At 41.2% G+C, this 288358-nt stretch overlaps 1 protein-coding gene across 1 annotated transcript; it reads left to right on the top strand.

Annotated features, from left to right (window-relative positions):
- The first annotated feature begins 70536 nt into the window (after positions 1 to 70536).
- Positions 70537 to 208204, top strand: LOC126285190 (odorant receptor Or2-like). Its single transcript, XM_049984497.1, has 9 exons — positions 70537 to 70680; positions 96830 to 96940; positions 108869 to 109090; positions 128460 to 128703; positions 153859 to 154249; positions 165738 to 165837; positions 180195 to 180293; positions 191487 to 191642; positions 208142 to 208204. Exons 1-9 carry the CDS (start codon positions 70537 to 70539, stop codon positions 208202 to 208204), a joined length of 1530 nt encoding a protein of 509 aa, XP_049840454.1.
- The last annotated feature ends 80154 nt before the right edge of the window (positions 208205 to 288358 follow it).

Below are 288358 nucleotides of genomic sequence, written 5' to 3'. Positions count from 1 at the left end.
ATGTCGGCGCCACTCGACAATAGAAAAACGTTTGGGCTGCAAAAATTAATATTTTTGTGCGGTTTCCCAATTTACTATTTACTTTTGTGATTCGTTACAAAATTGCATTTCTGTATAACAATGAATTAATCAATTCTAGACGAATGTTCGGGTTCTTCATATCTACAAGAAATCATGAAATTGATTTATTCTTTACTACTTAATTTTATATCTTAATATTGTAGTATTGACGTCAGTCATTTAAGAACATTCTGTAAGAACATGGCAGACGATTAATACACTACATAAAAACTTTTGTTGCAGTACATTTAGACTCATACAACTCACCAGTACTTAGAATTATTTATTATACTAATTCCCATGTAATAGTTCAGATGAAATATTCACAATTTTTCCTTTAACAGAAAATATGTGTATTGAGAACAAGTACCACAGACAGTTTACCTATAAAAACACACCTCGTCTGAACCTAAACAAAACTGTGCAGCGTCTGAAACGCAAATGATGCTCATAATAGCTTGCAAATGGAAAATTGTGAGGTAACTGTTGACTGATGGATTTTTATAGAGTACAAACTATTGCACGTTTTAACTAATTTTTGATCGTTATTGGTATCGTTAAGAAAGTTGGCACTGACGTTCCTGGAATATGTTTACGAAAATCGCGATCTATTTGTATTCTTATGGCATTAACCCTAACAGAATCATTTAGCTGTGAGTTGCATGTCTGTTGAACGTTAGACACAGCAACAGGTAGCACATTAAATTATCACGCTTTACCTCCAATAGTCACGTATGAAGCCAAGCGTACGCGAAGCTGCATACGAGATTAGGCTTTGGAGAGGCGCAATTCTGAATGCCACCAAGAGTTGAGGACTATGCGCTACTGTAACCACATATGAACATCAGCGCTGTCGAGCGTGCGAACATGAATGAAAGCGGACAGAAAAACGATTGGAGCGTTTAGTGCCCAAGTGAATCAAGTCACAGTAAGAGAGTTTTGAGAAAAATAAACATAAAACTTTTTCCTGGATGATTAATTACACGAACAATTTTAAATCATTTTACTGTATTCGAAAGATAGAAGATATTTTGTATAACGTATTCACATCTTGAATAAGGATACATTTAAGTGCCATTAAATACTACCTTGATTAAAAAAGGTAAAATTTTGCACTTGATTTTTTTGTTACATCGTATTGTGCTTGTGTCTTCCTCTTCATTCTAGTCTAGAGATTTCACGAAGGAAACAGTAATGAAAATACATGTATTGAACATAACATTATAAAATTTGTTCCCTTTGTGTATTTATAAGTAATCTTTCCAAACAGGAAGTTATGTAATTCAAATTCAAATAAGAAATGTATTTACTTTCATTTGCTTGCTATTGCAAGGCTGAGGAAGCTCTTGAGACAGTGACACACGGTAAGTTCTTGAAAAAATGGTGATGCAGAGGCGGAATGTATAGCAGAAATTCTTCTCCGAGGTGGTTGTACCGCGGAACATGCAACAAGGAGCATTAGCAGGAGGCTTTTAGTTGGAACTCTTACCCCCTCACCTTTAGTATACTTCTGTGCACAGCTCTACTGTCGTTAACTCGTCTTCCACTTGTCAGGATGTTGAGAATGTCTGCTTTCTCTGCTCTCCGCTCCACCTTGATCGCAAACATTATTGTCGGCTGTTGCAGATGCACCAGCTTTCTCTCCTGCATTGCAAGAAAAATGTGCTAATACAGCATACAGTGACTATGAAAAGACCATAAAATAAAGTCATCAAGCATTTAAGCTCAACAGCTGTCTGATTGTTAACTCCTTTGTTAATTCTCATTTATTAAATTTACAAAGAAATTATTAGTTTACCTCTGCCAGGATGCTTTTATTCCGCACACGTTATCTTCCATATCTTCAGACGAATCAATCATAATCATCAGCCCGCTTCAATTAGAGCTCACACGCTGACAATAGAACCACGCAAACTGGACGTGTCCCCATTGTGCTCTGAACAAAAGACTGCTACCGGCCACGCTCCGTGTTGCCAGTCCTATAGCAGTTATGTGCAATGACTGACTAGAATCTTTTATGTTCTGAAAGCTGCCTCATAAGAAGTACATAAAAATGGAGTAAACCCAAAATAACCGTAAATGGACTGCATTCCTTTGTGCTCTGAACGCCCCGATTCTCTGCTTCTCTCTTCTGCTCAAATTTACATAAAAGCAGCAGCAAAACTTTTTTTGCACAGGATCAGTCAATAAAATGAATATACAGTTTATAACTAAAGAAAATAGCGTTGTTATATGGCAAACTGCATATTTTTGCTTAATTTAGTAAGCATAAAGTGAAACAAGGGATTTCTAAATAGTTATTGGTGGAGAGATGGAAAATTCAAAATAGTTTTAGGTTTTACCCAGAAGAAAAGGATCTTAAAATTTTCCATCAAAGACTTTGCGAGATAATAGGCTTTTTTGTCTACCAGTTTATATTTAGCAACATTTCAATTAGAGTCAGACAACTGTGTGTCCATTCGCGCTGTATATTTTTGTCTTTACTCGATGCAGTCTGTCAGATTAAACGTCACGTGGAACTCACCAGATAAGCAATATTCAAATGTAGACTGTACGACTGTATTGTATGTAATTTCTACTGTCGACGGCAGTGAGATCCTATTACTCTACGGATGAATCTACACTGTAACGCCACAGAAACTAATATACGCATGCGTGTTAAAATACAGAGATATGTAAACAGACAGAATACGGTGCTGCGGTCGGCAACGCCTACATAAGGCAAGTGCCTGGCGCTGTTGTTAGATCGATTACTGCTGCTACAGTGGCAGGTTATGTTATTAGTCGGGGCACGAGCAGGTAGTGAAAAAAATGGCTCTGAGCACTATGGGACTCAACTGCTGTGGTCATCAGTCCCCTAGAACTTAGAACTACTTAAACCTAACTAACCTAAGGACATCACACACATCCATGCCCCAGGCAGGATTCGAACCTGCGACCGTAGCAGTCGCACGGTTCCGGACTGCGCGCCTAGAACCGCGAGACCACCGCGGCCGGTTGCAGGTAGTGATGAAGTGGGCATTTTCCCGTACGACCATTTCACCTGAATATCATGGATCCGGTAAAACAGCAAATCTCCGACATCGCTGCGGCCGGAAAAAGATTCCACAAGAACGGGGCCAACGACGACTGAAGAGAATCGTTCAACGTGACAGAAGTGCAACCCTTCCGAAAGTTGCTGCACATTTTAATGCTAGGCCATCCACAAATATCAGCGTGCAAACCATTTAACGAAACATAATCGATATGGGCTTTCGGAGCAGAAGGCCCACTCATGGACCCTTGATGACTGCACACCACCCAGCTTTACGCCTCGCCCGGGCGTGTCAACAGCGATATTAGACTGTTGATGACGGAAACATGTTGCCTGGTCGGACGAGTATCGTTTGAAATTGTATCGAGCGGATGGATGTGTACGGGTATAGAGACAACTTCATGAATCCATGGACCCTGCATGCCAGCAGTGGTCTGTTCAAGCTGGTGTAGGCTCTTTAATGATGTGGGGCGTGTGCAGTTGGAATGATATGGGACCCCTGGTACATCTAGATACGGCTCTGACAGCTGTCATGTACATAAGCATCCTGTCTGATCACCTGCACCCATTTATGTCCATTGTGCATTCCGACGGGCTTGGGCAATTCCAGCAGGACAATGCTGCACCCCACAGCTCCAGAATTGCTACAGTAATTGGCCTCAGAAACACCCTTCTGAGTTTCATGAATTTAAACGCTTTCGCTGGCCACCAAACTCCCAGACATGAACGTTATTGAGCATACCTGGGGTGTCTTGCAACGTGCTGTCAGCAGAAACCTCCTCCCTCTCGTACTCTTACGAATTTATGGACAGCCCTGCAGGACTCATGGTGTCAACACTACTTCAGACATTAGTGGAGTCCATGCCACGACGTGTTGCGGCACTTCTGCGTGCTCGCGGGAGCTCTACACGATATTAGGTAGTTGTACCAGTCTCTTTGGCTCTTCAGTATATATACCTTAGTGTGACACTTCCGGTAACACTATTATTTTCTCACTTCCCGTTTCCATTTGAGACAGGTGCGTGGGAAGAACGACTCTTTGTCAGCTCTAATTTCTTTTATTACCGCGTCGCAGTCTTGCCGTGAGGCGTATATGAGAGGATGTAGCACGTTGCCCGCATTTTCTTGCGTCGTACACTGTCACAATTTTAACATTTACCCTCTTCATGATAAACAGCACTTCTTTTGTGGCGTCTGCCATTGGATTGTGTTGAGCGTCTTCGGAATGCTCCCGTGCGTTCTGAGTAAACTCATGAGAAAACCCGTCGCTCTCAGATGGATCTTCTCTCTCTCTCTCTCCCTCTCTCTCTTTCTATCAGTCCAGCCAAGTAAGGGCTCCGGACCTACATGGCACACTCAAAACTAGAAAACTGTAATTTGCCTTGCAAATAAGTCTAGGTAGTTGTTCCACTTTTTACTTCCATATGTTCTTACTTCCAGATATATTTGTCATATGAGTAAGACATTAATCGTGTAGTCAAAGGTCATTATAATTGAAATTTTTTCTAGTTTGTGTACTAGTCGACAGTCCATTCACGAAGATGCTCTTATCTGAAAAGCTGATATTAACGTAATTTTTGTCGTATAACATTTTTGTCAACATCAGTACGGATACAAAATTCATTGTTGGACAAAATTCTCTCATCGTTTATAGCATCATCTTCGTAAATTCTGGTATTACCACTACTATCTTCTATATCATTAACTTGATCACAGCCAGTAGTTGTCCTACCTCATCTCCCTTGTATACGGTCGAAATAACTTCTGTGTCTGCAGATGACTCTCCACGCAGGAGACACGCTTTGTTGTCATTAAAATTCAGTGTAATACTAGGATAGATACTCCGTACGAATGTGTTTTGCATATAATACTTCGATTTGCTACTGACTCAAAGCTTCTGGAGGATGCAGAAACATCCAGTATATTTCGATACATTTGTGATGTAGTTTAGGAAGTGTGAAACGTGTAAGATCCGTTTAACTAGATCGGTGGTCTTGGAACGAAGTATATTTGTATGGATAACCGCTTTTTAATTCAGTTTAGTCCATTTTACGTGGGGAAAATGTTTTGTTCCAGGTTGTGTTAAAATGTATTCTAAAATTCTGTCACATAGAGGCGAGTGATACATAATGATAATTTCACTGGTAGGTTACGTAGACTCTTTTGTAGACAAGTCCTTACTTTTTTTTGAAATACCTGCGCAAATCTTGATCGAGAGTAAAAACAGATTAGGGTATCCACTTTCCTGAGTTAAAGTCTCCAGAAAAGATATATATCGCTGTGTCGAGGCAGAAAGTGCATGGTTCTTGGTTTGAAAACAGTCACTTTAACAATACAAACACGGAAGATGAAGGCAGAGTAAAAAAATTAAAATTAAAATTAAAATAAAAAATTCAACCACAAGAAAACTGTCCATGTACACCACCTACAAACAAATACGTCATTACAGATACACACTGAAAATTGAAGCCAGAGACAGGCAAATATCAATAATAATGCTAATATGGTTGAATATACATATGATTCTAGGAATGAGGTTCACTCTAGAGTACTGAAGTACAGTGCAGATTACCCATAATTTGCTGCACATCTTGAACAAGAGTGTCAGAGTGTAAGCACAAGAGGCAAGGACTTCAATGTAATCAAAATTAGTAACAGCAGATATCTCCTTATCTTCCTCGAAAACTGCCGTATATGAAGCATTAACGAACAACAAATATCTGATTGATGACCAGATAAACACTCGAAACCAAATACCGTTCCTTCACCACATCGCCCCCTACGCACATCCACACAAAAACAGATCAGTAAATATAAAAGCGTATGTCACACATAAAACGCGTAAAAATCTTCTGTTGAACTATAATGTATGTGATATCGCATTTTCTCCTGTTCATATGGCTTTCAGATGGAACAGTCCACAGCATGTGGTAGCTCAGCGTTTTCGAACGTGTCAGTCGACCTTGGGCTGAGGTGAGGCGCGCACGCCTTGTTTGCGCCTTGCCTGTTGTTCTGCTTGCGAGCGAGCGTAGCAGCTTGTCTCAGAGCCCGACTTCATTGCCCAACCTGGCGTTTTCTTACCGCCAAGCGGCAATTAAATTAACCTTTCCGTTAGATCACAAGCAACCGCAGGCGTATGAAGTTGAACGTTTTATACGAGATGAAAAGCGCCTCCTACCACAGCATGTTCTCAGGATACATTTTTCAATCCTCAGTGGTACTGTATATGAAGTCTTCAAGGGTTGTCAGCCGAGTAGCGTCGTCGTCTCGGCTGACAACCCATGAGGACTTATTATATTAAATTCGCCGAGAAAGCCTGCAGTCACATATAACTCAATGGTACTGTGTACGTAAACCTGGCGAATGACGAGCTGTGCGCCGACGTTGTGCGGCGTCACGCTAGCCACCTCAAGTTCTAGTACTCTGACTGTAGTGGTTGATCACGCTGGTTTTGGCCTCCGAACGTTGGCGGTATTCCAACTCCCGTTAGAAGTATCGTCGGATGTTGTGGTGGCCGCTTTCAAACCTTACGGCAACGTCGTCATGTGGCTGAAACGTGGAAGACGTTGGAAACGTACCGTGTCCTCAATGGCATCCGTCAGATAAAAATTGAGCTATGGAAACTCTTGCCTTCCTACTTGCTTATTGCCGGCTGCAAGGCTGACTTCATGTACGATGGCCATCCGCACACCCGTTCAGGTGGTGGCCAGGAAGGCTATGTCCATTCTGAATGCCTCCGACGTAGACTGGTTCAGACGCCGATCGGTGACGTTGCTCTTCCTGCAGTGCCCACTGTGTTACCCCTGCCTTAGACGTCTGCAACGGTGCTGCCTGCTACGCCCTCTCTGAATCAGTCGGTACCGGTGTCGGCTCTTCTCGACGACGCGATGGACGTCTCGCCTGTCTGTCGGAGGCAATACAAATGAACGACGATCTTCAGGAGGCACAAGCTGTCTGTCTCGAGCCCATGGTCGTTGATAATCGAGCTGTACCTACCTCCGCCTTTCTGCCATCCGGCTACATGTTGGACGATAGCCGCTCGCCATCCGATACGGAACACTGTGTTAGCAAGCAACGGTCTCCGAGGAAACGGTAGAGACAGCGTCGTTCACCTTTTGATGACTGCGTCCATCGGCAGTCTTCACAGGATGACGACCCTGCTGTTGATGGTGTACTGTCCTCTGACGCTCTGACACCTGACGAGGCGACATCCTTCATTTCCGCCTCTAGTCAGCGACCACTTTCGGGCTCCGACCTTCCCCCGCCTGCGTCTGATGCGGTTGCCTCCATTTCTGTGCCTGACCTTACCTGTGGGCGCACTTCTGATACTGTTCCACTGAACCGGCCCGGTGACGCATCTGTCTCCTGGGCGGGCGACGTCGATGCTGAGGATGGACGTTCTGGAGGTCTACAGAACGATGGACCCCGCCTTGGATGGGTCGGCTCCCTCTCCGTCACAGTGATGTGCCCTTCCATGAGGGCCTAACAGGGAGTTCCCTGTGCTTCCCCGTGTTTGAATCGCTTTTCCTCCTGGCGATGTCAGCTTTCCAGACTTATCGCAGAGCTATGGCCAATGCCATCAACATTCGCGTACGCCACAAACTGGCTTTACTCCATGACAAGCTGTATGCCGCAGATGTTGACGTAGCTCTCCTTCTGAAGCTGCAGGTTGCAACTTTCCGCGCTCCCCATGGTTTTACGGCACATGTCTCTCATGCTTCCCGTGCTGGGTGGCGCGACAGTGTCCTAGCTGATGCAGTTGCCTATCTCCTTGAAGCCAGATGTATGGCTTTCACGTTTAGTGGCGTCATAATCGTCGATGTCTTTGCGCTATCTGATTCGAGTCGCCATCGTGATCGTTCCAACTTCTTCTCAGAGAGAGCCCCGCCTCTCTTCCTGGACCGGCAGGATGTAGTGATCATGGGAGGCGATTTCAAGTGCACCCAGGCACCCAAAAACCAACAACTATGCCACTCTTGATGCGCGGCGCTATCGACAATTCTCCAGCACCTCAGCCTAGTGGATTCTTGCGAGCATGTTCATGTTGATCGTCCGGGGTTTACACGTTTCACAAGCCATTCTTCCATCCGACTCCATGGTGTTTACCTCTCTCGCGATATTGTCAGTGGGAGTACAGTCAGCTGAAGTCTCGCCCATTGCGTTTTCAGACCATGACGCTTATATCTGCACCATAAATCTCTACTGCCAAAGGGTGTGGCGCTTCTTGGACCATGGAAACTGAACACCGTCCACCTTACTTCACCCGACTGCCAGCAGCTCATCGAGACCGTGATGCCTATCCGTCTGCCGTGTCATGGTGGGTGCTCTGTGCAAAGCTTGCCCTCCGCAAGGCCTTGATTGATTACGGAAGGGAGATTGCGGCGTGGCGGAGACGGACTCGAGAATTCTATTTCACCATTCTCTGGGAATGTACTATGATGCCGTATTCGCCAGAGCGCCAGACGATGGCGAATGGGCCCACAGCAAAGCTCACATCCCTCTCTTGCCGGAACCTTGAAGGAGCTATGGTCATGGCGAACACACACGATAGGTAAGTGCAAGAGCGTCTATCTACGTATCATGTCATAGCGAGAAGACGCCATCGTCGGAGGAATTTGACTAATGTTCTTACGACAGATGATGGGCAGCGTTTTTATACCCAACCAAATATCAGGTCTGCCCTCCACGCACATTAAGTTACGCTGTAGAACGTCACCTCCCTGCCAACATTACGGCGGTCTCCAAACTATCTTTTGGCTGGGTTGCCGTAGATGGGAAGATGGATCTGATTGCTAATCTCATGGAGGACGAAATCCATGACGCTATCCAGGCGGGTTCTACGAACAGATTGCCTGGCTCTGACGGCCTCCCACTGGAGTTTTATCGGACATTTCGTCCCCTTCTGCCGCCAGTGTGGACGGAAATTTGTGAGGACCTTATGTCACCTTTCGTGTTGATTCTAGACAGTTTCCTCGATGCTTCGTAATTCACATCTACATGTCTTGGGGTACCTCCCGGATATACGATTACCGCCCCTTGACGTTACTCAACAGCGATACGAAGATATTTATCCGGCTGCAGGCTGCGCTTCTTAAACGGACAACCCGGTAAGTGATTTCCCCCGATCAGACTTCTTTGGGAGGTGCCAACAACACCCGCACTGCCCTCTGTCGCTTTGGGGACATAACCGCTCTTGCTCACGCTCGTCGTGTGCCTGTACTTTCAACAGCTCTTGACTACAGCCAGGCTTTCGTTCGGGTCGATCACGACTTCCTAGAAATGTATGGGCTACCCTGATACTATCGTCGAGGTCGTAATGCGTCTCCTTCGTCGAGCTACGTCTCGTGTACTCTACAATGGCCGTCTTACTCGTCCCATCTCGATCCGTCGATCACTCTCTGCGCTATTGTATGCATTTGCCGTGGAAATGTTGTTATGCGCCTCTGTCAACGCCTCTCTGGGATGTCTCTCGGTGGCCATGTATGCACACGATTTCGTCATCGTTCTTCGTAGCGGTGCTGAGGTCCGAGTCACTGGTATGGGTTACCACCTACGGCGAAGCTTCTGGTATCTGCATTAATGCCTGCAAATCGAGCGCCATAGTTACAGGTGCGGGGCTTCCTGCGGACAGCGCTGCTCCTTTGCGTGTAGCTGATACTCTCCGATGCATAGGACTCGATTTCGCAAGTGATCTGCAGTGGACAATTACCCTCAACTGGCGACATCTACTTTCCCAACTGTGAGCTGGGCTCTTAGATCACCACTTACGATCACTCGAACTTCTGCAACGCACACAGTACGCAAATGTATATTTGGCATCATGTATCCCCCACGTGGCACAGAAACTTCGTATTCCGCCTTACCTCCCCCTCCCACCCCTCCCCTCCCGCATGTTAATGGCATTGGGTTCGTTTCTTTTGCCTCGACTTGTCGTTCAAGATGAGGCATGAGACCCTCACCCTCCCGCAGTGCAAGGGCGATATAGGTCCGTATCAAGTGCCTGACAGAGCAGTAGCCCTTTTCATTGTCTCTCACATGACGTTGTGGCGCCATAGTCCTACGTGTCTTACCAGCCTATTGCTGAACGCCCTTGCACCATTCGGAAGTCTCACCACCCTTCTTTTTCTTCCGCCCTTGTACCTCGAACTGAGCTAAGTCAGTACTGTGATACTGATGGCGCAGTTGACATCCACGAAGGCGATCTACGGTTTCCTTCAGCAGCAAAGGTCACCGAATGTGGTTGAGGGGAAGCTTCCCCACGTGCCATTTGGCGGTCGGTGTGCGCTCATTAGGGTAAAAATCGTAGAGTGAGACCAAGAGATGAATACACTAAGCAGATTCAGAAGGATGTAGGTTGCAGTAAGTACTGGGAGATGAATCAGCTTGCACGGGATAGAGTAGCATGGAGAGCTGCATCAAACCAATCTCAGGACTGAAGACCACAACAACAACAACAACGTGAGCTCCTTAGCTTGACACTGGCGTCCAGTCTGCATGGTACCTTACTGTCAATGGAAAGCAAGTATTCTGGTCACGCCTTCACAGGATTCACCTCGCAGAAACCCCATTGTGTGTCGCCTGTGATGTTTTGGACACAGACGACCACCGCCTTGTATGCAGATCAGCGAGAGGTGTCTGGTTCTCGGTGCGACAGATGTTGTCCCTAATTATCCGTACGACTCCTCATTAGATACGTACTCAAGCACTCCTGTTTCCGGATACGGGAAGTGGATTTGTGGACACGCAGCACACTACTTGTTTGCTGATGGCGAGAAAGGTATACCTCATTTTGGGCAGTTCCTTGATGAACGCCATTGTGCAGTTGTCCGCAATCCAAAATACAGACAATTTTTCTCCAATTTCTTTTGCAGTGTCTTCCTTAACCCACCACAGACCTGGGGTTTTCCTGTCATGAAGAGTGGAACCCCGTCCCTTCCTCACATAGAACCGATACATTCACTGTCATCTGAACGTTCTTCTCGGAAAAACTATATGTTGATAGTCTCAATTAGTCTGATGTCTTGCTGCGCCATCCTCCTCGAGTGACTTCGGTTTCCTGATATTCTCGGTGATATTAATGACAAAAATAATTAAATAAAAATACAAAAGAATGTAAGGTTAAATAAACAAATAAACGTTGTTCATTGTACCTGTGCTGCACGTTCGCTACACTTTCCTTGGTTCATGGAGGGTGGGAACGGATCGTGGTGGCCAGGCCGCGGGTTGCGACCCCTGCCCACTTTGCTCCAACCCATCCCTTTCGGCGCCGGGAAGGTTCCTTTTAATTATTGATGCTAAGTTTTTAAATAGAATAACCTCGTCAATAATTTATAATTTGAAATATAATAATTTCAGCAGATCACATTGTGCTTTTTGTTTCATTGCTTAGATAAATTTGCAAGACAGCTTGCCTAGCCCAAGTTCTCCATTAATTTATACACTCCAGAGATGCATGGATAACTTAAAGAAAATTATGTGTGTTTCTTCACCTTATAAGATTTTCGATTTTTTGACCGAAAAAGTATGATGTTGTCCATCTCATGAAATGAAAGGTTGATCTACTTCTTGCAACATAAGCGTTTGCTGGCTGCGCTTGTTGCTTTAAAAATCAGCAGGCACATTTTCTACTCTGAGATGAAGAGATTAACAGAATGAAAAAAAAATCACCCTGTTAGAATAGTGTATAAATGGTGATCACAGTTACATACTTTACCATAGTGACATGTTGATCTACTATTGGCTAGGAACACTCTTGCAAACCATGTCTGGACTGAAGCTTCTATAATGAAAAGTACTCACATGCCACATGCCACAACAGTTATGCTGCCAGTTAAAATTTCTTTTAGGCAATAAGATAAAATGAGGTTTAGGTCAGTAAAGCATTCCTCAACCTGAAACCTGTTTTGAAGACCATGGTGCTTTACTACGTATGTTATCACTGGAGGGTCTTCTTCCACCTGAGAAAGCTAGTCTTAGGAAGGCCTATAGTTTAACAGTTACAAGACGAGAAAGTCAAGTTAATTACCACATAAAATACCACCCATTTTCAGTTGCGGATTGAATACAGACTTTTGGAACTGGCAGTTAGATTCACAGTCACCAAGTAACGCCAAATTTGCACCTAACAAATGAGGAATCTTGACTTTTTGCAACAGAATGACAGGACCATCACTCTCAATTTCCAGAATCACAAATCATTCGCTCCGCAGCAGAGTGTAACTATTAGAAACTTCCTCGCGGAATAAAATTGTGTCCCAGACACTTTCATTTCCCGGCAAATACGTTTACTGACTTACTTGTCCACGCACGACTCACAACAGGTCACCACAGTTTCATTTCATTGTCACGAACTTTGGCAGTAGTCTACACTAAGCTGTAGGCGAAAGATTCGTTCTGTAAACGAAGCTTTGTGTTGAAGGCATTCTCCGCTGTATTTCATCATCCAGTAAGGTATGTAGGAGAACGTGTATGGAGTCAAAATGGAGTCTGGAAAGTACAGGAGAGGTGCTGCCAAAACTGAAGCTGTAAAACTGCATCCTGCGTCGTGCCCGGATAGTTCAGTCTGCAAGAGCAGTACCTCCGAAAGGCAAGACTTCTCGCTCGACTCACGATCCAGCCAGTCTAAGACGGCCAGTAAATAGTTTATAATGGTTCCTAGGATATCTTCTTTCTGTGACAGAAACTTCGGTATTTTGTCAAACACATTTTTGCATGAATAGATGTCTTCATTCTCAATAGTATTCAAGGAGTTGACAAAGAGACTTTTCTAGTCTTAGGTAGCAACTGTCTACGGAAAATCTTCTTTTCTATCTTATGTCAGTCTCGTCCTCACTCTGTACCTTAGCGGAACTGTCTACGACAGAGATTTTATAATGGCCCCTTCGAGTCTTTCATTTACTCCCCTCTGGACGGTGTTCCATCAGATTGTGTAGGCAGTATCTAAATTAATACATGCAATTACGCAACATTAAAATGTCGTACCTATTGAGTAAATAACCAGGAATGAAACACTGCTTAATAACAGGTGCCAAGTGCTGAAGTATTCGACTCTTCCCTCGCTTCAAGATCTCGCCGCTATAGCCGTGATTGCTAATTGTGCACATGTTTTGACGCTCGACTTGTAGGTAACCTTTTCAAATCGCTGTGGTGAACAAATGTATTTTATAATTTAACAGGTAAGGGGAAGAGTTAAATATCTTGTATCTTCGACGTCATTATCATGAAGACACGGGACGTCCGCATCTGTAGAAAATCATTTGTACAGAATTTAAGCACCAGTCTACTTTTAGAGGAAAGGAGAAGAGTTTTGGTGACGTGGTTCTTTTGATAGCAACTGTAAGGCGATGTCCCAGATAAAATATCAATCTCTTGGCAATGGTCCAAGGGAGCCATTGAGTAAGGGTGTGTGACTGTTCAAGGCGCTCAGCCTATTGGATGGATTGGATGGAAATAGTTACGTGGTCTCTTTGGCTCCAAAAGGGAAGATAACCGTAGCATCAAGTTGCATCATCCACTGAGCTTCTTTCACGTAATAATTCATAGTATGAGAAGTCCAAGGGAAATGGATGAAGATGAGATGGAACGAGAAACTAAGTATTTGGTAGAGCACAGGAAGATCTAGTAAGTAGAACCAGGCACATGAGGTAATTTGCGTCTCTTCCCTGTCTCTAAGTGAGATTTTTCAACCCAAAATTTCTGAAATGGCGACATAAATTAACATTTCATAAGGTAAGCGATCTTTACTTAAATTAACTGTCGTGACATAGAAGGGGCCCACATTGACGAAGGACAGACAACTCTGTAGCGCCGGCCGAAGTGGCCGAGCGGTTCAGTCTGGAGCCGCGTGACCGCTACGGTCGCAGGTTCGAATCCTGCCTCGGGCATGGATATGTGTGATGTCCTTAGTTTAGTTAGGTTTAAGCAGTTCTAAGTTCTAGGGGACTGATGAGCACAGCAGTTAAGTCCCATAGTGCTCAGAGCAATTTGAACCAACTCTCTAAAAATACCGAATGGTGAGATTCACAGAAAATTCTGTCACTCCGACCTAACCTTACCTTCACGGGCCCATCACCGTAACATCGCTCTCACAATAGAGGCTCCATGAGGCTCTTGAGTTGGCCGGCAAGCGTCATTGTTCGAAGGCGGAGACCGATCAAACCCACACAATTCTGACGCCAAAACGTTACGTGTAACAAGGGAAATAATCGAATAAAACATCTCCGGGGGACTCTATCTTCCGACAGACAAGCATTTAATGAAAGAACACTAATAGTTTTCGGTCGTTGCCTCCAGAACAATCCGCCTCTAACCAACTATTTAATATATACCAAGTAGTATATAACTGTTTGTTAAGTGCGAAACAATAGAGTTTTCTACAATTACACTAAAGTTTGGCTTCAACATGAATTATTGTATTATCGTTTCTAATTGTTCATGTTTATTTAATAAAAAAATCTGTGAACCTGTGTTTATAAACTATCCATTTGACTAACGTAGTAAGGGACCGGCGCAAAGAATAAGAATGGTCACTTGACTAGCAATCGCTGTTCCCAATTGTGAAAAGTATAGAAGTGTAGTTTAACGTAATTATGCCGAGGGTATTGACAAAAGAACAATCTCTTCCTGGGAATTACCCTGGCCCCCGTTTTACTTACCATCTATACAAAAATGGTATCATATCATACTACACATTTTTGCGTGCCGATGATCTGACTTTTATCGTACAGGGGAAGAGCTTTGAGAAAGTAGAAGGAAAACGAGAAAAATCAAATATCATCTCTGAATATTATCAAGAGAATTCTCTCAAACCAAACCCTTCGAAAAGACAATTTAACGCTTTCCACCTTTCCTGAAAAAGCAAACAAAAAGCTGAACGTCATTTGGAATGGCAGCAACCTGGAATGTAAAGAAAAGCGAACGTACCTGGATGTCCTGCTAGACAGATCACTGACATACAAACGTCACTGCCAGAAGACCCGCAAAAAGATTGCCGCCAGGAACAACATCTTGAGGAAACTAGAGAACAGTAAATGGGGAGCCAGACCAACTCCATTAAGAACAACTGTTCAGCCACTCTTCCTTTCGAAATTTTCATGCTCCCTATGACCCAGAACCGCACACGCCAAAAAAGTCAGTACAAGCCTACACGGTAGAAACAGACTACAACAGGATTGATGAAACCAGTTCCACTTCGGAAGCTAAAAAAGCGGCCAGATTCTCAGATCCTGAATCCTGAAGAACTACACAGGAGAAGCCAGAAAAATTCAAATAGACTTTCGATGAGGGTAACCTCCTACACGGTGCTTATGTGGATCTGGCAGATTTAAAATCCAGCCAGACATTCCTTAGTACCGAGTTAAATGAGCAGTTGAACAGCTACCCTTTCTTACAAGAGATGCCCAGCGGCAACACGTCAGTATGAAGATTTGCAGAACACTGAAACGCATCAGAATGGGTGTAGCGCCAGTCAAATCGAATTTAATTAAATGGTGTCTCAAACACTAAGCAGACATAAGGACAGGACATGAAACACCTTCTACAAAGTACTAAAGGAATCCCGACATGTACCATCGACGACCTATGGCTTGACAAGAAAGAAGCAATGGACGTGGACCTATATTGGACTGAAAACCTTAGAAAGGAGTTTCTGGACGCGAAACACTAAAGTAAAGTAAGATACTTATTCGTCAGTGTGTAACTAAAAGGAAATAATAAACAGCTGCAATTGTTCAAGCTTGTGCATTCTACATACTTAATCATAAATAATTGTATTGATCAGATGGTCATCAGGCATGCAGTTCCTCTTTTGACTTAAGTTGTCAGTCAGACGACAGACGTTTTAAACAAACGAGGAAGCAAGTATGGGGAGTCTTTTGATGTTCTCATCTGGTTAGATAAGGTTGATAAGGTTTTGTGAGGCCATGAGCCGCGTATGTTAAGTGCTAGAGAGATGTGCAGCTAGTTTAGGTATTGTCATCTTTTTAGTGCAACAGTTCACAACTTCGAAAATGTGTAATCACTGAGTGCCAGCATAGACGCTGTTACTGAACTGTGCCTCAAAGATTTAATTATTGCATGTATAGCTGAGTGAACCGGTTAAATGTTAGGAATTTGTTCATACTCAGTGTCTTCGGCATACATTAACCGTTGCCCGCATACTCTGAGAGGTCAGTTATTTCTAATCTTATTTATGTCACTGTGTAAGTCCACCATTCAATACAACTTCTTTACTTGTGCTAAATCAAACTGAGAGTGAATATCGACACTGCGATCATGACTCATTTTGATCCTGAAGAACTATTCCTGTAGCTTCTGTATTTAATAATTCAATTTTTTCGTTTTATGATTTATTCATAAATTTTTGATTAGACTGGACTTTTATTATTTAAAACACTTCGTAAAGGCACAATGGGACAGTGCACAAACAAGCCCCTATCTTAGGAAACCAGCCACTAATTGATTTATGGTTGTGTACTCGTCCACTCGTCCTAGGGGGGGGGGGGGGGGGGTGACGAGTGACAACTCATTAATATCAACTACCGATTAATTTCACTTCATTTATTTGTCACCTTAACTACCCGGTAAGTTGAAGGATTGAAATATCTGTCTAATAACCAGTGCAGTGATTATAAATACAAGATTCGTTCATCGTAATCACTAAATACACACCATGCACATTCTATTATCTGCTGAAGTGAAGAACGATAATCATACGACATTAAAATCGAAAGAGGGATATAGGGTGGGTAATAGGCACACAGTCACAACTCTTAATCTTTTAATGTTGTGTGTAACTTTTCTATACTATTTATTGTATGTTGTGAGAATTCATAACAGAACGTCATATAATTCAGCTTAGAAGTAATTAGTAGACAAACGCTTTTACTGTTATAATCTTAGTTTCTTTATTGTATTATCGTTCGGTACGGTTGTATCAAAATTAATTTTCTGACCGTTATGAGTTTTAGTAGAATGTTTGAGAGTTCTGTGCCTTGATGAATGACTTAGCCTATTAATAAACAGCGCAGATACAGATATTAAATTGCCGAAGAAGTTGTAACAATAAAACATTGAATATATTTTACATTAATGACGGTATTTTCTGACGGCGCTAGTCTGATGTTGTTGCTTGCAGCAATTGTTGTAGAATCATTTTTCCAGTAATGCTGTACATGGGGACATATTCTGCAGCCCGTACACACATTAACAGATCCAGACTGTCCACTCTCGGATTTAGTGTCAAAACAGAATTTCCCAATAGACAATGTAATTCATTGCATATGCGTTAGGTATAGCCCTGAGTTAGTGGACAACAAGAAACAATGAAGGAAAGTCTTGCCCTATCTTAATGCCCCTTCTGCAGCAACGGTCATAACAAAAATCAACTTGTGCAGTAGACCTATTCTATGTCTAGGAAAGCCATCAAACAAATTATCCAAAAGTCGCAAATATTGCAATTTTAAAACTTCTTTTTATGTAAAACGCATCATAACTCAAGATCAAAGATTAAGTGTTTTATTAAATCACTTTACAAAATCACTTCCGTTAATTGTAGCAAACTTTATGTTGGTCAAACAGGCAGGACCACACTGAGCACGATGAAATGGAAATTACAAAAATCAGACTAATTATGCTAAACATACGCTGGAGGAAGGTCACGGAAGTGCTACGTATAACCAACTTTAAAATTGTGTATTTTCTCGTTATGTACTGTTTCTGACACATTTGTAAATTGCAATTTATCACTATAACTTAAAATGAGCTCGATTTGGCTTTTCTCGCCCAGTGTTACGACCAAAGATTCTGTATGTGTTCACAGTACATTTGTTTCTAATTTTTGGGTTTCTACAAATTAGTGTCTGTATGGACGGTAGTCAGTTGTTTCCCAAAGATAACCCAATAATCCGAAAATCAGTTCGAAGTAAACAAACGTTAGTAGAACAAAAACACGGTTTCTTTGTTTTTCAACCTTAAATGAATCATATCACGTATGTTTGTTATTACTTATTCGTTATGGTACGAGTCAAATAAGTGAAGTATTTATCTCTTTATATAACAATGCGGAACTGTTTATCTTACATAAGCCGGCAGCGTCTTTAATTGGCTGCTAGGACCCGATGTCCTCGCCGTTTCTAGAACGAACCGCAGCTCCTGCGGCGGGTTGCTTGACATAATAATTTCAGAACCCCCGGTGGTCGGTTTCATATTTGATGCTCGCGGGGCAAACAGGGACGTGGAGAAGCGCGCCACCGGCCGAGCAACAAGAGTTCCGAGGGGCAGCCAGAAACAGAAATACATTTGCGGTGTGCGTCTTTAATGAGCTTGAAGACTGACGGCTTCGTACCGACTTGCATGTTTCAAACATTTAAGAAGTGTATCGGTACTCGAGGCCGCATCTAAGCATCTACCTTGCGGCGGCACGATATGATTAAAGGTACATCACTCGAGCGGGCCAAATATTTGATGAACGGCACAGTTCCGCTAATTACTACATTCAGCGTTCTCCACTAACCTTCATGCGTCACCTTGATGTGGAAGCCGTAGCTGAACAAAGCCACTGTTACATTTGCCTTGAACTTATGGCCTCTCCGATGGGATGTTCTAGTCAGTTATAATATTTTCACCAAACCATTACCGTGATTTCTGCATCTGTCACTTTTTTATTATCACATGAAACTGAAACGACGCCTTCCAGCAGCACTGTACTATATTCCAGCGTCCCCATGAGCGTGTTACAGTTCAAATGGTGTAAGGATGTACAAGCTTATTTAAATCACTAAATCTGCCATTTACGTTACTTGAAGTTGTAACGAAATTTTTCAGAACTACAAAAACTTTATTCATCGTGAGTAGTCCTGGAGAACAAATAATGGGTGTTTAAAAAACACATACCTTATAGGAGGTAGTAGTTGTCTAAACTAGAGGAAAAATTTCTAATCTGAAGAGCTAAAGAAACTGGTACACGTGGCTAATATCGTGTAGGGCCTCTGCGAGCACGAAGAAGTGCCGCAACACGACGTGATATAGGCTCGACTAATGTCTGAAATAGTGTTGGAGGGAACTGACACCATGAATCCTGCAGGCTATCCATAAATCCTTAAGAGTATGATGGAGTGGAGATCTCTTCTGAACAGCACGTTGCAAGGCATCCCGGATATGCTTAACAATGTTCATGTCTGAGGAGTTCGGTGGCCAGCGGAAGTGTCCAAACTTAGAGGAGTGTTCCTGGAGCCACTCTGTAGCAATTTTGGTTGTGTAGGGTGTCGCATTGTCCTGCTGGAATGCTGCAATGCACGGTGGATATGAATGGAAGCAGGCTGTCAGACACGATGCTTACGTACGTGCGACCTGTCAGAGTCATATCTACACGTATCAGGGGTTCAATATAACTCCATCTGCAGACGCCTCACACCATTACAGAGCATTCACCACCTTGAACAATCCTCTGTTGACATGCAGGTCCATGGAATCATGAGGTTGTCTCCACACCCGTGCACGGCCATACGCTTGATACAATCTGAAACTAGTCTCTTCTGACCAGGCAACATGCTTCCAGTCATCAAGAGCCCGATGTCGGTGTTGACGGTCCCAGGAGAGACGTAAAGCTTTGTTTCATGGAGTCATTAAGAGCTCCGAAAGACCATACCGATTACGTTTCGTTGATTGGTTCACACGCTGACACTTGTTGAAAGCTGCAGCAGTTTGCGGAAGGATTGCACTTCTGTCACGTTGAACGATTCTCTTTATTCGACGCTGGTCCCGTTCTTGCAGGATCTTTTTCCGGCCGCAACGATGTCGGATATGTTTTACCGTGGTCCTGATATTCACGGCACCTTCACGGTACATTCAAACCTACTTAAATGTTGATAACCTGCCATTGTAGCTGCACAACCGATCTAACAACTGCAACACATTTTTTATCTTATATAGGCGTTGTCGACCGCCGAGCCGTGTTTTGTCTGTTTACATATCTCTGTATTTGAATACGCATGCATGTACCAGTTTCTTTGGCGTTTCAGTGAATAATTACACACGGGGTGCACAAAAATATGAAAATACTGAAAACACAACGCATTACCACGCCTAACACCGTGTAGGAAATCTGTTCGCACTGTAAACCGCTTACAGTCGTCTCGGAATGGATAAATACAACTCCTGTATTATTCTCAAGAGAACGTAATACCTTTTTTCCTGCAAAATAATCGCAAGTTCAGATAACGACGATGGGGGTGGACAGCGATCACGCACCGTTCTATCCAAACTAGAGCACAAACACTTAGTAATACTGAGATTTGTTGATTGTGGTGGCCACAGGAAATGCGACCGTTCATTCTTGTGCTGACAAAGGCACTCCTGGAGGATGCAAGCTGCCTTAACAAGGATCCTCTCGTCTGGGAACACAGCATAACCATTGGAGAACAAACATTGTACCATAGGATGGCCGGCCAGAGTGGCCGAGCGGTTCTAGGCGCTACAGTCTGGAACCGCGTGACCGCTACGGTCGCAGGTTCGAATCCTGCCTCGGGCATGGATGTTTGTGATGTCCTTAGTTTAGTTAGGTTTAAGTAGTTCTAAGTTCTAGGGGACTGATGACCTCAGAAGTTAAGTCCCATAGTACTCAGAGCCATTTGAACCATAGGATGGATATGATCACATTAAATGATCACATAATCGTTGGCAGTAACGCAACCTTGCACAGGAACCATGGAGTGCAAGAAATACTAATATATGGCTGCCCAAATCATTACTGAACCACAGCCTTATTTCACTCTTAGGACGTAAATTCGGCCAGAAGTTGAGAGCAATTGAAACAAGACTCATCCGACCAAATGACTTCCTTCCATTGCTCCATATTCCAGTTTTTATCGCGTCGGCATGTAATACTACTTTCTAAAAAAAACTTTTTAGTATAATTTGGTGTACTGACTCCGTAGCAAAGAGTCCAGATGTTAACATTTAAATTATCTGTACTAATAAACAAAGGCGCGGCCTTTAATTTTTTCGAGGGAAGGTAGGAGATGCTTGGCTGTTGGCTTTTGACATTCTGCATCGTTCTCTGTGGCTCTGTACAAATTATATCAAGTTAAATCTCAAAAAACATGTGTTCGGACTCTTTCTTGATATACCAGTCCACATATTTATGCTAACTAACAATGTATTAACAGTTTCATATTTCAGCCTTTTGTTGGAGAGACGCAACATTTCGAAGTGGCACCAATCTGCCACTGGCGCGACTTCGTTACAAATTTTTAATATCTTTTTTCGGTTTTTATTAACCTGCAGTATTTTGGATAAGAAGACCGAGAATTTTAACTAATTCCACTGCAGATCGCCATATGCAATTTACATTTCAAAATTCCATCGGGTCACATTCAGATGCGCTGCTGTCAACAGCAGTCTGGGACAATTACATCGTGCAGTTGTCATATATAGAGGGAGCGAAGGTGGAATCCAATTCTCACTGGTGACCGCGCCCGTACAAAATTGTAATTACGAGGGCTATTCGGAAAGTAAGGGACGATAGGTCGCGAAATGGAAACCACAATGAAAATCAAGACTGTTTTATTTGCAACGGTTAGATACACGTTCCAGCTACTTCTCTACACAGTCGCCGCCCAGACTTAGACATGTGTCGTAGCGTTGTACCATCTTTTCAATTCCGTCGTTATAGAAGACAGCCACCAGTGCTTTTCGACAATTTTCTACTCTGGACTGCAGGTCGTTGTCTGTGTCGAAACATTCTCTTCATAGCCAGCGGCTCATTTGAGCAGAGATAAACCTCATGGGCAGCAAATTATATTGTGGGTGGTCAAACGTTTCCCATCGAAAACACTGCATGAGCATTTTCATTGCCCCTGCCGAGTGCGGCCGAGAATTGTCGTGTAGAGCAAACCGCATGACAGTTATGTAATGTGGATTGCATAGCTTCAGGTGAAATCTTTCGCGAGGCCCTCATACTTGGTGGGAGACGCTAGTTTCTAGCCATCTTTAATTTCTCACTGTGAACTCAGAACTGAAAAGAGCTACATGATGCGATCGACGGGCGTACTAGGCACAGTGCTCAATGCATCTGTGCAAAGATTCATCAGATTTTCACTGTATTTTCCAGTTCGCGACCGATCGTTCCTTACTTTCCGAATAACTCTCGCATTTTGATTGTTATAATTGTTTGTTTTTCTTTCATGGTCGAGCGATCGTTCAAAACATCATTATATAGAAAGATAAAACTGAACTGATAGAAATGAAAACTGAATTCAATGAATCACCGAAAGAAAGACAAAGAAACCTGTCAATATAAGTGCGACTGCTACGGTCGCAGGTTCGAATCCTGCCTCGGGCATGGATGTGTGTGATGTCCTTAGGTTAGTTAGGTTTAAGTAGTTCTAAGTTCTAGGGGACTAATGACCACAGCAGTTGAGTCCCATAGTGCTCAGAGCCATTTGAACCATTTGTCAATATAAAAAACCAACAAGCTGTAACAGGAGGAAGACATTTAAGGTAACAGAGTATTCATTATTGCGCTTTATTGTTTGAAATAGTGAGTGCTCGGCTGCGATCTTATGCTTGTTTATTTAAACACCTATGTAGTAGTTTGCTTAGTCACATACTTTCGTATAATACAATACAGTGAACAGTAGCAAACCTAACAATACACAGTTATTAAGTTGGTACCAGATTGATGATCGTGTTACGTCTCGCGCTTAGTGGCCTGTTCCATTATCCAAGTGAATCAATATTGTGATCATTTTGCTGTGGTATTAACATTTCCATTGTCAGTAAATGTTATTTATTGGAAAAAAAGCTTTAGTGCGATGAGTTGATCTTTCGATATTTTGATCAAAATTGGTATGAAACAAAAAAAGACAGATTCTGGTAATATATCTTCTGACGAAGAAAGTAACAAAACAGAAATTAATCCAAACACGGAGAATTATAATGCGGGTGCTTGTGAACCCTAGTACGTAGTCTGAAAGTGACGTATTTCAATCAGATATGCAATCAGCTATCAGTAATGAACAGATCGCGGACGCAATGGTTCGACTTGCAGCCGACCTTGCGTTCCCGCCAGCACAAGCTTCTAGCGAACTTGATATTCGATAACTATTATAAAAGATATTCTCTAAAATGAGAACTAAAGATGAAATGTCGTCGTTTGCAAATGTAATTACTACAGTGATATTAGATGAAGTGACATCAAAGTTCGATGAAGCAACGAAAAAATCACAAAACACTTTTCAGACCTTTCGTGGACTGTGTCTTACTTGCAGCCACAGTTTAGTAACATCTTCCTAAGTGTAGGGCGAACATCCCAAGAGAATAAAACTTTGAAGCAGCAATGTTAGACAGAAATGTAACAAAATCATTACTTGTTTGCCAGACTATATCTAGTAATACGGATAAGCTCGCTTGTGAAAAAACTACACCCCAAAGGTGAGAAAACTAGACTCCATTACACTGAACATACATTTCAGTATAAAGCAGAACATTCCACTACGGTATGAAGCTACAATTCGATGACCAGGTGCACACCTTCAGCAGTAATTATTCTGAATGGATAGGTAACCAACATAAGCACATTGATAATGTATTTGGTGAGCGAGCAGTACAATGGTCGGTGAATGAATACCTTACAAGCAATGACCTTGAAAAACATGAACAGATTCGTGAATTTCTGCAACTTAAACAAACTTTTGACAAAGGTCTGCCATTTTGGCAACAAAATGTGTCTGCACAGTTGTCTGATTTGCAAAAGGAACTAAAACAAGTACAGGAAAGTATAACACACTCCTCACCCACGATTGCGTCCATATCTGAAAGGTGCAGTCATGTGCAAACTGCAAGAAATTTCGGTAAAGAAATTGTATATGTTGCTCAGTTCCGCACTATTGACCTTTTTTATAACCCCGGGGCAATTACCTTACTTGTGAGTTGCATTAATGGACGAGAGTTTACTGAAAACCGTTAGTTCCAGGCACACATTCCAGAGAAAAAGACTGTCACCCTGTCGTTTTTCATAAATAATTCAAAACAGCTTTGCCTAGAACTTTGACTGACCAACAAAAGATAAGTTATGTGATAGGCTATGTATAGGGTGATGCCACCATATAGTCAAACGAAGCCGCGGTTGACTGCATCGATTACGAACAGTTTGAACACGCTTTCACGAACAGATTTTGGGCAGGCTCCGTTCAGGAGAGATTGAGAAAACAGGGTTTAGAGCCAGGATTCTTTAATCCACATCCAGGTAGCCTAAGACGTTATTTCGAAAATTATCTAAATATGACGCACTTCTGGGACGATCTTGTCTCCAAATGTGATGTGTTGAGGATACTAAAAGCAAAATTATCGTTTGAGGTACACTTTATGTCTATACTCCACTCACTGGATTTAATCCAGGAAGACAAACACGCATTGGGAAATAACAATAGTGACATGGCCCAAAGTGACACTTTCGCGACAGTACAACCTAATTCGAGAGGCGAAGACATTAACTACTTAGGACTGGCTGATCAGTCGCCAAATGAGAATGCTCCTCCTCAGAACTATCGACCGAATTCATCTAATGAGAAAAGAGAGAACGGAAATCGTCTCCATCCAGGATAAAACTGTAATCATAACAGACGAAACAGCTGGAGCAGGGGCAGGAATGATAGTGGAAATCATATCTACAGTGACTGCCGAAAACGGCAATGAGACTAATTACGGAAACAGAACATGACAATGGTACCCGCCAAACAACAATGGTAACTGTCCTGGGAATCTACCTGCCTGTAATAATAACAGAAACAACCAAAATAGTTCGCAAAATAACACACAAAGCAGCGTGGTTCAAGGTGACTGGAGGACACGGCATCCTCATGTGAACATAATAGAAGTGGCGAATGTACCTCAGTCGTCAAATAATGGCTAGTCAAACTAAATTCTGTCTCGTCTAACCCTCAGGTCATAGCGAGGGCAACACCTTGTCCGACGTTAATATAAACATCACAAGAAACTGGATAGTAATCAGACCGATCATGAATTATTATTGACGAACAACGGGAACATGGATCTTCGTAAGGAATTAACTGAAGAAAATACGAAACGTTGTGGCCCAAAGTTGAAGTGATACAGGACACAGCACAAGCTATTGTGGATGGTGTACCAACCATAGTTATAATAGATATGAGGGCAGTCATATGAGCTATATCATACAATTTTATAAAAGGATGTAGAAAGCCCTACTCCATACCTTCCTGCCGGGAAACGCCGGATCATGAGCGCAGTAAACGTTAAGCCACATGGGGTTAGGAGCAGGTTTTTGTGATTATTAAGCTGGGAAATGGAGTGATGGAATGTCCGTTCTTAGTAATGTCCGTGCGTATGGTAACTGACTGCCTTATAGGTATAGATTTTTTCTATTTAGGAAAATGTTTCTTAACGTGAAATGGAGAAAAAACTGAAGTAATTCTGGAGAGATAAATGTTAAACAATGACAGATGCTACAGGAGCAATCGTACACAATTCTTGGGTAATGATATAGCCATAACGTTAGTTACCCCATAACAAATCATGAGACATCGAACATAAAGGAACACATATACAATAGAGTGACTGAATCTACAGCGACTACAAAGGAACAGCAAGGCAAGTTATATGATTTGTTACTATGCTGCTTACAAAAAATTATACGAGAACCAGATGTACTTAAAACCTATATCTGCAGTGTGGAAATTCGCTCCAATGATGTATTTTGCCAGAAGAAATTTATGATTCCCTGGTCAAAGCGAGCAGCAGCAAAAGATGAAATAAAACAAATGCTTATCACCATATTGTAGTCCATTGTTGTTAGTAACCAAATGTAACAGATGTATTTGTCTCATGTTAGACGCATGAGTCACAAATAAGATAATTGTACCTGTGTGCAAAGACCCGAAAACTTTGATGAACAGTGTAAAAATTTCATGGTACCAAATACCTTGCAAGTATTGACTTAAAAATTTGAGAAAATCTAGAAAATATAAATCCTTTATTTTTAGCTTTGGGTAGTATCAGTTTTGCATCCTAGCTTTCGGACTTAATGTTAGTTCTCAAGTGTCAACATTGCTTTAGACACAGTACCAGGTCCAGAACTGCTAGAAAGTGTAAGACTGAGTATTGACAACATTCTTATAGGAACAAATATTTGGGAAGAAAACCTGCGCATTCTAGAAGGAACGTTAGAGATGTTTTCACAAGCAACAAATACTTGGGAAGAAAACCTGCAGGTTCTAGAAAGACCGTTAGAGAAGTTTTCACAAGCAGGAGTAATGCAAATTTACAAAAATCTAAGTTTGAAAGGAACACGACCATATCCTGACAGAATTAGCACAATCAAGAATTTCCTATATACAAACACAAAGAAGCAATTTAAAGCATTCTTAAGTCTCTGCTCTTTGTTCTGACATTTTGTTTGTTCCCGACCGTTTGCTAAGTAGTCCACCAATACTAGGTTTACTTGAGAAGAAAGCTTTATGCCTTTGGACGCAGGAACACTGCAATGATTTTAAAACAGTCAAAGAAGCGTTATTTAATTCAGATATATTACGTCATTCTGATAGGAGCAAAAATTTTTGTGTCGCTACAGAGGCCTCGTACAGGATTTTGGGCTTGTGTCTATTTCAAAACTGATCAAGAAAAAGATCAGTATGATGTTAAAAGTAATTGACTTTGCAACTCGAAAGCTTACTGAATGCAAGTGTTCTTATTCAGCGACAGAATTAGAAACATTACCAACTGTCTGGGCATTCAAAAGATTCAATTGCATTTATTGTGGAACCATAAATATACTAATCACCAAGAATGTAGTTTTTTGATGTCATGCGAATTGTTACATCCGGTCCTAGTACACTGGGCATTGTCTTCACAACCATACTCATTTGAAGTAAATCACATAGAAGAAAGACAGAACATTGTAGCAGATGCACTGTCCAAACGAAAATGGAGGAACACCAGGACAAATAACAGACTATCATATCTCATTCACTGAAGACAAACACTACTGACAATGCTATAATGACACTTGCAGAAACGTGCAAGAACTATAGAAAGCAGCTCCACGTTGGCACAAAGTGAGAACACAACTGAAACAGGATAATGCAAGTAGCTAGGAACAATATTACATTTTACACAATAATGTACTGTTCTATAAAGGCATCCCAACACAAAATCTTGGTATGTATTCGTACCGTTAGAAAGCGAAGATAAACTTATGTGGTACACAGATCATGCCTGGGGACACCTTGGTACGACTTATTTTGTTACTTTCAAAATATGCGACGAAAAGTACATCGAATACGAAGCATTTGTGACATGTCAGAAAGCAGAATCCACCATCAACTGAACTCCATTTTGCCTAGTAAACCACTTGAGCACCCTTGGAGGCATCGTACACGTTAGTGCATTACGTGACTTTTTTTCCAGTTAAGTTGGGAGCTGCCGCAATTACCAACAGAATCTGAAATGATTACATTCACACAGCACGAAACCCCGATACATTGCTAACGGACAATGCGTCTTACTTCTTTGATTATAAATGGAGAGAGTTTTTACAAGAAAATGGCATAGAGATAATACTCATGTCACTAACTTGCTGGCAATTCCTTGCAAACGAGTGTTCTACGAATTACACAGGTTTATACGCACTTATATAAGTACACAAAATCAACACACTCGCTGGGGACAATGTCTTGATCTGTTTGAGCAGGTACTGAATGATATTCCCATATATGACAGACAATACATTCCTGCGGACTTGATGTTGAATGTCAACGAATACAACGAGAGGGTGGATTCCCTTCTGGAATTTCTAAGACAAGCAGAATCCTACGAAGAAAAGATAATATCCGTGTTCGTAGCTCACTCGTCAAGCGCATCTAATAAAATCGCAGTTTGACATGAATCTCTAAAAGACGCAAAAATATGAAGTATGAAATTATGTTTTACACAACATAGTTCATAAGAAGATACAGCACGTGAGCCTTATTTTATGAAGGATCATGTATAATCACATGCATTCCATACATTGATTATTATTTACTCACAAATGCTAGAACAAATTTAAGATCCATGGTTTGTAACCACAGAAAGATTTGAAGATGTTTCAATGTACACAAAACCAATAGAAAAAATTATGAAATGTTAGAACCCGTATCGGAAAGATTCGTTGTACTGAACATGAAAGATCATGTATCCTCACTTTGTTTTGGAAGGAGCATTAACTCCACAACACCCGTTTGTATCAGTAATACGGGATCTACACTAGATGGAATTATACTTATCCGTTTGCTTACGACACACTTATTAGTCTGAAGTGGATGTGTAGTAGAACATACTCACTTTTATCTATAGTTTATTGTGAAGCTAAATAATTTAACCTGTATAGCTATAAGGTTGTTTTCTCTGCTTAACACATTTTAATACTATGACATTTATTTTGTGGAGAGAGTAATAGTCATAAACCTGTAAAAGTAATGGAATAGGAAGGTGTCAGAGGATGATTTCCTGTGAATAAATGAAAACATTTATAGAGATATACTGCACTGTTTGCTAAGTACCAACCAAACACAATACAGTCACACCCAAATATGTGATGTACTAGCCTGTTCACAAAGTAAACAGCAGTGGTACACTTACACAAAGTACTACTACGCAACACTAATGGTATTGCATTGCTGATGTTAAACTTGTAACTACAGGTTTTTCCTCTGCTTCTTTTAGATGAGCATCTGTTTCTCTTGTACCTGAGTCGTTTCTTATAGAGGTACTTTTCTACTTTGCACTCACAACACTTTAGAGAGCGATGTGTTGTAGTGACTTTTCTCTGACCTGAGTTTATGTGTAAATAAGTAAATAAATATTAACTTCGTGATATATTAATCCTAAACCTATATACTACAGCGTATTTTAAAGGTTGAAAACAGGGTAAGTGAAATATGCAAAAATATATGACTGATTCTTGAAAAAATTTTAGTAGATAGAATGACTTGGACAGAGAATCTGAAAATATAAAAGCCCATAGTAAATCATAAATCTCATACCAAAGTGCCTAAAATTCTGTTGTTGTGAAAAAGAAATTAGTCGTGTGTATGTGATAAACAGTGACCAGTTATGTGCTGGGGTAGAGAATTAGTGCGCTGTGCAGAATCCCCATCCCTGGCAGGGTGGTAAAGGAATATTAGGGCAAGTAAACAGCATTTCTGTCAAATACGAGGGAGTGTACTTACCTTGTAGAAAAACTGAGGCTGCTTACTCCAAAAGTTGTGGTGGCAAATAGATGTGAGTGAATTCCACTGCGAAATAACCCAAAGCACGTCTCCAACGCAAACTCTCGTAGAGAAAAGTTCCCATCACATAAATACGGTGCGCCGTGTCCAACTGTCATGTCTGAAGCAGGTGCGGGCGGGCCTACAGCAAAAGGTTATTGTCTCCGAACGGATGTTCGATGGGGGCCGTTGTACATTCAACGTACATGCTAAAATGCTTATATGTAAAAAAAAAACAGTTCACAATAATGTTAGTGTGAACTTATGTTTGCACATAAGCAGCGTGCTAATAGGAAAAAAGGGAAACGCGAACATTTAATTTAGTCAGAACTCAAGCTGTACTATTGCATTGGACAATGTCGAAGTATGCCCTATATAGTAAAATCAATGAAATAATTTCTAGTGTACATAGCATCAACATTTTTAATTCGTATTACTAGTTGTCAGTACTAAAGAAATTTAAACTTTGTCTATTGTATATTTATTTATCTATGTATCTTCATTGTGCATGCACTATAGTGCATCTTTTTCAAGAGACTGATAGCATGGTACAAATAGGTCATGAATCAGAAAGATGCACGTATGGAAGCAGATGCTCCTCTTTTGTGCCGTCGATGACACTGTAGAGTCTTGTACCAGGGGAAGCAAGGAGAGGATGTTTTTTGGTGGCTAGTATTCTTTTTCTGTAACACAACTGCGTACACGTGTTAACAGGGTTCTTTATTCATAAGAATAAGAAGCTACTTATCTTTAAGCATGTTGTTGTGGTACAAGCTCTTCTATACTAGTACACCTTAGCCTTGGTGCTGCTGAAGGAAAAGTCCCACTGTAAACACTACACTCTCGTAGCCAGTGATGTGAGCTGACAGACGCCAACTATAATAGTTCAAATGGTTCAAATGGCTCTGAGCACTATGGGACTTAACATCTGTGGTCATCAGTCGCCTAGAACTTAGAACTACTTAAACCTAACTAACCTAAGGACACCACACACATCCATGCCCAAGGCAGGATTCGAACCTGCGACCGTAGCAGTCGCGCGGTTCCGGACTGAGCGCCTAGAACCGCGAGACCACCGCGGCCGGCAACTATAATAGTGACTGAGCTAGTAACTTGGCTGACTGCGTCTGCGACTGTGTCTGCAATTGGGCTGACTGTCTGTGACTGACTCGGTTGACGGAATAACCGTAACTGACAGGTCCTCCAGTTCGCGGCGGCGATCTAAATAAAACGGTCGAGTGGGCGTTGGCGGCCCGTTGCTTGCGAGTCTGTCTTTGGCCTCTCTCCTGATGATTCAGCGCCTATTGTCGATCTCCTTGCAACCTGAATGAATTTTCACTCTGCAGCGGAGTGTGCGCTGATATGAAGCTTCCTGGCAGATTAAAACTGTGTGCCAGACTGAGACTCGAACTCGGGACCTTTGCATTTCGTGGGCAAGTGCTCTACGATCTGAGCTACCCAAGCAATTTCCCGCGAAAGAAGAAGGTCCCAAGTACGAGTCTCGGTCCGCCACAGAGTTTTAATCGGCCCAGAAGTTTCTTGCAACCTCTTTACCGACTGCTGACAGCTTACGCCAGCACATTCCTCCCCCCCCCCCCTACCCCCCTTCTCAAATTCCACACCGATGTCGTGTAGGGAAACTGCAAACTACAAAGAGGAGGGAGGCAGGGTGCTGGACTTAGAGGTGGGCTGGGAGCTTTAGCTGTGTAGGACGGTGTACATTCTACTGTATTCTGCCATCTGGTTTATGAAGCAACAGGAACATCCTCCTGAAAACTACTGCCAGGGCACACGTCCAGGCCTGAGGGCGATGACAGCGACGAAGATGGCAATGACAGGTCCAGGTTCATCGGGTTGGCGGCAGTGACGGCGGAGACGAGAGCGCATTGTCCATCCGCCGCTCCTGAGGTGCCCTGGTGGCACCAGCAGGCAGTTGCGAAGACTGTGGCGTCTCGTGAGGCCGTGAATCTGGGGGAAGAGAAGAAGCATAATCACAGGGCAAATGACATGAGCGATTCGGTTCTGGTGGTGGCGCTGGAAACCATCGGGACCTGCAACCAAATACATAGAAGAGTAATTGCGTTCCTGGATCACACCCCTTTCCCATCGTCCAAGTTTGCCATAAATCCTGGAAAGAAAAGGAACGCGCTGTGCAAAGGGATACTTGCGGACCATAGGCGGCGCCGAATGCTGCGGTGGGTGTAGCAAATGTAACAGCGTCCGATGGCGGCGGCCATGCAGAAGTTCCTATAGTGATGGCCCGTCTCGTGAGTGGGAGCGATAGGAGGTGAGAAGGAGTTGCAGCGCCTATTCTCGTGTGTGGGTGGTGCAAAGCTTGGCCATTTGTTGTTTGGAAGTGCGTACGAAGCGTTCTGCTTCTCCGTTGGACTGTTGATGAAACGGAGCACTTGTTAGAAGACGAATGCCATTGCGTCCACAAAACTGTTCAAAATCACGTCAAGTGAACTGTGATTCGTTGTCCGACGCAAGTACTTCTGCAAGCCTTCTATGCAAAATATGGAGGGCAACGCTTAAATGCTGCTACGTGATGTGGTACAAGCCATAGGCACAGCAAATGGGACTTGCTGAAAGAGTCTACCACCATGAGCCAACAAGTGTTCCAAAATGCACCGGAAATGTCTATGTGCACTCATTGCCATGGCGATTGAGTCTTAGGCCAAGCTTCGAATGTCTGTGGCTGAGCGGATTGGCTTTCCACGCATGCGCGACACTGTGACGTAATCTGTTCAATATGGGCGTTCATACCCCGCCAGGTACAATGCCGTCGCGCTAACTGTTTAGTGCGAACAATTCCCTAATGGTCTTGGTGGAGAAATAGCAACACATCCTTTTGTAACATTTTAGGAATATGCACATGCGCTGGTCAACTATCATTCTGAACCAGAATCACACGCTGTTGAAATGGAAGGCTATGCCTACGTGGAAAATATCGGCACACAACTGAGTTCTGGATACTGTTCATTGAACAAGGCCAAGACGTGCGAATGTAATGCAACAAAATCATGGGGTCTGTGTCTGCTTCGTGCAATTTTTATGTAGTGCAAGGGAAAAGATTCCGGCAATTCAGAGTCCTGAGCATCGATTTGGCAACAAGATGCGGCAAATGCATCAAAATCAGTGTCTCGATCAATCGGAAAGCAAGATAGGCTGTCTACATTGCCATACTTTGCCGTAGGTCTGTACGTGATTTCATACTGATATTAACGAAAGCAACAAAGCCGATCTCTCCAGTTTCTGAAAAAAATGGTTCAACTGGCTCATAGCACTCTGGGACTTAACATCTGGGGTCATCAGTCCCGTAGAACTTAGAACTACTTGAACCTAACTAAACTGAGGACACCACACATATCCATGCCCGAGGCAGGATTCGAACCTGCGGCCGTGGCAGTCACACGGTTCCGGACTGAAGCGCCTAGAACCGCGCGACAGCAAATGCCGGCTCCAATTTTTGAGCATTGCGTGTAGGAATCGACTTTGATGGATGAAACATTGACTTCAAAGGCTTGTGATCTGTCACTAAAAAGAACGTACGACCAAAGACATAGCGATGGAATTTTGTCACATCATACACAATAGCGAGTGCCCCTTTTTCGTTTTGAGAATAATTGCACTAAGTTTGAGTGAGCAACTTCGAAGCAAAAGCAATAGGTCTGTCTTGTGCACCAATTCTGTGCGAAAACACAGTCCCGATTCTGTAGGAAGAAGCGTCCACTCGCAAAACTACTGGCTTGGCAGGGTCGAAATGCACTATACACCTGTCGCTAAGCAAAGCATCTTCGAGTTTCTGAGATGCGTCTTGACAATCTTTAGTCCACACAAAGCGTACTTTTTTGTGACGCTAGAGGTGCAATGGAGTCGCGATCTGAGCGACAATCGGTATTAACCGAATGAAGTGTGTGCTGACTGCAGTTCAGATACATTGCGATGAACAGCCAGGTCACGGAATGCATGCAAATGATATTGGAGGGGGTGTACGCTCTGACTGTTTATCACATGACCTAAGTACTGTAGTTCAATTTGAAAAAAGTCACGCTTCTCGAGATGACACTTGAGTCCCGCTTCTGACAATACTCGAAAACGAGTACGTAAATTGGCAATGTGTTCCTCTGGTGTACGACTCACGCGACAATATAGGCAAGGTAGCTTGAACAAAATGGCACTTTTGCAGTCAGCTGCTCCAAGTAACGTTGCAAAATGGAGGGTGCGGAGGCATTGCCGAAAGCGAACGCAAATACTTGGACAGTCTTAAATGTGTATTTACAGCAAACATTTTCTCTTATTCTTCATCCAATGAAATTTGCGAATAGGCATCACGCAAACTTATCTCAGAAAAGTAACGCCGTGCACCAGATCTGTCCAGGAGTTCTTCAGGGCGAGGTAACGGGTAAGTGTCAACCGTTGTCTGTGGGTTGACTTGAAGTCAATAGAATTGCGGACGCTTACGCAACGAAACGAGAGGACTTCCCCATTGACTAGCTTGAATGGGAGCAATTACACCTTTATCCCGAAATTCTTTCAATTCACTGGGTACTTTGTCTCTTAAAGCAATAAGAAAGAGGCGGGCACAAAAAAACTTAGGCTGTGCGTTGTCTTTCAATGTAACATGCGCTACGATGTTATTTTCTTTTCCAACTTCTTCTGAAAATAGTTCAGGAAATTCCATAAGTGAGCTAGCGACACTGTCTTCTGGTGCAAAAGCTGATATGGAAAGTACGTTCTCGCAGATGCAATGTCCAAGCAGATGGAAGGCATCTAAACCGAAAATGTCCTCACTGTCCATGGATTTCAACACAGTAAAATTCACCGTCCTGTTGTGAGATTTGTAAGTGGCAGGCAAACTACATTGTCCAAGCACTGGAATTTCCTGTCCGTAGTAAGCAGTGAGGTGCTTGCTAGATTTAGAAAGGCGAGGTGAGAGTAACTATTCATACTTGGTACGATTAACCAAAGCTACTGAGACACCTCTAACTGAAAGTTCACACGACGACCAGCAGTTCCTAATGAGACAAATCGTTTGTTAGAATAATGCTGCACAGCATTAGAGCGAAGAGGAGGCACAACCTTAATTTTACTTTTGTGAGAACCTACTGTAGGTTTTGAAAACACAACGTTCAGTGCACGTGTGCGAGCCTGTTTTTTTCTGGGAGCGGGCAAAATTGGCGTTTTTGTGCTGTTGTAAACAAACTGGTGGGACATGGCCGCTACGGCACCCGAATCATATTGCTCTAAGATTCGCAATACTTGGGGAAGTGACGGATCAGAGTACTTTAGGATCTGTTCCCGTATTCTGCTATCTGGGACGTTGAGCGTTAATGCATCCCTAATCATTCAATCACCGTAAAAGTTACAACAATTACACTTAAATTTGCACTTCCTAGTGATGCCTGTTAATTATGTGAACTACTGGTGATACGTCTGTTCTGTCTTTTTCTGCAAGCGAAAAGACTGATTTCTGGCTGCAGCTACTCGGACTTGTTGGTCAGAATACTGAATTAAAGTAGCGATTACTTAGTCATAGTTGAGTTCTTCAGGAGACACCATTGGAAATAGTTTTTGTATTAACCTGAACACTGGGGAGCCCGCAATCCATAGAAAGTAGTGTAGCTTTACAGTACCTTGAACTGGATGAAATTCGCAATGTGCTTGGAACTGTCAGGTATCCGAGCAATTCCTCATCTGTGTCGTTAAATTGCATGAATGGTGGTATGCTGGTCGGCGGCACTTGTTGGGCTGGTTTGTCGGCCGGTTGCGGTTGTGCGGCCAGCGCAGGTTTGGCAGCCAGAAGTTGTTGTACCATCCTCAGTAAGGCAGAAATTTGTTGAACTTGTGTTAGATCCATCACATTTGCCGTCTGCAGCTGAGGCTCGGGACCGGGGTGGGGTAGTTGCCGTGGTTTACACACATACATTATAATAAAAAGCAAGCAAAGCGTCTAAAAAGAGAAATTTGATTAGTTCTGCGGCAGCCTCCTCCCCCCCCCCCCCCTCTGGAACACATGCAAGAACTCAACAACAAATTAGCAAAATGGTTACCCATGCAAGGTGAAACACAGGAGAAGCAAACAAAATCTTCAGGCAAGTTGATCTTCGATCTGCACCGTGTTATTCTCTTCAACACTTCTGTGTCGTCGTTGACTCTGTAGAGTCTTGTCTATAAACACTACACTCTCCTAGACACCAATTAGAATAGTAACTGAGCTGACGGTGACAGTGACTGACTTCCTGCAACTGGGCTGACTGTCTATGACTGACTCGGCTGACTGAATGACTGGCCTGCTGCTCTATGGCGGCTTTTTCAGGGTAGGAAGGACAGAAAGAAATCAAGATTTAAGGGAGGTTAGGATTGAGACAAACCTTCAGTTTGAGAAAGAAACAAAAAAATATAATTATAGTTAATTACATCAACATAACAGTTGTTAGTTAAGAATTTTCAACAAACAGTAATTTCAACTCTATCCAATTTTAACTCAGTCAATGTGAAATGTGAGCTATATTTATTGCATCAAAATATTCGAGAACTGAGATATAAAATTAATTGATTAATTACCTTCATAGATGAATTAGAGTTCTCAAACCCAGCTGACATAATCTGCCTCTCTGAACATCATGTGACCAGTGGTATAGAATTAAGTGTTACAGGATTCAGGTCATGTAGGTAGAGCAGAAATGTAGAAAGGAGCAGTTGCCACATTCATCAGGAACTGTCATAAATTTAAGAACATAGACATTCATAAATTTTGCCTAGAACAGCATATGGAAACATGTGTAACAGAAGTAGAATTTCATAAAAAATCCTTCAGTATATTAAGTGTGTATTGAGAACTTGCAGGTAATATGAATCTGTTCATAAACCACCTTCAAGCTGTACTGGCCCATTTAACAACCAAAAGCAAAGAAATAGCGGTTGCTGGTGACTTCAGTGTAGGTTTTCTTAAAGACTCTCCCAATAATAACTTATTTGAGTTAGTAAGACTATCATTCAACTTAATTCCTCTGTAAAGTTCCCAACTAGTGTAGCCAGTTGCTCACAAACAGCCACTGATAATATCTTTATAGAAAAGTACAATGAACAAAATTACATTAAAAAACCGATATAAAATCTGTGAAATCTGAACTCAAGAGGGTGATCAATAGGCGAAAAATGGATTATTTTAGGACACTCCTCAGATACATTCACTGGACTGATGTTTACACTGCTCATGGTATGAATGAAAAATATATCACTTTTGCTAATAAAGTGCTTACCTTATTTGAACACCGTTTTCCCCCAAAACTAACCAAGATTAGAGCAAAGTCTACAGAGAAGCCATGAATTACTCAAGGAATAGATGTATCTTGTAAAACAAAATGAAAACTGTATCTGTCAATCCAAAACAGTTCTGATATTGATGCTATAGCACATTACAAGAAATACTGCAAAATATTAAAGACTCTAATATGGACATCAAAGCAAATATATTACGAGGAAAAGATAATCACATCACCTAAAATGAAGACAACATGTGATATAGTGAAGGAGGTGACCGGTAGAACCAGACATGAAGAGGGGCAAATAGCTTTAAGAGTAAATGATACTTTGGTGACAGATGTCTATAGTGTTGCAGAACTTTTTAAGAAACATTTTATAACTGTTACTGAAAAGATGAGGTTGTCAGGTTCTGTAGACACTGTCATGGGATACCTCAGACCAGACATTTCAAGTAACTTCCATACTATGAATTTGATCCTAACTAAACCAGCAGAAGTAATTTCCACCATAAAATCTTTAAAATCAGAAACATCTAGTGGGTATGAAAGTTAATGAAAGAATGTGATTCTGAGTTAAGTAACATATTAAGCTATTTGTGTAACCAGTCGTTTATCAGTGGAATATTTCCTGAATGGTTAAAATATGTTGAAGTTAAGCCACTGTTTAAGAAGGGATATAAAGAAATACCTTCCAATTTCCATCCAATTTCATTTTTGTTAGCATTCTCAAAATTTTGAGAAAAGGTAATGTACAATCGGCTTTATAACCATCTTATCACAAATAACATACTGTCAAAGTTGCAGTTCGGATTTCTAAAGGGTTCTGGTATTGAGAAGGCTATCTACACTTACAGCGAAAATGTACTTAATTCATTAGACAAAGAAACTGCAGGCCACTGGTATATTTTGATCTGTCAAAGGCATTTGACTGTGTAAAACACAATATCCTTTTAAGTAAATTAGAATTTTATGGTGTAACAGGAAATACTGCAAAATGGTTCAAATAATATCTCTGACAGGAAACAAAGTGTGTTATTAGGAGAGAGACATCTATTAAACTATCAGGCATCATACAACTGGCAACTAATTACATTTGGGGTCCCACAAGGTTCCATCTTGGGGCCCTAACTTTTTCTTGTGTGTACATCAATGACGTTTCATCTGTAACCTTACCAGATGCCAAGTTTGTTTTGTTTGCCAATGATACAACCATTGCAATAAATAGCGAATCAAATGTAGTCTTAGAAAGATCAGCCAATAAAATATTTGTGGACATTAATCACTGGTTCCTTGCCAATTATTTGAAAAAAAAAACACTTCATGTAGTTCAGAACTTGTAAGGGGTATTCCACAAGTATGTGCCTAACTTGTGATGACAAGCAGATAGAAGAAGTAGACAGTGGCCAATTCTTGGGATTATAGTTTGATAATAAATTAATCTGGGAAGAGAACACCACAGAACTGCTGAAGCATCTAAACAAGTCTCTATTTTCAATGTGAATTCTGTCAGACATAGAGGATATAAAAATGAAAAAGCTGGCATACTATGCTTACTTCATTCAATAATGTCATATGGGATTATTTTTTGGGGTAATTCCTCAAGCCAGGCTAAAGTTTTCCAGGCACAGAAATGTGCAATAAGAGTATGGTGTATACTCATGAACATCCTGCAGAGGTCTGTTTAGGGAACTAGGAATACTAACTACTGCTTTCCAATATATTTATTCCTTAATGAAATTTGTCATTAAAATATATCACTTTTTCAAACCAACAGCTCAGTTCATGGGATCAGTACTAGAAATAAGAATAATCTTCAGAAGGCTTTAAAGTCACTTAGTCCTGTAGAGAAAGGTGTGTATTATTCAGGAACACACATTTTCAATAACTTGCCAGTGGGCAAAAAATGCTTAACAACCAATGATACTCAGGTTAAGAGAAGCCTAAAGGGTTTATTGGTAGCCAACTCCTTCCACTCCATTGATGAACTTCTCAGTAGAACCAACTGATTTGTGTGTGTGTGTGTGTATGTGTGGTGTGTGTGAGAGAGAGAGAGTGTACAGAATACAATCTAAGTTCTGCTCCATTTCATTGCACTAATGTGTTCACTGTAAATAAGTATTGTAGTAGTTCCATTATATGTTTGTTACCATATAAATAAAGAAAATATTTTAAATTTTAAATTCAGTGCATTAATGCAATCTTACCAAATGAGTGTTATAAAGTTGATCCTCTGATATAGTGTCCATTAAAGAAAAGGACGATCATTCCACTTGGGACCTGTGGAAGGTACATTAGCTTATTTGTTTTAGCTGTAAACGTTTGTCATGTATTATTGTTTTTCTGACATGTTCTACATCCTGAGGGACCTCCTCACTACAGATCAATTGGAATGAAAGTAAATCTAATCTCATTTAATCTATCTAACAGTGGCAGTCGATAGGGCGTTGGCAGCACATTGCTTTCGGTTCTGTCTCTTGTCTCTCTCCTGACAGATGCGTTGATTCAGCACCTATTATCGATCTTCTTTCAACCTCTTTATCGACTAGTGTGCTGGCAACAGCTTACGCCAGCACACTCCTCCAGTGGACTTGTGATCTGCGTTGTCTTGCATACACGAATAAACAAATGCCTGAACTCTACCCTCAGCCACAGAACGATAAAATGACTACTCACAATAAAGCAACAAAATTGTTTTGTAGTTTTTCAGGGTGCAATGTAAAACCCCTTTCTAAAATACTACTTTTTTGAGTAAAGTTTTGTGTAATGATTCTGCACCAAAGAGTGCATAGTTAACACTTTAATTATCTCTGCTAATAGATGAAGTCTTGGTCTTCAACTTTTTGAGAACAGCTAGGAGAAGTTTCAATTTTCAGCCGTCTGTGAGAGAGAGACGCAACATTTCGACGTGGCACTGAACCACCATCTGTGTGACTTATTTACAGATTTTAATATCTTTCTTTCGGTTATTGTACGAGCCGAATCTACGATATTTTAGAGAATAAGACCGAGAATTTTAACCAATTATACAGCATAAGGCGATTACAAGGTCGCGATATCCAATTTAAATAACAAGCTTTAGTTGCACCTATCTGGGACAATTACAAAATGCAGCTTTGTAATCGATATAGGGAGCCTAGGTGGAAGTCAACTCACATGCACCAAGTTTTCCTGTTGCAGGCATTTACATTACAGATGAGTGTTTTTGAGTTCCAGCTCGCCCTGCAATTACCTCCTTATGGAGCTCCCTTCGTATTGTTTTGTGCTCACAGGATTTGCGAGTGTGACATTCTTCATTGTTTAGAGTAAAACTCGTCTTCTACAACTATATATCACTAATTTGTTAGTTAATTACACAAGCAAGTAACTTTTTATGGAGAGTATGCTTTGTACTCACGGTAGAGTGCATACACAAACATTAGTTTTCAACTATTTGGGATGAGTACGTTATGGAGCTGTTCTCACATTCCGCATGAAGTTTACCCACCTGTTTAGCAGGTCATACGTACACTAAAATGAAAATAGCGTTGGCCCCATTAGTTTAGAGCTGGCAGTCATGTTTTAATATTAAAACTAAAACTCATTTTCAACAACTACATTTACTACCTCGTTGATTACATTGGATAAGCAAATATTGGTTTTTAACTGTTTGTCGAGAGTATGTTATATACTCGTTCTAATATTCTGAAGTGAATGATATGTAGCTTTCAATGAAATTTACCGATGTGGCTCGTGAGACAATCCGTTAACGATGTTTTGAAATCAGTAATGAAATCGTAGTTGACAATGTTTTTTTCATTGTGCATTATTAATGCCTTCTGAAATGTGTGACGTATTTTTGATAAATAACTCAGGTCGTTTGGATCCTTCTGAACATAACCCAGGTGAGGCTATACTGTAACTGACACTTTCATTTTAATGGCAGATAAATTACCAGGATCTGGGAGGAGGAGGGGAGACGAGAGGTGGGTGTTTGTGCTTTTTGTGATTAGCTGATATATATGTAACTTATTTGCAGATTTACTACTGAGTGGAAGGTGGGACTGCACAAAGCACAACTGGTTTAGTTACAAGATCGCAGAGTTAAAAAAAATCCCACATGTTTTTCAAATTTCCCACATTCATATCTTGAAGAGGTCATCAACAAAGGGCACTTGGCTTATGGTGTCACACTTTATGTTATCGAGAAAGAGGAATTTTATTTTTCGCTCTAGCACAGGTGGGTTAGTTCCATCATCTTGGATTTTGACGTTGTTTCATTTCAGAATTATGCTGTTATTGGCTGGAAGGGTGAGGGGAGGGGAGGAGGGGTGGGAGGGTAGGGGCATGATCACGTAATACATTCAAAGTCAAAATCAAAAATTATGGTCAAGGTCAAGGACCGGTAATGAGTGGGTCACGTGACGTAAACGAAGTGCAACAGTGTCGCTAATGCAAGCCATAGTAATAGCCATAGTCATATTAATTATTACGAAGATTGTTTAAAACAGATGATTATGTTTTACGAGCTGTAAAGCCAGAGGAAGTCTTTACAGACTATATTAAAGAGGTTGCTCATGTACAGATTGATTAACATTGGGGATAATCCATTACCTTATCTCACACTCTCCTCGACTACTGCTTCACTTTCCTGATCTTCGACTCTTACTTCTAAAGTACTTCTGTACAAGTTGTGAATAACATTTCGCTCCCTGCAGTTTATCACTGCTACCTTCAGATTTTCCAGCAGTGAAGTACAGTCAACAATCTCAAAATCTTTCTCTACATCTACAATTTTATAACCGAAGTTTTTCCTTTCTTTAACTACTATTGTACGCCAAGAAGGAGAGTAGGAACTGCGTTTAGTGTTGATACATTACTTCAGAACCGTAAGTAATCTTCACCATGTTTAGTTTCCACAATCTTTTCTATTTTTTTGTAGATAATTCATGTCACTATTTTGCAATCATGAGTTATAAAACTTTTCCTTCTACAATATTCACACCGGTCTTTTTTGAAATTGGAATGTTTGGCTCTCTGAAGTAGTAGATTAGTGAAATATTTCGCTAGTCTCATATATCTCACGTATTAGGTGAAATTGTTTTGTCATGTGTTGTTCTCTCAAGGATCTCCTTGGTTCTGTGAGAATGTCATCTACTCCAGTGGCCTTCTTCTCGCAGTATAGTATTTCCCGTCTCATCTTTGTTTAACCCTCTTCTACTGTATTCACCCCCCCCCCCTTCCCCACGAACCATGAACCTTGTTGGTGGTGGCGAGGCTTGCGTGCCTCAGCGATACAGATAGCCGTACCGTAGGTACAACCACAACGGAGGGGTATCTGTTGAGAGGCCAGACAAACGTGTGGTTCCTGAAGAGGAGCAGCAGCCTTTTCAGTAGTTGCAAGGGCAACAGTCTGGATGATTGACTGATCTGGCCTTGTAACAATAACCAAAACGGCCTTGCTGTGCTCGTACTGCGAAGGGCTGAAAGCAAGGGGATACTACGGCCGTAATTTTTCCCGAGGGCATGCAGCTTTACTGTATGATTAAATGATGACGGTGTCCTCTTGGGTAAAATATTCCGGAGGTAAAATAGTCCCGCATTCGGATCTCAGGGCGGGGACTACTCAAGAGGATACCGTGATCAGGAGAAAGAAAACTGGCGTTCTACGGATCGGAGCGTGGAATGTCAGATCCCTTAATCGGGCAGGTAGGTTAGAAAATTTAAAAAGAGGAATGGATAGGTTAAAGTTAGATATAGTGGGAATTAGTGAAGTTCGGTGGCAGGAGGAACAAGACTTCTGGTCAGGTTTATAAACACAAAATCAAGTAGGGGTAATGTAGGAGTAGGTTTAATAATGAATAGGAAAATAGGAATGCGGGTAAGCTACTACAAACAGCATAGTGAACGCATTATTGTGGCCAAGATAGATACGAAGGCGACACCTACTACAGTAGTACAAGTTTATATGCCAACTAGCTCTGCAGATGACGAAGAAATTGAAGAAATGTATGATGAAATAAAAGAAATTATTCAGATAGTGAAGGGTGACGAAAATTTAATAGTCATGGGTGACTGGAATTCGGTAGTAGGAAAAGGGAGAGAAGGAAACGTAGTAGGTGAATATGGATTGGGGCTAAGAAATGAAAGAGGAAGGGGCCCAGTAGAATTTTGGACAGAGCACAACTTAATCATAGCTAACACTTGGTTTCAGAATCATGAAAGGAGGTTGTATACATGGAAGAACGCTGGAGATACCAAAAGGTATCAGATAGATTATATAATGGCAAGACAGAGATTTAGGAACCAGGTTTTAAATTTTAAGACATTTACAGGGGCAGATGTGGACTCTGACCACAATCTATTGGTTATGAACTGTAGACTAAAACTGAAGAAACTGCAAAAAGGAGGGAATTTAAGGAGATGGGACCTGGATAAGCTGAAAGAACCAGAGGTTGTACAGAGTTTCAGGGAGAGCATAAGGGAACAATTGACAGAAATAGGGGAAAGAAATACAGTAGAAGAAGAATGGGTACCTTTAAGGAATGAAGTAGTGAAGGCAGCAGAGGATCAAGTAGGTAAAAAGACGAGAGCTAGTAGAAATCCTTGGGTAACAGAAGAAATATTGAATTTAATTGATGAAAGGAGAAAATATAAAAATGCAGTAAATGAATCAGGCAAAAAGGTATACAAACATCTCAAAAATGAGATCGACAGGAAGTACAAAATGGCTAAGCAGGGATGGCTAGAGGACAAATGTAAGGATGTAAAGGCTTATCTCACTAGGGGTAAGATAGATACTGCCTACAGGAAAATTAAAGAGACCTTTGGAGAAAAGAGAACCACTTGTATGAACATCAAGAGCTCAGATGGAAACCCAGTTCTAAGCAAAGAAGGAAAAGCAGAGAGGTGGAAGGAGTATATAGAGGGTCTATACAAGGGCGATGTACTTCAGGACAATATTATGGAATTGGAATAGGATGTAGATGAAGATGAAATGGGAGATACGATACTGCGTGAAGAGTTTGACAGAGCACTGAAAGACCTGAGTCGAAACAAGGCCCCCGGAGTAGACAACATTCCATTAGAACTACTGACGGCCTTGGGAGAGCCAGTCATGACAAGACTCTACCAGCTGGTGAGCAAGATGTATGAGACAGGCGAAATACCCTCAGACTTCAAGAAGAATATAATAATTCCAATCCCAAAGAAAGCAGGTGCTGACAGATGTGAAAATTACCGAACTATCAGTTTAATAAGCCACGGCTGCAAAATACTAACGCGAATTCTTTACAGACGAATGGAAAAACTGGTAGATGCAGACCTCGGGGAGGATCAGTTTGGATTCCGTCGAAATGTTGGAACACGTGAGGCAATACTGACCTTACGACTTATCTTAGAAGAAAGATTAAGAAAAGGCAAACCTACGTTTCTAGCATTCGTAAACTTAGAGAAAGCTTTTGACAATGTTGACTGGAATACTCTCTTCCAAATTCTAAAGGTGGCAGGGGTACAATGCAGGGAGCGAAAGGCTATTTACAATTTGTACAGAAACCAGCAGTTATAAGAGTCGAGGGACATGAAAGGGAAGCAGTGGTTGGGAAGGGAGTAAGACATGGTTGCAGCCTCTCTCCGATGTTATTCAATCTGTATATTGAGCAAGCAGTAAAGGAAAAAAAAAGAAAAATTCGGAGTAGGTATTAAAATTCATGGAGAAGAAATAAAAACTTTGAGGTTCGCCGAAGACATTGTAATTCTGTCAGAGACAGCAAAGGACTTGGAAGAGCAGTTGAACGGAATGGATAGTGTCTTGAGAGGAGTATATAAGATGAACATCAACAAAAGCAAAACGAGAATAATGGAATGTAGTCGAATTAAGTCCGGTGATGCTGAGGGAATTAGATTAGGAAATGAGACACTTAAAGTAGTAAAGGAGTTTTGCTATTTGGGGAGCAAAATAACTGATGATGGTCGAAGTAGAGAGGATATAAAATGGAGACTGGCAATGGCAAAGAAAGCGTTTCTGAAGAAGATAAATTTGTTAACATCGAGTATAGATTTAACTGTCAGGAAGTCATTTCTGAAAGTATTTGTATGGAGTGTAGCCATGTATGGAAGTGAAACATGGACGATAAATAGTTTGGACAAGAAGAGAATAGAAGCTTTCGAAATGTGGTGTACAGAAGAATGCTGAAGATTAGATGGGTAGATCACATAATGAGGAATTATTGAATAGGATTGGGGAGAAGAGAAGTTTGTGGCGCAACTTGACCAGAAGAAGGGATTGGTTGGTAGGACATGTTGTGAAGCATCAAGGGATCACCAATTTAGTATTGGAGGGCAGCGTGGAGGGTAAAAATCGTAGAGGGAGAGCAAGAGATGAATACACTAAGCAGATCAGAAGGATGTAGGTTGCAGTAGGTACTGGGGATGAAGAAGCTTGCACAGGATAGAGTAGCATGGAGAGCTGCATGAAACCAGTCTCAGGACTGAAGACAACAACAACAACAACTGTATTCAAGTTCATTTTCCTTGGAAACCCCTCTGCATATTAGTTCCACCCTTCACTTTTCCCTTGTTTACTTAGTAATGGCTTGGAATCTGAGACCTTCATGTGATTCTTCTTTTTATTAATTTTTCAAAACTACATGCGTTAACAAAACATTTCTATAGGACGTTTGTGTCTTTCTCTATTAATCAGTATTCCCTAAATTAACAAACTTCTGTGCCATAGTACAAGCATCACCCTACAGTCGAGAGTGATCGACAAGATATGTGTTCAGCACCGACAATAGCCGTTATCCGCTACATTCATAAACAGTTAAGTCTAAATTTTAGATTTCGGGCGTCGATCAGCAGAAATCATATTTATAAACGTGATATTTGTGCTATGTATCTTACGGTTATTGACCAAGTGAGGCAACAGAGTAATTCTAATCTAGAATAGGATCAATGTCGTCTTACTGTGAAGTATCAGTCGATGCAACCACGAAACTCAGAAGCAGTCGACAAATGCATACCTCTGCTAACGCCCTGCTGGATTTCGTCGTATTTCGTTGTTTTCGTTTTATAACTCGTGTGTTGCGACAGTATTGCATTCTGAGGAAACGGCACACTGAAGATTTATCGGAAACACACCATTCTTGATATGATTTTTTTTTTTTTTTGTAATTAAATGTCACTTATCGACACACCAGCAGTAAAAGCCTTCAGGGGACCCAAATACTATTTGGAAAACAACTTAAACCTCGCTTTTAATGTTGTATGGACATGTAATAAACCACTGTTTGTGGAAATTACAACACACCGGAAGAATAATCGCTGTTATTCCAAAATCGGAGAAAGTGTGTAACAGTGGAACCATGATAAGTGATTTCAGAAAAATTGGGTGCACGTCGGGTTAGCAGCGCCCTCTTTGCTGTGACTGGACAGGGTAGAGTTACGCCACGCTCAGTCGGTGGAGTGTTGTCAGGCGGAGCGGAAACATGCATGAAAGTGCCAGTATCCCTCGTCGACATCGAAGGACGCAATATCAATGTATGAGTGATCTCGAACAGGGCAGAATGTCTGGTATCCAAGAAACGGTTTTGTCATGGCGTGAGGCTGCCGCTCATACAGGGCATACTGCAAAGCCAGTGACACATATGTGGAACCTGTGGATAGCAAGAGTCGTACACAGCAGCGAGAGGGTACTGGGCCTAACAATGTGACCACAGAGTGACCGTGATCTTGTCCGCCTGGCCTTAAGCGACACAACAGCCTTGTCCACACTGCTGGCATGACATTGGAGCACTATAACTGTGTAAAGTTTCTAGCTTATTTTTCGTATTTGATGAGACGGGTGTGAATTCTCTTTTTATTTAATGACTAGTACTACGTACTTGTACAGTGGATGTTTTTCAGACAGAAGCCTTTAAAAGTCGATGTGTTACACCCCAGTGGTTCTGAGTACAAGCAAAGTGATCTTTGATTGTCAGTACTGCCGTCGTTGCTTGTGTAGCATTCGAGAGTAAGTGAGAGAATATAGTGTTGGTCATGCTGCTGAGCGGTTTGGTAATAACTAGCAGGACACAGAGGTGCCGATGTAGAGGATGCTGATTTTTGGAAATATGGTTTTGTAAAGACTGGTTTTAAAAATCTGAAAATATTCAGCTAATGTTGCCGCTGCATAGCGTAGACGTGATTTATGATGGTCTTTAGTACAATTTTTCTTTACCGATTTTAGCTGGTTTGTTTGACTGTCGAGAAAAGGTTAAGCAAAATTATCTGGTCATTTAGCTTGGACTCAGAAATATAGATTCACCACTCATTTACCATTCCATTGAGTTTCGTGGCAGAGTAATATTACTTATAAGAAGTGATTTTTTTTAAAAAAATTGTTGTTGTTGATGAAAGCGAGTTTCAGAACACGTTTTTAAATACTAGTCGCGTCTATATCGTTCATTAAGTTCAGTTCCTCCCATGGTCCCCTGATTAAAGGTTTATTTTGTAATCATACATCACCGCATTGCACTTAGCGGAACACAGGTACTCAAAGTACGACGTATTTAGCATAGCTGCCTTTCCTTGCATTGCGCTAGGACAAGTTTTTATTTAGTTAGTTTAATATTTACTACTTTCGAGCAGTACGAAGTTTCTGTTGGCACGAGTTAAGTCAGTTAAGTTTATCAGCACCAGTTTAACATCACTGCTAGGAGAAAGTAAGATAATTCACGTTGGGGCAGTTCAGTTAAAGTTTGATTTACATTTCATTTCTTTGTCATACGTTCTTGTTCTTACATTGCACTGTTACATCTTCGTATTTGTGTCATTTAATGTTCAGAGCTGTATGACAAAGCAGAATAACAAGCAATCTGCGACTGGAGGGGAAGAGGGAAAACTGTGGGGCATGGGGAAAGCTGGCCGGGTGGGTGTTGAGGGAGGTTTGAGGGGCCGAAGGAAAACAAGGGGGATGGTGGCAAGGGCAGGGGCGGGTTTGTGGTATTACTGACAAGGGAAGTAGATGAGCTCGAATAGCTAAAACCGGATATCGGTTATAGCTCACGGAGTAAATGTGGATGATGAAATTTCAATCATCTGGTGTAAGCTGTGGTTTGTCAGCTTGCGAGGGTACAAAATGAACAAGACGTCTGATATTGGATCTGTAGCGTCTTTAAAAAAAAAAAAAAAAAAAAAAAAAAAAAAAAAAAAAAAAAAAAAAAAACTGTATTACACGATGTTCTTTCTTCAACGACAGATTCGTTAGCATTCAAACATCAATTCTACACGAATTCAGAATTTTATAGACAGCTTGCGAGCGTACAAAATGAACAAGAAGTCCAGTAGTGGATTTGTAGTGCCTAAAAAAGAAACATAGTTCTGTGTTACACAATGTCCTTTCTTCAACGACAGATTCGTTAACATTCAAACATCAGGTGTACACGAATTCACAATTTTATAGATAAATAAGGTTAAAGGTTGATAAACAGACAAATCTTCGTATTTTAACGTAACTGGCACTTGTTTTTAGCATTTTCCTTGTAAGTTACATCACTGCCAGCATCGGCATTAACGCACTATCCTGCGTCGTCATTGAGTTCTGTGTGTTCGACGGTTTGTGGCCCACGAATATTGCTGGAAGAATTAACTATGAGAATGATTTGTGATACATGGGATTTGTGTCATTATAAAAAGAACACTGAAATTGTGCCCCAAGTCATTACTTGGAAGCGACATGGATCTTAACTTCTCTCCACAAACAGAAAAAGACATCGGCGCGGTGGGTCCGCCTGTCATAAAACGCTGATACATTTAATGAGCCCGGAAGATTGTGGCTAGGGTATTCTCGGTTACAAATGAGCATTAAACAAGTCTTCCTGACTATTATGTGCAAACAAATCTGTGAAATGGGCATAGACGGTAAAATGATAAAAAGAAGTTTATTCATTGGGCTAATACAAATACCAGAGCTGTGGAAAAGGCACTGAGACGGCTACAGCCGTTCTGAAATACATGAAATGTATTTGCAGTTGCGAACACCGAACATCCATCAGCTGTATAAGAGAATGACGATAGTGAAAATTTGTGCTGGATCAGTATTAGAACCCGGTTTTCCCGCCTTACGCGAGCGGTCGCATAACCACTTTGACTAGCCGTGCAACGCTCACGGCCAGATCCAAACTTCTATATGATATTGCAGTGCATGTGTTGTTCAGAATTATGATGCAGTGTGCTTTCGGACAAGCATACGTGAGGGCAATGATGGTCAGCTGACAGGAAGGAGCAATGATGATTAACTAACGAAATGACTACATTACCCAACATGTTACTAGGCGGGGCAATGATGGACAGTTTTCAGGTTGACTGTCATTACACTATGTATTTAAAGTCCTTGGTAAACAACCATGTGATACAAAGTGGGGCTTACCTTGCTGTCATGTAATCAATAGTATGTTAGTAGAAGCAATGTAACAGACAGTTAATTGTGTACTGTATTATGGATTCATTGCAACAAATACTCAAGATGGCTCGCATTACTCCTATAAAATTTAGAGCTGCTGCTGGGTTGCGCTCACCATCACGAATGATGGATAGTTCAAAGGGTAAACTGGACTACCTCCAGAAAAGTGCTTTATTTATCTGTTCTTCCATGAATGCTTGTTGTATAACTTCACTTCGTGGTATTCTTCATCTTTATGCAGTCATTTTCTCTGGAATTCCTTGTGTAATGTTTGGGGTCTCGATTTTCATACAAGTACAATAACATCGACTGGTTCAGTAACAGCCTCTTGAGGCAAAATGAGGAGACGAAGTTTAGGTAACTCAATTGTTGCGCACATAGCAATAACGTCACAGAACCGTGCTTACTTGATCATGAAATGCTGATCATTCTTAGCTGACGGTGCTTAATTACACTGCTTTACAGTCGAAACCTTGTGCAGCTTTGATTGAAGTATATACTGCACAATCGATTTTTCAATATGATTTAACACACATCCCAGTAATCACCAATACTTAGCTCTTTTGCTGATATGTGTTTCACACCTTTCGCTTTGTGCGTTACACAGTTTGCCTTAGTTCCGAGAACGATTAAATGCCTCACTTGATGTAATTCAAAATGATAGTTCATTAGCACAAAAACTCAAAAACTAGAAACTAGGACAAAAACCTATGAACATAATGTACTAATTAAATCCTCATACCAAATTTGGCATTCATAGCTTAGTTGTAGATGGAGTCTCAATTCCATTTTTAAAGACAGATAATTTGAAAATAGCTTCTGAGACATTGCTTTCAAGATAATAAAATTTTGGTTATGAGGCTACTTTTACACCACGGACATGAATCTGCAAAAAATGTTAGATCGTCATAGATAACTATTAGGTCAATTTCTCCTTGACCCCCTATGGTACCAAGATTATTTTACACCTTCCGGTTACGCAGGAGAGTAATACGAGAGTGTGCTCAAAAGCAATGCCTGCAAATTAGTGTGAAAACTCTTAAAACATTTTAAACAAAACAGGCTTTATTAACATTCTACAGCTTTATTCTTCATGTTTACATATTTATTTCTCAACATAGTCACCCTGGTGACAAATACATTTCTCCCAGAGGCCAGTTTCATGAGGGTATTTTTGATCCGCCGTTGCAATGTTGTACCGTAAGTACAAACCAACCTATTCTTAACGAACTGTTTTTCGAACTAAAAAGCAAATCAAAATGTAAATAAACTTAATTACAGAGCACTGATGATGCTTTACTTCAATAAAGCGAAATGATTCTTGTGAAAAAACAACCCATTTTTGTAGTTGCAACGACGGATCAGAAATACCCTCATGAATTATAAAGCAACTACGGACACTATGGCCACACAAATGAAGAATTTAAGAGGCCACTTTGTTGATACCATCACTAAGGAATGTTTGTTGACGAAGCCACAACCTCCCCTCTGCTTGCATCGCTGGATCATAATCAAAGTCAAGTCCTCGAAGGTTTTCTTTTAAGTTTTCCAAACAGAAGAAAATCTGACAGGGTCAAGTCGGGACTGTATGGAGGATGATCGACGACAGAGATCCCAAAGCGTCGGATTGCTGCAGATGTGCGCAAAGGCCATGTGTGATCTGGTATTGTCAAGCTGGAGGACAAGGTGCTCCTTTTGTGGACGAACTCTTCGAATTTGAACTTGATTACAGCATTCTGTTTCTCACGCGCCGACGTAGTTGCGTTACATGCCGCCAAGCTACGCGCCAATTCGCAGCCTTCTAGAGGCTGGGGCTGTAAATACACTCGTGGAAATGGAAAAAAGAAAACATTGACACCTGTGTGTCAGACCCACCATACTTGCTCCGGACACTGCGAGAGGGCTGTACAAGCAATGATCACACACACGGCACAGCGGACAAACCAGGAACCGCGGTGTTGGCCGTCGAATGGCGCTAGCTGCGCAACATTTGCGCACCGCCGCCGTCAGTGTCAGCCAGTTTTCCGTGGCATACGGAGCTCCATCGCAGTCTTTAACACTGGTAGCATGCCGCGACAGCGTGGACGTGACCCGTATGTGCAGTTGAAGGACTTTGAGCGAGGGCGTATAGTGGGCATGCGGGAGGCCGGGTGGACGTACCGCCGAATTGCTCAACACGTGGGGCGTGAGGTCTCCACAGTACATCGATGTTGTCGCCAGTGGTCGGCGGAAGGTGCACGTGCCCGTCGGCCTGGGACCGGACCGCAGCGACGCACGGATGCACGCCAAGACCGTAGGATCCTACGCAGTGCCGTAGGGGACCGCACCGCCACTTCCCAGCAAATTAGGGACACTGTTGCTCCTGGGGTATCGGCGAGGACCATTCGCAACCGTCTCCATGAAGCTGGGCTACGGTCCCGCACACCGTTCGGCCGTCTTCCGCTCACGCCCCAACATGGTGCAGCCCGCCTCCAGTGGTGTCGCGACAGGCGTGAATGGAGGGACGAATGGAGACGTGTCGTCTTCAGCGATGAGAGTCGCTTCTGCCTTGGTGCCAATGATGGTCGTATGCGTGTTTGGCGCCGTGCAGGTGAGCGCCACAATCAGGACTGCATACGACTGAGGCACACAGGGCCAACACCCAGCATCATGGTGTGGGGAGCGATCTCCTACACTGGCCGTACACCTCTGGTGATCGTCGAGGGGACACTGAATAGTGCACGGTACATCCAAACCGTCATCGAACGCATCGTTCTACCATTCCTAGACCGGCAAGGGAACTTGCTGTTCCAACAGGACAATGCACGTCCGCATGTATCCCGTGCCACCCAACGTGCTCTAGAAGGTGTAAGTCAACTACCCTGGCCAGCAAGATCTTCGGATCTGTCCCCCATTGAGCATGTTTGGGACTGGATGAAGCGTCGTCTCACGTGGTCTGCACGTCCAGCACGAACGCTGGTCCAACTGAGGCGCCAGGTGGAAATGGCATGGCAAGCCGTTCCACAGGACAACATCCAGCATCTCTACGATCGTCTCCATGGGAGAATAGCAGCCTGCATTGCTGCGAAAGGTGGATATACACTGTACTAGTGCCGACATTGTGCATGCTCTGTTCCCTGTGTCTATGTGCCTGTGGTTCTGTCAGTGTGATCATGTGATGTATCTGACCCCAGGAATGTGTCAATAAAGTTTCCCCTTCCTGGGACAATCAATTCACGGTGTTCTTATTTCAATTTCCAGGAGTGTATATAGACGTCAAAAATAAAGAAGTAGAATGTTAATAATGTTTGTTTTATTAGAAAGACTTCTAGAGTTTTCACATAAAAAAATTAACTGGATTTACTTTCTAGCACGCCCTCGTATAATTATCTTGTAAAAAAGTTGTTAGTGTCAACAATCTCAAAATAATTAAGCAATTATAAATGTAAACTGATGGTTTATTAATATTTGAAGCATTCGTTGATGGTCTACTCTCCTGACATTCAGAATTTAGGATTCCAGGTGAATAGTCACTTTGCTGATACAACAAAATATGCACATTTTCAATAACAAATAAATTTATTCTTCATAAATGACGTCCCCTAACACTGAGTACAGTTTAACACAATTGTGTTGGCACATTTCTTTTTTTCACTTTATCCTCATGAATAGAGTTTTCTGGTCTCCATTTCTCAGACACTGTATAAATCTTTTTCCTGTTGGCAATTTGGAAGACTTAAATTTGGTGCGTTCAGCAGAATATGTCGTCTTTACCTCCATTCAAATAATTTCAATGCCTCTTACATATGTGGTACAAGTGTATTTCTTGCTCCTTCTCCCACTTGCGGTTTAGCTAACTTCAGAAAAAGTTCCTGAAATAAATATCTCCTCCTTCTTATGGAATGTGGCTGCGATCTGGAGATTTTTGTGACAACGCAATACATGCAATAGGAGCGTACATAAATTTTCGGTACGCGGAACGATTTTTATTTGTTGTACAGACGAGCTGTATTGTCCTGTCACCATATCACCACTGTTCACTCCCCCTTCATTCTCATTATAGTGAGCAATTAATTATAGTAGGCCACTTTTTTTAACTGCGCTTGGGGCCAGTTGCTAGTGCCGGTCCCACGCCAGGATGGAGGAGGGCTGGTCACTGAGATAACAACTCAAACCCGTAAAAAGATCTGTATTGCGAAATACAAACTTGCCTGTGACAGTGATGGGTATTATAGGAGACGATAAGTGGGAAGGAGACATGGTCTATGATTTGGAAATTTAAATTTTGGGTGTTGGACTGTTCAAAGCCTATATAGACCAGGAATCATCCAGAGTATGGCATCAGAAATTAACCGATATAAACTGGACTTGTGGCAGTATAAGAGAAAAGGTGGCTAGGTGAGGGTACTCACAAATACGATGGATATGTACTATTCTATGGAGAGTTTGTAGATAAAACTAATTCTGCACTAGTTTTGTGATGCATGACAAAGTAACAAATTCGATTGTTAACGAGAGATTACCCTACACGGAACTTGGAAACAGGGTTCAGACATCACTCTTATCGATGTTCATGGCCCAACAGAAAATAAAACAGATGAGGAAAAGGAAGAGTTGTAAGACGAACTAGTAAAAGGAGAACACAAACTAGAAATATGAAGACAGTTCAGGGAGATTTTAATGCAAGAGCAGGGAAAGAAGAAATCTATATATCAACTATAGGAAGGTAAAGCTTGCATGACGAGACCGATGAGAATGGTCAGAGGATGATCAAATTAGCCATCTCAAAGAACCTGAGAGTAAGTTCAACTTTTTCCGAACACAAGAGGATACATATGGGAACGTGGATGGAAGAACTACCAAGCAGATAAATCACGTCTTATTGTACCAGTGCTATACCCATAATGTAATGGACATCATGTGTTTTAGAGGAGCCAACAGTACATGAGACCACTTTCTCGTTGTGTATAAACTGATGCTCACCTACATGCATATGAAGAAGGAGATACTAGAACCTGCTTTGAATGCCGAGAAACTGCGAGAAAGTGCAGTTAAAGAACAATCAAGAGTTCTGACCGTTTTGAGGCCCTAGAGAACGTAGTCAAGAGAGAACGTAGAGGAAAAGTGAGAAGTAATAAAGGCTACGGTACTAAGTGTAGCACAGGATACATTGTGAAGAAAGAAGAGAATGAAGAAGAGAGGATGGTTCAACGAGACATGCCAGAAGGCTACAGAAAAGAGAAGGAAGGTAAGGAAGAATTGGCTTGCTGATAGGAAGAATGGGCAGAAGAGGCAACATTTTCTCAACATCAGAAGGGAAACAAAGTGAATACTGAGAACGGAGAAGTGTATATATCTAACCAGCTTACTAGAATAAGCTGAGGCAGAAAGCCACAACAAGAATTCAAGGCAATTTTTCCGATGCTTAAAAAATCGCAAACGTGGAATTCAGAGCCCAACCTATTTCATTAGGGAGAAGAACGGCAACTTGGTAAATGACAAGGAAAGAATTGTAGAAAGATGGACATAATACTTCTTAGAACCCTTGAATTGTCTAGACCCAGATGAGATGCTACCTGGTGGCACCACGGAGAAAAGGAAATATGATGAAGAATGGGAAATGACTAAAGGTGTGAATACTGCAAAAAAAAAAAAAAAAAAAAAAAAAAAAAAAACCTCAGAAACAAGGCCACATGGGAGGACATATTACAGGAGAATTAATCAAAGAGGGAGGGAAGAGCTTTCACTTGGAAATATATAAACTGATCCAGTTGATGCGGCAGAATCACACATTGCCAAAAGAATGGAAACTAGCCATGATATGCCCGATATACAAGAAGAGAAGCAAAATGGAATGTGGTCGCACCAGAAGTATCAGGTTGCTGAATATAACCTGCAAGTACTATCTCTATCCTCAGAAAATCACAATCATTCATTGAGAATTATATACATGAATACCAATCTGGCTTTTTACCAAAACCCATCGACAATAGATCACACTTTCACTCTAAGACAATTGTTTGGAAAACGCTGGGAATACGTTAAAAATCTATATTCTGTTCGTCGATTTTCAACGTGCATACGACAGCATCCAAAGGGAAAGCCCATACAAAGCGCTGTGTGACTTTGTAAACCCTGAGAATGATGCAATTACAAGGAGTCGCGTCAGAAAAGTTTGAAATCGAGATAGGTCTTAGGAAACGGATGCTCTCTCATGTGTTCTGTTGAATGTCATCTTAGAGAAAATAATAAGGGAATGGAGGCAACAGGAATTGGCTAGAGTGCAGATAGGTGGTAATTTCAATTGTTTCTCCTAAGTGAATAAATCCATGAGTTGAAAGAAAAGTACCGGAAACTGGGGATACATAAAGAAGAATGGGTTAAAGGTGAATCCAGACAGAACGAAGTTCATGCAGTTAGGAAGAAGAGAAGGGCAGAAGCATTGAGGCAGATGGAACGAGGTTCAAGAGAGTTCACCAGTACACATATCTGGGATCTTGGTTTACCAGCAACGATAACATGGAAATGGACTTCAGGGAAAGAACAGCAGTGGGAATGAAATGCATGTAATTCCTCAGGGAGTCGCTCAGCTCAAAATCTATAACAGCGGGTACTAAGGTGAGGATCTATAACAGTGGTATGCCCAGCAGTCGTGAGTGGTTCCGACAACAGGAGCATGACAAAACGCGAAAAGGAAAAACTATTAATACTTCAAAAGAAAGTAACGAGGAAGATATGGGACCAATCATATACAAAGGAGGTTGGAGGAGGAATGAGGAAACCTGCCTCTTGATGCAACAACTACGATACTACAGAAGCTGAAGAGCAAAAGAATACAGTGGGCAGGCCACGTAGCCCATATGCCAGAAGAAAGACAGTCGAAGAAATCATTTGAGGGGAAACCAACACCAGACGCCCCACGGAATGACCAAGGTAGCGCGCTTGGTAGGCGACTTGGCAAAGGACCTGGCAGCCATGGAGATTGAAGATACCTGGAAGAACAGAGCACAGAACAGGAAGGAATGGAGGCAGTCTGTGGAAGCACCGCAAGGCCTCCAGAGCCTATGGCCGCTGGATATTGATATCGAGTATTAAGGCATCTTTTTTTTTCTTTTTCTTCTTCAACAATCATCGTGTTGGAGAGAAAGTAGAATTACACACTTCTTTTTCTTTAGAATGTACTAGACAGTAGGTTTCTTTCTTGTGAATCCAATTAATGACGATTTTTCATGTTTTGTTGCATTAGGCAAAAACTCTTGTGGTGTTTGTCTTTTGTTTGCTCGTAGAGTTTCAACTAATGTTAACTTCTGATCTAACAATTGAAGTAAAAGGAAAGTTATCTTCTATAGTGACTCTCCTTCTAGACTGAATCAGCACAACACATTGTCCTTGATTTACTTCTCTCTGGTTGTCCCCTATGCCTTTATAACTTACAGATTTCCACACATATCTGTTTTTAACACCTCCAGATACCCATATTTTTATTCCATACTTTCCTCAACTTTATGTGGTTCCGAACTGCGCAGTTGCCGTGGAAGCTTGCCAGTTTTTCATATATAGTTAGGTACTAATTTTGAATCTAATAATTTACGCATGCGTTCACAAATACACTGAAAACTGAAGTTTATCTGAAATTCTGACGTTGCGATTTCTTGGAACCAAATCTCTAAACGACTAATCATTGGTGAAATCTCGTATGTGACATAAGAGCTCTGAAAAACAGATTTTCAAAATATTCGGAAACACTAGTGTGATTTCCATCAGTCTTTCCTGCAGCCTGTAGTATAGAAATAATTGCCAGCAACTACTGGTTTGTTATGTTTTGCCATTCTGTGGGTTGTTCTCCGTGAGTTTTATTGTATTTTGCAAAAACGTCTAGACCTTCTTCACTAGTATTCGTACATATAGTATGAAGCATGTTATTAGAAAAAAAGAGAGCAATTATATTTACAATGGACTCTGCAGTTTATTGTCATTTATTAGCCCAGGTTCTTGTCAAAGCCTTCTTTGTTCACGGAAGGATGTAGCATGCGATACTACATCACTCTTAGATTTGAACACAACTAAAAAAGTTGAATCAACATGTTCGATGACATCTTACGATAAATTTTCTGTCCCTGGTGGCTCTGTGATTTGATGCATTTCACTCATTCCTATAACATAATCAACTTATTCAATAACTTCAACGTTACCGTTTTTATCTTCCTCATACCACAAATTATACGTATCACGATCTTCATCAGACAGATCATCTGGATTATCAGTATTTGCAATCCTTTCAAACTCCTGCAGATTGTAACGATTGTCCATGTTTATGACCAGAGGTACAAGCTAAAATGTCACTGATCAAAATAACAACCGTTATAAATTGATTGCTGTAATTGATTTTCTAACTCAACACTGTAAATCCATGTACGTCATGACAATATTGATGACAATATAACTTTTATTGCTTCTGCGTGGAGTAACAAGATTATAAATGAAATGAAATTGTATTTGTTAAAACTTTCACTCCAACACTACCACTGAGGGTAATAAGAACACCAATCATTAATCATGGAAAATAAATTTTTTAAAAAAGGATAAAGACATTTGGAAATATAATGTGAAAAAGCTAATGGATGTGTAATGAAGAAATACTCAGACTCTCAATGTACAAACAAAAGTGATCGTATAAACACACGAAAAAATGGTAAGTGAGGTAATTCCATTACCCCCACCCCCACCCCAGTTGGTAGCGAACGATTAATCCCGTACACGAGGAGACAGAAATAGGAGCAGTGGTTGGAAGAAGTTACGCAACACTGGTTAAGCTGTAACCATGGAAAACCGACTCTACTTTGTTTACTAGTGCCCATAGTTATCTAATAGTGCACTGGACCCAATGCTAGCTTTTCTCTCGCGTGTCTCGGGCTGAGAAATGCTAACATAATATCTTTTCGATAAGATTTTTTCAATTAAAGATGGTATTACATCTACGTTCACTCTCTGGCTAGATTTCATTGTTATGTTCCTAAGTGGTGGTGGTGTGAAATGGCATGAGATAATTCGCTACCTATAAGCTGCCTCCCTTCCTACTGTTAGCATTTGTGCACTACCATACGTCTTTTTCACTGTTGCTTCTGCTGCTGTTGCTGTTGCCACTGCTGCAAAAGCTACTGATGCTCCTGCTACGAGTTAAACGTCGAGTGACAGATGACGGAAATTGATGATAAGTCCTTATTTAGCGACATTTATAAAAAAAAGTCTGCAGTTTGTTATAATCGTTGTAATCTACAGTTTGAAGAGAGGCCTGATGCAGCTCTCCACAGCAATCGACTCTGGTTCATTTACTAGCCTTGCAGTAGTAATATAGAAGTTATATTTATGAGAAGCGGTTTTACTATTATTACCCTTTCCTCGAAATAATCAACGTAAATATAAATTTGAACCTCAAACTCAACCTTGTGATAGCCATAGAATATAATTCAACCGATTAGTGTATTATGACAGTGGATAACAGAATCTTACGAATTTACGCTTTAAAAACTCATCACTCCATAGACGTTGAGAAAATGTACTGTCGTGAGTAAAAGAAGTGCACTGATGCAACAACATATTGGCTTAAGCAGACGGAAAATTTATAATATCACAATGCACAAACCGCTACAGTGAGGTTGGTAATTGTTTCAGCATTTTTGCTTAGGTATTACTGTTAACAATAGATGCTAGCTTATTTCATCTTCTGAAATTGTTCGGAGGTGGTAGTGTTGCTATTTCACATTTCAGTTCAACGATGAATTTGATGAACCTTGCCACACTGGTCTATCCAGTAGGCGTCTCATCACCTTCGTATAACTACAGGAATGTTGGTCCATTTATACCTGCTTATTGTATTCAAGCATTGGTCTCACTCTACAATTTTTTACTATCCACACTTCCGCCTTTTGCAAAATTGTAGGATGTTGGCATCTCAGGATCTAGATCATACAGCCCTTTCATCCACAGTCGATGCTGTACCCTTTCATAAGTTACGTGACCTAACTGACTAATCACTATTCCACTGGAATCAACCATTCGAAAAGCTTCTATTCTCCTCCTGGCTGTAGAAAAATGCGTTATATCATTATCACTTCTTTCACTTATCGAGAGAGAGGAGGGAAAGAGGTGGAGGCAATGTGTTTTATTTGCGTTGCTGTGAAGGTGAATTACTTTTTAACGAAATATGTAAGGAACCACAGTTTTTTTATAAAAAAGATTATATTTGGAAAATTAATGTCTACTGAGTGCTCTTTCTGTACGTTTATCACTCTTGTGATAAAATCTGGAAAAAGGTAAAATTGATGTAGATACTGATGAATTTATTAATTAGGCATTCAGGCATAAGGAAGAATATGACCATGTTGATGATGATCTAGATGAATGTAAAACTGATGAATATATTGATGACATTATTGGACAGGCACTCGGGCATCCGGATGAACATTTCCTTTAGATTAATGTAATCTTTGTGATAGTGGACGAAAGTGAAATTAAGTCATTAACGGAACAATTAAACAAATGTAATTTTTTTAAGAAGTTTTTGACCTTAACTCTTTCTTGTGTAGAGAATTTTTCTTTTATTTGAGAGAATTTTAATATTTTCCACTTAACGCAATTCAAAAAGATAATTTATTACTTTATTATGCAAATCACACATAATTTATTACCATACAACTCAAAATCAACACACAAGCACACTAAGCCCATGAGTCTCATGTATAAGTAAACCCTCGTACCAAATCTGATGTTCATATTTTAATCGTAAATTGTAATCTCAGTTTTAATTCTAAAGGCCTATTATTTGCAAATACCTTTTGAACTATTGCACACAAGTGTTCATTACAGAGAGAGAGAGAGAGAGAGAGAGAGAGAGAGAGACAGACAGACAGACAGACAGAGATGATGTGTGTAAGTAGTACAGTACTTGATGCATTAATTGCAAAGGATTGTGTGTGTGTGTGTGTGTGTGTGTGTGTGTGTGTGTGTGTGTGTGTGTGTGTGTGTGTGTGTGTGTGTGCGTGTATGTGGGTGTCTGCGTTCGTGCACGTGATTACTCTAAGTTACGTAATTCAAAGGCAATTTCTACTCCATTCAGAGGAAAATATCTTGTTGCATGACGTCTATTAAGTGAAAATAACTTAATTTTTTCGGAAATATTGCATTTCCTCTGAACTGTCTGCATTTTTAGGCAGTTTAAGTGACTGACTGCCTCATTTAAATACTATACTGAGACTGCCTGGAGAGGGGAGCGAGAGCAGGTACAAAACACAACTGGGCTCATTTTCCAATTTTGGATTTGTAAATTTCCCTCCACCCCCAAGCTGAATATATTAAGTTTCGCGCCATCGCCATGTTCTATTTATAAATTTCCCACTACCGTCATCTTGAATTTTTAAAATTTTTGCCATAGTCAGATTGAATTTTTTACTTTCTCTACAGGCTATCTCGACTTTTTCGGCGACTGCAGTGCCGACTTCCTTGATGTTCAAATGTGTGTGAATTCCTAAGGGACCAAACTGCTAAGGTCATCGGTCCCTAGACCTGCAAACTACTTAAACTAACTTACGATAAGCACAACACACACACCCATGCCCGAGGAAGGACTCGAAGCTCCGGTGGGAGGAGCAGCGCAATTCGTGACATGGTGCCTCTAACCGCGTGGCCACTTCGCGCGGAGACTCCCTTGACATATAACTAATATGCGTTATCTACAGGCTTTAAAAATCTGGTTCAGTGCTACCCACCGGCGCTATCTCACGGTACGGTGAAACTTTCTGAGGATAGAAAGGTTGTTCAGTGATCACATATGGCTTTTCTGTCACACTATAATTAAAAGTTCAGTTTGCTGTTATCTGAGAGTCGATGGCAATTAGCAAAATTATTCATGATCAGATACTACAGACTACCATTATAGATGCAGGATACTTTCTTAAAATACTATGCAGCCATGATGCATTTTTCGTATTCTTTCCCGTCTCCGGTCCACTACACCCATCTCAAAGCTTGGATCCCATAGTGTAGTATTTGATTATCCCCTAGTAGTCTTTCCCTTCTACTGCTTCTTCCTGCGTTATATTAAGTATTTGGAACTCTTAATACAGGTCCCAGCAGCTGGTCCTTTCATGTTGTAAGAATTTATAATAACTTACTTTTCTTACATTTGCTTCCTGCTGATTTCTCTCCTGCCCACTTCATTTTTATCCTTTATGATCATGTCCTAATATATTCTCCTCTGATTCTCAGATGGTCTGCAATTTATTTTCAGACAATCCTGTTTTTATGAGCCCAAGTCATTACGTTTCGGTTACGGTCTCGAAAAAATGAAGTAACGTAATTAAGTTTTGTTTGTTTGTAGGTAAATCTGCAGCGGACATTGAAAGACCCGCAATCATCTCTCGAGAGGTACCAAAAGTAAATAGGCAAATCCACTGATATAGTGGAGGACTGTGTGGTAATTCGTTTTCTGCGTTTGAAGGGGAGCAGTGCTGCAACAGACCACGTTGAATTGCTGCAAGTATACGGCAAAAGTATACTATCACGTTGTAAAACAGTGCGGTCAAACAAGTCTGAATGATGAAGAACGATGTGACAGGTGTCTCTCTTTGAGGAAGGGGTGATCAACAAGTACTGGACGCCTCGGTGCTCGAAGACCGGCGTATCACAGTGGCAAAGCCTGAGATGGGTGACCTCTGCAGTGACACGGTTGAGCTGAGGTGATGTGCAGTCATCACTGGTGGAGCCGACGCAACAGTTGCCGGTGGCCTGCTGGCAGCTGGGCCGGATTTCTGACACGCCATTCTGCCTTATCACATGAGTCAACCTGGCAAAACTCTACAGCTCAGGGAAAGGCGTGATGGCTGAAGCGAAAACCCAGCATTGTTATTGTGTGAAAACCAGCCCCCAGGGATGACATCTGCCCTTGCAAATGGAATCATACAGTAACAAGCTTCTTTATGTCCATCCTTTTAGCAGGAGGTCTCTGGGAAGGCGGCCGTTTACTATCGTGACAAAAACACCTACAGCCGTCTTTATAATGATAATGATATCTTTAATGTTTTATGCATACAGGACTGAAGATGACGCAATGAAGCGTCGAAACTGGTAGCGACAAAATGAAATAAAATCATAAGGACGGCTGTAGGTGTTTTTATTTTCTGTCACATGCAGTATCAGATTTTCTGCACAAGTGCACGCAATAGAACTGCTGCACTGCTCCAGTCACAAATGGCTGTCCTCCAGCACCGAAGGTTGCCTGCAGTGGAAGTTAAGATTGAACGTAGCTATCAACTGGATGGTGCCATCTCCACTGGAGTGAACTGAGAACCAGCAGTAGGCTTGTCGGTAGCGGTGACCAAGTCTCATAGCGAATGCCACCATAAACATGTCACCCCATCGCCTGATGTCGTATTCCCCTCGTATATAACGCTGCCAAACGGAGATGCCTTTGGGTATTTATACAGGGTGTTACAAAATGGTACGGCCAAACTTTCAGGAGACATTCCACACACACAAAGAAAGAAAATACGTTATGTGGACATGTGTCCGGAAACGCTTACTTTCCATGTTAGAGCTCATTTTATTACTTCTCTTCAAATCACATTAACCATGGAATAGAAACACACAGCAACAGAACTTACCAGCGTTACTTCAAACACTTTGTTACAGAAAATGTTCAAAATGTCCTCCGTTAGGGAGGATACATGCATCCACTCTCCGTCGCATGGAATCCCTGATGCGCTGATGCAGCCCTGGAGAATGGCGTACTGTATCCCAGCCGTCCACAATACGAGCACGAAGAATCTCTACATTTGGTACCGGGGTTGCGTAGACAAGAGCTTTCAAATGTCCCCATAAATGAAAGTCAAGAGGGTTGCGGTCAGGAGAGCGTGGAGGCCATGGAATTAGTTCGCCTCTACCAATCCATCGGTCACCGAATCTGTTGTTGAGAAGCGTACGAACACTTCGACTGAAATGTGCAGGAGCTCCATCGTGCATGAACCACATGTTGTGTCGTACTTGTAAAGGCACATGTTCTAGCAGCACAGGTAGAGTATCCCTTATGAAATCATGGCGGTGAATCGAGGAAGTGCAGTACATTCTGACGAAACTAAAATGATCTCTAACATGGAAATTAAGCGTTTCTGGACACATGTCCACATAACATCTTTTCTTTATTTGTGTGTGAGGAACGTTTCCTGAAAGTTTGGCCGTACCTCTTTGTAACACCCTGTATACGTTCGGTGTCTACTTGTCATGCGGAGACGCCGCTTACAACCACATACACCAAAATGAAGTGGCAGTCAGAAGGAGTAGCAACTGGCCAGCTATTGCCGTAGTCGCTCTGCCTTTGTTGTGTCGTCAGTACTGTGGTTACTGGCCTCAGGCCCACATAGTAGAAACAAGCCGCTGGTATTGCCACATCTGATGTCACGGTAGTTTGCTCAGTTATGTGCTTGCTAGCTTCCATACACCTTTTGTAACAGACCAAATAATGCTGGTAGTGTTACACAATCGAAACGATCATGGAAAAATTGAAAATCGGTCAACATCAATATACAACATCTACTACGACATTTAAACTCGACAGAGGTCGTCGCCCGCTGAGCTTTGCGACTCCTGACATCGCCTCAAAAACCTATTGCACCGAAGGGAGAGGAGAAATGTAATCAATATGACTTCTTTAGCCACCTAATCACTGTGGACAAATGCTAGGTTTATCATTATGAAGGCGGAGTCAGGAATTTTCTCTGTCTCGTGATGGCTGGGTGTTGTGTGCTGTCCTTAGGTTAGTTAGGTTTAAGTAGTTCTAAGTTCTAGGGGACTGATGGCCATAGATGTTAAGTCCCATAGTGCTCAGAGCCATTTGAACCATTTTTTATCATTATGAACTCGAAGCAAAGGACCAAAGCAAGGAGTGGATACACATGAATTCACGACCAGTGAATAAGGCGAAGACCCAACCGTCATCCCGCAAGGTGATGCTCAGTGTTGATTTGGACTCCATTGGTGCGGTACTAACAGGTCATGATCGTGAGCGGTTAAATATCACAGGAGCACACTACGGAAATCTCCTGAAGAGATTCCGGAAGGCAGTAAGAGTAAATAAGTAGAGAAAGGCCACGACCAAGTCTCATATTGCAAATGACTCATAGAACTGATAAATAAAACGTAATGATTACCCCAGTAAACATTAGTTTCAGAGCTTAGTACTGGATTTTGATGTATATTTGACATCCAGTCTTGAAGAAAACTTATTTCTCTTTCGCCAGTCTTCTTCATTCATCTTACGTAACCTTGTTTTGCAAATATCGACATAGTTCTACGTCTTCTGTAGTGCCTACACCCATTTTGGATTTTAGCAAGTTATTGTGTGTTTTACTTATCTTCTAAACCACAATGTTGTATAGTAAATTAAACTTTGTCACAGAATTAGCTCACCCACTAAAAAATATGTATACTCCTGGACTCAGCGTGTTGGAGCAGATGGAATTATTACATTGTTCTTTTGTATAAATCAACGGATGCTTTCTTGGAGTCCTTCTTGCTAATCTAGTTCTGTACATCTTAGTTAATTATGAATAATAATGTTAATACTGAGTTAAAATGAGTCATTATTTTATTGAATAAGTGCCTGGACCATCACTATTTACGTGTAAAGATTTATTTTAGGATTTCAGCAGCTTAATTCCGCTGGAAGCGTAAGCTTGGTGATGCAACGATTACGCGCCATCAGTGTGCTATCGCGTGCATATTTGCATCCTTTCTATTATAATCTGCAGTGTAACTTATTTTATGCTGTACTTCATGACATGTTTTTTCGCATTATACTGCATATTGACACAGTGCGCCATCACCCAACTATTCGCTCTTACACAACAATATCTGCGCCTGGTTTCATCATAAGAGGAAATTTAACAGGGAAAAAAGTAAATGGTTCAAATGGCTATGAGCACTATGGGACTTAACATCTTAGGTCATCAGTCCCCTAGAACTTAGAACTACTTAAACATAACCAACCTAAGGACATCACACATATCCATGAACGAGGCACGATTCGAATCTGCGACCATAGAAGTTCCAGACTGAAGCGCCTAGAACCGCCCGGCCACAATGGCTGGCAGGGAACAATGCGCAGATTCAGATTCAGTATCGAGTTTTGTTTGAATTCAATCATAGCTGCAAACAAAACATGACATTTTTGCTCCTATTGGAACACCACAATCTGAAACGTCCCCTTGGAAAAATTGTGCAACACTGTGCTTCAACTGACACATATTATTTTTAGCGCAACGCAATCTGACTTTCAAAAATCCCTACGAAAGAATGGCCCTGAGTAACATTAACCTATACCTTTCACAAATCACTTATCACACCAAAAATCTTCGTTACTCGAACTACTGCAATACAGGGAGCGCCACTACTGTCAGCTAAATAAAAGATTCAAACTACAGAAGGCACTAACTACTGATAGGCATAGTTAGCGAATGAAAGATTTTAATAGAGAACAAACAATGATTTACCTTAATAGTCATAATATATATAGCAGTTCATGACATCCATTCTTACAAATTTCAAAACTCCGACATCTCTCTCCCCACATTCACCACTGCTGGCGGCTCACCTCCAACTGCGCAACGCTACGCGCCGCTAACAGCCAACTGCCCAACGCTACAATGGCGAGCATTACAACAATGCCAACCAGCCACAGACTGCACACAGCACAGCCAGTGATTTTCATACAGAGATGGTGTTACAAATAAAAAAAACCTAAACAGCCTACTTAGAAATCTTTCTCAACATCGCCAAGGTAGCAGCTTGAACTTTTCTCATTCATTACATGAGTAGTTTTTGGCTGAAAGTACCTCGTAAATCTGAATTTCGTCTTCTTCGTCAATTTGCATTCTTTGTAGTATAACGAGACAAAGAAGGATTACCTCCAACAGTAGATGACCGATCAAGAATTCCAATATACACATTTTCGCAGGCTGAGACACAGTGTAGCTATGTGAATCACCCAACATACCTTTAAAACCTTTTACTGTAAAATGTTTAACAAAGCTCTGTAACAAATCTGGCTCTCTCTTCTTCTTATTTACAGAAGTTTCTGAGGATGGATGCTCTATGTTCAACATACAATCGAACCCATAAATTGTAACAAAGCCTTGCTCGGTATACAGGGTGTAAATTTTAAGTTGACGAACCAGAATAACTCGAAAAATAAGCTTCATGCGAAAAAATGTGTAGAATACAAAGCTGATTATTTTTGAGACGGACGTCTTCTGGTGCTAAAATTAGTCCGCCACCACAGCCCTCTGGGGGCGGGGCGTTAGGCAACTATAAAATCACAAATGGGAACCCCCATTTTTTTATTGGAGAATCAGATTGTACATTAAAAACTATGTACATTTTGTCTTAAACATTTCTTTTGATTCTTGGTAGTTGGCGCTGTAATTCAAGAAAATCCATGTTCTCATTTTTGAGTGGAAGAAAGTAACGGATAAATAAAAAATACTTATTTACTTCGAAAATTCTGATTCGCTAAAACTAATACTCTCCCTTTCTTCCCATACGGTGGGGCTTGAGAGAGAGGAATTAGAGTATTATAAATGTTGGCCCTAATGCTGTATTAATGTTTTCCGCAGATTCGGATAAGTTTTGTTTGTTTCGTGGCCATGAGGCCACACAACTTTTAATTATCAAACAAATCATCTGACTAGCTAACTACCTAACCAAACATCCTGCTTACTATCGAGTGAACTCTTTTTTATTTATCCGTAACCATTTTCCGCTCAAAAATGAGAACGTGGATTTTCGTCAATTACAGAGCCAAGTACCAAGAAACAAAACAAATATTTAAGACAAAATGTACGTAGTTTTTTACGTAGAGTCTGATACTCCAATAAAAAAATGGGGGTTCCCACTTGAAATTTCAAAGTTGCCTCCCGCCCGACCCCCAGGGGGCTGGGGTGGCGAACTAATTTTAGCACCAGAAGACGTCCGTCTCAAAAATAATCAGCTTCGGATTCTACACATTTTTTCGTTTGAAGCTTATTTTTCGAGTTATTCTGATTTGTCAAGTTAAAATTTACACCCTGTGTAGTTACTGTACCGGCAATTCATTAAATTACTTGTACCAACGTTGTCAAGTGGTCTAATACCAGTCAGATGTTTCATTGTACTGTCATATTTACCATTACCATACTCAAAAACAAACAGTATTGACTGGTGATCTAACACTTTATTACAGAAACTGGAATAAAATACCCATCCTTTCCTTATCTCCCATGAAATTTTTTTTAAAAACAGTAAGAAAAACTAGACACTGATCTTGACAAAAGCCGAGAAGCGATTCTTCCCGATGTTGTAGCTTTCAGGGGCACCCTGGGATGCTCTCTGTGTGAGACATCTCGGGGCATCTCTGTGATTCTCGCTGCCGCCTGTGACGTCATAGCTGTGTCGCAAGGCCCGCGACTCTCTAGTTTTACTAAAACAATAAATTTCCAAGACCGGAAATAAGGCGGTACCAGGAAGTTGCTGTTGGATAAAAGTAATGAATCTGAGAAGACGGCGTCAGATGTCGTTCAGCAGCGCATGCAACGGCATAGGACGGCGAACAGAGGTGCTACGCTACAGTGGGATGTATCCCACCTCCGAACAATTAGCATTCTGAGGCACTACGCAATCTATCATTCTATCTTTATTCTGATCTTTTTATGTGCTAAATCACCCTGGCTACCATGACAGTACCGGTGTATAATTTTTGTAAACATGTGCACTACTGCCCATTAAAATTGCTGCACCACGAAGATGACGTGCTACAGACGCAACATTTAACCGACAGGAAGAAGATGCTGTGATATGCAAATGATTAGCTTTTCAGAGCATTCCCACCAGGTTGGCGCCGGTGGCAACACCTACAACGTGCTGACATGAGGAAATTTTCCAACCAATTTCTCATACACAAACAGCAGTTGACCGTCGTTGCCTGGTGGAACGTTGTTTTGATGCCTCGTGTAAGGAGGAGAAATGCGTAACATCACCTTTCCGACTTTGATAAAGGTCGGATTGAAGCCTATCGCGATTGCGGTTTATCGTATCGCGACATTGCTGCTTGCGTTGGTCGAGATCCAATGACTGTTAGCAGAATATGGAATCGGTGGGTTCAGGAGGGTAACACGGAACCCCGTGCTGGATCCCAGCGGCCTCGCATCACTAGCAGGCGAGATGACAGGCATCTTATCCGCATGGCTGTAACGGATCGTGCAGCCACGTCTCGATCTCTGAGTCAACAGAAGGGGACGTTTACAAGACAACAACCATCTGCAAGAACAGTTCCACGACGTTTGCAGCAGCATGGACTATAAGCTCGGAGACCATGACTGCGGTTACCCTTGACGCTCCATCACAGACATGACCGCCTGTGATGGTGTACTCAACGACGCACCTGGGTGCACGAACGGAAAAACGTCGTTTTTTCGGATGAATCCAGGTTCTGTTTACAGCATCATGATGGTCGCATCCGTGTTTGGCGACATCGTAGTGAACGCACGTTGGAAGCGTGTATGCTACGGTCGCAGGTCCGAATCCTGCCTTGGGCATGGATGTGTGTGATGTCCTTAGTTTAGTTAGGTTTAAGTAGTTCTCAGTTCTAGGGGACTGATGACCTCAGATGTTAAGTACCGTAGTGCTCAGAGCCATTTTTGAAGCGTGTATTTGTCGTTGCCATACTGGCGTATCACCAGGCGTGATGGTATTGGGTGGCATTGGTTATACGTCTCAGTCACCTCTTGTTCGCATTGACGGCACTTTGAACAGTGGACGTTACATTTCATATGTGTTACGACCCGTGGCTCTATCCTTCATTCGATCCCTGCGAAATCCTACATTTCAGCAGGATAATGCAAGACCGCATGTTGCAGGTCCTGTACGGGCCTTTCTGGATACATAAAATGTTCGACTGCTGCCCTGGCCAGCACATTCTCCAGATCTCTCACCAATTGAAAACGTCTGGTCAATGGTGGCCGAGCAACTGGGTCGTCACAATACGCCAGTCACTACTCTTGATGAACTGTGGTATCGTGTTGCAGCTGCATGGGCAGATGTACCTGTACACGTCATCCAAACTCTGTTTGACTCAATGCCCAGGCGTATCAAGACCGATATTAGGGCCAGAAGTGGTCGTTCTGGGTACTGATTTCTCAGGATCTATGCACCCAAATTGCGTGAAAATGTAATCAAATGTCAGTTCTACAGTTCTAGTATAATATATTTGTCCAATGAATACCCGTTTCTCATCTGCATTTCTTCTTGGTGTAGCAATTTTAATGGCTAGTAGTGTATAATATATGTAATTAAACTGTTGTAATCTTTCTCTCTTTATTTCATCTACAAACAACCAGTGTATGATGTATAGGAGAAAACGGAGAACAAGTATAACAAATGATTGTAAAAGGAGAATACATGCTAACCAACAACAAAAAAGTTTCTTGGAGTAACGAGAGAAAATTTAATATCAAAATTATTGGCAATTTGGTGAATGCGCTTCAACATAAAGGAAAAGAAAATATTGTCTATTACTCTCGCTCACGTGTAGAGTGATTTGTGTTAGTAGTCAATACTCATCCAATAGATTCACTTATCAAAAAGGAACTGATAATTTCCATAGTAACGCGATCTGAAAATTGTTAGTAATTAGTCACAAAGGCTGGATGAGTTCTTGTAGCGGGAGCGTATAACGGAGCATGCTGTTTCACTGTTTCAGATTAGCCATGCGGGATTTGGAGAGCATTGTTGCTCAATAAAATTAATTACCCGGGTGCTGAGTTTACTTGAATTACGTTATGTATAAAACATGTGAATTTAGTCATATTGTGTCGTTATTGTAGAGATAGGATAATTAACCACCGTGGACCCAGAAATGGAACATGATAATGAATCTATTGCTGAAGAGAATGAGTATGCTGACAAAACTAGACGATACGAATGTTTCAGCACGCGAAGATGAATTGCGAGTTCATGGCAAAGCCATTAAATAGTATGGTTAATCTCAGTGTTAATACTATAACGAATCATATGGTTAATACAACTACTAGTAACATACAAGACCAAACTACCACTGAAATTTTTCTCACATTAATGTACATGATGAAGCGCATGCACACTGGAAGCGATAGATTAGTATATGAAAATGGACCACTAACCGCAATACGTAATGAAATGTCAGCACAGAAATATGAAACGTCCACAGAGATTTTCTCTAAGCTGGCTACTGACGTGTCAACTAAATTCATCGAAATGTCAAATATGCTGTGCATTAAAAAACGTCTCCTATGTCAATTAAATTTAGTGAATTGTCCACTGAGCTGCGTGTGAAATTTCCAGCAAACATAACTAGTTTCGTAACGTCATTTCTGCTAAAATAACGACTCTATGGACGTATCAAATATAGTAATACAATATAATACTCTCACAACTGATATGGCAAATTTGTCATTGCAACAAAATGCGATCAAGGTTGATGTGGCTGCGTTGAAGGATGATAACAATGATAAGCCTAACAAAATGAAGCAATTGTCTGACGAGCGTATACTTACTGCAGAGTTTGTGCGTAATCTAGATAATGTAATAAATTCAGAACCAACACTCATAGTGCAGCCTTCAGCTACTGACCGTTTAATCAAGTGTGGAACTTTGTAAAAGGTTACCGATCCCAAAGTGAAACCATTGGAGACTACATTAAGCGCAATTTTACAGGAATCACATGTTAACGTTACAACAGAAATCAATAATGTATACCAAGAGCAGTCCGATGTAAAGAGACAGTACCACGCGTGTTTCCTTCTGTCGTTATCATGTAAAAATGTTTATTCCGCGGTACAATATGACACGTTTATCAACAAAACACATCGAATACATGTCACTCCACATAGGGCTGGAGACAGTGCCATATGTACAGTCAGTTTTATTACGTAAAAGCCTGTGTGTCGATGAACCAGTTCAGGAGTTCCTTAATAACACAAACCATAACAATAGTGGTGTGAAACTTGTCTGTCGCACGCCAAACTGTACAGTTACGGCATGCTAAGAAACGATAATCTCAATTCTGTACTACTGCTGACGTTACCACTACATTATAATCGGCACGCAGAATGTGCCTCACCAAATTTAATTTAACTGATAAGAGTAACAAAAGCCAGACACATCACCTTCATACCTGACTCAGACAATGTCATGGATGCGATGCAAACACTCCCCAGAACACAAACAAAAAATACCTACATGGGATTTTTGTATTAAACCGTACTGTTAATGAGAACAAACAAGGGAGCCAAGCTACGCAACATCACAAATAAGTGTGATCACTTTTTTTCACGAAAAAAGGATCTCTCTGAGACAATAATTGGAGTCACGAATGATGGCGGTCGAGTTTAGGCCTGTTCTGCTCACCTACGTCACTTTTTCTCCGACAGCCAATGAGCGTTCAGGAGTCTTTTCAGCCCTTTGCTGTGAATGCCGTAGCTAAGGAGAGCAGTAAACGTAATCGAAGCGAGTTGTTTAGTGAATTTCAATTCCATTTGTTGCGAGTTGCCATCGCTGATTGTGGTGGTAAGTGATAAATTCTGCATAAGCAGGCGAGAGAAATAATTTGCAGGATATACGCTTTCTTCAAGCGAAAAGCACGCGCAAAATGCAAGTGTTACTTGGAATCGTCAACAATGCAGTCCCCGTCCGTGCCTCGACATGCTTGAACCACCATCGTTCGTGGGTCGGACCGTAGTGATGTAGAATCTAATCCTGAAGTGGGAGAATCAGCTGCTCAGTTGACCGAACTTCTACAAAAATTGGATTTAATGGCTAGGGCGATGTCCGCAGCCTTAAATTAGGTGGGCGAAATTTCGTCAATTCAAGTGACTATTTCTCTAACAGAGACAGAAAGCTATAGTGCTAGAAATTTCAGTGAAATAGGATTCACTGTTGAAAGAAAGTCTTTCATTGTTTCTTAACGCGAGGGGACAAAATTTTTTTATGCATAGATTTTATCTTTGTCGAGAAGTATGATATGAGGAGTAAGTAAATGTTCCATATATTTTGATTTTTGTTGGATGTCGGTAACGCCAGCCTTTAGAATTTTGCACAACGTCTTTTCTGTAAGATCAATACGACCTTGCCATATTTGTGTCGCTATTAATAAGCCACCCACCAAAAGAGTTTGCCTGCCAAGCTACCCATATCCTAGTACAGAGTCAAGTGCTGCAGTAAATACGCCCGAACCAGCATTCATACCGTAGCGCATCACTTTAAACTGAAGCTTCAACCTGCGTCAATAAAATCGGTATATTTCCTAGACTGTAACATAAGGGAATCTTCCAGTAGAAGACATGGAGATTTATGCTGATTAGAAATTAAACCTTACTAAATCTCTGAACCTCTCCTATGTTTTCTTGTCTGTTCCAGAGAGGTACAGTGGTTTTTTAAAAAGCAGTGACATCCTAAATTGGTCGGACTTCATTACTTCTCGATTGATCAGTTATATTCCAATCCAGCGTTCTGCGAATATGTTACTTTATCAAAATCTTGGTAATTATTGCTCAAATGTATTGACACATTTACTTTATTCGTGATGTAGTCCTTAATAAAAGAACGGCAGTTATGACAGGTTGCTGCTTTTTTAATGCTCAGTCTGATGGCTGATTAACTTTACTTTTGTGCCTTGGCAAAATTTACCATCACCAACCTCAGTCAGTAGCCAGTCTGTAAATACTCCAACACCATCAATAGTAAGAAGAAAGGTCGATCCTCACATCCTTTTCCTGCAAAAATTCCGTACCTAGTATACAGTCCACCACAAAATAATCAACTCTGAAAATGGAGCCTAGCACATTCCCCTCCTTAATAGATAGGAGGAGCTATAATTTTATATTATGAGATATGGTGGCTACAGCAGCCAGTATCTTACAGTTACTGACAGGAGAAGTTGGTACCTTAACGTTTTCACACATTCTGTTGAACAGGTCAGTGGAGACCATGTTAACAGCAGAGCCTGCATCCAAAATTATTATGATCGGAATATTGCCTATTTATATGCAGTAATCGGTGATATTGAGACTCTAGACTGTTGCTTATTACAATGACATACATCAGAGCAAAGTTTGTCTCTAATGTAATTTCCATTATCATAATTTATTAAGTGAATTGGTCTGTCACTGCCTGACCTCACTATGTGTCCATCATCTCGAGACATAATGAGGTCGCAATTAGTTTTCTCGTACAGAGGTAGACGGGCAGTATATATATATATATATATATATATATATATATATATATATATATATATATATATATATATATATATATATATACTACTGGAAATTGAAATAAGAACATCGTGAATTCATTGTTCCAGGAAGGGGAAACTTTATTGACACATTCCTGGGGTCAGATACATCACATGATCACACTGACAGAACCACACGCACATAGACACAGGCAACAGAGCATGCACAATGTCGGCACTAGTACAGTGTATATCCACCTTTCACAGCAATGCAGGCTGCTATTCTCCCATGGAGACGATCGTAGACATGCTGGATGTAGTCCTGTGGAACGGCTTGCCATGCCATTTCCACCTGGCGCCTCAGTTGGACCAGCGTTCGTGCTGGACGTGCAGACCACGTGAGACGACGCTTCATCCAGTCCCAAACATGCTCAATGGGGGACAGATCCGGAGATCTTGCTGGCCAGGGTAGTTGACTTACACCTTCTAGAGCACGTTGGGTGGCACGGGATACATGCGGACGTGCATTGTCCTGTTGGAACAGCAAGTTCCCTTGCCGGTCTAGGAATGGTAGAACGATGGGTTCGATGACGCTTTGGATGTACCTTGCACTATTCAGTGTCCCCTCGACGATCACCAGAGGTGTACGGCCATTGTAGGAGATCGCTCCCCACACCATGATGCCGGGTGTTGGCCCTGTGTGTCTCGGTCGTATGCAGTCCTGATTGTGGCGCTCACCTGCACGGCGCCAAACACGCATACGACCATCATTGGCACCAAGGCAGAAGCGACTCTCATCGCTGAAGACGACACGTCTCCATTCGACCCTCCATTCACGCCTGTCGCGACACCACTGGAGGCGGGCTGCACGATGTTGGGGCGTGAGCGGAAGACGGCCTAACGGTGTGCGGGACCGTAGCCCAGCTTCATGGAGACGGTTGCGAATGGTCCTCGCCGATACCCCAGGAGCAACAGTGTCCCTAATTTGCTGGGAAGTGGTGGTGCGGTCCCCTACGGCACTGCGTAGGATCCCACGGTCTTGGCGTGCATCCGTGCGTCGCTGAGGTCCGGTCCCAGGTCGACGGGCACGTGCACCTTTCGCCGACCACTGGCGACAACATCGATGTACTGTGGAGACCTCACGCCCCACGTGTTGAGCAATTCGGCGGTACGTCCACCCGGCCTCCCGCATGCCCACTATACGCCCTCGCTCAAAGTCAGTCAACTGCACATACGATTATACGGTTCACGTCCACGCTTTCGCGGCATGCTACCAGTGTTAAAGACTGCGATGGAGCTCCGTATGCCACGGCAAACTGGCTGACACTGACGGCGGCGGTGCACAAATGCTGCGCAGCTAGCGCCATTCGACGACCAACACCGCGGTTCCTGGTGTGTCCGCTGTGCCGTGCGTGTGATCATTGCTTGTACAGCGCTCTCGCAGTGCCCGGAGTAAGTATGGTGGGTCTGACACACCGGTGTCAATGTGTTCTTTTTTCCATTTCCAGGAGTATATATATATATATATATATATACTGTCAACATTTTTAGTTTATTGTCATGAGATATAGGGTCACCCAAATGCCTGTTTTTGTTGATGCAGTTTTTGAAGCACTGACAGATATGAAATAGTTCTGGGTTGAACACCTCCTTGCCGAATCGTTGTAGTAAAGCTTGTAGTAAAGAACATGATTCATCCTGGAGGATAGCCTCAAGTCATAAGATACTTATGTGTAAATATGTGCAACAATAATTTCAATTACAGACCGAAAGAGCCTTTACAATGTACTTGCAGTTAGATAGTTATCTTTGCATTTAATAAATGGTTCAGATGGCTCTAAGCGCTATGGGACTCAACATCTGAGGTCATCAGTCCCCTAGACTCAGAACTACTTAAACGTAACTAACCCAAGGACATCACACACATCCATGCCCGAGGCAGGATTCGAACCTGCGACCGTAGCAGCCGCTCGGCGCCGGACTGAATTGCCTAGAACCGCTCGGCCACAGCGGCCGTTTGCATTTAATATGATGTAGGATCTTAAACATTACAAATGATAGAACTAGTTTCAGTGCTGTTAGAAAATGAATTTGTCGTATTACGATTAGAAAAGAGAAGTTATCTGTAAGATTATTTTACTTATAAGCGAATGAAAAGTAAAAGTCGTGTAACAGATGATGCTCACCAGTTAATGAGTTAAAATGAAGTCAGAATTATGGCTGGATTTTAATGAGTTTGAAGTTGCGCAGATTAATGTAAGTCAGGTGCAGTTAGTCTGATACAGAAGATTTCGTTCTCTTAGTTAGTCTTGGAGTTATTAGCAAGTTTTGCTGAGTGCTGGTGCAAGTAATGATGTACTCTGTGCTGCCTATGGTATGTACACAAAGTTATGTGCATACAATCCCAGGCAAGATTGTGCAGGTGATGGTACATCCTTGACTGGGAATTGAAGTTGCTTAAATTGCGTGGGTAAATCATAAACAGGGTATGACAGACCTCCCTTGCTGCTGTATCTGTGATGTAGTGGCCTCCATCACATTACTTCGTAATTTTAATCTGCAAATGGGTAGGGATACAAAGCTTTGGAGGTTTCAGATTCCTTAGTAATATTCTAATCATAAACTGATGATCTGTAAATACAACTTTCTTGTTTTCTTTTAAAACCGACTGCGGGGAGAACAAAGCAGCCCATAGTGGCGCATAAAATTTATATTTAAAATTATATATATGTAGAAGGAATATGTATGGGAGAAACAATTTGTCTAATTTTAAATGCCCTACTATTTTACTTAAAACTGAGTGTGGGAAAGAATATGCAACTGCACATTTTCACAGCACAGCATAGCATAACGATTTCTCTCCTGCAGTCGGGTTTAGCACAAAACCTGTACATCATTGTTTAGAAAAGTAGATTTTTTTAAGTCTATCTGACTACTATAGTTAATTAGGATATTGGGTAAAAATTGTATATAAATCTGTGTAGGACTTTCCGAGATGTTTGATATGAACGCTAAACGACAAATTGGCATCATGTTGTACTACAGATAAGCTTGTCAATACTCGGATAACCAGCTGCAAGAGCACTAGACGAATGTGCATATATATGTTATTTACAGTACTGTACTACTGTTAACTGTAATTGCACTGTGAATCAGGAAATACCATACAGTGATCTACTTCGTTGATCAGACAAGATCTGCTTATCATTGTCAAATTTGCCGTGCTACAGAATATTTTACCTGAATCATCGTGAAGTCCAATTGCTATCAAGTTCAGCTTGTTTCCAGGACACTGAGTACCTCTGCCTCCAGTTATAGGAGTGTTTGATTTATAATACTGTTCAACGGTAAGAAATCGGCTACTGTTGCAAATTCGTTATCACTTATTGCATAATTGTTTCAAGCGTTCCTGCCATCCAGTGCTCTGGATGGCGATCACGTGAGCTTTACCTATTACAATTCTGAGGGTCCTGAGATGAACCAAACCACTGCTCCCTTGGCTGGAGCTATGAGACGACGCTCCACCGACCACCAGTGTTATTACTTCTACCAAATACCTACAACACGTTAAGTTTATAGTAAAAAACTATTAAAAACCAATTTCTCTCGTTGATATGTGACTATCTGTACTTCCACATTCTCCAGTCACAATACTTTAACACCACTCAAAGACACTCGCATGTACAAGAACTTTTAATTGGGTGTAACAACAAAAGAGTCATTTGGCAAAAAGCGTTAGAATATAGATGAAAACAATTTTCAAAATTTAAATGTCTCATGAGGTTATAATATGAATGAAAACAAGTTTCAAAATTTAAATGTCTTAAGAGGTTGAAGTCTCTGCTTGTGGTTTTTCCTGGCTTTCCACAGAATTTGACCAAATGATGGAGCATCGTAAAAAATCTTCTAATCCAAAGTGAAATATATAATTCGACATATTGAACAGATAAAATTAAAAGAGATAATTCAGCCGTTGTTGTATACAGAAAATCAGTGTGTTGCAAAACAGTATGTAATGCCATTTTGATGCTGTATATGATACAAAATGACATTACGTAAATTCATCTTCCTTTGCTCACTTTACTTAGTTACAATCTGTTACAATATTTGACTGTCTACATACGAGATGAAAAACAACCTTTACTTCCAATGTATTCTTATGTGCATCGTGTCTTGTGAAGATAAAATTACAGAATTAATAATTATATTTGAAAAATTATGAAACCAATAATAGGAAATGGTCTTCATACAAAGATATAAATGAATATGGGAGTGAAACTAGATTGGCGACAAACGTGTTTATGTACTAAAATGTCTTCAGTCATTATAGAAAATGTAGCAACAAGTGTAGAATTTCGATATCTGCAACAGTATTAATCTCTGAATACGGTAACACAAGAGTTCTTAAACGCTTTGTGCACTAGGTTTAAAATCAGTGTGACACTTCATTATTCATTCGTTGCGTTATGAAAAGGGGAAGGGGAGTTTTACAGCCTTTCTCCTTGTAGGCTTTCCCCACTATGCTGCTGTCTGAGAGAGAACTAGTTATGTTACATTGAAGTTAATAAATACCAACCAGGAAGCCATACATTAGGACTACGGAGGACGAAGTATTCATGAGCATTGAAAATTTCTCGAAGTTCATTTCTATTACAGAATGACATCCGGTCGACTTCCTCTATCATTTTAAGAATGTTTTACCCGAATCAAGGAACGAGCGGTGCAAAACTACTTCGCAGCGTCAAGAATGGGAGGTGAAGTAGGAACATGGGGCATGCATATTGGACCAAACTCAACATATCCGAAAAATTTGATAAGGAGATCCTGAACCAACACTTATTCGGTAGAAAACTAAATCATGTCCAAAACTTTCTTTCCACTTAGGCAGAAATTTTGAAAGAGTACATGATCGCAGTCTTAAGACATTTCTTGAATAGGTTTATGAACGAAATCTATATATGGTGAACTAATCACAAAAGATGCAACCATATCACTAATTGTATGCAAGGTACCCATAGTGGTGCAGGAGAAGTTATTAACCTAAGGAAGACTTGGTGGCTATGAAATCGATATTAGAACAGTTGGATGAACTAAAGACTACTGCGGTGACAACTATCCTTTTAACAGAAGCAGACGTTCTCGTAATGCGGGCAGCCACGATAACCAGCTACACGACTCAGATTCGAGAGGAATTTTCACAGTGGCCATGGCTGATAACCAGAAATCATAAGGAATGCAGAAAGTAAATTACAGGAAAAGGAGCACGATCGTTCTTCTTACGGGAGTTACGGGAGTACTCGAGTCTAGAATCGCGACGTACCGCAGTAGATAGAGAAAACCTGAAGACGTTGAAATAAAGAATGAGGGAGACAACTATTTATTTTCTGTTATGAGTCATCCGACAGGTTTATTGCGGTTCACCAAGAATTTCTCTCCTGTGCCAACTGCTTTGTAACCAGTAAAGCTGACAAAAGTGTTCTTGATGAAAAGTAAACTGTTCCATCCACAGTCTACGAAGCAGGAAATTTCGTCTCGAATTGTCGCAATATCTAAACCCTTTTACTGCTTTAATCCCTCCTTTGTAGTGTGAGAATGACTGGTATTTGTTTACTTTCGGTTCTGTACGATGATAAACGAAAACTCGTTGTCTACTTTTTCTGTAATTCATAGCTAGTTAACCTAGATAATTCTGTTCGTATTATTTTAGGTCTACTAGGTTGTAACTTTAGTTACTCACACACTACTCTTCTGCAGTTATTCTGCATGACATGAAATTCGATAACAAGCAGTTTTTTTTTCATAATCGTGCATGTTTCTTAAATACATTACTTCACTTATTTCCGTATTAGTACGTAACGCTGCCATTTTATATTTGAGGGTGTACTAATATTGTACTCATTTTGTTGGTCTCCCGCTAGCAACTACAGAAAATCACAAGGCTGTTCAACAACTGTTGTGTGCATATGTTGCCACGCGAAATCCTACTTCACACTGTGCACCGAAGTATACAGCATGAAAATTATTGAACTACGTGAAAAAAAACGTAAATTGGTTACAAACTACGACGTGCACACACTTTATTCAACATGGAAACGTCACTACAGATATTCGGGCTTAGGTTATGACATATTCGATATGCCTGCCAACATCGGCGATGATGTGGCGCAGATGAATAGCGAAATTCTGCATGAGCCGCTAAAGTGTTGGAACTTCGATGCTGTCGACGACCTACTTAAAGGCTGTTTTCAGCCAGAAATGGTTTTGGGTTATTGCTGTAAACCTTGTCTTTAATATAGCCCCACAACAAGGTGTCGCATGTTTTCAGATCCGGAGAATACTGCCGCCAATCAAGGCCCATGCCATTGGACTCTGGGTATCCCAGAGCCAGGACATCACTCTTTTGCTTCGATGGGGTCGAGCTCTGTCTTGCATGAATCACGGCTTGTCGAAATCAGGGAAACTTAGGATAACGGTGAAGAAATTATTTTCCAAAACCTTCATGGACCATTCGGTAGTCACTGTGCCATCAACGACAGTCAACACCGCACAGTCACCAGTTGAGGGTGAAGAGACTTCTCGATCTCGAAATGTGTATTGTCAGTCCTCAAAATGCGCCAATTTTACTTATTGACGAACCCATCCAAATGAAAGTAGGCTTCGTCGCTAAACCAAATCATGCATGAGCATACTAATTCCCATAATTCCCCGCGGCCAACTCTGCAGTTTTAACGTCCTGTCGGAAACCGTTCAGAAGCTATAACGATTTTATTTCATTTAGTTCAATAATTGTCACCCTGTATTTAATGAGCAAGCAAGAGAAAGTTCATTTCTAAAGATGTATGAATATTAAGCCCATAGAAGTGTGTTCAATGTGCGTAAATACTTGTGCAGGTTTGGTATTTGGATTTTCTGATCACATCTTCTCGTATCGGAAAATGCTGGGATAAAAATCAATTGTATTGGACCATGAATAGGGCACAGGCTCTTTACAGTCTGTTGTAAGATGACTAATAACATGTACGGTGCATGAACACAGTTTGTCGAGTGGTCAGTAGTGGATAATAGTTGTCAAAAATTGTGTAGTAATTAAATGAAAGTTCAAAACAGTTGTTATTATTTTCACATGAGATTAACAAGCGATTGCAGGTCCTATCTATCATCCAACTACCTGTCGATCTCAACAAAAGCCGTTGTATGCAATACAGAATAATAACTACATAATAATGAAGACATCGAAGCATACCTGTTATAAATATACCTGTTATATACTTCTGACCACATACGGCCTAAGTTTTACATTGACATAAATTCATACAATATGGCTTATATACGATAATATATTGCGTAAACGGTAATCACACAACGACCTACTCCGCTAAGCCTCAACTAGAAAGTCCTTTTGTGATTCGTTTTACGTACAACATAAAATTCCAAATAATAATTATTGTAAGCAGAATGGAGCGCTACTTGCTGGCACTTACTTTACAGCACAATATATATAATCGTTGGCGTATTCTGCACTCTGATTTAGACAATTTGAGACTGTGGAACAGAATAATACCACTTGAAAACACAGGCCCATGGAAGGGACAATATAGCGACCCAACTTTTCTGCACCTCCACAAAATGTCACCCGTTCTCCTTTTATGCAGCTTTCTGTATTTAAAATTGTCCTTGATAATACAATCCACTCCAAGATATGTAACAGTTCTTACGAAGTCCATTCTTTTAACGATTAAAGCGACAAGAAAACGATTAATACACTTAGGTATCGCTGCCGAGACTTCGTTCCCACTATCCATACTGGTGTCCAAAATTAGAGCAACAAACCACTGTTTCGCCGTCCTGTGTCTAATTCACGATACAATCATACAGACTTTCAACATATGTCCATACGATCGTGTCTTGCACGGAATATGGAATTCCGGTCAACGGACAACCACGCCAGCGATGACATCAGGTCATCTATCAAACGGGATACTGTTTGCCGGGTAGTTCCACATCCACATTCGCTGTGTGCACATTCATAGACAGTGTTGTATGGGACAGAGATGATGCCTACCAGGCTTTCTACGGTGAAGGGCGATGGGAAGAACGGAAGCAGGACAGTCGCAAACTGATGTTGCCCGACGGCTTAAAGTGAATCGTTCTGTTGATTTTCGGATGTGGTGACAGTTTATAGAAATCGAAACTGTACCCCGAAGACCGGGGCGGAGTCGAACACATGTAACATCAGAAAAAGAGAACCGTTATTTGGCTGTAAGGGCACGACGGTGCAGCCTTAGTACTGCACGGCAACTGGCATCTGACCTCGCAGCAGCATCCACTGGCCCTGTTGAAGTGAGGCAAACTGTGTACAGAAGGCATCAGAAATAGCACGGTTAAATTGGCAGTGGGACCCAAAGTGCTGTTGTTGTAAGGTACTGTGGGCTCGGACTGCTGAACGATAATGCTCGACCTCATAGAGCATGCGTGGTTGACGTTTTCCTGGAGACGGAAGATAGTGCACGCATGGCGTGGCCAATTGACTCTCCCATAGAACACGCCTGGGATGCTCTAGGGACACGGGACGCATCACGTCAGCATCCATCAACCACTCTCCAAGACTTGTGAGCAGCTCTACGGGAAGAATGAGCGTTATTGCCTCAACACGAGACTGATGATATCATTCACAAGAAGCCCTGTTGTTGTCAGGCCTATATTGCTGCCAGAGGTGGTCACGTCTCATACTGAGAGCATTAACCAGTTATCGGAATATGTGTGTAAAAAGACGAAGAACATTTTCTTCTACCTTTATGCATGTTGCAATTGTTTGCGTTCTGTATTGTTTATGTTAGTTCTACTTTACTATCGCCTGATTATACTCGTTTGTGGCGAAATAACGCAACCTTGCAAAATTTGGGTTTGTTGCTTTAATTTTAGACACCAGTGCATGTACAGCAACAACTTCCAACTCTGTGCATGGAGAACACAACATGCAGCTGTCTATTTTGTGTATCCCCGTCTACAGTAACTTTCGCCTGTTGCCATAGAATCAACATAAAATCTTCGATATAGTGAAATTTACAAGCAGCAACAGTTTTATAGGAAGGATGGGACAGAATTAATGGGAACCGCAAAACCTACGTAGTATATAATTAGGAATTTAATTTAGTGATACTGAAAATTTATCTTTTGATGTAATAAAAACGAATATTAATTTTTGCGGAATTTCTTTTACACTTCTGCGCATTTTCTATCCAGCCTTTTATCTTAGTCTGTTCTTTGTAACCGGCGTATACGAACGTTTTTATTTTGTTCTCGAGTATTGAGAATAATAAGGTGCTGTTATTTCATCCAGTCATCTGCGAGTGTTATTTTGTATACAAAGTCGCATGGGTTATCCCACATTCGCAACCATTAAGCAATTTAAATTAAACTGACCAGTACTCCAGCACTGACATCATCGCCTAGGCCCACGCTAACCTCTATCGCCGTGCAGCAGTGCTGTTCAATCGCTGCTAGAGTAATAGGAAACGAACCGACGTGTTTCGTCGACACTGGGCGTCCAATGAAAGATGTGGTAAGCAGTACATTTTTGGCCCTTCTCGCGCTACACAGCGCAGGGACGAAATTGAAAATACTTGCCAAAACATTAGAGGAAGTACGCCTGACAACTATTAGCAGGAATATTAGAAACTGATGTGCACCACAGACTAAAAAATATCACTGATAACTGTATTAGTAAATACATAAGCTAATGTATCAGTAAGTATGGTGAGTTACGCTTACTGCACGAAAGATACCCATTTAATGAAATGTATTTATTTCATTTTGTTGAGATTGTGGCTTTAATTTAAATTATTATGTAGGTACTTTGTTGCTTTACTTTTCGGCTGAATGTTATCCTTCTCCTCTACGCTTCATTCTAGCACAGCTTGTGACCTTCAACCCCCCTCCCCTCCACCTCTCCTCCCCATCACCCAACACACTCATACACACAGTTGTATTCCTTCTTATCATTTATCCTAATGGTTTCTGGTTTGTTCCATTGCATTCCTTTACTGTTTCGTTTTCAGTTGTTTTAATATTTCTCTGACAAAGAAGATATTCAATCTTTCTTTGTACCTTACTCTCCAGGTGACACCTATATAAAAGAAGGGCAAAAGAAGGGACCCGAAAAATTACAGACCAATATCCCTAACGTCGGTTTGATGCAGAATCCTTGAACATATTCTCAGTTCGAAAATAATAGATTCTCTTGAGATCGAAAATCTTATGCCCACTAGTGACCATGATTTTAGAAAGCATCGCTCGCGTAACTCAGCTTCCCCTTTTCTCACAAGATATACCGTGAACTATGGATGAAGGGCAACAGGCAGATTCTATATTTCTAATTTCCGGAAAGTGTTTGACACGGTGCCTTACTGCGGACTCTTAAAGAAGGTACGAGGATATGGAATGTCCTCGACGGCGAGTGTTTAGCAGAACAAAGATATCGTCAGTCATAGGACCGGTGTTATTCTCTGTATACATAATTTATTTGACGGACAGTCCGTCTGCTTGGAATGGGTGTTATGTTGTTCTCATTATCATCTCATCCTCACCCACGCGTAAGTCGCTCAATGTGGCGTCACCTGAAATAAGACTTGCAACGAAGGGGACAAACTTCCCCGGATGGGGCCTTCCGGCCATCAATGCCACAGGATCATTTTATGTAAAGGTTTTTTTTGTACAGGTTTTTTTAAATTATCGCTACCAGTCGCAAACTTTGTTAACTATTGTATTATTTATTTATTTTGGTATGTGTTTCAAGAGAATACCTCAACTTCAGGCTAAATGGCATATCAAAAACAATTTCACGATAAGATTATAATGATGTTACATAGTCTTTTCATAAATGCTGTGGTTATCCTGTGGAAAAAGATGAAACTTAGGAAGAGGCGATGTCGCTTTGGAAGCTGGACTGATGTTTGCATAAAAATGTTTTGTAGCAGTCAGTCACTTGGTACTTCTGGCGTTTTCATTTGGTGGACTGGGTGGGCAGCGATTGCTGGCAATGCTGCTGTCACAGTTGACTGACTTGAGAAGGGCACATAATAACTTGCAATTGCTGCGATTGCTGCGATGACGGCAGCTAGCTCTAAATGTAGAGAAATGTAAGTTATTTCGGATGAAGAGAAAAAGCAAACCTGTAATGTTCGGGTACAGTGATGGTAGTGTCCTTCTTGATATCACCACATCGTTTCAATATTTGGACGTAACGTTGCAAAGCGATATGAAATGGTACGAGCATGAGAGGGTGGTGGTAGGGAAGGTTAATGATTCACTTCGGTTTATTGGGAGAATTCTAGGAAACTGTGGTTCATCTGTGAAGGAGACAGCATATAGGACGGTAGTGCGACCTGTTCTTGAGTATTGCTCGAATGTTTGGAATGTGTAAAGGAAGACATCGAAGGAATTCACAGTCGGGCTGCTAGATTTGTTACTGGTAGTTTCGAACAAGATGCAAGTGTTATGAGAAAATTTAGAGAAGATACATTGAAAGCTGACTCCAGAACGATTGCACTGCTCCAACATACACTTATCAGCCAGAACATTATGACCACTTACGTAATAGCCGGTATATCCACCTTCGGCACGAATAACAGCGGTGACGATTCGTGGTAGGTATGGTAGCCGGAGGGAGTTGGCACTGCAACTGCACACACAAGTTACCCAATTCCCGTACATTCCGTGAAGAGGGCGATGAGCTCTGACGCCACGTTCAGTCACATCCCAGATGTGTTCTGTCGGGTTCAGATCTGGTGAATTGGGGAACCAGTGCATATACTGGATCTCGCCACTGTATTCCTCGAACAACTCCATCACACTTCTGGCCTTGTGATATGGCGCATTATCTTGCTGAAAAATGCCTCAGCCGTCGAGAAACATGATCGTCATGAAGGGCTGTACGTAGTCTGTAAACAGTGTACGAGACTCCTTCGTCATTATAGTGCCTTACACGAGCTCCATTGGATTCATGGATGCCCACGTAAATGTTCCCCAGAGCATAATGGATCCGCCGTCAGCTTGTCTGCGCCCCGCAGTACAGGTGTCCAGGAGCTGTTCCCCTGGAAGGCGACAGATTCGCGACTTCCCATGTGCATGATGGAGAAGGTATCGGTAGTCATAGATCACGAAACGCTCTGCCACAGCGTCAACGTCCAGAGCCGAGGGTCATATGCCCATTTCAGTTGTTGTTGCCGATGTCGTGGTGTTAACATTGGCACTTGCATGGGTCATCTGCTGAGGAGGCCTAACGTTAGGAGTGTTCGGTGCACTGTGTGTTCAGACGCACTTGTACATTGTCCAACATTAAAGTCTAATGTTAGTTCCGCCACATTTCGCCTCCTCTCCTGTGCAGAGCCTACGACGTCCGACATCTGTAATGAGGAGTGGCCTCCCAACCCCATGACGTCTGGGCGTAATTTCGCCTTGGTTCAAATGGCTCTGAGCACTATGGGACTTAACATCTGTGGTCATCAGTCCCCTAGAACTTAGAACTACTTAAACCTAACCAACCTAAGGACATCACACATATCCATGCCCAAGGCATGATTCGAACCTGCGACCGCAGCAGTCGCGCAGTTCCGGACTGAGCGCCTAGAACCGCTAGACCACCCCGGCCGGCAATTTCGCCTTGATTTCTCCACGTGTTGAAGACATTCACCTCAACTTTCCACGAACACCAGTGCAGTTTCCAATGTGCTCGTTCAGAGCCTCCGGACCATCACTGTCTGCCCTCTGTCTAAAGATAGACGGTGTGTCTTCCCCATTCTACACACGGACACCACGCTCTCTGATACTACATGCACCGTGTGTTTGTCTCACTAGCGGTCATTCCACGCAAGGCGGCGTTGCTATCACCAGAACTGGTTTACGTCGATAGTAGGTCGGTGGACGTAATGTTCTGGCTGATCAGAGCACATTGTGCGTATGGACCATTGAGATAAAATACGAGAAAGTAGGGCTCTATTTGCGAGTAGAACAGGAAAGAAGATGATTAGTACTGGTATGCAGTGGACTGTGGAGTATCTATGCAGAAGTAGACGTAGGTGTGTAGGAGAGAGTGTTGTGCTTTGAGGATCCCTAGGAACACATGGTGTTTCCTGAACGTTGTTTCAATCTAGCGACCGATTTTAGAATGACGCAAGGAATGCTCGTCAGAGGCGTATATAAGTAATTTGCGGTTTTTGTTGTTGTGAATTATAGTGTTGTTTTTTGAGCGTCATTTATGAGTATTTTGACCTGTACACATTTAAATGCTGTATAATAAATTACAGCTATTTGAGTGGTACTTTTGAAGTTACAGAATTTTATCATGAATGAAATTTTTAAAACTAGTTATTTAGCGTGTGAACGGTTATGGCATACTTCGTTGGACGTGCACCATCTAATACCTTGAAAAGGAAGGTGATTCTACCATGGAACAAGCGATAATTCCAAATATACCGAGATTCTTTTATTTCTTTCATTCTTAAAATAACAATTTTACTTGTCTTGAAAATAGAAATGTGTTAGTTTCCAATAGCCTCTATTTCAAAATGTATTTAACTTGTAGCTGGTTTTTGATAATACTTCAGCTTGAATTGATTACGCTTACTGGTTACTGATGTGTACTAGAGTAATAATGTAACAGTAAAAATGTAACAGAAAGACAATTCAATGGAACACCCAGAAGATTTTCTCGACTGCGATACTTTTAAATTTCAGTAGAATGGTTCAAATGGCTCTGAGCACTATGGGACTTAACTTCTGAGGTCATCAGTTCCCTAGAACTTAGAACTACTTAAATCTAATTAACCTAAGGACATCACACACATCCATGCCCGAGGCAGGATTCGAACCTGCGACCATAGAGGTCGTGCGGCTCCAGACTGTAGCGCCTAGAACCGCTCGGCCACCCCGGTTAGCATTTCAGTAGAGTATTTGCTTCTCAGTACACGACGAAGTTATACCTCAGCATATTTTGTTTCTTTCGGGAAAACCTCACTTTTCTGGAGTAATTTTTGTAATTTCAAAAAACGACTTCTACACGCAAAAAGTGAGTGCTGTCATTTAAAAAAGGAAGAAGGAAATCTATTAAATTTCTGTTATGGGGATTTCTAGATGCGCAAGTCTGAAAACTTTTCCAAGACACAACACTCTCCCCTGAGACATTTTTCAGTGTTGTTCACAGGTACGGAACCCTCACTGATGATGGTAGTCAGTTGTAGTCTGATGGTGCTCTTCCTAACCAGAACCACGTTTACTGTATAAATGAACAATGTAGAACATTCGCAATTTTGTGTTTTTTATTTATAATTACCACATTCTATTGTAAAACTTTAATACTTCGGAGAGACAAGATATCTACGAACACACCCAACAGCCTCTTCGTTTCGTGTTCAAATATTTAGTCGTCTCATGTTTGAATTCTCTGTGTATTAAAATACTATATCTAACTGTATTTATCCTCTGTAGGCCAGGTAACTCAGTACTGTGCTATAGGGTGGTCCAAAAAACATTGCAGAAAGTAAGCGGAACCCAATTTTATTGAAGACAGATATGAATTACATTTAATGTACAGGAAGCTCTAATTGTCTACCAGATATATAGCCAGTTCCGAACCTCTGTCACAACGCGCTGGAGTGTGACGCACGCAAGTGCATCAGTCGCACTTCTGACGGCCGATTTCAGGTCCTCGAGTGACTTAGGGGAATTCCTATCGACTCTGTCCTTGATGTTATCCTATAAGAAGTCGCGACAGTTTGAGGTCCGGACCGTATGGTGGTCTCTGCATCCAATGCAACAAAACACTCAGCAGATCCCGTTTAAAGCCACGTGTGGGCGTCAGCAGTCCAATGGGAACGAACGCCATCCTGCATGAACCAGTACAGGCGAGGCATGTTGAGACGGCCCTCTTCTGGGCCAAACAGCTGCGCCAGAAACTCTCGATATTTCACTTCTGTGAACCTACCGTCAATGTATAACATATCAATGATCCGCTTAGACGATATGGCACACCACACCGTGACCTTTTTGGATGCAGAGAAACGCAACACTGAGATGAGGGTTTTCCATATCCCCAATGGTGCTAGTTTCGTTTGTTCCCGTAACTATTCAACTGAAAATGGACCTCATCACTGAACCAGAACTTGTGTTCACTGATGACGCCATTTTAAATTTCCGAGACCATGTTGTATGTGAAATCTCTCTGCCGCATAGTGTCCCCCTCCTTGAGTGTCTGACACATTTGGTTCTTGTAGGGACGCAATCCCACTTCTTTCGTGAGCCTTTGTAATGATATTTTGAATGTGCTTAATGTTGCGAATCCTGTCGGGTGGAAGTCGTTGCCTGATCCTCAAAGAATGTGAGAATGTGTGGACGCGCTCCCTGTCGCCATCGGCAACGTCTGTAAATTTTCATACCGACGCCTTGTTTCTTGAATCCCATACATTCCCGATAGATTCAGATATTGCCATAAATCTGTCAACAATTAAAATGAGTGTGAGATGAGGGCTGGACGTGGAAAATCTAATGATTTCAAAATCTACTTCCGAGTGCTATAACTTACTGCATGATAACCACTAGGTGCCCTCTGACAGACATACCTGTCAAATGGTGACATTACTGCGGTTATTCTCATAAAATTATCTTACAGTCAATAGTCGCTCTTCCAAGGTAAGTGATTCCATATTTATTTCTTCTTTTTTATATCCGGTAATCAGGCATTCGTCTGAAATGTCAATGTATGTGCTATTACAATATGGAGGAATTATACTTATATCAATATACATGAAAACAGGAACTTTACATATTTTCTGCAATGTTCTTTAGACCACTCTATACCACACTCAGTATTAAATTACAGTGCGAAACTCATGTGACGGCTGATAAACAATTTACATAGATCCAGATAGCTTTTGAGGAGAACACGACAAGTGCCATTTCCTGATAACACAGAAACTTCGCTCACTCGGCAAAATAGGTGGACACAAATCTCGGTTTATCCGTAGATATTCGACCGTTTCTGGGAAAGCGATGCCGGCCGCGGTGGTCTCGCGGTTCTAGGCGCGCAGTCCGGAACCGTGCGACTGCTACGGTCGCAGGTTCGAATCCTGCTTCGGGCATGGATGTGTGTGATGTCCTTAGGTTAGTTAGGTTTAAGTAGTTCTAAGTTCTAGGGGACTAATGACCACAGCAGTTGAGTCCCATAGTGCTCAGAGCCATTTGAACCATTTTTTTTTTTTTGAGAAAGCGATGTTCAAAGCTTTCGCGATACTTTATGTGTCTTTTAGCGAGTAAACAAAGCGAGTAAACAAGTCAGCTGCAGCGATTGTGTCTTGCTTAACGTGGATGCTGAAGTGACACCAGTTGAATGTGACAGTGAAGATGCTATTAAATTTCTTTCACTACGCTACTGTAATTGATGACTGTAACTAACTGTCACCTCATTTATATTATTTCATTCTAAGCTAATCAATTTTATTAGAGCTTTTGTAGAAGCGGAAATAACCCTACCGTATTTCTATTTTAAAAAAGGAAGAAATCCGATAGTTTTTTATTTTTGTTTTCGTTTACTTGCTCATGTACGTAGAAGCTTACTATATGAATGTTTTCCAATGTGTATTGAAACAACGTTGTCCTTATTCGTCTACTAATTGCATGTCTGATGAAATTTCGGTGAAATTTCTGCAGTATTCATAATCAGATACTAGTGCCAATTTGTGGGAAATTAATCCGATATGTGTGGTTAGCCGAGAAATTATTTCCAACGCATTAAATCTTCAACAATGTTAACGACGTTTCTTTGCGATTGAGATTCATACAACGAAACGTCGCTGTGGCAACCCTGCCTTCGCGCGATGCTTGTGGTGTTTGGAATTTCTATGGCTGGTTCAAATGGCTCTGAGCACTATGGGTCTTAACATCTGTGGTCATCAGTCACCTAGAACTTAGAACTACCTCAACCTAACTAACCTAAGGACGTCACACACATCCATGTCCGAGGCAGGATTCGAACTTGCGACCGTATCGGTCACGCGGTTCCAGATTGAGGCGTCTAGAACCGCACGGCCACACTGGCCGGCGGAAATTCTATGATTCGGATGTTTAAAAGATCGGTATCATCCAAGAAAATGCACCAAACCTCCCTGACGAAGAAACACAAGAATAAAATATAAGAATTACGAATTGATGTAAGAATGAAATACAAGAATACGAGAATTTAAAAAGATTGTAGCCCCTGATAAAACCATACACGCATATGTTGCATAATAAATGTATGACACTAACTATGAAATCCAGTGTAGTTTTACAATTAATACGACAACCTTGCATCCCCTTACTTGATAGGAAACAGTCTATGGACATGGATAGATAAATGAATAATAATAATTATTATTATTATAATAATAACAATAAAAGTTTCGAACATGGGACTCCAAAATGAGAGGCCACAACGCCACCAGTTACGCTAAGTAAACTGTCCGCTAAAAGTTATTTAAACCACATCGAAAACTTTGACGTTCGTTTTCTCAAACACGGTCGTGCATCTACAGATAAGCGGAGACACGTGTTCTCTTATTTTGGCTCTTCACATAAGGGATTTTCTGGAAAATCAGGTTATGGCACTTGCCGTGTTCTCATCTTTAATGGTAAGATATCTGACTTACAATCGGGTCAGTAGCACTTCAGATCTCCCTGCGATGTTCCAGGTTTCCGTTACACGATTTTTTAAAAAAATGTCATAAGGAGATATGGGTTCATCTGAAAATGCATGACCGAATTCCTTTTGCTTCCTTTCCTAATCTGGGCTTGTTCTCGGTCTCTAATGGTCTCACCGTCGACAGGGCGTTAAACCCCAGTCTTCCCTATAGAATGAGCTGTGACATACACATTTAAATATACAGTAATTTTTACAGAATTGTTCTTTCGATGATGTTATTGCCCTTTTCACTGCTGCTGTTATGACGATCGTGCCATCAAGCACAAACAGAGAAACTGAAAGAGTGATAAGCGTTGCGATGATGTTGATATGTGTAGAGGCGGAAAGCAAATTGATCCAAGTGCAAAACTGAACAGTTTTTAGCGTTGTTTAATCCACAGTAATCTACACGCAGATGCCAATGCAAAGCTTATGATTCTGTTGGAAATCCGCATCCGTTGTTGTTCTGTGTTTCCTTTAGTCAGTCTTGTGGCGATTGACCTATTGCGACCGTACTTATTTATTGTGATAGCTGACCTTGCCATCTAGTTTCCAGGTTATGTTGAATAAAAGATCTGATGAGAGATCAACAATCTGCCTGCTTGCGATATTTTCTGTGAATTAATTGAGTAGAAAATATTACAGAATACACTCTTGGAAATGGAAAAAAGAACACATTGACACCGGTGTGTCAGACCCACCATACTTGCTCCGGACACTGCGAGAGGGCTGTACAAGCAATGATCACACGCACGGCACAGCGGACACACCAGGAACCGCGGTGTTGGCCGTCGAATGGCGCTAGCTACGCAGCATTTGTGCACCGCCGCCGTCAGTGTCAGCCAGTTTGCCGTGGCATACGGAGCTCCACCGCAGTCTTTAACACTGGTAGCATGCCGCGACAGCGTGGACGTGAACCGTATGTGCAGTTGATGGACTTTGAGCGAGGGCGTATAGTGGGCATGCGGGAGGCCGGGTGGACGTACCGCCGAATTGCAGACACGTGGGGCGTGAGGTCTCCACAGTACATCGATGTTGTCGCCAGTGGTCGGCGGAAGGTGCACGTGCCCGTCGACCTGGGACTGGACCGCAGCGACGCACGGATGCACGCCAAGACCGTAGGATCCTACGCAGTGCCGTAGGGGACCGCACCGCCACTTCCCAGCAAATTAGGGACATTGTTGCTCCTGGGGTATCGGCGACGACCATTCGCAACCGTCTCCATGGAGCTGGGCTACGGTCCCGCACACCGTTAGGCCGTCTTCCGCTCACGCCCCAACATCGTGCAGCCCGCCTCCAGTGGTGTCGCGACAGGCGTGAATGGAGGGACGAATGGAGACGTGTCGTCTTCAGCGATGAGAGTTGCTTCTGCCTTGGTGCCAATGATGGTCGTATGCGTGTTTGGCGCCGTGTAGGTGAGCGCCACAATCAGGACTGCATACGACAGAGGCACACAGGGCCAACACCCGGCATCATGGTGTGGGGAGCGATCTCCTACACTGGCCGTACACCTCTGGTGATCGTCGAGGGGACACTGAATAGTGCACGGTACATCCAAACCGTCATCGAACCCATCGTTCTACCATTCCTTGACCGGCAAGGGAACTTGCTGTTCCAACAGGACAATGCACGTCCTCATGTATCCCGTGCCACCCAACGTGCTCTAGAAGGTGTAAGTCAACTAGCCTGGCCAGCAAGATCTCCGGATCTGTCCCCCATTGAGCATGTTTGGGACTGGATGAAGCGTTGTCTCACGCGGTCTGCACGTCCAGCACGAACGCTGGTCCAACTGAGGCGCCAGGTGGAAATGGCATGGCAAGCCGTTCCACAGGACTACATCCAGCATCTCTACGATCGTCTCCATGGGAGAATAGCAGCCTGCATTGCTGCGAAAGGTGGATATACACTGTACTAGTGCCGACATTGTGCATGCTCTGTTGCCTGTGTCTATGTGCCTGTGGTTCTGTCAGTGTGATCATGTGATGTATCTGACCCCAGGAATGTGTCAATAAAGTTTCCCCTTCCTGGGACAATGAATTCACGGTGTTCTTATTTCAATTTCCAGGAGTGTATTTTAAGTGACTGAGCTAAACTGATACCTATACTACCAGTATAGTCCAAGTATAGTGTTTAACGTTCCGTCGATAACGAGGGAATAGGTTTTGGAGGACAAGCTCGGTTTAGCCAAGGATGAAGAAGGAAAGCGGCCGAGCACTTCGAAGCAACATCAGGCATTTGCCTTGAGCGATTTAGGGACCTCACGGCCGGACGCGGGTTTAAAACCGTCGTCCTCCCGAATGGGTGTCCAGGAGAGACAAAGAACACACCTGCATGTATGTACATCTACATGACTACTCTACAATTCACAATTAAGTGCCTGGCAGAGGGTTCATCCAACCACCTTTAAGCTACATCTCTACCGTTCCACTATCGACCTGAGCGCGCTAAAAACGATCACTTAAATCTTTCGGTACTAATTTGATTTCTCTTATTTCAATGTGATGATCATGCCCACAAAATATTTTCACAATCTGAGCAGAAATTTGGTGATTGAAGTTTCGTGAGAAGTTCCTGCTACAGCGAAAAACGCCTTTGTTTTAATGAGTGCCACCCCAATTCGTTTATCGTATCCGTGACACTCTCTCCCTTATTTCGCAATAATACAAGACGAGCTGCCCTTCATTGAACTTTTTGAATGTCCTCCGTCAGTATTATCTGATGCGGATCCTATTCCGCATGGTAGTACGCCAGAAGAGGGCGGACAAGCGTAGTGTAAGCAGTCTCTTTGGTAAATCTGTTACATTTTCTAAACATTCTGACAATAAATCACAGTCTTTGATTTGCTTTCCTCACAACTTTGTCTCTGTGATCATTCCATTTTAAGTTATTCGTAATTGTAATATCTAAGTGTTTACTTGAGAGCCGGCCACGGTGGTCAAGCGGTTAAGGCGCTCAGTCCGGAACCGCGCAGGTTCGAATCCTGCCTCGGGCATGGATGTGTGTGATGTCCTTAGGTTTGTTAGGTTTAAGTAGTTCTAAGTTCTAGGGGACTGATGATCTCAGCAGTTAAGTCCCATAGTGCTCAGAGCCATTTGAACCATTTTTTATTTAGTTGAGTTTTGACCCTTTACATTAGTGTGACTTACTGTGTGACTAAAATTTAGTGGATTCTTTTTAGTGCTTATGCGGACGACTTTATACTTTTCTTGATTAGGAGACAATATCCATTTGTTACACTCAACATATATCGGGTCTAAATCATTCTGAAATTCATTTTGATCGTCGAATTACTTTACAAGGCGATAAATTAGAGCATCATCTGTTAACAAACTGAGAGGGCTGCTCAGATTGTCTCCTAAATCGTTTATGTAATCCAGGAAAAACAGAAGGCTTCTCGCACTTCCTTGGGGTACCAACTGTGCCTACTGCATATTACTGATAACAAACAGTCCTGTATGATCTGCTGTACTGCAGACTACTCAGTGCCTAACAATATTTTATTAATATTACTGTAGAATGAACGTACGTGGCGCTAAACACACATGGAATTGGAAGAATATAGGTCACTGTCATACTTTTTTAGACATGTGATTGGTATATTCTCATTATTGAAATGATTTTATTACTATGGATGCTGTGTGGAAGTTTAGAGTTGTGCAATTCTAGTTCAGATGTGATTTAGAATCCTTACGAAGACCTGACAAATTTATTAGCTCTCAGGAAATGATAGATATTCTGTGTAGCTTGCAAATTTTTGCGATCACCGTAGTTGCGATTTCTCTTCACACTGATCTTTCTAGTCAGATATTTACAAAATTCATGGCTTTTCAGTTATTTCAGAATTATATGTGGATATATTTAAGGCTCCTCTTGTGTGGGATGTTCGTGCGCCAATTACATCACCTTAGGGTATCCAAGTTCGGGTTGACCTTTTAGTGGACTTGAGACCGATCAAACATAGTTACTCAGAGCCTCTGAATATAACATTTGCCACGCTCTCAGAGCATACAACAGAGGTCTAAGTGTCGCAGCATTACCTCCAGGTTGTGTTTGAGACTTGTCTCACAGTAATGCAGTATGTTGCCCTTTCAGTTTTTTATTCTACTTACATACTTACGTATAATTTATGGATTAAATGCCAAAGCTTACGGTCTATCAGAAAGTGGGGAGGGGAAACTGAAAAGGAAGGTGGAACGGGAGCTAACAGTTGGTTGGAAAAAAATTGTGATCGGATGATAGGACACATCTTGAGTCATCAATAATTTGCCAGTTGCGTAATAAACGGTAGGGGTAAAAATTGTAGAGAGAGGAAAAGGGTTCACTACAAGTAAGTAAATCTAAATCGGTTTGAATAACGACACAAAGCGGAAGAATTTTGTGCAGGACAGACTAGTGCGTAGACTTGCATCAAAATAAACTTCGAAATGTAGACAACAACAACAACAACAACAACAACAACAACAACAACAGAACAAAGGTAAAATTGAAACTTCCTGCAGATTAAAACTGTGTGCCGGACTGAGACTCGAACTCGGGACCTTTGCCTTTCGTTCGAGTCTCGGTCCGGCACACAGTTTTAATCTGCCAGGAAGTTTCATATCAGCGCACACTCTGCTGCAGAGTGAAAATCTCATTCTGAAAAGATAAAATTGCTGTTTAATGTGGAGAAACTGCTTTCCAGAGGTTCATCTGCAATCTTTATTGCGTTTCACTTACCTAGTGCCTTCGTTTGAGCAGTCTGTGGTGGTACTCTCGATCGTAACAGCTGGATGTTCAATGTTAATGTCGCTATCGTTTTCCACAATCGATATGGATGTTTTTTCAACTATTTAAAATGTGATTTTGTTCATGAACGTTCAGAAGAATTCTAAGAAGACGGGTAATCTCACATCTTTGTACTCTCGGGCAAGGAGAGTACCACATTCGTGTAGATGTTGTATTCGAGCAACTGACCGCTTGGCGATTCATGTAGATGTTATATTCGAGCAACTGACCGCTTGGCGATAGATCTTCTCAGTTTTCGTCATTGCTTAGGAGCAATCAAAAAACCTGAGAAATTCCACATGGAATTTGAGTCCCTGAATGTGCTTACGTGAAGTACCTTGCGTAAATCCTATAACCTAAGAAAGTTTTTGCACTGCAACAAACGAGATAGATTAAGATATTACGCACAATTCAATTTTCATCACAGTTAGATGTTTGATCTTTCAGTTCGAAACGATCAGTCATGTTACAAAACATTCGCTTATCTAGAGTTCTGTGAATCTAGAAGTGTTTTACCGTCCTGGTTCATCTGAGACGTTACGATCTCATAAGCGGAAATACTATGAACACTGTATTGGGCTGTTTGACAGGAACTGTGCGTTGTCGGTTCGAAAAGGGGTTAGTGGTGCATACCTGCGGTTTTCCTAGTAGCCTGCGACTCTATAATGAACGCAAGAGCTACGTTAAGAACTCTGTGCATTTCTTAATTATTTATATCACATTCACGAGCCTACTTTGACGTCTAGTACATTTAATAAGTCGTTAGCGCAGCTAAATTAAGGGAGCGTGGTCATCAGTAGTATGTTTAATGCAAGCTGAAGAAGACAGTGCTACCAACTTCTATGAGTGATGTACAGAGAGATAGATAACTAAGAGCTCGTACATATCGCAAGTGTTTACGGTTGGCGCCCGGTCTCCTGAGGGCAGCATTGCGCATACTTGAAATTTTGATGCCTCGTTTACAATGCTACTAACGGCGAATGTGTTCTCCGCTTTCACCGTGTCTGTGCTGTGCATTTAAGAATTCATGGCGCCACTTTATACTTAATGGGCATGGAAACAAACATGTCAGCGATTCTGACACCGGCGCTCAAGCAGAGAGGATGGCAAAAGCCAAGGACCTTCCTGATCCGGTGCGTACAGTAACTATTACTCTTCTGTCTCTCAAGTACTTTTTCTTAACAAATCCTTTACAAAATCCGTTATGTTTTTTTTTTTTTGATTTTTCAAAAGTTAAAACAAGGGTTCCTCAGTAGAATATCTTCCGTTGTTGCTTCCTTCTTTTCTTTACAGACTTTATTTAATGTACAATTTCTTATTCCGCTATATATGCCGACTGGCGTAGATCATGAGTTCCGCCCCTCGACTCGGATTCTGGAATAATATGGTTGAAAACACTGTTCACTTATCCTAATTTAAATTTTTGGTGTTATCCTTTTATCTCTACAGGTAGTTCAGCGTAGTTCCTTATAACAGGCTGCAGCCAATTTTCTTCCAATTTTTGTACAGGTGAACTCGATTTCGTCCCAAATGATCTCAACCTCGACGGGACATTTATGTCTCAATTTCTTTTCTTTCTCTTGTCTCTGTGAATGGAGGGATTCAAGAATAATCTATTACATGCTAGTTGACGATGTTACTGACAATTATAGGCAAATATTTTCCTACAAGGACACCACAAGCCAATCGGATCATTGTGATTATTTAAAATTTGTGGTACGTGAAGGTCAGTACTCAGATATCAGTCGCACTAAGCATATCGATGCAACTCTCAAAAATTCTGGAGAATATGGACTTTGAAGTTTTTCAAACTTCTATAATGCTCTAAAGTAAGAAGACTTAAGACTTTTTCGACAGGCCACGTGGCTCTTTGGTAGAATGCTCACCCCCCCCCCCCCCCCTCCCCCACAAGTCGTCGACCCCGTTTCGATTACAGGCTATGGTAAAATTTACTCAAAGCTGCGTGTTCTACGTATGTGAATTCATGCAAAGAGTATAGTGCATATAGATGAAAGACCATAATTTGTAATGCTTTTATAAATTAACCAATCCTTATTAGCAAACTTCTGTAAAAGACCAGTATTTAAGAATTTATATTTGCAATGAAAACTGGATTTTTTCGTGCGCAATAAGTATTTTGAAATAATGAGACGTACGTTTTTCACAAACGTGATATTCATGCAGTGTGGTCAGAAACAAAGAGCTTGTTGGGGTGCTGAGAAATAACTGTTAAAAAAATAATGCGACACGTTGTGCAGTTTCCGAGTTAATTATCACTCACGTTACCCAATCAGTCCGTTGAGCCTGCAGATGTAAGTGGCTCGCCGGATGCAGATTGTGCCAGTTCCTCTCATAGTGAAGATGACAGCGCACGGGGATGCTCAAGTCTTTGTCTCGGGTTCGATCCTTACTAGTGTCCCAGTTTCAATGTTTGCATTGCTCCCTTGATCGGTTCCAAAAAAAGCAAAGGAAGAGTATTTCAGGAAAGTAAACGAAGAATACGTTTGGAGACACCGTATCTGGCTGACCTCATAGGCTAACGTCAATGCTAATTAAGTTAGAGACACGTATCGAATTTTTTCCGTGACAATTATTTCTCAGCACAACCTATCCTGCAACACCCTTACAAGCTTTTCACATTGTTTCTGACCACCCTTTATATGTGTTCATTATCATATATTTGATGATGTAGGTATTCGTAGTGAACGGAAAAAACGAAAAAAGACTCGAACCAGGGATACAGTGATTACCGTTGTCGAGAAATTCCCCATCTTTATGCAGTTTGAGTTAGACGGAAATGCTTGTAGAACATGCATCTTTGTTTAAAAATTTGCATCGGCTGGAAATTATACTAGATCTCCCAATTTTGTAGGTGTAGGTCGAAAACTCGACCTTACTTTAGCGTACTAAAGATGTTCGGAAAACTTCAAAGTTGATTTTCACTAGAATTTTTATAAGTTGCATCGAATTTTTTTTTGTAGATAGATTTTGAAATTCTGTACATAAACAAACACAAAAATCCGACTGACGACGGATCTGCTTGTTAGTGTGTTGTAACTAGCTTCTAACTCTTCAGTTAAAACTTCCGGGCATTTATACAGTGCGAGAGTACCTGGAGCCTCAGTGGCAGTAATCGGACGACCTCAGAAGATGTCTCCCGCAGATGGAGACGAAACGTTAGGTGGAAATCTTATACATCGACCACGGCCTCTCGTCCCGGAAGTTTTAACTGAAGACAACACTGGCCGTGAAAGCCTACATTGTATGATTAGCTTCTAACTGTTGCAGGGCATTCTGATTACATTAAAAGACAGGAGCTAAGCTTGGCAAATTGTCAAAATGACAAAAAGATATTGAGTTTAATGACCTCGGTACACCGGTGAAAGTAGCTACGTTAAAGAGGGTTCATTGTCCACTTGAAGGGAAGCTTGCTTAATTTCACTAGTTGATATCTCGATCTCAGAAGAGACCGTACAAAATTCTATAGGTGAACTATTTATTGATATTTTGCTAATGAACGAACATTATTTTTAAACTGACAACGTTCGCGTGGACTTACTTTTCTAGCACCTAAATTTTCGGTATTCAGAGACTATTAGCTATTGTAATGAAGGAAGACGTCCGTAATCTTATGAGTGCTTCATTCATGACTCCTTTTTCAGATGAAATGAATTTATGACCTGAGATATAATTAATGGTGAAAACTGACTGAAGTGAAAGAATACTACAACAGAAGCAAAAACATTCCAGTAAACACGGGTCCGCAGAGATACAGTTTGTGAAATATTTGCATATGTGTGGTTGCGAGCAGCCACTAACTACAGAATGAAATGTTGTCTTAGTTAGTGAAAAAATAATTAAAATATAAACTTTTCGATTAAGACTCCGTCTAAATAGGCTCCAATTTCAGCCATGGCTCATGCTTGGAGAATGTGGTACATAAATGATGGGCAGCAGCACATCTCGTTGCTCATGTAAGACGACATGTGACACGACCAATATGGTCCAAGGTGGAAAGTCAGGCAGTGTCTCTACCACGACCGCAGTCTTCTAGATTTTTCGATCTGGCATCAAAAGTGAAGTATATGGCACCCACATTGATACTTTTGAAGAACTGGAGCAGCGAATTCTATAGTCATGTAAAGATTCAAGATATGATCCCACTTGTATTTGAAATAATTAGTAGCGGTATTTCATTGAAATGCGAGCATTAAAATGGAACTCTTAACATGTAACGAGCTTAAATGGTATTGTATTTCTTGTGAACTTACGCTATGGGTGAAAGATGAGGTCATTAGACGGAGACAATGGAAAAGCGTACAGTTCGTATTCATACAGAAGTCAGTAACGGCTCATGTAAGTGGGGGGGGGGGGGGGGGAGGGAGGAGAATAATGTTTACTGGAACGTATTTGCTTCTCTTATTCTATATTTCCACCTGTGTCAGTTTTCACTGTTAACTGTGGTACAACCTACATCACCTACGCGGTGACACGACAAACAAGCTCGGGGCTCGTACAGAAAATAGTTTCTCCCTCGCTTCGCTTGCGTCTGAAACACGAATGAGAACGACTGACTGTAGTACGAGCTACCCTCCACCGTACACCGCACGACAGTTGCGAGGTTTGTATGTAGATGCAGATGTTGATCCAAACCTTGTGAATCACGTGCAAAACTCCCTGAGGTTGTTCGTGAATGATGCTGTTGAAGTTAGGGAACTCGAAGGCCAGAACATTGAAGCGAAATGGAGAAGAACTTGAAGAGGATTGACGAGTGGTGCAACATCTCTCAATTGACATGAATATGACGTAATTACGTATAAGTAGTTGGAAAGACCCATTATTGTTCGATTAAATGATTAGTGATCAACCGGTAACGCACTCACTTCCGATGTCGAACTCCCATGTATAAACCGTCATATCTTCTGAATTATGCGTCTCATATTGATGTAATTTTGTAGGTACATTCAACGGTATGAGTAGATACCACGTGAAAAATTTATTGTGGATAGACTTAGGCATAAAGAAGTAATAAATTAAAACATAATGCGTGGTGCTGAAGTTTTCTTGCATGAATAGCGAAAGTGTAGCAAGCGATAAATATTTATCCTTTCATTATTTTTGAGGGATAATTCTATGAGATACTGAAAATAAAAGTTTTATTTTGCCTCCTGGAGGTGTTTAGATACAGAACGCGGTTAGACACTCTGTTATACAGATCAGTGCAAATAGTGTCAAACGTTAAATGTGTAGAAACACGCGTCCTGGGCGATTTAAAGTGAGACGACCACAGAAAACCAGATACAAGAAAGACTAGTCTCAGAATAAGATTCGCTGGAAGAATTCTCCACGGTGAACCGATTTTTGTGGAGCCGTTCTGTCCATGAGTTTGAGAACCTTAGTAAGTAGGATTAACAGAGATCTAGCAGCACTTTTCAGCCTGGGTTTATTTAGCAATCACGAGAGTTAGGCAGAAAGATGTTAGCTACACGCACTGTGAATCACGGAGTGGTTAACTCTTTAAATTTCAGGGATTCACGTTACAAGAAGATCCAAACAATATTTCAACTTACTCCAACTTAAATCTCGTGAAATGACTATAACGTTACGATCAGAGAAATTCGATTTTGTATGGAGGTTTATTGGCAGCTATTGTTCCCAGATACCACACGAAAATGAAACACGAAGAGGAAGAAAAAAAACTGACGGAGGTTACTCGAATTATCCTCCGTCATTAACCATACAAGTAGATTCAGACATGACGAATTCACTGCCAATAAAGTTCTTCAGTGCTGTTGAGCGCATTGTCAATACAAAAGATTGTCCGACGTTTCGGCCACCATTGCAAGTGGCCTTCCTTAGGGCTGTGCTGTTGGCTACACTTACGTGAAGAATTCAGTCGACAAAGCTATACAAACGCTGCAGCACGGAGTATAAGATTGAAAGAAGCCTTTTGGATTGCAATGCTACCCTACAGAGCTGCACTATGTCTTCTGATCAATCCAAAAACTTACAAAATTTTAATTAGGTGTGCTCATGGATGTTGTTCATGTTTCAGACCTGAGACACGTTACGCGTGCATGTTCAACTGATTTATTTAATACAGCTTCCTTGCAAAATGTAGAACGATATTCTACGTGGACATCTGTGTAAAATATACTACTGCAATGTCAAACTGACACGTATTCATATCACATAAGGCTACTAATATTAAAACAGACAGAATAGATTTGGCTAGAGGAGGAGCAGAACTAAAATTTCTACGAAGCCAATGACGCACGAGTGGTAGTGTATGATCTGCACAAGCTCTTCAAAACTAATAAGAATGAATCTTTCCGTGAATTAGACCCAAAATTACAAAACGGCGGGGATACGAATAATGAACCACTTTGCAAGCTATATTAGTTCACACACAGATAATTTATACAGGACGTAACAGGTATAAATGCAGATATTTTTGTATATGGTATCGTAATACGTGCGGACTCAATTGTGTAGGCTGCTTTTCTGCATCAAATAGTTCCCGCAAACATATCACATAATCTACGAATATTATAATGTTTTCTGCACGGTGGTAACTTCACCACTAAGTGCACTACACTTGCAGTATAGACTAACGGTTTTGCGTCTAGCGTGCACATTTCAACACCTGACGTGCTACCCATAGTACAGTCATAATATAAATACGTGGACACGTAAATTGAAGTACCGATTTTAAATATTTACTACACAAGATGTCAAATGAAACGTATATCATTCGAAAAGTGATTTGAGGTAGATGTCCACAAAGAAAAGATCATGTGTGTACATAGACGTTAAGAGTGGTAAAAATACATAGATGCTTTCATACTCACACCTGTGGTAATACCTTCTCTATCACGCATTAAAACTGAAGTACTACCAACTTTTGTTCTGCTTGCCGATCAAATGCAGTAGACGAAATGACGCACGAAAGTAACAACATTTCATGAAATCACATTCCAGGTGCATTCACGTATATTGGTTCACTTGCAGTAACACACGCTTATAGGCAGCTCCAATGTGACAACTGTTTTAGCTCGATAATGTCAGCCGTAGAAACCAAAATATCATAGTAACTAATTCTGTATATAACTTTGCATATTTTCGTCCTTATTTCGCTTATTTTTCTGTAAGACTAATTTTGCGGTTATTTGCCGCCGTTACCAGAAAATTTGAAGTAAGTTCCTAATTTTTAATTTCTTCATTTTGAATAACTACTACTTCTGACTTCTCTTGTTGTACGAAAACTATACTTTTTAGACTGTCTAGGAGAACGTTAATGGGTCGGGGTGAAAGATGTAGAGCTAGACAGATGAAAGTTTCGATAGGAGAAAGTAATATGTATGTGGACATTGGTGATGATACCGCAACTTCTTTATTTGACGTTACATTTAAATGTGCACTGAAGGTAATTCCACATAATGTTGACAGTTACAACTGCTGTTTTGTGGATTTATCTTGCAGATTTTGCGATTCAAAACATTTCACATCAGACGTTACTATATATGACGTAACGGGATTTCGTGATGACTGGGTGTTGTGTGCTGTCCTTAGGTTAGTTAGGTTTAAGTAGTTCTAAGTTCTAGGGGACTGATGACCATAGATGTTAAGTCCCATAGTTCTCAGAGCCTAACGGGATTGGATTTGTGGTGTCATAATGGAAAAGCTAATCTGTCGGTGTTAACATAAAATTTATTTTCCAACGCAATTAATCAGTGATGCACTTCAGATGATCCAAGGGTTCAAGAGAAATCAAAGAATTATTTCAATAATATTTGAAGCTATAATCAGCATTTGCTGCGGTCAGTTCTGATACAAAATTTTCAAACACTGTTTTAAATGGTTCAAATGACTCTGATCACTATGGAACTTCTGAGCTCATCAGTCCCCTAGAATTTAGAGCTACTTAAACCTAACTAACCTAAGGAAATCACACACATCCATGCCCGAGGCAGGATTCGAACCTGCGACCGTAGCGGTCGCGCGGTTCCAGATTGTAGCGCCTAGAACCGCTCGGCCACACTCTGTTTTATCTGAAGTTTCACACACGACATTTTTTCATCATACATCACGTCCAATAACTCATACGTATGGTCGTTCACCATGTCATGTGGAATTACATTTTTATGACATCGACATTGCTGTTCGCTAAGGAGTATAAACTGAAAGAAAAATCAAATCAGTAGTGCAGTAACAGAACAACAATGTAACACATGTAACTGCTATTGAATTAGATCGTTTTGTGCGTTCTTTCACTGCGATGAAAGATTACCGCCCAAGAGTCGAAGATGAAAATAAATTTAAATGCCTACACAGTTAATAAAAATTTAGACCTCTGGCGTTACGGTGACGGAATTCAGACTGATGTGACCTCTATTTTTACCACAACTGATAGGTGCCTCCATTCGAAAGAAATACGGTGCCTTTTTTAAGCAACTCTGCTACAGACAAAAACATCTGGTTTTTAGATTCGTCACTGGTTCCATTTGCATATCCATTATCATTTCGTAGTGGAAGTACTGGGGGGGGGGCATGTTAATTTATTCCATAATGCCCCAAATACGTACACTGCGAGACAGCCTAGAAACGAAATTACTACGTCGCAATATAAATGGTGGCCTTGCAATTAAGAGCATAGTGTACAGTTAAGAACTAAGAACCTTCATAAGAATAAATTCCAGTTTACTATATAAAAAAATTGAGTTGCGTTGATGGAATTTCGGCCACAGGCGATAGTAGTAAGCATCGCATGGTTGCTCTTGCCTCACATAGCCACTACTAGCCAAGCTAAAAGCATAAGGCTAGTAATAGCTATAATTAATAGTGTCCAAACGAAGTAAATACCAATGTAATGTTGTTCAATACATTGTCCTCAGTAACCAATAACAATATCTGCGCCCCGCGGAATTAGCCGAGCGGTCTGGGCGCTGCAGTCATGGACTGTGCGGCTGGTCCCGGCGGAAGTTCGAGTCCTCCCTCGGGCATGGGTGTGTGTGTTCGTCCTTAGGATAATTTAAGTAAAGTAATGTGTAAGCTTGGGACTGATGACATTAGTAGTTAAGTCCCATAAGATTTCATACACATTTGAACATTTTTTGAACAATATCTGCACTTATAACCATCGCACCCTTTATATCTTGCCAAAACGATCAGGTTATTAGAATTTACTAGGCTGCTTCCTTCCCATAAATCGAAGGTAGTCGACGATGGCGTCGTCAGAGAGCTCTATTCTGGTTGTGGAGCATGTGCTGCTGTGCAAATGTGTGGTAAACGAAAAGTACACAGGATGCAGAAAAATAACTATTGGAGTCGTGGCGAGGCAAGGACGCCTAATCGAACAAAATTTTTCAAATAACTATTACTCGGAAATGTGAACCTACGGCCAACCAGGGACGAGAGCAAGAAAATACGTGCATGTAATACGTAATATGTTACCTTGAAGAGCATAGCTACAGCTTAAATTACGGTAAAAAGTAAAAGCTAAGTAAAAAAGTATACCTGTCATCGACCCGAAAATTGCTTTGAAGGCCACAGTGCTTTACCAGGCACGGATCTGTTGGAGGTGGTACACCGTTGCCTTACTCCGGCCTCTGAAGTGTCTCGCTCACCCAGTTGCAAGGGGACCTACAGTTTGATTGGGATTCCAAACCACGGTGCGAGTCGGCATTTTTCACATCAGCAAACACTGCCAGAGGTGAAAGAGGCGATATGTGAGAGATAAAAATCCTACGATTGATCGCGGATCGAACTCGACGCCTTAGAACGTATGGACGGGCATCTCACAACTGAGCCACCGAGCAAAGGTAAGTAAACTTCAAATCAATGGATAGTTTCGTTAAGTGCTGTTTTGCTGTGATGTTTGCTGGATAAAGCTTGACTATGAAATTGGCCACGGTACAAGCACTTTTAACGTCAAAATTTGTTCAGCTAAACCGTTGAACTGCAAAAGCAGCAATACGGTAAGGTAATGATAGGTGACACAGCAGTGTCCGCCTTGCAATTTACCATGAAGTTTAATCCTAAAGAAGTCGCCATATTTGAGAGAACACTATTTTAATGTGGCTGAGATATTTTTAAAATTCTATTGGATACACTTTCTTTATTTGTTTATATCTGACATTTGGTCCTATAAAATATGTAGTAAACCGATTTATACACTGACATAAAAATATCAAAATGGGAATTGCGAACAAAATACAAAAGATTACGCACTTGTTAACATGTTATTAAGTGATAGTGTTTCAGACTTTACTGAATGACATCATACCAGGAGTTCAAACTTTAAAATTGATATAAATTATAATTCATACAGTAAAATCATCTTTTGATATGAACGGGTACTGCGAGAAATTTCGGTTGGTTCTTGATGAAAACTTAGCAAATCTATTATGGGAAATGAAGTCGTTCTTTCTCAGCTGTGGAACGATTTTTTCTTCGCAACATTTTATTTGCTGTATAAGATTCCTCTACGAAATTTAGACGTGGTCAAATAGATACGTAATCAATTTGTAATTTATTTCTTTACTAGCTGATTAACATTTTCATCATCAATTATTTCCCAATGATCATAGCTAAAACGTTCTAAGTATGTTACGCTTTACTTGTAATTTACATTTACGTCAGTATTCCGAAAGTAACGTTTCGCTTTGTGGTTGAGTTTACTTCTAGTACCTCTATCATCGTCCACCCCCAGGGCGACAAATCCTATGAAGATGTCTTGATTTTTATTCAGTCTTGCTTCCATTATCGACGGCGGACAGAACTGCCTCTCTGGTGCCTTTACCTTTCCTGAAGCCAAACTGATAGTCATCTAACACATGCTCAATTTTCTTTTGCATTCTTCTGTAGGTTATGCTTGTCAGCAACTTGGATGCATGAGCTGTTAAGCTTATTGAGCGACAATTGCCGTTCTTGCTGACTTCAGTATTATTTGGATGATGTTTTTTCGAAAGTCTGATGGTAAATCGCCAGGCTCACACCAACGTGAATAGTCTTGGTTGACACTTCTCATTATGACTCAGATATTGGTCCCCCCCCCCCCCCCCCCCTATCTCTTCCATTGCGACTCCTGTTTCTTCTTCTATCACAACATCAGGTAAGTCCTCCCCCCTCATGGAGGTATTCATAGACTCTTCCCATCTATCCGCTCTCTCCTCAGCATTTAACAATGGAATTTCCATTGCACTCTTAATGTTGTGGTCCTTGATTTTAATTGCGCCGAAGTTTGTTTTGAGTTTTCTATATGCTGAGTCAGTCTTTCTCACAATCGTTTCTTTTACAATTTATTTACATTTTTCGTGTAGCCACTTCAGCTTCCCAGAACTTCCTATATATTTCACTCGTAAGTGATTTGTGTTTCTGTATTCCAGAATTTCCATGAACATTATTGTAGTTCCTTCTTTCGTCGATTACCTGAGCTCTATCCTCTGTTACCCATGATTTCTTTGCAGTTATCTTCCTTGTGCATATGTTTTTGTTTTCATACAATATTTTGTGATTGCTCTTTTTAGAGATGTTCATTTCTCTTCAGCAGAACAGCTTACGAGCTATTCGTCATCGCAGTATCTAAAGCCTTAGAGAAATTCAAGCGTGTCTATTCATTCCTTAGCATTTCCATATCCCAGTTCTTTGTGCATTAGCTTTTCCTAACTAGTCTGTTAAACTTCATCGTTACTAAATTGTGATCTGAGTCTATATCTGTTTTTGGGTACGCCTTACAATCTAATATCTTTTTTGAAAGCTCAGCGTGACCATGATGTGATGTAACTGGTATCTTCCTTTATCTCCCTACCTTCCCCACTGTGACTCCTCTTGAACAGAGTATTAGCTATTACTAGCTGAAATTTACTGCAGAACTCGATTAGTCTATCTCCTCTCTCATTTCTACTGCCAAGCCCATATTCTCCCGTAAGTCTTTCTCCTGCTCCTTCCCCTACAACCACATTCCAATCTCCCATGACTATTAGATTTTCATCCCCCTTTACGTACTGAATAACCCGTTCAATATTCTCATATACTTTCGCTCTCTCTTCACCTTCGACTTGTGACATTGGCATGTACACCGACGGAAAAATATCGCAACACCAAGAAGGGATGGCGCCTAGAACGAAAGTTAGTAGGCATGTTTTTACATCTGTAAGATGTTGTCTACTCACATTTCGCGCAGCTGGCCGCTGTGGCCGAGCGGTTCTCGACGCTTCAGTCCGTAACCGCGCAATACATAATAGCATTTTGTTCGGTAAGTCAGTACCCACAGATATCCAGTAAGTTTCCTGTTCCTCTTGGTACTTCATCATATCAATTTTCAAACGGTAGTTATTGATTTTTAAGTGACTTCACAAATTACCTGTCATTCGAAGTTCATGTATTCTAAAGTATCTTTCTTAGATATCGATTCAATACAAATTTCAACATAATTTTTATCTAAGCTACTGGAGGTCATTGAGTCGTCTGATATCATTAGTTCCTATATACTGGAGTAACAATATTCGTCCTTTCCTCGTCGTCATCCACTCGAACTTTGGGTGACTACCACCAAGGTGTGTCAGCTGCCCCAGGTTCAAAATGGCTCTATGGGACTTAACTTCTGAGGTCATCAGTCCCGTAGAACTTAGAACTACTTAAACCTGACTAACCTAAGGACATCACACACATCCATGCCCGAGGCAGGATTCGAACCTGCAACCGTAGCAGACTATATAAAAAAATTGAGTTGCGTTACTTTACAAACAAAAATGATGGAATTTCGGCCACAGGCATGGTTGCTCTTGCCTCACATAGCCACTACTAGCCAAGCTAAAAGCATAAGGCTAGTAATAGCTATAATTAATAGTGTCCAAACGAAGCAGTTCCAGACTGTAGCGCGTAGAACCAACCGCTCGGCCACCGAGGCCGGCGACTGCCCCTGATCCCAGGACTTCCAGCATCTGCCAACCGTTATTTCTACGTGATGAGCTTTGCAGTTGTAGGTACTTTCTGACTTGCTGCTCTCTCGTATCAACTTACTGGCCTGCCAACTCATGCAGCGTTGCCTTGTGCGACAGGTGGTGGACTTGCGGTGGATGAGCCGTGCGCTGGCACCGGTGGGCATGTGGGGTCCGTCGGGCGGCAGCCGGCTGTACGACGCCTACTCGCTGTGGACCATCGTGCAGCTGGTGCTGACGGCCGCCGGCCAGGTGGCGGGGCTGCAGGGCCACTGGGACGACCTGCAGACCGTCTTCACCACGCTCTGCTTCGCCTTCACCGTCACCTGCACCATCATCAAGGTTCGTCATCGTCGTCTCCACACACAACGTCAGGTGTAGCAAAAAATTTATACAGCGAGTTCAGAAATTCCAGTTACATACTGCTAGAACTTGTAAAGGGGAGTGAGTAGTAAGTGTTTTGTATTGGAATCCGTGTCACCGGCCACTGTTGCCGAGCGGTTCTACTGCAGGGCCACTGGGACGACCTGCAGACCGTCTTCACCACGCTCTGCTTCGCCTTCACCGTCACCTGCACCATCATCAAGGTTCGTCATCGTCGTCTCCACACACAACGTCAGGTGTAGCAAAAAATTTATACAGCGAGTTCAGAAATTCCAGTTACATACTGCTAGAACTTGTAAAGGGGAGTGAGTAGTAAGTGTTTTGTATTGGAATCCGTGTCACCGGCCACTGTTGCCGAGCGGTTCTAAGCGCTTCAGTCCGGAACCACGCGGCTGCTACGATCGGAGGTTCGAAACCTGCCTCGGGCATGGATGTGTGTGATGGTCTTAGGTTGGTTAGGCTTAAGTAGTTCTAAGTTCTAGGGAACTGATGACCTCATATGTTAAGTCTCATAGGGCTCAGAGCCATTTGAACCATTTGAGCCAATCCAAGTCCTGGCACGTACCGTTTCCGTGGTAGAACTACTCGAAAATATGTTGGTAATGCGACCACTTCTACAGGTAACTGATTAGGCGTGAGCCAGTATGTCACTTATTTTGCAATTCCACTGATAATAGCCAAAGAAATTACTAGTGTACTCGTTTATGGGTTCTCGTCAATGTGATGCAGTACAATCTGTTTTGGTGTGCGACTTCTGCTTGCAATACCACAACCACACCTGCTGTCGGTGAAGGCACCCTTTATTGAAGCCGTTCCGTAATTAAGCCGAAGAGAGAACGCGATGGAGTCGGCCGTTGTGGGGAATGATCTCGATAGAGGCTACGAGCTGCTCTTCCATCACCATGAGCTTCGCCAATCAGAAGGATCTTGTCGGTGTAGCCTGCAGACGTGTTTTCCGCCATGTTGCTCTAACACTCACTGACACATGAATGAGACTCGAACCAGGTCAGAGGTGGGATAGAAGCAAACGACATCAGCCGATCCAACGTAAGCAGCCCGCACCGTGACCACCCCGCTGCGTATTACTCAGCAAACATGTTTTTAAACGGCTGTAACAGGGAAACGGTACGTTTCCGGGCGTGATTTCGTATTCAAAATATTATGTGCTCACTCCTCTCTACACCTCCTACAAATTTGTAACGGGGATTTCCGAACGCCCTGTAAACTGGAGGTAACGACGATAGGCGCAGCTGTCCGCAGCTCGTGGTTTAGTGGCTAGTGCTGCTGCCTCTGGATGATGGGGTCCTGGGATCGATTCCCGGCCGAGTTGGAGATTTTTCCCTGCTCAGGGACTGGGTGTTCGTGTTGTCATCATCATCATCATCATTCGTGACAGTGTCTAGATTGGATTGTGTAAAAATTGGGACTTGTAGGGGCGCTGATGACTGCGCACTTGAGCGCCCCACAAACCAAACATCATATCGCATAGTTGTACTGAACTACACGACATCAGTATTTACATCTTCTGTAGACTGACAGTTATAGTCATTACAAATCATATGTTTTTAGATTGGTTAGTATCTCCAATCAGACATGACAAGAGCAAGCCATTACTGAAGATTTTCCCCTGGGCAGCAGGGCAAGTATTGAAGTGCGGACGCATGTTCCATGACTGCCCAGGAAACATCAAGCCGCAAAGTTTTTGACGTCTGTTGATGATATTAAGCTACCACCAACACAAAAACATCTGAACTTACACCCATTACACAATATATGTATATAAAGGGTGAATCGCCTAAAATTTGCACCGAATATATTGCAGAAATGGAAAGTGCTATCGATGTGCGGTTTTCACAGAACGAATGGGTGGTCGGGGGTTCGTATTGTTAACCAATAAACAGATGATATTTTTTGTGCAAACATATACTTCTTAAATGCAACAATGTTATTGACATTAGAAAACTAAAATAGGGTAAATTAGAATGTCAGTCCTGTTTGTTCCAGGAATCTATTACGAGCCATTTACGAGATTCGTATTGTGCAAAGTTTCCACACAGACACTTGTTTCTGCCAATCAACTTCCGTAGCTGCTAGGTACGATGTCATGTTTGCTTAAAGTGTACTGTTACGTTCCTTGAGTGCAATACGATTCGCTAGTCTGTTAGTGTGTAACAGTCCAAGCAGTATGTCGTGGGTAGACGATGGGATTTAGCAATGCAGAAAAAGCAGACATTCTTATGGTGTGTGGAGAGTGTAGGAGGAAAGCAGTTCGTTCTTGGACGGTATACGGCAAGATATCCCAATAGACGTCAACTGTCTCAACAATTCTTATCAACCTCTTCAAACAGTCACGTACAAGTGATTGTGTAACACGTAGACAACGTAACAGAAGGAAAAAGGGGATGGCAGAAGAGGGAGAAATTAATATTCTTGCTGCTGATGCATTTGATCCGCACTTTAGATAGTGGTATGAGTCAGGCAAGTTTCCTACGCATTGACCATCGATAAAGGTTCCATCCCTATCACATCTGTCTCATCAAGAGCTGCATGGAAAGCATTATGAGAATCGTGTTAACTTCTGTACATGGGCATTAAGACTGGATGCACCAGATGTATCATGTACCACGTTTAGTGATGAAGCGACATTTATCCACCATGGCCAGGTAAATCGCTGAAACGTGCACTATTGGTCTGCTGACAATCGCTGTTGGCTTCCTCCACGAAGTGTAAGCATGTGGTGTGGGACAGTGACTCAGTTCATAGGTCTGTTTTTCGAAGATGGAACACTGAACGTGCACAAGTATCGCAGTCTCCTAATACATTGAAAGGTATCTGTTGGATTCCTTTCATGTTAATTGCTTAAATATGATGTCATTTACGGCATAAATGCCTCTTTTAAATTTTCCTGTGATCAGTTGGCTCTTGCAATGAGCAAATACTGCTGAACTCCATAAGGGTAACAACCAGAAATTGTTTTCATATTAATGACACAAGGACCATTGTTTTAACTTGGTGACCGAATTAGGTCTACACTATCTTTTAAATAGGTGTCACAGATTTTTTTTCTCTTTGAAAATGGTAGATTCCTAAGATGTGTTGAAATTATTGTGTTTTAGCAAATAGCTGGTGACCTTTTGCTTTTTCTTTACATTTTTTGATTTCAGTTGGGTGTGAGAAGCATGCTTGGGAATGTCCTAGCATGGCCAGAAAATTCCCTTCACAGTCTTTTCCCGGAGCGTTGAGGTTATGAAAGGTCTATGTTGGATTCCTTTCATGTTACTTTCTTAGATCTGTTGTCATTTACGGGATAAAATCCTCTTCTAAATTTACTGTGGTGTTTCAATCTGAGAGGAGACTGAGCAGTGGAACGCGTTACTTTTACACATAAACAAGAACGATCTGTCAAACCACTACACTTTAAAACACAGTTTATATGTAATTCATGTCACACAGTCTCATACGGAACCTACATCCGCTTTCTTTTATATACTGTATATGATAAGATACTGTCATCCCCTTTCCGCTCTGGGTGAAAGGATGAATGAGCAAATGTATTTCTAGTTGCATGCTTGATGGTAGCAGACAAGCTTGTCTGCTAGAGAACAGTAGGACCAATGTCGGAACAGGTAGCTACGCTTTCTAAAAGCAAAGAGCTTTCTATTCGTGGTATGGTCCTGTCCATCGCTTGTCATGTTGGTATAGGAAGCTGCCTCTCTGGTCACTTCCGTTTGTATCTGTGAGGTACCCTAGGTAGGGGCCCAGGCCAGTCGGTCTGCAGCGAGAGTCAGAAGTGGTAAGATCTCCAGCTAAGCGCGTCTCTGCTAAGTCCATAGGACAATTGATTTCTTAAGTTCAGCCTAACTGAAAATTTAATCACCTTTATTTCAGATTTAGATCTAAAATAACTAATGTTATCTTAAATTGCAACACAGTGTAATTCGAGTGTGAAGTTCAGAATATCTTCCAGTAGTTGCTTTGTCACTACTTTGCGAGTAAAGTGGAATTGCGTGTTGACGATCCTTAACTCTAAGATCATCAATCTTAAATGCGAATGTGTGTGCGATTATAACGTCTCGTCTTGGCAATATTTTTCAATATAGCAACTTTTCTTTATGTTCAACCCACGTGGGGTGAATTTTGTGAGCCCAGTACCACCCACCCCCCGTGAACCATGGACCTTGCCGTTAGTGGGGAGGCTTGCGTGTCTCTGTGATACAGATAGCCGTACCGTAGGTGCAACCACAACGGAGGGGTATCTGTTGAGAGGCCAGACAAACGTGTGGTTCCTGAAGAGGGGCAGCAGCCTTGTCAGTAGTTGCAAGGGCAACAGTCTGGATGATTGACTGATCTGGCCTTGTAACAATAACCAAAACGGCCTTGCTGTGCTGGTACTGTGAACGGCTGAAAGCAAGGGGAAACTACGGCCGTAATTTTTCCCGAGGGGATGCAGCTTTACTGTATGATTAAATGATGATGACGTCCTCTTGGGTAAAATATTCCGGAGGTAAAATAGTCCCCCATTCGGATCTCCGGGCGGCGACTACTCAAGAGAATGTCGTTATCAGGAGAAAGAAAACTGATGTTCTACGGGTCGGAGCGTGGAATGTCAGATCCCTTCATCGGGCAGGTAGGTTAGAAAATTTAAAAAGGGAAATGGATAGGTTGAAGTTAGATATAGTGGGAATTAGTGAAGTTCGGTGGCGGGAGGAACAAGACTTTTGGTCAGGTGACTACAGGGTTATAAACACAAAATCAAATAGGGGCAATGCAAGAGTAGGTTTAATAATGAGTAGCAAAATAGGAATGCGGGTAAGCTACTACAAACAGCATAGTGAACGCATTATTGTGTCCAAGATAGATGCGAAGCCCACACCTACTACAGTAGTACAAGTTTATATGCCAACTAAATCTGCAGATGACGAAGAAATTGAAGAAATGTATGATGAAATAAAAGAAATTATTCAGATAGTGAAGGGAGGTGAAAATTTAATAGTCATGGGTGACTGGAAGTCGAGTGTAGGAAAAGGGAGAGAAGGAAACGTAGTAGGTGGATATGGATTGGCGCTAAGAAATGAAAGAGGAAGCCGCTTGGTAGAATTTTGCACAGAGCAGAACTTAATCATAGCTAACACTTGATTAAGAATCATGAAAGAAGATTGTATACATGGAAGAACCCTGGAGATACTAAAAGGTATCAGATAGATTATATAATAGTAAGACAGAGATTTAGGAACCAGGATTTAAATTGTAAGACATTTTCAGGGGCAGATGTGGACTCTGACCACAATCTATTGGTTATGACCTGTAGATTAAAACTGAAGAAACTGCAAAAAGGTGGGAATTTAAGGAGATGGGACCTGGATAAACTGAAAGAACCAGAGGTTGTACAGAGTTTCAGGGAGAGAATAAGGGAACAATTGATAGGAATGGGGGAAATAAATACAGTAAAAGAAGAATGGGTAGCTTTGAGGGATGAAGTAGTGAAGGCAGCAGAGGATCAAGTAGGTAAAAAGACGAGCGCTAGTTGAAACCCTTGGGTAACAGAAGAAATGTTGAATTTAATTGATGAAAGGAGAAAATATAAAAATGCAATAACTGAAGCAGGCAAAAAGGAATACAAACGTTTCTAAAATGAGATCGACAGGAAGTGCAAAATGGCTAAGCAGGGATGGCTAGAGGACAAATTTAAGGATGTAGAGGCTTATCTCACTAGGGGTAAGATAGATACTGCCTAAAGGAAAATTAAAGAGACCTTTGGAGGTAAGAGAACCACTTGTATGAACATCAAGAGCTCAGATGAAAACCCAGTTCTAAGAAAAAAATGGAAAGGAGTATAAAGAGGGTCTATACAAGGGCCACGTACTTGAGGACAATATTATGGAAATGGAAGAGAATGTAGATGAAGATGAAATGGGAGATACGATACTGCGTGAAGAGTTTGACAGGGCACTGAAAGACCTGAGTCGAAACAAGGCCCCCGGAGTAGACAACATTCCAGTGGAACTACTGACGGCCTTGGGAGAGCCAGTCCTGACAAAACTCTACCATCTGGTGAGCAAGATGTATGAAACAGGCGAAATACCCTCAGACTTCAAGAAGAATATAATAATCCCAATCCCAAAGAAAGCAGGTGATGACAGATGTGAAAATTACCGTACAATCAGTTTAATAAGCCACAGCTGCAAAATACTAACACGAATTCTTTACAGACAGATGGAAAAACTAGTAGAAGCTGACCTCGGGGAAGATCAGTTTGGATTCCGTAGAAATACTGGAACACGTGAGGCAATACTGACCTTACGACTTATGTTAGAAGAAAGATTAAGGGAAGGCAAACCTACGTTTCTAGCATTTGTAGACTTAGAAAAGCTTTTGACAGTGATAATTGGAATACTCTCTTTCAAATTCTAAAGGTAAATACAGGGAGCGAAAGGCTAGTTGCAATTTGTACAGAAACCAGATGGCAGTTATAAGAGTCGAGGGACATGAAAGGGAAGCAGTGGTTGGGAAGGGAGTGAGACAGGGTTGTAGCCACTCATCAATGTCTTTCAATCTGTATATTGAGAAAACAGTAAAGGAAACAAAAGAAAAATTCGGAGTAGGTATTAAAGTCCATGGAGAAGAAATAAAAACTTTGAGGTTCGCCGATGACATTGTAATTCTGTCAGAGACAGCAAAGGACTTGGATGAGCAGTTGAATGGAATGGACAGTGTCTTGAGAGGAGTATATAAGATGAACATCAACAAAAGCAAAACGAGGATATTGGAATATAGTCGAATTAAGTCGGGTGAAGCTGAGGGAATTAGATTAGGAAATGAGACACTTAAAGTAGTAAAGGAGTTTTCCTATTTGGGGAGCAAAATAACTGATGATGGTCGAAGTAGAGAGGATATAAAATGTAGACTGGCAATGGCAAGGAAGGCGTTTCTGAAGAAGAGAAATTTGTTAACATCGAGTATAGATTTAAGTGTCAGGAAGTCGTTTCTGAATGTATAAGTATGGAGTGTAGCAATGTATGGAAGTGAAACATGGACGATAAATAGTTTTGACAAGCGGAGTTTAGAAGCTTTCGAAATGTGGTGCTACAGAAGAATGCTGAAGATTAGATGGGTAGATCGCATAACTAATGAGGAAGTATTGAATAGGATTGGGGAGAAGAGAAGTTTGTGGCACAACTTGACCAGAAGAAGGGGTCGGTTGGTAGGACATGTTCTGAGGCATCAAGGGATCACAAATTTAGCATTGGAGGGCAGCGTGGAGGGTAAAAATCGTAGAGGGAGACCAAGAGATGAATACACTAAGCAGATTCAGAAGGATGTAGGTTGCAGTAGGTACTGGGAGATGAAGAAGCTTGCGCAGGATAGAGTAGCATGAAGAGCTGCATCAAACCAGTCTCAGGACTGAAGACCACAACAACAACAACAATACCACGTGCTTATACAATTGTTTGACCCATCAGGTTAATAGTAAGACTACAGTAACCAGTGCGAGGTTTTTGTTTTGTAAATTGTGTTTCGATATAATTTATTTTAATTATCAAAATTATTGTGGAGTTACACTCTTTGTGTAAACAAAGTTGACCACGCGAAGCATGTGGTGTAATCATCAAAGTAGTCTTCAGCTATTCTTTTCTGGAAGATTTCACAGAGAGTTAGTATGAATTTAGTATACCAGTGTGTGGTAATTTCATGACGGACAGGATTGCGCTACGAACGTAACTTCTTTGGGTGAAAATTGAATCGGTAGGTTGCGGTTAATTTTCTCTTGCATATGTTTCAAAGTTCTTCGTGTGTTATTTTATGAATGCAGTGTTGTATGCAGTCTCCCAATCTTGGCTCCATATTTGATGTGTTCCGTAAGATTAGAAACTCACATTTCCACAATCCTATATAAGGCACCAGTTTAGTTATGAATCAAGTTTAATATGCTGAAATTTTAACGGAACAATCATCAATGTTAAAATAAATGTCAAGATATAAAATGATTTATTTCTTTTTATTTAAATTCTTATATATATATATATATATATATATATATATATATATATATATATATATATATATATATATCACCTGTTGTCGTTAGATGACTATTAAAATATTATAATTAATGTCAGTCTGGTTGGGAATTAGGTAAGCTAGACTGGATACATGGTGAAACAGGTTGCTCAGTAATGCAAGGTTAACTTCCCCAGATATCTCACAACTTTTAACCCGCTTTTATTGTCTTGAATATCAGCACCGCTTTCAGTATAACTTAATGCATCAACATTACAGCATCATCTATGAGATATTCTAGGAAATGTTCGTCTGTAGGCCAGGAAGAACCTGTGGTACCATCATGATGGCTGTCCAGCCCATAGTGTGCGAAGTATTACAGGATGTCTTCAAGAATTATTTCCTAAACGTTGGATTGGACGTAGAACCCCTGTATCTTGACCGGTTCGTTCCACGGATTTGACGCTTGTAGACTTTCTTCTGTGAGAAAAGCTGAAAGACACTGTCTCCAAGGACATACCAACCACACCCTATGATATTCAATTACGTATTACTGCAGCCTGCTCGGATATCTCCGCTGAATTGCTAGCACGTATGAAGCGGTAGTTTCATACTAGACTGGGGATGTGTATTGTTGCTGCCGGTGGTCATTTGGAACAGAACTTGCCATGATCAATTTTCTCGTTACTAGTCAAAATCCCCATAACTAGTGTAGGCACTTGCGCTGTTCTTTAGTGTGTGCTGCCACAGGCATTGTACAACTGTCGGTGTGTCGTAGACGACTCGCACTGGAGTGCTGGAACAAACACTACTGACATTCTAGTCTACTATACTTTTAATTTGTTAATGCCAATAAGCATTGTTCCATTTAAAAAAGTGCATATTTGCACAAAAAATGCGCTTTCTAAGTCTTATTAATCTATGTATTGGCTAAAAATAAGAGCCCCCGACTACCAATCAAGTCTGTGTAAACCGCGTATCAATAGCACTTTCCATCTCCGCAATAGTTGCGGTGCAAGTTTTAGGTGATTCACCCCTATACATGTATGAACATTTCACTTATCTGGTGAAGACTATGTCTGATATTTAAAACAATAACCATCCAATCGAGGGATGGCTCATGTTTTATATATTGGGGAGGCGGAGATATTTACCGATCGGAACTATGATTACAGGGTATCTAAGAAGTTTAGAGGCTGCATCCCCTTTTATATGCATAATGAAATACTAAATAACATCTAAAGGTAACTTTAAGATAACATATATGCTTAGCCTCCGCCGTAACATTTCTCGTCGCTTTACCACGGCAAGTCGTACTAAAAATAATGCGTTTCGAAGAGATCTTTAATGCAGTGTATGTCAGCATCGCTGTATACTTTATGTTCGTCGTGTTTTCGTTTCAGAACTTGGGGCGTTTAATGTTTTTCGTGTGTATTCAGTCCGTGGCTTTTATGATTTCTGTGACGTCATGAAACCTGTGCTGTGACTGGTTGACAGAAGCAGAACGAGTAGCCTCCACGTTGATTGTAGTATATGAGAAGCTAACAAGCCGTATTTGTTCGTTTTCATATCTGTACCTGTGTATTAGGAAAATAGGTAGTTTTAGTTATGCGTCACATCTCTCCAAAACACATTATTTTGGTAAAGTTTGCTGTGTTAAAGTGTCGGGAAATGTAACGACGGTGGCTAAATATGCTTCGAGACATTGCTCCATTGAAATTATGTGTACACTTTTGCGCAGATTTGCACTGTTTTTGTTCTTGATTGAAGTTTAGATCGGCTCTGGGCACACCAAGTTCTTTTACTTCCACGAATACGAAATAGTAGTGGCTGCGTTATTAAGAAGTACTATGCTCTTTACATCGTAATTCTTGATAATGCAGGCCTGCCCTTTTGTATTTCTTGCCAATATCATGCCCTTGATTCTCAATAAATATGTCCTTCCTGCACGCCATTATACGTGACGTACAAGTGCAGTTTGTGACTCAAGGACGACAATGTATGCAAGTTTGAGTACCGCATGCAAGCCTGCATGGTAACGCAGCGTCCTCGGTGAGAGGGACGGTTGCTCTCTGTAATAAATAAAAAGTAAGTGAAATATTCAACTATGAACTTAAAAGAGTGTCCTGTGACATCCGCCCAGACCAAATTACGAAAACAAAGACGAGCAAAATAAAAAATACTTTTTAAGAATGGTTAAGGTGACCGCTTGCGTAAAACAGGAAATCCGGGTTCCAGTCACGTCCGGGAAAAATCTTCACTGTCGTCATTATAATATACAGCCGACGATGGTTGATATATTCACTACTGCGAATACATTTCCTGTCTTTCAATTTCACTCTAAGCTCATGTTCCAAATGTATGCTTCATGAAGCGCACACATAATTCATATTATGTTGTTTCCAGATTAATTGTATTATTTGCAAGGTAAAACTCAAAATATCTCATGCAAAATAAACTTACAATAAAATGATAATAATACACTTCATCCCGCAAACGCCATCAGCAAGAAAGGAAATTCTTAGCAAGTAAAGGTATCCGGATATGTTTCGCGCTCGTATTTCCTCTAATCAACTGTGAAACTCGCGCTAGGTGGTGCCACTTTAGGTCACCGTATTCTAGCACACTCTAGCAAAGTATAAATTTAGCGTGTATTTTCCTACGGCATATAGAATTCCTGATAACATAGAAATATTAAAAATAAACGTTGATTAATGACCCATCAGAGCACAAAAAAGGTGTACAGAGACAGGGATTCGATTGCGAAGGGTCAGCCACTCTGTTGCGTCCCTTTCGTTGTAAGCAGCAGAATGCGAAAGAACACTCTTAGGCTGAATGAACAGACCTTTGGGAGGTCCATAAAGAGCTATGCACCATAGAAATGGAACTCATCTATACTACATTGAGCTTTTTTTTTTGTCATCAGTCTTCTGGCCGACAGCCACGAATTCCTCTCCTGTGCTAACCTCTTCATTTCAGAGTAACACTTGCAACCTACGTCCTCTATTATTTTCTGGATGTATTCCAATCTCTGGATTCTACAGTTTTTGCCCTCTACAGCTCCATCTAGTACCATGGAAGTCAATCCCTCATGTCTTAACAGATGTTCTATCATTCTGTCCCTTCTCCTTATCAGTGTTTTTACATATTACTTTCCTGTCCGATTCTGCGTAGAACCTCTTCATTCCTTACCTTATCAGTCCACCTAATTTTCAAAATTCGTCTGTAGCACCACATCTCAAATGCTTCGATTCTCTTCTATTCCGGTTTTCCCGCAGTCCATGTTTCACTACCATACAATGCTGTATTCTAGACGTACATTCTCAGAAATTTCTTCCTCACATTAAGGCCGATATTTTATATTAGTAGACTTCTCTTGGCCTGGAATGGCTTTTTTGCCATGGGTAGTCTGCTTTTGATGCCCTCTTTGCTCCGTCCGTCATTGGTTACTTTACTGCCTAGGTAGCAGAATTCCTTAACTTCATCGACTTCGTGACCATCAATCATGTTAATAAGTTTCTCTACTACTTCGTCTTTCTTCGATTTACTCTCAATCCATACTGTGTATTCATTAGACTTTTCACTCCATAATTCTTCATCACTTTCCTTCAGGACAGCGATGTCATCAGCGTATCGTATCATTGATATCCTTTCACCTTGAGTTTTAATTCCACTCCTGAACCTTGCTTTTATTTCCATCATTGCTTCCTTGATATACAGATTGAACAGTAAGGGCGAAAGGCTACGTCCTTGTCTTACACCTTTTTTAATACGAGCACTTCGTTCTTGGTCGTCCACTCCGATTATTCCCTCTTGGCTGTTGTGCATATTGTGTATGACCCGTCTCTCCCTATAGCTTACCCCTACTTTTTTCAGAATTTCGAACTTCTTACACCCTTTTACATTGTCGAGCGCTTTTTCCAGTTCGACAAATCCTATGAATGTGTCCTGACATTTCTCTATTCTTGCTTCCATTATTAACAGTATTGTCAGAATTGCCTCTCTCGTGCCTTTACTTTTCCTAAATCCAAATTGATCTTCATCTGGTGCATCCTCAATTTTCTTTTCTATTCTTCTGTATATTATTCTTGTAAGCAGCTTCGATCCATGAGCTGTTAAGCTGATTGTGCGATAATTCTCGCACTTGTCAGCTCTTGCCTTCTTCGGAATTGTGTGAATGATGTTTTTCCGGAAGTCAGATGGTATGTCGCCAGATTCATATATTCTACACACCAACGTGAATAGTCGTTTTGTTGCCACTTCCCCCAATGATTTTAGCAATTCTGATGGAATGTTATCTATCCCTTCTGCCTTATTTGACCGTAAGTCCTCCAAAGCTCTTTTAAATTCCGATTCTAATACTGTATCACCCATCTCTTGTAAGTCTACTCTTGTTTCTTCTTCTATCACATCAGACAAATCTTCCCCCTCATAGAGGCTTTCAACGAACTCTTTCCACCTATCTCTCCTCTGCATTTAACAGTGGTATTCCCGTTGCACTCTTAATGTTACCACCATTGCTTTAATGACGACGAAGCCTGGTTTGACTTTCCTGTATGCTGAGTCTGTTCTTCCGATCCTTCCGACACTCATTTCTTTTTGGAATTCTTCAGATTTTTCCTGCAGCCATTTCGTCTTAGTTTCCCTGCACTTCCCATTTATTTCATTCCTCAGCGACTTGACTTGTATTTCTGTATACCTGAGTTTCCTGGAACATGTTTGTACTTCCTCCTTTCACCAATCAACTGAAGAATTTCTTCTGTTACCCACAGTTTCTTCTCAGTTACCTTTTTTGTACCTATGATTTCCTTCCAAACTTCTCTGATGGCCCTTTTTAGAGATGTCCTTTCCTCTTCAACTGTCCTGCCTACTGAGCTATTTCTTATTGCAGTATCTATAGCCTTACAGAACTTCAAGCGTATCTCGTCATTACTTAGTACTTCAGAATCTCATTTCTTTGTGTATTGATTGTTCCTTACTAGTGTCTTAAACTTCAGCCTACTCTTCATTTGCTCATTGGTATGCCTTACAATCCAGTATCTGATTTCGGAATCTCTGTCTGACCATGATGTAATATAAATGAATTCTTCCCGTATCATCCAGCCTTTTCCAAGTATACCTCCCCCACTTGTAATTATTGAACAGGGTATTCGTTATTACTAGCCCAAATTTGCTACAGAACTCAATTAGTCTTTCTCCTCTCTCATTCCTTGTCCCAAGCTCATGTTGTCCTGTAATCTTTTCTTCTACTCTATCCCCTAACACAGCATTCCAATCCCCCATGACTTTTAGATTTTCATCCCCCTTTAAATACTGTATTACCCTTTCAGTGCCCTGATACACTTCCTCTATCTCTTCATCTTCAGCTTGCGACGTCGGCATTTATACCTGAACTATCGTCGTCGGTGTTGGTTTGTTGTCGATTCTGATAAGAACTGTTCACATAACACACTCTCTGCCCAACCTTCCTATTGATAACGAATCCTACTCCTGTTATACCATTTTCTGCTGCTGTTGATATTACCTTATACTCATTTGACTATCTAGATTGAGCCTTTGCATCTCCCTTTTCAGATTTTCTAGTTTCCCTACCACGTTCAAGCTTCTGACATTCCCCGCCCCGACTAATAGAATATTACCCTTCCTTTGACTTCTCAGTCTTTTTCTCATGGTAACCTCTTCCTTGGCAGTCCCCTCCCGGAGATCCGAATGGGGGACTACTCCAAAATCTTTTGGCATTGGAGAGATTTCATGACACTTCTTCAATTATAGGCCACATGTCATGTGGATATACGTTACATGTCTTTAATGCAGTGGTTTCCATTGCCTTCTGCATCCTCATGCCTTTGATTATCGCTGATTCTTCCGCCTTTAGGGGCAGTGTCCCACCCCTAGGACAAGAGACTGCCCTGAACATCTGTTCGCTCCTCCGCCCTCTTTGACAAGGCCGTTAGCAGGATGAGGGTGACTTCTTATGCCGGAAGTCTTCGGCCGCCAATGCTGATTATTTGAGCAACTAGCATTAAAGGTGCAACCTTCAGACTAGCTACTACCTGCTCGAGAAACATCACTCAGCGTCAGTTGTACCAAGAACGCTGCCTGCCGTTATAAATGGCTCTGACCACTATGCGACTTAACTTCTGAGGTCATCAGTAACCTAGAACCTAGAACTAATTAAACCTAACTAACCTAAGGACATCACACATATCCATGCCCGAGGCAGGATTCGAACCTGCGGCCGTAGCGGTCGCTCGGCTCCAGGCAGTAGCGCCTAGAACCGCACGGCCACTCCGGCCGGCTGCCCTTATAAATCCATGAGATAAGTATACGATCTGCGTCCTCATAATTTCGATTCTGTAATCCATTATTGAGAAATATATTTTAATATATTTTTGGAGCCACTATTTACGAGCTGCACCAAACAATTAAAATAATTGTATCTTATATGCTTGCTGTTTACGTCACCTCAGCATTTACTAAAATAAAATTGTCGACTGCAAACCAGTGGAAAGAAGATAGTGACAGAATTTAAACAAATAAATCCAGCATTTGTCGATGGAGATTAGGCGGATAAAGTAATTATCTGGTTTGGTCTGGCACAGTTTGAAACGCCGGAAATGCATATCCTCCTATTTCCATCTATTGTACTATAAATTGTTTTTCTTATTTTGTTACCTGAAGATATGACATTTCTGTTTCTTTATATATTGTAATTGGTTTAATATATATATATATATATATATATATATATATATATATATATATATATATCGATGTATAATTGGTTTGTTTTGTAAATACTATTTGTATTTTTACGCTGGGTCTTGGCTAGGGAAAACTATGCTATCGAACGATTACAGCGTTAGGTCGTGTGGAAAACCAAAGTGTTTAGGATCTTTGGTAGTGAACTCTGCCGTGTGGAGTGCGGGCAGAGCGGAGTCTAGCTGGAGTAGGGCGGTGGAGTAGATGTGTTGAGTGACGCTCCCGCGAGTTGCCGCGCTTTCGAGGTTTGGCGGCATGTAATTGCGCTCGACTTGCTATGATAGTTTCTGGCGCGACGTCGCGGACGGGAAACATAAGCTGGCACACATCAAGAGCCCATTTCGCCTGGTGACCGTGTCGAGAAGAAGGCGCGCCAACATCCAGCTTCTGCAACACCTACGGCCGACAATGAGTGATTTTCGCCACCTCCTCGATCGACGACTTCAAACCTTCAATCTGCCAACAAGGAGGACTGATAGCATGTAAAGTTTTAGAACTGTATGGCACACCTCAGCTTTTCAAACTATTCCATTAGCATCACTAAAATACAGCAACTTTGCATGAACCTTTGTTGCTCATTGCCCCAATTGCATTACCAAGCAGGGTTTCTTCCTATTCCGAAATGAACTCGAATGTCGTTGAAATTCAAACGCCAGCATTAAAGTAATATCATTCGCTTTCACTGCTTTAATTTCAAAGTTCAGTTAAGGTATTCATAGCTGGATACAATATTTAGATTACACAAGCACAAATTAAGAGTGCGAGTTTCTGTTACCATATTTTAGTTTACCTGTGACTGCAGATCAGCTTGGTACGTACTAAATTTTACTATTGTTAATTGCTCAGAATCGTTTAATTGAAGTTCAAAGTTAAGTCTCTTATTTCTAAATTGCGTAGATTCAAGTAGCTTTTGAAATGATTGTTGAGGTAGCCCAAGACTAACCTTGTTTCATTGAATTTTCTAGTGCTTCAGAAACAAAGTTCACTATTAATTTCAGTCACTAAATTAACTTTCAATTTTCAGGTTTTATTAATTATTTTGCTAAATTAAGTCAGAGTGTAGCGAAATTTATTACTCCTGACAAACATTCAGTTTTCACACGACACGTGTCAACTTTCAGTTGCCACACTTTTAGTGCTAATTATATGTGCAATAACCTTTCTTTTTTAGTTATTATAGTAGTTGTTCATAGGACTGGAGACCGTAATTTTCCCCTAATCTCAAATATTTAATTAACGCCAGTTAATTGTTAACGTAACGACCGCACATTTACTTTTTTTATTAACTTTACGCCTTTGCAAAATTAGTTTCCACCAGTTTCATTTGCATTTTTCCTTTCATTTAGATGTAACCCTTCCTCCCTCTTTACCGACAGATTAACTTCGGTGACGATTGCTTTTCCCAAATTTCCATTAGGTACACGTGGTTTCTTTTTACTGTCATTAAGGTTGATAAGTGAAGGGGAGGTTACAAGCTGTACAACTTATACTACTGCTTCGGTTCTGCGAACTTCTTGAAGGGGTATAGCGTCACGAAATACAGCAATGGTGATATTTGACATTCTCAAAATATCGTAAAAGATGTTGAAACTGATCAATGACCGATATTCACTGTTGCCTCTCTCGCAACGACTGGTTTTCAAGCACCAGTGCCTTCAATTGAGATTCGTGATTTTACACAGAGAAATGGTCTGTCATTTAATTCGTCATTCAAACTTGTTTGACCACAATGGAAACGTCTCTGCCACGTATCCATTGTGTCATTTGTTGATGATTTGCTGCCGTACACTTCCACCATCTCAGTATGGATTGTTGTAAGATTGTTCCCCTTCCGATATAGACCACGAATTACTCCACGCCAGTCTACTTTATTAATTTGCATCGCCGTTTTACGAGTATAAGGAGCTATCAAAAAGTTTCCGTCTGAGGGCGTCGCTGCAGCCCATGCAACGTAGCACAACTCCGATGCGTAAATACGGGGTGTTCAAAAAGTCTCTCCGCAGTGCCGTACGATTTTTAGCCGCGCGTGCCGTATGGTTGTTCGCCTGCCTGGGTTTTTCAGCGAAACAACAAACGCACAACGATACTGCACTGATATTCTGTACCCATTCATAGGAGAACTTGTGTTAAGTGAAATACTGAACGGTTATTTTCAACAAGATGGCGCAACCGCGCATACAGCTCGCGTTTCAATGTCACTGCTTGCTGATGTTTCTGGTGATCGCGTAATTTCACAGGGACTTTGGCCTCCACGATCGTCTGACCTAACACCACCTGACTTTTCCTTCTGGGGTGCAGCGTCTAACGATACTACCACTTGCAAAGTAGGTTAGAAATCAGATTAATAATGTTGCTGACGGAGCATATGTTCGCTTTATCGGGCAACAACAAAGTTATTGATTGTGGATGGTATCGTTAGAATGGAAATAATGAATTCACTGTAAAAAAGTAATTAATTTTGGCACTTATCTTGAATCGATTCCCACGTAGATTTCGTCGAAGTTGTTATGGCTGATCTTGTTGATTCTAGGGTGATTCCACTTTGACTGCTAGAAGGTCCAGATCTGTATTTGAAGACCTAACAAATGCGTTTTTCAGGAAGTTCTTAATGATCAAACAATCCCAGATCAGAACAATGGTATGGTAGAAATAATTTTTGACTTTGTGTTCACTATTCACATTTTTATTAAACTTCTTGTAAATTCACATATACTTTTTCTTAATTGTCACATCATCAAGAAAACAGTTTTGTATCAATCTTCATATATTTAATTTCCACTTTAACCAAACACAAGACTTGACTCTTCTTTTACAAAGCGAAATAACAACTTAACTTCTGCAAAGTGAAACAAAGACTGCTCTGTGCGCATTCGCGCCAAAACGGTTACATGTAAGTCAAAGATTACGACAGTCGCACAGAAATGAATACACACAAGAACCACATCAGTGTAATATATCGATACATCGGAGTACCTATACATTAATAAAACCAAATGTGAATATTGTCACAAAAATATGTCTGTTACTTCGCAGAAAAGTAGTACGATACTACTGGTATCGAGAACTGTGGTTGCAGTGCCTTAATGGTCACGTAAATAAAGAACCATTACAAGCGAAAGCAACTGTCTATAAAAAACCGTCCAAAGTCCATAGATGAATTAAAAACTGCAATATCCACTATCACTGCTTCTGTTACAGAAGAAATGTTACAGCTTGTGTTTGGAAACATGATTAGACGAATTGACTTGTATATTCAACAACAGGGGGGACACTTTCAACATTTAATGTGAAAATTTGTAAGTAAAGTCCGCCCCGATAGCTGAATGGTCAGCTTGACGAACTGTCGTCCTAAGGAGCCCGGGATCGATTCCCGGCTGGGTCGGGGATTTTCTCCGCTCAGGTACTGGGTGTTGTTTTCATCATCATTTCATCCCAATCCGTCGCGCATGTCGCCCAATGTGGCGTCGAATGTAATAAGACGTGCACCAAAGCGGCCAGACCTGGCCCGTGAGGGGCCTCCCGGCCAATGATGCCAAACGTTCATTTCATTTCCATTTGTAAGTAAAAATGAATATTCAGTAAATTAATAACTTGTATTTCAATGAGTTTCATTTCGGTATATTCACTGCGGCATATGGCATGCGCGGTTAACAATCGTACGGCACTGCGGAGAGACTTTTTGAACACCCCGTATAAGCACCGACATGTAGGCAGAGGGTTAGTGTGGCATTCGTGTCTTTCCGAAGTGCGTGCGGTAAACGAGAAAAAATGAAGTACGGTGATGTTTCCAGTAAAGGCTTCCAAACAGGATCAACGTGCTTTTTCTTGGCTGTCGAAGGAGAAACGCCGGTAAACATCCATCGGAGAGTGAAGGATGCGTTGGGGCAGCACTATAGTCCAAAACTACTGTTGTGGAATCGTGTGCCAAGTTCCGTGATGGTCGCAATGACGCACTCGAGCAACCGTCATATAGTCTTCATCTCTCCCGATGCGATTACCACGCCTCTGCTCCCTGATTCCTGTCGAATGAGGAATGCGGCACACAGTTACAGCTTCTTACTGCAGTAGGACACAGGGTTTTACCAAACGGTTATCTTCAAAATGACGTCTTCAAAAATGGTTCAAATGGCTCTGAGCACTATGCTACTTAACTTCTGAGGTCATCAGTCGCCTAGAACTTAGAACTAATTAAACCTAACTAACCTAAGGACATCACACACATCCATGCCCGAGGCAGGATTCGAACCTGCGACCGTAGCGGTCGCTCGGTTCCAGACCAAAATGACGTGTTAGTGAGAGGATTGTGGCAATGCTCACGGCTATTTTTCCAGATTGGCACACTGATTCTGGTCTGTATGGCCTTCGAACGAAAACTTTTTGGCCACCCCTTGTATCTTGGTTGCTCCTGCGGCGTGCAGCGGTTCTTCAACTTGGAGATTTCAGAATGCACCAGGACTGCAGCCATCAGCTCTGAATTCCTCACTACTCTTATAAATGGAAATCGAAGTTTGGAAGAATTACAAGTTTCTTGGCCAGTGTGTGAGGGATTCCTTGCTCACTTTCGCAGGGTACCATCTTCGTGCTGCAGCGGGAGAGCATGGACGCGCTGAAGCGGCACATCGAGCGCAACGCGGTCGAGTTCTGCTCTCACCTGCCGGAGGAGCGCCGCTCGCTGCTGGTGCGAGCGCGCAACCTGTCGCGGCTCATCGTCTGCTCCTTCCAGAGCGTCGGCGGCGTCACGCTCGTCTCCTTCATCACGGGGCCGATCGTGCAGAACGGCCGCGACCGGGAGCTGCTGGCCAGCGGGCTGAGTAAGTCATAGCACGGCCCCTCAGGAAAAGGAGTGGAGCAGAGCCTCACACGCTTTGTCAGTCGGGAAAGTGGCTTCACTACGCTCTTCTTGAAGACGTCCGACTGTAATGGTTCTCCACTCAGGGCTGTAAAATAATGAAACTTTGTAGCTTAAGGGCCTAGTCCAAATCTCTTGATTCAACACCTTTCCTCAAACACTTTGTCAGTTGGGAAAGTGGCTTCGCTAGGCTCTTCTTGAAGGCGTCCGTGAGCGTTGGAATGGTTGTAGTGGTCAATTTGAAATAGCACTTTCCCGCTGTCTTTCTCATTTACCTGGAGTCGTTCCACGGAATTTTTTGTTTTGGGTTAAAAAATGGTTCAAATGGCTCTGAGCATTATGGGACTTAACATCTGAGGTCATCAGTCCCCTAGAACTTATAACTACTTAAACCTAACTAACCTAAGGACATCACACACATCCATGCCCCAGGCAGGATTCGAACCTGTGTTTGTTTTGGGGCTTTGTAAAAGATCATTTCTACATTCCGCAACTAACTAATAATTTTCCAGAGCTAAGACACAAAACTGAAGGGGCTGTCGCTTCTAATACTCTGGACTTGTTAACAGAACTTGAGAAGAAATGAATTACAGGTAGGATGTGTGCCATATACAATAATAAAAGGCGCACATACCGAATATTTATAAGAAAATGTACATTAGGTTACCTACCATTTGATGTATAATTTGTTGTAAATAGTCTAAATTAAACTGTTGTAATATACTACTGAAACATTCTTTTATGGACATATTGTATAATTGCTGAGCGTTTAAAATAGTCTCACCCCAAACCATAAAGATTTACAATTTATTTGTTAAGAATCTGGGTAACTAAAGTCTTAGAGAATGAAATTAGCATTAATTCACCCATTGCCTAAGAAAGATGAGAAACAAACTGTCAGTAGCTGTAGAGAGGTATATTCCTTTTTTCACTTGCTTATATAATGTTCTCAAAAATTTGACTGTAAGAGTTTGAGTCAACACTGGAAAATTATTTGGATGAATACAAATTTGGGATTAGAAGGGCCTCATATTCAACTTAAAACCACTAATTCACGGATTAGTTATCTCTAATATCATATGACATTGAAAATTTTTAAGATCTTTTCGCTATTTACCTGAAAATCTTTGATCAAATAATTCAGGAACTTTGAGTTAAAGATAAAGTTAGAAACCTACTATGTCTGTCACTCTCAGACAAAGCATTAAAAATAAAATATGTTCGCCAAGTATCAAAACTAATCAATATAATTACACCTGAGGAAGCTGAGTTTCGAAGAAATGACAAGAATCTAGAACGATCAATATTAACACAATACAAATTACGTCCAGTAATGGAGGAAGAGAATAAAAATGTGTTAAACTGCCTGAACTTGCACAAGGATTTTGCTGCATGTCTTGAAAGTCTAAAAATATAATGATGTAATTCTATATTTGTAGGAGATAGGTAATAACTACAGGCTGGTCAGAAAAAGCTTGCAAAAATGTTTCTCTGAGAAATAAAAATTCACAAAAAAGTCGATACGTTGCGCCATCTCTGAGTGAATTAGCACTGAAGTTAGCCATTCAGGCATTTGCACCCATAAATTCGAGCAGCATGCGCGATACAATTAGTGTCAGTTCTCATGACATAGATGATAGCATACGAGACTGCTCAGCCTTTGGTTATGTTCGATCCTTGCTACTGTCCCATGTCCAACTTTTGTATCGCTCTCTTGTTTGGTTTTAGGGAACCAAGTGAGGAACACATCTGGCGACATCGTCTCTGTTTGGCCAAGTTTGCGAACGGAATGGCCTGCTTGGCTAACTTTCATGCTAATTAACCCTTAAATGGCCACCATAACCTCCCAAGCAATACTCTTACAAGCATTTCAGACTGTATTCTAAGAATATCTCTAGACAAAACAAGAAAGTTATTACAAACATAAACGTTCTCTAATTATTTGTAAAAACAGTTTGAAAAAAATTGTTGACATAACTGCTGTAACGGAAAGAACTTAGAAAGCCTGCCTGGCACAAGGAAGTTTATATCAAAACTTGTACTCGTTGTTGTTGTCATGGTAGTGGTCTGAAGTCCAAAGCCTGGTTTGATGCAGCTGTCTTTCTCGTCTATCCTGTACAGGCCTCTTCATCTCTGAATAATTACTGGAATATAACACCGACTTTATACCAGTCATAAAAATAAAACAATTGATCATAGTGTAGTATTTTACTGGTCATCAAGATGAACGCCAAAGTGACATACTGGACTCCGCCATCTTCTATGTGATGTCATACGGTCATAGTAAAGGGGTGTGGCATGTGATGTTGTGGATAGGGGGCTGACGTCCACATGTGACTTCATGAATTTGCCTAGTGTGTTGCTTGTTGGAACAAGTCTCAACTTGTTCATGATTCTTTCTTTCTTTCTTTCTTTTTTTTTTTAACATGTCACAGCTTGCCAGAGTAAGTCTCTATTTTTCTTGGTCAATGACATATCAGGCAGTTCGTTACAATTCTGTGTAACAATGGTGATATATGGATGTTGTTGTCCAAATAATATATCTGGGTAACGGGTGTTACCACATAAATTGACCATGATCGCAGCACTCTATAAACAGTCCTGTCAGCTGACGCTCATTGAACCATTTGTGTTTGGAGTAAAGGTAGCCACCATATGTCAACTAATTACCATTGCCCCACCCTGTGCCATCTTGGCAACACCCCATTGTTGCTCCTTCCTTCCACCATCCCCAGTTGTGTTTGGAGTATTGGTAGCCACCATGTGTCAACTAGTCTGACCATCATTTACAATTTTGTGTAACAAAAAAAAGGTGGTGTATGGAGGTAATTTGTTACAGTTTTGGTGCAATCGGTTTCAGCAGGTTTTTGTTGTTTTTAGACGGTTTTTGAGAAATAATCTGATCATCACTGCCCCTGTTTGTTATAACATGACGACACAGGAGGCATTTTGTTACAATTCATGATGTATGGGGAGCAGATATATCAATATGTGCAATAGCAGAAAATGACAAACGTTTTGCACTGTGAGACAAACTTACGATGGGGTCATTATAATGTTTGGGTGGCTTTGGAAAGTTGTTGTAAAGCATAGTAACCATCGTTTCTTACCTCTTCGAATGTGTATTAGTACTGTCCACTTAAGTGTCGTGAATTCTCCGCTGTGTAATAGTATAAGTTAGCATTGTCCGCAGAAGATGACAAATATTTTGTAATCATTTATTTTTTTTTTATTTCTTAATTTTGAATAATTTCATGTTAGCTGCAACTGGGCTAGTACCTCCATCTTGCTCATTGAATTCTCCACTGCCGCAGTCTCATATTTTTAAAATTTCCATCTGCACTACCTCAAATTTTTGAATTTCTCTTTAGTACCAGAAAGCTAGAAAGAACAGCCCCCCTTGAACCACCAAATCATCTATACTGTCGCTCAGATAAAGCTAAGTGTTTTTCATTCGTCTGATCATTATTTGACAGAATCTCTCTTGCGCGCCCCTTCGTTTTCTGTTTATTTGCATACTTCCTGCGTGCACTTTGGTTCTGGTTATCAAAGAGTGACAATCGGTCTAATAATCCGCACAACGTGGACAGTTTGAGCACGCTCATTTCAGGGCCATTTCGTTAATTCATTAAGAGCTTTTAGTATCTGCAGTTGATGCTTCATTCAGTGCATAGGTTTATTTGTGCCTATCTACAACTAATGTGCCCATAGTTTATTTTAGTAGCTTGTTCATAATGGCACCCAAACCGAAACCGAAACCGAGTCTCCAGGTTAATTCCGCTCAAAAGTACGATGCCTGAGTCAGGTTCAGGAGGGGAAACTGTGACGCAGATTTCCATTTTAGTATGATCTGACAGCACCAGGTGTAAACAGACCTCGTGCAACAGGACAAAAATTAAACTTATGGGCTTAAGACACATACAGATCATAGAAGTCTTAAAACCATAGAAGAGGCACTGTCGTCCGACAACTGAAAATGATACTCTGTAGCTGATGGGGAACATTGTTCACGACATTATAATTGAAATCACGCAATGAGGATTTTCACGGCAGGATATATTAGCTGCTGGTAAATCTTCCCGGTTGTATTGTCATGGCTTGTGATTCTTCTCCGTTCCTAATTTTTCGCCTTGAGCTGAGCTGCCATCATCAAAGGCAAGACTCAGCGGAACCACAGTCACCTTTAAGTTGTCCAGCGGAATTCTTGACGAAATGTTGAGAACGGAAAAGTTTCATGGACAGTGAACATACATCACAGAAGATGTACTAGCAGATAAAAAAATAGGTGAGTTTCGTTTAGTTTTTAAGAACAGAGTGGTAGAGAATAAGAGAATAAAGCTATTTTTCAATAAAAAAATACTAAACAAAAATAATTTCGAAACTGTATAGTATTTCTTTCCAGTTACACAATTTATAAATTATTTCTATTAACGTTTTAAGTCAAGAAACAACAGTTAATTTTTTTTACGTACAGGGTGCGTCCAGAACGCAATGAAACCAATTTCCTTTATGAAAGCAATTTAGGTTAATTCGGATTCCAATACACCATATTATTCCCAACTAGTGGCTACAAAACCCTATTTTTCAAAATAATCCCCTTCCACTGCGACGAGGTCACCTTACTGAGAGGACCTATATGCCGCCATGGTAGTAGCAATTTGCTGGTTGATGTTCAAACTAACATCTTGCTGCATCAGTAACCTCCACATCACCCGTCGGACTAGTGTCGAGGTCCGGTGTGGCAGCCAGTCTGTGAAACGTTTTTAAGGCGTTTTTCCATCTACCTAGGTGAATGCGGGCTGGTTCTCCTTATTCCGCCTTAGTTACACTGTGTTGGCGATTACTGCGCAAACACAGTTTCCACGTACGTGGTGTACACCAAAGTTACTCACCATGCAAACATTTGGGGTTACAGTCGTCTGGCATCAGACGTGGGTGTGGGTGGAATGCTGTGGCCTATTGTGGGGTTGTGGACCACTGAGGGCTACTGTGGGACGAAGCCTCTCCGTCGTTTCTAGGTCCCCGGTTAAATAGGAGTACATACATACACCTAACAAAAATGGTTCAAATGGCTCTGAGCACTATGGGACTTAACGTCTGAGGTCATCAGTCCCCTAAAACTTAGAACTACTTAAACCTAACTAATCTAACGACCATTCATAACATGTAAGCTTCCACTGCCGGCGTCTTCATTAATTATAACATCCGGGCTGAATTGCCGTGGCCCATATATACAACTTCTTCTCCTTCCTGACGTTTCGTTGCCTACTGCGGGCAACATCTTCTGAGGTGAGTCGCCGACTAACCTCAGAAGATGTTGCCCGCAGTAGGCAACGAAGCGTCAGGAAGGAGAAGAAGTTTTATATATGGGCCACGGCAATTCAGCCCGGAAGTTTTAATTAATAACCTAAGGACATCACACACATCTATGCCCGTGGCTCCAGACTGCAGCGCCTAGAACCGCACGGCCACTCCGGCCGGCGACTGGTAAGAGTGAATCGTTTGTTTCACTCGATGTCACTAGCAGTCTTAAGCTAAAATGTTCGCATTCAAAGTCCTGGGTACTATTCATCAGTACCAGGTTTCACTGTATAACTTTTTATAAGAAAAAAAATTGTGTTCTAGATCAGAACACAATTTGTGTTCTCATAAAAAGTTATACAGTGAAACCTAGTACTGATGAATAGTACCCAGAACTTTGAATGCGAACATTTTAGGTTAATGACTATGGTATGAAGATTAGCATCTCCAAAACGAAAGTAATGTCAGTGGGAAAGAAATATAAACGGATGGAGTGCCAAATAGGAGGAACAAAGTTAGAACAGGTGGACGGTTTCAAGTACTTAGGATGCATATTCTCACAGGATGGCAACATAGTGAAAGAACTGGAAGCAAAGGCAATGCAGTGAGCGCTGAGCTACGATCTACTCTCTTCTGCAAGAAGGAAGTCAGTACCAAGACTAAGTTATCTGTGCACCGTTCAATCTTTCGACCAACTTTGTTGTATGGGAGCGAAAGCTGGGTGGGTTCAGGTTACCTTATCAACAAGGTTGAGATTACGGATATGAAAGTAGATAGGATGATTGCAGGTACTAGTAGATGGGAACATTGGCAGGAGGGTGTCCACAATGAAGAAATCAAAGAAAAACTGGGAATGAACTCTATAGATGTAGCAATCAGGGCGAACAGGCTTAGATGGTGGGGTTATGTTACACGCATGGGAGAAGCAAGGTTACCCAAGAGACTCATGGGTTCAGCGGTAGAGGGTACGAGGAGTCGGGGCAGACCAAGGAGAAGGTACCTGGATTCGGTTAAAAATGATTTTGAAGTAATAGGTTTAACATCAGAAGAGGCATCAATGTTAGCACTGAATAGGGGAACATGGAGGAATTTTATAAGGGGGCTATGCTCCAGACTGAACGCTGAAAGGCATAATCAGTCTTAAATGATGATGATGATGATGATGATGATGATGATGATGATGATGACAAATTGTGTTCATGGTGTGCCGCGATGTGTACTGCACAAGCTTCGTATCCCTCTACTCACGAGGTAGCGCAGTGAAATTGCAGGCGCAGACAGCTAACGCCACCTGAGTGGTGGTGTTTGAACTGCCTAGAAGAGACACGAGTCGAGTGTTTACAGTAGATAGCAACTCAATGTCCGACCCTGGTAGCTGAGTGGTCAGCGCGACGGAATGTCATACCTAACGGCCTGCATTCGATTCCCGGCTCATTTCATCCCCATCGACACGCAAGTCGCCGAAGTGGCGTCAACTCGAAAGACTTGCACCAGGCGAGCGGTCTACCCGATGGGAGGCCCTAGCCACACGGGATTTCCATGTTTGCTTCTCACTGAGGCAATCGACCCCTCAAGCTGTGCTAGTAGTTACGTAAACTGAAGGGGGGAGGGGGGGGGGGGTAGAAGGGGAAGAAGCGAATGTTATATAGCTGCATCAAGACTTTATACGGTATCACTGGTGAGGAGTGAAAATGTAAGTCAGACGGGGACTCGAACCAGGGATCTCCTGCTTATTTTTTTTTCTTGTAATAATTTGTATTGAAGGAACTAAAAGTACATATATATTCACTATGCAAGAGTTCTTCAAGGTACCATTCCATTTAAACATATACAAATAACTGTTAGTTAAGCAAAAAAATAAATAAATACATTAAAAAGAAAAAAACATTAAATACAACAAAGTATAACATATTCTGTCTTTTTGATTTTTTTTAATTTTTTTCTTTTTATTTATTTATTTATTTATTTTTGTCGATGCATGGGAACGTGGATAAGGGTGTTGCATCATGTGACAGGTATGCATGGTACACCCCAGCTTTGAGGGGGGTCAAGGAAGACGCTGCGGAGATAACCGGCAAAAGTTTGTCGGTAAGATGGTTTTCGGGTGAGGGTGCTATGCGAGGTCACAACTTTGTACCAGAAGTCAAGGACTGTATGCGGACCATTTTGAAAGAGGTATTCTAAAGCCAGTCCTCGAAACCAGATGAGAGTATGGTGCTTAGCAAGAGGGTAGTGAAATGTCTGGGGCAACAACAGGAAATCCGGGGTTACCGTCGTTGGCGGGGCACGGAGGTAAAAGCCCACGATTCGTTGGATGAGGAGCCATACGTTTTGTTTCAGGGGGCACGTAAGACGGTGCTCGTCGGTGTCTTCGAGCTGACAGTCAGGGCAGAGTGGGGAGGTGGCCAGTCCTATGCGATAAAGTCGACTGTTAGTCGGGAACTTTCCATAAACTAAAACATACCAGAGTGCAGACACAGACGACGGTAAAAAGGGTGCATGCACACACCCCCAAACTGTGCGCCAGTTAATGTCAGGATGCCGTAGCACCATGGGGTCGCAAGGGTTGGACAGCATAAACAAACGATAATAATCTTTTGTACGGGGAGGACGGGCGACTGGAAGATCGGCCCGAACGTAGCTGAGTTCTATGAAACAATTGGCGACGTGGTACAATAATGGAGAAATAGGTGCCACATTGATCGGTGGATCGAGAGAAGCTGGTCGGAGGATATCTAAGAGACTGCGTGTTAAGGACGGAACCGTCCCCTGCCAGTGCCGCAACAGAGTGTGGACAAAGAGTGCAGAAGATCGTGCCCGCACGTTGACGAGTCCGAGGCCACCTTTTGCAGGAGGCAATGTTAAAGTGCTGTAGCGGACTTTGAAAAGTGCCCCTGCTGATACGAAATATCCAAAGGCTGATTGGATGCGGCGGCCAAGGAGTAACGGCATTGGGAGGATCTGGGCGACGTGTACCAGTTTAGGGGCTACATACATGTTGACATAGGACACACGTTGGAGTAGGTTTAAGTTACGGTGCACTTGACCGCGGACATGGTGCCGAATCGACTGCAAAAGCCGCCGGTATGCCAGGGCCACTGTGCGGTGTGTGGAGCTCGTAAATTCGATACCCAAGTAACGAAGGGTGGTACTGACTGGGAGTGGGTTCGGCACCATAGCCGGGAGGCCGCGCCCAATGTGCATCATAGTCGATTTACGGACATTAAGAATGCTACCAGAAAGATGTCCATACTGGTGTATCCATTGGATGGCGCATTGAGTTCCGTGGAGGAGCAGGTGAGAAAGAGGAGATCGTCCGCATAAGCCCTACAGTGAAAAGTGTAGTCACGCAAAGTGAGGCCCTGCAGTCTAGAGGTAAGTCCATTGATGAGGGGCTCAAGTGCAATGGCATATAGTAAAGTAGACATAGGGCATCCTTGACGTACAGAGCGGCGTATAGGAATCGGTCCTACAAGCCTCCCATTGACTTGTACCATCGAGACAGCGGGAAGTAGTAACCGGCGAATGGCATCGACAAAAAGTAATGGGAACCCCATACGTGTCGCCACCATGAGGAGGAATGGGTGTCGAACGCGATCAAAGGCACTCGTGAAATCGACGGATACCAGTGCTGCACGAAGGCGACAAACCGACGCCAGTGCAATGAGGTCACGGCATTCTCCTAGGGCTGTTTGTAAGGTGGCCCCACAACCACGTGCAGTCTGCTCAGGTGAAAGGACCGTAGGTAAGACGGTGCGCATGCGCGCTGCTAAGAGGCGTGCATAGATTTTATAGTCTGCATTCAGGAGTGTAGGGGGGCGATATGCAGAGACATGAGACCCTCCCTTCAGTTTAGGCACAGGTAGAAGAATGCCAGTGACGAATTCAGGTGGAATTGGGAAGGATGGAGTAAAGAGTTCCTGAATCATTTCCGTCCAGCGAGGAAGCATCAACGTGGTGAACGCCCGGTAAAACTCCACTGGGAGACCATCTGGTCCTGGTGATTTGTTCTTGGCCCCTCTGTTGATCGCATCTACTACCTCTTCTGCGGTGATTGCAGACATCATGGACGTTGACTCCGCTACAGTGAGTGTCCGGTCAGGGGAAGGACGGAGATCATCAGGAATGGGCGTCGCCATCTGTTCATCATCATAAAATTGGCGATAATGTTCAGCAAAGGCAGACACCACCGCCGCCTGTGTTGTGTGGTGAACACCATCGGAGGTCGTGATGTGGGAGACGAAGAGTCGACGTCGACGACTGTGGTCGGATGCGGCATGGATTGTGGATGGGGTTTCGTCGTGGAGGAGGTCTTGTCGTCGGGAACGCACCACGACACCATGCAGTCGTGCACGTTGAAGAGAGAGGAGACGAGCTTTGGTACGTTGTCGTTCCCTATGGGTGTCAGGTGATGGAGGGAGTGCATCGAGCTCACGGAGGGCGGCGTAGTAAAAATTTGTGGTGTCTCGATGCCATGCTGCTGCTTCGTTGCCACATTGTATGAAGGCCTTTCTGATCGCAGGTTTGGCACATTTGAGCCACCAATGGAACGTGGATGTGTACTGCGGAAGGCGTCTTTCGCAAGACGCCCACGTAGTGGCAATACATTGTCGGCAGTGTGGATCATTAAGGAGGGAGGTATTAAGCTTCCAGTAACCTCTGCTGCGCCACACTGACTGAGTTGGCAGAGCCAGGGAGCAAATGACGGCGCAGTGGTCCGAGAATGCAAGGGGCCACCGTTCAGCTTGGGCGACGTCATTGCCAAGGTGGGCAGAGACATATAACCGGTCCAGTCTGCTCGCAGAATGTGCTGTATAATGGGTGAAACCGGGGGTATTGCCATGAATTTTCTCCCAAACGTCCACTAGGTGAAAATCTTCGATTAAGGTGAGAAGCGCCGGGCATGGCGAATAACCAGGTATTTGGTCCTGCGGATGGAGGATACAGTTGAAATCGCCTCCCATGATAAGGCGATCATAGCGTCCAGAAAACAGGGGCGCCACGTCATGTCCGAAGAAAGTGGACCGCTGCCGACGGTTCGTGGAGCCAGACGGAGCGTAGATATTGATGACGCGCGTGTCGAAGATGGTAACAGCCATGCCTCTTCCACAGGGAAGGATTGTCGTGTCCTTGAGTGGGATTCCTTCGCCTATGTAGAAAGCCACTCCACGTCCTGATTGATCACATGTGGACGTGTATGAGTTGTAGCCGTAGACTGGTGGTAGTGTGGCAACGCGTACTTCCTGAAGAAGGGCGACGTCGACGTCAGAGGCCCGAAGCATGTCACATAGGAGTTGCAGCTTGGGTACAGTGCCGATCATGTTGATGTTCAGCGTGGCAAACCGATACGTTTGTTTCAGTGGTGGTGGACGCGCATCTACCATCACCAAGGCAAGTAAGAGGAGGGCACCGACAGGAAGTCCCGTCCCATCAGGTGCAGGGCCTCGCTTTTGATGTTAACAGGCAGCCTTGTCCGGCGGAGGCAACTCATCCGGAGGAGGGGGCGTATCTTCCTCAATCTCGTCGGCCCATGCTCCTATGCCATGGGTCCGTCAAATGTCCATGGGAATTGCGTTGTGGTGAGAGAGATCTGGAGTTGTCGGCGGGGAGACAGGTGTCTCAACCGGCGCACCGATCGTTACATTGTGCGTGGCGACCTCCATAGAGGTCCCGTCCTGCGAAATGTCTTGATCATCGTGAAAGTTGTCCGCCGACCTCTGCATGGAAATGTCGGTTGGTTGGGTGTCGTCTTCGTCGTCGCGGGTGGCGACGCTTTGAGAGCCTGTGGGTGAACGGCGACGGCGTTTGCGCCTACGTGGCGAGCGTTGTTTGCGCACGTGTTCCTCAGTGTCGGACGACGGCAAGGAAGAGCGTCGACCTGGTTCGAATGCGTCGGTGGGTACAATGAAATTGTCAAACAGGTGTAGTGAAGAAGTACTGTTCTCCTCAGCGTCCGGTGCGGGAGCCTGTTCGGCGGCAAGGTTGTCAGGTGGGACGTCCGCACCGTCCATAGGTGACTGGGACGGTGGGACGTGCCGATCGGAAGGAATGGGCGACGGACTGGACGAAACTGTAGACGTGGCAAGAGCCGCTGCGTAAGTGACCGGTAGGGCGGTCATAGTGGGTGTGACGGACGCTTCCGACAACGGGAGCTGCGCGACACGTCGTTGAATGCATTCAGACCGTAGGTGACCTTCTTTCCCGCAACCGGAACAGGTTCGAGGTTGGCCGTCGTACATTATAATGGCACGGCAGCCTCCGATACGTAGATAAGAAGGCACGTGTTTCTGCAACTCGATGCGGACCTGTCTAACACCGTTTAAAACGGGATAGGTCTGAAATTGTACCCATCGTTCGGCATCATGTTCCAGAACGTTGCCATAGGGACGGAGCGCCTCGATGACGACGTCTGCAGGTAGTTCGAACGGCAGTTCGAATATCCTTATCGTCCGTGTGCCGAGACCTGCGTGATCGACGGTAACGGGTCCGACGTTGCCGTCGGAATGGCAGAAGCGCAGTCCACGTTTTGCCTCTTGAAGCACCTTGTCGCACGCTGCATCGTTGATCATTTTGACGTAGACGGTACTGCTAACTATCGACAAGTGGATACCAATTAGATCCGTTGGTGGTATCTTAACTTCATCGCGAATAAATCGTTCTACCTCCAGGGCCTTGGGTCGGGCAAAGTCGGAACAAAAGTTGAAACGTAATGTCTTCTTCCGATAGTTGTGCGCCATTGTGGTCTAGAAGAGAAAACGGCACTTACAGCGGCCGAAGTAAACACAAACACACCGTGCGCGCCTCGCCCGGCGGCAGACTGCTTATTACGGCGTTGCGTTAATATGCGCGCACAATCTCGGCACGCTGCATGGCCGTCTTACCTGGCGCCACCCGTCTGCAGTCCCCGTCCATGTTCTCAGTGCTCGCTAATTTTGGATTCCCGCAGGAGGTCGAACGTAATTGTGCATCCACACTGAGTATGTGGATTCATTGTTCATCTAAGAATCACCAAGATCGGCGATGTTCTACAGAAGCTCGAAATTTAGCGCAGATTTCATTGCGAGATGCCTATAACAGTTTCGACAACGAAAATTTGTCTCGAAACCTGGCAGAAAATCCAAAGAGGTTCTGGTCGTATGTGAATTACATTAGCGGCAACAAACAATCAATGCCTTCTCTGCGCGATACCAATGGATATACTATCAAAGACAGTGCTGCCAAAGCAGAGTTAATCAACACAGCCTTCCGAAATGCCTTCACAAAAGAAGACGAAGTAAATATTCCAGAATTCGAAACGAGAACACCTGCCAACATGAATAACGTAGAAGTAAATATCTTCGGAGTAGTGAAGCAACTTAAATCACTTAATAAAAGCAAGTCTTCTATATACCAACTAGGTTCCCTTCGGAGTATGCTGATGCATTTGCTCCATACTCAACAATCATATACAACCGTTCGCTCGACGAAACATCCGTACCCAAAGACTGGACAGTTGCGCAGGTCACACCAACATTCAAGAAAGGTAGTAGGAATAATCCAATAAATTACAGGCCCATATCGTTAACGTAGACATGCAGCAGGATTTTAGAACATATATTGTGCTGGAACATTATGAATTACAATAACATCCTTAGCATAGCTATTTTTTTAGTTTAATTGTAATTTCTACCTAATTCTAGGGCCTCCATATTAGCTTGTGGCTGATCTACCATGCGTGCACAAAGTTTGTCGTACGTTTCTATTAAATATGTCTTAATTCCCGCATCATCGCTTTTATCATTTGCTCAAGTTGCTATTTGTGCGACAACTTTTGGCAGTCAGTTAGGTCCCGATCCGTGTTAAATTTGTAATCACGCCCTCATGCATAAGAAGAGCGTTTCATGGCCGCGCGCATGCGCAGTAATTTCGATAGCCGTGCATCTGAGCAGCCTGCAGTTCGGTGGAGAGCCTGTGAGCGTCGTACGTTGGCTGGTGCGAGGCAGCACACACAGGGTTGAGATAAGTAATATTATTGACTTGTTACACATGTACCGCGTATTTGTAAAAATCATTTATGGGATCTTGCCGCTGTAGGTGTTGATTTTAGCCTTTGACTATGCCTATTTAGGCAAGCGGTTTTATATTTGTTCTGAAGAAGGCGTGGTTACCCACGCTGAAACCTAGGTAAACACCAGGTAATTTATGCAACCGAGGCGGATTTTCATAATTATTTCGATACTTACGATTGTTGACGCGCTGCAGTGCTGAAAGTTCTTAAATTATGAATTACCTCAAAGAAAACGGTCTATTGACACACAGTGAACATGTTTTTAAAAAACATCGTTCCTGTGAAACACAACAAGCTCTTTATTCACATGAAGTGTTGAGTGCTATTGAAAACGGATTTCAGATCGATTCCGTATTTCTGGATTTCCGGAATGCTTTTGACTCTGTAACACACAAGCGGCTCGTAGTGAAATTGCGTGAGTATGGAATATCGTCTCAGTTATGTGACTGTATTTGTGATTTTCTGTCAGAGAGGTCACAGTTCGTTGTAATTGACAGAAAGTCATCGAGTAAAGCAGAAGTGATTTCTGGCCCTCCCCAATGTAGTGTTAATAGGCCCTTTGCTGTTCCTTATCGATATAAATGATTTGGCAGACAATCTGAGCAGCCTTCTTCCGTTGTTTGCAGATGACGCTGTCGTTTATCGACTAATAAAGTCATCAGAAGATCAAAACAAACTGCAAAAAGATTTAGGAAACACATCTGAATGGTACCATAAGTGGCAGTTGACCTTAAATAACGAAAAGCGTAAGATCATCCACACGAGTGTTAAAAGGAACTCGTTAGACTTCGGTTACACGATAAGTCAGTCTAATTTCTCGACCTCCGCTATCGGGTGGAGAAATGTAGGGTCCCCCTGAATAGGTCAGGCGTGAACTACACGCCGGAAGCGGCTACAAGGGTAGCGGAGTACGTGTAGAGTGCACATGGGGGTTTTTTAGGTTAGAGAATTCCCTCCCTAGGCCCAACAAGACGCCTCCTGAGACGCGGCAAGGTAGGAGTAGGCAAAATGCAACATCGAATAACAATATTAATGTGCTAATAGTAAACTGCAGGAGCGTCTATAGAAAGGTACCAGAACTGCTCTCATTAATAAACGGTCACAACGCCCATATAGTACTAGGGACAGAAAGTTGGCTGAAACCAGACGTAAACAGTAATGAAATCCTATACTCAGATTGGAATGTATACCGCAGAGACAGGCTGGACAGTGAAGGGGGAGGCGTGTTTATAGCGATAAGAATTGCAATAGTATCGAAGGAAATTGACGGAGATCCGAAATGTGAAATAATTTTGGTGAAGGTCACGGTTAAAGCCGGCTCAGACATGGTAATTGGATGTTTCTATAGGCCTCCGGGCTCAGCAGCTGTTGTGGCTGAGCACCTGAAGAATAATTTGGAAAATACTTCGAGTAGATTTCCCCAACATGTTATAGTTCTGGGTGGAGATTTTAATTTGCCGAATATAGACTGGGAGACTCAAACGTTCATAACGGGCGGCAGGGAAAAAGAATCCAAGGAAATTTTTTAAAGCGCTTTATCTGAAAACTACCTTGAGCAGTTAAACAGAGGACCGACTCGTGGCGATAACATATTAGACCTTCTGGTGACCAACAGACCCGAACTACACTCCTGGAAATTGAAATAAGAACACCGTGAATTCATTGTCCCAGGAAGGGGAAACTTTATTGACACATTCCTTGGGTCAGATACATCACATGATCACACTGACAGAACGACAGGCACATAGACACAGGCAACAGAGCATGCACAATGTCGGCACTAGTACAGTGTATATCCACCTTTCGCAGCAATGCAGGCTGCTATTCTCCCATGGAGACGATCGTAGAGATGCTGGATGTAGTCCTGTGGAACGGCTTGCCATGCCATTTCCACCTGGCGCCTCAGTTGGACCAGCGTTCGTGCTGGACGTGCAGACCGCGTGAGACGACGCTTCATCCAGTCCCAAACATGCTCGATGGGGGACAGATCCGGAGATCTTGCTGGCCAGGGTAGTTGACTTACACCTTCTAGAGCACGTTGGGTGGCACGGGATACATGCGGACGTGCATTGTCCTGTTGGAACAGCAAGTTCCCTTGCCGGTCTAGGAATGGTAGAACGATGGGTTCGATGACGGTTTGAATGTACCGTGCACTATTCAGTGTCCCCTCGACGATCACCAGAGGTGTACGGCCAGTGTAGGAGATCGCTCCCCACACCATGATGCCGGGTGTTGGCCCTGTGTGCCTCGGTCGTATGCAGTCCTGATTGTGGCGCTCACCTGCACGGCGCCAAACACGCATACGACCATCATTGGCACCAAGGCAGAAGCGACTCTCATCGCTGAAGACGACACGTCTCCATTCGTCCCTCCATTCACGCCTGTCGCGACACCACTGGAGGCGGGCTGTACGACGTTGGGGCGTGAGCGGAAGACGGCCCAACGGTGTGCGGGACCGTAGCCCAGCTTCATGGAGACGGTTGCGAATGGTCCTCGCCGATACCCCAGGAGCAACAGTGTCCCTAATCTACTGGGAAGTGGCGGTGCGGTCCCCTACGGCACTGCGTAGGATCCTACGGTCTTGGCGTGCATCCGTGTGTCGCTGCGGTCCGGTCCCAGGTCGACAGGCACGTGCACCTTCCGCCGACCACTGGCGACAACATCGATGTACTGTGGAGACCTCAAGCCCCACGTGTTGAGCAATTCGGCGGTACGTCCAACCGGCCTCCCGCATGCCCACTATACGCCCTCGCCCAAAGTCCGTCAACTGCACATACGGTTCACGTCCACGCTGTCGCGGCATGCTACCAGTGTTAAAGACTGCGATGGAGCTCCGTATGCCACGGCAAACTGGCTGACACTGATGGCGGCGGTGCACAAATGCTGCGCAGCTAGCGCCATTCGACGGTGTCAATGTGTTCTTTTTTTCCATTTCCAGGAGTGTATTTGAATCAGTTAATGCAGAACAGGGAATCAGCGATCATAAAGCGGTTACTGCATCGATGATTTCAGCCGTAAATAGAAATATTAAAAAAGGTAGGAAGATTTTTATGTTTAGTTAAAGTGACAATAAGCAGATTTCAGAGTACTTGATGGCTCAACACAAAAGTTTTGTCTCAAGTACAGATAGTGTTGAGGATCAGCGGACAAAGTTCAAAACCATCGTACAATATGAGTTAGATGAGTATGTGCCAAGCAAGATCGTAAGAGATGGAAAAGAGCCACCGTGCTACACCAACCGAGTTAGAAAACTGCTGCGGAAGCAAAGGGAACTTCACAGCAATCATAAACATAGCCATAGCCTTTGCAGGCAAACAAAAATTAAGCGAAGCGAAATGTAGTGAGAGGAGGGCTATGCGAGAGGCGTTCAATGAACTCGAAAGTAAAGTTCTATGTAGTGACTTGGCAGAAAATCCTAAAAAATTTTGGTCCAATGTCAAAGCGGTAGGCGAATCAAAACAAAATGTCCAGACACTCTGTGACCAAAATGGTACTGAAACAGAGGATGACAGACTAAAGGCCGAAATACTAAATGTCTTCTTCCAAAGCTGTTTCACAGAGGGAGACTGCACTGTAGTTGCTTGTCGCACAGATGACAAAATGGTAGATATCGAAATAGACGACAGAGGGATAGAGAAACAATTAAAATCGCTCAAAAGAGGAAAGGCCGCTGGACCTGATGGGATACCAGTTCGATTTTACACAGAGTACGCGAAGGAACTTGCCCCCTTCTTGCAGCGGTGTACCGTAGGTCTCTAGAAGAGCGTAGCGTTCCAAAGGATTGGAAAAGGGCTCAGGTCATCCCCGTTTTCAAGAAGGTACGTCCAACAGATGTGCAGAACTATAGACCTATATCTCTAACGTCGATCAGTTGTAGAATTTTGGAAAACGTATTATGTTCTAGTATAATGACTTTTCTGGAGACTAGAAATCTACTCTGTAGGAATCAGCATGGGTTTCGAAAAAGACGGTCGTGTGAAACCCAGCTCGCGCTATTCGTCCACGAGACTCAGAGGGCCATAGACACTGGTTCACAGGTAGATGCCGTGTTTCTTGACTTCCGCAAGGCGTTTGACACAGTTCCCCACAGTCGTTGAATGAACAAAGTAAGAGCATACGGACTATCAGACCAATTGTGTGGTTGGATTGAGGAGTTCCTAGATAACAGAACGCAGCATGTCATTCTCAATGGAGAGAAGTCTTCCGAAGTAAGAGTGATTTCAGGTGTGCCGCAGGGGAGTGTCATAGGACCGTTGCTATTCACAATATACATACAGGGTGTTTCAAAAATGACCGGTATATTTGAAACGGCAATACAAACTAAACGAGCAGCGATAGAAATACACTGTTTGTTGCAATATGCTTGGGACAACAGTACATTTTCAGGCAGACAAACTTTCGAAATTACAGTAGTTACAATTGTCAACAACAGATGGCGCTGCCGTCTGGGAAACTCTATGGTACGATATTTTCCACATATCCACCATGCGTAGCAATAATATGGAGTAGTCTCTGAATTAAATTACCCAAAACCTTTGACAACGTGTCTGGCTGAATGGCTTCACATGCAGATGAGATGTACTGCTTCAGCTGTTCAATTGTTTCTGGATTCTGGCGCTACACCTGGTCTTTCAAGTGTCCCCACAGAAAGAAGTCACAGGGGTTCATGTCTGGCGAATAGGGAGGCCAATCCACGCCGCCTCCTGTATGTTTCGGATAACCCAAAGCAATCACACGATCATCGAAATATTCATTCAGGAAATTAAAGACGTCGGCCGTGCGATGTGGCCGGGCACCATCTTGCATAAACCACGAGGTGTTCGCAGTGTCGTCTAAGGCAGTTTGTACCGCCACAAATTCACGAAGAATGTCCACATAGCGTGATGCAGTAATCGTTTCGGATCTGAAAAATGGGCCAATGATTCCTTTGGAAGAAATGGCGGCCCAGACCAGTACTTTTTGAGGATGCAGGGACGATGGGACTGCAACATGGGGCTTTTCGGTTCCCCATATGCGCCAGTTCTGTTTATTGACGAAGCCGTCCAGGTAAAAATAAGCTTCGTCAGTAAACCAAATGCTGCCCACATGCATATCGCCGTCATCAATCCTGTGCACTATATCGTTAGCGAAGGGGGGGGGGGGGGGTGTCTCGTGCAGCAATGGTAGCAGCGCTGAGGGATTGCCGAGTTTGAATTTTGTATGGATAGAGGTGTAAACTCTGGCGCATGAGACGATACGTGGACGCAGCTGCAACACGGCGAACGGGAACCCGAGGCCGCTGTTGGTTTACCTGTTGCACTAGCTGCGCGTTGCCCTCTGTGGTTGCCGTACGCGGCCGCCCTACCTTTCCAGCACGTTCATTCGTCACGTTCCCAGTCCGTTGAAATTTTTCAAACAGATCCTTTATTGTATCGCTTTTCGGTTCTTTGGTTACATTAAACCTTCGTTGAAAACTTCGTCTTGTTGCAGCAACACTGTGTTCTAGGCGATGGAATTCCAACACCAGAAAAATCCTCCGTTCTAAGGAATAAACCATGTTGTCCAAAGCACACTTGCACGTTGTGAACAGCACAAGCTTACAGCAGAAAGACGACGTACAGAATGGCGCACTCACAGGCTGCGTTGTCTTCTATATCTTTCACATCACTTGCAGCGCCATCTGTTGTTGAAAATTGTAACTACTGTAATTTCGAAAGTTTGTCCGCCTGAAAATGTACTGTTGTCCCAAGCATATTGCAACAAACGGTGTATTTCTATCGCTGCTCGTTTAGTTTTTATTGCCGTTTCAAATATACCGGTCATTTTTGAAACACCCTGTAAATGACCTGTTGGATGACATCGGAAGTTCACTGAGGCTTTTTGCAGATGATGCTGTGGTATATCGAGAGGTTGGAACAATGAAAAATTGTACTGTAATGCAGGAGGATCTGCAGCGAATTGACGCATGGTGCAGGGAATGGCAATTGAATCTCAATGTAGACAAGTGTAATGTGCTGCGAATACATAGAAAGATAGATCCCTTATCACTTAGCTACAAAATAGCAGGTCAGCAATTAGAAGCAGTTAATTCCATAAATTTTCTGGGAGTACACATTGGGAGTGATTTAAAATGAAATGATAATATAAAGTTGATCGTCGGTAAAGCAGATGCCAGACTGAGATTCATTGGAAGAATCCTAAGGAAATGCAATCCGAAAACATAGGAAATAGGTTACAGTACGCTTGTTCGCCCACTGTTTGAATACTGCTCAACAGTGTGGGATCCGTACCAGATAGGGTTGATAGAAGAGATAGAGAAGATCCAACGGAGAGCAGCGCGCTTCGTTACAGGATCATTTAGTAATCGCGAAAACGTTACGGAGATGATAGATAAACTCCAGCGGAAGACTCTGCAGGAGAGACGCTCAGTAGCTCGGTACGGGCTTTTGTTAAAGTTTCGAGAACATACCTTCACCGAAGAGTCAAGCAGTATATTGCTCCCTCCTACGTATATCTCGCGAAGAGACCATGAGGATAAAATCAGAGAGATTAGAGCCCACACAGAAGCATACCGACAATCCTTCTTTCCACGAACAATACGAGACTGGAATAGAAGGGAGAACCGATAGAGGTACTCAGGGTACCCTCCACCACACACCGTCAGGTAGCTTGCGTAGTATGGATGTAGATGTAGAATTTAAAAGCCGTAAATTCATCTAAATACCTAGGTATTACAATTACAAAGAACTTAAATTGGAAGGACCACACAGAAAATGTTTTGGAGAAGGCTAACCAAAGACTGCGTTTTATTGGCAGGACACTTAGAAACACAGATCTACTAAGGAGATGGTTCAAATGGCTCAGATCAATATGGGACCTAACTTCTGAGGTCATCAGTCGCCTAGGACTTAGAACTACTTAAACCTAACTAACCTAAGGACACCACACACATCCATGCCCGAGGCAGGATTCGAACCTGCGACCGTAGCGGTCGCGCGGTTCCAGACTGTAGCGCCTAGAACCGCTCGGACACTCCGGCCGGCCTACTAAGGAGACTGCGTACACTACGCGTGTCGGTCCTCTTTAGGATACTGCTGCGCAGTGTGGGATCCTTACCAGATAGGACTGACCGAGTACATCGAAAAAGTTCAAGGAAAGGCAGCACGTTTTGTATTATCGCGAAATATGGGAGAGAGTGTCACAGAAGTGATACATGATTTGGGCTGGAAATCATTAAAAGAAAGGCGTTTTTCGTTGCGAAGGAATCTTCTCACGAAATTCCAATGACCAACTTTCTCCCCTGAATGTGAAAATATTTTGATGGCACTGACCTACATACGGAGGAACGATCACCGCGATAAAATAAGGGAAATCAAAGTTCGTACGGAAAGATATAGGTGTTCATTCTTTCCGCTCGCTATATGAGAGTAGAATAATAGAGAATTGTGAAGGTGATTCTCTCTGCCCGGCACTTGAATGTGATTTGCAGAGTATCCATGTTGATGTAGATGTATATGATCCAATTATTCAAAATGACAGTCACAATCGCATTATTTAGTTTGCTGCCAACCGGTTTCAACCGCGATGGGGTCATCTTCAGGGCAATTTGGTCGCTCGCTGGAGTCGTCACCCTGCCTGTGCACGGTTATGAGAGTTACCAGCGAACGATCAAACGGTGTAAATTGCCCTGACGATGACCCCATCGCGGGTTGAAACCAGTGGCCGGCAATATAAATAATGCGATTGTGACTGTCATTTTGAATAAATGATTATAAGTAAATTAATCGTTGTTTCTCCACACAACTATGTTATCTAAAAAAAAAGTAGATGTATATGACTGCCTAGTGCCTGTTCTTTCGGACATATCACAAAGAACAGGCACCCACATCAATATAACGCGCTGGTAGTCCTATATCGGGTGGCGAGCGTCAGCAGGGTGACACATTATACGTATCTACTGTGTCGAATCTACAAGCTGGAAACTGGCCTTCGATGAGCTGGTACTGCTAGTGGTGGGAATGAACCAGAGTGTTTCATAAATGAGGAACCACACATTCGTCAGCAGCTCGTGGTCATGCGGTAGTGTTCTCGCTTCCTGCGCGCGGGTTCCCGGGTTCGATTCCCGACGGGCTCTGGGATTTTCTCTGCCTAGTGATGACTGGGTGTTGTGTCATGTCCTTAGGTTAGTCAGGTTTAACTAGTTCTAAGTTCTAGGGGACTGATGACCATAGATATTAAGTCCCATAGTGGTCAGAGCCATTTTTTTGAACTACACATTCAAGCAGGCTCTTGGTCATTTTGTGCACGTGTTGCGCTTGTTCTTCACTGCTGGTTCTTAGTTTTACGACCGCTCACACTAATAACAAGCTGGGTCACCGACTGGCCTGGTTATTTTTAAATCACCGTACTGAACTGAGGGGATTTTGTAGGATTACTTTGTATTGTGTCTTATGTAATTTTGTAACTTTTGTGCGGCATCTAAATTATACTGTAAGCAAATGTGGTGATGTCTGGTTCTGGTGAAAGTAAAAAAAAATGTGGTTTTCCTCAAATTATAAAGACAGATTGGTTTTAATTTACATTTTTAATTAAAAAGTTAATTGGCTACTGTTAAAGTGAAAATTGTAACTCCAGAGTGGTTTCTCACAGTCTCTGTACAATAAATGCAGAAATGCTGTTTGGATGTCTTAATTATAAATATCAATAAGCGCACATTCCACAGTGATGATGATGTTTGGTTTGTCACCAGCACCCGTGGAAGGAACCAATTTTTATACAGTCCAATCTAGCTACTGTCGCAAATGATGATGAAATAATAAACACCCAATTCCCAGGCAGAGAAAATCCCCAACCCTGCCAGGGATCGGACTCGGGACTCCGTGATCCAGTGGTAGCAACGCTAGTCACTATACCATGAGCTACGAACACATTCCACAGTGAGACCATTGTTCCACCATTACGATGGAAATGGTACTTATATTTTTTAGGCAAAAAGTTCATTTCTTTTTGGACGTCCCTTATTAACGTGATGAACTTCGTTCTCGTTTCACTGGAATCAAATCGTTTTCCACTAATATGTTAAAATGTGATGACTGGTGGAAGACATAGGGCGTCATACCTAGTGAAAAGAGTAGGTATTCTAACAATACCTACTGGACATCTCTCAACTATCCCACAGTGAAATCGTGTTTGTCAGTACGTGCTTCTTCTTGACCTGTTCTCCTATAACTTCTCCACCCAAGTTACCCAAAAGATTTTAGCAGTGCTCGGCAGTAATTATTTTATCGTCACCAAGATAACTAGTGACAAGACGTCCTTTTACAGCCCAAAAAACACTCGTCATAACCTTTCTGATAGTTGAAATCCGATTTCACCTTTTTTAGCAAAGTATTTCTCTCAATCATCGTTTTGATTGGTGATTCACTTGATGTTTGAAATGATGGATCAATGTCTCATTTAACGGAAGAATTGTGGAGTAAACAATCCAAACAATTACGATTTCTCGTCTGCATTTGGTCAGCAATCAACAGATCTGGCAAGCATCTTACATAAAGCTCTATCGTCCTGAATTCTTCATATGCGCCTCACTCTTTCTTCCAATGTACCTACGACATCTTATTTCACGTACCTTCAATCACCAACTCAGTAATTGCGTATTGTACGCTTTCTTGATACGTTCAAATGTGGTTACGCTTCTGAAATGTTCTTCATGTAGGACTATCTTGAGGAGAAGAAAGATTGCGTTTAAATTGAGCGACTCATTTCTTAGCTGCTGACAATGAAATAATGGATTCCTTATATGGATGTCAATGTCGAAAAAAATGACTGATCGGTATTCCAATTTATCGATTTGAATGTGAACGATACCTATACAACGAAGCTACTTTAAAAATCCGTATAAACAAACCCATTCCGTGCAGCAGATTGTCGCTTGACTTCCGTCGCACCACAACAGGTTGTAGCAAAGCAAAAAGAACTATGTGTCGATATGAACGCCATATACACTGCGCAACACAATTGAAGGACCACTTTTCGAAATCCCGTAACTGTCTTCCATTGTGGTGTAGATGTTTGAAATCTGGCTCAAAGGTACCTACAATCTTCTACTAACGATACAAAAGCATGGCATCCTGTGACGTCACACCCGGGCTCGCCGACGCTACAAACAGGAAGGTGTCGACACATGCGGAAAAAGGCCAGAAGTTCGTGTGACGAGTAAGATGGCTTAATAATGTGATATTGGCACCAAATTTCACCAAAATTCTGTCTAAGGGCACCTTGGACCCGATGAGGTCATCACACACCCTTTAACCAACACTTAACCCCTCCTTTTCACACCTGCTGGATGGAGGTCAGAACGCCGACACCCAGTGCTGAAATCGCGTGGTTTTGTTATGGGTGGCCGAGGCAAAGATTTCAGACTCACTGCCGCTCACAATCGACACGCAACTGCGCAGGGGGTGGCATAATTTCGTCAGTGAAACAAATCTTTTCCTTAGGGTGTTGATGCCCGCCCATTTCGCTGTCGGGAACAACAGTTCTCAGTGCAGTGAGGAACTGGACGCCGTTTTGGATAACTTTTCATGCTGCTGACATCCCCTAAGTTTCAACCCTCCCTCTAAGAGACTGTGGAGCTGCATCGGAGAGGTCTCAAGTGGTTGCCTGTCTACCTGTCTGCCTGTCTGCCTGCAGGTGCCTAGGGATACTTCCCAGGTTTTCTCTGCAAAGGCACATTTTTAAAATTATCCATCAGTGTGGGCCAGAGCCACTGAGAGTATTTCCGAACTGGACGATCTGAGATGGACTCATACCATTGTAGCTATGCATGTGTCAGTGTCGCGCTCATCCATGATTACACCACAGGGGAAAGTAACTGGTGGGCAGAAAAAGCACTAGCGCTCTTAGCTGCTTCCTATCACGTTCTAATTTCGTTGAATGGCTTAGGACGATCCAATCTGTATACAAGAGCAAAGACTGCGGTTAAATCACGTTCAATATGGACGTAGCCTCACAATGTCCTTAGAGAACGGTTGAAACGTCCGGGGCCGTCAGCGGCGTCAAAGGTTGTCATGAATGCCGGTCTGTTGCTCATCGCACTGTGAACTATCGTTTTTGGCCGCGAAATGTATGGGAATCGACACCCCAAGGAAATGGATGGTTTCATTGACGCCTCTTACGCCACCCCCTGAAGCCTTTTCGTGTCGGTTGTGAGCGGCAGTGCGTCCAAAATGTATGCCTTGGCCACCCATAAGAACACCGTGTGATTTCAACGCTGGGTGTGCTGTTCTGACCTCCATCGCAGGGGCATCAAAAGAAGCGGGCGAAATGTGGGTAAGAGGGGGTTTGACGCTCTTCCTGTCGCGTGAGACGTGCGCAGTGGCGTTGTGGTGAAATTTGGTACCAATGTGACATCATTAAGACACCTTAAACGTCGCATGAACTTCTGAGCTCTCGTCTTTTTCCGCATGTGTTGACACTTTGCTGTTGGAAGCGTCCTGGAGCCCGAGAGTTACGTCCTAAGGCACCACTCTTCTGCACCATTACAAAAGAAAATGGAAGCATCTTTGATACAAATTTCAAATTTCTACATTTGCAACACAAGACAACTACGGGTTTTCTAGGAAGTCTGTCGCGCTGTGTATAATTCAGGATGAGAAGTTTCTCCTCCAGTCAGCCTTCTGTCAAAAGTCTCAAAATCGTCGTTCACTGATGTTGAACGGAGGTTCTTTTTAATTTTTACACACTTAGGAAGAACAAGGTTTGAGTTACGGTGTTTGGGCTGTCGTTCAGACAACGCGACGCTGGACCGCCGCCTGGGCCACAACTACCCGATGCTGATGTGGTGGTTCGGCGGGCTGCCGGTGACCTCGCCCGGCTACGAGGCGGCCTACATCATCATGTGCTACTGGCTGGTGCTCATGTACATCTGCACCAACGTGCCCGACGCCTACTACGTGGGGCTCATCAACTACATCACCGCGCAGCTCAGGCTGCTCCACATCGCTCTGCCCAAGATGGCGACCCTGGAGCCAGACGCCGTGTTGCAAGAGAAACTCGCCCACTCTTACGGACTCACCATCAAGGCAGATGTACCGGCCGACGCTGGGGCCCAGGATGTCATCCAGGATAGAGTGTACGCCAGGCTAGTGGAGTGCATTCGATTTCACCAGGAGATTATGAAGTTGCGTAAACTGTTTTATAATCTTTACGTTGTTGTTATGGTCTTTAGCGCGAGCACTGCTAACACTTCCTGTGTGGTCCTGCTTATCTCTGAATAATCATGGTAACCTACATCCAATTGAACTTGTTTACTGCGACCGCGCGGGTTTAGCCGAGCGGTCTGGGCGGTGCAGTCATGAACTATGCCCCCTCCCTCATCAAACTGACTATTCTATGATGTCTCAAGACGTGTCCTATCAATCGATTCCTTCTTTTAGTCATGTTATGTCATAAATTTCTTTTTTTCCCGGTTTGATTCAGTAGCTCCTCATTAAGCTTCAGCAGTCTTCTGTAGCACTGCATTCCAAAATCTTCTACTGTCCTCTTGTTTGGACAGCTCATCGTTTCCCTTTCACTTCTGTACAAGGCTAAACTCCAGACAAACACCTTCAGAAAAGACTTCCTAACAGTTAAATTTATATCAGCTGTTAACAAATTTATCTTATTCCAAAACACTTTTCTTGCTATTGCCAGTATGCCTTTTATATCCTCTCTACTTCAACCAACACCCGTTATTGTGCTGCCCAGATAGTCTATCATTTACTAATACTTCCAAATCAGAGCTCGAACAGAAAAGTTTAGGTGTTCGTTTTCCCGCGCGCTTTTCGGGAGTGGAATGGTAGAGAGATAGTATGATTGTGGTTCGATGAACCCTCTACCAAGCACTTAAATGTGAATTGCAGAGTAATCATGTAGATGCAGATGTAGATGTAGAATTCTATCATCATAGTCTGATTCAGTTCGACTACATTCCTTTAATATTGTTTTATTTTCGTTGATATTCTTCAACATCCTCTTTCAAGGCACTGTCTATTCCATTCAACTGTTTTTGCAAATCCTTTACCGTCCCCGGCAAAATTAGAAAGTCATCGACAAACGACAAAATTTTTATTTCTGGCCATGAACTTTAATTCCATTTTCAAATTTTGCCTTGTTTTCCATTAGCGTTTGCTCAATGCACAGAACGACAGGCTATAATGTTGTCTCAGTCACTTCTCAGCCACTGCTTCCCTTTCACACTCTTAGAGTCTTATAATGGCAGTCTGGATTCTGTACAAGTTGCACATATCGTTTCACAACTTTTATTTCATCCCCGATACCTTCGAAATTTCAGCAATTTCAGCAGTGTCAAAAGCTTTCTTTAAATATGCAAATGCTTTAAACGTAGGTTTGCCATTGTTTAACCTATCTTCTAGGATAAGTCTTAGGGCCCGAATTGATTCAAATATTCCTGTATTTCTTGGAAATCAAACTGATGTTCCACGAGGTCAATTTCTATCCGTTAGGCCATTCTTATGTTAATAATTCGCGTCAGTATTTTGCAAACATGAAGTATTAAAATGGTAGGTCTGTATATTCACGCCTGACCACACCTGCTTTACATGTAAATCCTTATACTAACATTATTATTAATTTTTACAGTCATTTATACGGAACTTGTAACATGAAATAATAATGTATTGTAGTTCTTGCGAAATTTCTTCACTAAGATTAGTAAATACCCTTCTATGAAAGAATGAGCATCCACATCGGGAACGTCCAATCACTTGTCTGTACAACACTGTGGCCATAGACACTACGTTAATTACTATACAAAATACGCCATTATTTTTAAATATTGTCTTAGGATGACAGAAATTGTTAAAAAACATTTTAAATAGCTGTGGCTACTCTGTATATTTTGTACGCCTCATCCAAAAACCATACTACGGTGTGATCGGTGAAGTTACGGCTAAACGTCTCATCTCGAATTTCCTATATTAGCACCATCTCTAAATCAGCTACTTTTCATAAACTTACGTATTACAGCAGTTTATTTTGATGTGTATTGATCAGCACGTAGTCTTTCGTAAAACACACTGCTTGACAATTGCTAAGTAACAACTGAGACCGGGTAAGGAACAATTGCCAGTCGGTATGGAACAATCGACAATTCTTATGGAACACCCGATTCATGATAGTAAAATGAATTGTCAAGGCCGGAACATGTGAATTGCAGAGATGCCTGTGCACGAATGCTCTGTATGCATTCGACATCTCATGCCGTACGATGTTTGACGGAAATTGTTGCGGAACTGATTAGTTCCGCGTTACATGTGGTATAGCAACATGACCACAAGACATCATTTGAGTGTGATTGTGGACAACCAGTTGGACGGTTCTAAGCTGCCCAAAATGTCACAATTGTGATCACGGTATTGGGTGTGTACAGAAGTGTAAAAAAAAAATGGCTCTGAGCACTATGGGACTCAACATCTGTGGTCATTAGTCCCCTAGAACTTAGAACTACTTAAACCTAACTAACCTAAGGACATCACACACATCCAAGCCCGAGGCAGGATTCGAACCTGCGACTGTAGCAGTCGCGCGGTTCCGGACTGCGCACCTAGAACCGCGGGACCACCGCGGCCGGCAGAAGTGTCATCTCGCAATTAAAAAAGGCCACTGAAGGTGGAAATGCTATGCAAAAACATGCCAATGCTCGTAGATGCATCACTAAACCGCAAAAGGATCGATACCTAGCGTTTGTGGTGAAAAAGAACAGTCATCTCATTCCTAGGTAAATCGCTGCAGACGTTGCAACCGTTATCGATGTAATTGTGTCTCACAGAGTCATTTTGCGGCTATTAACTTGGTTTGTATGTTCGCAAGATCGTTGAATGCATTCTACTTCTACCACGCCGTCGTAGACAAAGAGTTCGTTAGTGTAGGGAGAGAGTTGTTGGTGTGAGCACCAGTGGTCCAGAGTGATGTTCGTGATGTTCTCCGACTAATCTCGCATCACTGTGGAAGTGATTCTGGCCAACAGTTAATATGGAGAGATTGGGGGGAGGGCAGGGGGAACATTTCACACCAAAACCAAATAAACAGCATGCGTGGAATGTTCTTGGTAGACATGTTTATCAACAAAAATCTCCTCCTCGAACTGTGCAAGAACTGAAAACCGCTTTGAGAGAGGAGTGTAACAAAACAAAACAACATGCACATTGCTGAAAGGATTACTCCAAAGGAACACTTCAGTTAAAATGAGGGACACAAACATCAATCGAGCACATGTTAAGCGCTATAGACGAGAAATCGAATTTCCAGGAACACGTAAGGCTAGCAACAGACAAATCAGAAATAATACTTCATAGACTGAGACTACGTTCAAAACATTACAGACTACCTCTACCAGTCATACGGACACACCACTGAACGATCTTCGAATCAGTACTCAGCCTCGCAACTAGCACTTAAGTCACCAACAAAGCTTCAGCCAAACGAGGGCAGAGAAGTGTCCTGCTTAAGCTATTCGGTGCTTTTCGCACCACCTCAGTGGATGCACTTTGTGTGGTACTCTAAATATGCCCCATAGATATCACAATCAAATACAGAGCTGCAAGGTACTGGTTAAAGACGGGGAGACAAGATACGGACACACAGTAACTGGTGTAGCGATACAGACGACACCACGTCTTGAAAGTTGGTGATTGGATATACGACAAGGTGAGTGGGTTATAAGTGAAAAGGGACGTAGACTGCACGACTTCCTCCATGACGTAATGGAGCGATTGAGAATGAAATATATCGATCCCAGCCGCGGTGTGGTATTTCTCTTAAATGGACTCGGACCTTATTCCACTCACACAAACTGTGTGAATGTGAGACAGAAACCTACATGCACATGCGGGGAAGAAGGTTCCCCAGAACACATTGTCTTCTTCTAGGGCAGTACGCAAGCAATAGACATGCACTACACTTAGACTGCACAGAAATTGGTATACATGTATACACAGTAATTAGAGACGAAGAACATTTGGCACAACTAAATGCATTGACAAACAGTGTTTCAAAAACAACACATGAAGAGTATCTGTGGACACGACATAACAGACATGCTTATATACAACGTCACAACAATCTGTAGAGGGTGGGTAGCGACACTCACAGTGAAGTGACAACGGTGACTGTGGATGTGAACAGGAGGAGGAGGAACATAGAGATGTGACAATAAATAGGTGTACGGCGCTGGCGATCAAATGTTGTACGTTGATGAGCACCTAATGTTCATGCGTAGGATTAACAATAGCATTTCTTTACTTCTAACTAAACTTTTGGGTTGTGACTGGAGGTCAACAGCTCGAAGAAACCATTTCGAGGGATTCACTGCCAGTGACAATCGGCGATGGCGCTAACAAATCTCTCCTCTATTCTATCATTTTTTTACATCCTTCTTAAAACACCAAAATTTTATTTATGTTTCTGTCTTAAATTATTGTTTTCTTAAAAAGTAATATCATTTGTCAAATGTTGTAGATAAGAACAAAAAACTACAAAAAATATGACAAATGAAGACTGTAAGATGTACGACCCGTTTTAAAACTTCAGGTAACAGGTCTTTAATTTTTAAATACATAATTAAGGACTCCTCAATAGTTTTGTAGCCAGCATGAGTAACAGGTGCTAAATGCACATTAGTGCCCGAGGAGGGTATTTTCCGTACTGAGAGTCCGTTATGGACCTTTATGTTGGGAGTCTGACTTGTGTCAAATGCGAACTTCATTTATGTTACTTATAGGCCTACTGCATTTCCTTGTGGTAAAATCTGCACCATCTTTTGTTATAAATATACCCCTCCATCTCTATTATGTATGTGCCTTGTTTCATCTCGTCCATCATTGCCTGTGGTTATTCCTGTACAACACTGTCTCTGTTCCTTATCAATTGTCAAGCAGTGTATAGTTTCATTCGATTTTAGGTTACTTCGCTCACAGTACTGAACATATGTGAGCTGACAAATACGTGGCAAATTATATGCTGCAAATCATGGTGACCTGCTTTTATTATGGATACCAATGTAGATTTCCTACATTTTTTATTTATTTCCTTCAGTTTCCAGTGTACTACGCTCAAGAAGTATTTGTACGATGAGACCTGTACGTAAACAGTGCGAACTCTCAGCATTTTCACTAACAAGGGAACGTTAGTGACTCGCCTTATTCCATTTCCTTCATACTTAAAGGATTTGAAGCTAAGTGCACGGATATCAGTTTCCTAAAGTGGTACGACGGAATACCCGAAGAAGATCGAAAACATTCACCTTTGTAGATTAGAAGATTGTCGAACGCAGTTGTGTACAAAACATTTCGAGAGCATTAACATGAATGTCAATAGTTGAATTTGTAAAGTACAAAATTTACAGTCGTGAAGTTGCTGTTTTCGTTCTTGTTGGTAGCAAGTGTTTTACTTTTATTTAAGTTCTATAACTATTCTGAAGGGGAAATTTTAATTAAGAAATACTAGACCAAAAATTTTTGTTTTTGCTTGCTGCTCGTACAGTGAAATGTATGAAAATAAATTGAAATTTGAAACATGCAAATTGCACTATTTTTGAAGGTGAAAAGCCACACACACATACATATATATGTGTTCAATTTCTAGAAATAAACTATTTGTATTTCTGTTTGATGTTTCGCTTTTTTGTATGACTTTTGAATTTATTGAATTTAATGAGAATACTCGTGTACTCATGTGATTAGTAATAACAAATTAAAAGTTACTGATTTTAGAAAAAAATCATGGTCGCGTGTTTTTCGATTAAAATTTGTATTTGGTGATAAATGTGAACTTTAAATAAAGGTAGATAAGAGTAGCTGTTAGCGAGATTCAAACCAGAGTCCTTATAATGGAGAGGCATTTACGTTACATGCGCAACTGCCAGCTGGTTTAAAAATGTTTTGTAGTTAAAAAGGCTCGGAAACCTTCTGATCTTCTAAGACGTTTTCAAGTTTTTTAGAGAACTGGCCTGTGCTGCTTTAGGAAGTCGATATCCAAGCACTGACCTGCAAATCCTGTATGTCCTTAAGATCCCCTTTAAGTGTTTAACAACTGAGTTGTGTTTCTGATCATCTGCATTTTTTAAACAGCTTTCATGAACATTTTCACATGTTATAACAGGTCTGGTTGAATGATGAGTTCATCATGAAACATATGCAGGTGTTGACAATTACAACATTATTTGCAGCTATATGGCGATCGTGAATATGTTGTTATTTAACAAATATTTTTGGCTACGAAGTCTGGCTCTCAGAAACAATGTTTGAACCCCATACCCATGTTCATATAGGACGGTACAGAGCGCACTTGTTAACGCCTGTTGAGTAACGAACAACATTTTTATTAACATATTTAATACTAAATCAAAATTCTGGATACTACAATGACAAAATACGAAAATATATCATCATGAACGATAAGAAAGCTACTTGAAGATAACACTAGTTATGTATTTAAGCGTCTTCTATAATTTCCTTATATCTTTGTCTCCCATGGTCGCCATCTTTTCCTTGCTTCTATAGAATGCCCGTTCAGTTTTGATTTAGACTTACTTTTTGCATTTTTGTGGTCTCTTTCGATCCATCTTAATAGGTGCTGCTGTCATCTTTTGTGCATGTGATGTATATAAAGTGGATTGATAACCTCAAAATTTGTGATTCAGTCGGTTCCGTTCCTAGCTTAAGCTCACATAAATTTCATCTCTGATCTTCGATTTTATTTGGCTGGTTTAGGACAAACTTTCAAGTTTGTTTTTTCATGTTTTTTCTTAACTTTTGAGATCTTAATTTTTTCTACCCTTTCGTAATTCCAAGAGATTTTAAAAAGTAATTAACATATTTCACTTGTTCCTGTATTTTAATTTTAGCTAGCTTTTGCGCAATTACAACAAAATTAGTTTTATAGACATGTATTAGGCCTACTGAAAAATTAATGTCGTATCCGTTTCTTTTTCTACGCAAATCTTACAAAGCCGTGACTTTCAAATACGTTTCTTTGAATCATTTCGTAAATTGCAGCACCTTCTACACTTTTCGCGCTAATAAAGGCCACATGACAGAAACACACGTTCCCATTATAATACAATCCTCTCCGTTCCACTGCATCGCTCAGTCACCTTCTCCAAGTCCTTTACAGTAGCGGGAACCCGACTCTGGAATAACCTCCCTCGTTATGGTAGAGAACTTAAAAACATTTCCAGCTTCAAAAAACAGTTAATGACGTATCTACTTAAGCAACAGTAATGCCTTCCTCTGTACATGAATGCACTTCACCTCATTACTTCCCTCTTTCCCCCTCCTTAAATCCCCATTCCCCAAAAGACGCTAAACTAGTAAACATCTACTTTACACACCAAGATATTATGTACATCTGCACAAACCTTCGTTACTATTGCCAATCCTTCTCATGTTTGTCATTATTATTTGATTTTTTTACTGTTATTATTATTGCTTATTATTGCTTTTATCATAATCTGTTTGTATAGCACCTGCTGTAAAAATACTGCCAGCATTTAATTTATTAAGTCTTAGTCATGTTTATCATTACATTTTATTATTGCTTTTATCATAATCTGTATGTATAGCACCTGTTGTAAAAATACTGCCGCATTTACTTAATTAGGTTTTAGTCACTACTCTTTATTCATATTGTCACTAGAGTAAGCTAACATTCTCATTTAAACTATTGTCATGATGTAACTCTGATGTGTGAAATGCTGCATGTGTGGAACACTGGTCCGATGTAAGAGAGGGCCTGATGGCCCTAATCTGATCAGGTTAAATAAATAAAAAAATAAATAAATATAAGCATGGTCTTTTCCGAATGTACTCCTGATTCTGCTAACTGGAGTCGGAGATTTTTGTTGATCCCTCTTTTTGAGTTCTTGTAGTGGTACTTACATATAAACTTTCATTCTCTAAAGCATTTTTCTTAGTTTCTAAATGAGAAGCAAAATATCAATTTTCATATATTTGACTTTAAAAATGTTTTAATATAACGAAATATTTTCATAAAAATGTTCATCCTCTATTCTAACCACTTAGGGGTTGAATTTCCGAAAGCACTGTACATTATTTTTTTACTGCTAATCATGAAGTCAAATACCAATTTTCAAATATGTATCTTTAAAAATACTTTAGTATTTCATCAAATACACCCCTTAAGGGTGGAATATCAAAAAATCTCTTATTAAACGATGCCTACACTATATGATCAACACCCTCTCCAAATTCAAAGTTTCTGTCCTTAGCGGTTTGGACTGATGATGATCCGTCAGTCAGTTGTTTTCTGGGCGTATGTTTTCGTAGTACATTCGATACATATACTGTTCGTAGTGAGACATCCACTTCTATTGTTCATGATGAATAAAATCCGCTGCAGGTGTAATTACAAAGTTCGTTTATTTGTATAAAGGCATGTACACTCCCTGGATTTCAGGGGACTAATCCCATCATCAGTTGCTGCCGTTAAGGCTGGAATTCATCAGTACAAAACAAGTTAATTATTTGCGTAAAACCCGCAAACTCTCGCAGAAACAGCCAACATCAGGGCATAAATGCCATTATGGACGACCAAAATGCCAATTGTCGAACTGCAGACACCAACATACCGTACTATACTCTGTATGTCTATCTTTTTACAGATGGTTGCGGGACTCGGATGTTCGATAGAGGAAGTAAAATTAAACACGTTTCAGCCTGCAATTTCAACCTTATTCTATTTGGCAACCAGTTTCAACGCTTTACTAAGCCATCTTCAGGCGCCTGACCGACTTTTAGGAAGAATCTACCTCGTTTGTGATCAAAACAGGAGCCAGCAATACTGGTATTAGTAGATATTTACTAGACTGATCACTTCAACCATCACTGCAGACTGCAGACAGGGTTGAAAACTGGTGGCTGAAAAGTGTTTAATATGACATCCTCTGGAAATTGAAATAAGAACACCGTGAATTCATTGTCCCAGGAAGGGGAAACTTTATTGACACATTCCTGGGGTCAGATACATCACATGATCACACTGACAGAACCAGGCAACAGAGCATGCACAATGTCGGCACTAGTACAGTGTATATCCACCTTTCGCAGCAATGCAGGCTGCTATTCTCCCATGGAGACCATCGTAGAGATGCTGGATGTAGTACTGTGGAACGGCTTGCCATGCCATTTCCACCTGGCGCCTCAGTTGGACCAGCGTTCGTGCTGGACGTGCAGACCGCGTGAGACGACGCTTCATCCAGTCCCAAACATGCTCAATGGGGGACAGATCCGGAGATCTTGTTGGCCAGGGTAGTTGACTTACACCTTCTAGAGCACGTTGGGTGGCACAGGATACATGCCGACGTGCATTGTCCTGTTGGAATAACAAGTTCCCTTGCCGGTCTAGGAATGGTAGAACGATGGGTTCGATGACGGTTTGGATGTACCGTGCACTATTCAGTGTCCCCTCGACGATCACCAGAGATGTACGGCCAGTGTAGGAGATCGCTCCCCACACCATGATGCCGGGTGTTGGCCCTGTGTGCCTCGGTAGTATGCAGTCCTGATTGTGGCGCTCACCTGCACGGCGCCAAACACGCATACGACCATCATTGGCACCAAGGCAGAAGCGACTCTCATCGCTGAAGACGACACGTCTCCATTCGTCCCTCCATTCACGCCTGTCGCGACACCACTGGAGGCGGGCTGCACGATGTTGGGGCGTGAGCGGAAGACGGCCTAACGGTGTGCGGGACCGTAGCCCAGCTTCATGGAGACGGTTGCGAATGGTCCTCGCCGATACCCCAGGAGCAACAGTGTCCCTAATTTGCTGGGAAGTGGCGGTGCGGTCCCCTACGGCACTGCGTAGGATCCTACGGTCTTGGCGTGCATCCGTGCGTCGCTGCGGTCCGGTCCCAGGTCGACGGGCACGTGCAACTTCCACCGACCACTGGCGACAACATCGATGTACTGTGGAGACCTCACGCCCCACGTGTTGAGCAATTCGGCGGTACGTCCACCCGGCCTCCCGCATGCCCACTATACGCCCTCGCTCAAAGTCCGTCAACTGCACATACGATTCACTTCCACGCTGTCGTGGTATGCTACCAGTGTCAAAGACTGCGATGGAGCTCCGTATGCCACGGAAAACTGGCTGGCACTGACGGCGGCGGTGCACAAATGCTGCGCAGATAGCGCCATTCGACGGCCAACACCGTGGTTCCTGGTGTGTCCGCTGTGCCGTGCGTGTGATCATTGCTTGTACAGCCCTCTCGCAGTGTCCGGAGCAAGTATGGTGGGTCTGACACACCAGTGTCAATGTGTTCTTTTTTCCATTTCCAGGAGTGTATAAGCACTCAGGCAGCTCCACGCCGAGTAGACCCACCATGACATGTATAACTGACTGCCGCGTGGAGCGCAAGGAGAAGCCCCAATACACACACACCACTGAGTCGTCGCAGCATGAAGTATGCACCGATTACCTTTGAGATTGGACATGGAAAGTTATTATTAGTAAAAAATGCCTTTAAGGCGACAAAGGCGCCGTTATCAACACCTCACTGGGTTTGAACGAGATCGTTTAATAGCTGTTCCTTCTTTGATACTGCAGAAAGACTCTGCAGGAATGTAGCCACTGTTCATGATTGCTGGCAGCGGTGGTCACGAGAACGGACAGTCGCAAGAGGACGGGGCTCTGGATGGCCACGCGGCCATCCAGAGGAAAGACCATCTATTCGGCGTATGGCTGCAGTGCATCGTAGTGCATCTACAGTAGCAATGTCAGCAGCGGTGGCACCACAGTCATTCAACGAACTGTTACAAATCGGTTACTTTAAGAACAGCTCCGAGCCAGACGCCCTATAGCGTGACTTCCAGTGACTTCAAACCACCGCCATTTGCGATTTCAGTCGTGTCGAGTGGGAGCTCGTCGGAGGCCAGAATGGAGGTCTGTTACGTTTTTTGTTGAAAGCTGGTTCTTCCAAGGTACCAGTGATGGTCGTGTGTCAGAAGGGGGCCAGTTGAGAGCCTGCAACCAACCTGTGTGCATGCTAGACACACTGGACCTACAGCCTGGAGTTATGGTCTGGGGTGCGACTTCGTATGACAGCAGTAGTACTCTCGTGCTTATCCCACGCACCCTGTCTGCAAATTTGTACGTCAGTCTGGTGATTAGATCTGTTGTGCTGCCATTCATGAACAGCATTCCGGGGGATGTTTTCCAACCGTATAACGCCCCCCCCCCCCCCCTTTCATGCCACTGTTGCAATCCAACGTGTGCTGGAGTGTGCCGACATTTTGGCTTTGCCTGCTCTATCACCGTATCTGTCACCAGTCGAGCACATATGGGACACTGTATTGACAGAACACCTGCAGCAGGCATGGAACTCCACCCAAAAACTGACATTCGACACCTGTACAACACAATGCATGCACATTTGCATGGTTGCATTCAACATTGTAACGGTTACACTGGTTATTAATCTACCACCTTTTCACACTTTCAGTGGCTTACCTCACGCTTATACTATCCTGGATCTTGCAATGTTAATCACTTACTAAGTTACCAAGACAAATGTTTTCCAGATATTTCATTACACTGCATTAATTATTTTTCGGTTGCTATTTTTTTCTACCAGTGTATGTATGTTTCAGGTGTGTAGACGAGATGGAGTCAGTGCTGAGCCTTACAGTTCTCATCCAGTTCTTCACCAGCACGCTCGTTATTTGTCTGACTGCCATCACTGTAATTTCGGTGAGTTTCTCAAGTAGGAGAAGGAAGGCAAGAGATTTGATTTTAAAGTTCCATTAGCTTATTGTAAGGAACCATTCCGGTGTTCGTCTTAATCAATGTAAAGTAAATACGGAAAATTTAAAGCTCGATGATTGTATGAGAAATAGGAACCGTCCCCCAAGACTTTTGTGGCTATTTAACATATGATTACGCGACGACGGTATGTTTCACAAGTAGGACCATGCTTATGATGGTCACTTGCTGTGATTTTGTCCATCAAAATGGGAGCTGAGGTCACCTAAATGACACATCACTCGGGTTATGTCATTTTGAACACTAAACAATAGAACTTTACATGTCAAGCACGTATTCATGGTCATATAATTTCCGAATTACCTCGATAGCTTGCCGACGCACCAAGTGACTGTGAAAACTTACAAAAAGAAGTCCTTTCTCTTCTATTTATTTGTAACTAAATAACAATGATACGTTTAAAAGGGCCGGCCGCGGTGGTCTCGTGGTTCTAGGCGCGCAGTCCGGAACCGTGCGACTGCTACGGTCGCAGGTTCGAATCCTGCCTCGGGCATGGATGTGTGTGATGTCCTTAGGTTAGTTAGGTTTAAGTAGTTCTAAGTTCTAGGGGACTAATGACCACAGCAGTTGAGTCCCATAGTGCTCAGAGCCATTTGAACCATTTTTTGAACGTTTAAAAGGAAACGGGCTATTTCTCGACTCTGTAGAGTCCCAATGCTGCTATTGAGAGATAAACTATAAGACCACATAAAACAAATAGTCGGAAAATCAGAAGCCAGACTGAGATTTATGGGAATAATCTTAAGGAAATGTAACCCACCCACAAAAGAAGTGGCTAACATGTAGCTTCTTCGACCGATTCTTGGGTATTGTTCATAATTCTGGGACTCTTACCAGATAGGACTATTAGAAGAGATAGAGAACATCCAACGAACAGCGATGTGTTTCGCCTAGGATGGTTTGATTGACGTGACGCTCAGCCAAATCCAGTGACAGACACTACAAAAGATGCGTTGTGCATCTCGGAGAGGTTTTCCATTGAAATTTCTAGACAGTACTTTCTGGGAAGAGTCGGACAACGTGTTACTTACTCCCACACAAATCTCGTGAAAAGACTACGAAGAGAAAATTCGAGAAATTAGAGCTAATGCAGAGCCTTACCAATAATCGTTCTTCCTACGCACCATTCGTGGGTGGAAGAGGGGAAGGGGGAGGGGGCGATCAGTTGGTGGTACCGTAATGCTGAGGATACCACTTTGCTGACTGCGAAACGGCTTGGCGTGGAATGGCTACCTCGGCGACCCACGCCCGCACGCAGACCAAGGGGAACGCGGCACTGTAGTGGGAAACAATAAATTACTTGGAAAGCTCGGATGAGTCTTAATATGCTGCCTTCTGCCTCCTCCTGCTACATTTGGTTTTTCTGTTACATCCGGTGGAAGAAGCAGCCACTACAATATGTTACCTAGGAAATCCACATACACTCCTGGAAATGGAAATAAGAACACCGTGAATTTATTGTCCCAGGAAGGGGAAACTTTATTGACACATTCCTGGGGTCAGATACATCATATGATCACACTGACAGAACCACAGGCACATAGACACAGGCAACAGAGCATGCACAATGTCGGCACTAGTACAGTGTATAGCCACTTTTCGCAGCAATGCAGGCTGCTATTCTCCCATGGAGACCATCGTAGAGATGCTGGATGTAGTCCTGTGGAACGGCTTGCCATGCCATTTCCACCTGGCGCCTCAGTTGGACCAGCGTTCGTGCTGGACGTGCAGACCGCGTGAGACGACGCTTCATCCAGTCCCAAACATACTCAATGGGGGACAGATCCGGAGATCTTGCTGGCCAGGGTAGTTGACTTACACCTTCTAGAGCACGTTGGGTGGCACGGGATACATGCGGACGTGCATTGTCCTGTTGGAACAGCAAGTTCCCTTGCCGGTCTAGGAATGGTAGAACGATGGGTTCGATGACGGTTTGGATGTACCGTGCACTATTCAGTGTCCCCTCGACGATCACCAGAGGTGTACGGCCAGTGTAGGAGATCGCTCCCCACACCATGATGCCGGGTGTTGGCCCTGTGTGCCTTGGTCGTATGCAGTCCTGATTGTGGCGCTCACCTGCACGGTGCCAAACACGCATACGACCATCATTGGCACCAAGGCAGAAGCGACTCTCATCGCTGAAGACGACACGTCTCCATTCGTCCCTCCAATCACGCCTGTCGTGACACCACTGGAGGCGGGCTGCACGATGTTGGGGCGTGAGCGGAAGACGGCCTAACGGTGTGCGGGACCGTAGCCCAGCTTCATGGAGACGGTTGCGAATGGTCCTCGCTGATACCCCAGGAGCAACAGTGTCCCTAATTTGCTGGGAAGTGGCGGTGCGGTCCCCTATGGCACTGCGTAGGATTCTACGGTCTTGGCGTGCATCCGTGCGTCGCTGCGGTCCGGTCCCAGGTCGACGGGCACGTGCACCTTCCGCCGACCACTGGCGACAACATCGATGTACTGTGGAGACCTCACGCCCCACGTGTTGAGCAATTCGGCGGTACGTCCACCCGGCCTCCCGCATGCCCACTATACGCCCTCGCTCAAAGTCCGTCAACTGCACATACGGTTCACGTCCACGCTGTCGCGGCATGCTACCAGTGTTAAAGACTGCAATGGAGCTCCGTATTCCACGGCAAACTGGCTGACACTGACGGCGGCGGTGCACAAATGCTGCGCAGCTAGCGCCCCTTGACGGCCAACACCGCGGTTCCTGGTGTGTCCGCTGTGCCGTGCGTGTGATCATTGCTTGTACAGCCCGCTCGCAGTGTCCGGAGCAAGTATGGTGGGTCTGACACACCGGTGTCAATGTGTTCTTTTTTCCATTTCCAGGAGTGTATTTGCAAACTGTTCTGTGATGGTCTGAAATAGCACCAATAGTGATGGCTTGCCGTTATGCGGGGCATGTATGACGATGTACATCGAGCAAGTCCTGGTGGACTTCTTGGTGGTTGCTGCAAATGTCATCGGTCGTTAGTTTCGTTTCCCTCATGGCAGTGGCAATTTATATGTACTGAGCATGACCTGTAATATCCAGGGGAGGTTAGAATGGCCAGCAACCAGAGCACTCCTCAATCCCACAGAGCACATGTAGAGTGTTCGTGGCTGTCCTACTGCACCATGGATCCGTCATAGACTGTCCATTGAAGAATAGTAATGCATAACGCAAAGTGACGGCGTAGATGCGATATTGCAGTTAACGCACATGAAAGGTATACATAGCACTGAAGCTGTCGTGCTCTGATTCTGAATACTAAGGGATCGACTTCTTATACTTTGTGTTCAACACTGTATGAGCTCTTCCGGTGGTACTGAGAAAATTAGCAAGGACCTGGTGATGTATTGCTAGGTATTTTATCAGTAGAGGATAAAGTAAACTTATTTGACAGCTATTGTTTCAGTTAATGCGCTAAACTTTCAGATACATATCGTTCATTGCAGTGATGAATTCTTATTAAGTTTATGGTTAAGATTAATAGTTTGTTATGATTTACACTGCCTGACAAAAAAGGGAAGCATCATGAAAACATGGTCGGAAGACAAATGCCAATTATGCATATGATTAGAGTTGCAACTCTCTGTAACAGGTAGAAATACCACCTCAATGTATTAGTGTTGTTCGTGTTTAGTATTGTTACCTGGACTGATATGCTTTATAAGGGGTGTGAACAGTGTCACATGTTGAGCGATCAATACGAGAAACACAGAGAAGCCTCTTGCTCACGTGAGATGGAGATCGAAAGGCTCCCATTGTAGGTCGGTATTTGACCGTATGATCGAATCGTGCAATGTCCAAGTTTGAGGGCTATTCAGATGTGAAAGTTGACTGGTGTTTTACTGTATGGGAACGTGGGGGGAGGCATATTCGTCGTCAAGGTTCCTATCGATCACGTCCAACCAACACAAGGGAGGATCATCGTTAGTGCACCAGCCGCATCACAGCCCAGCAACTCACTGCTGCTTGATATTAATTTTTATGTCTTTAAATTTCACTGTAGATCAGTTTCGCCTAAACTGCCGTTATCGAGTGACATGCGGTGCAACTTGGCTGATATTTTCGTTATGCATTTGTTTGTTACAGTAGAAAATTGAGCATGGATTGGTATTTACTTGTAGGTAAACTATGTGATCAAAAGTATCCGGACACCAGGAAAACGACTCACATGTTTGTGGCCTCTCCATCGGTAATGCTGCAATTCAAAATAGTGTTGGTCCACCCTTACCCTGGATGACAGTTTCCACTCTCGCATACAAACGTTCAATCAGGTGCTGCAAGATTTCTTGGGGAATGGCAGCCCATTCTTCACGGAGCGCTGCACTGAGGAGAGGTATCGATGTTGTTCGGTGAGGTCTGGGACAAAGTCGGCGTTCCAAAACATCCCAAACGTGGTCTATAGAATTCAGGTCATGCCGCTGTGTAGGCCATTCCATTGCAGCGATGCTATTGTCGTGTAACCACTACGCCACAGGTCGTGCATTATGAACAGGTATTCGATCGTTTTGAAAGATGCATTCGTCATCCTTTAATTGCTCTTCAACAGTGGGAAGCAAGAAGGTGCTCAAAACATCAGTGTAGGTCTGCGCTGTAATACTGCCACGCAAAACAACAAGGGATGCATGAAAAACACGACCACACCTTAACATCACCGCCTCCGAATTTTACTGTTGGCGTTACACACGCTGGTAGATGACGTTCACCGCGCATTCGCCATACTTACACCCTGCCATCTGATCGCCACATTGTGTACCGTGATTCATAACTCCACACAAAGTTTTTCCAACGTTCAATCGCCCAGTGTTTATTCTCCTTACACCAAGCGAGGCGTCGTTTGGCATTTATCGATGTGATTTGTGGCTTATGAGCAGCCGCTCGACCATGAAATCCAAGTTCTCTCACCTCCTACCTAACTGTCATAGTACTTGCAGTAGATCCTGATACAGTTTGGAACTCCTGTGTCATGGTCTGGATAGATGTCTGCCTATTAAATGACCCTTTTCTAATTTCGGCAGTCTCTGTCAGTCAACAGACGAGGTCGGCCTGTACACTTTTGTGCTGGACACGTTCCTTCACGTTCCCACTTCGCTGTGACATCAGAAACAGTGAACCTAGATATGTTTAGGAATGTGGAATCTTGCGTACAGACGTTTGACACAAGTGACACCATATCATCTGACCACGTTCTGACCACGACGTCGCATGGGCTCAACTAATGTCTGAAGTAGTGCTGGAGGGAAATAACATCATGAGTCCTGCAGGGCTGTCCATAAATCCGTAAGAGTGCGAGGGGGTGCAGATCTGTTCTGAACAATATGTTGCAACGTATCCCAGATATACTCAATAATGTTAATGTCTGGGGAGTTTGTTGCCCAGTGGAAGTGTTTAAACTCAGAACAGCCATTCTGTAACAATTCTGGGCGTGTGAGGCGTCGCATTGTCCTGCTGGGATTGCCCAAAGCCGTCGGAATGCACAATGCACATGAATGGATGCAGGTGATCAGACAGGATGTTTACGTACATGTCACTTGTCAGAGTCGTATCTGTACTATCAGATAGTCCCCCATCACTCCAACTGCGCATGTCCCACACCATGACAGAGACTCCATCAGCTTGAACAGTCCAAATAACATGCAGGGTCCATGGATTCAATAGGTTGTCTCCATACCCGAACACGTCCATCCGCTCGATACAATTTGAAACGGCACCCGTCTGACCAGGCAAAATGTTTCCAGTCATCAATGGTCCAACGTCGGCGTTGACGGGCCCAGGGGATGCGTAAAGCTTTGTTCATGCAGTCATCAAGAGTACACGAGCGGGTCTTGGGCTCCGAAAGCCCATATCGATGATGTTCCGTTGAATAGTTCGCACGCTGACGCTTGGTGATGTCCCAGCATTGAAATCTGCAGCAATTTGCTGAAGACTTGCACTTCTGTCACGTTGAACGATTCTCTTCTGTCGTTGATGGTCCCATTCTTGCAGGATCTTTTCTCCGAGGCAGCTATATCGGAGATTTGATGTTTTACCGGATTCCTGATATTCATGGTACACACGTGGAATGGTCGTATGGGAAAATACCCACTTCATCGCTGCGTAGGAGATGCTGTGTCCCATGCCATAGCTCGTGCGCCGACTGTAACACCACGATCAAACTCACTTAAATCTTGGTAATCTGCCACTGTAGGAGCAGTAACCAATCTAACAACTGCGCCACATACTTGTTGTCCTATATAGGCGTTGCAAACCGCAGTGCCGTATTCTGCCTGTTTACATATCACAGTATTTGAATACGCATACCTAAACCAGTTTCTTCGGCGCTTCAGTGTATAAGCACTGTTATACAGATGATATATACATGATTTGGTCTATTTTAGATGATTTTTGACAAATTATGACATTCTAGTACGTATTGTATTGACGCTCTGTGATGTGTTTCCAGAGCTTGTATAAGAGCAGCGACGCTCGCTGACACGTGGCACGTGTCTATGTGTACTGTATCCATCACGTTAAAGTGCCTCTGTATCGAGCACAATCCACAGATCTGTCCTCCGTAAATCAGATTTCGAGTCAGATCAGACTTTAACTGCATCCCAGTGACAGTGTCCGGGACCTCAAGTACTAGTTACGTTATATGTAAATTGCAAGTGTGTGTGTGGGGGGGGGGGGGGGGGAGAAAGGAAAGGAAAAAGAGGGGATCACTGGTGTCAGCTGCATGGGGACGTTATGCGGGATCAGCAGCGACGAGTGGAAATGTGTACCGGACCACGATTCGAACCCGGGATGTCCTGCGTACTAGGCAGGAGCGTTAGCCACTGCGCCATCCAGGAGACATCGCAACTGCGCGGACTATCTCGGCACGTCTCACGTCCGATCCACATTCCCATCGAGCGTCACTGTCCGCTGTCCCTGTCCATTTTCTGTAAGTTCGCTGCGCTGAGATTCCCATAGAAGGTCGGTCGTATCTGTGCAGCCACACTGAAGAAGGTGGATCCATTGCCCAGTTAGGCGTATCAGTTATATGAATGCGTGGTGTCTGTTCTTTCGGATATGTCCGAAAGACACCACACATTCATACAACCCTTCCCAACCGAACCATCGTTTGTATTCAAGCCAGTGGGAGGTGCAACATCATACCGATAAGTGTGAGCATACTGCCAAGTTTTTTGTAAATAGGACTCAATTTTGTAATAATTGAAATAACATCTGTACCCTCCTAATCCATAAAGTTTCATTTGCTTTCCACCTCCTCTTCTGCGTGTCTTCCTTTTTTTTATCAGACAATGAATTTCAATCTGTTTTCTCCTGAACAATTTGAGATGAGTCGAGGGAACGTTTGTTTTATTGGGATATTGTGCCAATTCGTGATTCTGGAAAATTTATAATTTATACTCATATCCTTTAATGTTCCGTTATGCATATTTCGGTGTAATTTCTCTTGATTTTTTTGATTATTGTGTCCACTTCGACCTCACTTCAGTCCGGAACCGCGCTGCTGCTACGGTCGCAGGTTCGAATCCTACCTCAGCCATGGATGTGTGTGATGTCCTTAGTTAGGATTAAGTAGTTCTAAGTCTCGAGGACTGATGACCTCAGATGTTAAGTCCCATAGTGCACAGAGCCATTTGAACCATTTGAACATAATTCTGATAAATTTTTCTTGTACTCAATCCATGCATTTACACATGCAATATCAATTGAATGTGCAAACATGCGAAGTATCTACTTTCGTGATCTCATGAAGTGCGATAAATTGTGATCAGAAAATTTATCTTGTCGACCCCTCCCATATGTTGTTTGTAAACTTGAATAACTTCTGGCCGGTCGATTTCAACATATTTCTCCAGAACCTATAATAAAAAATGAGATCACAAAAAGAAAAATTCATCAAAAACTTACATCTGAGTAACCCAGATGAAAAAGCCGCTAAATTCATTTTATGTCGATTCTGAGGTGGGCACACGGCCGTATAAATTTTTTCAGCGCCTACGTGATGGGATATCTTTCAGGTTGCAAAACCGGCTATAAACCGTCAAAAATGGCTGTCAAAAATCGTGTCCGGTTTCAAAAGTAACTAACTGCATGTTTGTCTTCGGGTGCAAAGCACGGTAAACGCCCAATAGGCGTGGCTGTCGCCCTGCCACGTTCGGATGCAAAACACGTGAACAGGCATCATACTTACCAATCTGGACAGTCAAAGGTACCTTTCACTCTGTTATGATGAGAATGGATATTTTTCTTCTTTAGCTTTAGGTTGGCTGCGCTGTATCAAATTCGTACGCAACGATAACATTCTCGCTGCCAGTGCATTGTCGTTTGGATGGGACGAGTGTTTCGTGAGTACTTCAGTGTCACTTATCATGTAGTTCGCGGACTTTGTTTGTTCAAAATTATCACCAGGATCATGGGATAGATCGTCAGTTTCAGATGACTTAAGGAGTTCTATAACTTCTTCTGTAAGTGATCTTCATCTGTCTTGGACTCGGGGCATTGTGAAATCACCGTAAGATGACTAAAAAGACAGCGAAATAATGTTCTAAATTTCTATGCTATTACAACCTTTCAATTACAACGTCCTCATTTGGAGACATGTATAAAGTTATAAATATTTCACTTAGCTTTCGTTCTGAAAGACACCTTTAGTTTTCACCTTCAAGGATTCACCTTTCTACCCACAAATAATTTTTTTTTTTTTTTTTACCTAAACTCAGAAGATATTAAGCGCCTGATGGCAGGTACAAAGATTACTGGGAAGCGTCCATGTGACTGTGCATGTTCGGCTTTGTTTTGTGGTACCGCAGATTGACAGGAGATGTCGACACTGTTCTCAAATAAACTCTCTGCTTGTGACAATATGAGGACAACACTCATAAATGGTAGAATTTAAGGAATTTTAGTATACTAAGCATTTATGTAGTACGTCCTTATATGAGGACGCCATTGCCGAAAGGGTTAACCCATGGTGCAGTGATTGTTCGTCGGTTGTGATGCTTTGTTCAAGGACGACAAAGCCCCTGTTCACACAGCTCGCATCGTCCAGGACTGGTTTCGTGAGCACGGAGATGAACTGTCGCATCTCCCCTGGCCATCACAATCACGAGATCACAGCGCCAATAGTTGCTTGTGGTCTTCTTTGCAGAGAAATGTACGTGATCGCTATCCACCTGTGTCATCGTTACTCGAACTTGCCACTTTTTTGCCGGAGGAATTATATAAGGTTCCCTCGAAAACCGTTCAGGATCTTTGTTGATCCATAACGAAACGAATTGAAACTGTTTCGAACCCAACGAGCCCGCCACTGTGGCCGAGTGGTTCTAGGTGCTTCAGTCCGGTCGCAGGTTTGAATCCTGCCTCGGGGTTGGATGTGTGTGATGTTCTTAGGTTAGTTAGGTTTAAGTCTAGGGGACTGATGACCTCAGATGTTAAGTCCCGTATTGCTTAGAGCCATTTGAACTATTTGAACCCAACGGGTTTCCTACACCGTATTAGGCAAGGTAATGTGTCACGTTTTTTGTGTTTCCATTTTGTCCAATTCCTACATTTCCAGCACTATTAATTCTTGACAGTGGAGTAGTGAGATGTGAAACAGTACCTCGAGGATCAAAGCGATGTTGTTGGCCAGTATTTAGACTGATCTTACAGTACTGCGGAGCACAGAATTTATCCGGGTACGTCAATAACCGTTACCGATTAAATCTGAGGAGCCGTATAACACGTAATTTACCTTGCAAGCCGCACCCGTCACAGACTGTGCATGTAGTTACTAAAAGCGGCCGTGACAGGGAATTCATCCGACGCCATGGAACTCTCAAGAACGGAATGTTTCAGACGGCACCACAGGTAAGTACCATCCGCGCACCAGAGAAGTCGCAGACGCTAATAGGCATGTCAGCAGGAGCCGACGCTACAGTGTCAACTGCTAAATTGGCGTCCCAGTCAAAAATATAGTTTGAAACTCCGTACGATTGTGCTTCCGTTATTTCGTATCCGATCTCATTGCTTGGTGGACAGCGCCAATGGCTCTAGATCGCGGTGTTCAAGGTTCGATCCCCGATGATTTTCTTCGCTTCGAGCTGAGTGCTTGTATTGTCCTCATCACCTTATTTCATCTTTATCGAAGCGCAAGTCGTCGAAATGCCGTCACATAGAAAGACTTGGGCCAGCCGGCAGAACAACCGTAGAAGGGGTGTCCACCATCATTTCATTTGTTTAGTTATTTTGTGTTGGATGTGTGTGCTGTCCTTCGGTTAGTTAGGTTTCAGTAGTTCTAAGTCTAGGGGACTGATGACCTCGGATGTTAACTCCCATAATGCTTAGAGCCATATTTTGTGTTGGTGTAGTACTCAGTCAACTTTTTGGAAGTCGAGAAATACTGCATCTATGTGGCTGCCACGCTCCATGGCTTTCAGGATGTCGTGTGAGAAAAGCGCGAGTTGGGTTCGCATGACCGACATTTGCGGTCCTGCTTGACGTGGAGGCAGTTGTTCCGTTCTAGATACATAATCACGTTTGAGCAGTCGCGGCTCGCGTAAAATTTTATAAGTGTGCTACAATGTGGTGCCCTATAGCTTTCTGACTTACAAGGGTAGTAATCACAACTAAATTGAATACATTAATTTTCGTATATGAATTGAACTGTTAAAATAGATTTACATTTCGAATTAATCGTTTAATAAGGCTGAGATAAAATAAAGTAAAAAAATAAAATGTTGGCTGCAGTGGGAATCAAACAACCCAAGTCGCACTTAACCAGTAGGCTACGGAACTAACAGGTGTACCGCTGCTAGAAAATCCTCCATATTTTTTGCTTCAGATCTCAAGTGCTATTGGCGTGTTTATGCGTCCTATTTCCACGGCCCTCTCACTGCTAGAGACGAGTTACTTCCATATCTCACTGACGAAAAAGTTTCGAATATTTATCTCTTTGCGTGCTGTCACTTGCATAAATATCTCGTTTCGATATAATGAGCCGTTCATGAAACATGACGATTGTTACGACCAAGTGATTCTAAAGTCGTAGGGACAGAAATGGGAACATCGCTCCCGATCGTCCGATGGATATAAAGACCAATACCTCGAGAGCGAAACGAGATACTATTTCGCTCTCAGCTTATGTTGAAATAAAATTTCGATATTTTTTCTACATTTCGTTTCATACACTGCAATGTTTACGCTGAAATCGACTTCACGCAAAGTTTATGCGATGCACTTTTAACTCTGCAAACTCTTTTACAATCTCGTGTTGTGGTTTGCACAACTTGATCTAGCGCAGTAACGAGTGACGAAAAGAAATTTAGTCCTTTATCGAGTAAAGATATTACGAGGGGCTTTCAATAAGTATTTCAACACATTTTTTCTCGGCCAGTTTCCGTCGAAAACATGAGAAATTTGTTGTGGGACATCGCTAAATATTCCTGCTTCAGCCTCTTTAGTTTCATGAAGTTCCGATAGATGGCAGCGCTATACATAGCCCTCAATATGTCACCTGTGCTTTCCAACCACAGAGTCATGACAGTTTCTTTCGGCGGTGAACAGAGCATCTCAGACATTCGTAGGCACTTGCAGAATGTCTGTTGAGACCTGGCAGTGAACAAAAGCACGTCGAGTCGTTGGGTGAGGCGCCAGTCATCATCGCAACAACGTCAGGCAAACCTGTCCCAACTCGCACGTGTCGGCCGACCGTACTTAGTGGTGACTCCTGCAATGTGTTCATCGCCAAAAAAATGCAGACGAACTTCTCCTTCTCCATGACAGGCCTTACAGAAGATTGTGAACCCGAGAAGAGTTCACAAAACTAACTTCTCGGCACCGTTGACCCTCATCTATCCTGCAGCCCAGATATCGCACCTTCCCACTTCCATTTGTGTGGCCGAATGAAGGATGCAATCTATGGGCAGCAGTACGTGGATGATGGTGTGGTTATTGATGAAGCAATACGTTGGCTCCGATATCAACCAGTAGAGTAGTACTGTGTGGGCATACAGGCCCTCCGAGTAAGGAGCCAGATTATGTTGAAAAACAGGGTTTTGTAATCAAAAGAGTGCGAAATAATATGGTTTATTGGAAACCTAAATAAAACCAACCTTCTTTGAGGAACAAGATTCGTTGCATTACTTATTGAACGCCCCTTGCACACTGCAAGATGTGAAAACATCGAAATTAAAAAAAAAGCATCAAATTTTATATTAATAGTTTAATGTTGAGAGGAATAAAATAAGGAACCGAACCACCAAACCACTCAGCCATAGCGCCGTTATAACAAGAGCTACTCGAAGATCCCTCTTGCTCTATGACTGCACAATATTGATGACCTAATGCTGTGAGCAACGTGGCACCATCTGTGCCGGCAAGGATGACATCGCATCAGAATGTGAGCAATCGAAAACAGGCAGCAGAGTCGCATCTCTGAGTTGATCGTAGCGTCGCTGACTGTCATTTTAACAGTTGACACTGGTTTGTAGTTGTTGCGGAGAGAGCGCCGCAGAACATGTTTTCGAGCATTTATTTGCATACCAGCATGATTAGAAGATAAATAGCATAATTTTATTGTGTTTAGAAGAGAAATTACGTAATCTTTGTGCAGTTTCCAGACTGCATTCGAAATTGCATAAATTTTGTGCGATATTTACAGTGTGCTGTAGCACACTAGTATCGGCCGCCACTCCGTTTGAACTCAGAATACGGTCAAAGATTCTGAGAGAGGTGGATATCAGTGACTTTAGACAGTAGCTTCGGACACTTCTGCCATACTCCTAATAGGCGGATGTGACCTGTGCTTTCTTGTAATAACTGAGCACAGCTTATTATTCCTTTACTTTCCTTCACTGATATTTCTGATCACAAACAGAAGGAGACTGCTGGGCACATTATCTGTTTACCAGCTTCGATACTTGTTGCCTGTTCACTGTTCTACACATTCCTCGAGTTTCGATTGTTGTGGGTCATTCATTTCTTGAGTTACAATGCACAAACGATAATAAAGAAGGCCGTCCGGAGTGGCGCTTCAGTATGGAACCGCGAGACCGCTACGGCTGCAGGTTCGAATCCTGCCTCGGGCATGGATGTGTTCCGGCCGGGGTGACCGAGCGGTTATAGGCCCTACAGTCTGGAACCGCGCGACCGCTACGGTCCGAGGTTCGAATCCTGCCTCGGGCATGGATGTGTGTGATGTCCTTAGGTTAGTTAGGTTTAAGTAGTTCTAAGTTCTAGGGGACTGATGACCTCAGATGTTAAGCCCCATAGTGCTCAGAGCCATTTGATAGTATAGATGGCTTCTAATAGAAGGATAGAAGAGATGGTTCTCGAAAATACCGTACAAATAGGTTGACATCCATCGATCATAGAATTTTAGAATATATTCTGAATGATCTGTTTCGGATATGTAATCTTTATTGGCGTCTATAGTTTCTCCTCTACATTGCTCTACGAATTTCTGTTCTTGGATGTGGCAGTCGATATCCCACTAACCTGTTTCTTCCCTTGAAATTGGTCTTTCTGTACTTGGATGCGTTAGTAGATATCCCACTAACTTATTTCGTCTTTTGATATAGGTCTTTCGCAGACTTCTTCCCTCTATTATTATTTCTAGTACCTATTCGTCCTTAACTTTTCCCGGGTAAAATCAAACGATCCCGGTTTCCTCCTCTCAGTCGACCTCGCACTATACTGTTCACTTTTGTGTAATATACTGTCACGCTCTAAAAGCACAGTTTCAGAAGCTTCTACCTCATTGGCTCGTCTGCAGCTCTTTGTGGAAAACAGTTTTTTTCCTGCCAGAGGCTTTTTTTTTTTTTGAGATCTTCGTTACTTCGAATAATTTCAGCTTACCACGTGCTCCTAGGTTGTGAGCATATCAGAACGAGGGGATGCTTTGCAATCCATTTTTACACTTTTTAAATTTTTACCTACTATCGAACCTTATTTTACCCCAGTTTATATCTGTCAATGCCTCCTACTATATTCCAATCACAATTTCTTCTTTTGATATAGTAGAAGAGTGTCCACCACAAGCTACTGATTCCTATTGCTTAACTTCAAAAGTTTTTTCAGTTATTTCCCCCATTAAATATACAATAAAAATTCAGCCTTCCTTTCTCATCCATATTACACTGCTCCAGGGAAAAGAATAATTTTTAATCACAATGACGGCGTACGTAGAAGATAGGAAAGCACTCAGTTTCTCTTTGCAAAAGACTTCGTCGGAGCGCACATAAATTGTCTGCAAATTTTAGTATTCATCGTTTTTCCTAGTTAATCATTACCTTTGTCGTTCTTGTGCTTATTTCAGACAGAAACGGCGTACCTCCCTACTTATGCAGCATATCTTGCTACAATGTTCTACCAGCTGTTCATCTACTGCTGGTATGGAGGCGAAGTTTATTTGGAGGTAAATAATAATAATGATGATAATAATAATAATAATAGGTATATTAACACACTGGTTTCATATTACAGACTATTTACGTATTAGATACTACAGACACGATGTTTATCAAACTGGAAACTGATTTCATATTACAGGCTATTTATGCATTATATACTACAGACACGATGTTTATCCAACTGGAAACACTATAAACTACCAAATCGAAGAATAACCTTTGATATATGAATGATTCAGCCAGCATTCTTTCATTGTTCGAATTTGCGACTAATAAAAATTTAATACTGTCGGTAGTGTTTGCTGCGACTGTTTCCATTCCTTCTCCTTCAGGTGGAGATGGAATAATACACTACCTGAAGAAGCAAATTTTCTGATGTATATAAAAGGACGATTATTAAAAGATGCACCAGAATAGTTGCTTATAAAAAATAATTTTTATTAACAGGTTGTTTCCCTAATTATCGCCATTGTCAAGTACCTGCTTATATGATTTTGATGAGACCGCATGTAAAGATCAGTGTCATTTACATTATAGTGACTTGTACTCACGTCCAGAATGATGTGACATGCATAAACGCCATTAGTGAACTGTCTCATCGCTGTCTATGTTTTAATTACACAGTAACTGACGAAAATATATTGAAAATAATACTTTAATTTTGGTTTGACAGTTCTACACGTACGACGTCGTATGTTTATAATTTTATACATATGAACAGCTTTCTTATTTTCCTAACTACAATTTTTTCACGATTGTCTTTCATTGTTACATATGCTATTTCCGAGTCATCCTTTTCGGTGTTCTAATATTTCAATTAAGTATTTGGGGTGGTATTTGTGTCTCAATTTTGTATTCACTTTTCATATTTCTTGAGGTATTTTCTCGTCTGTATATAGATTACTAAATTTTTCAAGACCTTTTGGTATTGTGTGCAGGATCTGGAGTGCATTTTCGATTATATCAGCAACGTGAGTTTTCAGTTTTCAAATGCAGAAAAAAGCTCAACTGATTAGCCGTGCTGTATCTAATGTGTTCTTTATATCCGCCGTTAAAATGTCTTCCTGTCTGGTCAGTTTTAAAGTTAGTACAGTGCTACATGGGATTTTATACATTCCTGGGTTTCATGTTCGGGTGGTCTATTGGCGCTGGAAGATGATTTTATTGAAAGGTTGTTACTGGTGCGTAAGACTAGATGAATATGAGTGCCTTTAAAACACCTGCATTAACTCTGTTGGAGATCTAACAGGCTAGACTGTTGGTATGTTTCTAATTTTTTGTTTAGGTGATATTTCTCGAGTTAGTATCTCGTTAGCTACTGTGTTCTGCTTTGGTGTTTTAAATTTGTTGTATAATTGTGTGGGTGTCATCTACATCCTGAAAATAGTATAAAATCTCGTTAACAGGAGGATAATTTGAGTTAAAGAATTTCCCTTCCAGAGAATTTAGGAAAATGTCAGCTAATGTGACTGTTACATTGTTACTCATGGTTACTCCATCCGCCTGGGTATAAACTTCGTCGTTAACTTCAAAATAATTTTGTGGTAGTGCTGTTTCCAAAAGATTCATAATTTGAAGTGTTCCAGCCACTGATACTTTCATATAATGTAAGAGGCTATATTTTATGATTTGGATAGTTTCCTGTACCAATACAGTGGCGTATAAATTTGTGCTATCAAATGAACTAAATTCATCTTTTATATCTCGTATTATGCGAATTTTTGATTGTGTACTTTTTGTTGAAAGAATTAAGTTTGTTAGTGTGTTTAGTTGTTAGCTTGTCAAATATGATGGGGTATTAATGCAGTTAATTACAGGGCAAGTTCTGTTTATGTGTCCTTGATTAGGTACGTAGTTTTGGTGTATTTGGATTCATTATTATATATGTTCTTTTTTATGTTCAGAGAGAGTAACTTTTTTTATTTTAGCTGAAAATCTATTGGTAAGGCTGTGAGGCAATTCTGTGATATTATTAGATTAAGAGAAAGACACGATCTTATCTATATAGTAATTTTTATTTAGTGTGATCATGCTATTCCCTTTATCACTGTGTTAAGTCTCGAGTAGCATCCGAATGTGGATCCATCTTAGGGCACTATCCTAAACGTAATGCACGTGGATCTGCCCACATATGAACCCAGGTAGCGTCCGAATGTGGATTCTCCTTCGAACGACGCCTAAACCTCTACCTCCAAACGTACTCCGAGCAAAGGAGGCTCCTGTGAGAAAGTGAGACACTAAATGGAGTTACTAGTATCCATAGATTGCAAATACGACCAAACTTAATACGCATGTTCAGAAGATTACGTGAACGGAAGTACCTCCATCTTGTATCTTTTGAGTACAAAAGGATGCATGATAGTCGCAACTGATCAGTATTTTGAGGTATCTGGAAGTGTCAACATCGATTCCTCCGAAGCACTACACATCCCTCAGTTAGAGGGAGGAAGACAAAACCAACCAACGAACGCTTTGGTTTGCGGTTATTACTGGAAAATGTGGACGATCTTGTTACTGATATTGGTAGTAATAATTATACCGAATACGGCACCCTCCTTAGCAAGAATAATTACACCCATTACGGAATCGCTTTGCGACAACATTATGGTTGATAAAACATGTTATCAAGTGACCTCTAAGGAGCAGTTAGAGAAATAACGGTCTGTAATGTTAAAGAAGGAGATGTGTGGATCGTGTAACAATTATCTACGTATCAAATCCTCCAAGTTCGTCAGAGTGAGACACAGTGTCAAAGTAATGCTACCTTTTCTCATAACAGGAACGGCAGTGAAAGAGCAAGAGGAATTCTGGCTAAAGTTGGCAAGGAAGCATTGGAAACCGTTTCGAGAAAAGTAATCTTCCTGTGACTATGCCATATAAAGTTGAATTAAGCGACGTTAAATTGGATGTTCTAATGGAAGAGAAATGGAAGAGGAATAATGCATCAGCTACGTATAGACGACTGTTACCTTTTGGATTTGGACGCAAGATTCTGGTGGAATTTTTAATAAAATGGAGATATGCGACTACTTCATGTCAAACCACGACCTCTTCAGGGCAAGGAGACTGTCAGGGAAACAGTAATATGTTTCTGCACAACGATAACACAGTTGGAATATACTGCCTAAGTGGCTGACCTCCAACTGTAAAGATATACAGAAATTTATATGCCAAAGCCACTCATGTATAACAGTAGATAAGAGAGTTTTGCATATTTCCTATGTAGAAAAATACCGCCCAGTTTGAATGCTATCATTTACCAAAAATTCGTTTCGGTATGTCATACCGTTTAGGAGATATGAGGGATCTTACAAATATTTTCCCTCCACCCTATCATTTGCACACATGACCGGAAGTGAGTGCACTTCCAACAATCCATGTCCCGAGAGTGGTGATAGATCTCACCTCAAGATGAAAGAAAAAATAAATATGTTATTCGTGGTGGTATGTGCCGTCTATGCAACTAAATGAAGTCAGTTTGTTTGTTGCCATACGTTTCGCTTCATTTATTTGGGAAGCATCATCAGTGGCCTGAAATACATGTTTCTTTTTATATATACGATAAGCGTATTATCTACTAGATATGATCTGTTGATATATTACATTTTGTCGGGTTTTTTAGGTTAGAAGCAACTTTTGTAGCACAAGTTCCATAAAATGATGTATCTTTCATTTTACTTACGATTTCCAGCGTTGCTAACACATATATGTGTTTCTGGAGATGTATTTGTTGGTCTTCATGCTCCAGTTAGCCGAATCACGTGTTGTTTAGCCATTTGTCACATCACATTTCACTTTCACTTTCACTGCCATTTGGCGATCACCATATGTGTGCTTGCTGCGTGTAGTGTTGCCAACTGTTGTTATGTGTTGTCTTTTGTTTCAGTTGTGTTTTGTGGTTTTCACTTGTTGTGTGTGCAATCCTCACCACTTTTTTTTCCTTTAATCTGTGGGTTCATGTGTTTGTCTGTGAGTATGTGTGTGTGTACGGGGGGGGGGGGGGGGGGGGGGGGGGTTGGAGGGAGAGAGAGAGAGAAGAGGGGAAGGATATTCATTAAGTTTATCCTGGTTGCACTTCAGTTTGTTATTGTTTTGGTGGCTAGCATGATCAGCGAGTTATTGTTTATATGGATTTGGTCATTGAGTACCTTCTTTTCCATTGCAATGGCTGTTTGTATGTGAAAGTTTTCTTGCAATGTCAGGAGGTTTTTGTTGTGATTATTCACTCTGATAACTGTCATGTCACAAATTATGTTGGATGGTTCATGTCCATGTTTTATCAGGTGTTTGGCAAAGGTAGAATGACTGTTCTCATATTTCCAACTTCTTATATGTTCTTTATGATGACTATATCGAAAATTGTGTTTTCTATGTAGTTGATGAATATGTTTGCTAGTGTTCCTTACAAGAAGATGGGCTCCCAATGGCATCCCCAATTTCAGGAACACTAGCAAACATATTAATCAACTACATAGAAAACACAATTTTCGATATAGTCATCATAAAGGAAGGATACAAAATTGTTTACTGGTACAGATACGTAGATGACATAATCTGTATGGTAGATGAACCAACAGAGAAAATTGATAAACTTCATACAGATATAAACAACATACATAAAAATATTCAATTTACCATAGAAAAAGAAACACAAAAGCAAATACATTTCTTGGATATAACAATGAAGAGAGAGAACAATAAACACACATTTGACAACTTCAGAAAGCCTACAGCCACAGACATAATCATACATGCTTCATCCAACCACCCACAAAATCAAAACTTAGCGGCCTTACGACACATGTTACACAGGCTAAATAACATCCCACTCAGCAAAGAAAATTATGAAAAAGAGTTACAAACAATACAACTTGTAGCTACTAACAATGGTTACAGCACCCATATAGTACAAAAAACTCAATGAAAAAATTAAAACACATCTAAAGAAAAATCAAATCAAGCAGAGATTACAGAACCCCACAAACACTACAGCACACACAGAAACACAAAACAATAACACTCATGACATGAATAACAGGAAAAAATGGTATACTCTCACATACAAACACAAAACAACACACAAGATAGCAAATATATTAAAGAAACATGGATTACAAATAGCTTACAGAACAAGAAACACACTCCAATCACATTTACAAACAACAGAAAAACCAGACAAATACCAAGGAGCAGGTACAGGGTGTTTCAAAAATGACCGGTATATTTGAAACGGCAATACAAACTAAATGAGCAGCGATAGAAATACACCGTTTTTTGCAATATGCTTGGGACAACAGTACATTTTCAGGCGGACAAACTTACGAAATTGCAGTAGTTACAATTGTCAACAACAGATGGCGCTGCGGTCTGGGAAACTCTATAGTACGATGTTTTCCACATATCCACCATGCGTAGCAATAATATTGCGTAGTCTCTGAATGAAATTACCTGAAACCTTTGACAACGTGTCTGGCGCAATGGCTTCACATGCAGATGAGATGTACTGCTTCAGCTGTTCTATTGTTTCTGGATTCTGGCGGTACACCTGGTCTTTCAAGTGTCCCCACAGAAAGAAGTCACAGGGGTTCATGTCTGGCGAATAGGGAGGCCAATCCACGCCGCCTCCTGTATGTTTCGGTTAGCCCGAAGCAATCACACGATCATCGAAATATTCACTCAGGAAATTAATGACGTCGGCCGTGCGATGTGGCCAGGCACCATCTTGCATAAACCACGAGGTGTTCGCAGTGTCGTCTAAGGCAGTTTGTACCGCCACAAATTCATGAAGAATGTCCAGATAGCGTGATGCAGTAATCGTTTCGGATCTGAAAAATGGGCCAGTGATTCCTTTGGAAGAAATGGCGGCCCAGACCAGTACTTTTGAGGATGTAGGGACGATGGGACTGCAACATGGGGCTTTTCGGTTCCCCATATGCGCCAGTTCTGTTTATTGACGAAGCCGTCCAGGTAAAAATAAGCTTCGTCAGTAAACCAAATGCTGCCCACATGCATAACGCCGTCATCAATCCTGTGGACAATATCGTTAGCGAATGTCTCTCGTGCAGCAATGGTAGTGGCGCTGAGGGGTTGCCGCGTTTGAATTTTGTATGGATAGAGGTGTAAACTCTGGCGCATGAGACGATACGTGGACGTTTGCGTCATTTGGACCGCAGCTGCAACATGGCGAATGGAAACCCGTGGCCGCTGTTGGATCACCTGCTGCACTAGCTGCGCGTTGCCCTCTGTGGTTGCCGTACGCAGTCGCCCTAGCTTTCCAGCACGTTCATCATTCACGTTTCCAGTCCGTTGAAATTTTTCAAACAGATCCTTTATTGTATCGCTTTTCGGTCCTTTGGTTACATTAAACCTCCGTTGAAAACTTCATCTTGTTGCAACAACGCTGTGTTCTAGGCGGTGGAATTCCAACACCAGAAAAATCCTCTGTTCTAAGGAATAAACCATGTTGTCCACAGCACACTTGCACGTTGTGAACAGCACACGCTTACAGCAGAAAGACGACGTACAGAATGGCGCACCCACAGACTGCGTTGTCTTCTATATCTTTCACATCACTTGCAGCGCCATCTGTTGTTGAAAATTGTAACTACTGTAATTTCGAAAGTTTGTCCGCCTGAAAATGTACTGTTGTCCCAAGCATATTGCAACAAACGGTGTATTTCTATCGCTGCTCGTTTAGTTTTTAATGCCGTTTCAAATATACCGGTCATTTTTGAAACACCCTGTATATACCAGCTAGAGTGCCAAGAATGTAAAGCAGTATATCTGGGGATGACAAGCAGGAACTTTAAAACTAGGTATAAAGAACATATAAGAAGATGGAAATATGAGAACAGTCATTCTACCTTTGCCAAACACCTGATAAAACATGGTCATGAACCATCCAACATAATTTGTGACATGACAGTTATCAGAGTGAATAATCACAACAAAAACCTCCTGACATTGCAAGAAAACTTTCACATACAAACAGCCATTGCAATGGAAAAGAAGGTACTCAATGACCAAATCCATATAAACAATAACTCGCTGATCATGCTAGCCACCAAAACAATAACAAACTGAAGTGCAACCAGGATAAACTTAATGAATATCCTTCCCCTCTTCTCTCTCTCTCTCCCTCCAACCCCCCCCCCCCCCCCCCCGTACACACACACATACTCACAGACAAACACATGAACCCACAGATTAAAGGGAAAAGAAAGTGGTGAGGATTGCACACACAACAAGTGAAAACCACAAAACACAACAGAAACAAAAGACAACACATAACAACAGTTGGCAACACTACACGCAGCAAGCACACATATGGTGATCGCCAAATGGCAGTGAAAGTGAAAGTGAAATGTGATGTGACAAATGGCTAAACAACACGTGATTCGGCTAACTGGAGCATGAAGACCAACAAATACATCTCCAGAAACACATATATGTGTTAGCAACGCTGGAAATCGTAAGTAAAATGAAAGATACATCATTTTATGGAACTTGTGCTACAAAAGTTGCTTCTAACCTAAAAAACCCGACAAAATGTAATATATCAACAGATCATATCTAGTAGATAATACGCTTATTGTATATATAAAAAGAAACATGTATTTCAGGCCACTGATGATGCTTCCCAAATAAATAAAGCGAAACGCGTATGGCAACAAACAAACTGACTTCATTTAGTTGCATAGACGGTACATACCTCCACGAATTTTGAAGCAACTAAAGGATAAGACGGAAAACAGTTAAAAATGACGATAAATATGTTATCTTCATTCAGTACGCAGGAATATGTCATCTGACGCATAGTCTCCCCTGTTTTCAGTGAAAACTATTCGAATTATGTAAAATATCTTACTAAATATAGAAACATCACAATAAATATGACCATCAAAGAAATGAGAGGCCAATTCGTCATGAAGCTAATGAATGAGGCTATGAGGTGTGTTAGAATCAATTTTTTTAGCTAAAGTTGTTGTTGTGGTGTTCAGTCCTGAGACTGGTTTTTATGCAGCTCTCCATGCTACTCTATCTTGTGCAAGCTTCTTCATCTCCCAGTACCTACTGCAACCTACATTCTTCTGAATCTGCTAACTGTATTCATCTCTTGGTCTCCCTCTACGATTTTTACCCTCCACTCTGCCCTCCAATACTAAATTGGTGATCCCTTGATGCCTCAGAACATGTCCTACCAACCGATTCCTTCTTCTGGTCAAGTTGTGCCACAAACTTCTGTTCTCCACAATCCTATTCAATACTTCCTCATTAGTTATGTGATCTACCCATCTAATCTTCAGCATTCTTCTGTAGCACCACATTTCAAAAGCTTCTATTCTCTTCTTGTCTAAACTATTTATCGTCCATGTTCCACATCCATACATGGCTACACTCCATACAAATACTTTCAGAAACGTCTTCCTGACACTTAAATCTATATTTGATGTTAACAAATTTCTCTTCTTCAGGAACGCTTTCCTTGCCATTGCCAGTCTACATTTTATATCCTGTCTACTTCGACCATTATCAGTTACTTTGCTCCGCAAATAGCAAAAATCCTTTACTACTTTAAGTGTCTTATTTCTTAATCTAACTCCGTCAGCATCACCCAGCTTCATTCAACTACATTCCATTATCCTCGTTTTGCTTTTGTTGATGTTAATCTTATACCCTCCTTTCAAGACACTGTCCATTCCGTTCAACTGCTCTTCCAAGCCCTTTGCTGTCTGTGACAGAATTACAATGTCATCGGCGAACCTCAAAGTTTTTATTTCTTCTCCCTGGATTTTAATACCTACTCCAAATTTTTCTTTTGTTTCCTTCACTGCTTGCTCAATATACAGATTGAATAACATCGGGGACAGGCTATAACCCTGTCTCACTCCCTTCCCAACTACTGCTTCACTTTCATGCCCCTCGACTCTTATAACTGCCATCTGGTTTCTGCACAAATTGTAAATAGCCTTTCGATATATCTGTTCCTACTGTGTAGCCAAGGCAGGTGAGTTTATTTCTTTCACAACAGACGAAGCTCACAGCTCAGTAGGCGACGGATGACTGAGGCAGCCGCCCGTTCGGGTAAACTCACTCCGCATTGAGAACGAAAATGTATTTGTGCTCACGGGCCACGTAATCGTTTACGAGCTCTATCGTCTGGGCTGGGAGCATTTGTACTCCGGAGCTGAGTGTGGTTTGACAAGAGGTAGGATCCTGTCACGTAGTCACCTGTGGAAACGCTGTTTTGTGCTACAGTATGTAGCGAGCCAGTCAATTACTGAAGGCAAAACGCAACGTTGCAGACTGCAGTACCAGCACTAACGCAGCGTCCAGTGGCTGGTCCGCATAGCTCTTGGGCAGTTGCAAAGGCTTGCCTGATACTCGTATTGCAACAGTATCTGTCACAAACCACAGAGTAGAAATATCTCTGGAGTGAGCTTTGCTTTATATGCATGTTGTCAACAGCAGACTGGAATTGTCATATGATCTCGGGACGACGCTGTTTTGTTTAAGCCCAATTCGTACTGGCCATCACGTCACGGTGCAACGGTTCACGGCACACGAAAATATGTCGTAATATCGTAATGCATTTGAAATGACGCCATTCACACAGGCCGTCAACGGTCCGTCACGCCACATCATGGTACGTCGAGGTTTCTCGGGAAGAAAGTTTTGACGTTGCAGTCGTCCGTTAATGGCATAAGTTAACCTATTTTCGCTGCTCTCACTCGTGTTATAGAAGTGGATTTCGAGCTGTTGTGTCTTTTTAATCTTTTGCGGTTTTTCCCATTTACCGTTCATTCCCATTCACTGTCAGATATCTGAAAGCAAAAAAAAAAAAAAAAAATATTTGGCTTCTACAATAACAGAAAAATACTGACGCCCACAATGTATGGCACATAAGTTAACGAAGATATATTTTAATTAAATAACGTTTTAAGTGAAAAGGTCACCTTTAATAATGTGAAAAATACAGTTGTTTACGACGTTACTAGTTATATAAGGAAGAAAACAGCATGGATAAGGTACACAGGCTCCATTTATTTCCTTATTGGTATTGTTTGAGGTGTTTGTAAACAATTTTCCTTGAATGAATGTCGAGGGTTTGAAATTTTGTTTACGTCTCAACATTTTAACAAACAAAACTGATCAAGAACATCCATTATAAAATTTTCTTTGTCCATTATTAAACTTTGTCATTATTAGTTCCTCAATTCCAATGCTGTACTCTGAATGCCGGCCGCGGTGGTCTCGCGGTTCTACGCGCGCAGTCCGGAACCGTGCGAGTGTTACGGTCGCAGGTTCGAATCCTGCCTCGGGCATGGATGTGTGTAATGTCCTTAGGTTAGTTAGGTTTAAGTAGTTCTAAGTTCTAGGGGACTAATGACCACGGCAGTGGAGTCCCATAGTGCTCAGAGCATTTTTTTTTTTTTTTTTTTGTTCTCTGAATTTTTGTCACATCACTTTTGCCATTCGGTACCGTGTTAAGCGAATTGACTTGATGTGGCATAAGGAACAGTGTGAACGCATGCTGACGTCACGGTGCCGTTATGTGATGCCCCTTCATTTTCCTCTTCAGAATTATTCCAGGTACCAAGTTGCAAAATTTTATGGTGTCTATAAAACGCCTGTGCCGCATCCACAGCTCCTGCGAACGGAGTCTGTCTGTATAAGCGATAGAATGACATTCAAAATTGCTAGGACGCATTAGGAACAAACTTCATCCGTCCGGAGATCATGTGATCACGGTGGCAATGTAAGTTGACAACATAAAATCAATTCTCCGCATCAGAATGCCCGCTACAGAAATATTTCCACACTATGTCACAAAACCACATCTAGTTTAAAGTATTCTAAAACTTCAAAGCATTTACGTATGTCATATATGTTCTTCCGTTTCCGTTTCTTCGCTTTTTCTGGATTAATTTCTTATTCATTCTCTACTCTCTTACATATTCGTCTTGTTAGTTTTTTCAGAGACTATATTATCAAATATCTAACAGAAGCATTTTACTTTACTCGCCGTCAGTGTTAAAATTTCATATCAGTGCGCCAATAAACCTTTGTTTTACGAAGACATGTTTCCAATCTGTGAATGTTCTCGTTTTATTGCAACTTGAGTCGTAGGTTATTTTTGAAGTCTCAGTGTCTAACAGGCGGCTCCCTGTTTGCAGCTCTTATTGTTCCTGTTTCAGAGCGAGAGCCTCCAGTTCTCGGCATACAGTTGCAACTGGCCAGAAACAGACGCTAGATTCAGGAAGACGCTCAGAATCTGTCTGGCACGCATGCAGAGACCCATCAGCCTCACGGCCTGCAAATTTTACAAGCTGTCTCGGGAAACTTTCCTGTTGGTGAGTACCGAGTCTTATATGGTATTATTTGACGATTACGCCAGCATGTGTGTGAGGGGAGTGCAAAGATTTGCATTGGTGGGTGGGGTTCCAGTGGGTATACTTGAGAGACACGATGTGCCTTATCATTTAATAGCATCACCTAGACGAAAATCTGTGAGGATTAATTTCGCGTAGAACGCAAAACGGTCCTAGGAGACACTATGTAACAAATATTGCGAGCAGAATTATGTGAACGACGGTGTCTCCTACAGTGAGTCCCTTCGGATAAGGAAACGATGGTCGTTACAAATATTCCTGGCGATACGATCTCGAATGATCACTGGTTCGCAGGAAGGAAGGAAGAAAGGAAGGAAAGTTGCAGGGTGACGATTTAACGTCCCGTCGACGACGTAACTGTATGCTGTATCCAAGATCCTGTTTGGGCATATGTTAACGGTAAACAAATGTCATTCTAGAGTAAACTGTCGTTGTTTAATGATTATTACAGCAAAATCCTATGTCAAGGATGTGTGAGAGATTCTAAGCTTTTTCCACTTTCTTGAGCACTATATCTCATTCATTCTCGTTAGGTGATGACCCAGCTTTTTCAGACGGGCCAAGAGCACTACACGGAGAATTCAAAAGAGTGTAGTATCGCCAGCTGCGCGCGAGCGCGCGCGTGTGTGTTTGTGTTTGTGTGTGTGTTTGTGTGTGTGTGTGTGTGTGTGTGTGTGTGTGTGTGTGTGTCTAAAATAATTTACAGAGTATTTATGTCGCTCTCCGACGTCTGACTCATCAGTCGGCAAGACTCAACGTAGCCAGGAGCACCTCCGAAGATGTCCAACACAGCTCTGGACGAAACGCCAGGAACCGAAAAGTTTCTTCGATCACGACCATACAACCCAGAAGACTCATCAGCAACTGTGCCATCCGGTCCTGAAAACCTTCACTGTATGAGCTAATGTTTTTATTTTATTTTCTCTATTAATATTTTCCTGTAATGTAAAACTCATTGTGGCCTGCGTGCCGAGTAGGACCATCGCTTCAGCAAAGGTTGTTTGTTCCTGTGGAACGTCCTGACAACAAGCCCACTATGGACTGCTATGCATAAACACTAGGCACCGCAGAAGACAGATCTTCTGTTAACTGTTGGTTGCCATCTGGAGCGTCGGCTCTAGGCTGGAAGCTCTTCCTGGAACTGGCATTCAACTGGTAATGACGTGAATTCTCTTCTACTCCTTTCCCCTCGGACTTTGTCCCGACACCGAAATTAATATTTTGCAGCCTCATAGGCTGCCACAGGTTCACCAATTTGTATTCCGTCTACTGAATACAGAGAGTTTATTTACTTTGAGCCAGCTCTTTCATTGGAAAAACTGTTTTCAGATGCCCACATCCCCGCTATTCCGACCAGGCCCCTGCCCACCAGTGCAGCAGTGTAGTGGGCTTGAGCGTAGTGTGGGCAGTAACCACTGTTGTGATAAGAATGGATAGCATGAAAGTATTTTTTGTTGATGTTTGTAGGGGAGCGATTGCTAAGATGAACCACTTTAGACATTTTATTTACACTCCTGGAAATTGAAATAAGAACACCGTGAATTCATTGTCCCAGGAAGGGGAAACTTTATTGACGCATTCCTGGGGTCAGATACATCACATGATCACACTGACAGAACCACAGGCACATAGACACAGGCAACAGAGCATGCACAATGTCGGCACTAGTACAGTGTATATCCACCTTTTGCAGCAATGCAGGCTGCTATTCTCCCATGGAGACGATCGTAGAGATGCTCGATGTAGTCGTGTGGAACGGCTTGCCATGCCATTTCCACCTGGCGCCTCAGTTAGACCAGCGTTCGTGCTGGACGTGCAGACCGCGTGAGACGACGCTTCATCCAGTCCCAAACATGCTCAATGGGGGACATATCCGGAGATCTTGCTGGCCAGGGTAGTTGACTTACACCTTCTAGAGCACGTTGGGTGGCACGGGATACATGCGGACGTGCTTTGTCCTGTTGGAACAGCAAGTTCCCTTGCCGGTCTAGGAATGGTAGAACGATGGGTTCGATGACGGTTTGGATGTACCGTGCACTTTTCAGTGTCCCCTCGACGATCACCAGAGGTGTACGGCCAGTTTAGGAGATCGCTCCCCACACCACGATGCCGGGTGTTGGCCCTGTGTGCCTCGGTCGTATGCAGTCCTGATTGTGGCGCTCACCTGAACGGCGCCAAACACGCATACGACCATCATTGGCACCAAGGCAGAAGCGACTCTCATCGCTGAAGACGACACGTCTCCATTCGTCCCTCCATTCACGCCTGTCGCGACACCACTGGAGGCGGGCTGCACGATGTTGGGGCGTGAGCGGAAGACGGCCTAACGGTGTGCGGGACCGTAGCCCAGCTTCATGGAGACGGTTGCGAATGGTCCTCGCCGATACCCCAGGAGCAACAGTGTCCCTTATTTGCTGGGAAATGGCGGTGCTGTCCCCTACGGCACTGCGTAGGATCCTATGGTTTTGGCGTGCATCCGTGCGTCGCTGCGGTCCGGTCCCAGGTCGACGGGCACGTGCACCTTCCGCCGACCACTGGCGACAACATCGATGTACTGTGGAGACCTCACGCCCCACGTGTTGAGCAATTCGGCGGTACGTCCACCCGGCCTCCCGCATGCCCACTATACGCCCTCTCTCAAACTCCGTCAACTGCACATACGGTTCACGTCCACGCTGTCGCGGCATGCTACCAGTGTTAAAGACTGCGATGGAGCTCCGTATGCCACGGCAAACTGGCTGACACTGACGGCGGCGGTGCACAAATGGTGCGCAGCTAGCGCCATTCGACGGCCAACACCGCGGTTCCTGGTGTGTCCGCTGTGCCGTGCGTGTGATCATTGCTTGTACAGCCCTCTCGCAGTGTCCGGAGCAAGTATGGTGGGTCTGACACACCGGTGTCAATGTGTTCTTTTTTCCATTTCCAGGAGTGTATTATAGCCTAAACAGTAAGTTACAAAAATACACTGCCATTGGAAAGCTAGTAAAGCCTTTTAGAATTTCCAGTTCACACAATATTAATTCTTGCAACAGTGCATATAGAGTACATGAAATGATAACGTTTATAGATCAATAACACAAGCGGTTCTGAGGTACCAGCTATCGAGCGATGCTGGAACACTCATATTGTACGTGGTGTAGTCTTCATGGTCGGCAATACAGGTGCTGACTGTGGTATCCAGCTGATCGTACAGATAGCAGATACTGTCCTGGGATACATTATGCCACGCATGTTCGACCAGTTCACATAATTATGTAAGAGTTGTTGGCTGCCGAGTAGCACGAGTCACTTCTCGTTACATCATATCCCACACGTGCTCGATTGGATTCAAGTCCGGAGATCGTGCTGGCCACAGAAGCTGCTGCAAGTCTTACAGAGGACGTTGATCTTCACGGGCAGTATGTCGATGAGCATTATCCTGCTGGAACAACACATCACCTTCCTGATGCAGGAACGCCAAAAGACCGGGTGTAAAAACGTACTGCGTGTACAGACCGCTAGTTAACGTCCTCTCCAGAAGCAGCAAAGGTGAACGAGAGTTGTAGTTTATCGCACCACAGGCCATAAGGCCTGTGTCTCTTGGACGAATGCAGTCTACGAGACAGAGCTCACGAGGTCTATGTCGCACGCGCAAATCACCATCACTTGCGCCTATGCAGAATCTCTTTTCATCGCTAAAGACCACAGCGCACCATTCCCTCTTCCAAGAGATATGATGGGACCAGTCGCGTCGTGCATAGCGATGCTGAAGCGCGAATTGAAGACAGGATAGAGATGTGTGTGCCCGTAGTCCCACTACGAATAACTGGTTCGGAACAGTTTGTGTTGACACGTCTGGGCTCACAAGTCCTCTTCTGTGTGTTATGATATCTGTATGATCTGCCATAGCTGCTCTCACGTTATGATTATCGCGGCGGGCGTCTGTCCCGTGTAGAGGTCCAGAAAATCGTCTACTCGTGTAAGAATGTTTACATGACAACTGATACCAGCATCGTTGCAAAACAGACACAGCACGACCAACTTGTGTGGAAACTCTCCGAAAGGACGATCCCGCCTTTCAGAAGGCTACAATATGGCCGCTTCAAATACGCTCAGTTGGCTGTAGGAAGCACGAGTGCGTCTCCGTGGCATGGTTGCCTGCTTGCTTAACACGTTTACACCTTATTGTGCCTTCTGACTGTCAGCATTCAGCTATTACGTTATGTTTTGGAGGATCACTTTGAAACCATTATCAGTACATCTACTATCTCCCAGCTGGCACATGCAGTCGTCAGAGCAAAATCGACGTTGTTTTTCACGATGTACTACTATTTTTCGGCAGTATCTAAGCAATCCCACCTTCAACTGCACGATATTGTTCCTGGTATATGATTTAAGGATGGACACATTTAGCCCACTTTTTGCCTGCCGTGGCTATTGCTGCACTGAAATTAGGAACCAATTTATTTCTCCATGCATTATCGAAGGGAAGTTTACGTTCGACATCATCTCTTTAAGTGTAAGAAAATGCTCTTCCAAATCGTTTTCAAGTTCGTTGGGAAGTGGCTTGTAATCAAATTGCGTGCTTATGGAATATCGTCTCAATGATGTGATTACAATCCTGATTTCCTGTCAGAGAGCTCGCAACTCATAATAATTGACGGAAAATCATCGAGATACCATCTTAGTATACAACATAATTAATTTCGTAAGAAGCTACAAGTGGTACAAATTAGAAATTGGTCTTTACCAGTGGGTGCCTAAATTTTACCACCCTGAGCTTAAAGATAGGCACTAGTCTAAGATGCAGGTAATATTCAATGTTTTAGGACTCACGCAAATATTTTCAGGCATTGCAATAGAACTATTCACTCTTTTCCCAACCACTGCATATTTTTCATGATCTACAATTTTCATCTCATGCATCTGATCATTTATTCTATTCGATCTTCCTCGCACAATTCGCTATATCATTGTTCTGTTTTACGAATGAATTTTTGTAGGGGCTTCCCCGCAGTCTCCAAACACTTCATTTTTACAACACTGGGTGAATTTATAATTTCCCTCCGATTCGGTGATATTTTTTGGATGGACACATTTAGCTCACTTTTGGCGTGCCAAAGCTTCTGCTGCACTGAAATTATCAATCAATGTACACTACTGACCATTAAAATTGCTACACCACGAAGATGACGTGCTACAAACGCGAAATTTGACCGACAGGAAGAAGATGCTGTGATATGCAAATGATTAGCTTTTCAGAGCATTGACACAAGGTTGGCGCCAGTGGCGACACCTTCAACGTGCTGACATGAGGAGAGTTTCCAACCGATTTATCATACACTAACAACAGTTGACCGGCGTTGCGTGGTGAAACGTTGTTGTGATGCCCCTTGTAAGGAGGAGAAATGCGTACCATCACGTATCCGACTTTGATAAAGGTCGGATTGTAGCAGATCGCGATTGCGGTTTATCTTATCGCAACATTGCTGCTCGCGTTGGTCGGGATTCAATGACTGTTAGCAAAATATGAGAATCGGTGGGCTGAGGAGGGTAATACGGAACGCCTTGCTGGATCCTAACGGCCTCGTATCACTAGCAGTCGAGAAGACAGGCACCTTATCCGCATGGCTGTAACGGATCGTGCAGCCACGTCTCGATCCCTGAGTCAAGAGATGGGGACGTTTGCAAGACAACAACCATCTGAACGAACAGTTCGACTATGTTTGCAGCACCATGGACTATCAGCTCGGAGACCATGGATGCGGTTACTCTTGACGCTGCATCACAGATAGGAGCGCCTGCGATGGTGTACTCAACGACGAACCTGGGTGCACGAATGGCAAAACGTCATTTTTTCGGATGAATCCAGGTTCTGTTTACAGCATCATGATGGTCGCATCCGTGTTTGGCGACATCGCGGTGAACGCACATTAGAAGCGTGTATTCGTCATCGCCATACTGGCGCATCACCTGGCGTGATGGTATGGGGTGCCATTGGTTACATGTCTCGGTCACCTCTTGTTCCCATTGACGGCACTTTGAACAGTGGACGCTACATTTCAGATTTGTTACGACCCGTGGCTCTACCCTTCATTCGATCCCTGCGAAACTCTACATTTCAACAGGATAATGCAGGACCGCATGTTGCAGGTCCTGCACGGGCCTTTCTGGATACAGAAAATGTTCGACTGCTGCCCTGGTCACCCCATTCTCCAGATTTCTCACCAATTGAAAACGTCTGGTCAATGGTGGCCGAGCAGCTGGCTCATCACAATACGCCAGTCACTATTCTTGATGAACTGTGGTATCATGTTGAAGCTGCATGGGCAACTATACCTGTGCACGCCATCCAAGCTCTCTTTGACTGAATGCCCAGGCGTATCAAGGCCGTTATTACGGCCAGAGGTGGTTGTTCTGGGTACTGATTTCTCAGGATCTATGCACCCAAATTGCGTGAAAATGTAATCACATGTCAGTTCTAGTATAATATATTTGTCCAATGAATACCTGTTTATCATCTGCATTTCTTCTTGGTGTAGCAATTTTAATGGCCAGTAGTTTATTTCTCTAAGCAATACCGTAGGGAAGTGTACGATCGACATGCGTTAGCCTAACATCATCTCTTAAAGTGAGAGAAAATGCTCTTCCAATTCGTTTTCAAGTTCGCTGGAAAACACTTTTCTGCAGGCAAATAATTTTATGTTCCTATTTGCATTTCTGTTTTCGTTTTCAGCATGCCTTTCGGTTGCCCGCTTAGGTACATATTACATAAATGCAAATTCATTTAATGCCTGATCCACATTTGATATACCTTTACATTCAAACATAGTTTATCTGAGCTCCATTTTCCATAATTTCTTTCTACTGTCGTTTATCGTCTAGTAAAGTCATCATAAGATCAAAAAGTGTGAGGTCATCCTTTAAACTTTGGTTACGTAATAAATGAGTCAAAACGAAAGGCCGTAAATTCAACTAAATATCAAGGAATTTCAATTATGAACAACTGAAATTGGAAAGAACACATTGAAAATGTTGCGAGGAAGGCAAACCAACGACTGGGTTTTACTGACAGAACACTTAGAAGATGCAACAGGTCTACAAAAGAGACGGCCTACACTACACTTGCCAGTCCTCTTTTGGAGTACTGCTACGCGGTCTGGCGCCCTTATCAGATACTCTTAACGGAGTACATTAAGTTCAAAGGAGAGGAGCACATTTGGTATTATGGAGAAATAGGGGAGAGAGTGTCACTGATATGATACAGGATTTGGGATGGACATCATTAAAACGAAGGCTTTTTCATTGCGTAGGAATCTTCCCAAGAAATTTCAGTCACCAGCTTTCTGCTCTGAATGCGAAAATATTTTATTACCGCCCTTCTACATAGGGAGAAATGATCATCATAATAAAATACGGGAAATCAGAGCTCGCACGGAAAGATGTAGGTGTTTCTTTTTGCCGAGTGGTGTTAAAGACTGGTATAGCTTGCATTTGTTTGAAATATTGCATTATTACAGAAAATGGGAAAAGAGATCAGTGCCATTTTAATAAGAATGCCGACAGAAGCGAGCAGCAAACACTTGGCATCGGAGTTGTTCAGCATTGCTGAGACCATACTGTTGCTGTTGCCGTGAGTCGTGGCTTAAGGTATTCGTGTACGTGCTGCCTGCAAGACCTGCCCCCACTTGGTCTACACGGTAGTTTCTCGCTGTCGTCGCTGAACACTGCAGAATGGCATCAGCGCCAGTCTGGCAATATTTTTTCGATGTAACATAGCAATAAAAAGAGGAATGCAAATGTGCTAACAGTAATAAATTAAAGGATCGTCTGCTGTCTGTGTCTACATAACATACACTTATCTACTTGTAGTCCTTGAAAACGGACAAATTAACATGAAAAACAGAGTTCTTCAACTTCAGTGTTCACCCATTAGCACAGATTATTCGTGAGGCCTAAATAGTTGCCACCCTTGCTTTTAATTTCACCAAAGGCTGTTTTGACTTTCCTGTATTCTGAGTTAGTCGTTCCGACAATGATTTCTTTTCCGATTTCTACACATTTTTCATGCAACAATTTCGTCTGAACTTGCCTGCACTTCGGTTTATTTTATTCCTCAGTGACTTGTATTTCTGTATTCCTGAGTTTTCCTGAAAAGTGGTTTCTTCGCAATTACCTTCTTTGTATCTATGTGTTTCTTTCCATCTTCTATGATTTCCCTTTTTAGAGATGACCATTTCTCTTCAACGGTACTGCCTACTGAGCTGTTCCGTTTTGCTGTATCTATAGCCTTAAAGAAATTCAGGCGTATCCCGTTACTCCTCAGTACTCCGGTACCCACTTCTTTGCTCATTGATTCTTCCTGACTAATCTCTTAAAAATTCAGCCTACTCTTCATCACTACTACATTGTGGTCTGTGTCTATATCTGCTCCTGGGTACACCTTACAATACAGTATCTGATTTCAGATTCTGTGTCTGACGATGGTGTAATCTAACTGAAATCTTCCCGTATCACTCGACCTTTCCCAAGTACACCTCTTCCTCTTGTGACTCCTGAGTAGAGTACGCATTATTACTAGCTGAAATTTATTTACAGAACTCAATCAGTCTTTCTTCTCTCTCATTCCTTGTCCCAAGCCCATATTCTCCCTAACATTTTCTTCTACTCCTTCCCCTACAACTGCATTCCAGTCCCCCATGGGTATTAGATTTTCGTCTCCCTTTACATACTGAATTACACTCTCAATATCCTCATGTACTTTCATAATCTCATCATCTTCACCTTGCGACGTCGGCATGTATACTTGAATTATCGTTGTCGACGTTGATTTGCTGTAGATTCTGATAGGAACAACGGTTCACAGTAATACACCCTGTGACCTACCTTCCTATTCATAACGAATCATATTCCCATTATGCCATTTTCTGCTGGTGTTGATGTCACCCTATACTCATCTGACCAGAAATTCTTGTTTTCCTTCCATTTCTCCTCACTGAACCCTACTACGTCTAGATTGAGCCTTTGCATTTCCCTTTTCAGATTTTCTGGCTTCCCTATCACGTTAAGCTTCTGACATTCCACGCCCCGACTCGTTGAACGTTACCCTTTCGTTGGTAATTCAGTCTTTTTCTCGTAGTCACCTGCACCTTCGCAGTCCCTCCGGAGATTCGAGAAGGGAACTATTCCGAAATCTTTTTCCAATGCATAGATCATAATGACACTCTTTCAAGTACAGATGTGCTATGGATCCACGTTATGTTTCTTTAATGCAGTGGTTTCCATTTCCTTCTGCATCCTGATGCCATTGATCATTGCTGATTCTTCCGCCTTTAGGGACAGTTTCCCACCCCAAGGACAAGAGAGTACCCTGAACCTCTGTCCGCTCCTCCACACTCTCTGACAAGGCCGTTGGCAGAATTAGGATGACTTCTTCTGCCGTAAGCCTTCGGCCACCAATGCTGATTATCAATCACTAGGGTTTCGAAGCCGCTATCGAGAACATATTGATTACTAATCAAAGACGCTGCTCCTAGACCATGGGTATAATTTACGCCTTTATAGTAAACACTATGTACTGGTACTGAACCAAATAATTTTGAACCCTATGGTCTGTCAATGAACTATCAGGCCCAACGATACTTAGGTTCAGCTATCTATGCTACTAGGGTTATTGCAAATTTTGGTATTCATTGCACAAAAGTGCGTAATCTGAATAATAACTGGAGCCCACCCGACATCGCCTTGCAGACATTTATTTAAAGAACTCTGGATACTGACAGTGCCTTCACAATACATATATTCACTTATGAAATTTGTTGTTAATAACCCATCCCAATTCAAAAATAATAGCGAAGTGCATAGCTACAACACTAGAAGAAAGGATGAGATCCGCCTTTGTGGGTTAAATCTGACTTTGGCACAGAGAGGGGTGAATTATGCTGCCACAAAAGTCTTTGGTCATTTGTCAAACAGTCTGGCAAATAGCCGAAAAACATTTAGAAACAAATGAAAGGGAGTTCTAAATGGCAACTCTTTCTACACAATAGGTGAATTTTTAAATATGAAGTAATAACTGCGAAAAAAATTTAAACAATAATGATACTGTCTAAAGAAAACATACGTTAAACTGCCATGTTCCACATCATTACGAAATGTCGTATTCATGATCTATAGAACAAGAACTGTTGTAATGTGATATAACGTAAGTGAGCTACCACTAAATTCAGTATGAAATGTTGTCCTAGTTAGTATAGAAGTATTTGAAATGATGATTTTACGAATAAGTCCCCACTAACAAGGCTCTTATTTCACCCACGGCGAACCTTAGCAAGTTACACAACCTTAGCAAGTAGTATAACACTGCTTCAACACGTTACATGTAACAGTTTACTGCAAACTCGTACCTATTGAAGGAGGTGTTCAATGTGTTGTCAACACATTTGAATGCAGTACCGTGCTATATTCTGACAGACACATTTTTAATAAGAGGAAACAGTGGCGTTTACGACTAAACCTTATAAAATAAAAATGAAAGGAATAAAATTAATACGCTCCCCATAGCTGTATCGTTACAAATGGCATCCTTTCTTCTACATTTCCCTAGTAAGTATTCTGTGGACACACGTCTTCTAAGGTGACAGCAGCCATGATCGAAGAACTGCAAGAATACGTTGCTGATCTGGCATATCTGAAGAAACTTGTGGATTCTTACCTCCCTGGACTGATACTATTGTCAACGCGAGACAGGGTGTTACGAGATATTTGCATGATACCTTCTGGGGTTTGGCTAGTTGCTATTTGTACGGTGTGTATACACTAAGGTGGCAAAGGTCATGGAATAGCGATATGCACATATACAGATGGCGAGAGCAGCGCGTACACAGGTTATAAAAGCCCATTGACGGAGCTGTCACTTGTACTCAGGTGATTCATGTGGAAAGCCTTCCGAAATGGTTACGGCCGCAAGACGGCAATTAACAGATTTTGAACGCGGAATGGTAGTTGTAGCTAGACGCATAGGATATTCCGTTTCGGAAATCGTTAGGGAATTTGGTGTTCCAAGATCCATAATGTCAAGAGTGTGCCGAGAACACTAGCTTTCAAACATTACTTCTCATCACAGATAGCGCAGTGGCCGATGGCCTTCGCTTAACTACCGAGAGCGGAGGCGTTTGCGCATAGTTGTCAGTGCTAACACACAAGCAACACTAGATGCAACAACAGCAGAAATCAATGTAGGGCAGCGCGGAGTATATTTGGCTTTAATGGACTATAATAGCAGACGACCGACGCGAGTCCCTTTGATAACAGTACGAGCACGTCTGCAGCGCATCTCCTGGGGACGTGACCACTTTGGTTGGAACCTAGACGACTGGAAAACCGTGGCCTGGTGAGATGAGACTCGAGGTGATGGTAGAGTTAGAGTGTGGCACGCATCCCACGAAGCCATGGACTCAACTTGTCAACAAGGCGCTGTGCAACCCTGGTGGTGGCTCCGTACTGGTGTGGTTGTGTTTATACGGAATGAACTGGGTCCTCTGGTCCAGCTGAACCGACCATTGACTAAATGGTTATGTTTCGCTACTTGAGAACCAGTTGCATTCGTGGACTTCATGTTCCCAAACAACCATGTCATTAGGCCACAATTGTTCGCGGTTGGTTTGCAGAACTTTCTGGACAATTCGAGCGAACGATTTGGCCATCCAGATCGCTGGGCGTGAATCCAAAATTGGAAAACTTATGGGACATAGTCGAGATGTCATTTCGTGCACAAAACCCTGCACCGGCAACACTTTCGCGATTATGGACGGCTATAAAGGCAGCATGGCTCAATATTTCTACTGAGGACTTCCAATGACTTGAATCGCTACGTTGAGCTCCTGCACTACGCTGGGAAATGGAAAGTCCGACACGATATTAGGAGGTCTCCCATGACTATTGTCACTTCAGAAGGTATACAATAGTTTCTCCTTGTTTGTCTCTAAACTTCGTATGTATACGAGCAGCTTGCTCCTATACCCGATGCTGCCCTACACAGTTTTTGTAAGTGCACTTAGACTGACAGTCAAAAATAGTAACACCGAACACTTAACAACGTACTTAATTTCAAGTAAAATGAATGTAATAAAGAGCAGATAATTTTTGCTGAAAAGGGCTCGTTGAAATTTCCCAAACATCATTCCCCTATGAAAGAAAAGAGCCAAGGCATGAAGCGTATTATGTCTTTATGAGTCGTTATCGCTTGTACATTTCTAGCTGTCAGTGGGTACACTACCATCACAAATTTTATGATGCTACAAAATTAGAATTCTATCACTGGATAATTACTTATTACTGATTCTACTCATATTCTTTATGAATGAAGCTTGTGTTATATGTGGTAATAGGTAGTATCAACATCTCTCACAACGGCAATTGGTTGTGGGACGCTACAGAAACATTTTTAAGATCACTTCTCTGTAAATGTGTGAATTAATGTACTCAATTCTCAGTAGCTTCTGTAGGGACCCACAATGCTTCTACGGCGGCAGGTTCGAATCCTGCCTCGGGCATGGATGTGTGTGATGTCCTTAGGTTGGTTAGGTTTAAGTAGTTATAAGACTAGGGGACTGATTACCTCAGATGTTAAGTCTCATAGTGCTTAGAACCATCTGAACCATTCAACTCCCGGTAATCTGAAAGCGTTGTAGCTCCAGTCATATTATAGTGAAGATATCCAGGGACACAAACTAGCTGGCAATGTACTTGAGGACAATATTATGGAAATGGAAGAGGATGTAGATGAAGACGAAATGGGAGATAAGATACTGCTTGAAGAGTTTGACAGAGCACTGAAAGACTTGAGTCGAAACAAGGCCCCGGAAGTAGACAACATTCCATTAGAACTACTGACGGCCTTGGAAGAGCCAGTCATGACAAAACTCTACCATCTGGTGAGCAAGATGTATGAGACAGGCGAAATACCCTCAGACTTCAAGAAGAATCTAATAATTCAAATCCCAAAGAAAGCACGTCTTGACAGATGTGAAAATTACCGAACTATCAGTTTATTAAGTCGCGGCTGCAATATACTAACGCGAATTCTTTACAGACGAATGGAAAAACTGGTAGAAGCCGACCTCGGGGAACATCAGTTTGGATTCCGTAGAAATAGTGGAACACGTGAGGCAATACTCACCCTACTACTTATCTTAGAAGATATATTAAGGAAAGGCAAACCTACGTTTCTAGCATTTGTAGATTTAGAGAAAGTTTTTAACAATGCTGACTTTTAAAATTCTGAAGGTGGCAGGGGTAAAATACAGGGAGTGAAATGCTATTTACAATTTGTACAGAAACCAGATGGCAGTTATAAGAGTCGAGGGGCATGAAAGTGAAGTTGTGGTTGGGAAAGGAGTGAGACAGGGTTGTAGCCTCTCCCCGATGTTATTCAATCTGTATATTGAGCAAGCAGTAAAGGAAATAAAAGAAAAATTGGGAGTAGGTATTAAAATTCATGGAGAAGAAGTAAAAACTTTGAGGTTCGCCGATGACATTGTAATTCTGTCAGAGACAGCAAAGGACTTGGAAGAGCAGTTGAACGGAATGGACAGTGTCTTCAAAGGAGGATATAAGATTAACATCAACAAAAGCAAAACGAGGGTAATGGAATGTAGTCAAATTAAATCAGGTGATGCTGAGGGAATTAGATTAGGAAGTGAGACACTTAAAGTAGTAAAGGATTTTTGCTATTTAGGGAGTAAAATCAATGATGATGGTCGAAGTAGAGAGTATGTAAAATGTAGACTGGCAATGGCAAGGAAAGCGCTTCTGAAGAAGAGAAATTTGTTAACATCGAGTGTAGATTTAAGTGTCAGGAAGTCGATTCTGAAAGTATTTGTATGGAACGTAGCCATGTATGGAAGTGAAACATGGACGATAAATAGTTTGGACAAGAAGAGAATAGAAGCTTTCGAAATGTGGTGCTACAGAAGAATGCTGAAGATTATATGGGTAGATCACATAACTAATGAGGAAGTACTGAATAGGATTGGGGAGAAGAGAAGTTTGTGGCACAACTTGAGCAGAAGAAGGAATCGGTTGGTAGGACATGTTCTGAGGCATCAAGGGATCACAAATTTAGCTTTGGAGGGCAGCGTGGAGGGTAAAAATCGTAAAGGAGACCAAGAGATAAATACACTAAGCAAATTCAGAAGAATGTAAGTTGCAGTAGGTACTGGGAGATGAAGAAGCTTGCACGGAATAGAGTAGCATGGAGAGCTGCATCAAACCAGTCTCAGGACTGAAGACCACAACAACAACAACAAACTACGGAGTGACGGAAAAAAATCTTAACGCCAAGAAAGAGTTGTGCGAAATAAACGAAAGTGGTAGGCGTTTTTCTTCAACTGGAAGAAGTTGTCTATTAAAATTTCGTAGCAGTCGTATAAGAGCAGCACTAGTAGAGCCGTTATAAACGTGCAAATCAGGGTTACTAATACGCGCTGCAATGGCCGTGGGCGTTAGTTAACCTTTGAGACTGGACGTAGTGAGTTTACGTTATTCAAGAATGTCTTTAAGGAGACAAAGACGCCGTTATCAACTCCTCTCTGAGTTTCAACGAGTTTGTGTAATAGAGTTACGAGAAGCTGAATGTTGCTTATGCGATATTGCAGAATGACTTGACAGGGATGTAGCCACTGTGCATGATCGCTGGCAGCGGTAATCACGAGCATGTACGATCGCATGTACGATCCCGATCTCTACGTGCCACTACCGAAAGGGAACACCATTATGTTCTGCTTATGGGTCTGGCGCATCATGCTGCATCTACAACAGCATTTTGAGCAGCAGTTGGCAGCCCACTGACACAACAAGCTGTTACAAATCGGTTACTTGAAGAACAGCTCCGAGTCAGACGGCCTGTAGCGTGTATTCCACTAATCCCAAACCACCTCAATTTGCGACCTCGGTGGTGACAAGAGAAAGCTCATTGGAGGGTTGGGTGTAGGACTATTGGGTTTTCTGATGGAAATTGGTTCTACCTAGCTACCAGCGGTAGCCGTTTGTTGGTTAGAAAGAGGCCAGTTGAGGGCCTGCAACCAACTTGTATGCGTGCTAGACACACTTGATCTGCACCTGGAGTTATGGTATGGAATGCGATTTCATATGAAATCAATAGCATCCTCGTCATTATCCCATGCACCCTGACTGAAAATCTGTACGTCTGTCTGGTGATTCGATTCGTTATGCTGCCATTCATGAACAGCATTCGAGGGGGTGTTTTCCAACTGGATAACGCTTACCTACATACCGCTGTTCTAACCCAACATGCTGTAAAGAGTGTCGACGTCTTGCCTTGGCCTGTTCGATTACCAAATCTGTCTCCAATGGAGCACATATGGGACATCATCAGACCACAACTCCAATGTCATCCACAACCAGCATTAATCGTCCCTGTAATGACCGACAAAGTGCAACAGGCATGGAACTCGATCCCACAAATGACATCCGGCACCTGTACAACACAATGCATGTAAATTTGCATGCTTTCATTCAGTATTTCACATTTTCAGTGGTTCATCTCACGCTTACACTAATCTGTGATCTTGCAGTGTTAATTACTTTCATATTTTACACATACTAATGCATTCCTGAAGTTTTATTACTCTACAATAATTAATTTTTGGTGTTGCAATCTTTTTCCCCTCAATGTATATGTTCCTTTAGCTGTGAAAATGGGTAGGATCTGTTTGCGTGAATGAGTCTTTGCACGTTCTACTGTTCAGGTAAGACTACTAATTTTAACATTCTCTGACCAATGAATATTCCTCGCTACTTATTATCACTGTCGCAGTAGAAAACAAACTTTAAATTAAATGTTAGGTATAGAAACACTTCTGCAAAAGAGCAAAAGAGCCACATGTGGAATCTTTGAAAATGTAATTTATGCTATTGTACTATTTCTGTGTGTTTATTCCTCTGCAAACGTAAGTTATTTTTGTGTCTTTAATTCTCATTATGTGAATTCATTTTTGAATAAGACCCAAATATTGTAATACTGCAGTCAATAAAATTGAATATTTCTTTACACAAACTTCTTAGCTCCAGAGCATCAAAAGTAAAATGCTGTGTACAATATTGCACCTTGGTCAAGAGAATCAAAAGTGGAATGTAACGCTTTACTATGGACGCAAGCTGTGATATTTTTCCTTCGTGTCATTACAGTCGAGAGCACGAGAAAACTGTCTGCACTATATTTTTTCTGTTGATGATGTTTAATGCCCTTTCCAAGATCCTTTAAATAATTCCTACATTCATCAACTACACAACTACGATAGCGTTGAACGTAAAGTTCAGGAAAATATCTTACAAAGTGACAGAATTACAGTGTAGAAAAACATGATTTAGTTCATAATAATCCTGTCTCTATAACTCATTAACATACTTTTTTATGACAGCTTTCTGTACATATTTTGATACTTCTCTCTGTTTTCCAGTTGTTGAATGGCTCCTACTCCTACTTCACACTACTACTTCAGATGAACCAGAAAAATGACTAGCAGGTAAAAAATGAAACAGCAGGACAGTGCTAAAATGTTTTGGATTGTAGACCACTTTGATTTAGCCCACACTCACTTACATTATTTACCAAGGTTAAATTATTATCCTTTGTTCATTGTCAGCTTCTAAGAATGAATGTACATAATGGTTTTGAACATTGAGAATTTACTTTAAATAACTTACAAAGAAGTATATTATTTTATGTACTTTGTGAATTAAACTTTGCATAATTATAAGTTACTTACAATAAAATATAATAAAAAATCTTGAAATGTGTCTATCTCCAGGAAGCCATACCTTAAGCTGCTCAGCAAGGTTTTGCAGAAGGGACAAGAAAACCTAGTATGAGTGAAAAACTACTATATTTAGATTTTAGCTCTGTCTGGAACCTTGAACTACAAGGAGGAAGTAATTGCAGCCCTCGTGAGGCCCGCGAAAGTCTTCAAACGTCCCTTAAAGCAATTTTTGACCAAAAATAAAATCGTACCATAATTCGTAATGTTATATTTATATGCGCAGTTTAACATGCACTGAAGGTATGCTAAATGGGTTTCGAGTGTGGTGTTGTTGCAAAATAATGTTAAGTAACAACAAACTTACCGTAATCCTGGTACAATTACTCTATGCGTTAAATACGTGGCTGCATATCAGTCACCTAATGGCCTGTAGGCCGCCAAAACGCGTGAGGCGAGAGAATCCTCTGTTTGCTATCGATGTTTTTGGACTGCGTAGCTGACATTATGGAGCAGTTTCTATACGTGTCATGCCGCAAGAACAATTGGTTAAACGAGAGGTTTAGCGGAATCGCGGGAAATCACCTTTAGAAATGAATAAGAATCATGTGAGGGATAAAAACTCTCTACTGCAGATTCCAGAGATTTAATACCTCCTGTTTGTCCCATTTGGTATAAGTCCCACACACTTGAGCAATACTCTAAGACGGTACACAGGTGATTTGTAAGCAGTCTCCTTTGTAGACTGCATTTCCGCAGAATCTTACAAATTAACTAAAGTGTTCCAGTTACATTACCTACAACTGAGCCTAATTCATCATTCTATTTCATATCCTCACAAAGTGTTACATGCAGGTACTTGTATGAGTTGTCTGATCCCAGTGACTCACTGATATTGTTATTATACGATAGATCATTTTTGCTTTTTGCGAAATACACAATCTTATATTCCTGACCGTTTAAAACAAGTTGACAGTCTTTGCAACACTTTGAAACCGTACCAAAACGCCTGAGGTTGCTATTAATATTGACTGCCACGCCATTGATACACAACATGGACAAGAAGGGTCCCAACACACTTCCCTGGACCACAGCTGAAGTTGCTTTTTCTTCTGTCGATGACTCTTCATCGGAGATAATGTGCTGGGCAATTCTCGTTACAGTGGAGATCGGAATATAGTTTGAGACTCTATAAAGAATTGGACAGTAGTTTTGGGATCATTTCTGCTGCCCCTTTTGTAGACGTTTGTGACTTGCGCTTTTTTCTAAACACTGAGCACGGTTTTTTGTTCGAGAGGTCTACGGCAGATTATGATTGAAAGCATGAGCGTCACCGCCGGGGAGAACAGAGACGACGTGTCTCCCCGATGATTGTTTGTTGCAAAAGTGATATTGTTGAAAGAATATATCCAAGGCTTGACTAATTACACATAGTAAAAGCTCTTGTGCTGTAAGAAGTAATAATGGTTTGCAGGATTTACTAAATGCCAGTTAGTCAAATCCATTTATGTTATTCACTAAAAAGACAGTGTTCCAAGTTTCAATGAGCTGTGTTGGAAACTAAGACTGATAAAGGAGGCTGGTTGAGAAGCACCAATCTGCCTGGCTTTGCTGAAAATAAATTTGTAGGAGAGATGGCAAGTAGGCAGAGGGCTAACAGTCGAATGCCACGCGACAGTCCGATTTTAGCACACTGCTATAAAGTTTGGTTAGTGCATGTGTCAAGAAGAATTGCTATGCTGAGAGCAGGTTCGCCTAGTTAGCGGAATTTCCGATAAATTTGACTGATGTTACACACTGTCGACAGGTAAACTTTTGCATTTGGCGATCAGCGGATTTTTTAACGGATTTGTGGATTGATGTCTGCAACAACATTTTTTCCGTTAATAAATGATCTACAGAACGGCAACTGCTAAAATTACTGTTAGACTGAACCAGAAGAATGACGAAATATACACCAGAGTTCAAACTGTGTTTTAATGTTTTTGCACAGTAAATATGCTACATTAACGTTTATTGCAAGCCTTCATTATGGTTTTGTACCATTAATGACAACTCAGTTTTACACTTCTACGTCTTTGTTCGTTTTATATAATAGATGTGACAGTTTTGTTTAGAGTCTTGGTTGATTTGGGGGAGGGGAGCAAACAGCGAGGTCATCGATCCTACCGGATTGCGGAAGGTAGTCGGCCGTGCCGTTTCAAAGGAACCATCCCGGTATTTGCCCGAAGCGATTCAAGAAAACCACGGAAAACATAAAACAGGATGGCCGGACGTAGGTTTGAACCGTCGGCCTGCCGAATGCGAGTCCAATGTGCTAACCATTGCGTCACCTCCCTCGGTGCAAGGTAAGATTTGTCATAAACGTGAAAATGCCTGCTTATGTGGTCTGTGCGACCGGATAGCAGCTGTATGAGTATATGAACATCCTCCCACACTTGATGCTGTGGCTGTTGCCCTCTTGTGACTACCTTCATTTACTCATCCGTGAGACTGTGCGTTTTAAATTTTTTGTACAAAAATAATTATATATTATGCTAATCTGTTAAGTGTATGTAATTTTAACCTTTATTTTGTTTAGGCTTTTACTTTAAAATGTTACCTTATTATGAAGTAAGTTATTATCCATGTGACGATGCACTGAGGTGTCAAGCAGGCCGCCGCGGCAGAGCGGTTCTAGGTGCTTCAGTCCGGAACCACGCGGCTGCTACGGTCGCAGGTTCGAATCCTGCCTCGGGCATGGATGTGTGTGATGTCCTTAGGTTAGTTAGGTTTAAGTAGTTCTAAGTTCCAGGGGACTGATGATCTCAGATGTTAAGTCTCATAGTGCTTAGAGCCATTTGAACCACTTTTGAACTGAGGTGTCAAAAATCATGGGACAACGATATGCACATATACCGATGGCAGTAGTCTCGTGTACACAAGATATAAAAGGGGAGTTTTGGAGTGCGTGTGCGGATCTGACATTTGTACTCAGGTGAGGAAAGGTTTCTGGGGTCGTGATTATGTTTGTATGAGCGGAATTAATAGACCTTTAACGCGGAATGGTTGCTGGAGGTGAAAACATGGAACATTTCATTTTGGAAATCGTAAGGGAATTCAGTATTCCAAGATCCACAGTGTCAAGAGTGTGTCGAAAATACCAAATTTCAGGCGTTACAACTCACCACGCACAACGCAATGGCCGACGGGCTTCACTTTCCGACCGTGAGCTGTGGCTTTTGTGGCTTTTGCTAATAGTTGTCGGTGTTAATAAACAAGCAACACTGTGAGAAATAACCGCAGACATCAATGTGGAACGTACGACGAAGGTATTCGTTAGGGCAGAGCTGCGAAATCTTGTGTTAATGGGCTATGGCAGCAGACAACCGACGCGATTGCCTTTTCTAACAGCACGCCATAGCCTGTAGCGACTCTCCCTGGGTTCGTGAAAATTATCGGTTGGACCTTAGACAACTGGAAAACCGTGACCTGGTTAGATGAGTCCTGATTTCAGCAGGTCAGAGCTATTTAGAGTGCATTTGCAGCCATTCATGGACTTCATGTTTCCAGACAACGATGTTATCAGGCCACAAATGTTCACAATTGTTCAATGTTTGAGGAACATTCTGGACAGTTCGAGGAGTGATTTGGCCATCCAGTTCTCCTAACGTAAATCCCAACGAACATTTATGGGACGTAATCGAGAGATCAATTAGTATGCAAAATCTTACACCAGCAACACTTCCGTAACTTACGTAGTTTTAACTGAATCTTTGCCAACTGATGACCAGTGCTTTTCAGTATTTCGGAGCGATTTGCTTACTGTTGTATTTTCATTTTGCATACAACTACTAGGCTACTGTTTTTTGTTACTTTACTACAATGTTTGGATCTTACCTATTCTTTTTAGTAATTAACGACTCTGAGGATGAACATGTGGTCAGAATGACCTGTGGACGTCATGTCTTCAATTGCAATTTAATTCCTTTTCCAAATTTCTCCTTGGTTTCCATTACATCTTTATTGGTGTAGGCATACATATTGAATAATACACCTGATAAACTGCAACTCTGTCTCACTTCCTTCTCCACTACAATTTCCATTTCATGTGTATTGGTACTTAACTCGGTACATTTTCTGATTCTGAGAGTCGTTCATAGAAGTCTCTGGTTTGCCCCAGATAAGTGTGGAAGGGCATTACTGCTCATGTTATTCATCCATTTAGCGGATTGTATTGCTTGCAATATCAGACTACTTGCACATTTTGCAGCTTCAAGTGGAGAAATGTTATTCTCTAACAATGGTATTAATATATACTCCGATCTGGATCGATTATCAACCTGCTGTGAAGACTAGCAATTGGTTCCCTATATTGAGAACCTCAAAATAAAATGTTTCACTAAATTAGAAATATAATAGAATTTCGAAACTGGATTGATAAATGGTAACATAGTTAGATTAATGAATCAAAAGTGTAGTCAGTCATGCCATACAAATACTTGAAAAGAACAATGTGTGAGGATAGTGTATTCCTGAAGTCCTGCCCTGTTACAAGTGATACACAGGTAATGTTCCATTGGTGCCTGTTATTACTGTTCCACTGACCTTGAACACATAACCCTAGTCAGGAACCTGTAACAAGATCCCTGACAGTTCACAGCACTGTTGCTAGCATTCAACTGTGAAGTGCTAATAGCTGCAGGTGAAGCAGTAGCCATCTATAGAGCTGTGTCAACACTTAGTAATAGGATTGAAAACACAATGAAGTATGATTCTAGTATGATTAAATCAATTCATTCAAGTAAACTTTGAAATAAAAATTAATGAGAGCTTGTTTTAGACACATGCTATTGCTAACCATCTGGTTATTTAGGTTTACTTAAGTACTACAGGGGGAATCCAATGACTGCAACCTATGAACAGAAAATGTGGTTAGACAGAAAACACAGTGTCTTATCTCACAGAAATACTCACATACAGCTCTGATACTGAGAACATGCTCAAACATTTAGAAATGTGTGCTTCTTATACACAGTATTCCCTCACAATACAGTTGATAACAATACCAGTACTCTGAATATCTAATTCAAACACAATAATTTGTAACAACATTAACACAGTGCACGTGCATCCACATGTGTGCACTACCATTAAACAAAAAGACATACACAATATATATTTAAACCAATTCCAGCATAATCACAAGGTTTCCGACAAAAATTCATTGGGCTGTTTTGTCAAATACTCTGCTCTGCAAAACTTAAGGACATGATACATTCAGTACCATAATACATTAACTACTCTGTGGACTGCAAGGGCATATTGTCAGAGATCTCCCAGCTGGATATTAGACAACACAGTGTACTGGTTGTTGGGCAAAAGGCTACCCCCATGCAGTCGAGTGCTACTCTTAGCTATTGCAGTGGATGAGACCTACATTGTGCAACAGGCAAGAAGGGACCAGTGACCAACAGTGGGTACAGTTGTAAACATATTTAACAGGGCTGCAGAGTTTGCAATGTTGCAAAGAGCATAGGGACTGGAACAATAATGTATGGTGTCACACACTCAGATGAGAGCAAAATTCAGTCTGAGTAGTCCCCAGGAACTTTGTCGAACATGATGGTTTTGGTGGTCCAGGAGTTATGGTGGTGGTGGGGTGGGGATCATAATGATGCATAGGTGTATTGACCTCCAACTCTTTGAAAACGGCTCACTAACTGGTCATCATTATTGTGACATTATACTCCTTCTCCATATGTGTCTTTAAAGGGGTGCATCCAACCCTGACTTCAGTTTCAAGGACGGCAATGCACAACCTCACCAAACAGTGCAGGTGAAGCTCTTGGAACAAGAGAATATTTGGCAAGTGGACTGCCTGTCCCTTCCCCTGACATAAAACCCATTGAGCATGAGTGGGATGAATTGGGGAGATGTTTTGCACCTCATCCAGCTGCACCAATGACAGTCCAGCAGTTGTCACTTAGGCTGGCATAGGAATGGAACACCGTACTGCAAGAATTTCTTACCAACCTTTTGGCTGGCACGGAAGCACATAGCAGAGCATGTATTGCCATCTGTGGTGATTAAGAACCATGCCCCACCTTCTGCAACATCCAGTGGACTATTATAAATGATGGCAATTTCAGTGGAATTATTGTCTTTGAATAAAAGTGTCATTGTAGTTAGCCTCATTGTGTAATTCTTTCAGTTACCTCCTGTACAATACCACAGCAGTACTTTCTATGTATGGTCTATGTTTCACAGAGCTATGTTACATGGCAGTGGTATATTATGCAAAAACTACTTTTTTTCTTATGTTTTGCATACTAGTGTACATTGAAATGTTGTGCTGCCACGAAATTATTTGTTTAGAATTGTAATTCGTCCAACATAGATGAAGGTATATGAGAAATCTACTCTTTCATTACCAACACTTTATCAAAAAGTGGCAGATTGCAGATGTGGCTTTACTTCCTTTGAAAGATCAAAGTGTCAGCAAAGTGGTAAGAAATAGGACTCGCAGTTCGGTGAATGGTGGTTCAGATCCCCATTTGGCCATCCTAATTGAAGCTTTGTTTAGTTTTCTTAAATCACAAGTACCGGGATGTTTCATCTGAAAATGGCGTGATTAATTCTGTTCATCATCTGAGCTTGGGCTCTGTCTCAGATTACATCATCGTTAAAGTGCAGCCTTCCAAACTTCCTTAGAACGTGATATCCATGAACAAAGAACTGAACTATAGGTTTTTGCGAAGGAGTATATCAAGAGTGCCTATAAGATACTTTGTATGGGGAGGGGGGGGCAAACTGGGGGGTATGAAGTATTTTTAATATTTTGGAAGATGAAAGGCAACTTGCAAGTATCCGTAATAAGTTCCAACCCTGTTAAAAACCTGCACAATACTGATTTTTAAATCATTTTCTTGGAAGAAAAACATCTGCCTACCCCATATTGTTCACTTTTCCTGAGAGGTGGGAGGGAAAGGAGCAGGGGGCACAGCACCCTCTCTCTCCCAGGTATGGGCGCTCTTGATTATAGTATATGAAGACACATGCAAAACCTTCATGAAATATGTGTTGATTACTGACTGAAAGCAAATGTTAAAATGGTAAACTATTATCTCAGAAATGTTTGGACAGATATTTTAAAAATCAAACTGGTGTTGTGCACAGTTTTGTTAGCTTACTGTAGATGACAAGTGTCCCTGCCAGAAAAAACTTTGCAGTCAAAAACACTCACTATCAGCAGATAGGTAGATGAATAGAAATCCAATTCTCTGGGACAGCTAGAGAATGCATTAGTGTTGATCATGTTTAGTGCTCTTACTAGGCCTTGTAGGGTATATAAGCTATGCAAGCAGTGTGAACATGCAGACACCCTGTATTTGTGGGTGACAGCATTATCAGCACCTGGGCCTCATTTTGGGTCTCCATTTGGCTGCGAGTCGAATAGCGCAGTATATCCAGATCTGTGGAGCATTCATGTAGACAGTGGCCCAATACTGAATTGTATGGGAGTGTGAGGTTCAATTGACCGCAACTGAACACCACGAGGGAGAGTCACCATATTTTGCAGCAAGTACATCCTGACCACTTTGCATTATTCTGTGCCTGCCAACTTGGGACAAGTAATAGACTCCCTGAAATATTCTGTGTCATCCCACACCATTGGTCAGAGGCTGACAGCAGTCAGATTAAAGAATTAGTCCCATGCATAAATTGCCATTGTTGTTGTTGTGGTCTTCAGTCCTGAGACTGGTTTGAAGCAGCTCTCCATGCTACTCTATCCTGTGCAAGCATCTTCATCTTCCAGAACCCACTGCAACCCACATCCTTCTGAATCTGCTTAGCGTTGTCATCTCTTGGTCTCCCTCTACGATTTTTACCCTCCATGCTGCCCTCCAATACTAAATTGGTGATCCCTTGATGCCTCAGAACATGTCCTACCAACCGATCCCTTCTCCTAGTCAAGTTGTGCCACAAGTTCCTCTTCTCCCCCAATTATATTCAATACCTCCTCATTAGTTATGTGATCTACCCATCTAATCTTAAGCATTCTTCTGTAGCACCACATTTCAAAAGCTTCTATTCTCTTTTTGTCTAAACTATTTATTGTCCACGTTTCACTTCCATACATGGCTACACTCCATGCAAATGCTTTCAGAAATGACTTCCTGACATTTAAATCTATACTCAATGTTAACGAACTTTTCTTCTTCAGAAACACTTTCCTTGTCATTGCCAGTCTACATTTTATATCCTCTCTACTTCGACCATCATCAGTTATTTTGCTCCCCAAATAGCAAAACTCCTTTACTACTTTAAGTGTCTCATTTCCTAATCTAATTCCCTCAGCATCACCAGACTTAATTCAACTACATTCCATTATCCTCATTTTGCTCTTGTTGATGTTCATCTTATATCCTCCTTTCAAGACACTATCCATTCTGTTCAACTGCTCTTCCAAGTCCTTTGCTGTCTTTGACAGAATTACAATGTCATCGGCGAACCTCAAAGTTTTTTTTTCTTCACCATGGATTTTAATACCTACTCCAAATTTTTCTTTTGTTTCCTTTACTGCTTGCTCAATATAGAGATTGAATAACATCGGGGAGAGGCTACAACCCTGTCTCACTCCCTTCCCAACCACTGCTTTCCTTTCATGTCCCCCGACTCTTATAACTGCCATCTGGCTTCTGTACAAATCGTAAATAGCCTTTCACTCCCTATATTTTACCCCTGAAACCTTCAGAATTTGAAAGAGAGTATTCCAGTCAACATTTTCAAAAGCTTTCTCTAAGTCTACAAATGCTAGAAACATAGGTTTGCCCTTCCTTAATCTTTCTTCTAAGATAAGTCGTAAGGTCAGTATTGCCTCACGTGTTCCAACATTTCAACGGAATCCAAACTGATCCTCCCCGAGGTCTGCATCTACCAGTTTTTCCATTCGTCTGTAAAGAATTCGCGTTAGTATTTTGCAGCCGTGGCTTATTAAACTGATAGTTCGGTAATTTTCACATCTGTCAGCACCTGCTTTCTTTGGGATTGGAATTATTATATTCTTCTTGAAGTCTGAGGGTATTTCGCCTGTCTCATACATCTTGCTCACCGGATGGTAGAGTTTTGTCAGGACTGGCTCTCCCAAGGCCATCAGTAGTTCCAATGGAATTTTGTCTACTCCCAGGGCCTTGTTTCGACTCAGGTCTTTCAGTGCTCTGTCAAACTCTACATGCAGTATCTTATCTCCCATTTTGTCTTCATCTACATCCTCTTCCATTTGCATAATATTGTCCTCAAGTACATCGCCCTTGTATAGACCCTTATATACTCCTTCCACCTTTCTGCTTTCCGTTCTTTCCTTAGAACAGGGTTTCCATCTGAGCTCTTGATATTCGTACAAGTGGTTCTCTTATCTCCAAAGGTCTCTTTAATTTTCCTGTAGGCAGTATCTATCTTACCCCTAGTGAGATAAGCCTCTACATCCTTACATTTGTCCTCTAGCCATCCCTGCTTAGCCATTTTGCACTTCCTGTCAGTCTCATTTTTGAGATGTCTGTATTCCTTTTTGTCTGCTTCATTTACTCCATTTTTATATTTTCTCCTTTCATCTATTAAATTCAATATTTCTTCTGTTACCGAAGGATTTCTACTAGCCCTCCTCTTTTTACCTACTTGATCCTCTGCTGCCTTCACTACTTCATCCCTCAAAGCTAACCATTCTTCTTCTACTGTATTTCTTTCCCCCATTCCTGTCAATTGCTCCCTTATGCTCTCCCTGAAACTCTGTACAACCTCTGGTTCTTTTAGTTTATCCATGTCCCATCTCCTTAAATTCCCACCTTTTTGCAGTTTCTTCAGTTTTAATCTACAGATCATAACCAATAGATTGTGGTCAGAGTCCACATCTGCCCCTGGAAATGTCTTACAATTTAAAATCTGGTTCCTAAACCTCTGTCTTACCATTATATAATCTATCTGATACCTTTTAGTATCTCCAGGCTTCTTCCATGTATACAGCCTTCTTTTATGATTCTTGAACCAAGTGTTAGCTATGATTAAGTTGTGCTCTGTGCAAAATTCTACCAGGCGGCTTCCTCTTTCATTTCTTTGCCCCAGTCCATAATCACCTACTACGTTTTCTTCTCTCCCTTTTCCTACTACCGAATTCCAGTCACCCACGACTATTAAATTTTCATCTCCCTTCACTATCTGAATAATTTCTTTTATTTGATCATACTTTTCTTCAGTTTCTTCATCATCTGCAGAGCTAGTTGGCATATAAACTTGTACTACTGTAGTAGGTGTGGGCTTCGTATCTATCTTGGCCAAAATAATGTGTTCACTATGCTGTTCGTAGTAGCTTACCCGCATTCCTATTTTCCTATTCATTATTAAACCTACTCCTGCATTACCCCTATTAGATTTTGTGTTTATATCCCTGTAGTCACCTGACCAGAAGTCTTGTTCCTCCTGCCACCGAACTTCACTAATTCCCACTATATCTAACTTTAACCTATCCATTTCCCTTTTTAAATTTTACAACCTACCTGCCTGATTAAGGGATCTGACATTCCACGCTCCGATCCGTAGAATGCCAGTTTTCTTTCTCCTGATAATGACATCCTTTTGAGTAGTCCCCTGCCCGGAGATCTGAATGGGGGACTATTTTACCTCCGGAATATTTTACCCAAGAGGACGCCATCATCATTTACTCATACAGTGAAGCTGCATGCCCTCGGGAAAAATTACGGCTGTAGTTTCCCCTTGCTTTCAGCCATTTGCAGTACCAGCACAGCAAGGACGTTTTGGTTAATGTTAAAAGGCCAGATCAGTCAATCATCCAGACTGTTGCCCCTGCAACTATTGAAAAGGCTGCTGCCCCTCTTCAGGAACCAGACGTTTGTCTGGCCTCTCAACAGATACTCCTCCGTTGTGGTTGCACCTATGGTATGGCTATCTGTACCGCTGAGGGAGGCAAGCCTCCCCATCAACGGCAAGGTCATGGTTCATGGGGGGGGGGGGGGGGAATTTCCATTAACACAACACAAATACCTGACTTTGGAGTAGGCCCATGACTGGGAAACATGGACTGCTGATGAATAGCATCACATTGTTCTCAGTAATGACTCACAGTTCTGCATTATCTCAAATGACCACTGTCAGCAATGTTTTGGGGAGGCACAGTGGTGTTACTCCCAATATTAATGAGTGGGGAACAATCAGGTACCACTTTATGTTATAGCTAATAATGACTGAGGGATCTCTGATAACACAAAGATATATCAATGACATCCTGCTTGTTGTCTGTTACCTCTCATGTTATAGTGTCATGACGCTATTTTTTGACAGGACAATGCTTGCCCACAGACAGCACACATTGATGACATCTTTGCTATCTGGATTTCTGGATTGAGGGTGAAGACACCCTATCCACATTCCTCCAGAACCTCAACAAATTCTCCACCATTTGCTTCACCTGGTCTTACTCAACCCAACAACCCACCATCCTAGATGTTGACCTCCACCTCAGAGATGGCTACATCAGTACCTCTGTCCAAATCAAACCTACTAATCACCAGAAATACCTCCACTTTGGCAGTTGCCACTGAGTCCGTACCAAGAAGTCCCTACCATACAGCCTAGCCACCCATGGTTGTCGCATCTGCAGTGACAAGCAGTCCCTCTCAAAGTATACTGTCTCACTGAAGCCTTCACTGACCATAATTATCCTCCCAACCTTGTACAAAAACAAATCTCCCATGCCTTACCTTTTCAGACTCCCACCACATCCCCAAGTCCCACAGTCCAGCCACAGAGGAGCATTCCTCTCCTAATCAGTACCATCTGCAACTGGAGCAACTGAATTACATTCTCCACCAGGATTTTGATTACCTCTCATTGTGCCCTGATTTGAGAAATGTCCTGCCCACTATCCTTCCCACCCCTGCTACAGTGGTATTCCGCTGTCTGACAAACCTACACTATATACTCGTCCATCCTTACACAACTCCTGCTCTCAATATTTTAGCTCATGTCTCATACCCCTGCAATAAACCTAGATGCAAGACTTGTCCCATACATCCTCCTACCACCACCTACTCCAGTCTGGCCACTAACATTAACTATCACATCAAAGGCAGGGCTACCTGTGAAGCCGGTCATGTGATCTACAAGCTAAGCTGCAACCACTGTGCTGCATTCTATGTAGGCATGACAACAAACAAGCTGTCTGTCCACTTGAATGGCCACTGACAAACTGTGGCCAAAAAACAAGTTGACCACCCTGTTGCTGAACATGCTGTCAAATATGATATCCCTCATCTTGATGACTGCTCCACAGCCTGAGCCATATGGATCCTTCCCACCAACACCAGCTTTTCTGAATCATCCAGATGGGAATGTTCCCTGCAATACAACCTATGTTCCTGTAACCCTCCTGGCCTCAACCTTTGTTAGTCACTGTCCTCACTCATCCAGTCCCCTCCCTGTTCCCATTCCAGCACTACACAGCCACCATTTCACCGCCACATCCAGTCTTTTAATTTCTTTTTATTTCTCTCCTTTCTGCTACTTACCCCCCCCCCCCCCCACCCTCCTATCCAGTCCACCATCTGAACTGCAGCACTTCACTGTCCACCACCCTCACCTCCCCCTCTTCGCCCCAGCCTCCTCCTTACCCTCACCCAGTTGCCACTTCCATCATGCACTGGTGCTACTGCTCACAGTGTGGTTTCAGTTGTCTGAGACTGCAGACGTGTGTGCAAGTTGCATTTGCATTAGTGTGTGTGTGTGTGTGTGTGTGTGTGTGTGTGTGTGTGTGTGTGTCTATTGCTGACAAAGGCATTAATGGCCAAAAGCTATAATTGTGTGAATTTTTTGTTGTGCTTATCATGATTCAGCATCTCTGCTATATGGCGAGTAGCGACTTTCCTTCTCTAATATTGGCACATTTCTATCTGTGTGATGCTGAGGAACTTCTTCTGTTATACATAATATCAATATACTTACTTATATGCACAATTACAGGCATTGTATGCCGTGCCAAATGTGGTTTTCAGTAACTTTCCTCCTGCATCATCTTTTCTTCCTGACTAACATCTGTTGTATTATTTCTGTCAGTTTATTTATCTGAACCCTTATTTCTCATATGAAAGTCTTAGCTCATGACTCATTTTATATTTCCTGCAAAACATTCTCTCTCTGCATTTATTCCAGTAATTCTGTGAATATCGTGTGTAACCTGCGTACTTCATTCCATATTTCCCATGTTGTTGTTGTGGTCTTCAGTCCTGAGACTGGTTTGATGCAGCTCTCCATGCTACTCTATCCTGTGCAAGATTCTTCATCTCCCAGTACTTACTGCAGCCTACATCCTTCTGAATCTGCCTAGTGTATTTATCTCTTGGTCTCCCCCTATGATTTTTATCCTCCACGGTGCCCTCCAATACTAAACTGGTGATCCCTTGATGTCTCAGAACATGTCCTACCAACCGATCCCTTCTCCTAGTCAAGTTGTGCCACAAGTTCCTCTTCTCCCCCAATTATATTCAATACCTCCTCATTAGTTATGTGATCTACCCATCTAATCTTAAGCATTCTTCTGTAGCACCACATTTCAAAAGCTTCTATTCTCTTTTTGTCTAAACTATTTATTGTCCACGTTTCACTTCCATACATGGCTACACTCCATGCAAATGCTTTCAGAAATGACTTCCTGACATTTAAATCTATACTCAATGTTAACAAACTTTTCTTCTTCAGAAACACTTTCCTTGTCATTGCCAGTCTACATTTTATATCCTCTCTATTTCGGCCATCATCAGTTATTTTTGTATATTTCCTATATGTCAAATATTAATCTCAATGTCCACCAATGAATAGTTAGTGGTACATCTGGCTGACTGGAGAACAATATCCCAGAATTGAACAGCTGGTTCCAAACTGTGTGTGGTACTCCTTCCTTGTCAAAGTGAAGCATTATCAGGACTATGATAACCTTCCTGCAAATACATAGTGGGACGTAGTATAAGAAAAAGAAATGCCTCATCAATTCCTCTCCTTTCTGAAAATATGTACATGTAAAGGAAAGAAAATAAACTCCAGCCTACTTAACACAAACTTCTGAACTCTAAAGTAGATTATGTGTCAATAAATACATACAACACTTAGATAACAAATAAACAGTATACTCTAAAACAGTATTTAGAGAATCTGATCATAACTTTTTATTACTTACTTTTGAGTGCACAAGCCATATTGTTTATCTCTTGCTTGTCAACAGGTACTTGTTTCCTATCATTTTTGGACACTTTTTTTGACTGATGCAACTGATGGATCTCAACCTCAACAACCCTTTAAATGGTTCCTCTTTTCTTATGTGAACAACAGATGTTTATCATTGGAACTGAAATTTAATATTTATTGGTGATGTCATTTCCACAAGTTGGTATAATCCATGATACCTTGTGTATAACTTTGCATAACTTTTTGGTCTTGCGTTTTGATGTATGTGGTCCACTGGAAAACTCTGTACTTCAGTGGTTTCCCTTCCCATATGCTTTGTCTGTTACTGATGTTCTAATGCTTTTGTGTTGGCTGCTTTACCCTTTGCCAGTCTTCACATAAATATTTTACAAATTCCATTACTAACTTGCTGTTAGTTTCAAAAGAAAATGGAATTTTTCTGCTGTATACAACCATGCATGGTAAATGATTGGTAGTGCTGAAACTTTTAATGCTAGGTATATGTCCCATTTACTCTGTGGTAGTTAATATAATGGCTGTAAATTTTGGACATTGATCTGTGAATTCTTTCTGTTCATCCATTTGCTTGTGGACAGAAAGTATTTACTCTTAACTTATGGACGTAAAGCAAAAAGCACAACAATTTAACTAACTCTAATACAAACTTTGTGCCTTGGCCTGTTACTATTGTATCAGGCTCCTGAACTTGAGGGCACCTTATTAATTATTAAGGCTTGTGCTCCTCTGTTAACTTATTAGTCTGGGATTGCTACCATTTCAATGTACTGGAAAAAGTGGACTATTATTTTTGATATGTACTTATTCCCTGCAGAGATTTTATTAAAAGGTCTTAAACTCCCCAATCTGAGCATATCAAAAGGTTTGTTTGCTTGTGGCAATTGTTGCAATGTAACATTTTTGTGCTTAAGACCACACCTTTGTGCACAACGTATACAGTTGTTTACATGGTTTTCTACATCACGCTTCCTATTTCTCACTAGTCTTTCTTGGCAATTCTCCTTTCCATAGTTCTGTGATCTTCACGACCTGCCCACATATAACCATATGCTTTTTGCAAAATGCACTACACATAGACCACACTTCATCAGTCGACAGAAGGAGCCAATGTGCATCATGAACTGTGGCTGCAGTTCAGATACCTTGCACTCTATGCCACTTACTTGTGACATATACCATTCAGCTACGCTTTTGCCTATTTTTTACAGAACTCCAATTTTTCAGCTAAATGCATCTGAATTTAATGCTCCTTTCCTGGTTTATGAACTACATCATAATTGAATTCTCTTAGTTTGAGTGACCAACTTCATAATCTACTAGAAGGGTCCTGTAATCCTACCAACTAGTTTAAAACATTTAGCCCACAGTTCTGATTTAATCTAATATGACCAGACATGGCTTAATACGTCAAATAATACTCTCAATTTTCCATCATTTCCCCACGCTATCTGTTCCTTCCTATTCTTCCATTTTCTCTATTTATTAATTTCTTTTTATTTTGTTGTGATATCCTATGTAATCCATGAATTCTGTTGTCACAGTTGTTTATTCTTTCTTTTACTTGGTCTCTGTACAGTTTCCATGTGTAATACCTCTTGTAGTCTTGTCAATTAGTAATTTTATTTTACTGGGTTTGTTTATTTAATGTAAACTGTTATATATGTTTTTAGAGTTTTGTGTTAGTGTTTCTCTTTGTTTGCCCCTTTATATATTGTTCAGCGTTTTACCTTTTAAGTTGCATTACTATCACATTGTTAAAAATGACATTTACTGTGTGTTTATACCTGTCTAGATGAGTAACATCTTTTTCAGTGTTGTTTACAAACATGTAACTTATTTGATGATGATAGGTAGTTTAAGTCTGATGAAAATCTTGTAAGCCCAAAACCAGTTAAACTGACTAAATTAATGTAAAAGATACACAATACAGTGCTTCTCATTTATTATGATGTTGTTGTACCAAGATGGGACTGAAGAATCACTTACGCACTTTATGAAACAGCTTGAATTTCGTTAAGATTTGGAAGAAATCATAATAATTATTCTATAAAAAGACCACTTTTTCTAAAATAATAATAAAAAAGAAAATGAGTGGCATACAACTAAATACAATATACAGGAGACTCTTAACTATCTGGCTTGTAGCTATGAGGCATCCACACTATCCAGCCTATTTAATTAATATCATAATAACACTTCCCGATGATAAAATGAGGGTTACTTTATTGTAAGTAACGTACTTCTCCAAAGCTCTTGCAGGTGGGTATTGGCCACAGTTCTATGGGTCCTTTTGAAACATTTTATACGGTACATCGTCCGTGTTTCTAGCACACTAGCATGTCTGTAGTCACAATTATATTACTGGAAACACTCTTCAACAAATGATACATAGAAGCCCTCTTCCAGTGATCAGAAACAAATATAAACACAAGCAGAGAGCAGCTCCATTGGCAATACTGTGTCCTATGTTTCTTCAGTTGCATATCAGATGTCCAAACTATTTTTTTGTGCAGTCCTTTGTGTTTCAATTAGAGTCTGAAATGGGTAATAAATGAGAAAAAAGTGTATCACTCATGGATCAGTATCTATGTGCCGTAATGTAAATGGATTATGGGCTAGTAGCCATAGTAATTGGAGCCAGGGATAAGAAAAGGTACTGTTCAAGACCGGAAGAAAAATTGGGTAGAAATTGAAAACTGGTGTACTTCCCAAGCTAGTGGAAGTCGACTAAAATAAGGAACGAACTAAAATGTAAGCATAAAGTAGATGGTTTTATTTTTGTGATATGACCACTTAAGAGGAAAATGTTTTCCCATTACAGAGTCAATATTGCATGAGAAAGCACTGCAATTTCAGTGGCGAATAACGAGTGAAGATTCAGAACTTACTGTCAGTGGAAAAAAACGATTCTGTATTGACCAGATTACTGTTAGTGGAGAGGTTTCATTCACTGACAAAGAGGCTGTGCCATTTTTTGAATATTGACTGTTAAAGTTAATCGACAAGGAGAGAATTTCTGGTGAACTGTTGTACAATTGCAATGAGAGTGGTTTAAATTGCAAGATGCTTCCTACAAAAATGCTTACTTCAAAAAAGAAAGTGGCAGTACTTGGATACAAGAACAGTAAGGACTGAGTTACCATACTGTCTTGCAGTAATTCAACTGGTGACTGAAAGCTTAGGATTATATTAATAGGGAAGTGATGGAAACATAGCGAAATCATGGAAACCTAGAGCTTTCAGAAACCTGAAAAATCAGATGTCACTGGCCTTACAGTACACACATCATAAGAGGCAAGGCTATTAATAGAAGAGGCCATACCTGCGCAGTTTGAAACAACTGTAATTCCACCAACCTCTCCCTCTGAAATCAGTAAAATAATAAACTCACTGAAAAGTAAAAGCTCTTACGGAATTGATGGCATTTCCAGCAAAGTACTTAAAGCTTGTTCCCCACAGATAAGTAGGATTCTCAGCCACGTATGTAATAGCTCTTTGGAGCAGGGTGTTTTCCCTGATAGACTGAAATATGCCATTGTAAAACCATTGCATAAAAAGTGGGATACGTCGGATGTCAACAACTACCGCCCAATCTCTCTTCTGACAGCTCTATCAAAAATTTTTGAGAAAGTAATGTATTCAAGAGTAGCCTCCCATATTTGTAAAAATAAAGTACTAACAAAATGTCAGTTTGGTTTTCAGAAAGGCTTTTCAACAGAAAATGCTATATATGCTTTCACTGATCAAATATTAAATGCTCTGAATAACTGGACATCACCCATTGGTATTTTTTGTGATCTCTCAAAGGCCTTTGATTGTGTAAATCATGGAATTCTTTTAGATAAGCTAAATCATTATGGTTTGAGTGGGGCAGTGCACAAATGGTTTAATTCATACTTAACTGGAAGAATGCAGAAAGTTGAAATAAGTGGTTTGTGTAATGTTAAAACAACAGCTGATTCCTCAAACTGGGGTGCTATCAAGCACGGGGTCCCACAGGGTTCGGTCTTAGGTCCTTTACTGTTCTTGATATACATTAATGACTTACCATTCCACATTGATGAAGATGCAAAGTTAGTTCTTTTTGCTGATGATACAAGTATAGTAATAACATCCAAAAACCAAGAAGTAAGTGATGTAATTGTAAATGATGTTTTTCACAAAATTATTAAGTGGTTCTCTGCAAATGGACTCTCTTTAAATTTTGATAAAACAGAGTATATACAGTTCCGTACAGTAAATGGCAGAACTCCAGTAATAAATATAGAATTTGAACAGAAGTCTGTAGCTAAGGTAGAATTTTCAAAATTTTTAGGTGTGTCCATTGATGAGAGGTTAAACTGGAAGCAACACATTGATGGTCTGCTGAAACGTCTGAGTTCAGCTACGTATGCTATTAGGGTTATTGCAAATTTTGGTGATAAGAATCTCAGTAAATTAGCTTACTATGCCTACTTTCATTCACTGCTTTCGTATGGCATCATATTCTGGGGTAATTCATCGTTGAGTAGAAAAGTATTCATTGCACAAAAACGTGTAATCAGAATAATTGCTGGAGCCCACCCACGGTCATCCTGCAGACATCTATTTAAGGATCTAGGGATCCTCACAGTAACCTCACAGTATATATATTCCCTTATGAAATTTGTTGATAATAATCCAACCCAATTCAAAAGTAATAGCAGTGTGCATACCTATAACACCAGGAGAAAGGATGATCTTCACTATGCAGGGTTAAATCTGACTTTGGCACAGAAAGGGGTAAATTATGCTGCCACAAAAGTCTTTGGGCACCTACCAAACAGCATCAAAAGCCTGACAGATAGCCAACTAACATTTAAAAATAAATTAAAAGAATTTCTAGATGACAACTAAGTAAAAAAAAAAAAAAAAAAAAACTTAATCATTAGTGTCATGCAACACTTTGTGTAATGTAATTTCTGGTACAGACATCTTTTATTAACCTGACACGTTCCACATCATTACGAAGTGTCGTATTCATGATCTATGGAACAAGTATTAATCTAATCTAATCTAATCTAAGAAAGGATAGATGAATTCAAAAATCATTAAAATCTGATTCCAAAATGAATTCATAACAGATGTAGAGAAATATTTAAAAGACAACAGTTTTCTGGGGAAAGCTCTGTTCCTTTTTAATAAGGCACCTTTGCATCCCACCAGAGACAAACTCACAGATAGTTATATCAAAGAATTATTTCTACCACCAAATGTGATTGCACTTTATCAGCCAGTGGACCAAGGCATCCTTGAAATGCTAAAGAAGAAGTATTATTGCCATCTTCTCAGTTCATTGATATCAGCAGCTGATAATAATGTGGATTGTGCAAACATTCTAAAGAGGATTGATTTGCTGGATGTATAAGGCAGTTGGCCCAAGCACAGAAAGAGATTCTGAACATATCACTTGTAAGTTGTTGAAAAATTCTTTAGCCCATGAAGGTGGACAATTTAACTTTGAGCCCATGTGTGAAACAGAAGTCAAATATGGAAATGATGATATCAGTTCATTGCTCAAAGGTTTACCAGGCAGTGAGGATGTTGATGCAGAGTTGTGACTGAACAGATGGCAAACGATGCAAGTTGCTGAACTAAGTGACAATGATATTGTGGAACTAGTGACACAGAGGGAAGTAACACAAAAGGGGGGGGGGGGGGGACTTAGATGACAGGAAAAATCTCATCCCATGTTCAGGAGGGTTCAAGAAGGATTGGGTCACTGTTGCAGTACCATGATGAGTAGAAGGAGGCAATGCCAACTGATATAACCTGATAGCATAAGTGGAAGGATATTGCAGCATGGAAGAGGGCTGACAGAAGGAAACAGTCATCTGTCAAATACTTTTTTAAAACCTCATACCGGTAAGTTTCATCATTTTTGTTAGGCCTGGTTTTTCACATGAGTGCTGTCATATGTTCATACTTTACAGTGCAGATTGTTTTATATTTCCTGTAATAATTTTTAGACAGTGAAGTATGCACATAACAAACACTTATAACTAGAATTTATTGTGTAAGAAACGAGAAAGTATTAACAAAATTGGATTTTGATATGAAAAAAGGGTGTTTTAAATGGTACGGCTGGGGTCAATATTGAAAATTTATAGAACTCCAGCCTGTCTGGCCTTTTTGTTATTTTGCTTGAACTTGTGCCACATTAGGCTGGATAGTCAAGAGTCTACTGTATATAGAAATGGTTGTAAGCATCCCTCAAGAGAAACTGAAGGAACAAAAAGATTTTAAAGAGGGGTATGTCTGATTGTACCAGTTATTAGAGTCGTTTTCCCCCTTGCACTGAAATATGGTGTGCGGCAAGAATCACTGTTTAAATGCCTCCATGCATACTGTAATTAATCTAGTCTTCTCCTCATGATCCCTAGTGGAGCAATATTTAGGTGATTGTAGTATATTCCTTGAGTCATCATTTGATGTTGGTTCTTGAAACTTGGTAAGTAGGGTTTATATCTGTTTTATAGAGACTGCCAGTTCAGTCTCTTCAGCATCTCTGTAATGCTCTCCATGAGTCAAACAAACTTGTCCCCATTTGTGTTTCCATTCTCTGTATACATGCAGTATCTCCTGTTAGTTCTATCCAGTACGGGCCCCACACACATGAGCAATATTTTAGACTGGGTAGCATGAGTGATTTGTAAGCAACTTCCTTTGTAGACTGATTGTATTTCTCCAGTATTCTACTTTTAAGCCAAAATGTACCAGTTCCTTCACCCAGGTACTTGTATGAGTTAGCTGATCCCAAGTGTGGTTCACTGATTTTGCAGCCATAGGCTACTCTGTTTTTTCATTTTGTGAAGTGTACAGTTTTACATTTATGAACATTTAAACTGGGTTACCAATCTTTGTACCATTTTAAAACTTGCCAAGATCTGATTGAATATTTAAGCAGCTTAATACAAACAGTACTTCATTACAGATAGCTGCATCATCTACAAAACTTCTGTGGTTACTATTAATATTGTCTGCAATATCATTAATATGCAACAAGAACAGCAACGGCCCCAAAACATTTACCTGGGACACACCCAGAGTTATTTGTACATGTGTTGATGACTCTTCCGACATAACTTCATTCTGTTGTTTTACAATGTACTAACAGTACATTTATTTGCAAGACAACTGCAATTTGATATGACTGGAAAGAATTTGGTATGACCAGAAGGATGTCTAGTTCACATATTACCAAGCAACAACCCAACCATCTCACTGCAAGCAGAATATGTACATCGAAATTATATGATGAAGCAGATTACTTTCTTCAAGTCAACATTTTGTTAACCATAATATCCATACTCCATAATGAAATGACAAACAGCTTGCAACAATATTTTACTCCATAACTGCCCAGTGTCCAATAGACAGACTTCAAATACGTGTTACATGTGACTCCATAATAAACATTTGCAAATGGCATATGAAAATGATTAACTAATTAAATAATACTAAATACAAATACATTTACTGTTGGATTTTTTTCTCAAAATAAAGTTTCTTTTTATTTGGCGTACAATGTGTCACTGCACATTTATATTTTTTTAAGTGTTTTTAACAGAAAATAAGATCATATATATTATGGTTTTTTACTTCACTTTGCCAAAAGAAAATGATACAAATGAAACATCTTCCTGACTTCACTTTGTCTTTGTCAAGTCCTATCGCATCATCTCATTACAATCCAAGCTTCTTGAGTAGTTCAAGTTTCACTGCACAGTTTTTAATTGTTTATTTAATTGCCATGGAACTTAAACTAGACAAATTGAATTGGAAAAAGAGTACATTGTGACATTTATTAAAATTCTAGCATTACATTTATCTACTATGTTACCCAACTCATCGTAACAAAAATCTTCATAGAAAAGATAATACCATTAAGTTCTGGAAAAGGAACAGTTTACGAGCAATAGGGCATTACAGAAAGACAAAGTTCAAGAAGCTTCAACTCCACTTAAATTTGAAAGGTACAGCACACGGTTTCCCTAAAACTCATTTCCAGGGATATAAGTTATCCCACATTTCACAATAACAACAACGCCATAATACTAACGAGACACATATGGTTTCTAAATGAGGCCAGGTCAATTACTCAAATATAGATTTTAGTGTGAACCTTTCATGTAGTCCCAGTCATCCTATATCCACATATCTCTATAATGTAATTTTCTACAGAGAGCCCCCTGCACTCTTATTTGCATGATGGCATTAGGGGCAGTGCCCTTCAGTGGCTTAAATCCTACTCATCAACCAGAAAGCAAAGAGTTAGCATCACTGCAAATGTGGCAAATTATTATTCTGCTGGAAAAAATATCTCATGGTGTTTCACAAGATTCTGTGCTAGGCCCAGTCTCATTTCTCTTCTATGTTAATGACTTACAATTAAACATCAGCTCCTGTTTATAGCTGAAAATCAGGATTCAGAAAAAATTCCTAAATCTGTGATCAGTACACTCAGTACCCTAGAAATTCAGTTCCAGCTAAATGGGTTGAATCTAAACATATTCAAGACTCACAAGATGCAATTAAAAGTGAAACAGTCAAAATGTTAACAAATTAAGCTTATTCACAACAACTCAGGTATAAAAGAGGTTGACTCAGTTGAAGTGGACTCAGTCAAATTCTTAGGACTAAATCTGGATAATAATTTGAGCTGGCAGGCACATATAGAGGACCTACAATACAAACTGAGCAGCTTTGCATTTGCAGTGCAAATATTATCAAATGAAACTGACATGGACGCATGAAAAGTAGCATATAGAAGATACTTTTAATGTATTGTTGGGAATGATATTCTCTTTTGAGTAACTTTGCTAACATAGTGCACATAAAAAAAAATCATTTAGGAAATGTGCACTGTAAATCATAAAGAACAGTGTAATTAATTATTTAGAAAACTTAAAATATTAATTCTGCTAGACATGAATTATTTGCAGGAAACAATTTTGTTCATTCACATGATACAACAGACTAAGAAAATTTTATGATTCCCACCCACCATGTCAAACAGTATGCGCAGGGACCTCAATACATGGGACTGAACATTTATAGCAAATTAAAAGGCAATAAGATAGTGCAGATGAATTTAGGTCCATTTAAAAGAAAGTAAGAGGTACTGACACTGAAATGGTATCAGTCAGTGGATGCATTACTGCAGGACAAACTGGAAAAATGGAGCTGGATACAACGTGTTACATACCCCAAGAAATATCGCTGTAGTGTTTTTATTTATTTTAGTACTGTTATATATTTCTGTAAAAACATCATTGTCCCTGTATTATAAATGTTTGATAGGTCTCCTGTACATGGATAAACTAAATGGATTGTAAGTGTACATCACGAAATGAATAAACTACAGTTCTACAATATCATATTCTCGTGCAGTAGAATGTTCTTTCACATTACTGCAATGTCAGCTACAAAAAGTATCACTGACTAGTTTCTGTGATGTTATCAGCTACACAGATGTTAATGGATTTCAAGTTTAAGTACCTTAGATTGGCTTATGTAATGGAAGAAGTAGGCAAACATGAAATTTTTCTCATAGTAATACACACTGGCAGAAAGAATAGGTCAAAGTAAAAAATACCATAAAAAATTTTACAATCTTTAAATATGATTCAAAAAATAAAGTAATAATATTACTTAAACATGTACAAAGTTGTGTTATTACCATTTTGAATCTAAACTTATTATCTAATTCTGTGTAAAAAAATAATTAAAAATACATTTTTCTAATGGTCAGACTTGTTTAAACCTTTCGATGTTGTCAAATTGATAGCAACATTCTGCTACTACAAGCATTCTTTCATATTTTAGCTACTTCCATCATTTCTCATGTCAAAAGCTACTGTCTTTCTTGTAATAGTTATTTAGCATTTTTTGTAGAATTGTTCCTCTGTCTGATATCAGAACCACTGTAATCACATATTGAACTTCTTGTGTTTCAACTTTGCCACAGTCAAACATGACACCATAATACAGAATAATGTTCCCTAAATTCAAATTTCAGTCTTTTCATCAAAGCATCCACAAAATTCATAGCATTGTGGCACTGACGAGGTCAACACCAGCTTCGATATAGGTTTGTCTCTAGACTCCAAGCATCATCTTTGAATGCTAAGCTAAAATTATCTTTGCTCTCTTCCGCCATTGGCAGTTCTTTCTAAGCCTTGCTTGTGTAAAGAGGTGAATAAATGAACTACTGTTAAAAAGGTGTTGTTTGGTGTAACTGATCTGAACATCTACCTCAGCATCATCAATATACATTATTATATGGCTTTTGTAGCCCACAAAGACTTTATTCCTATATGTCATCTCAACATGTTCTTAAATCTATCAACTTCATATAAAAATTCTTCTGGCACAGTGTATTCATATTAAATTGTAATTATCGTGTAAATGCATTAATTGTTAGTACATTGCAAAATTGGCCAATTTCTTTAGTACTTCAATTATTGAAGGTAACACAACAATGTTAGGTCAACATGCATGAAGTAACTTTGGGTGTAGTCCAGGCAAATGTGTTGGGGCTCTTGCTGTTCTTGTTGCATATTGATGTCCTTGCAGACAGTATTAATAGCAACCTGAAACTTTTTGCAGATGATGCAGCTGTGTGTAATGAAGTGCCATTTTAAGGAAGCTGCTTAAATATTCAGTCAGATCTTGATAAGATTTAAAAGTGCTGCAAATATTGGTAACTTGGTTTGAATGTTCAGAAATGTAATATTGTACACTTCACAAAATGTAAAAACATATTATGCTACAGCTACACAATCAGTGAGCTATAGTTGGGATCAGTTAACTCATAACATCTACCAGGGTGTAACACTTTGAAGGGATACGAAACAGAATGAGTACATAGGCTTAGTTGTGGGTGAATCAACTAGTATATTTAAATTTATGGGTAGAATACTGGGAAATACAATCAGTCTATGAAGGAAATTTCTTACAAATTACTCATGCTGCCCATTCTAGAATACTGCTTATGTATATGGGACCCATACTGAATAGGGATACTGCATGTATACGAAGAACAGAAACACAAATGGTGACAGGTTTGTTTGATCCATGGAGAGTATTACAGAGATGCTGAAGAAACTGAACTGGCAGCCTCTAGAAAACTGATATAAACTATCCCGAGAAACCTTACTTACAAAGCTGCAACAAACCAAAATGATGACTAAGAATATCCTACATCCCCCTAAATACTGCTCCGCTAGAGATAATGAGGCCAAGAGTAGTTTAATTATAGCATGCATGGAGGCACTGAAACAATGATTTTTGCTGCACACCATATGTCAGTGGAAGGGGAAGGAAAACGCTACTAAGACTTATCCTCTTTCAAATCTTTGAGTCCCTTCCACACTACTTAAGAATGCTTACAACCATTTCTATGTGCAGTAGACTCTTGACTATCCAGTGTAATGCAGCACTAGGTCAAGCAGGATAACAAAAAGGCGAGCCAAATTGGATTTCTATAAATTTTCTCTATCGCCCCCACTCATACAATTCAGAACACCTTTTTTCATACCAAAACCCATTTTTATTAGCATTTTCTCACTTATTGTGTAATACATACTACTTATGTGTAAAACCAGGCCTAACAAAAAAAAATATATGAAACTTACAGGTTTAAGATTTTAAAAAAGTTGTTGATGGGTGCCTGTTTACCCCCTTCAGCCCTCATCCACACTGCTATATTCTTCCACTTACACAAACAGATTACATCAGTTGGCTTTCCTTCCACCTGCTCATATGTACTGCAACAGTGCCTCAATTATCTTGAATTTTCCTGAATGTGGGATGAGATTTCTCCTGTCATCTAAGTATTGCCTCTCGCTTTTGTGTCACTTCCTCCCCTTGTCAACGTTTCCACACCCTCATTGTCAGTTAGTTCATCAACTTACACCATTTGCCATACATTCTATGACAACCTCTGTGTTGATGCCCTCACTGCTCGGTAAATCTTTGAGCAATAATCCTATATCATCAGTTGGATCTTTGACTTCTGTTTCACACATGGATTCCAAGTTAAAATGTCCACCTTCATGGACTAAAAACTTTTCTAACAACTTATGAATGACATGTCTAGAATCTCTTCCCACACTTGGGCCAACCACCTTATGACAACTAGCAAGTCAGAATGAATGGTTACATGGTTTTCATTATCATCAATTGCTGATATCAACTAACTGAGAACATGGCAGCAATACTTCTTCTTTAGCATTTCAAGGACAACACACACACACACACACACACACACACACACACACACACACACACACACACTGCTAAATTGTCCCCCCATGAACCATGGACCTTGCCATTGGTGGGGAGGCTTGCGTGCCTCAGTGATACAGATGGCCGTACCGTAGGTGCAACCACAACGGAAGGGTATCTGTTGAGAGGCCAGACAAACGTGTGGTTCCTGAAGAGGGGCAGCAGCCTTTTCAGTAGTTGCAGGGGCAACAGTCTGGATGATTGACTGATCTGGCCTTGTAACAATAACCAAAACGGCCTTGCTGTGCTGGTACTGCGAACGGCTGAAAGCTAGGGGAAACTACAGCCGTAATTTTTCCTGAGGGCATGCAGATTTACTGTATGGTTAAACGATGATGGCGTCCTCTTTGGTAAAATATTCCAGAGGTAAAGTTGTCCCCCATTTGGATCTCCAGGCGGGGACTACTCAAGAGGATGCAGTTATCAGGAGAAAGAAAGCTGGCGTTCTACGGATCGGAGCGTGGAATGTCAGATCCCTTAATCAGGCAGGTAGGTTGTAAAATTTAAAAAGGGAAATGGATAGGTTAAAGTTAGATATAGTGGGAATTAGTGAAGTTCGGTGGCAGGAGGAACAAGACTTCTGGTCAGGTGACTACAGGGATATAAACACAAAATCTAATAGGGGTAATGCAGGAGTAGGTTTAATAATGAATAGGAAAATAGGAATGCACGTAAGCTACTACAAACAGCATAGTGAGCGCATTATTGTGGCCAAGATAGATACGAAGCCCACGCCTACTACAGTAGTACAAGTTTATATGCCAACTAGCTCTGCAGATGATGAAGAAATTGATGAAAAGTATGATGAGATAAAAGAAATTATTCAGATAGTGAAGGAAGACGAAAATTTAATAGTCATGGGTGACTGGAATTCGAGTGTAGGAAAAGAGAGAGACGGAAACATAGTAGGTGAATATGGATTGGGGGTAAGAAATGAAAGAGGAAGCCGTCTGGTAGAATTTTGCACAGAGCACAACTTACTCATAGCTAACACTTGGTTCAAGAATTGTAATAGGAGGTTGTATACATGGAAGAATCCTGGAGATACTAAAAGGTATCAGATGGATTATATAATGGTAAGACAGAGATTTAGGAACCAGGTTTTAACTTGTAAGACATTTTCAGGTGCAGATCTGGACTCTGACCACAATCTATTGGTTAAGAATTGCAGATTAAAATTGAAGAAACTGCAAAAAGGTGGGCATTTAAGGAGATGGGACCTGGATAAACTGACTGAAGCAGAGGTTGTACAGAGTTTCAGGGAGAGCATAAGGGAACAATTGACAGCAGTGGAGGAAAGAAGTACAGTAGAGGAAGAATGGGTAACTCTGAGGGATGAAGTAGTGAAGGCAGCAGAGGATCAAGTAGGAAAAAGACGAGGGCTAGTAGAAATACTTGGGTAACAGAAGAAATATTGAATTTAATTGATGACAGGAGAAAATATAAAAATGCAGTAAATGAAGCAGACAAAAAGGAATACAAATGTCTCAAAAATGAGATCGACAGGAAGTGCAAAACGGCTAAGCAGGGATGGCTAGAGGACAAATGTAAGGATGTAGAGGCTTATCTCACTAGGGGTAAGATAGATACTGCCTACAGGAAAATTAAAGAGACTTTTGGAGAAAAGAGAACCACTTGTATGAATAAGAGCTCAGATACAAACCCAGTTCTAACCAAAGAAGGGAAAGCAGAAAGATGGAAGGAATATATAGAGGGTCTATACAAGGGTGATGTACTTGAGGACAATATTATAGAAATAGAAGAGGATGTAGATGAATATGAAATGGGAGATACGATACTGCGTGAAGAGTTTGACAGAGCACTGAAAGACCTGAGCTGAAACAAGGCCCCGGGAGTAGACAACATTCCAATAGAACTACTGACGGCCTTGGGAGAGCCAGTCCTGACAAAACTCTACCATCTGGTGACAAAGATGTAGGAGACAGGGGAAGTACCCTCAGACTTCAAGAAGAATATAATAATTCCAATCCCAAAGAAAGCAGGTGTTGACAGATGTGAAAATTACCGAACTATCAGTTTAATAAGTCACAGCTGCAATATTCTAACACAAATTCTTTAAAGACAAATGGAAAGACTGGTAGAAGCCAACATTGGGGAAGATCAGTTTGGATTCCGTAGAAGTAGTGGAACACGTGAGGCAATAGTGACCTTACGACTTATCTTAGAAGAAAGATTAAGGAAAGGCAAACCTATGTTTCTAGCATTTGTAGACTTAGAGAAAGCATTTGACAATGTTGACTGGAATACTCTCTTTCAAATTCTAAAGATGGCAGGGGTAAAATACAGGGAGTGAAAGGCTATTTACAATTTGTACAGAAACCAGATGGCAGTTATTAGAGACGAGGGGCATCAAAGGGAAGGGAGTGAGACAGGGTAGTAGGCTCTCCCCAATGTTTTTCAATCTGTATATTGAGCAAGCAGTAAAGGAAACAAAAGAAAAATTTGGAGTAGGTATTAAAATCCATGGAGAAGAAATAAAAAATTTGAGGTTTGCCTATGACATTGTAATTCTGTCAGAGACAGCAAAGGACTTGGAACAGTGTATTGAAAGGGGGATATAAGATGAATATCAACAAAAGCAAAACTAGGATAATGGAATGTAGTTGAATTAAGTCGGGATATGCTGAGGGAATTAGATTAGGAAATAGGACACTTAAAGTAGTAAAGGAGTTTTGCTATTTGGGGAGCAAAATAACTGATGATATTCGAAGTAGAGAAGATATAAAATGTAGACTGGCAATGGCAAGGAAAGTGTTTCTGAAGAAGGGAAATTTGTTAACATAGAGTATAGATTTAAGTGTCAGGAAGTCGTTTCTGGAAGTATTTGTATGGAGTGTAGCCATGTATGGAAGTGAAACATGGACGATAAATAGTTTGGACAAGAAGAGAATAGAAGCTTTTGAAATGTGGTACTACAGAAGAATGCTGACGATTAGATGGGTAGATTACATAACTAATGAGGAGGTATTGAATAGAATTGGGGAGAAGAAGAGTTTGTGGCACAACTTTACGAGAAGAAGGGACCGGTTGGTAGGACATGTTCTGAGGCATCAAGGGATCACAAATTTAGCATTGGAGGGCAGCGTGGATGGTAAAAATCATAGAGGGAGACCAAGAGATGAATACACTAAGCAGATTCAGAAGGCTGTAGGATGCAGTAGGTACTGGGAGACGAAGAAACATGCACAGGATAGGGTAGTGTGGAGTGCTGCATCAAACCAGTCTCAGGACTGAAGACCACAACAACAACAACATGCTAAATTGTGACAGTCTTTTCATTATGCCTGTCTGCATCTCAGTGTGTCATCTTTATGATGAATAGCAATGTGTCCTTTTCCTTATATTGTTGATGTTTCTACCTTTAATACAGAGAGAACTTTAGAGAATCTCTCTCCAGCTTGACTGTGGTGTGTGGGTATTGTGATTGCCATATTATTCCATTCTAGTGGTTTACTTTTCCATTTAAATGGAATGTTGCTTCATTGTTGTTGACTAAACATGAAAGGAAACAGTTAGCTTCCTTTTCCGTGCCCACAATGAGTCCACAAAACTCTGAAAATTGGTGTTTATCGCTAACACGAAAAGATTGTAGCAACTGAGTCAAGCTTGGATGAAAATACTACTGTCACCACAAAGTATGCGAGTTAGACATGAGGAATGACTAACTCTCAGATGACATGGTGAATAGACTTGTGTGGACTACATGAAAAACTCTGCCGCATGTGCTTTATAACCAGAACAACAGATGAGGAGATGTGAGTATTTCCCCTAAGTGAGACAATCAGTAACTTGATGCTGCTGTTGCCTTTGTAAAATGCTTTAAGCTGGATGAGGTTTATGCTGTACTTTCAACAACAGTCATTCTGTACAGTTGTAACTAAATTGTACTTGTTGAAATGGAGAATGCAAAATGCCATTTGTTGGTGTGCTATCAACATCCCAACCTCTCAATTTCACGAATTGTCGTTTAGCACCAGAAGTAGAAAGTGGGAATCCCTGCCAATCCCTGCCAATGAATACAATGAATGGAGCACAATGTAGAAAATTCAGAAGATTTTAGCTGGAAGACAAGTTAAAATAAGTCAACATATGGCTAAACCAATCAAGAATCTCTATTCAGCATATTATTCCCTTAGATGCAAAAAATGCTTCCATGTAACAAAAAACAAGAAAGCAGGAATCCAGGGAAATTCAAAAGGAAATTAAAGATGTACCTCATTAGCTACTCTTTCTACAAATTAACTGAATGTCTGGACAGGCTAACAGAACTTTTGAGTCTCTAGATCTAGGTATTCAGATAATTTGCGGAAAGAGTAGATTTTCATAGAGTGGTTATTATGATTTCTTACAAAACTTAATGAAATAGTGTGTCATGCAGCAGTGTTTGATGTAAAACTGTATGACTGTAATTTGGAGAGGTAAAAAAATATTTTCTTGGAGAAATAACACTGAAAGGATGTAAACATTAAGCAAGTAACAGCAGATAAACAGCAGTTATATAGGGTGATTTTGCTAAATGGGGATAAGGAGTAGATGAGGTAATTTGACATATGGCTGGAAACGTGTCGTAAGGGACACACACAACTTGAAAGGGAAGATAAAAAATGTTGAACATTGTAGAATATTAGCACCAGGCAGGTGGCCTGCCAGCATGGGGCAAGTCAGAAGACCATTTGGAACATTCTCCACAGTAACTGCCACTATCCATGTCACTTACAAAGTGTGCAGGCTTCAATACCTATGGACTTGCCTCCATTGCAATGGTTATGTCTCTGGTTTGTTGCATAGACCACCATGGTGCTTCTATTCCCACCTTCGTGTGGGTGTACCTCCCTCAAAATGCATTTTCGGCTATATGATCACTTCACCTGTTTGCTTCCTTTCCTCTCAGGGATTGTTTCTCGCAGTTTGTACCAATGTAGGAAAATTAAACTGTATAATAAAACTGAGAAGGCAGCTCTTTCTTTTTCAAAGTAATAGCTTTCTTATTAATTTTACTCAAGTAAAATTGTACACCTTAAGTTTAAATAGCATTAATCAGTACAATTGTTTGTTAATATATACCTTGACTTGTTCCATATTCATGGACCTTCTCCGTTTTGATGGGATATGCAGAACATTGTGAATGAATTGATGAATGAAACATAATGGGTAATGAATGAGCGATAAGAAAGTGAGTGAGCTAGAGAATGAGTGAGCCAGTTGCTCTGACAGACCCCTACCAGTGACTATAAGAGCCAGCAACTTACAACTGGTTTCAAGATAAACTTTTATTAATTTCAATGCATAAGTTAGAATCTAACCCAAGTTTCTACATTTATTCATGTAGAAGATGTAATGTAAACTCTGGCTTTGGTCCTAGTGGGCCCCTAAGTATTGATCAGACTGCTGTGTCATCCTCTACCAATGGCATCGCCAGATGCAGTATGGAGCTTGTCATTCAGAAGATACTTTTACTTTTCCAGTGGTCACTGGTCCTGTGGACCAATCACTGCATCAGTTCGTCTCATAAACTGAATCTTCTTGAATCAGCCTGTAGTTAATATTTAAATTAATTGCAATGATGCACAATAAATAACCTCCTTATGTAAAAATGTGATATTTTCTCCAATCTAATCAGCAAACATAAAAGAAAGATGCCATCACATGAACTTCTTATTCTTTAAAAATACTGTAAATTTTATATGCCCTTATTTTCCATTTATATACACTTTCTTCAAAATATACACTGAAAAGAACAACACTGTCTAGCGTATGGTATGCAAATTTACAGTTCATGTGTTTGACGTCTTTCTGTTCCCTTTTTTGTAATTTTTTATGGAAGGCTAATGATGATTTTAAACATGCTTAGTTGCACATGAATTAACTTTATTATTTTTTATAAAAGATATAGTATATTTGTAGAACATATGAGTTGGAATTCAAAATTTTTGGGACTGGTGCTGCTATCTAGAAAGTAGGAGTAGTAGATCTTTGCACCACTAGGTGGCAAGAGCTGCTTATCTGATGAGTCAGTGTGAGGAGTGGTATTTAGCTGGGAGGACGTGTTGCATGTCCACACTGATTTCCAAAATACTCTGTTTTTGATGTGTAATGATTTTACGATGGATATACAAACAGAATAGTGCATGTGTATCAAATTCTGTGTGAATCTAGGGAAAAGTGCTATGGAGACCCTAGTAATGAATCAACAAGTGTTTGGGGGACAGAGCATGAGCCGTATGCATGAGTCTGAGTGGCATACTTGGTTCAGGGCTGGCCGTACAGATGTTGAAGATGATGCTCACACTGGAAGGCCTGTTATCCGCACAATGCCAGACATTGTTGCCAAACTTCTACAATTGGTTTGTGCAGATCGACGTCAAACCATTCAAGACCTTGCAGATGAAGTGGGTATTGGTTATGGGACAGGTCAACGAATATTGACTGATGAACTGGGTATGCATTGTGTCATCGCAAAATTTGTGCCAAGGATCTTGAGTGCCGGTCAGCAGGCACAGCATGTTGAAGTGTGCACAGACCTTCATCAGACTACATCTGATGATTCAACCTTCTTGTCATGGGTTATCACCAGTGACAAGAGCTGGATTTACAATTATGACCCAGAGACAAAGCAACACTCATCCCAGTGGAAGAGCCCGGGCTCCCCAAATCCAAAAATGCGAGACAGGTGAAGAGCAAAGTGAAGAGCTTGATCATCATTTTCTTTGATACCAAGGGAATTGTGCACAAAGAATTCAGCCCACCCAACCAAACAGTGAATTCCATGTACTACTGTGATGTTTTGTGATGGCTCTGTGAAAACATGCAGTGATAACAGCCAGAACTTTGGGATTGAGGGAACTGGCTGCTGCATCACGACAACATGCCCTGTCACACATCCTTACTCACCAGGACCTTTTGGCAAGAAACATGGTGGGTGTAACCCACTCACTGTACTCGCCAGATTTGGCAGCTTGTGACTTTGCGCTATTCCGAAAACTGAAACCCAAATTGAAAGGCTGTTGGTTTGACACCCTGGAGAGAATTCAAGAAGCATCACCCGCAAAGAACAGGACTTCCAGAAAATGTTTGGCCGGTGGCAGAAGTGCTGGGACCAGTGTATATGTGTGGATGGGAACAACTTCGAGGGTGATGGTGACCATTTGCCCAAAGGTAAGGTTTTCAACAGATGGCAGCACCAGTCCCAAAAATTTTGGATAGCACCTCGTGTATATATTATTCCCATTTTGGTTTCTTATAAACTTTAATGAAATAGTTCAATTATAAACTATAAGTAGTGATGCACAACAATTATCATTACTCATAAAAAATGTGAGAATTTTCTAATTCTAATCACTACATGCAAAATACTGTCACATCACATTAGAATCAGGGGCTCATGAAATACAAGAATGAGAAACATGCTATGTATACTGTCAGAAGATTAACAGTAATAATGCTTAACCAAAGAATAGAAAAAGGGAGAGGAGGAGGAAGTAAAAAACCAAAACTTATGGACACTGAGGATTGACATAACTCAAAATCACTACTTTATTAAGATAGGTAGGCCACAAAAGTAGTACATCTTCCATAAAAATTAAGGCTTAGTTTTTTTAAGTGTAAGTGAAATGTTCATATAATGGCCACTATTGACCAGCGATACACACAAAAAGGTGTCTGCACTGTTTACAAATTACTTCAGAAACAGGACTGGTGGGAGGGGGAGGGTAATGGTAATAAGGGGGAAGCATGAGAGGAAAAATGGAGTGATGGTTAAGAAAATGGGATGGGAACTGTAGAAGTCTAGCTGGTTAGACTTCATACTCATGTTAAGTGCTATACAGATGGTATGTGGGAAGCTTACTTTTCATGTCACCCTGCATATTATATAAAGAAAATGAATGGATCATGGTAGGAAATGATGAGTGGGTATATAGGACATGACTTGCACCTGGATTATCCACGCAAGACTGACCTATGTGACAAAAATTTCAAAACAGTAATGGTGTGGGGATAGACTAATATACTGCATAAGTTGGATAGATAATGTAATACATCAGTGGATGCTGAGATGGGTAGGATAGCCTTCACCTCACAGTATGGAGAGAAGTAGTCACAGCCCTAGTGAATGAAGCGGTAGTTTTCCATTACACGGGTGGCACTGTGTGTTATGATGCATTTTGGGGGACTGATTCACACTGGCTACAAGTTAGACATCTACTACTTGATATTAACCTCCTCCAGTCTACTCCAGACATTCCTGTCTACAGAACATACTTTGTTATTTCATGCTTTTCAATATGATCTACGCTCCCTCTACATATTTTGCATAGGTTCACAACTCTAAGTATTTTTTTCGCCACATGTTTAATGAAACTCTGAATTAAAGTGTCATTTATCATCTTAAGTCACATTGTTATACGCAGCATGAATGTATAGATTCGTCAGTTAGCTGTTTACGTGTTCCATAGGTCATTTGAATAATTCTTTTATTGATATGAAGTGGAGTGAGTTAATATACAGGATAGGTATGCATGAAAAGTAAACATATTATTAAACATGTTATTGTGTTTAATCCTACTCAACCAGCTACACTTTATAATAATAATAATAATATTGGTAGTAGTAGTAGTAGTAGTAGTAGTAGCAGTAGTGGCTACCAGCTTTCATCCTCCCCCCTCCCCCATTTTTGAAGAACCACTTAATAATTCTTTGGAAAAAATCATTTACCAACTATTCTGCTGCTTTCTGTGTAATGGGGTTTATTATGAAACAAGTATTGTCAGCAAAAAGGATCAAAATTGATTGCTGAATGCTAAGCAGAAGAACATTCAAACATAACTGTAAGAAATAGGGGTGAACCCCCCCTTCTTTTTTTTACTTCCTCAGTCACTAAAATTTTTGTCCTTCTGAAATTGTCTGAGTTATTCAGCGCAATCTTTTGCATTCTCTTTCTCAAGAACGATTCAAACCAGTGTAAAGCTGTCACTTCCATAAAACAAGTTTTTCTATTAGAGTAAGAAGGAGAGTCTTGAACTTATATGTCATTTTATCAGCAGAAGATGATTTCACAATTTCACTTAAGATCAAACTAGTGCATTATTACTATCCTTCCCTTTTTCAAAAATATAAAAGAATTGTGCTTGCACTCACTAAAATTATTTGTTGTGATCTCTAATCAGGCTACTGTATGCTGTGAATATCACCATGTTTCTATTTTATGATGTACCACTTACATAACGAGGCATGGGCTGCATGACTTAAAATGCCAACCATCAATTTTAACATAAGAAAATTTCTCCATATTTACATATACAGCTGGCCATTAAAATTGTTGCACAAAGAAAAATAACAAACAACAAAATTTTACTAGTTGTGCACATATAGTGTAATAGAAAAACTTCAAGATTAAATTTTTATGTGATTTGGGACATATAGTGTGCGAAATTAGTACACTCAGCTGCTACCTCTTGACAGCAACAGTGGATCTAACCATCCTTTGCATCATAGTGAACCGAGCTTAGGTGACACATACAGCTTTGTCTTTCCATGCTGATTCAGTACTGTGCCAAACATAATGGCTGATGAGTGGTGGTGTGCCAGTTGCTAGGCAACCCATGTCCAGATTTTTTCAGTAAGCAAGGGACCTGAAGTGCATGATAGCTAGTGCTACAGGTGAACACTTTCTGTATCACAGTAGGTTAATACAGCACAGATGACATATAGTCCTGCATTGTTTTATTGAAATATAATGTAAGAGAGACCTTGAAAATAGAATACAGCCAACAACCTTAGCCCAAGCAGTTTAATGACTACTGTACAGTTTACTGGGTATGCAAACCAGAGGGGTTTGTGGCATTTGTGTACTCAATGCCACCCCATCTCTTCACACCAGGTGCTGGGTCTCTGTGAGCATGACAAATGCAATCTTCAATCTCCTCAGAGCCTTCCTCCTAAAATATGTTCATTGTGATGTCATACAAGAAAGCAGGGACTCTCTTAAAAGACAATATGATGTCACTCCAGTTATCAGTGTTGTCATTGCATGAGATAATATCAGCATGTCTCTCGTCCTTGTCAAGGGAGATTGAAAGAAAGTTTGCTGTCCAAGCAGTCCTTTGTACCCCAAATGTCATCACACTGTCCACTTTCTGCAAACAAGCCCATTTCCTGAGTCAAGACACTTGACATGACTGTATGCTCCTATTCCCCTGGTCCTGTTCAGCTGGTCACATGTGAATTTGCCCTTTTGGGTGCTATTCATGTATGGTCTTTTATATCCTGCTTGGCATGGGACATAGGTCTGCTGAACCCATCAGTTTAACATTTGCTTAAAAGATGTGGGATCCTGACCAACACGAGCATCAATACTGTGGAATGATAAACAAAAGTTTTAATGGGCTATGGTCCTGTTGCTGTCCAATTCTGACATTTGCTGGTAGACACTCCTTATATGCAGAGCATAGATGGCATTACTCCTTCATGCTTTGCACTTGATATTTTGTGATAAAATAATTCTACAGAACTACATGGTACAAATTTAGTCAATATTTATGTTATCAAATAACAATAAGCCCTCTTATATAACAAGACTTTTTCTGTAAATATTCTCCTTCAAGTCTCAAAATATCATCCAATACTAGTGTTAACAATAATTTGAATGATTACACAAAATTAAAATTTTCACATTCAGAAAAACAATGAAACATAGTAACAACAAAGTTATACTGAAAGTTTCATACTATCCAGAAGCTAAAAATATGTGATTTCACTGCTTCAGTCAGTATTGAATATGATCTTTCATTAAATTGGTATTAAATCTCCCACACAGACAAAACTGTGATTTATCAGTATTCTCTGAAATAGTTACCTGCAAAATTCAAACTAATGTATGAAATTTTACTGTTAATTTAATCAAGCTATATTCAGAACTTTTGCAATTATAGCATAAAAAACTGGGATAGCTGCTGCTTAATGATGGAATCCCAACTTATCATTATGTTGTCATCCAAAAACTGGTCACAGCACATAAATCTTCAAAGTTAAATGTATTTCTGGTCTATGAACAAAAAATACCATGCTATATGAAAAAACATATATGGAACCTCATTATTCTTGCTGTCTCTGTTCTCAGTATTTTCATTACACTCTGCAAACTATCTTCATAACTACCTCACCTCAAAGACATGAATATAACAGAGGGAAACATTCCAAGTGGGAAAAATATATCTAAAAACAAAGATGATGTAACTTACCAAACGAAAGGCTTTCGTTTGGTAAGTTACATCATCTTTATTTTTAGATATATTTCACCTCAGAGACATTTACACTACCAAACAAATATGTTAGTAAACTTCAAAATAGACATGTCATCTCTTATCACTTACAGCAAAAACAGATTAATTATTCATTACTTACAATTTATGTTAGTATAGTGACCGAATACCAAATTTCATCAAAAATTGAAACACATAATAGGACACAAAATAAAATTTACAAAATTTGAAATTGACATTTGGCTGCACATGAAATATGAAATACATTCATAAAATATTTTGCCCTGTATGTCAACTCACTTGCAAATTCCATACTTTCCCATTATGAGAATCTAACCATTAGATATGACATTACTCTCAGAAAATTCAAGTTGTACCAATAATAAGAAAAACACATTTAGTTGGAAAAATCATAAAAAAATAGTATCATATCATATTTCAAGCAGTATTTACAGGATTCTTGTACAGTGACACCTCTGTTATATGGCTGTTGCCAAATTTCAATCTAGACTTTGGGTAGACTAGACAGTAGGTATTCAGGATGGGTTTTCCAAATAACTTTGATATTTTGGAATCAGTCTCCTTAGACTGTTCCATCATTTTAACCAAGATCTGGTCTCCAGTTTCAAACTCAACAGGTCTCATTCTTTGATCATGACTCTTCTCCCTTGTTTCTTTCCTCCATTGAAGCTATCTTTAAGTGGAAACTGAACTTTCTCAGTTATCAAATTTGGCACTTGATCCTTATTTATTACTTCATACAGCACAAACCCAGTGTTCTCATGTACTATAGTGTCCATGACACCTGTATAGTCCATCAGATAATTTCCTCAGGAACTGTGCTTATCACTACAACATGTCCTGCAAAAACATCCAATCTCCCATCTGCATCTCTCCACAGTGCCACTAGCTGATTGGCAAGTCAGGCACCTCTTTCTTCTTTATTCCTTTCATTACCTGAGATTCCTGGTTCCAGTTCTTTTTGTGTTCATCCTGGTAGGTTTGGGATACCTTTCTCCTCATTGTCTCCTAAATGTTCTGGATAATTATTAACCTCCATTTCCTTTTTTTAAAATGTAGAATACTAACTTCATATACTTCAGTTACCGATTCATATATTTGTCTGTCTTGCCGCCTAAGCTTCACATCACCATTTTCATAATTTCCATTACTTTCTTCCTCCAAATCATTATTACTCCTCTCCTTCTAAAAGATTATTACTCCTTTCCTCAACATCACCGATTCTTCATCGCCTTTGTATTTCACTCATAATCACTATGATATTAAACTAATTTCCAATCACTAATAATCAAACAATAGTATTATGAAGTTACATTCAAGTTCTAATCCCTTTATACAACTCTATCTTCTAAAATTGATTTTGAAATTTACAATGTTTATTTCAAACCTCACTTCCCCATTAGAGAATTGGTTTGACCCATTGCTCTTTGGGTGGTTTAATTGCTGAAGAAAAGATGCAATGGTTAGAACTTAAATTTTAACTTGAGTACAAATGCTATAAATAATTACATTAACTTATCAACAATATTATGAAAATGATGGACTGCTACTCAGCATGAAGATGAAGATGACGATGTTGAGTTGCAGACAGACACAACAAAAAAATTGTTACACACTCAGCTTTTGGCAAAAGCCTTCTTCAGAAGGGAAAATACACACACATACACACAAGCAAGATAACCTCATGCACATATTTGACCACTATCTCCAGCCTCTCCAGTCAAATGTATTTGTTTGTCCTTGTCCTTTATACCTAGTATCTAGAACTATGGAATATTATTCCTGTGTGATGCGAAAAGATGTTCAACTCATTCTGTCTGATGCAAATGTAGTTGATGTTTATATTGATTCTTCAGCAAGATAAAGAACACTTTTGCTATAACTGTTTATACACTCCTGGAAATGGAAAAAAGAACACATTGACACCGGTGTGTCAGACCCACCATACTTGCTCCGGTCACTGCGAGAGGGCTGTACAAGCAATGATCACACGCACGGCACAGCGGACACACCAGGAACCGCAGTGTTGGCCGTCGAATGGCGCTAGCTGCGCAGCATTTGTGCACCGCCGCCGTCAGTGTCAGCCAGTTTGCCGTGGCATATGGAGCTCCATCGCAGTCTTTTACACTGGTAGCATGCCGCGACAGCGTGGACGTGAACCGTATGTGCAGTTGACGGACTTTGAGCAAAGGCGTATAGTGGGCATGTTGGAGGCCGGGTGGACGTACCGCCGAATTGCTCAACACGTGGGGCGTGAGGTCTCCACAGTGCATTGATGTTGTCGCCAGTGGTCGGCGGAAGGTGCACGTGCCCGTCGACCTGGGACCGGACCGCAGTGACGCACGGATGCACGCCAAGACCGTAGGATCCTACGCAGTGCATTAAAATAGACAATCCACCAAACATAAAAGACATGGAACACTTCTGGAGCAACATATGGTCAAACCCTGTATAGCATAACAGACATGAATGGTGGATACAAGCAGAAACAGACACATACAAGATGATACCACAAATGCTTGAAGTGATAATTTTGCAACATGAAGTCACCTGAGAAATTAATTCTATGCAGAATTGGAAAGCCCCTGGTAAAGATAAAATAGCAAATTTCTGGCCAAAGAAGTTCACCTCAACACGTTCACATCTAACTAAATTATTTAATAGTTACATTGCAGGCCCATACAGTTCTGATACACTTACACACAGAATAACTTATCTGAAACCTAAAGATCAAGCAGACACAGCAAACCCAGCAAAATATTGCCCCATAACATGGCTACCAACAATATACAAAATATTAACTTCAGTCATTACACAGAAATTAATGACACATACAACACAGAACGAAATTATAAATGAAGAACAAAAAGGCTGCTGCAAAGGAGCATGAGGATGTAAAGTGCAACTGATAATAGATGCAGGGGTGAATAATCAAGCTAAAACTAAAGAAAGGTCGCTACACTACACATACATTGATTACCAAAAAGCTTTTGATAGTGTACCCCACTCCTGGTTACGAAAAATATTGGAAATATACAAAGTAGATCCTAAATTGATACAGTTCCTAAACATAGTAATGAAAAATTGGAAAACCACACTTAATATCCAAACAAATTCACATAATATCACATGAAAGCCAATAAAGATTAAGTGTGGAATATACCAAGGAGATTAATTAAGTCCTTTCTGGTTCTGCCTTGCTCTGAACTCACTATCCAACATGCTAAATAATACAAATTATGGATACAATATCACTGGAACATACCAACACAAAATCACACATTTTCTATACATGGATGATCTAAAACTACTGGCAGCAACAAATCAACAACTCAACCCTTACTAAAGATAACAGAAGTATTCAGCAATGATATTAATATGGCTTTTAGAACAGACAAATGTAAGAAAATAGCATAGTCAAGAGAAAACACACTAAACAAGAAGATTACGTATTGGATAACCACAGCGACTGCATAGAAGCAATGGAAAAAACAGATGCCTATAAATATCTAAGATACAGACAAAAAATAGGAATAGATAATACAAATATTAAAGAAGAACTAAAAGAAAAATATAGACAGAGACTAACAAAAATACTGAAAACAGAATCGACAGCAAGAAACAAGACAAAAGCTATAAATACTTATGCTATACCAATGTTGACATACTCATTTGGAGTAGTGAAATGGAGTAACACAGACCTAGAAGCACTCAATACACTTACACGATCACAATGCCACAAATATAGAACACATCACATACATTCAGCAACAGAAAGATTCACATTAAGCAGAAAGGAAGGAGGAAGGGGATTTCTACATCTACATAACTACTCTGCAATTCACATTTAAGTGCTTGGCAGAGGGTTCATCGAACCACAATCATACTATCTCTCTACTATTCCACTCCCGAACAGCGAGCGGGAAAAATGAACACCTAAACCTTTCTGTTCGAGCTCTGATTTCTCTTATTTTATTTTGATGATCATTCCTACCTATGTAGGTTGGGCTCAACAAAATATTTTCGCATTCGGAAGAGAAAGTTGGTGACTGAAATTTCGTAAAAAGGTCTCGCCGCGACGAAAAACGTCTATGCTGTAATGACTTCCATCCCAACTCGTGTATCATATCTGCCACACTCTCTCCCCTATAACGCGATAATACAAAACAAGCTGCCCTTTTTTGCACCCTTTCAATGTCCTCCGTCAATCCCACCTGGTAAGGATCCCCCACCGCGCAGCAATATTCTAACAGAGGACGAACGAGTGTAGTGTAAGCTGTCTCTTTAGTGGACTTGTTGCATCTTCTAAGTGTCCTGCCAATGAAACGCAACCTGTGGCTCGCCTTCCCGACAATATTATCTATGTGGTCCTTCCAACTGAAGTTGTTCGTAATTTTAACACCCAGGTACTTAGTTGAATTGACAGCCTTGAGAATTGTACTATTTATCGAGTAATCGAATTCCAACGAATTTCTTTTGGAACTCATGTGGATCATCTCACACTTTTCGTTATTTAGCGTCAACTGCCACCTGACACACCATACAGCAATCTTTTCTAAATAGCTTTGCAGCTGATACTGGTCTTTTTATTGCCATAAAAAACCTACATTATGGACTGGTAGACAATTTAAGAAAATTCTTTATAGAATGAGCAGAAACTAGCAAAATACACAAAGCAATCACTCATATAAATACATCAACTACACCACTGCAATTTCATAACCACTTCTACAACCCTTTAGATCAAATGACACCAACAGATATGAAGAAAGTGAAGTGGAAAAAGAAAACACTATATGGCAAGCACCTGTGTCCTCTAACACAGCCACACATTGATCAAGACGCATCCAACATGTGGCTAAGAAAAGGCAATATATACAGTGAGATGGAAGGATTCGTAATTGCATTACAGGATCAAACAATAAACACCAGATATTACAGCAAGCATATTATTAAAGATCCCAATACCACAACAGATACATGCAGACTTTGCAAACAACAAATAGAAGCAGTAGATCACATTACAAGCAGATGTAAAATACTAGCAAATACAGAATACCCCAGAAGACATGACAATGTAGCAAAAATAATACATCAACAACTTGCCATACAACATAAACTAATAAAACAACATGTTCCCACATACAAGTATGCACGACAAAATGTACTGGAGAATGATGAATACAAATTATACTGGAACAGAACCATTATAACAGATAAAACAACACCACATAACATACCTGACATCATACTCACCAATATAAAAAAAATTAACTAATCGAATTATCCATACACAATACAACAAATATACAGAAGAAAACAGGAGAAAAAATTGAAAAATACATCCAACTGGCTGAGGAAGTCAAGGACAAGTGGCATCAGGATAAAGTTCACATTATACCAATTATACTAACAACTACAGGAGTCATACCACACAATATCCACCAGTACATCAACACAATACAGCTACATCCAAACTTATATATACAGCTACAGAAATCTGTAATTATTGATACATGTTTAATTAACCAAAAGTTCCTAAATGCAATGTAACATACACCATACAGTTAAAAGAAGTCATGCTTGATCAAGGTCCGTGTCACTTTCCATTTTTAACCAGACATAATGCCTGAGAAAGGAAAGAATAATAATAATAATAATTATTATTATTATTCAACATTGAATAATCAATGTGTTATAACCACTGGATGACAGTAAAATTAAACCTTTCAAGGATTACATCAAGGAACAATATGAAAAATGATTTTTCAAAACAAAGCAATTTTGCGAACTGAGTCTAAGAGCAAAAATTAATGGTGCTGCACACCACATTACAGCACATTGGGATTTGGCTGCCTGGAGAAGCATCAAAGCACCAATGATCATAGAACCATTCATGAAATTGTCTATTTCAAATACTCTGATGAGCTCTGGAATGACACTGAGGATTATGGGGGTATGATGAAATGAGTCTGTTTCTGATGTAGACTTCTCCAAGAAAGTAGTAATGATGATATTAGTGAATAATGATGAGTAATGCCTGTAATTTATGGTATGTTTGTTTGCATGTCATGTAGGTAATCAAGTTAGGTGTTCTTTTAACAAAGAGCCTCGTTACATTTGTTTAATTCACCCCAGAAGATTTTACCATAGTGAATAACTGATTGAAAGTAACAGTGATAGACCATGTTTAGGCACCCATGTTTGTGGCACCAAATGAAACACATTTACAAAAGCTAAGCTATTCAATTTAATTTCTATATAGTCTAAGTGCCTCGTCAAATTTAAATTTTTGCCAAGATTTAGTCTTTAAAACTTAACATGCTTTGTTTCTGTGATCTGCTGGTCATTGCAAGCTACATATCTCAATTCTAATGTTACAGTGGATTTTTGTGACTTTCAGTTTTATTCCAAGATCCAAATTTTTTAAAATTTTTCGACACTCTCTGGAATTTTATTCACTTTTCATTTGGGTACAACTTATGCATCACCTGCTAATAGTAAATGTCATTTACACATAGTACAAACAAATAGGGCCCCAATACTGAACTCTGTCCATCTCCATGGGAAACTATTTCCAGTCAGAGAAGTAATATTGAATTATTATTTTAAAAAAGAAATGTGATGAAATGGTAAGGTTGAATATTGTCTAGTGTTCTTTCTAAAGTACTCCAGAAGTGCCTTACTTTTACTAAGTCATTGCAGTTGGTGTTATTTGTGACTGTGTGGAAGTTTACTATTGTGTATGTTCTGTTATGAGACCTAAAGCATAATGAGTAAACCCTTCACTTGGGTGAAATGTATTCTAAATTGCCGCATCATCCATGAATAATAGGTTGCTTACAAATAAGTCCTCACGATAGTGCTTAGAACTGAATACTGAGATGGTTCAATTTTTTCTGTCAGCACTGGTATGTAGATGGATGCCCAGGTTTGTTTCACTGAAAGAAACTTTGAGAAGTAATGCAAAGAATATGCCAATAAAGGTTGGGCCTGTACACAGCCTTGATGACAACCTCCTAGCACACTCAAGATGACCTTCAAAATCATAAAGGCAGTTTTTATACTGTCTCCAAGCTTTTTTCCAGTCTGTGAAGACTTTGCTTATCGTGCAAAGGGACACACATAAGTCTGTCATGAGATTAGATGACTCCTTGTTGAATGCACCTGAAAAATTCTGCAACCTTGGTTAGCTAGTGTCAGATCTTTATCTAGATGAAAAAATAAACTCAAGAACTGGCAAAGCAGCAAACACTTTTGGGAAGTTCTGCATGAGAAAAGTAATGCCTCCAAATTTTTAATTCTGTTCTCAGAACTGGTTGAGGTATTACATGTCATGCACATTACTTAGCCAACTTTACCACTTCACTGATGCAAGTTGCAACTCTCTGCCATGAGAGGGCTCTGAATTGTAGCATGTCACATGGTAGTGTATAAAGAAACTATGCCAGTGTATGAGAAACCCCTATCATCATCTTCGTCAGTGTTCTGCCAAAAGGCAGGTTTTCACATGGTAGTTCTCCAGACTGTCCATTCTTCTGCCATCCTTTTCAGGTCTGCGTAATTTCCTCTTCCCTTCACGTCATCATCATCTTGTATGTCCTTCTTCCTCTCAGTCTTCTTCCACAAACCAATCATTCCAAAGCATCTGCTATCAAGCACTCCCTTCTCAATTAATGTCCCAACCAGTTCTTTTTCCTTTCTCTTACAACCTTCAGCAGACATCTTCTCTCACCAACTCTTTACAATACTCTTTCATTACTCACTCTTTCCATCCAGCTTATTCTCTCCATTCTCCTCCACATCCACATCTCAAATGCTCCTGACCTTTTTTCTTCCTCTCATCTCAGCATCCATGTTTCTGCACCATATAGTGCCACACTCAAGACAAAACATTTGCCAAGCCTTTTTCTTATACTTTTATCTAATTTGCCACCTAAGAGTTTCATCTTTCTGTTGAATGCCTCCTTTGCTATGGCAGTTCGAGTTTTCACATCCTGGTGACATCTCAAGTCTTCAGTTATTATGCTTCCAAGATATTTAAATGCACTTACTCGGCTAATGGTAGATTGTCCTATTTTAATACTGGACAGTCTGCGTCTTGTACTGATGACCATACTCTTTGGTTTTGCTGTGTTTATTTGTATCCCGTATTCCACACAAGCTTCATTCAGGTCTTTCAGCATGTTATTGACTGTCTGCTCACTTTGTGCCACTAATACTATGTCATCAGCAGATCTTATACATTCTATTCTCTTTCCACTAGTACATATTCCTCTTTTCCCATCTAAGCCTTTTGCAATAATCTCTTCAAGGTATGCGTTAAACTACAGTGGGGAAAGGCAACAACCTTGTTTAACACCTCATCGAATGCTGCTACCTTCTGACTTTTCATTTCCAATCCTTATCCATACTTTCTGGTGTAAATATAATTCTGTATCAGTCGTCTTTCTTTCTCCTTTCCTCTTCAAAATATCCATCAGCTTGTTCCACTAAACTCTGTCAAAAGCCTTTTCTAAAGCTATAAAAACAGCAAAAATTTCTCTACCTTTTTCCATATATCTTTCCCCTATAATTCTTAACAGGCCAATAGCATCTCTTGTTCCTTTTCTTCGTCTAAATCTGAACTGCTCCTCTGCAATCCCTCTATCCAGCTTGCCATATAGCCTTCCATGCAACAGTCTCAGCAAGACTTTAGCTGCATGAGAAATTAGACTGATGGTCCGATGCTCTTCACATTATTTAGTGTTGCTCTTTTTCTCTATTGGTATCATGTCTATTTCAAGGAAGTCTTCAGGCCATTCCCCTTTGTCATATATCTTGTTACAGGGGTGGACTATTTCTTTTCTTGCCTTGTTTCCCAGACTCTTCAACAATTCTGCTGGCAAATCATCAATTCCACATGCCTTCCTATTCTTCATCTCCTTCAGCACCTTTTCTACTTCTGCTTCCAAGATGGATAATCCCTTTCAATCTTCTGGCCCATATTGCTCCCCTTCAACCTTAATTTCACATTGCATTTCATCCCACTTATACATACATTCAATATATTCTTGCCATCTGTTGAAAACCTCCTGTGACTCTTCTGCTAGAGTACCATCTGCTCTTTCTATTTCCATGTTATTCCTCTTTCTTTTACTTTCAAAAACTATCCCACTAGTCAGTCTATACATCATTTCATACTTTCCCTCTTTCTCCATTTTCTGTATTTCATCATATTTCTGTTTCATCCATTTTTCCCTTGCTTCTTCAGTTTCTCCTTTTTATTCATTATTCAGTTTCCTGTACCTCTTTTTGCCTTCTTCAGTTTCTACACTTTTCCACTTTCTCCACTCTTCCATCTTTTTCAACATGTTTGAGAAACCCCCAGAAAACAGAAAACATGAATACAGAAAGTTTGTCCAAGCATAGAGAACACTCTTCTTCAGCACAACAATGCCAGACCACAAATAAATGCAGCAACATCTGCAACAATTGACACCTTGGTTTCACTGTCATCAATCATCCTCTGTACCATCCTGACTTGGCCCCATCTGACTTTCATTTGTTTCCAAAACCTAAATTACACATTCAGTGACTTAACTTTGATAGTGATGAAGACTTAGAAGCAGAGCTGAGATTGTGGATTTATCAAGTCTAACATTCTACAATGATGGTATCAACAAACTGGTCTCTGCTTGGGAGAAATGCATTCATTGTAGGAGGACAATGGTGAGAAATAAATATGTAGACATGAAGAATAAAGATTTAGAATGTTAATAAAGTATGTTTTATTTTAAAAAGCTTTTAAGAGCTTTCACATAAAAAAAAATTGGAGGCATTATTTTTCAACACAACCTTATAGGTGTGCCTTTCTCCAATCTGTCTTCTAACATTAGTCAGTATTTTCTTGCATGTTGCTACATTTCTTCCAAAATCAAACAGACCATCCTGGAATCATCTTCTAGCAGTTTCTCTGTTCCTCTGTAAATGATTTGAGTCAGTATTTTACAATCAAATTTCATTAAACTGATACTTCAGTAATATTAACACCAGTCAGCATCTGCCTTATTTCCAGTACTCGCCTTGCCATCTGAGGGTATTCAGCTTGTTTCATATATCTTGCATACAATGTGGCATAATTTTATTATCAGTGTGTTTCCCAAGGACCGCAATGATTCTGAAGAAATATTATCTACTCCTTGGGTCTTTTATCGACTTAGGTGTTTCACTGCTTTGTCTAATTTATCTCACAGTATCACATGTCCGATTTCATCTTCTCCTTCTATAATACTGTCTCTAAGCTAAGTTCCCTTCTACATATTCCTTCCATGTTTCAGCATTCCTTCCTTTGCATAGTACTGGCTTGGCATCTGAGCTACTGATAATCATACAGCTGATCTCTTTTCTCCAAAGGTCTCTAATTTTCCTTTACATGGCATGTATCTTTATCCTAATACAGATGCTTCAACAGCCGCTAGCCATACCCACTTAGACAATTTGCAGGTTCTGTCAACAATTCCAGGAGAATAAGGCCACACACCAGAAGTAGATACTACTGTATAAAATGTATGACTTGACAATAAGACAAAATCAAGCATAAATAAGAATCCTCAATCCAGTAAATATAAAATAATTACATGTTGTAGGTCACTGTACATCAGCATTGACACATAAAAAAATGTAGCAAATGCAATAAAAGGAGTAGAAAATGCCAACTTTTCAGGCGTTGATGATGTCCCTAAATCTTAATGAAGAGTGCTCTAACCTTAGTTGAACTACCTAAACTTTTGTGATTATTCACTCCAAGCATGTACTTTCTCTGATGCAGCTATTGAAAATGCCTCAAGATAAACCCTATTTATAAAAAATGTGGGGGAGACAATGTACAATTTCCTATTACATTTTCAAAGTGTTTATGTATGGTAAACTTACGAAATTTGTAAATAAATAAAAATAAAATGCTATGGAATGAGTAACACAAATTATGAATTGAATTGTGAATCTGAAATGTAGCAAGTGGTATAACTCCATTTGTTACTACTCTACTCATAGATAAGTTTTTTCTCTTTTCCCTCATATACTGATAGTGGATGTACCAAATTTATGTAAAATATCAAAATTATTAGTAGAGCAATATTTCATGAAGAATTACATGGTCCAGTCACATTGAAATGACACCAAGTAAGTTGGTAGAGTGGTTAGCACATTGGACTCACATTTGAGAGGGCCATCCTGATTTAGGTTTTCCGAGATTTCCCTAAATTGCTTCAGGTATATGACAGGATGGATCCTATGAAAGGGCATGGCTGACTTCTTTTCCTATCCTTCCTCAATCCAATAGGACCAATGACCTTGCTGTTTGGTCCTCTTCGCCAAATCAACCAACGAAGCAATTGAAATAAGCTTCACTTTCAGTTTCCATTTTTCACTAATGCAATTTACTGACAATAAATTTCTCAACAGTTCAGGGACATGTGACACATTTGTCAACAACATCTGTTGTTATTCAACTTCACCAACACAATTAAAACACCTTCAATGGTTTTCAGCGTGTGTGTATGTGTGTTTACTGCTGCCAAAGGCCTTAATGGCCGAAAACTTTAATTGTGTGAATATTTTTGTTGTACCTATCATGACTCAGCATCTTCACTTTCAGTTATATATTCCTTGATGTGGCGTTCTGTCTTAGATTTTGTGTGTAAAAGATACACTTCCAAGAAAAGTCTACAATCATCAAGACACATTAAATAATATTCTTCACTGAGATAAATGGGTAGCTTTTCGCCTTACTTTGTCATGTTAATCAGTGTGAATAATCTTGAGATGTCTTGCTGTTCTGTGCCATACAATGTTGAATGGCTTTCTTATATGCTTTGCCACAATACAAGTTTAATAACACAGCATGTACTCTTCTGATACAATTTTGTCCATAACATCACACAGTTCTGGTTGTTTCTTCAGATAACTGAAATTCAGATGTCCTAGATTTTTGTGCCACTGAATGGTTTACTTATTCAGTGTCATTAGTGCTTCCTTTTTGCAGTCACTCAACTACATATAAAAATCACCTTCATCTTTCACAATCTTGATTGTTTTCTTGTCAAATATTGCCACTCCCCTTTTTCACTAATGCAATTTACTGACAATAAATTTCTCAACAGTTTAGGGACATGTAACACACTTGTTTACAACACCTGTTGTTATTCAACTTCACCAACACAATTAAAACACATGAAATTTCCATTTTCAGTCTTAATTTTTATACTTTCATGGCTCTTCATGTTTGGCATTATTTTCGACTTGTGTGACAAGTGCTCATTATTTCCACTGTCTACATGAAACTTGGTACCTATTTTATCAGTCTTATTTTCTTGCTTTACTGTCACAAGTACATCTAAAAGGAAAACTATCATGGCTGCTTTCTTCATCTTCTCATGTTCCTCTTTGTGATAGCCTTTTTTTCAGCTTGGTGATTTGTGTTTCTGCAGCACTTACGCAGAAGCAGCTTATTTATTGCCCAACACTATTCCAGATGATGCTTACCACATGTAGAACACTACATGTTGTTCTTGTTATCACTAAATTTCTTTTTACACTCAACTCAAACAGTGACATCCGCCTTGACATTCAAAGCATTTAACTGATTTCTTCCATTTATTTTCTTCAGATTCAAGTACTGATATCAGGTTTTCCAATATTTTCTCCTCCTTAGTAGTAGAATCCCTAGCATTTCAAAACCGTTTATATTCATCAGCCAAATTTGTTGTCATTGCAATTAATGATGTTTTGTCAATATTCTGCCCCAAGCAGTTCTGTCTGAATGCTAGGGTCTGCACTTTAGCAATGTTGAACATCATATCTGTTATACTCAAAGTTGTAGAGCTCTCCAAGTAACTGAGTCTTCTGTTGATCATTATTCTTCTGATATATCTTCATAAGAGTATCATATTTTTCTTTACACATTTCACAGGTAAGGACACTTGTTTTAAAATTAATATGTGTGGTTCTTAAAATGTAGTATTTTGCATGTGCATCTCTTCATTCCCACTCAGATATGCTTATGTTTTCAGGTTTCTTGATATTGCCAGTAATGTATCCACCAAAGCTCTTGGCCATGAACAATACATTTACTTCTATTTCCATAATGGAACACTTGCAGCATCTTTTAATTCCAACACACTGTTTAATGCTAAATCTTTTGCTGAAGAAGCCATATTTCAACATATGATACACAAATCTTCTTACAGATAAAGCACAGTCTTTTAACACTTGCAGATTTCCACTTCTTCTACTTCCCCAGACTTCTCGCATCACTGGGCCCATAAACTGTAAAGATAATGCATGGGACACTACACAGGATTTTATTTATTTAGAAGAATACATTAAAGCACAAGATTATAAGGAATGAATGACTTCATTTATTATGCAAATAGCAATCAACTCATATAGGCTGGACAGTGAAGGGGGTGGCATGTTTATAGCGATAAAAAGTGCAATAGTATCGAAGGAAATTGACAGAGATCCGAAATATGAAATAATTTGGGTGAAGATCATGGATAAAGCAGGCTCAAACATGGTAAGTGGATGTCTCTATAGGCCCCCTGGTTCAGCAGATGCTGTGGCAGAGAACCTGAAGGGAAATTTGGAAAATATTTCAAGTAGATTTCATGATCATGTTATAGTTCTGGGTGGAGATTTTAATTTACGAGATATAGACTAGGAGACTCAAACGTTTATAATGGATGGCAGGGACAAAAAATCAGTGAATATTTTTTTTAAGTGCATTATCTGAAAGCTATGTTGAGCAATTAAACAGGGAACCAACTCATGGCGATAACATATTAGACCTTCTGGTGACAAACAGACCCGAACTATTTGAAACAGTTAATGTAGAACAGGGAATCAGCAATCATAAAGCGGTTACTGCATCAATGATTTCAGACATAAATAGAAATATTAAAAAAGGTAGGAAGATTTTTCTGTTTAGCAAAAGTTACAAAAAGCAGATTTCAGAGTATTTGACAGCTCAACCGAAAGTTTTATCTCAAGTAGAGATAGTGTTGAGGATCAGTGGACAAAGTTCAAAACCATTGTACAATATGCATTAGATGAGTATGTGTCAAGCAATATCGTAAGAGATGGAAAAGAGCCACCATAGTACAACAACCAAGTTAGAAAACCACTACATAAGCAAAGGGAACTTCACAGCAAACATAAACATAAACATAGCCAAAGTCTTGCAGAAAAACAAAAATTACACGAAGCAAAATGTAGTATGAGGAGGGCTATGCAAGAGGCATTCAATGAATTCGAAAGTAATGTTCTATGTACTGACTTGGCAGAAAATCCTAAGAAATTCTGGCCTTATGTTGAAGTGGTAGGTGGATCAAAACAAAATGTCCAGACACTCTGTGACCAAAATGGTACTGAAACAGAGGATGACAGTCTAAAGGCTGAAATACTTAATGTCTTTTTCCAAAGCTGTTTCACAGACGAAGACTGCACTGTAGCTCGTTTGATAGATTGTTGCACAGATGAAAAAATGGTAGACATTGAAATAGATGACAGAGGGATAGAAAAACAATTAAAATCGCTCAAAAGAGAAAAGGCTGCAGGACCTGATGGATACCAGTTCGATTTTACATAGGGTACATGAAGGAGCTTGCCCCTCTTATTGCAGTGGTGTACTGTAGGTCTCTAGAAGAGCATAGTGTTCCAAAAGATTGAAAAAGGGCACAGGTCATCTCCATTTTCAAGAAGGGACGTCGAACAGATGTGCAGAACTATAGACCTATATCTCTAAAGTTGATCAGTTGTAGAATTTAGGAACATGTGTTATGTATGAGTATAATGACTTTTCTAGAGACTAGAAATCTACTCTGTAGGAATCAGCATAGGTTTAGAAAAAGATGATCGTGTGAAACCCAGCTTGCGCTATTCATCCAAAACACACAGAGGGCCATATACACGGGTTCCCAGGTAGATGCCATGTTTCTCGACTTCCGCATGGCATTTAATACAGTTCCCCACAGTCATTTAATGAACAAAGTAAAAGCATATGGACTATCAGACCAATTGTGTGATTGGATTAAAGAGTTCCTAGATAACAGAATGCAGCATGTCATTCTCAATGGGGAGAAGTCTTCTGAAGTAAGAGCGATTTCAGGTGTGCCACAGGGGATTGTCACAGGATCATTGCTACTCACAATATATATAAATGACCCTGGGGATAACATCAGAAGTTCACTGAGGCTTTTTATGGATGATGCTGTAGTATATCGAGAGGCTGTAACAATGGAAAATTGTACTGAAATGCAGGAGGATCTGCAACGCCTTGAAGCATGGTGCAGGGAATGGCAACTGAATCTCAATTACAAGTGTAATGTGCTGCAAATACATAGAAAGAAAGATCCTTTATCATTTAGCTACAATATAGCAGGTCAGCTACTGGAAGCAGTTAATTCAATAAATTATCTGGGAATAGGCATTAGGCGTGGTTTAAAATGGAATGACCATATAAAATTAATCATCAGTAAAGCAGATGCCAGACTGAGATTCATTGAAAGAATCCTAAGGAAATGCAGTCCAAAAACAAAGGAAGTAGGTTACAGTACACTTGTTCGCCCGCTGCTTGAATACTGCCCACCGGTGTGGGATCCATACCAGATGGGGTTGATAGAAGAGATAGAGAAGATCCAATGGAGAGCACCACACTTCATTACAGGACCATTTAGTAATTTCAAAAGCATTATGGAGATGATAGATAAACTTCGGAGGAAGACTCTGCAAGAGAGATCCTCTGTAGCTCGGTATGGGCTTTTGTTGAAGTTTCGAGAACATACCTTCACCGAGGAGTCAAGCATTATATTGCTCCCATCTATGTATATCTCATGAAGAGACCATGAGGATAAAATCAGAGAGACTAGAGCCCAAACAGAGGCATACTGACAGTCTTTCTTTCCATGAATAATGCAAGACTGGAATAGAAAGGAGAACCAATAGAAGTACTCGGTATGGGCTTCTGTTGAAGTTTCGAGAACATACCTTCACCGAGGAGTCAAGCATTATATTGCTCCCATCTATGTATATCTCATGAAGAGACCATGAGGATAAAATCAGAGAGATTAGAGCCCAAACAGAGGCATACTGACAGTCTTTCTTTCCATGAATAATGCAAGACTGGAATAGAAAGGAGAACCAATAGAAGTACTCAGGATACCCTCCGCCACACACCATCAGGTGGCTTGCAGATTATGGATGTAGATGTAGATACTGACAATTTATTACAGAAACAATGCACTATTACCAACAGTGGTCTCACTTTAAAAGGCATATATTCTTTTTGTGTACCATTCTCTTTTTTAAATCTCAAGAGGACAATAGACTGCAAAAATCTATGATATTCACGATTAACATACCAGACAACAGAAGAACTTCAATTTGGCACAAATCAACACATGCATGTGTCAAAAAAGATACTTTCTGCATGGGTATTAAATTTTATGACAAATTTCTCGAATATATAAAAACACATACTGAGGTCAAAACCTTTGGAAAGTATTTGAAATCAGATTTACAGCTTCACTGTTTTTACTTCATTGAAGAATATGTAGTAGTATGAATTAACAAAAATTATCAGCTTTTAAAAAAATCATGTAACAATGTAAATGTAATTGTGTGAGCTTTTTTACTTGAGCATCAAAGCAACTGATGATGGCTGAAGTTGAGAGGATATGAAATGTAGACTGCCAATAGCAAGAAAAGTGTTTTTAAAGAAGAAAAATCTGTTAATATTGAATATAGATTTATGTGTTAAAAAGTCTTTTATGAACATGTTTGTATGTGGTGTAGTCATGTATGGAAGTGAAACATGGATAATTAACAGTTGGAGCAAAAAGAGAATATGGTGCTACAGAAGAACACTGAAGATTAGATTGGTAGAGCACATAATTAATGAGAAGGTACTTAATAGAATTTGAGAGACATGAAATTTGTGGCATAACTTGACCAAAAGACAGGATTCTGAGACAGCAAGGGCTCACCAATTTTGCACCGGAGGGAAGTGTGGGGGTAAAAATTGTAGAGGGAGCCCAAGAGATGAATACATTAAGCAGGCTCTGAAGGTTTAAGTTGCTGAAGATAGTCACAGATGAAGAATGTTGCATAGGATACAGTAGCATGGGGATCTACATCAAACCAGTCTTCAGACTGTAGACCACAACAACAACAACAACAACAGCAATATAATTGGATAGATAAAAACTTCTACTGATCAAGTGGTGACAGGAGAACACACAAATAAAGGTACTGAAATTTGCAAGTTTTTGGAGTCAGGGGCTCCCTCTCTTAGGAAATGGGGAAAGTTCAGGACAGTCACCCAGAACCCCAGGTCAGGAGGGATTTACTGAGGAGGATAAGAAGGGAAGACTGATTGTTAGGGACTCCACAGGATAAGAGCTGAAAACATGAGACCTTAAAGGTGGAAGACAGAGTAATACACAAGACAGAGATTACTGACAAAACATCATATATGAATTAATAAGAGCAGAAAGTTAAGTGCATTTTATATGGTAGAGGTGTGGGGTGGGCAAAAATAAATAGTTCAAAAACTAAGATATAGAAGACTAAAAGGGAGTGAAGAGAGGAATAGTTACTGAAAAGAACTGCTGGGACTGAAGAAATTAACATAAATTAAGGCCTGTTGGGTGGTGGGCACCTTTACCTGCAAAGTTCTGAGAAACTGGCATCTGGAGAAAGAATCCAAATGACATGTAAGGTGAAGCAGGCACCAAGATCATGACTCATGTTGTAGAACATGCTCCACAATAGTATATTGTGTGCTGCCAGTACACGTTCTCAGTCTGTGCTGTGCATGGTATTTTGTCAGTAATCTTTGTCTTGTGCATTACCATATATTTTACTTTTAAGCTCATAGGTTTTCAATCCATTTTTCCTTCTCATACTGTTCAATAAGTCTCTGCTGACCTAGTTCTCTGGGCAATTGTCCTGAACTCTCCTTCTTCCCTAAAAATCACCAGTTGTATTCCTTTACATCCCTTACTTCTCCTTTAATCCTTCTCTCAGACGGAGTCACTGGTTCTGAAAGCTTGCAAATTTCAATACCTTTATATGTGTTTTCTTCTGCCATCATTTGGTGAGTAGATTTTTATCTGTCATATTACATTATAACACTATGAATCATTTTACATGATTTTTTACATGTATGAAGTGCATTATGTAAATTGGAATGGTTTGTGATTTAAATATGTATGCATGGAAATGTAAGTTATGCACTGTTTTATCATACCACTTAGCCCAATGACTCATGCATATGCTTTTTTTGTACACTAGAGGTCCAATAATAATGCAGTACAATGTAATACAAACTCAGTTTGTCGATATCTGAATGCTTTTTTGCCAATTTCATTCACTGATTTTTTTTTATGTATTCTTCTTTCATCAATGAAATTCAATGTCTCCTGAGTTATCTGAGAATTTCTTCTTGCTCTTCTATTTTTGCCTATTATCTGCTACCTTCACTATTGCATCTCTCAAACCTATCCATACACCTTGCATCGCATTCTTTACCCCTGTTTCAGCCAGTTATTTCTGAATACCGTATCTGAAACTCTCAACAAACTCTGGTTGTTTAAATTTATATACATCCCATCTCCTTCATTCCCTACCTTTCTGTGGTTCTTTTTCATTTGCAGTTCATAACCAATAAATTATGACCAGAGTCCACATCCCATTCACCAGAAATGTTTTATAGTTTAGTAAGTGGGTACAGAATCTCTATCTTGTCAATATATAATCTTATCTGAAACTGACTGGTGTCTCCAGTTCTTGTCCATGTATACAATCTTCTTTCATGATTCTTAAACCAAGTGTTCCAATAATAAAATTATGCTTTGAGTAAAATTCTACACCGTGGCTACTCCTATCATTAATTTCCGTCAGTCCATGTTCTCCATCTATTTTACTTTTCTTTCTTTTCCTGTCATTGAATTCCAGGATCCCAGCATCATTAACTTTTCATATCCATTAAGTATCTGAAAGATTTCTTTCATTTCATTATATATTTTCTTGATTTCTTCACCACCTGCAGAGCTAGTAGGCATATAAACCTGCACTACTGTGGAGGGTACTGGCTTTGTTTCTATCTTGGGTGTGATAATGCATCCTCTATGGTGTTCATAGCAGTTTACCCATGTTCATACTTTCTTATTTATTACTGTCAGACCTACTCCTGCATTGTCCCTCTTTTATTATGTATTTATAACCTACTTATGTGACCTGAAGTCTTGCTCTCTCTGACTCTGCATTTCACTGCCTAGTAAATTTATGTCTGCTCATTTCCATTTTTAAATTCTCTAACCTACCTACCTGATTAAGGAGCCTAACATTTCATGCCCCAACCTGCTGAACATCACATCTGTTTCTTCTGATGACCACATCCTCCCGAGCAGTCCACACAGAGATCTGCATGAGGAACTATTTTACCTCCAGAATATTTTATTTAAAAATGTGTCATCTTCATTAAGCTATATGGTAGAGCTGTCCTGGGAAAAATAGTGGCTGTCAGATATTTGCAGTTCCAACATAACAAGCTTCTAATGGCTAATGTTACAAGATCTGATCTGTCAATCATCTAGACTGCTGCCCCTAAAACCACCAAAGCTGTCTCTTTTTGGGAACCACAGATATTCCTTCATTATGGTTGTATGTGCGGTATCACTATCTTTATTGGTGAGGCATGCAAACCACCCCAGACTGGTTAGCTCCCTGTTCTATAGAGGCATGGTATATTCTTTTGTTAAGTGCTTTATTTCTCTTGTATGGGTTACAACATTTTGTTGTTACTGCTGTATAAATTCATATTGCTTTTAAAAATAAAAATGTATGAAAAAAGTTCTAGCATCATAATCTTTTCCTGTTTAGAATTTAATGATTTTGGTTTCTTCTTCAGATTAATTATGTACATATGTTGAAGCTCTATTTTTAAAACAATTTGGTGGAAGACTTTCATACCAAGTTAATATCTCTATGCTGCACATAGTGTCCATTATGGATAATTTTAATGTTTCTTCTTGTTTATGACTTCTGGCAATGTTTGTTAATGTTGAGTTGCACCACAGTTTACACTATAGTTCCCACTATAGCTGTCTGTGTAAGTCAGTTTAGAGGTTGGAGAAGGCAACAGCATACAGCCTCCAACAGGACAATGTCTAGTAAACATATGTTTAGGTTTTGACGCACCTTTACTTTACTTAAGTTCAAATTCAAAAAATGTTACTATACAAGAAATAATATTTTTATTCACATCTTGTTCAAAAATATTTAGATGAAAGTTTAACAGAGGGATAATTTCAGTCTTATGTATTTGACACAAGCACAGTGAAATTTAAGTGTTCTGAATTATATTTTCAAAATACTTATTTTGGCACATTAAATGGTTGTAGATCTGGTCATATCTTCCATTTTTTACGCTCCATTTCATCTCTTCCCCTCATTCCTTTCTCTCTGTAATGCTAAATGTATTCTGTATTCATCTTAATATTTCTTGAGGTGATCACTTTAATTCTGCACTCTTGTCTTTTAGATGACATTTTCAGTAAAAATTAAAGACAAAAAGAATAGGAACATGAGGACAATACATTGGAAACATGGCTTTTGTTATAAGAATAATATCTTAATTTTCTAGCTTATGTAAGCATTTATTTGCTAAGTACTAAAGGAAACAAGTGTGACACTAATTTTCACAAATATCAAAAGTATCCAGACACCTGTATGTAAGGCAAAACAGGACCTACAAGTATAAAAGGAGTCAGGGGGAACTGCGTTGTAGGTAGAGAAGCAGTAACAGTAGAGTGGGTCTGTCAGGAAAGCTCAGTGATTTCAAATGTGAGCAAGTCTTTGGATGTCACCTGAGTAATAAATCCAACAGGAACATTTCAACCAATCTAAAGCTGCCCAAGTTAACTGTTAGTGATGTGATTACAGAGAGGGGATGTGAAGGAACAACCACAACTATATCAAGACCAGGCAGACATCATGTGTTGACAGACAGTGACTGTTTAGCACTATGGAGGATGACTGTAAAAAATCACATTAAATCAGTGAAAGGAATCACTTGTGAGTTCAAATGTGCTTACCAGAAGCCCACCTAGCACAATGACTCTTTGTAGGGAGTTAAAAAGGCAGTGCTGGAAACAATGCTCAATTAGCTGTCATAAGCCACACGTTTTTGTAGTCAATGCTAGGTGACACTTAAGGTGCTGTCAAGAGCAATGCCACTGGAGTGTGAACAATTGGAAATGAGTGATTTGGAGTGTTGTTTTCATGGTTGGGATGTAGTCCCATTAAGAAAATCTAGATGTGGAAGGATATGAAAGCATTTTACAGCACTGTATGAAGTGTACAGTAGAAGAACAGTTTGGAGATGATAACTTTGTGTTAGTATGACAATGTGCCCTGTCATAGTGCAGAATCTGTGAGGCAATTGTTTGTGGACAATAACATTCCTTAAATGCACTGGGCAACATGGGGCCATGACCTGAAACCAAAGGAACACCCTTAGGATGAGTTATAATGTTGACTTTATTCCAGACCCCAGTGTTCAACACCACTACCTTCTCTGGTTTTGGCTCTTGAGGGAGAAAGGGCTGCCATTTCTCAACAGACATTCAGAGCCATCACTGAAAGTGTCCCCAGCAGAGTCCAGCCATCATGAAGGTGAAGGATCAACACACGCCACATTAAAATCTACTAATAGCTGTCTGGCAAAAATCGAACATTGCAAAATCCTGGGTGGAATGTAACAATATTGTGAAAAGGAAAGTTGCTACTTTATTTATGATTCTTACACTTAAGTGTAGATGACCACAAACTTTCATGTAGGCTGAATGACAAATGAAATATGTAATGTTAGTATCATTTTGCACAATCTCATAAAATGAAAACAGAGGGAGATGAAATACTAAATTTGGTATTATTACTTATCTCTGAGGAGAGAACAAATTAGCAAAGTTTCATACCAGTCTGGTATGATGGCTTGGTTGATATGACATGGAAAGATCCTTTATGATTTGTGATTTGTATATATATTTTTTAATTTAATTCAATAGTGTATCTTTTCCATTTTACTTTCTCTGTCATGAAGAATCATCACCTTTTGAAATCAGATATAAACCACCAAGTGCACTCATATGTCTACTTTTGTTTGGTTTTTCTGTATGCCTTTTTCCTACTTTTGAACAATATTTATTAAATATATCTGTAAGAAGATTCACAAAGCTGGCAAGAGTTCCATCAGTATTCATAGAGACAGATAGAAATATGGGCCCATTATCTCACATAGCTGTGATCTGAGAGCATTAATAATTTGACAGTCATCTGATGATGCTATTGCCTACACAAGGAGCTCTAATGATCTATAGAGTACCATTTTTTAAAGATTGCCCATTTGTAACCTATTAAACTATTTGCAGAAGAATTACCAGTGAAGTACAACACAATCTCTTCATTATTGGGATCAATAAGAGATGCCATCAACATGGATATTTTGAAGCTTTTCTATCCTATTGTGTCTATTATGAAATATAGCATTTATTTATTTATTTGATATTTTCTTTTAGTCTGTTATCTAGATACAAGAGCAGACCACATGTTGTACACTAATTGGCATGAATATATCACTTGATATTGTAACATAATTACAAATGTGATGGTGTAACTAAGCATGAGGGTGTTTAAGAGGGAAAAAATATATAAAATATCTACATCAGTGGAAAATAATAATTAAAAAAAAGAAAAAATGTCTACATACTTGATTTGGCCATCTTGGATGCAGATAAATGTTCATTTGGAATCCAGAAGGCACATGATACTGTTGTGCTAACTATGCTTCACAGGTGGATCACAAATTAGGTAATGTATGATGCTGAACTACACTACTATACAACACTACACTACACAACAGTGCAATATACAACTGTATTTGGTATCAGAATGAAGCTAAATTCCTCATTTGTCTGGACAGTTAGCCCACAGTGTACTTAAGTACAACATAGGATTCATAGGGGCTGTAGTTCTGTGCCACACAAGGTGAAGAGACTGGGAGATGGCTGTCAGGCTCTCAGGAAATCCTTCATGGTCCTATCCAAGGTTCAACTCCTCACTGCTCCTGATAGGTTGTTGCAGGTGGGTGTTCTGTCATGATGTATAGTCTCTCCTTATTTGTCTCTCAGCCATGTAGGCTTGCAGTTTACAAATTGATATTACAGCTGTCAGCAAGTCCAACTAATGCCACAGTTCCTCATTCCTTATTATTTTATAGATGTATTACCAAAGACATTCCTGTACCAGTCTGTAACATTTTGCTAATAGCACATTGACAGATGATGTGGTCCAGGGTGCTGATTGCTCGACATTCACAACTGTCTGGGATGCATTGCAGTATTTTCAGTATGTAGCTGGGATATAGATCATCTTCCTAAAGGTGGTGTATAGCTCCCTTGGTCAGAATAAGGAATGATATTCTTGTTCTTTCTTTTGTTAGGAATGAATTGGTTAATTCTCCTCCCCTCTCTGTCCTGTTCCAGATTTCTTGCCGTTATCTATCAGTGCAATCCTTTATTTCCTTATTTGATGTACTTTTGTGCCCGCTACCTCCTTCACCTTGTCACATTCACACTTTTGGAGCCAATATTGTGCACCTGTTTTTCTTACTGCTATGTCTAGAGGTAGCAAGTCTAGTATCACCAGCAGCACCTCAGTTAGTGTAGTTCTATACACTCCTGTCAGGCACAGGTGTATACTTCTCTATATTCACCATAGAGATTGTGCTGTCCTTACCTTTCTGGCTCTTTGAGCCCAAAAACTCAACCTGTAGGCCACAATAGGAATTAATATTGCGTTGTGGTACATTCTTATTGCACTTAGTTGCAACTGAAACCTTCTTTCACCAATTGTTGCAACTTTGTGCAGGATTTTGACATGTCTCTGGCAGAAGATTTCTACATGTGCATGAAAGTTTTACTTTTTTCACTGTTTATACCAAGGTACCTACACACCTCCTTTCCTTTCACAGGTTAGTCATTTATTCTGATTATGTGGTTTCTCATTCTTGATCATGTTCATTTTAGATACATATGAACTGTTTTGTGTGCTGATTTCATTGGTTTGTTTTCAACACACCAATTTCCTCATCTTTCAAGAATTACCCTACTATTTTCCTCTACTTTAGCCACTGAATTGGGAGATACTATAATCAGAAGATTGTCTTAATAGGCAACATGGCCACTAGTGTTTGTTAGACTCTGAAACTAATGCCAACATCCCACAATGCTGACCATAAACAGAGCCCTGTGGGCAGCCTCTATAGTGTTTTTTCAAAATTTTCTTTTGGTACATTCTAGCTGTACTTGAATGTCTGTGCAAGAATCTTGTAAGCTGTTGTAGAGACACCTGGGACAGTCCATCTGTTCCAGTCTTTTGAATCGGGCAGGCCAGCATAAATTATCAAACACCACAGCTATGCCCACCCACCTTAGCTGAGTGGCCAGCACATCTGACTAATATCCAGTGGTCTGGGTTAGATTCCCAGCCAGTTGGAGTTTTTCTCTGCTTGGGGACTGGGTGTTGTGTTGTTATCATTATTTGACACACAAGTTACCCCATGTGGGATTAACTGAAAAGACTTGCAACTCTGTGGTGGCACTTCCTCAAGTGAGGACTACCACCCTCAGTGTCAGACAATCACTTCATCTCACCCTAGTTATATCAATATTTATGCCTATTACATACTTGTCATCTGAGGTGTTCACAATGCCCATTGTGTGATTTATCACAACCTCTGTGTATTTTCCTTTCCTGAAATTTTACTGCAGAGGCTCATGCCTGCTATCTGCCTGTGGTCCCCCAGGCAACAGCACAGAAGCATTTTCTGTATTTTGGCTAGGGCATTTACCAAACAAATTGGCCTGTAAGATTTCAGTTCTCTTGGGTCTTCCTCTTCCCCTGTTTTAGTCTAATTATGTTTGAGATTTTCCAGTTTCTGGGCAACTGTCCCTGCAAAAAACATATTTTTAATAACATTCTTATATATCTTACAAATTGGTCCACTATTGATGCAACCCTTGTGCTGTAATTCTATCTTCTTAACTTTATTATTGCCAGCCTCAATTCCTCCTGGGCAAATGGAATCATCACATTATTTTCATAAGCTGCTCCATCAATTCAGAGCCAAATTACTGATGGTACTCTGTGGCTTCCATTGTCATAGCATCTGGAAACAGAGTTCTGAGCAGATACTACACTGGTGTCTCCCAGTCTGCCATTGTCATGCCATCAGAGCATCCCAGGGTTAGAATACAGTGGGTGATTGAATATTGTTTAAGTTTCTACAGAAATTCTCACTGTTAGCATTTGTCCTTAATATATGTCTTCCACTCTTCTACTCTTCTTTGGACGTAGTTGTTCTTTATACTGTTGTTTGACCGCCTGATACAAACTCAGCTTTCTTTGTCATTCTGTTTTCCCTCAGGAAATCTGGTAATGTTTTCTCACCTGCTTGCCCTGTGTCTTAAAGACTGTAGGGTGGAACTCCAGGAAATTTTATATCATTTTGACCTCCTAACAAATTTTGGGATTGCCTTCTATTGTTCTGACTGGAATGCTCACACCAATGCATCAGCTTTGGTGTCAATATCAAATCCACTTCCTTGCAATTGTTATAAATTGAATACTGCCTTTAGAAGTACACAGCCCACTTTGTGTAGACTGTATAATTGCTCGTAGTGGATGTCGGTGTCTAAGTCAACATCTGTGTTTGTAACTATGAAGTATTCACTTGTTGAAAGTCAATCACATACCTTCCAATCTTTAATGTAGCCACTGAATTTCATATCTGCATGGGCGATATCTATATTTGTTGTTGCACTTGCATGATTTTGAAAAGTTGATGGGTTGAGAGGCCGATTCATGACATGAAGTTCAAGTTCTTGTATTGCAACCTGAAGGCAGAGTCTTCTTTCATTGTTACTCTGCTTATGTGGAAAGCAGGCATGCTGAGGTGCCTATTCATCACATTTAGGTCAAGTTCTTGCATAGTAGCCTGAAGGCACAGTCCTTTTCCATCATTTATTCTGATATCCCACAGTACTGATTTTGCATTTTCAGCCATTAGGAAAAGGTCCAGTAATGTTGCTATAGAAAATATGGATTGGTTTTGCAAAATTTTCCTACAGCACTCATTATTTCTATTGTCAACCAATGTTCATCAAACAGTAGATGTATCTTTGTCAGTGTTACGTTTCTACCTGGTGTCGCAATGGTAGCCATTCGATGGCAAATGTTATGATCTATGCTATAACTGGCATGTAGGGTTATGCCCAATTTCTGGAATATGGCTCCTGTATGCATAGCACCACACAGGTCCAACTCCTCTAACACTTATATGAGTTCTTGCAGCACTGCATATTGCATTTATCTGGCCAATTTTAATAATTTATCTGTGCTCCATTGCCATTGCAGTGTGAGTTGATTGTATGCACATGCTACAGGAACTGAGTGAGCACATGACAAAATGATATTCTGGGAAAACAATTGTAAGTCTGACAAAAGTTTTATTTTTCAGAAATCAATGACAAGAATAGTGACACTTAAGAAGAAAGATGAGCACTGTGAATCACTATTCCTTTGGCTCAAAACCCTTCTAGTGACAAACATTTGTAGAGTTAACATGTTTTACAGTACAACACCTATGATCCCAAATAATGACCTATAGCACTACCCACATGACTGTAGAATCAACCTGCAATTACAAATTGTAGTACATGAATGTGTGGGAATAGAAATATGCAGTCAATTCCCAGCTGATGTAAAGCGTGCTAAATGTCCAAGGAGGGCATTTATCTGAAATCCTAAAAACTGTGAAAACTCTTTACAATTTGGAAGCAAGCATATTATGATAGAGGTGCAAATGACATCTACTGTAATGAAAGTAGGTGAGCAATGAGGGTTTTGAAAGACAAACTTTGAAGTAATCCACAAATTACTCTTTTGTTGTTGCTATTACATAGAGACATGATTTAATAGAAAAAAATGTGTATTAATATTGGAATCATGAACAAACACTAATAGGAAACTATGAAAAATTTGTAAATTATTTCCCAGTGCAACTTTCATACCAGTTGACAGCTCTGTGAGAGCATCTTACAAAATGTGGTTTGCACTGAAATAGCAGGCCTAATTATGCCATGTGTGCTGAAACAATGAAAGCTGTTCTGTCAACAAGTAAAATCAAGAGTATCCCAGTTCCCCTGCCAGCAGTCCAAGTATTGAAGATCCAACTATACCTGTGCAAACAACAGATCACTGAACAGGAACACTATCACAAACTTCAGATCCAGCAACAGTGGAATCTCCAAACGTAGCCATCAAACCTGTCCCCCTGGATTCAACAGCAGCAGTAGTAGAAATTTCATCTACTGTTGACCTTCCATCAGTGGCTCAAGATGCTTCACCAGTCTTAGTCCTTCCACAATCTAAAGCAGTGAAAAGATCATGCTCCACCTCTTGTGTCAATGAAGGGGAAAGCAGAAGAACCACAAGAACCAGGAAATGCACAACTCTACAGGATTTTTGGAACCCAGCCTGAGTTCCAAGACTAACTTAAGTAAAAAATCTGCAGATACACTGCCTATAACCTCTCATTTCAATTTACATCAAAACAATGACATCAGAACAAAGAGTTTAGGAAGTGACAAACTTAGTATTTTTCATCAGGATATTATGGGTCTAAGAAAAAAACTGGACCAGTTGCCTGTTTGCATTAATGACACTGAGGCAGTAAACAATGCCCATATATTATGTTTTATTGAACATCATTTGACAGAAGGGATTGAAATGGTGTAGTTATATAATTACAATGTAGCAGCTTATTAGACTAGAAATACAATGGAAAAGGTGGAATATAATGTATATTAAAATAATGTTGTGTACAAGTCTGTAAATGTAAAAACTTGTGCTGATCATTTTGAGGCTTGTTGCAATCAACTCCACATTAATACTCTGCCTGTTTATATGATTACTAATATTACAGAGCACACTCAGGAAAGCTTAGTATATTACTCAAGCAAATATAATCACTTTAACTTGAATTTTAATGTAAATTTCATTACCTGTAATAATGATAGAACAGATATTGAGAATGTAATGAGCTCTTTTAATCTGAGGTCAGTTGCTGGCTTTCCCACATGGGTGATTAAGAACTGCGCAAGTCTGATTGACAATATTTTCGTAGACAATAACAGAATTGATAACATACGTGTAACACAAGTCTTAAATGGTCTTTCCCACCATGATGGGCAGGTATTAAAAATTTATGCTCTAAGAAGCAGTTTTCCCAAAAAAGCTTTTAGACTAATCAATAGGAGAATCTGGAAACCTTCCGTAGATATTTTTAGCAATAGTAATGGGACACAGTACATCAGGCTAAAGATGTGAATAATAAATTTAACATGTTCCTAAATGAGTTCATTACCATTTTTGAATCTGTATTTCTCAAGAGAATTTAAAAAAAAAACACCGATCTGAGTGATTTCAGGAGACAATTGCTCCTGTAAAACAAAGAGAATGCTTTATGTCTCATTCAGAAATTGTAATAAACCAGAGACAGGGATTGCTACAAATTATACTGTAGCATCATAAAAGAGTGTCATTAAAAAGTACAAGAGCATCTTTATTAAATCTGAAATTAACATTTAAAATAATAAAATAAAAACTATTTGGAAGGTGGTCAAAAGGGAGACAGGAAAAATTACAGAAGATACAGACAGTATCAAAGTGTGTCGTAATGGAAGCATGGTAGATGAAGGTGATGTAGTTGTCAATATCTTCAACAGTCGTTTTTTGGCAGTAGCAGATTAAATTGGTTGTAAAGGGTCTAGAGTTGAAGCCATGAGTCTTTTACAAAAAGTAGTGCAGAACAAAATTAGTCAGATGCATGTACCCTGTATTACAACTGAAGAGATTGGGAAGGCAATAAGGCTAATGAAAAATAATGTCACCAAATGGAATCTTCTGTCATCTGTCTAAAGCATTCAACTGTGTAGATCACAAAATTCTTCTTACGAAAGCTGGACACTACGGATTAAATGGCAAAGTAAGGATGTGGCTTGAATCATATCTAGACAACAGAAGGCAGAAGGTAGTATGAACAATTCTGCAATGGAAACTGTCTGCTCTGACTGTGGCATAGTAAAGTGTGGAGTGCCACAGGGCTTGGTGCTTGTTCCCTTACTTTTCCTCACCTTTATCAATGAAGATGTATGACACAAAAAGCTCACTTCACCCTGTTTGCTGATGACACAACCATTATGAATGACAAAACACCAAACTACAATCTAGAGAACACTGCAACCGTTGTATTCAATGAAGCTCTAGATTGGTTCACTTCCACTCAATTTTAACATGACTTAATTCATTCAGTTTCAAACAGCAAATGAAAAACAGAACAATAATGAAATAAAATGTAGTGGCACAGAAATATTGAGAGTTGAGTATTCCAAATTCCTGGAATTACACATAAACAACCACATAAACTGATCAGTTCACATCAACGACCTATGTAAAAGATTAAATTCATCAGTATTTGCCACCTGCTCCATTTAATGTGCTTGTGACTTGGTAACATTTAGAGCTGTATACCTAGGATATTCTCATTCACTTATTTATTTTATTTAAATGTCAAGTTCCATAGGACCAAATTGAGGAGCAAATCTCCAAGGTCATGGAACGTGTCAGTACATGAACTTACAACATAAAAAGTAATAACAGATAAAAGTAAATGTTCATGAACCTGAAAGAAAATCAGTCCATAAGTTTAAGCAAACGCTATCAGCAATACAATGAGAATCATCTTAATTTTTCAAGGAACTCCTCGACAGAATAGAAGGAGTGACCCATGAGGAAACTCTTCAGTTTCAATTTGAAAGCGCTTGGATTACTGCTAAGATTTTTGAATTCGACTGGCAGCTTATTGAAAATGGATGCAGCAGTATACTGCACACCTTTTTGCACAAGAGTTAAGGAAGTCCGATCCAAATGGAGGTTTGATTTCTGCCGAGTACTAACCGAGTGAAAGCTGCTTATTGTTGGAAATAAACTAATATTGGTAACAAGAAGCGACAATAAGGAATATACATATTGAGAGGCCAGTGTCAAAATACCCACACTCGTGAAAAGAGGTCGGCAAGAGGTTCATGAACTCACACCACTTATTGCCCGAACCGCCCGTTTCTGAGCCAAAAATAGCCTTCTAGAATGGGAAGAGTTACCCCAAAACATAACACCATACGACATAAGTGAATGAAAATAAGCAAAGTAGACTAATTTACGTGTCGAAATATCACTCACTTTCGATACCGTTCGAATAGTGAAAATGGCAGTATTAAGTCTTTGAACAAGATCCTGAACGTGGGCTTTCCACAACAGCTTACTATCTATCTGAACACCTAGGAATTTGAACTGTTCAGTTTGACTAACCATATGCCCGTTCTGTGAGTTTAAAACGTCATGTTTTGTTGAATTGTGTGTTAGGAACTGTAAAAACTGAGTCTTACTGTGATTTAACGTTAGTTTATTTTCTACAAGCCATGAACTGAGGTCATGTACTGCTCTACTTGAAACCGAGTCAATGTTGCACACAACATCCTTTACTACCAGTGTCATCAGCAAACAGAAATATTTTAGAGTTACCCATAATATTAGAGGGCATATAATTTATACAAATAAGGAACAGGCCCCAACACTGATCCCTGGGGCACCCCCCACTCCTTCACAGTATCCCACTCAGATCCCACATCACAGCCGTTATCAACATTGTGAATAATGACCTTTTGCTGCCTGTTGCTAAAGTAAGAGGTGAACCAATTGTATGCTACTCCCCTTATTCTGTAATGGTCCAACTTCTGGAGCAATATTGTGTGATCAACACAGTCAAATGCCTTTGTTAAACCAAAAAAACTCCAACTTTTTGTTTAGCCCATCCAGTACCTCACAGAGAAAAGAGAATATAGCGTTTTCGGTTGTCAAACGACTTCTAAAGCCGAACTGTACATTTGATAGCAAATAGTGTGATATAAAATGATCAATTAACCTTACATACACAGCCTTTTCGATAACTTTTGCAAACACTGATGACATAGAAATAGGTCTAAAATTATCTACATTATCCCTTTCTCCATTTTTATAAAGTGGCTTTACTACTGAGTACTTTAATCGCTCAGGAAACTGACCACTCCTAAAGGAAAAATTACAAATATGGCTAAATACAGGGCTAACATGTGCAGCACAGTACTTAATATTCTACTAGACACTCCATCATAACCATGAGAGTCCTTAGTCTTCAGTGATTTTATTATTGTCTCAATCTCCCTCTTGTCTGTATCACAGAGGAGTGTTACAGACGTCAATCTCTGAAAGGCATTTGCTAAGAAATTTATATGATTTCCTGTAGATACTAAATTTTTATTTAATTCACCAGCAATGCTCATAAAATGATTGTTAAATACTGTACATATATCTGATTTGTCAGTAACAGAAATATTATTACTGCAAACTGACTTTATATCATCAACCTTGTGCTGCTGACCAGACACTTCCTTCACAACTGACCATATGGCTTTAATTTTATCCTGTGAATTAGCTATTCTATTTGCGTACCACATATTTTTTGCCTTGCTAATAACATTTTTAAACACCTTACAATACTGTTTGTAATGGGCTACTGTAGCTTGATTGTGACTACTTCTAACATTTTGATGTAATTCCCGCTTTGTTCTACATGATATCCTTATCAGCCAACCAGGCTGTTCATTACTGCTAGTACCCCGTTTAGAATGTTCTAATGGAAAGCAACTCTCAAAGAGCATGAGAAATGTGTTATGGAAAGCTTTGTATTTATCACCTATATTATCGGCACTATAAACATCTTGCCATTCTTGTTCCTTGAAAAGTTTTGAAAAACTTTCTATTGCTCTTGGATTAACTTTCCTATGTAGTTTGTAATTAAATACGACATTGGTTTGAGTACAAAAACCTTTTAGTGTTAAAATTTGTGCATCATGGTCTGAAAGGCCATTCACCCTTTTACTAACATAATGCCCATCTAGTAATGAAAAATGAATAAAAATATTGTCTATGACTGTGCTACTGTTCCCCTGCACCCTAGTTGGAAAAAACACAGTTTGCATCAGATCATATGAATTTAGGAGATCTACCAACATCCTTTTTCTTGCACAATAATGTGCAAAATTAATATTGAAGACACCACATAGAACTACTTTCTGGTACTTCCTACAAAGTGAATCAAATATCCTCTCTAACGTAAGCAAAAATGCTCTGAAGTTGGAGTTAGGGGACCTATAGATAACAGCAATTAGAAGTTTAGTTTCACTAAATTCAACTAATGCTGCACAACTTTCAAATATCTCTTCAGTGCAGTGTCGTGATATGTCTATGGACTCAAATGAAATACTGTTTTTTATGTACATAGCCACTCCCCCACCCCGCAAGGAACTCCTTGAGAAACAGCCAGCTAATCTGTAGCCTGGTAAAGGAAGCCTCTGAATTATCAAATTATTTAAGTGATGCTCTGATATACCAATAATTTCAGAGTTAACATCTATTAGCAGTTCACTAACTTTATCTCTAATACCTCTTATATTTTGATGAAATATGCTAATTCCTTCTCTACTTGGAAACATTACCTAATCTGGAGGTGGGCCCTTAGTTAGAGGCACTTCCTTTAAGCAGGTATACCCATCAGCTGACTTCAGTCTAAAAAAAGGTGCAGCTCTAACACCAACTACTATAGGAATTTTTCCATGAGTGATACCACTACCACCACCACCCAGTACACTGTCACCTATAAGCTTAGCCAGCCTCCCGTTCCCATACCTATTGAGGTGCAGGCCATGCCTAGTGAAACCCCATCTACTGATAGACCCAAATGAAATATGGCATCACATTTTGGGGTAACCAGTCATGAGCTAAAAAAGTCTTTATTGCACAGAAAAGAGTCATCAGAATTATGGCTAGAATGTACCCCATATGCTCTTGCAGAAACTTATTCAAACCACTTGGGATCCTTGCCATGCCATCTCAGTACTTTTTTCACTAATGTGCTTTGTGAACAATAACCATACAATTTACAAACAAAGAGTGAATATCATGAGCATGATACAAGAAGTGAACATGTCAGCAGATGATGTACAGGGTGTGGGTGTGTTCAGGGAGAAGAAAAAGATGGGGGAAGGGGATGAGGTCATAGAGAATGTGCATGGGTGACGGAAGCCAGATATGGAAGGTGAGATGGCGTGCATGGCATTCTAGGATTTGGAGGGCTTTATAGTATGTGGGAGGGGTGGAAATCCAAGCAACACAGGCAGAACTAAGGATGGGACAAATCAAGGATTTGTAGGTGAATGATGGTGGAAGGATGTAATCCCCATGCCCAGCCAGATAGGAGTTTCTGGAGGCACTGTCTGTTGTGGGCTTTGTGTTGGGTCGTAAGGAGGTGGAGAGCCGAGGTGAGGTGGCAGTCAACGGTGAGGCCGAGGTATTTTACGGTAGGAGTGAGGTGGATAGGACGATCATAAACGGTTATTTAGAAATAATGGAAGGAACAGGTGGTGTGGCCTGTGAGATTGCCTACATCCCAGAGGAGTTGATTCGAAAGAATGTTGTGAAAATGGTGAACTGGTCAACGTTGGGTTTGGAGGGTATGTTGGGACCATTGAAGGGAGGATAAAAGGCCAGGAAGGCGGTGTCATCAGTAAATTGGAGGAGATGAACAGACAGGGGAGATTTGGGCATATCAGCAGTATACAGGAGATAGATAGGGGAAAGGATAGGGCCTTGGGGAGCGCTGGCAGAGGGATAGAAGGAATGGGAGTTGGAATTCTGGATAGTGACATAGTAGGGACGATGGGAGAGGAAGGAATCAACGACACACACAAAATTGATAAGGAGAGCATATGTCTGGAGTTTGAAGAGGAGCCTGGGATGCCACACACGGTCATAGGCGTTCTGGAGATCGAGGGAAACAAAGATTGTGGAGCGATGGGAGTTAAGTTGGAGGGATAGATGATTGGTAAGGTTAAGGAGCTCGTCATCAGCTGAGAAGGAGGGCCGGAAGCCACACTGTGTAAGAGGATGGAGGTGGTGCTGGTTAAGATGACAATGAATACAGCAGGAGATGATGGACTTTAAGACCTTACTGATCATGGAGGTGAGGCAGATGGGGCGATAGGAAGTGGTGTGAGAGTGGTGTTTGTTGGATTTAGGGAAAAGAAGGATACGGGAAGTCTTCCACAGATCAGAGCAAAAGCCAGTGGAGAGGAGCACGTTGTACGGGGTAGCAAAGGGCAGCCAGGAACGACGAGATGGATTCCATGAGGTGGCGGTAGGTGACACCATCATGACTAGGGTCAGTGTTGCACTTGGAGCAGAGGACGAGTATGATGCCATGTGCGGTGATGGGAGTGTTGATATCTTAGGGAGGTAACAGATCCAAGTACTAGAAACTAGGGGTGAATGGTGGGACAAAGGAATCAGTGCAGTCAAAGACGATGGGGAAGAGAGAGTAATCAAAATGGGGGTCTTCAGGAATGGAGAAGACCTCAGATATCTGGGAAGCAAAGGCGTGTGCATGTCTGGCGCTAGTCCTAGTGTTTCGTTGCTTGAAGGAGGTTCTGGATGTGTTGCTGTAATTGCCAGTTGCGGATGAGTGTATACCCGTCACGGGTGCAGACGAAGGAGAGGTAGGGCCTGCAGGATTCACGAAGAAGAAGGACAACCTGTGGAGGAACCGCAGGGTGGTGAGGGTGGATGGCTTTGGTAGGAAGGTGGGCCTCCACAGCATCAGTGAAGGTCTTTTGAAGGAAGGAAGAGGCATGGGTGTGTCAGCAGGATGGTGAAATGTGAAGTGGTAGCTGTCAACCCATACGGCAATGGATTCCTGGTAGGCTTCGCAGTCGGTGCAGCAGTAGTCATGGACTTTGGAGAGGCAGCTGGGCAGTGGGCTATAGAGGGCTATGGGCAGTGGAGACAGTGAGAAGGACTGGGAGGTGGTCACTAGCAATGGGATCAAAGACATCTGAGGCGATACGATCAAAGTTGAGGGAAGCGAGAATAAAATCCATGATGGAGTTACTTTCAGCATGGGTGTGTTGTGGGAGAGGAGCAAGTTCACCATGGGGGGTGGCAAGGAACTGATGACACCGCTGAAGGGTGGCAGGGTCATACCTGTGGATGTTGAGGTCAGCAGCAATCCCATAGGTGGTGAAGGTACAGTCAACATGTGAAATGAAGTCGTAGGGGAGGAGAGCTGTGAGGTGGATATAGATAGTGGCACAGGCAATGGTGAGGGACAGACAAAAGATGCTGAGGAGAAGGTGTTCAGTTGGGTCATTGAGTAGGGGCTGTGGCCAGAAGGGGCGATGCTTGAGGTGGCTGATAGCGACCCCATCTCGGGCAAGGGGAAGGGGATTGTCGGTGCAGTGAAGGAGATAGGGAGAGGTGTGGACAACAGTGTGAAGTTGTAGGAAGGTTTTATTAAGGATGAAGGAGTCGACCTGGTGTTAGGATAGGGTATTCATGAAGAGGTATTTGTTGGCAGGGAGGGAGCAAATTTTTAGGTAGAGGAGACGATACTGTTGATGCGCCAGGGGGTAGAAGGGTGGAAGGAAGCGGGGGAGGGGGGAGGAGAGGGGCTTAAACGAGGGAACAAGGGTGTCTAGGAGGGTGAAGGTAAAGTGGGATTGGTTGTGAGAGTAGGTGGCATACGTATTCAAACGGAAAACAGAATGGGCAGCAAGAGAAATCTGCTGAAGGGTGTGGGGGCGTTGGAAGGGTTGAATGTCCTGCAGGATGATGGTCAGGAACCGGTGATGTCTTCAGCCACAGTGGGAGGGGGCAAGGAATTGTTAGGGTGGATGGGCTGATCGATGGGGCGAATGGGGACAGTGAGCTCAGAGTTAGTGGGAGGGGGTTTGGCTTTGCATTTGGAGGAGAAGGTGGGGTGGAGCCCGTTGCAGATGTTGCTGGAATGGGGAGAGGCGAGGTTAGGACAATGTTTCAGAAGTGGGAGGCTTTACAATGGAGGCAGTTGAGGGGTTCTTTCAGTTTTAGTCGAAATCACTCCTTTAGTGGCATTATATAGCAAAAAAAGGCTTCTGATTGGTCGGTAGTTACGTCATCCTGTCGCTGATAGTGCCAACGTCTGCGCTAGTGGTGCTACCACTCCCGCCATAGCGTAAATATTGCAGTGAATATTTATGCGTCGAGAACTCGTTCCCATGTACCGCTGAGATTATACTCCTTTCACGGTTGAATGTTTTCTCCCAGTATATGGGAGCCTGGGAGAAGACTTTTGTTTCGTCAAACAATATTTTGTGCCTATGAGGCTGTGGTCAGCAGATGCGGATTTCTCCAACCCACGATTTTTAATATGCCGCTGATGTTCTGCGCTCCAGTCGGAAACTGTGCGGATGAACTGATCAATGTAATTGCTTCCGCATTCACATGAGATGTTCTAAATTCCAGAAATCCTGAGGACGAGACTTTTCTTAACAGGGTGTAACATCTGCTTTATCTTCTTAGGAGGTCAGAAAACAGGTCTGATACCTTATCTTCCTAGGATGATGGGTGTAGCGCCGTAGAAGGAAAGGGATACAAACGGTGGCTCATCGCGCGAATGTTCTACATTTTCGCTTTTTTTCCCTTGTTCAATGCTGATTTGATATCACGTGACCCATAGCTGTACTTCCGGAACACATCTTTCAGGTGACTGGTTCCGGAATCCAAGTGGTCTTCGTCAGAAACGGTTTTTGCTCTGTGTACAAATGTATTTAAAGCCGCTCTTTTCTGTACTGGATGGTGAAAAATCTGGCCGCTCAGAATAAATCAGTGTGCGTAAGCTTACGGTACACTGAATAGCCGAGATGTCCATCCGACCTTTGTTGTACCAGAACATCCAAAAACGACAGCGTACCCTCTTTCTCTGTCTCGACGGTGAAGTGGATGTTTACATGTATGCTGTTCCTATGTTTCTGTAAGTGCTCTAGAGCTTTTACACCGTGTGGGTAGACGATAAGCGTGTCGTCAACATAACGATAATTGTAGATGCACGAAGGGGAGATAACTTTAATGCACGTTCCTCGTTTGAGGAATTAAAAATAACGTTCTAAAAGTCTGGGTGTGAAATGTAAGGAGTTTGATGTTGGTAGGGAAGTTAGGAAATTTGTAAAGGGAACTGCTACGGCTCAATCTAGATGTAGTGGGGGACAGTGAAGTGAAATGGAAACAAGACAAGGACTTCTGGTCAGATGAGTATAGGGTAATATCAACTGCAGCAGATAAAAATATAACGAGAGTAGGATTCGTTACGAATAGGACGATAGAGCGAAAAGTGCGCTACTGCGTACAGTTCAGTGATAAGTGTTCTTCTCGCCAGAATTGACAGCAAACCATCACCAACTAGAATAGTTCAGGTATACATGCCGACATCACAAGCAGGAGATGAAGAGATAAAGAAAGTATATGAGGGTACTTAAAGGGAGATGAAAAATCAATAATTTTGGGGGACTGGAATGCGGTTATAGGGTTGGTTCAAATGGCTCTGAGCACTATGGGAATTAACATCTGAGGTCATCAGTCCCCTAGAACTTTGAATTACTTAAACCTAACTAACCTAAGGACATCACACACATCCATGCCCGAGGCAGGATTCGAATCTGCGACCGTGGCGGTCGCGTGGTTCCAGACTGTAGCGCCTAGAACCGCATCCTCTGGCATGGATATGTGTGATGTCCATAGGTTTAAGTAGTTCAAAGTTCTAGAGGACTGATGACCTCAGATGTTAAGTCCCATAGTGCTCAGAGCCATTTTGAACCACCCCGGGCTGGCGCGGTTGAAGGGGAAGGGGTGGAAGAAATGGTTACAGGAGAATGTGGGTTTGGTGGCAGGAATGAGACTTCTCTCATTCCTGAGTTCTGTAGTTAATTTCAGCTAGTAACTGCGAATATTCTGTTCAAGAATGACAAGAAGAGTAAGTATACTTGGGAAAGGCTGGGAGATACGCCAAGATTTCAATTAGATTACATCATAGTCAAGCAGAGATTCCGAGATTAGATACTGGACTCTAAGGCGTACCCAGGTGCAGAAATGTACTCAGGACACAATTTAATAATGATTAAGAGGTGGTTGAAGTTTAAGAGACTAATCAGGGAGGAACACTGCGCAAAAAAATGGGATGCGGAAGCACTAAGAAATGAAGATATACACTTGAAGTTGGTGGGGCTATAGATATTGCGGTCATGAACAACTCAGCGATCATGAAGAGCTCAGTAGGAAGTTCAGTTGAAGAGGAATGGACGTCTCTAAAAAGGCACTCAAATAAGTTGGAAAGAAAGGAAACATAGGTACTAAGAAGGTAACTACGAAGAAACCGTGGATAATAGAAGAAATACTTCAGTTGATAGACGAAAGAAGGAAACACAAAAATGTTCATGGAAATTCAGGAACACAGAAATACAAATCACTTAGGAGTGAAGTTCAGGGAAGATAAGATGAAATGACTACATGGAAAACGTGAGGAAATAGAAAAAGAAATGATTATTGTAAGGACTGACTCAGCATACCGATAAGTCAATACAACCTACGGTGAAATTAAAAGCAACGACAGTAACACTGAGAGTTCAATGGGAATTCCATTGTTAATTGCAGAGGAGCGAGAGAATAGGTGGAAGGAGACAGAAGTCATTGAAATCAATGAAGGCCTCTATGAGGGATAGGACTTGTCGGATGACATGATAAGAGGAGTAGGTACGGATGATATAGGGGATTCAGTATTAGAATCAGAATTTAAAAGAACTGTGGAAGACTTAAGATCAAATAAGGCAGAAGGGGGAGAAAACAGCCACTGGAATTTCTAAATCATTGGAGAAAGTGGCAACAAAACGACTATTTATATTGATGTGTAGAGTATATGAGACTGGAGATATGCCATCAGACTTTCGGGAAAAACGTCATCCACATAGTTCCGCAGATTGCAAGAGCTGACAAGTGCGAGATTTATCGCACAATCAGCTTAACATCTCATGTATCCAAGTTGCTGACAAGGGTAATATACAGAAGAATGGAAAAGAAAATTGAGGGTGTGTTAGATCACTATAAGTTTGACTTTAGGAACGATATAGGCACCGAGAGACAGTTTTGACGTTGCCGTTGATAATAGAAGCAAGACTGAAGAAAAATCAAGACACATGTATAGGGTTTGTCGACCTGGAAAAAGAACTCGAGAATGTGATATGGAGCAAGTTGTTTGGAATTGAGAGAAAAATAGGGGGGAGCTATAGGGAAAGACGGGTGATACACGGTATGTACAAAAAACAAGAGGGAACAATAAGAGTGGAAGACTAAGGCTGAAATAATGTGATTAAAAAGGGTGTAAGACAGGGATTCAGTCTTTCGTCCCTCCTCTTCAATCTATACATGAAAGGAGTAATGACGGAAATAAAAGAAAAGTTCAAGAGTGAGATAAAAATTCAAGCTCAAAGGATATCGACGATATAATTTGCCGATGACTTTGCTATTGTGTGAGAAAGTGAAGCAGAATTACAGGATGTGTTGAATGGAATAAACAGTTTGATGAGTACAGAATATGGAGTGAGAATAAATCGAAGAAAGTCGAAAGTAATGAGAAATAGCAGAAATGAGAACAGCGAGAAACTTAAAATCAAAGTTGGTGACCACGAACTAGAAGAGGTTTATGAATTCTGCTAAACAACACACGTCGAGCGGAACAAGAAGGACATAAAAAGCAGACTAGCACACGCAAAAATGGCATTCCTGGCCAAGAAAAGTCTACTAGTATCCAATATAGGTCTTAATTTGACGAAGAAACTTCTGAGAACGTACGTCTGGAATAGCACTGTGTGGCAGTGAAACATGGACTGTAGGGAAACCAAAAGAGAAGAGAATCGGACAATTTGAGTTGTGGTGCTACAGAAGACTTGAAAATTAGGTGTACTGATAAGATAAGGAATGATGAGGTTCTCTGTAGAATCGACGAGGAAAGGAACATATGGAAAACACTGACAAGAAAGGACAAGACGATGGGACATGTCTTAAGACATCAAGAAATAACTGTAGGTAACTACAGAGGGCAAAAACTGTAGAGGAAGACAGATACTGGAGTTCATCCAGCAAATAATTGCTGTCGTATGTTGCAAGTGCTACTCTAAGATGAAAAGGTTGGCATACGAGAGGAATTCGTGGTCGCATCGAACCAATCAGAACTGACGAAAAAAAGAAAAGGTTCGCTGGGACCCAAGTACTGATCGGCCAAATTTCAAATTCGGCAACATTGGGAACCCTTCGTGCCGACTTATCTCTGTTTCAGATTGCTGTCCCTTTGGCGACGCTAAAGACGTGATTGTGCCCGACAAAGTGTTGTTGTGTTATCTACGTGAGCGGATGATTAACTGGTAAATAACAGTGATTGCGACTATGCTTAAATACATTATGCAATGTGAGACATGACAGCAATGATTGCCAAAAGTTTTTAATGTCATTTTGCTTCTACTTATGGTGTTGTTTTACAACAGCTTTAATTAATTTACTGTTCCTTGCTACAAATCAGTAGCACGTCTGAAGTCGATCGTCTCTGTATTGCGCACCCACCAATCCATGCCACCGGTGTGTCTAAATCTGTAACATTGATAGCATGTGAACGGTCCGACTCGACATAGCAGCACCCGTGTTGAACAAGCACTGCAACGACTACTGTCATCAAGAAACACAGGAAATGTACATCTACATCTACATCTACATCCGTACTCCGCAAGCCACCTGACGGTGTGTGGCGGAGGGTACCCTGAGTACCTCTATCGGTTCTCCCTTCTATTCCAGTCTCGTATTGTACGTGGAAAGAAGGATTGTCGGTATGCTTCTGTGTGGGCTCTAATCTCTCTGATTTTATCCTCATGGTCTCTTCGCGAGATATACGTAGGAGGGAGCAATATACTGCTTGACTCTTCGGTGAAGGTATGTTCTCGAAACTTCAACAAAAGCCCGTACCGAGCTACTGAGCGTCTCTCCTGCAGAGTCTTCCACTGGAGTTTATCTATCATCTCCGTAACGCTTTCGCAATTACTAAATGATCCTGTAACGAAGCGCGCTGCTCTCCGTTGGATCTTCTCTATCTCTTCTATCAACCCTACCTGGTGCGGATCCCACACTGCTGAGCAGTATTCAAGCATTGGGCGAACAAGCGTACTGTAACCTACTTCCTTTGTTGTCGGATTGCATTTCCTTAGGATTCTTCCAATGAATCTCAGTCTGGCATCTGCTTTACCGACGATCAACTTTATATGATCATTCCATTTTAAATCACTCCTAATGCGTACTCCCAGATAATTTATGGAATTAACTGCTTCCAGTTGCTGACCTGCTATTTTGTAGCTAAATGATAAGGGACCTATCTTTCTATGTATTCGCATCACATTACACTTCGCTACATTGAGATTCAATTGCCATTCCGTGCACCATGCGTCAATTCGCTGCAGATCCTCCTGCATTTCAGTACAATTTTCCATTGTTGCAACCTCTCGATACACCACAGCATCATCTGCAAAAAGCCTCAGTGAACTTCCGATGTCATCCACCAGGTCATTTATGTATATTGTGAATAGCAACGGTCCTATGACACTCCCCTGCGGCACACCTGAAATCACTCTTACTTCGGAAGACTTCTCTCCATTGAGAATGACGTGCTGCGTTCTGTTATCTAGGAACTCCTCAATCCAATCACACAATTGATCTGATAGTCCGTATGCTCTTACTTTGTTCATTAAACGACTATGGGGAACTGTGTCAAACGCCTTGCGGAAGTCAAGAAACACGGCATCTACCTGTGAACCCGTGTCTAAGGCCCTCTGAGTCTCGTGGACGAATAGCGCGAGCTGGGTTTCACACGATCGTCTTTTTCGAAACCCATGCTGATTCCTACAGA

Source organism: Schistocerca gregaria, chromosome 8 (assembly GCF_023897955.1).
Source record: "Schistocerca gregaria isolate iqSchGreg1 chromosome 8, iqSchGreg1.2, whole genome shotgun sequence".
NCBI lineage: Eukaryota > Metazoa > Arthropoda > Insecta > Orthoptera > Acrididae > Schistocerca > Schistocerca gregaria.
The sequence above is the reverse complement of the archived record's forward strand: the minus strand, read 5'-3'. Positions and strand labels throughout refer to the sequence as shown.

Bases quoted from the DNA above. Each gene is read 5' to 3' on its own strand.
- LOC126285190 (XM_049984497.1), top strand. From the start codon at position 70,537: ATGGCAAATTTGTCATTGCAACAAAATGCGATCAAGGTTGATGTGGCT. The intron at 70,681-96,829 runs GTAATAAATTCA...TGTGCATTTAAG, and splicing joins TTGTGCGTAATCTAGATAAT to AATTCATGGCGCCACTTTAT. The intron at 109,091-128,459 runs GTTCGTCATCGT...TCACTTTCGCAG, and splicing joins TCACCTGCACCATCATCAAG to GGTACCATCTTCGTGCTGCA.